This window comes from Salmo salar, chromosome ssa02 (genome assembly GCF_905237065.1).
Source record: "Salmo salar chromosome ssa02, Ssal_v3.1, whole genome shotgun sequence".
Taxonomy (NCBI): Eukaryota; Metazoa; Chordata; class Actinopteri; order Salmoniformes; family Salmonidae; genus Salmo; species Salmo salar.
The window spans coordinates 54,716,167-54,957,379 of NC_059443.1; the positions used below are offsets into that span (position 1 = coordinate 54,716,167).

The 241,213-nt window shown below is 43.6% G+C and overlaps 10 protein-coding genes and 1 long non-coding RNA gene across 29 annotated transcripts; 7 read left to right on the forward strand and 4 right to left on the reverse strand.

Annotated features, from left to right (window-relative positions):
- Positions 1-901: 901 nt before the first annotated feature.
- Positions 902-7,411, forward strand: LOC106588346 (probable ATP-dependent RNA helicase DDX5). Of its 2 annotated transcripts, none has more exons than XM_045706078.1 (13): positions 902-1,146; positions 2,159-2,333; positions 2,440-2,536; positions 2,635-2,768; positions 2,866-2,931; positions 3,031-3,172; positions 3,291-3,451; positions 3,917-4,089; positions 4,250-4,360; positions 4,453-4,514; positions 4,599-4,658; positions 6,148-6,385; positions 6,612-6,925. In XM_045706078.1, exons 1-13 carry the CDS (start codon positions 1,106-1,108, stop codon positions 6,640-6,642), a joined length of 1,491 nt encoding a protein of 496 aa, XP_045562034.1. In that variant the 5' UTR covers positions 902-1,105; the 3' UTR covers positions 6,643-6,925. The 2 variants fall into 2 exon arrangements, with proteins under 2 accessions (XP_045562034.1, XP_014032709.1); XM_014177234.2 differs by having other exon boundaries at positions 903-1,146; positions 6,148-6,369; positions 6,612-7,411.
- Positions 7,412-7,605: 194 nt separating this feature from the next.
- LOC106586546 (DNA polymerase subunit gamma-2, mitochondrial) lies at positions 7,606-11,495 on the forward strand. Of its 8 annotated transcripts, none has more exons than XM_045706132.1 (7): positions 7,606-8,385; positions 8,534-8,635; positions 9,093-9,228; positions 10,044-10,184; positions 10,342-10,422; positions 10,502-10,602; positions 10,878-11,495. In XM_045706132.1, exons 3-7 carry the CDS (start codon positions 9,148-9,150, stop codon positions 11,038-11,040), a joined length of 567 nt encoding a protein of 188 aa, XP_045562088.1. In that variant the 5' UTR covers positions 7,606-8,385; positions 8,534-8,635; positions 9,093-9,147; the 3' UTR covers positions 11,041-11,495. The 8 variants fall into 8 exon arrangements, with proteins under 8 accessions (XP_045562088.1, XP_045562084.1, XP_045562092.1 ...); XM_045706128.1 differs by having other exon boundaries at positions 9,098-9,228; XM_045706136.1 differs by having other exon boundaries at positions 8,534-8,626.
- Positions 11,496-17,536: 6,041 nt separating this feature from the next.
- On the forward strand, positions 17,537-34,721 carry srp68 (signal recognition particle 68). Of its 2 annotated transcripts, XM_014177148.2 has the most exons (16): positions 17,543-17,891; positions 18,241-18,307; positions 18,415-18,543; positions 18,761-18,956; positions 19,231-19,313; positions 19,598-19,707; positions 21,470-21,552; positions 21,814-21,954; positions 26,891-26,989; positions 27,704-27,765; positions 27,984-28,137; positions 29,054-29,148; positions 29,381-29,510; positions 30,327-30,402; positions 30,601-30,653; positions 33,049-34,721. In XM_014177148.2, exons 1-16 carry the CDS (start codon positions 17,804-17,806, stop codon positions 33,274-33,276), a joined length of 1,794 nt encoding a protein of 597 aa, XP_014032623.1. In that variant the 5' UTR covers positions 17,543-17,803; the 3' UTR covers positions 33,277-34,721. The 2 variants fall into 2 exon arrangements, with proteins under 2 accessions (XP_014032631.2, XP_014032623.1); XM_014177156.2 differs by lacking the exons at positions 30,327-30,402; positions 30,601-30,653; positions 33,049-34,721 and adding an exon at positions 29,638-30,307 and having other exon boundaries at positions 17,537-17,891.
- A 6,781-nt stretch (positions 34,722-41,502) lies between these two features.
- On the forward strand, positions 41,503-56,726 carry LOC106588289 (envoplakin). The gene is made up of 22 exons (XM_014177127.2): positions 41,503-41,755; positions 44,976-45,075; positions 45,197-45,351; positions 45,718-45,841; positions 46,193-46,324; positions 46,444-46,485; positions 46,816-46,977; positions 47,165-47,272; positions 47,472-47,567; positions 47,820-47,933; positions 48,598-48,744; positions 49,118-49,272; positions 49,382-49,482; positions 49,818-49,978; positions 50,421-50,557; positions 50,687-50,825; positions 51,645-51,838; positions 52,006-52,156; positions 52,266-52,349; positions 52,462-52,569; positions 52,721-52,813; positions 52,933-56,726. Exons 1-22 carry the CDS (start codon positions 41,703-41,705, stop codon positions 56,320-56,322), a joined length of 5,946 nt encoding a protein of 1,981 aa, XP_014032602.2. The 5' UTR covers positions 41,503-41,702; the 3' UTR covers positions 56,323-56,726.
- A 95-nt stretch (positions 56,727-56,821) lies between these two features.
- ten1 (TEN1 subunit of CST complex) lies at positions 56,822-58,694 on the reverse strand. 2 transcript variants are annotated; one of them, XM_014177134.2, is made up of 4 exons: positions 58,496-58,694; positions 58,068-58,137; positions 57,637-57,794; positions 56,822-57,566 (listed from the first exon to the last, which is right to left on the reverse strand). In XM_014177134.2, exons 1-4 carry the CDS (start codon positions 58,497-58,499, stop codon positions 57,403-57,405), a joined length of 396 nt encoding a protein of 131 aa, XP_014032609.1. In that variant the 5' UTR covers positions 58,500-58,694; the 3' UTR covers positions 56,822-57,402. The 2 variants fall into 2 exon arrangements, with proteins under 2 accessions (XP_014032609.1, XP_014032613.1); XM_014177138.2 differs by lacking the exon at positions 58,496-58,694 and having other exon boundaries at positions 58,068-58,156.
- Positions 58,292-89,287, forward strand: acox1 (acyl-CoA oxidase 1, palmitoyl). 3 transcript variants are annotated; one of them, XM_045706183.1, is made up of 14 exons: positions 58,292-58,545; positions 60,085-60,244; positions 67,811-67,971; positions 73,120-73,227; positions 75,057-75,176; positions 75,289-75,404; positions 76,865-77,034; positions 78,415-78,577; positions 79,756-79,946; positions 85,289-85,465; positions 85,721-85,826; positions 86,003-86,146; positions 87,239-87,445; positions 87,803-89,287. In XM_045706183.1, the coding sequence occupies exons 1-14, from the start codon at positions 58,437-58,439 to the stop codon at positions 87,851-87,853; spliced, it is 1,983 nt and encodes a 660-aa protein (XP_045562139.1). In that variant the 5' UTR covers positions 58,292-58,436; the 3' UTR covers positions 87,854-89,287. The 3 variants fall into 3 exon arrangements, with proteins under 3 accessions (XP_045562139.1, XP_045562143.1, XP_045562147.1); XM_045706187.1 differs by lacking the exon at positions 67,811-67,971 and adding an exon at positions 71,139-71,299; XM_045706191.1 differs by lacking the exons at positions 58,292-58,545; positions 60,085-60,244 and adding an exon at positions 71,139-71,299.
- A 775-nt stretch (positions 89,288-90,062) lies between these two features.
- Positions 90,063-127,459, forward strand: LOC106588262 (inactive rhomboid protein 2). Of its 4 annotated transcripts, XM_014177111.2 has the most exons (18): positions 90,063-90,205; positions 98,091-98,247; positions 106,877-107,035; positions 108,533-108,687; positions 109,197-109,401; positions 112,067-112,279; positions 112,642-112,770; positions 113,581-113,681; positions 114,018-114,230; positions 114,445-114,556; positions 114,733-114,807; positions 116,417-116,578; positions 116,819-116,904; positions 117,056-117,119; positions 117,363-117,533; positions 117,639-117,739; positions 118,681-118,834; positions 125,203-127,459. In XM_014177111.2, the coding sequence occupies exons 3-18, from the start codon at positions 106,889-106,891 to the stop codon at positions 125,620-125,622; spliced, it is 2,508 nt and encodes an 835-aa protein (XP_014032586.2). In that variant the 5' UTR covers positions 90,063-90,205; positions 98,091-98,247; positions 106,877-106,888; the 3' UTR covers positions 125,623-127,459. The 4 variants fall into 4 exon arrangements, with proteins under 4 accessions (XP_014032586.2, XP_014032594.2, XP_014032580.2 ...); XM_014177119.2 differs by lacking the exon at positions 98,091-98,247 and having other exon boundaries at positions 90,079-90,205; XM_014177105.2 differs by lacking the exons at positions 90,063-90,205; positions 98,091-98,247 and adding an exon at positions 104,192-104,535 and having other exon boundaries at positions 114,021-114,230.
- Positions 127,460-130,643: 3,184 nt separating this feature from the next.
- Positions 130,644-134,306, reverse strand: aanat1 (arylalkylamine N-acetyltransferase 1). The gene is made up of 3 exons (XM_014177714.2): positions 133,982-134,306; positions 131,941-132,095; positions 130,644-131,559 (listed from the first exon to the last, which is right to left on the reverse strand). Exons 1-3 carry the CDS (start codon positions 134,145-134,147, stop codon positions 131,254-131,256), a joined length of 627 nt encoding a protein of 208 aa, XP_014033189.1. The 5' UTR covers positions 134,148-134,306; the 3' UTR covers positions 130,644-131,253.
- Positions 134,307-136,672: 2,366 nt separating this feature from the next.
- On the forward strand, positions 136,673-183,245 carry LOC106588250 ((E3-independent) E2 ubiquitin-conjugating enzyme UBE2O). 2 transcript variants are annotated; one of them, XM_014177082.2, is made up of 20 exons: positions 136,673-137,194; positions 157,527-157,586; positions 157,964-158,074; positions 159,671-159,768; positions 159,865-159,928; positions 160,515-160,658; positions 160,834-160,943; positions 164,107-164,257; positions 165,947-166,052; positions 166,364-166,718; positions 170,635-170,789; positions 172,436-172,548; positions 172,826-172,957; positions 173,179-173,277; positions 173,636-174,509; positions 174,738-174,874; positions 175,155-175,358; positions 175,965-176,022; positions 177,092-177,246; positions 178,810-183,245. In XM_014177082.2, the coding sequence occupies exons 1-20, from the start codon at positions 136,817-136,819 to the stop codon at positions 179,389-179,391; spliced, it is 4,086 nt and encodes a 1,361-aa protein (XP_014032557.2). In that variant the 5' UTR covers positions 136,673-136,816; the 3' UTR covers positions 179,392-183,245. The 2 variants fall into 2 exon arrangements, with proteins under 2 accessions (XP_014032557.2, XP_014032563.2); XM_014177088.2 differs by having other exon boundaries at positions 136,678-137,194; positions 173,179-173,268.
- An 80-nt stretch (positions 183,246-183,325) lies between these two features.
- Positions 183,326-211,488, reverse strand: LOC106588251 (sphingosine kinase 1-like). Its single transcript, XM_014177092.2, has 5 exons — positions 210,848-211,488; positions 195,087-195,236; positions 189,141-189,235; positions 188,705-188,820; positions 183,326-187,625 (listed from the first exon to the last, which is right to left on the reverse strand). Exons 1-5 carry the CDS (start codon positions 211,278-211,280, stop codon positions 186,710-186,712), a joined length of 1,710 nt encoding a protein of 569 aa, XP_014032567.2. The 5' UTR covers positions 211,281-211,488; the 3' UTR covers positions 183,326-186,709.
- Positions 211,489-230,975: 19,487 nt separating this feature from the next.
- On the reverse strand, positions 230,976-239,141 carry LOC106588249 (uncharacterized). Of its 3 annotated transcripts, none has more exons than XR_001324612.2 (6): positions 238,904-239,141; positions 235,732-235,935; positions 233,233-233,280; positions 232,541-232,729; positions 231,991-232,041; positions 230,976-231,610 (listed from the first exon to the last, which is right to left on the reverse strand). It is a non-coding gene; the product is annotated as an uncharacterized lncRNA (long non-coding RNA). The 3 variants fall into 3 exon arrangements; XR_001324613.2 differs by having other exon boundaries at positions 232,541-232,905; XR_001324614.2 differs by lacking the exons at positions 233,233-233,280; positions 235,732-235,935; positions 238,904-239,141 and having other exon boundaries at positions 232,541-232,901.
- Between the last annotated feature and the right edge of the window lie 2,072 nt (positions 239,142-241,213).

Sequence of the window (241,213 nt, forward strand, 5' to 3'; positions counted from 1 at the left end):
TACTTTTTAACAAATTGAAATGTAATTCAAATGCTGTTTTTATGCTTTTATGCCGTTTTTATATGTATAAACTGATATACAAAAATATATATGAGCTGTTTTTAAAGGAAATGTGAAAACATTTCCAAAATTAAAAAAATGGCCTGCTAGGGTGCATTTAAATTCTAACAAGCAGTCATTGTAGAGAATCATTGTACCATCTAAACCAGTGTTTCCCAACCCTGGTCCTCGAGTGCCGCAGCAGTTTCCATTACAGGTTGCACATTTTTTTTAACATTGCTTTTGTCTAATTAATCTGGGCCTATGGAAACAGAAGTGAAAAATGATTCCTTAGTTGTTAATATAAAGGCATAATCTAGATTCGAGACAATGTCTTAAGTAGTTGAACATGTTATTACTCCAACCTCTTGAAAGTGACAAACTGATACTTTCTCATTTTCGTAAAACAAACATTGCATATGGAAGGAGTGCCTTTCGATTCGACTGCCTGCACATGCGCAGTCCGTTAAAACCGATGACGTCTGTTTCTGCGCATGAGTTTAGCTAGCCAAAGTCGCCTTAACGTCGCCAACAAGTGGGATCTTGGTTTTCTATTAGAGAAGCAGATTCTGCCTGTCTTTGGTATCCATTATCTGTTGACTGTATTAAAATGAACATTGGTCAAATTTTATTTGAAGATATGTGTTAATTGCAAACGTTGGGGGTGATCACTATTTGCTTTTGTACATATTTGGTTCCCATTGTTTTGTTGCTTCTTTCAGTAGACTATTGAGTAGAAGTTGTAGCTAATGTAGTGTTCCTGTGTAACCACAATGTTGCGTCTACTACCTGCAGGTTACTGTAAAAATGGGGTAATAAACACGTCATAAACTGTGCCAATCAACTAACTTCCGTGACCAAATAAGGAGAAAAAGTAGTACCAGACACAGGCGCGTTGATATGTTCCAATGTGTTATGAGCTAGTACACCGTTTGACTGACATTTGTGTCCCCGGCATTTCTATTTTCGTGTGTCGCACTTGTAGATTATCAACTTGTATTTATCATAGATTGGTTTAGAGATATAGACGTAGATACAGTCTGTTACTTTCATACTCTGCTTAACCATGCCCGGATTTTCCGACAGAGATCGTGGCAGAGACAGGGGGTAAGTAAGTAATGCGAATGTCTGTTTAGCTAACGTCGTTAGCTAGGAAAAGACGGTGCGATGGTTAGTTTTAACGCGGTACTGTAGCTAGCTAGGTACGTTTTGTTTATCCCTGCCATTGGCTTTGGCTAGATGAACAATGTTAATGCGACTTCTTTGAACCCTAATCAATTGTTAAAGTACATTTTGCCTGATCTAATTTATGTAACAAGCTGGTTGGGCAAATGTTTAGCTGGCAGTTAACATTTGCTAACTAGGTATAACGCGCGTTAACAATCGGAGATTCTTAGAGGCCTATGCTATATTTTTGATATAATAACGATATCCACCACCCTTGCACATCGGCGCATAAAATATAGTATTTGATGTTGGTTAGGTAAGAACCCTGGAATGTTTGGTCATCTTTAAATGTGGCAAATTGTTTCGAATCAAAATGCCGGCCGGTTCCCTTTGTTCCTCTACCGGCCGGAATTAAAATGGCAGCTAAACTGGTTTAAACGTGACGCAGAAACTAATGTAGATAGACCTACCACATCTTTGCATGTGTAAGCAAACTGCTCTCCAGCCCCTGATCGTGGCTCTCAGTTCCATTACACAAGCCATTAGATGAAGGCGTCGTTCTGTAGGGGAGTGTTAAGATAAGAGCCACGACGCTTGGTCTTAACATTAACACGCATCGATTTCGGTACGGGTTTGGAAGCATAAGGACCTTATCATTCATATTGGCGAAATTGATACACACACTTATTGGGTTAGGGTTCCCACACGGCCATGTTACAGTGCTTGTTTACGGAAGAGCGAGTGTGGACTACCTGCACTAATTAGCTGAAGGAACCTAACTTCTGTCACGCTAACGTTAGCTGTTGTAGTACTCATCAAGCCATGCAAACTCGTAGGGGAATGTGGGGTATCAGTTCCTCAATGTAGCTGGAATAACTATCTGACTTCTCAACACAGCATCCACTGTATGCTCAGTCATCTAATATTAGGTTGTTCCCCCCTACTATTTCAGGTATGGAGGTGCACCTCGTTTTGGAGGCGGTGGTGGCAGTAGGGGTGGACCCCCCCAGGGGAAATTTGGCAACCCAGGTGAAAGGCTGCGTAAAAAACACTGGAACATGGATGAGCTCCCAAAGTTTGAGAAGAACTTCTACCAGGAGCACCCGGATGTGACCCGCAGACCACCTGTAAGTGACCCAGGCAGTTCTTTCCATCTGATTTGAGTGTGTGGTCTTCACCTTTTGATTCAAGTGGTCTTTGCCAATGAACAACCTTTTATGTGTCTAATTGCAGCAAGAGGTGGAGAACTACCTGAGAAGTAAAGAAGTAACAGTGAAAGGCAGAGACTGCCCCAAGCCCATGATGAAGTTTCATGAGGCCAATTTTCCAAGTGAGTAAAACCTGTCTTCCAACTTTGCTTAAGAACAAGCTGGTCGTATAAGATGGTGGAATTGAATCTCATATGTAATCGAACTTTGTACTTTTCAGATTATGTGATGGATGTGATTGTCAAACAAGGATGGGCTGAGCCAACTCCTATCCAGGCTCAGGGCTGGCCTCTGGCCCTCAGTGGGAAAGACATGGTGGGCATCGCCCAGACAGGCTCCGGGAAAACCCTTGCTGTAAGTACATTGATTTAAAACTACTATTGGTAGCATCTTTCTGGTACATATTTGTGCAGATGAACCAAGCTCAATTTTTTTTCCCCCCCCCTCACAGTATCTGCTGCCTGCAATCGTGCACATTCAACACCAGCCATTCTTGGAGCATGGAGACGGGCCTATAGTAAGTACGCCATAAGCCTCTTGACTAGAGAACATCCTTCTTAGTTTTTACAGGGTAAGTCCAGCTGAATAACACTTGTCTCTTATCTTTGTCTCTCAGTGTTTGGTGCTGGCCCCGACCCGTGAGCTGGCCCAGCAGGTGCAGCAGGTTGCCGCTGAGTATGGCAGGGCCTCCCGTCTGAAGTCAGTCTGCGTCTATGGTGGAGCCCCCAAAGGACCCCAGATTCGGGACCTTGAGCGAGGTATCTATACACCACTTTGTTTTTCTGTCATTTGTTTTCTCAGTACGTTGGTTCTGCATTAAATAATTTTTGTGACAGAGGCAGACATCTGAGTGAGTGTTGTCTGTTCCCCCCCCAGGTGTTGAGATCTGTATTGCCACCCCAGGGCGCCTCATTGACTTCCTGGAGGCTGGGAAGACCAACCTTCGCAGGTGTACCTACCTTGTGCTGGACGAGGCTGACCGTATGCTGGACATGGGCTTCGAGCCCCAAATCCGCAAAATTGTGGACCAAATTAGAGTATGTGGCTTTGACTCAACGCAATTGCTTTGGCGAGACTTCTTCAGTATAAAGGCTCATTCCCACAATGATTTGCAGACTTGCTCAATACTTGCTGCTCATTTCAATTGGCAGAATTCCCATTGGACTTTGACAAATCATTGCAGAGTCTGCATACCTCGACAAACCAGTATCCCCGCACATTGACTCGGTACCGATACCCCCTGTATATAGCCTTGGTATTGTTACTTTTTATAAATGTTTTACTTTAGCTTCTTTATTAAATATTTTCTCAACTCTATTTCTTGAACTGCATTGTTGGTTAAGTACTTGTAAGTGAGCATTTCACGGTAAAATCTACACCTGTTGTATTCGGCGCATGTGACAAATAAAATTTGCTTCGGTTTTTCTGTAGGATCAGCCATTTGACTGCTTGAAGGATTTGATGAAATACCAAGTAATCTGTTTTCTCTGTTCTTCTCTCAGCCGGATCGTCAGACCCTCATGTGGAGTGCCACCTGGCCCAAGGAGGTGCGTCAGCTGGCTGAGGACTTCCTGAAGCAGTATGTCCAGATCAACGTGGGTGCTCTGCAGCTCAGCGCCAACCACAACATCCTGCAGATAGTGGACGTGTGCAACGACGGAGAGAAGGATGACAAGTGAGTGACACATTCCTCCTCCGCAAAGCCAAACGTCACATTTCCACTGCTTCATAGTTGAAGGAATTCAAACGGAAGAACTCTTCAATTGGTCATTAATTTGTCCAGGATAAAGTGAGTCGTGCCAATTTGAACCCGGTCTCTTGTCTTTCCACCTAAGACTCCTCCGGCTGCTGGAAGAGATCATGAGCGAGAAAGAGAACAAGACCATCATATTTACCGAGACCAAGAGACGCTGCGATGAGCTCACCAGGAGGATGAGACGAGATGGGTAAGGGTCATCACAATAGTGTCTCATTTAACTGGGACATCATTCTCCTTGTAATGAGTCATGCCTCTGATGTCCATGTTTGTCTGTTACAGCTGGCCAGCAATGGGTATCCACGGAGACAAGAGCCAGCAGGAGAGGGACTGGGTTCTCAATGGTATGCCTGAAATATTTTCAAAATGTTTTCTTTTCTTTTTTCTCGTTTGTTACGGCAATGTTTAACTAAAGTCTCTTTCCACAGAGTTCAAATACGGCAAGGCCCCCATCCTCATCGCCACTGACGTGGCCTCCCGCGGTCTAGGTCAGTATGGCTTTGGTTAAACCCTCTGGTTGTTTTCCTCAATATTTTCACTTTTTTAAAGAAAGTGGTTTTGGCTTTCTTTAACTTCTATGCATTTTCTGAGTTTTTCTCACCTAAAGGTGCAGTCTTTGTGGCAGGGCCTAGGCATGACAAGTCCCAGGCCTCGAGGGGGAAGGAGGACATATTGGAAATGAAGTTGCCCCACTGGCTGCCACCCAGTGGGCCTAGAGAGGTGAAAGCTCTGTGTGCCAGTAATCCTCAAGTCAAAAGGCAGTGTGGCTAAGCCTTGTTTCTGATATCTTTTTTATTTTTATACTTGACATTATTTGTTCTCTGTCCATGGATTTTTACCTGACAAATGCCTTCGTCGAGACGTTTCCAACTCAAACGTTACACACACACACAAAAACGAACACTTGATGTGACCATTTGCCTTGCATGCGTTTTGTAGAGGGCACTGTATTGCAAGTCACTGTTTGAGATTGAGCGATTCTGTTAGTTGCGGAGCTTGTCCCCCAAAAAAGCATGGGTGTTTTGCGAATGTCACAGCTTTCCATTGCTATATATTTTTTTTTCCCTCACGCAAAGCACTGGTTTTCTTGAAATGGAGAGAGCAGTTTTCAACTTACTGTTGTCGAATCGAAATTGATGAGAAACTGGCACATGTGTTTAAGGGGCTATGGGAACATCTAGAGAAAGTGAAAAATAGAAGAGCTTCAAAAACCAAAGTTCCTCCCTCGCCTGCTTTTTAAAGTCATGTCGAGACCTGCCAACGAGAGACATTTTCTCAAGTGAACGAACACTGGCTTCTGGGAAGATCTTGCCTAGACGAGACTGATGGGGGCGGGATGCTCTATGCTCTCTGAGGGGCACCACAGGGGTCAATACTTGGGCCTTTTTCATTTTTGCCTTTTTTGGGTCCCCCCTCAAATTAGTACTTGGTCTATTCGGTCTTGGCAAGACGTGCAGTGAGGCCTTTATTAGCAAGCTTCTCATGAGTGTGTACTGGGAAAAAGGACCTTCAGAACCCATACCAACTGAAAGGTCCTATATTGGCACACGAGGAGGCAACAGTGCACATAGCGGCCCTACTGCGTAGAAGCTCCTGGATGTCACTTGACAATTTGTGGGGGAGTTCGCTGCATTGGGAAAGGACTAGTGAATGCATACTCCTTAATGGTAAGACTTCAAATCCAGTTCTTTTCCTCCTTTGGTTAAAAAAGGGAGGGAGAATGCCTTAGGATTTTTTGATATGGTAAGCAAACGGAGTGTGCATCTCGTTTCTCTCTTCCCACAGTAGTATTCCCATGGAGTAGAATGTATTTCTTGGATTATGTTGGCTAACCCTGTTCTTTGCAGCTCAGTTAAGTATCCAGTCTGGAACCTTTTAGCTCTCCATTCTATATGCTAACCTTGTCCTTTGGTCTGGCTGTTGTGGTGTGCAAAATCCTGTATGGCGTCCTTTTTGCCACACTGCAACACTTTACAGATGTGGAGGATGTGAAATTTGTCATAAATTATGACTATCCTAACTCCTCTGAGGACTATATCCACCGCATTGGACGCACGGCCCGCAGTCAAAAAACGGGCACCGCCTACACCTTCTTCACCCCCAACAACATGAAACAGGCCAGTGACCTCATAGCTGTGCTCCGTGAAGCTAACCAGGCTATCAACCCCAAGCTTCTCCAGATGGCAGAGGCCAGAGGAGGTAATTCCTATGGCGGGTGAGACGCGAACAAGGCTGTGGTTACATCTGCACACATTTAGCAAATCTATTTGAAGGGTTTTGGGGCAGAGGTTCTTAAAAAAAAAAAATTTAAATATGAAGATGACCCACCTTGTTCTCGCCATATTTGTCAACTATCATTTTAGTATAAATGTCTTCACGCCACCCATCACTGCTACCAGTCTCATCACTGCCCTGTCTCTTGTTTTTGTCTTGTTTTCCAGGTCGTGGAGGGGGGGGAAGAGGTGGCTTTAGGGATGACCGACGAGATAGGTATTCTGGGGGGAGGAGTTACGGTGGTGGTGGTGGTGGTGGTAGTTACAGGGACAAGGATAGCGACAGGGGGTTTGGTGGGGGACCAAAGAGTGCCTTTGGCGCAAAAACCCAAAACGGAGGGGGCTACGGGGGTAGCACCTATGACAAGGGCGCTAGCTCTGGCGGTAGCTACGGCAACAGCTACAGCAGCAACGGACAGGCTAGCTTCGGCGCCACCAATCAGGTGGGTGCGTTCGGTGGCCAGAACTTCCAGGCCCCTCCACAGTTTGGAGCCACACAGGCGGCCGCCCCAAACGGCATGGGTCGCCCACCGTTTCCCTTTAACCCACAGGCGCAGCAGACCCAACAACCCCCACCCATGGTACCCTACTCAATGCCTCCACCTTTCCCACAGTAACTGACAAGGTGTAGATTGTGCGCACAATTCGCAACGAAACCACCCTTTTCCCCCTCTTGTCTTTTTAAATCTTATGAATATTATTATCCTTTGTACTGTTTAACTTTTTTTGCTTACAGCAGGGTTGGAATTCTTCAGTAACCCCGAGCATTGAAATAAGTCCCAAGGGGGCTGTTGAAGTGCATCTTTAACTGGTGCACCTCTCCTTGACTGTTTTTATTTGTTACATTCCTCAGTAATTTATTTTTACTAAGTAATGCAGATTTTGAGTTAGTGGTATGTTTAAAGTGATATGTTAAGATCTTACCTGGGGGCCATGCATGGGCCTTCAAATAAAATAAATCAATTGAAGTTGTGGTGGTTCATTGTTCTATTCTGATTACTCATCCAGCATTTCATCTTAGTGGATAGTCAATTAAAACAATTACATCAGGACACAAAATAATATAGCAAACATTCCTAATTGCACAAGTATGACCGTGAGGTTAAAGAACGTAAGGTAATGTCGCTACGGAATGTGACGTAGACATTATAGCTTTACTTCCGGGTGCTCCCAGTCCACGCATTACACATGGTTGCAAGTATTTTAGAAATAGAAGAGTATGCATATGTTACTTTATTATATTGAGTTCTCAGGCCTTGCCAAAAGTACTCGTGGTTTAATTCTCAGGCAAGTGCATTCACTTTCCAATGTCAATTTTCTAACGTGATTTCAGCCTAGGAATGACTTCTAAAAGGTGAGACCGCACACAATGCATTGCTAGTTAAGTTTCAGCTTGACGCATGCTTAACAACTTTTCAATAACGAAATGACTGACCACTAAACATGCTCACTTACTGTGTTAGACGACTCATCTGGAGATGTGAGAATATACCAAAAATGTCACTATGCTGCAGGATAGCTTTTGCGCTTCAGCACAGCAACTTCTGCCAGGTCTGTCGCTGAGGACTCGGACCACACCAAAACACTGATGCAACTATGCACTGACGGGTAACTTTTATTGCATAGCTTCTGGCCAACTTCATAGAGGTTATTTTCAGCGTGGAACCAACTGTGGCTATGGACCACTTGGTATGGAACTAAGGAAGAACATTCTTGAACAGTGGTGGAACTCTGTGATAGGGTCCAGGGCATAGGTGTTTGGGATAACCACTCTACACCTGAGTAAGGACAGAACTACTGAGAGGGATGGACAGTTGAGAGCTGTTGACACTGAGAACCTACGTCAAATACTTTCCCAGAGAGCTAAGCAAGGACCAACTTACTCAGAAGCTACAGCCCCTTATCCAGAATAGTGCATCTGTTCGAACCAGTCTTTTCCAAGGTAACTATCATTGGATGTTGTATTGAACACCTCTGCTATTTTTACATGTGTGCATGCTTCAGGACATAGAAATCGACGCGTAGAGTTAAATGAAATTCAACATTAGGTTTCCAGGCTAACATTGTCAATGTTTTTCCCTCCTGTCCAGGTGTTTTGGAGCAGTATGTGCCATCTTTGGAACTAGTGAACAGAAATCTGCCGTTCGGCCTGGCTGAAACCGGCTTGTGCTTCCAGCCATCAGGTGAATCTGGTTGGTGAGGCTTCCTCTCCCTCAAATCACATGGACCATTCAGCTGCCTTGTGGTCATTTACCATTATGCTTATTCAAAGTGCAAATAGATTTAATTGAGCATAGATTTAACCTAAATCATACATCTCCTTGTGTTTTGTTTGAGATGGCAGATGGCTATAACAACACCTGGGCATAGCAGACTATAGAGTAGTTGTGCACTTTAAAGGTAGACTCCGCGATCTGACCGCAAAGTGGGTCAATTCCTGCAACAACTAAGAGTGCTGAAGTGCGAGATTCACCTTCTCCACTGTTTTGGTCCCGTACCAATGACATTCTAACAGCATAAAGCGAACCCGTGCACATACTGTGTGAGCAAAGTCTTGCATCTCGCTCAACTCAATATCTGCGTTGCTGCTCGTGGCAGTCATTTTGCTGAGTCTACCTTTAACCCCTAATCTGTGTCCATTCCTGGCAGCCCAGATGAAGTTACCCAGGGCGTCTCGTGGTGTGTGAATTTTGTACAATTTCCCATGAGGCCCTGGAGACTGAGTCGAGGGGACGCAGAGCTGCTGCAGACGCACAAGGGTGCTCGCAACAAACTACAGGCCAGTGTAATGCTGCCTTCTACTGCAGGGACAAAACTGCAGTTAATACCCTATCCCTCTCATGCTGTCACAATACAACAATTTAGGAGTAGATCTTTATAATTTTTCACAATATGTCAGTTGCACAGGAGGCTGCTGAGGGGAGGACGGCTCATAATAATGACTGGAATGGAATGATATTAAACACATGGAAACCATGTTAGATTTGCTTGATTCCATTAGTTCTGTTCCAGCCATTACTTTGAACCCGTCCTCCCCAATTAAGGTGCCACCGGCCGCCCGTGGTCAGTTGTGTGGCGGCAGGTAGCCTAGCGGTTAGCGCATTATTCCATTAACCCGAAAGATCTCTGGTTAGAATAGCTAAGCCAACAAGGTTAAGAATCTATGTGCCCTTGAGCAAGGCACTTAACCCTAATTTGCTCCACGGGCGCCGTACTACTATGCTGCCCTACCAAGCGAAAAAGGCAGTAACTGCTCATTTGGTCGGAAATGAGTTAATATCATTCTTGCTACATTAAATACATGCTTATTCATGTGGACAAGAATCTGGCCTCTCTTGTATTGTGTGAAAATGGGGGTCATATTAGCAGTAACTGCACTAGGTTACTGTGAAACCAAGGTAAATATAAGCCATTTTTCTCAATTCCATGCTATGAGCAGTTACTGCCTTTTTGCTTGGTATGACAGTATGACTAACCCTGTAATACAACACAGTTCACTGCACTTATCTGGTGTATGTGACAAAACGTAATTTTGTTATGGTTAATAAAATCTGACTTCAATATCAGTTCGCCATATTTTTTTCTGTCTGTCATTCACAGTGCCGAGATGGGAGGAAGCCAGTCGTCCCCTATGCCGTCTCCATAACTGGAAACGTAGAGCGAGGACTGTTGGCGTACCTGTACAACTCATTCCAGCAAGTGAAGAAAGTCGACAGCAAACAGAGGCTACAGCAGAGAAAGGTGAAACACCTAAGTCCTTTCCACATTAGTTTTAGTATGGTTACATCTCTGATAACATGGGTGAGAACTTAAGCGTCCAACATGTTACTTCTGGTTTTTGAACTGATGGACATTATTAGAATGTGCTACACACACTGACATATTGTGGCCCTTGTAGGTTTTGAAGCTCCATCCTATTTTGTCTCCAGTTAAAGTGGCCTTGGACATGGGAAGGGGAGCCACTGTGGAACTAAGACAGGTAGGACACTATTGAGCTATACACAAAGTTATTCAATAGGACTATGATTGTAGTTATACAATTATATTCTACGTCTTAGGTTTGTGAAAGCTTGCTGCAGGAGTTCTTGGAAGGGGGAGTCTCTGCATGGCCTGGATATCTCGAAACCATGCCAACCTCAATGGAGCAGCTGAACATAAAGTAAATCTTCTTCATACCATGATAGTATACTTTATGTTGGGGTTTCCCATTTCATGTAACAGATTTCATGTGCTGTCCACTGTTGGATGCATTCTGAACACAATAGAATTCTGACAACAAAAGCCACACATATTTAGTGGCCATGCAATCTAGTGTATACAGAATTATGTAACATGTTGATGCTTGACTTCACTGAAGATAATCTTGATAGAAGCTGTACTGTTTCCCTGTGGGGACCCTACTGTAAATATAATGTTTGGTGCCTTTGTGCCCAGGTATGATGAGATGGGGGTGCTGTTCACTGTGATCAGTGACAACATGCTTGAGAGTGGCCTACTGCAGGTGCGCAGCCGCGACACCACCATTAAGGAGACCATGCACATCTCCGAGGTCAAGAAGTTTCTGCGCAGAACATATGAGCCAATGAGGGAGTTATAGTAATGTCCGGGTGAACCGGGTTAGAGGGGAGTACATTTGTTTTTGAACCGGGCTGCCTCCCGGGCGTGAACCAGGTGCCCCATTTTAGCCGTTGGCAAATTCGGCTTTCAACAGAAGTGACGTAGATTAAGCAACGATAATAGATATTGTATGTTTCTGAACGACGCTGCCTTGTTGACAACATGACCGAGTGGTGTAGATTACTGTTTGATTTGAGAAGGGCGCTTTGCCCATTCACGTCACATGCCATAGCCCGGTGAACTTAATCAAACTCCCTCGTTGATTGAAAACTGACATGTTCGGCTGACATTTGGCAAAATGTCAAAGGAGACTGTGAAAGAATGGAGTTGTGGGCCCTCATGGGCACCGGGAAAGCTGTCCATATGTGTTTGAGAACTATACCTCAAAGCATTTTTGACTATCTAGGATACTATTTTAAAGTTGTTCATAATTTTCACTTTGTGGTTGCCATTTTGTTGTCAGTGTCACTCATTCTGTCATCAGTAGCAAATTCTCATATGGAATTCTTTCTACGGGTCAACAAAACATGATTTAAGTGTATATATGTGTGTGTGTGTGTGTGTGTGTGTGTGTGTGTGTGTGTGTGTGTGTGTGTGTGTGTGTGTGTGTGTGTGTGTATATATGTGTGTGTGTGTGTGTGTGTATATATGTGTGTGTGTGTGTGTGTATATATGTGTGTGTGTGTGTGTGTGTATGTATGTGTGTGTGTGTGTGTGTATGTATATATATATATATGTATATATATATATATATATATATATATATATATATATATATATATATATATATATCTGTGTGTGTGTGTATATATATATATATATATACACTCACACCTATTCATTCATGGGTTTTTCTTTATTGGTACTATTTTCTACATTGTAAAAGTTTTGATGTCTTCACTCATATGAAATAACACATATGGAATCATGTAGTAAGCAAAAACGTTTTCAAGAAATCTAAATTTAATTTTTGATTCTTCAAAGTACCCGCCCTTTGCCTTGGTGACAGCTTTGCACACTTTCTCTCAACCAGCTTCACCTGGAATGCTTTCCCAATAGGCTTGATGGAGTTCCCACATATCCTGGGCACTTTTGTTGGGTGCTTTTCCTAAACTCTGCGGTCCAACTCATCCCAAACCATCTCAATTAGGTTGAGGTCAGGTGATTGTGGAGGCCAGGTCATCTGATGCAGCACCATCACTCTCCTTCTTGGTCAAAAAGCCCTTACACAGCCTTGAGGTGTGTTGGGTCATTGTCCTGTTGAAAAACAAATGAGATGGGATGGCGTATCGCTGCAGAACGGTGCGGTAGCCATGCTAGTTAAGTGTGCCTTGAATTCTAAATAAATCACTGACCATGTCACCAGAAAAGCACAATCACACCACCTCCATGCTTCACGGTGGGAACCACAAATGCGGAGATCATCCGTTCACCTACTCTGCGTCTCGCAAAGACACAGCGTTTGCAACCAAAAATCTCAGATTTGGACTCATCAGACCAAAGGACAGATTTCCACGGGTCTAATGTCCATTGCTTGTGTTTCTTGGCCCAAGCAAGTCTCTTATTCTTATTGGTGTCCTTTAGTAGTGGTTTCTTTGCAGCAATTTGACCTTGAAGGCCTTATTCACGCAGTCTCCTCTGAACAGTTAATGTTGAGACGTGTCTGTTACTTGAACTCTGTGAAGCATTTATTTGGGCTGCAATTTCTGAGGCTGGTAACTCCTTTCTTGTGGCGGTCCTCATGAGAGCCAGTTTCATCATAGCGCTTGATGGTTTTTGCGACTGCACTTGAAGAAAAGTTCAAAGTTCTTGAAATGTTCTTCATTGACTGACCATGTCTTAAAGTAATGATAGACTGTCATTTCTCTTTGCTTGTTTGAGCTGTTCTTGCCACAATATGGACTTAGTATTTTACCAAATAGGGTCTGAATACTTATGTAAATGTGATATTTCAGTTTTTGATTTTTAATACATTTGCAAAAATGTCTAAACCGGTTTTTGCTTTGTCATTATGGGGTATTGTGTGTCGATTGGGGGGGGGTACGATGTAATCTTTTTAAGAACAAGGCTGTAACGTAACAAAATGTGGAAAAGGTGAAGGCGTCTGAATACTTTCCGAATGCGCTGTATATATGTTTATATGGACTGAATAAAAATATTAATGCAACCATTTCAAAGAGGTAAAGGATTTCACATGACTGGGAATACAGATATGCTTCTGTTGGTCACAGATACCAACAAAAAGTAGGGGTGTGGATCAGAATACCAGTCAGTATCTGGTGTGACCACCATTTGCCTCATGCAGCCGACATGCAGTCCTTCTCATAGAGTTGATCAGGCTGTTGTTTGTGTTCTGTAGAATGTTGTCCCACTCCTCTTCAATGGCTGTGCGAAGTTGCTGGATATTGGCGGGAACTGGAACACGCTTTCGTACATGTCGATCCAGAGCATTCCAAACAGCTCAGTGGGTGACATGTCGTGTGAGTATGCAGGTCATGGAAGAACTGGGATATTTTCAGCTTCCAAGAATTGTGTAGAGATCCTTGCGTCATGGGGCTGTGGATTATCATTATGAAACATGAGGTGATGGTGGTGGGAGATTGGCACGACCATGGGCTTCAGGATCTCATCATGGTATCTCTGTGCATTCAAATTTCCATAGATCAATCAATCTAATGTATTTATGAAGCCCTTTTTACATCAGCCGATGTCACAAAGTGCTATACAGAAACCCAGCCTAAACCCCAAACAGCAAGCAATGTCGATGTAGAAGCACGGTGGCTAAGAAAAACTCCCTAGAAAGGCAGGAACCTAGGAAGAAACCTAGAGATGAACCAGGCTCTGAGGGGTGACAGACCTCTTCTGGTTGTGCCGGGTGGAGATTATAACAGTACATGGCCAAGATGTTCAAACGTTCATATATGACCAGCAAGGTCAAATAATAATAATCACAGTGGTTGTTGAGGGTTCAACAGGTCAGCACCTCAGGAGTAAATGTCAGTTGGCTTTTCATAGCCAATCATTCAGAGTTAGAGACAGCAGGTGTGGTATAGAGAGAGAGAGTCAAAAACATCAGGTCCGGGACAAGGTAGCACGTCCGGTGAACAGGTCAGGGTTCCATAGCTGCAGGCAGAACAGTTGAAACTGGAGCAGCAGCACGACGAGGTGGACTGGGGACAGCAAGGAGTCATCAGACCAGGAAGTCTTGAGGCATGGTCCGAGGGCTCAGGTCCTCCGAGAGAAGAGAAAGAGAGAGAGAATTAGTGGGAGCATACATAAATTCACACAGGACACTGGATAAGACAGGAGAAATACTCCAGATATAACAAATGCAATTGTGATCATTGTCTGTAGCTTATGTCTGCCCATACCATAACCCCACCGCCACCATGGGGCACTCTGTTCACAACGTTGACATCAGCAAACTGCTCGCCCACACGACGCAATACACGCCATCTGCCAGGTACAGTTGAAACTGGGATTAATCCTTGAAGAGCACACTTCTCCAGCATGCCAGTGGCCATCTTAGGTGACCATTTGCACACTGAAGTTGGTTACGACGCTGAACTGCAGTCAGGTCAAGACCCTGGTGAGGACGATGAGCACACAGATTAGCTTCCCTGAGACATTTTCTGACAGTTTGTGCAGAAAGTCTTTGGCTGTGTAAACCCAGTTTCATCAGCTGTCCGGGTGACTGGTCTCAGATGATCCCCCAGGTGAACAAGCCAGATGTGGAGGTCCTGGGCTGGCTTGGTTACACGTGGTCTGCGGTTGTGAGGCCGGTTGGAAGTACTTCCAAAATCTCTAAAATGATGTTGGAGGCAGCTTATGGTAGAGAAATGAACATTTAATTCTCAGGCAACAACTCTGGTGGACATTCCTGCAGTCAGCATGCCAATTGCACACCCCTCGAAACTAGAGACACCTGTGGCATTGTGTGACAGAACTGCACATTTTAGTGGCCTTTATTGTCCCCAGCACAAGGTGCACCTGTGTAATGATCATGCTGTTTAATCAACTTCTTAATATGCCACACCGGTTAGGTGCCAGACTGAGTTTTGGAGGGGAAATGGAAGTGAATGTGGGCGAGTTAAGTGAGGTGGAAGGTGTGGTGAAAAGCTTGGCGCCCAAGCCTGGGATCAATGGACATGATAAACAAGAATCGGGTCCAGTAGGAGTGACCTTTTTGGAGAAAGTGGATCCTTGCCTTTTGGCGGATCCATTTGTTGTTTCAGGGTGAGAAAGGAGTTGGGTGCCGTTGAATCAGTTAAGGTAACCCGTGGTGGACTTGTGATATTTATTTGTGTTTCTTCTGACCAGAGGGAGCGGGCGCTCCGTGTTACCTAACTTGGGTCAAGATCTGTTTCTTGCTTTGCTCTTAGGAACAGGGCACCATTGAAAGGATTGATTTCTGGGGAAGTGTGGAGGTGGAGCAATTGAAGTGGAAGATTCCTGGTATTTGTGACGCCCACCGTTTGGTGCGAAGCAGTCCCAGTGGTGAGCGTGGTGAAGCAGAGGAGTCACTGTCAATCCTTTTGAGTTTTGAGTCAGTCTTTAAATCAAATCAAATCAAACGTTATTGGTCACATACACATGGTTAGCAGGTGTTAATGCGAGTGTAGCGAAATGCTTGTGCTTCTAGTTCCGACAGTGCAATAATATCTAACAAGTAATCCAACAATTCCCCAACAACTACCTAATACACACAAATCTTAAGGGATGGAATAAGAATATGTACATATGGATGAGCAATGGCCGAGCGGCATAGGCAAGGTGCAATAGATGGTATAAGGTACAGTATATACATATGAGATGAGTAATGTATGATATGTTAACATTATTAAAGTAGCATTGTTTAAAGTGACTAGTGATCCATTTATTTAAGTGGCCAGTGATTTGAGTCTCTATGTAGGCAGCAGCCTCTCTGAGTTAGTGATTGCTGTTTAGCAGTCTGATGGCCTTGAGATAGAAACTGTTTTTCAGTCCCAGCTTTGATGCACCTGTACTGACCTCGCCTTCTAGATGGCAGCGGGGTGAACAGGCAGTGGTTCGGGTGGTTGTTGTCCTTGATGATCTTTTTGGCCTTCCTGTGACACCTACATTGGGGCTGTAGGTATCTTGGAGGGCAGGTAGTTTGCCCCCGGTGATGCTTTGTGCAGACCGCACCACCCTCTGGAAAGCCTTGCTGTTGAGGGCGGTGCAGTTGCCGTACCATGCGGTGATACAGCCCGACAGGATGCTCTCAATGGGTGCATCTGTAAAAGTTAGTGAGGGTTTTAGGTGACAAGCCAAATTTCTTCAGCCTCCTGAGGTTGAAGAGGCACTGTTGCACCTTCTTCACCACACTGTCTGTGTGGGTGGACCATTTCAGTTTGTCTGTGATGTGTACGCCGAGGAACTTAAAACTTTCCACCTTATCCACTACTGTCCCTTCGATGTGGGTCGGGGGGTGCTCCTAACAAAGCCATTTTAGGATATATCAGTTATCCTGTTATAGCTTTTGTGCCGAATCCACTGCGCTGTTTCAGGTGCAATGTTTATGGCCATGTTGCAGCAGTTTGAAGGAGGGAAATTCCAAGATTTGGGAAGTGTGCAGGAGGGCATGGGATAGAGGATTGTGTCGTTTTGGTGGATAATATTTTGTGTGTTAACTGTAGGGGTGCCCATGTTGCTGGGGATCAGAAGTGTCCGGTGCGTGAGAGGGAGGTTGAGGTGGCTAGAGTCAGAGTATTGGAGAAGGCGTTGTATGCTGAGGTAGTGAAGAAAGTAGATGAGGATGATTCAAGGGTAAGGGATCCTGAGAAGATCCCTGTGAGTAGTAGATCTGTGTCAGCACAGAGGGATAGGCCAACGAGTGACATGCTTCAGTAAGGTTGGCTTCATAGCAATGGTTATCAACTGTACCACTGAAATGGAATGTCAATCACAGAAAACAGATGTGGTGGCAGCTGCAGAGAAATATTTGGGTATGCCAGATTTGACTTTAGAATAGTTTTATTTATTTTTTACTTCAGAAGAGTTACAGGGTGTGTTGAGTTGTGGTGTTCTGTCCTCCCAGGCCATTGGCATGGTGCAGGAGTAGATAGGGTCAAAGTAGTGGAATGGGGTAGTGGGGTTTTAATGAGTGTAGGATTAGTTTGAAAGATGTTTTTTATTTTTTTATTTTGTATTTTGGGTTGGCAGGTAGCCTAGTGGTTAGAGCGTTGGCCAGTAACCAAAAAGGTTGCGAGTTTGAATCCCCGAGCTGACAAGGTAAAAATCTGTTATTCTGTCCCTAAACAAGGCACTGTTTTTAGGCCGTCATTGTAAATAAGAATTTATTCTTAACTGACTTGCCTAGTTAAATAAAAAAATAAAAAAATTATAATAGATTTATATTATAGTCCAGTTGGGGGCGGTAATGCAGTATATTGGATGCCACCCGCTGTTAAACTCAGAAGAAGAAGATGGTGTATGCGTTATCTTAGCAAAGGAGAAAATGCTCACTAACAGAGATGTAAACTAATGTGTGCAGTTTTTTTGGTTGCGTTTTGTGCGTATGGAAACTTTCTAGGATCTTTTATTTCAGCTCAATTTCAATTTTTGAAAGTGTTGAACTGTTTTGAATTATGTGCTTCACCGGTGTTGGGTGTCATGTGTAAACATGGCGAGAATTGCATAAAAAGGTATGATGACGCTAACGCTTGAGTTTACTTCCGGTGCATTTCTTCGGGTCAGTTTGGACGTGTGCTGCTAGCAGAAAAATGGCCTTAGACAAGCAAAATGAAGGAAAAATATTGCCTATGGATGAGAATAAAGAAAATACAACGGAAGATGGAATAGGACTGGAGAGTATCCTTTCTAAAGCTGTAAAGCTGACCCGGGACCAATATGTAATTTTGCGACACCACTATATTTTGGTGGAGGTGGGCTTACCTAACGTTAGTTAGCTAACGTAATTCCGGAAAGCTAGCGCTACGTGTCATTAGAAAAGTGGTTTACAGATGTTGTCATTAGAATATTCCTAAAATCATGTGTATTTAAGTAAATTAACACTGTCAACCTGCTACATCCATCACATAATGCAAATCCACTGCTGAAGTATATTTCCTGTGATCTTTTCTCATGCACCACTGTGTATGTAGCTAGCTATAGGTTCCTGTGTGGATGTAGTAGACTGGCCCTTAACGCAGATTTGCAGTTCTTCAGATCATCAAGGATTCCCAGCAACAACATGGCTTGCGACACGGGGATTATCAAAGATACAGGTGAGGTGGAGGACTGGACTATGGCTGCTTGACAATCATAGACCATACCTTATGGTTGGCTCATAGTTTCACACTAAAATTCACCCGTCTCTTAATCTCTGTTCTAGGGGATACTGCTCCCGGCGCTTGCGTCGTTTGCGCAAGACCCTGGGCTTCAAGTGCGGCAACAGGCACAAGTTCACTGGGAAAAAAGTGACTGTCGAGATGCTCTCTGACAAGCGGTACTCTGACAACAGGTAATAGTACCCCATCTCGTTCTTACAAACTTATTAAAGTACAACTGGATTTACAATACAAATACTTCGTACATGAAAGCTGCCGGCAACCATCATTTGGTTCTAGAACCTTCAATCAAAATACTTATAATACATGGAGTGCCCAGAGAGGCACCAAAATAGCAGCCAGCGCTAAAGTTGGCCCAAGTCCCTTGAATATAACAAATCCCCTTTTTAGATATCTACTGTTGGTACTGATGGAGGCTGAGCGGGCGTGGAGCTACGCCATGCAGCTGAAGCAGGAGGCCAACACAGAGCCCCGCAAGCGCTTCCACCTGCTGTCCCGCCTGCGGAAGGCCGCCAAACATGGCGAGAGGCTGGAGAAGCTGTGTGAGAGCCCTCGTGTGGATGCCAAGACCAAACTGGAAGCACAGGTAGGGTAATGCCCTGACCTGGAGAGTCAGTGACTTTCCCTATTGTTTCACCTTCATTTCTTTCAACATGTGGTTCAAATTCTGTGCAAGTGAATTAACAATTTAATTGAAACTAATATTTAAAGACAAATATTTATCAGTTGAGGAACCAACAGTATAGGCAGCTGGGCGTGTCCTTGAGGAAAGAGCGCTTCAGGGCCCTTTCTTTCTAACCTATCTGAAATAGCTGCTGATGACCTATGAATAAATAATAATGAATGCAACTTGTCTGTAGGCCTACACCTCCTACCTGAGTGGCATGGTGCGCTTTGAGCTGCAGGAGTGGAAGGCTGCCATGGAGGCCTTCAACAAGTGCAAGTGAGTCTGACCCCACTGTACTACCTAAAGGTTGAAGTGTGGCCCTTTTTTGATTGCTGAGATTTTGATCTAGAGTATTGAGATCATTTCACATGGGGCAAATCAGTCCTCAAGAATGTAGGCTACATTGTATGTTGACAGATGTTAAGTTGTCTGTACCTACGTGTAGGCGTATGCTTAACATATCCAAACACATTCAAGCATATAGCTGTGTTCTCGGACCACCATCTTGCTACTTGTGAACTATAGAACATTCCATGTGTCTCTATTGTAACCTCTCTCAGGACCATCTATGAGAAGCTGGCCAGTGCCTTTACTGAGGAGCTGGCAGTGCTGTATCACCAGCGTGTGGAGGAGATCTCACCCAACATCCGCTACTGTGCTTACAACATAGGTAGGCGACACACGCATCCCGTCGCTCAGATTGACAGTGGATTGCACTTTCATTTGCATTCACACATGCACACTTCTCACATCGAGAAAATCACATACACGACCGTTCAAAAGTTTGGGGTCACTTAGAAATGTCTTTTTTTTATTTTTTAGAAAGGCACTCTTTTTAAACAATTAAAATAACATCACATTTATCAGAAATACGCTGTAGACATTGTTCATGTTGTAAATGACTATTGTAGCTGGAAACGGCAGATTTTTTTAATGGGATAGCTACATAGGCGTACAGAGGCCCATTATCAGCAACCATCACTCCTGTGTTCCAATGGCACGTTGTGTTAGCTAATCCAAGTTTATCATTTTAAAAGGTTAATTGATCATTTAGAAAACCCTTTTGCAATTATGTTAACACAGCTGAAAACTGTTGTCCTGGTTAAAGAAGCAATAAAACTGGCCTTCTTTAGATTAGTTGAGTATCTGGAGCATCAGCATTTGTTGGTTCTATTTCAGGCTCAAAATGGCCAGAAACAAACTTTCTTCTGAAACTCGTCAGTATTCTTGTTCTGAGAAAGGAAGGCTATTCCATGAGAAATTGCCAAGAAACTGAAGATCTCGTACAACGCTGTGTACTACTCCCTTCACAGAACAGCGCAAACTGGCTCTATACAGAATAGAAAGACTGGGAGGCCCCGGTGCACAACTGAGCAAGAAGACAAGTACATTAATGTCTAGTTTGAGAAACAGAAGCAAGTCCTAAACTGGCAGCTTCATTAAATAGTACCCGCAAAACACCAGTCTCAATGTCAACAGTGACGAGGCGACTCTGGGATGCTGGCCTTCTAGGCAGAGTTGCAAAAAAAAAAGCCATCTCAGACTGGCCAATAAAAGGAAAAGATTAAGATGGGCAAAAAACTGACACAGGACAGAGGAAGATTGGGGGAAAAAAAGTGTTATGGACAGGCCACTCTAAGTTTGAGGTGTTCGGATCACAAAGGACATTCGTGAGACGCAGAAAAGATGCTGGAGGAGTGCTTGACGCCATCTGTCAAGCATGGAGGCAATGTGATGGTCTGGGGGTGCTTTGGTGGTGGTAAAGTGGGAGATTTGAACAGGATAAAAGGGATCTTGAAGAAGGAAGGCTATCACTCCATTTTGCAACGCCATGCCATACCCTGTGGACGGCGCTTATTTGGAGCCAATTTCCTCCAACAGGACAATGACCCTGAGCACAGCTCCAAACTATGCAGTAACTATTTAGGGAAGAAGCAGTCGGCTGTTATTCTGTCTATAATGGAGTTGCCAGCACAGTCACCTGATCTCAACCCTATTGAGCTGTTGTGGGAGCAGCTTGACCGTATGGTATGTAAGAAGTGCCCATCAAGCCAATCCAGCTTGTGGGAGGTGCTTCAGGAAGCATGGTGTGAAATCTCTTCAGATTACCTCAACACATTGTCTACTAGAATGTCAAAGGTCTGCAAAGCTGTAATTGCTGCAAATGGAGGACACTTATTATTTCAATTAAAAATCATTATTTGTAACCTTGTCAACGTCTTGACTATATTTCCTATTCATTTTGCAACTCATTTCATGTTTGTTTTTCATGGAAAACAAGGACATTTGTAAGTGACCCCAAACGTTTGAACGGTAGTGTATGCATTCTACCCCTTCTCTCTTTCCCACACACACACACACACACACACACACACAACTCATTCCTGTTCAGTTGACTGGTACTGAACAACCCTACTCCCCTCTGACTCTAGGTGACCAGAACGCCATGAATGAGCTGATGCAGATGAGGCTGAGTGCAGGAGGAGGAGGAGGCATGATGGCTGAGAAACTAGAGGTCAGTGTGTGGTCCCTCTCACTGTAAAACGCGTAGTAACTACTACTTTACTACTGGAAAGTAGGGCCATACATCTGTCCCTACATCTATATTTTACTCATTAGTGCAGAGAGAATCACTTTGTTCCATTGTCCACACTGTTATACCACTTAGAATGCAGGCCCAATACATTGCTCTCTTTATCAGTAGTAGGTTAGTGTGGATATTGGAACAGACCTGTTTTATGTAGCATACTGTTGAATGGTTATGGTATTATTCCAGGCCCTGATCACACAGACGAGAGCCAAGCAGGCAGCCACCATGAGCGAGGTGGAGTGGCGAGGCCGAACGGTGCCCGTCAAGATCGACAAGGCCCGCATCTTCCTGCTGGGCCTGGGAGACAACGAGGCTGCCATCGCCCAGGTCAGTGACCCTACCAGGGGACGAGTCACATTTTCACACTACTGAGCCAAGCAGAACTTGACTGGTCTGGTTTTGCATCCACCGCAGTTGCCAGAAAGGACAATGTGAAAAATAAAATATCCGAGCCGGCACAGTACGGTTCAGGTCAGCACGATAATGTTAAAAGGAGGGCTCCACATTAAAGCTTGTCCTCTTGTCTGGGACAAGCAACGACAAGTCGGACAAGCAGAATATAGATTTGTTGTCCGACTGGACAAATAATTCACACGTCAAACAATTACTCAGATTAGAATTGAATCTAAGCATCTTCTAGATGTGCTGTCTCGTGCACTGTTTTCCCAATCTCTGCAGAGAGGATCTGAGTAGAAATGTATCGTATTGACAGGCACGAGCGGTCTTTCAATCACCTGCGGTTGCGAGATGCACTTTTTGAGATCACCCTGTGCACATTTGTTTATTCCTTGCTAGCTAGTGAGTTATTTGCCCAGTTATTTTTGGTCAGCAAACAGGGTTCGTACGGTCATGAAAACATGTACGTTACCTGTGCTAGTGGCAGCAGGTAGCCTATAAAATAATGATTGACAACAGACTAACTAGTGAGGGAATTTCTGTTAAACCATACTAATGTTCTTTGCCTCTTACAACATGCTTATCAGTCATCTTTTTTGGCTTATGGTGTTAAAGGCCTTTTATTTGGGGGGGGGGACCAGTAACTTGAGCTTTCAGACAAGTAAACTGTCCTACTTGTCCGACTGACAAGTGGCTAAACGTTAATGTCCAGCCATGAAAAGGGTTTCTGCTTGGACACCTCTGCTTCATTATGGGCTAGTGTGAAGTAGCTACGGGGCTAGTAGCAAACTTATGAGCCTAGGGAACAAGGATCCCTTATGAACTAGAGAAACTGTTAGTGAGCTAGGAGGACCAGTGAACAGGGGTTTAGTGGCGCAGCCTTGTCAGTGCACTTTCTTTAGCAGTATCAAGCTGTTATCAACCAGTCTGTAGGGAGAGATTATCCTAAAGGCAGGTCAGGAGTCCAACGGTGGCTATCGTCTCGTGTAGTTCACCTTGAGTCTCGGTAGGTGGCGTTCGCTCCACTACAGCTCACTGACAGGTGTCTATTGTCACTCTTCTTACCTTCCCTGTCAGTCTTCCTGTAGGCCTGCCTCTTCTACCCTGCGGCCACACCAGTCACATCCACCTGCACTTGGCTCTGGCATGCTGCCGATTGTGCAGTCACACTGCATTCTATGCATAGCAACCCACACTCACATGGCTACACCCATCAACCCTAGTCTCTTTGGACAGACTAGCATCGGAGCTAAATGGTTATCACTTTGGGAGTGGGACCATCATTTCTGTTAGATGTAGCGTAGCGTTACATGTAGTTGTTGTGCTTACGCTTTTGAAGTAAGGCTGCATTGGGGTCTGGTCAGAAATTCCCCTCATACCTGTCCTGTCCACAACAGTTGTATCCAAATTAGCTTTTTGAGTTGAGGGTTAACATTTCATGCACTTCGATCTATAATTGATATGTCAGTCAATGATTCTGTTACGTTTATGGAAGGTACCATTTTGATGTGAAGAACACAAGGGTTCAGAAGCAGTTGGACCATAATACCTCTCCCCCTATGGCTGCCTCTACTTCTACACTCCCCTTTTATCTACCTCAGTTGTCTAAAGTTATGGCCCATTTTATACAGAGAAATTGGTATAGTAGACAATGTAACCAATCACAACCCTCCTTTTACTTGTATCATTGCACATCCTGCATAGAATGTGACAATTTTGAATCCATTTTCACATTCACTATGTTGGTAATGCTTACAAACTCTAGAAGTAGCATTGATCCCACTCTGGAACTTTGAAATGCCTGTAGAGTATATTATGTTCAACAATTTATATAGAATATCTAAACATTTCAATATTCATGTTTATATATTTCAATATTCACAAATGTATGAATATTAAAATACTATTTTTACAGAGCAAGCGGTAAAGCTTCATTTGACATTTTTGCTTTGTAGCACACAAATGAAACATTATGGAATCTTTAAAAGGAGGCCTATGTAAGGTCAAAATGTCATATGGCAAGTTTTGTTTCTCATTTATACATTTTATATTTGACATTGGTATCTGTCAACATTACTTCCTCCAAAGGACTTCTGTAGATTACATTTGTCTGGGTAAGTGAGGAATCCCTCAACCATTCCAACGGAACTGCCATTTTAAGGCCATGCGCAAGCCCTAGGGGACATACTGAAGAGGGATGCGCCATCCCTCTCTCTTTGAAGCGCAAAAGACACCAGACTGGTTCTCCCAGTCCTGTTAGGGGCTAGGCATTGCCAGGGTTGTGGCACTAGTTTGTGTCACCACAAGACACTCTCCCTACATGCTGGATGGATAGGAGTGAATGTTACTTCATTGTCTGCCCAATACGAATTTGTGTTACATGGCAACTCTCACAGCTTTTCAGCCTCATTTTCATCATCTCCAGCACAGTAACGTTTACATGTGTGAAAATGGTGCATTTCTACTTTTTGTAGAAAAATATATTATGTTAACACGTTCTACCCGATGACATCGAAAGTTACATTTGAAAAACAGTGATTTTCAAACACTGAGATTCATGGTGACGTGGGGAGCAAGAAAATGCCATCCTTCTGGCTAGAAACTCGTTGAAGGTTTTTAACTTAAAAAAAAATTATAATAATTTATTTTTTATTATCCTATCCTGTGTGTTACAAGGTAGATTTCCATCCAATTGGTGACAGATTTTGATGAGGATATTCCAAAATCCACAAAACAGACTTTGAAAAATCAGTGCGTGACGACGTAGTGCACACAATGTACTTTTTCCTCTTAAGTTCATGTACCGGGAAAGATGTTCAAAGTAAAATGTGTTTCCATCGCATTTTCAACTGTCTCAAACTGTTGCGTTAAATGGCAAATGTCCCTACTCTGGACAGATACACTGCGTAGGGTTGGGCGTAATCCACATTTTGATAGTCCTACTCTTTCTGTACCATACCGGGTTATATGGTATTAACTGAAGTGCACACAAGGGGCGTTATATATATATATATATATATATATATATATATGTTTAAGCAGTTATAAAAAATGTTTTGTTGCACACAACAATTTAGGCAACAGGGATCATGGAAAGGATTGTATGTCTGTGCTGTAAACCAGAAGCTTGATCTTTACATCTAGCCACTAGATGTCAACTTAGGAATAGCTGGAGCCCGTAGCTTTCTAATAGTTATTGTTATAAGCAGGGGCGTAGCATGCACCCTCGTACATCAACATTTAAACAATGTGTGTGGGTGCGTGCTATGCCACGGTTCATAATGAAATCTGAGATGTGTCGAATTATATCCAGCTAAGGGCTCTAGCATATGCATTTGGTTTGCTTATTCTTTTGACTGGTGTTCAAATCATACTGCCGGTATTTCAAAATACCCCGGTATACTGTATAACCGGTATACCATCCAAGCCTAACAGTGCGGGTAGGCTATTTAACATGACGCTATTAAGAGCGAGAAGGTCTTTGTCAAATGGCAGTCAAGCATAAGACCTTCGATATTTATTGGAAAGGTGCATCAAGATCACCATGCATTTTCACCACCCTTTGAAATTCATCGTAAATTATTTAAACTGTAGCCTAGCTTACTGAACTGCATGGTTTCCAGAGTTGTAGTGGGAGGACCACACACCATATCATCTCATGACTCCAGTATAATGACTATAATGTCAATATTTGTGCATTTAAGGAGTTTCCACCACCATTGCTCACATAATTAATTTTACAGAAACAAAGTTCCCACCATGTCGAATGAACACTATCTTTCTGCATTTATAAAATTGTTCTGAAACCATCGGTTTCATCACAGCTGTCGTGATTTAAAAAAAATATATATATATACAGTTACTTTACCTGCATAACTGGATGGAAACGTGCTTAATGATAAGCATTTTTGTAGGACATTTTTATATTTTTAACCACATCCATATAAATGTGCCGTTTTCAAATATGTAGACGCTGGTATGGTGCTGGAGATGAGGAATTTGAGGTTAAAAAGTGGCAGAATTGTCCTTTTTTTTAAGTAGAACGCTCCCAATCATTCCCTGCCTTGTTTTAGCACTTTAATGATTGCTTAAGTGTTTTTGTCAGCTAAAGAGAAGACACTGGCGAATCCGCTGAGATTTACTGTCTCACAAGCATGCACACCGATTCGTCAGAGGATAAGATGCGGCAAAATAATTTAAGATTGGATTGGTTTGTCAGCAGGTGAATATATAACAAACCTATATTTTATTAGCAATTTTTGAATTAAATATGGGCACTCCTAGGACGTTCTAACTAGGACATGTCATTGACGATATTAATGTTTCTGACTCATCTTCAAAAACGACCGACATTTTTCATAAACAATATAAACCACAACACTTGGCTGCTTCCTAAACCTGCAAGTTAGCCTACTGTAACGTACACAATAAGCCTGTGTTACATCTTGGGTGACATGAAGAACAAGGCTTCTCTTTCACATCGGTCCTGAGCTACAGTAACTCTAGGAATTTACCTTCTACAGGAATATCTGCAGCAACCTGCTCTGCTGCATACTTCTCTCTCCCAGTCACAGCCTTACCCAATACCTACTTTTACACTAATATTTGCATGATTTAATCTGATTCGTACCGTAAGCAAGGCTCCACAGGCAACCATTTAAAGTATGAGCACATGTGAGTAAAATGCTGCCGTAGTTATTTCAGCAGCACGGGGATAGGGAAGATCTCGCTTGCTTATGCCTCACGTCCTCTATCCTCATGTCCTTCTCAATACACATTGGAGAAGATGATCAGGGGAGGTATATATGGAAGTATGAATTTATATTGTATGTCATATTTATACTGGATCACCATTTGTCCCCCACAGGCAGCCAATGAGGAGACCAAGGAACGTCTGTATGAGACCCTACTAGCCGAGTGCAGAGACACCATCCAGGCTGTGAGAGAGGAGCTGAAAACTGAAGCGGTAAGTATGACTGACACCGAAAGAGTTACAGACAAGACAGTTAGGGTTATGGACTGATACGTTTGAAGTTACAGACAGGACAGCTAGGGTTATGGACTGATATGTTTGAAGTTACAGACAGGACAGTTAGGGTTATGGACTGATATGTTTGAAGTTACAGACAGGACAGTTAGGGTTATGGACTGATACGTTTGACGTTACAGACAGGACAGTTAGGGTTATGGACTGATATGTTTGAAGTTAGACAGGACAGTTAGGGTTATGGACTGATACGTTTGAAGTTACAGACAGGACAGTTAGGGTTATGGACTGATACGTTTGAAGTTACAGACAGGACAGTTAGGGTTATGGACTGATATGTTTGACGTTACAGACAGGACAGTTAGGGTTATGGACTGATATGTTTGAAGTTACAGACAGGACAGTTAGGGTTATGGACTGATATGTTTGAAGTTACAGACAGGACAGTTAGGGTTATGGACTGATACGTTTGACGTTACAGACAGGACAGTTAGGGTTATGGACTGATACGTTACAGACAGGACAGTTAGGGTTATGGACTGACCAGGGTTCACATTGATACTTGGGTTTACTGACCTGACATAGTAAAGTTCATAGGCTAAACAGTAACGTGAGTAGGAGGGTCAAGGACTGTACCAGACCCTGTCACTATCTGTCTATGGGTAAATACTCCCTGACTTTTCAACTCTGCAGAAGCAGCGAGAGAGATCTGATGAAGCCAGTGGGAAGGTGTCCAACCTGCAGTTCCTGCACAGGTAAGAGCGGTCATTCTGTCTGACATTTGCCGGGGATGCAAGACGCATGGTGACCATTATCTCCTCACCGCATCCTCAACTGTAATGGAGAAGGTCCCTCCCCTCAGACTGTCTTCTCCAATGCGTTTTGAGAAGATGAGAAATGCAAGCAAATATGATATAAGAACCTATCTGTACATGGAATCAGTCTTCGACCTGTGTGTGTGTCCCTTCCATAGCTACCTGACCTACATCAAGCTGTGGACGGTGGTGAAGAGGAACGAGAGCATGGCCCACATGCTGCAGGCCAAGCTGAAGGAGCCGCAGACAGACGAGAACAAAAGGGGCCCTCGCCCCCAGGACCTCATCCGTCTCTACGACATCATCCTCCAGGTACAAACACACCTGGGTCGTATTCAGTAGCCACAAAACGGAAGAAACAGAGTAAAACAGGGCGGTACTACCTGAGGTTGTCCAATAAAAACGTTTCGTTTTTCTGTTGAAAAATGTTTTGCTGTTGTGTGCACTAATGAATACACCTCTGATAACACAAGAACACCATGTCATATTCCATTATGTCTGGCACATTCCAAATGTCTGTCCTAAACATCCACACCATTCTTGGAGTTGGAGAAATACCTCTATTTACTCAGCATACCCAGGGTGAAGTACAAAAACTATACTTAACAAAAATATAAACGCAACATGTGAAGTGGTTTCATGAGCTTAAATAAAATGCTGTAAATGTTCCATATGCACAACAAGCTTATTTCTATCCAATTTTGAGCACAAGTTTGTTTACATCCTGTTAGTGAGCATTTCCCCAGAACATCCGGGTGTGGCAGATCAAGAAGCTGGTTAAACCGCAGGATCATAACACAGGTGCACCTTGTTCTGCGGACAATAAAAGGCCACTCTAAAATGTGCAGTTTTGTCACACAACACAATGCCACAGATGTCTGAAGTTTTGAGGGAGCGTGCAATTGGCACGCTGACTCCAGGAATGTCCACCAGAGCTGTTGCCGGAGATTAGAATTTTCATTTCTCTACCATAAGCCGCCTCCAACGTCACTTTAGAAAATGTGTCAGTATAAGCAACCGGCCTCACAACCACAGACCACGTGTAACCAGCCCAGGACTTCCACACCTGACTTATTCACCTGCGGGATCGTCTGAGGGGGCCCGCCATTCAACCCTATTGTTAAGCCTGTAGAATAGCATGTTTCTTTCCGACTCTATTTCTATGGTTAAGCCTCTACCAGTGAGTCATCTTGTCCTTGTTGATGTTGCCTCATGACTGTTTCTACAGAGTCTGGCAGAGCTGTCCACCCTGCAGGGGCTGGAGGAAGATCACACGTTCCAGAAGGAGGTGGCCCTCAAGATGCTGGTCTACAAGGCCTACAGGTCAGAGTTCACACGACGGAGAACACACACCGTCCACACACACACACACACACTCCCACAGGTGTTTCTTCATAGCCTTGATGTATAAGCTAATAAAGAAATGTAGTGAACTGTGTTATATATCACACACACTTGCTGGCTTGACCCCTGCCATTCAGCTGTTTCTGATCCGCCTCTGCCAGAACCGAAGTGTACACCAGTCACTAACGTCCCCGCTCTCTCTCTCCCCTAGGTGTTTCTTCATAGCCCAGTCATACGTGCTGGTGAAGAAGTGGAGCGAGGCTCTGGTCCTGTATGAGCGGGTCCTGAAGTACGCCATGGAGGTCCAGTCCAAGGCTAAGAGCCTCAACAACAGCCTCAAGGTATCAGACACTGACCCCTGACCTATAACCTTTGACCCCCTGACTGTGGCCAGTGTGTAAACGTACATTTTAACATGCAGGTAACTGCCAAAATAAAGGAAACGCTAACATAGTGTCTTTTTAATAGGGCGTTGGGCCAACCCGAGTCACAACGGCTTCAATGCGCCTATGCATGACAGATTCTGCCAGTGTCTGGAACTCTGGAGGGATCTGATGCCATTCTTCCATGAGACATTCCATAATGTGGTGGTGGGAAATGCCCTCTCAGACGCCGCTCCAGATCGCCCCTAAGTGTTCAGTTGGGTTGAGATCTGGTGACTGGGACGTCCATGACGCGTGGTTTAATTCATTTTCATGCTCATCGAACCATTCCGTGACAGCTCGTGCCACCTGGATGGGGCCATTGTCAGCCAATGGGGGGGGGCATAGCCATGATAGCCAAAATAATGGCCTTCCCAGTGTTTTTATACATGACCCTAAGCATAATTAACTTGGCACTGTGTGGAAGCACCTGCTTTCAATATACTTTGTATCCCTCATTCAAGTGTGTTCATTATTTTGGCAGTTACCTGTATCTACAACTCATGCGTTGAAGAAAAGCTTTGTCTGTCAAATACTATTCATGATATAGAATCAATTGGCTTTGAGTTCAAACCATGACAATATCCACAAAGTAGGTGTTCTATTATCTTTTAGGGGGGGTGTGTTTGTCATTGAAATGTTTACAGGTAGGTAAACAGGTGTTATTCATGATACTCTACTGTGGGACTGTCTGAAAGTGTCTTTGCCTAATGTTTCTGTCTCCCTTGCCTAAAGGATCTGCCTGATGTGCAGGAGCTGATCACAGAGGTCAACGCTGAGAAATACTCGCTTCAGGCGGCAGCCATCTTAGGTGGGTACCTGACTTGCAAGGGCAGCCATTTTGTTTCTATAGGGTAATACCCTTACCCGGGTTAGGCAACTTCCTTTATATTGACCTTTCTGCTTGACTTGTCATTGTTGTGACCTGACCGGTATGTGTTTTGTAAGACTTGTGGTCTCTGGTTTATTTTGCCTGTGTTATGAAGCTGAGGGTGTGTTTGTATTTTAGACACGGAGGATGCTCCTGAAGCACCCTGTCAGCAGAAGGTGAAAGACAGCACGGTAAGAACGAACAAAAGTAGCCTCCCACATGAAAACAAAGTCTCACAGCTAACTACCCCAATGTGCTTAGCCCTAACTCTAATCTCTCGCGTAGAGATTCTGCGTGTAATTACGGTGTTTGGGTTTTTTCTCACTGGTTATTTGAACAAATCACGATTTCGCAGGTGTTAGCATCTTTTTGAATTTTGGAAGGGAACATTCGGACGTAACTCGCAAAGAGGGTAGAGCTCCTGATTCCACTCCTCATTCTAGCATTTCTTGATCTCTTCTCTTAACGTTGACCCAGAACTTAATCGAGCAGCTGACCAATTACGTGATACTTTAGTTCTGGGTTAACTCTGACTCCTCTGTACCTCTCAAGGCCCAGCCATTTTCTGGGCTAATTTCAGATAATGGTGGAGTAAGTGTAGTGAATACTACTGTGTGTGTAAGTTGTGCAGTTGTGAGAGGAAGTAGTGTGCCTACCACAGATCATTGGCTTACACGGGCCAGTCTGTGTGAGAAATACTCCCTGACCTGCCTCAGTCAATACATTACAGAGCTGGAATGCTGCCTAGCAGACTGACATGGAAAAACAACAATGTTTGGGTGATGGGTAAAATATCAGGAGGCCTCTGCCAGACATGCTAAACTCAGCAAAAAAAGAAACGTCCTCTCACTGTCAACTGCGTTTATTTTCAGCAAACTTAATGTGTAAATATTTGTATGAACATAAGATTCAACAACTCAGACATAAACTGAACGAGTTCCACAGACATGTGACCTAACAGAAATTGAATAATGTGTCCCTGAACAAGGGTGGTCAATATCAAAAGTAACAGTCAGTATCTGGTGTGGCCACCAGCTGCATTAAGTACTGCAGTGCATCTCCTCATGGACTGCACAAGATTTGCCAGTTCTTGCTGTGAGATGTTACCCCACACTTCCACCAAGGCACCTGCAAGTTCCCGAACATTTCTGGGGGGAATGGCCCTAGCCCTCACCCTCCAACCCAACAGGTCCCAGACGTGCTCAATGGGATTGAGATCCGGGCTCTTCGCAGGCCATGGCAGAACACTGACATTCCTGTCTTGCAGGAAATCAGGCTCAGAACGAGCAGTATGGCTGTTAGCATTGTCATGCTGGAGGGTCATGTCAGGATGAGCCTGCAGGAAGGGTACCACATGAGGGAGGAGGATGTCTTCCCTGTAACGCACAACGTTGAGATTGCCTGCAATGACAACAAGCTCAGTCCGATGATGCTGTGACACACCGCCCCAGACCATGACGGACCCTCCACCGCCAAATCAATCCCGCTCCAGAGTACAGGCCTCGTTGTAACGCTCATTCGTTTGACGATAAACGCGAATCCGACCATCACCCCTGGTGAGAGAGAACCGCGACTCATCAGTGAAGAGCACTTTTTGCCAGTCCTGTCTGGTCCAGCGACGGTGGGTTTGTGCCCATAGGCGACGTTGTTGCCGGTGATGTCTGGTGTGGACCTGCCTTACAACAGGCCTACAAGCCCTCAGTCCAGCCTCTCTGTCTATTGCAGACAGTCTGAGCACTGATGGAGGAATTGTGCGTTCCTGGTGTAACTCGGGCAGTTGTTGTTGCCATCCTGGACATGTCCTGCAGGTGTGATGTTCGGATGTACCGATCCTGTGCAGGTGTTGTTACACGTGGTCTGCCACTGCGAGGATAATCAGCTGTCCATCCTGTCTCCCTGTAGCGCTGTCTTAGGCGTCTCACAGTACGGACATTGCAATTTATTGCCCTGGCCACATCTGCAGTTCTCTTGCCTCCTTGCAGCATGCCTAAGGCATGTTCATGCAGATGAACAGGGACCCTGGGCATCTTTCTTTTGGTGTTTTTCAGTCAGTAGAAAGGCCTCTTTAGTGTCCTTAGTTTTCATAACTGTGACCTTAATTGCCTACCGTCTGTAAGCTGTTAGTGTCTTAATGACCGTTCCACAGGTGCATGTTCATTAATTGCTTATGGTTCATTGAACAACCATGGGAAAGTGTTTAAACCCTTTACGATGAAGATCTGTGAAGTTACTTGGATTTTTATGAATTATCTTTGAAAGACAGGGTCCTGACAATCGGGCGTTTCTTTTTTTGCTGAGTTTATATGTCATTGTGTAATCCCACACAGGATCGTGTTTCACTCTTAAATCTGTCATAGAAATGTCATGCTGCTATGTCGACATGGCAGGCATTAGTTGTTCACTACGGAACCTAGTGCTGGTTCATGAAAAATGACCTGCATTGGAACCACAGCGTATGTTTTCTGCTAGCTGACAGACTAGCCATACCTTATGACAGGTTCTAGTCATTTACTTTTACCAGTCCCTTCTCTCCCTCTAATTTGTCTACCCCTACCCCTCTTTTGGCTACCACCCCTCTCCATCCAGCCTCTGTGCGAGCGCCTGGATACCTTCCACCTGGACCCCACCCTGGTGGGGAAGCAGCCCAACCTGGTCCAGTTTCCCCCTGACTTCCAGCCCATCCCCTGTAAGCCCCTCTTCTTTGACCTGGCACTCAACCACGTGGCCTTCCCACCCCTCGACGACAAGGTGGAGCAGAAGGGCAAGGGCGGCCTGACCGGCTACATCAAGGGCATCTTCGGCTTCGGCAGCTAAATCGAGTCCCAGGCTTTGGTGAGGCCTTCAGGTCGGAAGCAGCCAGATATTGATAAACGGGCTGAGTGGGTTTCTAGAAAACTGTCATCCATGTGAACTGTGGAAACAATGTCTGGAAATGGCACCCTGTTTCCTTATGTTGTAGACAATTTGGTCAAAAGTAGTGCACTGCGTAGGGTATAGAGTGTCATTTCGAAAGCTACCAGTTTGAGACTTCATGTTCTAGAGGTTTCCTGCCTTGGGGGTTGTTGAAGGGAACAAACACAACACACTTTACAGAGGGAAACAAACCCAATTGACTTATCTTGAATTATTTTCATTTTCAACTCTTAAAAGCGCTTTCATGTACCCAGTCTCAATGTCAGTATACAGGAGGGAGGGAGAGTAAGTGTTGTATCAATCACTATCAAACAGGAGAATCCGTATAAATGCAGCCCGCAGGGGAAATCCACGACCAAGCCGTGATGTCTCATAACACATTCATTTCTGATCGTGGTCATGCTGTCAAAATTCTACCACCTCTGTATTGCCTCAAATTTCATATGACTAATATCTACATTGTGAGACAAGTTCTCAATTTAGAGAATAAATGATCTGTCTGTCTTGTCCTGCATGCTGTTGTGGCACCAATACAGCTCTGCATGGATGACAGTTAAAGTTAGACTAGACATCAGGATTGAAATGGTCCTGTTAATTTCCTTATACGACAATGGGGTTCAGTGGCCAATGACTTCATATTCGGTACAGGAACGGACTCTAACGTGTTTATATTCTATAATGATATGACTTTTTAAAACATTTATGTAAGTTCTGTGTGTGACAAAAGACAGAATGACCTTTGAGGTCGAAGGTAACTGCTTAGGATTCCTTTTCGACTCACCCCCGAAAGCCTGATGCAGCATTCATGAACTTCTGTCAAAAACAACCCTAGTATGTCTAGAAATACATAATTTTAGTACACACTAGTTCATTGTATCAGTTGGCTCCTATTCCAACAGGTTTTAAATGGGAGGGAGCGGCACCCTTTTTGAGTGCCTAACACCTCTTCAGCTTTTCCAGTACCAAAGCCAGTTCTGTAATCCAGAGTCTTTAGTTATTCAATGGACCTCATATTTGCATTTGCCTATGATGACTTACCGTGGTCTCCACTACAGGTTGTCAATTTACCTTCTGTCCTCTCTTCAATCTAACTCTTTGTTCTCTCTTTAATTCGGGGTGATATCGGTCTTGTACGTTTTATTTCAATGCTTTTTTTTGTTTCCCAATGTGGTCATGTTAATAAACAGGATTTGGGTTAGATGCGTTTTGGAATGGTTTCACGCATCGTCAAAATTATTTCTCTAAACATGATTTGAAAACTAAGTGGAGTATTGAAGAGAATTGTGAAATGATTAATTATTTTCCAGGCTTCTAATTAAAAAACGAGACATTTGCGGCAAACGTGACCAGAGTTTGTCCTTTTTCCCCCCCCTCGTGTCTAACTTTTCTTGAACGTTTCAAGATGTTGTAACTTGGCTTTTTGTCATTTTCACTCACTTTTTAGTTTGACTGATACTGACTTTATACTGTTGCTGAGCTTCAATTGACAACCTCTTATCACAGACTTTATAAATCTGCTATTATAATTAAGTAATAAGGCACGAAGGGGTGTGTTTTATGGCCAATATACCACGGCTAAAGGCTGTACTTAGGCGCAATGTGGAGTGCCTGGATACCGCCCTTAGCCGTGGTATAATGACCATAAACCGCAAACGCCTGAGGTGCCTTATTGCTATAAAATGGTTACCAACTTAATTAGAGCAGTAAAAATAAATATTTTGTCATACTCGTTGTATACGGTCTGATATGCCACGGCTGTCAGCCAATCAGCGTTCAGGGCTTGAACCAGAGTTTTATAGTAGTGCTTTTGGCACTCCCACAGTAGTCTATTAGTGTAGTTTCATGATCATAGGCTCTTGTGTGGGTGTGTGAGCAGCATGAGATGCCTGTGTTGGGTGTGTTTTTGTCCCAGGCAGACATACAGGTGATACATGTTAACAACTTTCAAAGCTAACTAACCTCTTCCTACCACCTAACATTTTTCCCTTGATCCCTTATCGGTAACTGACAGCTGGGCTCTGTCATCACGAGCCGGTATGTGCCTTCCACCACGCACACTTCAGACACCATCAAATACATTCTAACCTCGTATGAGTCATTTTGTGTGTGTGTGTGTGTGATAATAGGCCATGATCAGGAGTCGTCATCATCAGTATGAGTAGATGATTATGATGTGCTGTTTTGTCTGGTGAATCACTTTCCTTCTACTGTATACATATCTATACAGGGTTATGTACTTCAATATAAAATGGCTAATCACAATCCTACTTGTGTATACTAAATAAATGTGGTTTCAGGCTAGATGTGTTACACCTTTGCTGTATACACACACCTATGTTTATTGTATTCCCATACACTCTTACTGCAAAAGTGTTGCCGTAGGAACTTTGAGGCTGGCAGTTCCTCCAAGTTTCCCCAATCTCTGGTATTCCTTGTACTCCACCCAAATGGAATGACAACTGAGTTTTCCTAATGATTATGACAAAGTCATGTGGTATGGCATACATATATCTAAAAAAAAAAAAAATATTTAACCAGGTAAGTCAGTTAAGAACAAATTCTTATTTACAATGACGGCCTAAGAACAGTGGGTTTAACCGCCTTGTTCAGGGGCAGAACGACACATTTTTATCTTGTCAGCTCGGGGATTCGATCTAGCAACATTTCGGTTACTGGCCTAACGCTCTAACCACTAGGCTACCTACTGCCCCAAATATAATTAAATTGACAACCCTGCCCATTTGATAAAAGCAGCCATATTTTCCCCCTTATGGCTATTCTTGAGGAAGACTAATGGGCATTACCAGAACACTTCAGGATTAGCAAAAACAGTAATGGTAATTATCAATCAATGGGCCAATAATAGCCTGGTTAAACCAGACTGAACATGTGACGTCAAGTAAAACAAATAATCCCTTTAATGGCCCCAATGGCTGTTTATGACATGAGTAAAGTCATTTTATTTGGTTGGACATAAGTCGATACAGAACAAAAATATAAACGCAACATGTAAAGTGTTGGTCCCATTTTTATTTATTTTTTTACCCCTTTTTCGCCCCAATTTCGTGGTATTCAATTGGGAGTTAGTCTTCGTCTCATCACTGCAACTCCCGTATGGACTCGGGAGAGGCGAAGATCGAGAGCCATGGGTCCTCCGAAACACAACCCTGCCAAGCCGCACTGCTTCTTGATACAATGACCGCTTGACCCGGAAGCCAGCCACGCCAATTTGTCGGAGGAAACATCATACACCTGGCGACCGTGTCAGCGTGCATGCGCCCGGTCCGCCACGCCACAGGAGTCGCTAGAGCGTGATGGGACAATGACATCCCTGACAGCCAAACCCTCCCCTAAGCCGGACGACGCTGGGCCAATTGTGCGCCGCCCCATGGGTCTCCCGGTCGCGGCCGGCTGCGACCAAGCCTGGACTCAAACCAGGATCTCTAATGGCACAGCTAGCAAATGCGATGTAGTGCCTTAGACCTATGTCCTCCCAGGCCCACCCATAGCTACGCCCCTGCCCAGTCATGTGAAATCCATAGATTATGGCCTAATGAATTGATTTCAATTGACTGACTTTCCTTGTATGAACTGTAACTCAATAAAAGCGTTAATCATTGCATTTATATATTTTTTTCAGTAAATTTAAAACAATTTAGATAGTCTAAGGCAAATCAAACATTCAATAAATCAAAAGTATAGTAAATAACAGCTAACTAAATCAAATAATTAAGGCAAACTAGGCAGATAAAAAAATAGAAAATAGTAAACCAAAATCAAACGGCAATCAAAAGGAATGGGGGAAATAATTTATCAACAAAGAAAAAAATCTGAATGTCCTTTTGCAGTATGAGATGAGTAAAGGAAAAATGAAGGGGATGTGGCTGGCATGCAAACCGATTTTATTTAATTTCAGAATTGGTTAAAATTAGGATAAAGTTAGGATCAGGATTAAGGGTTTGGTTAAGGTTGGGAGTAAGTTAAGGGTCAGTAGCTATGTTACCATTAACTTCAGCAGTGATTTATAAAAAATGTAAATTAAAAAAAAATTGACGACATTTATAGAGTTTGCATAGAAAATACATTGCCTGTTACAATTGCCTGCTACGGTACGTTTCCATTGAACTGTCTTGTGTCAATTAAAAACAGCTGGACATTTGGTTTCCCTTTCCTATAAGAACACTGATCTAGTGAAAGCACTTGGCATCCGGTCCTCTGAAACCAGTTGTCATAAATTAAAGTCAAGGAAAGTTAACAATTTAGGACCATTGTTACACAGCTCTCTACTGTTTCACAATTCAAATGGGTCTTTTCCACAAGGTAGAATAAAAATGAAGTGGTTGAAGTTTTCCATTATCCGTTATAATAAATTGGCGTCAGCCTGTATGCCCTCCCACCTAGCATTTAGAATTACTTCAGGTGCCCTGCGGACCTTCAAAATGATTCTGCAATTATAATTTATTTTAAAAACACAATTTCCATCACCATTTTCCACAATAAAAATGGGACCGAGCATATAACAAATGTGTGCTCTTTATCTCAATCTTACTCTCTTGCAATTGAAGTCTCCAAGCCACATTCCTCTCCATCTCCCATTGTTGATAAACTAGGCAGAAACCCTGATCTTGAATGAATGTACAAGTCTTCTGTTTGGCAAACAAGGACACTATCATTGTATGGAGTATTTGCATGATTTAAATATTTTGCAGTGGGCCTACTAGTTGAGATGTCCCTTGTCTTAGATCACTCCCAATAACAGTCATTCTAGGCCTCTATCCTGTTCCTTGTTGATTTCTGGTCAACCTATTGATTAGAGAATTAATAACTTTGATATCTGGTTTTATAAAGGTGCACAGCAGTCTCCTGTTCATATCTAGGTAATTGAGGATAATGTCAAACTTTATTGTAGATTTATGACAGGCCATCTCCAAGGGGTCGTTTGACTGCTAGTTTCCACTTCACAGTAGGGCTGTTTTTGGTTACAGAAATGGCTTCTTGAAGACGTGAACTTTCATGTGTCTTAATTACAAACTTGTATGCGAACCATAAATATGAATAAAAATGTTAAATGATGAGCCTAGTTTAGCCAAGGAGAAAGCCCTGAGCTATATAGGGAGAAAGACAGGAAGGATCCTTCATGGATAGCCATGATTGGCTGAGGATAATGGTTGGGTTAACCATACTGACGGGTCAGTTGTGCATTTACATGTGAATTCTTAAAGAGATGGGTGGGGCTTAAGAGGGTGTGAACGATGCTGAATGGCTGTTCACAAAGAAGAGCTTTTTTTCTTCTCTGAAATTGGATAGCAAGTTTTATCAACTTTCAAAGCAGCATAACTTTCCCATGTTTACTCCAACAGTGTATGAAATACATTTTGAAGCTGAGTTTGTATAAAATGTAAAAAACTAAAGAAAATCACTTACATTTGACATAAGCCCCCATAGATAAATCTGGTCACATTTGTGAAAGCTTAGCTTGGTTGAAGCACACTGTAAGGAATGTGTACCAGCAATGTATATAACAGACCCAATTTTCTTATGGTATGTGTAAAATATCATTTCTCTGTTGGATACATTCTGAACTTTGATTCAAAGATTTTTTTTGCTTTTTTAAAATCAATGTAGTACTTGGAAATGGATTGTTTTACAACAGGGATCATCACACAGTAAACCATCTATCTGCAGCAGGCCAATTTATGTCTTGAGTGGATGATCCAGCGACCGGAACATAATTGCAAATAATTTGTAAACTGCAAATTGACCGCAAAAAGCCCAAACAGATATATTATTTTACTAAAGTATAATAATTTCAAACCTTTCTTACGTTTTTTAAATTTTATTTCACCTTTATTTAACCAGGTAGGCTAGTTGAGAACAAGTTCTCATTTACAACTGCGACCTGGCCAAGATAAAGCAAAGCAGTGTGACACAGACAACAACACAGAGTTACACATGGAATAAACAATAAACAAGTCAATGACACAGTAGAAAGAAAAGAAAGTCTATATACAGTGTGTGCAAAAGGCATGAGGACGTAGGCAATAAATAGGCCATAGGAGCGAAAAATTACAATTTAGCAGATTAACACTGGAGTGATAAATAGTGATACATGAGCATATGATGATGTGCAAGTAGAAATACTTGTGTGCAGAAGAACAGAAAAGTAAATAAAATAAAAACAGTTTGAGGATGAGGTAGGTAGATTGGGTGGGCAATTTACAGATGGACTATGTACAGCTGCAGTGATCGGTTAGCAGCTCAGGTAGCTGATGTTTAAAGTTGGTGAGGGAAATAAAAGTCTCCAATGATTTTTGCAATTCGTTCCAGTCACTGGCAGCAGAGAACTGGAAGGAAAGGCTGCCAAATGAGGTGTTGGCTTTGGGGATGATCAGTGAGATATACCTGTTGGAACGTGTGCTACGGGTGGGTGTTGTTATCGTGACCAGTGAACTGAAATAAGGCGGAGCTTTACCTAGCATAGACTTATAGATGACCTGGAGCCAGTGGGTCTGGCGACGAATATGTAGCGAGGGCCAGCCGACTAGAGCATACAGGTCGCAGTGGTGGGTGGTATAAGGTGATTTGGTAACAAAACGGATGGCACTGTGATAGACTGCATCCAGTTTACTGAGTAGAGTAATGGAAGCTATTTTGTAGATGACATCACCGAAGTCGAGGATCGGTAGGATAGTCAGCTTTACTAGGGTAAGTTTGGCGGCGTGAGTGAAGGAGGCTTTGTTGCGAAATAGAAAGCCGATTCTAGATTTGATTTTGGATTGGAGTTGTTTAATATGAGTCTGGAAGGAGAGTTTACAGTCTAACCAGACACCTAGGTATTTATAGTTGTCCACATATTCTCGGTCCGAACCATCCAGGGTGGTGATGGTAGTCGGGCGGGCAGGGGCGGGCAGTGAACGGTTGAAAAGCATGCATTTGGTTTTACTAGCGTTTAAAAGCAGTTGGAGGCCACGGAAGGAGTGTTGTATGGCATTGAAGCTCGTTTGAAGGTTTGTTAGCACAGTGTCCAAGGAAGGGCCAGAAGTATACAGAATGGTGTCGTCTGCGTAGAGGTGGACCAGGGAATCGCCCGCAGCAAGAGCAACATCATTGATATATACAAAGAAAAGAGTCGGCACGAGAATTGAACCCTGTGGCACCCCCATAGAGACTGCCAGAGGTACGGACAACATGCCCTCCGATTTGACACACTGAACTCTGTCTGCAAAGTAGTTGATGAACCAGGCGAGGCAGTCATTAGAAAAACCAAGCTGTTGGCCGGGGTTGGAGTAGCCAGGAGGAAGCCATGGCCAGCCATTGAGAAATGCTTATTGAAATTTTCGGTGGTGACCGTGTTACCTAGCCTCAGTGTAGTGGGCAGCTGGGAGGAGGTGGGAGGTGATTTGTAGATGATCACGTGTGTCTCTATTTTTCGAGGGAATACTTTGGAACTGATTTCCAAAATTAAAATCACTTAGAGCTGACTTACTGGTGTTTTTAGTCTTATGTTGAACAATTAAAGTTTGAAAAACTTGGGGGCCAAATTAAACCACCGGCGGGCCGCCAGTTTTACAATATCAACATTTCTATTTTTTTATGCCCCCTGAGCGTGCTATCTCTCTCTCTGTCTCTCTCTCTGTCTCTCTCTCTCTCTCTCTCTCTCTCTCTCTGTCTCTATCTCTGTCTCTCTGTCTTTGTCTCTCTCTCTGTCTCTCTCTGTCTCTCTCTCTCTGTCTCTCTCTCTGTCTCTCTCTCTGTCTCTCTCTCTGTCTCTGTCTCTCTGTAGAACAACATATGGGCTTATATATATATAGAATGAACAGAGTACACAGGCATCCACTAAAATGGGATTGTACTTCATCTTGCCTTGTTTAAGGTTTACATTACCTCCACTACTTATTAGTATCTAATTACCCACAAGCCCATATGTTATTCTACACTGATCCTTATAGAAACTGAATGTTTCTCCAGACTCCCTAGCAAAATAGCGACCAGTGACTTTAGAAAACCTCAATGAGTGGCAGTGAACTAATGAACGGGGAGGGTTGAACTAGAGAGGTGAGTAAAGGAGGGCAGGAATGAGAAGGAGTGTGTAAGAACAGGTTGGCCCGGTCCTGTGGAACTAAATAGATTGTAAACAGGGAGGGGCACAGGTACTCTTTCAGTCAGCTTAATCACAGTGCTGACACCAACGGGGACACACGCTAAAATAGGCACAGGTAGTGTGTGTCTTATCTGTGACAGCGAGAGAGGAACAGAGAGTGTGAGGGGACCAGAGAGACTTGTGTTCTGTCCGTGGAGTGGAACTTCCACTCACCAAAAGATCCAGGATGTTCAAGAAGAAGGACAGTAATTCCTTGAAGGTGTCCGGCAAGATCAGCAAGTGAGTCTTTAAGGAACGATAGCAAACTCGGTCATGCAACCCCCTCCACTCTACCTCCTTCCTCCTTTCCTCTCCTTCCTAAACTTGGATTTGTTTCATATCTCCTGTGTTTGCTGTGTTGCCCTCTTTCTCATAGAATCCTCTGGAATCTCCTTTGTTTATTTCATTCCTAACTCCTGGATAATGCAGATTGGAAGGTAGATGGTTTACTGTGTGTTTTGGCATGTTGCTGTAGTTAAGAAGACCAACTTTGTTCTGTGTAAAGATATGAAGAGAAGTTTTGTTTGTCTCTTTGGTTGTCTTGATGTTATCGTAGGTTTTGCGGGGGTTTTATGTGACCTTAGGTCAGATTTGCTCAGGAGAAGCATTAGAGGGGCTCTCAATCACCTGTTTGTGTATGTGTGTGTGTGTGTGTTTTCAGGTTACGTAAAACAGATTCTAAAATTTGATGGCGTTATCAAATGGTACGACTCATTAGATTCACTGTCACGACTTCTGCCGAAGTCGGCTCCTCTCCTTGTCACCGGCTTTCTAGCCGTCGCCGCTCCATTTTTCATGTATCCATTTGTTTTGTCTTGTTCCCTGCACACCTGGCTTTCATTCCCCAATCACACTACATGTATTTATTCCTCTGTTCCCCCTCATGTCTTTGTGGAAGATTGTTTGTGTGTTACGTGTTTTTGAACGCACTAGGCTTGCGTGCGTTTTTCCCGTGTTATTTCACGAGGTCTGTTTTGTATACATTTGATGTGTTGTGACTGTTTTGCGCGTTATACACTTTGCCTCGTTGGCTGGAGTTTTTTTGGACACAGCTGCGTCCGTCTGTATATCTCTCCTGACGAAATAGTGTGTGCCTGTTCACAATGCTCTGCTCTCCTGCACCTGACTTCAGCACCAATACGCACACGCCTGACATTCACATTGATTTGGTGACTCTTCACGTCATTATAACATTCCCCGTGGAGGGATATATGATGGCATCAATATTTCTACTTGACCACAAAAGAGTAGGACATACAGTACTTAGATAAGGTAGATAGGGACATATATTTTTTTATCAATGTTCATCCATCAATCAAGTATGACTCCTATGTCAATGCGTCATCAAAAGCGTAGCCTGTAGGCCTACATTAGCAATGAATCAAATGTCACCCAATTTAGAAAAATATGAATCACTTGAGCTTCCCTAAGCTTGAAAATCCACCCTGACCTTTTGTTTTGTCACACCCTCAGCACAGACAGCTTAGCACCAGGATGAGTGGTGTTTATGTTGAGTCAATGGAGACTGATGTTGATGGTGATGTAACCTGTAAGTCTATGGGGGTTACACTGGTGAAAAGACTCCCACGAGAAAGATGGGAATGACAATGAAGCGTGAATACATGGAACGTGTGTTCGTTGGTCATTGTGATGCTATAGTAACAGGATGATTATCTTATAGTATGCATACACTACACCTGGACCGAGATGAAAGATAGAGGGGATGACCATTCGGAGAGTGAGAGGAGTGCCAATGGTTTCACCCCGCCTCAGGGTCACTGGTCTGTCTGTGCTGTTCAGCTGGTTTCTCCACAGCCTATGGGCGTTGGCTCACCCTCTTGCCACGGTGGTGCAAATGGGATATTTAAAGGGAATGTCCTTGTCTGATTGATAGACTGCTTGTCTTTCTGTTAAACACAATTGAAACATCTGTATCAACACTGTGAAGGGTACGACAGTACAATTGTTGATGAAGCATTTAATCGCAGTGAAGATACTTTAGTATAGTAGGTCTATCTTAGTTATGGAGGAGGACATTCGTGTAAAATCTAGGCCAGGGCCTGCATTTAATGTGTTTAAGGCACTTAAATAGTTTACCCAATCCATCACATGTAGAAGTTGTCATTGGAAGAATAGTGGTGTTTAAAGAGGTTTGTGAGTCCTGTAGTGCTGGTATTTAAAGGGGAGGTTAGTGACTTATCACCTCAGTGCTGGTTTGGTCCTTAGGGGCAGGTTGATGTGAGAACACAGATCTACAGATTACTGAATCTGTCATTTTCTGCTGCTGGTACAGGCATATGTAATCTCATTACATCATAATACATGTTTTACTGTTGATAACAACACTTTCATTTCAAAATGGCTCCTTAGGTTAAAAGGAACATGGGCAGAAATGTTGGGGTCGTCGAATGTAGTCAGTTCAGCAAATTCAACTACACAGTCAAAATAGTGGACTATTTTCTACACATGCACTGAGTATCTCCTGAATTGGTGAAATTAATTGATCCCAACTCAGATGAACAGTTCTAAGACGACAGTTACATACAGTATTTTACAGTTTATTAGGCAATCTGAATAGCCTGGATTCAAAGCTGTGGAAAAGTATTCAACACACTTCTAACCCTCTCTGGAGATCAATGCTCTAGCTTGAACACTGCCCTGGGAGAGTACCCACTAGGTCGGCAGATAGAGAGAGCAATACAGGTAGTCACAGTCACACAGAGGGAGTGACAGAGAGACAAACAAATAGTTGTTGTGGAATGATGGAATGTTCAGCGTTTTGGGAATACTCAGGTGGGGCAGTGATTCACCCTCCTGTTGATCCCAGGTCCTCACCTCTAGAGACCATTGGCTTAGGTCCCAAATGGCACACTATTCCCTACATAGTGCACTACTTTTGACCGGAGACATGGTCAAAAGTATTGCACTATGAAGGGAATAGGGTGCCTTCCTTGGTTTCAGTTCAAGAGTGTTGTCTTATGTAGGGCCAGGAGTTTTTCCTGAACACCAAGAACCCAGTGCCCTAGTTATAGGTTCTAACTATGGCCCAGAGTTCTTCCTGGTCAAGTCACAGAAGAACTCCTGGTCCTTGTAATACATTTGGACTTTTGTTAGTCTTGGACAAAGTGTTGATTTTGGACAAAGGGAGTTCACGGAGGACAGCTTCACACACATCTACTCTGTGTCACTATCTATGCTTAGCCTGTGGATTTATATCGAATGATTTTGCACGCTAGGTTTTGTAATGGGATAGCTTCCACAAGGATAATGGCCTCTGCATCCATCTTAAATGTTTAGGACCTTGACCTTCATTGGTCACTTAAGTCAAGGACAACAACTGAAGTGCTCGATTCAGACAGTCCACATTCCTCTCTCTGCTTCTTTCCTCTTTGTATTTTGTATCTTCTTTGCTATTTTTCTAAATCAGATCTTTAACCTTTAACCTTTGCCCTCTAAACAGGTCCACAGCCAATGACTTGGCCTTGGTGATTGCACGGATGCAAAAGAATTCCGACCAGGTGGAGAAAGATGTCCTCCGGGCCGAAGAGCTACTTGCTGTGGTGAGAATACATACTGACGGTCTCTCTCTTTCTTTCTCTCTAAATAATAGTGTGTCCATGGACTTCAATTCTGGCCACTAACCGTTCCGTTGACTCACCTACTGTCTTCATTGCCATGTAGGATGCAGAGAATGAGAAGAAAAACCGGCCCCTCCAGCACCAGAAAGTGGTGGCAAGCAACCTGTCTGAGGCTGAGGGCCTGCTGAATGACCTCTTCCTGGATGTGGACAAGGCCAAGAAGTGCAAACACCCCCAAAGCAGCGAGATAGAGAGCGAGTGAGTGACCTCTTCTAGGCCCATCCGACTGGGCACAAATGTCAATTCAACGTTTATTCCACATTGGTTCAACACAATTTCCTTGAAATGATGTGGAAACAACGTTGATTCAACCAGTGTTCCCAGTGGGATATCTCTTATGAACGCTGGTATCATTTGGGCCCTTCAGCTGCTTCAAAAAGATTAGTCTTTGCAGAAATCTATTTTTCCCTTCAAGACATTTGATCATTGGGGGATACAGTAAGGTCCATCTGGATTTATTTACTAAAACGTGTTGCTCTTGCCAGTTCTCTTTGTTATCATGCTCATGCTAAACATACTAAATGTCTTTTCCCCTCCCTCCCCTCAACCTTTTGTTCATTCCAGTGTCAGTCACCTCCATGACCGCTGGCTGAAAGACTGTGCCTTCTACCGGGACATCTATGAGCCTGTCAACGATGTGGAGCTGAAGCCCAGAATCGACTGGGCTTCGGTGCTCAATCAGAAACAGGTAAAATCAAGTGTCCTCTTCTTCTTTGGCAACTAACTTAAGACCAAGCCTCCATATTGTAAACATCCTTGTAAAAGCATGATGCTCATCCCCTTGACAAACTGTTCTGTTGACCAATCCAAGCTGAAATTGACTTCAGTTGTACTATATATTGACTGACTTAGCTAACACAACAGTACACAACACAACAACTAACACAACAGTACCCAACGTTCAGTTCATCGTTATCCTACAGTTCATGTTCATTTAAGGTACCCAATAAAAATGCATACTACCATAAAGCCTCTTTAGTTTTCTTCTGAGTCTATTTGTGTCCATGACTGACCATACCGTTCTGTGTCTGTCTCTCAGAGGGAGGTGAACACAGAAGACTATGGGCCCACCATGGTTGACCTGAAGAAGCAGATCGCTGCCCACAACCTACTGCACAAGGAGATCGAGGCCTACAGCTCTCAGCTCAGCGCCAGCTCCACCAGCACCAAGGTAACCCCTTCAACTCTCTCATCTCCGTGACGATGAATTCAAGGGTTCATGGATTTAATGGATGTGTTTGAAAACGTCTTGTAGCTAGTGAACATGACAACAATTAATTTGTGTTTCAGGAGGAGTATGCTGCCATCAAGAAACAATATAACAACCTTTTGGTAAGTCATAGTTATCATATGGGTACTAATGAGATCCAGAGGAGGCTGGTGGGAGGAGGAAATGGAGGACGGGCTCATTGTAATGGCTGGAATGGAATAAATGGAACAGAGTCCAAGACGGGGTTTCCAAATGTTTGACGTGTTTGATACTGTTCCATTTATTCCATTCCAGCCAATTACAATGAGCCCATCCTCCTATAGCTCCACCCACCAGTCGCCTCTGATGGGATCGGTGGGATTTCACTTTCAACCTAAAAGTAATTGTAACATATGTTCTCTTTTTGGTGTGACTCTTTACAGTTGTTATATAATATTGTTCTATTTCCACAGGACAATTCAAAATGGCGGCACCACTACCTAAGCAGTCTGTATGACTACATGCAGGGCTGTAACAAGGAGCTGGCCTATCTAGGAGACGAACAGACAAAAACCCTGAAACAGGACTGGAGCGACCACATGTTGGACCCTCCGGACGTCCGCAGACAGTATGAGGTGAGAGTCCATGTTAGGGGTCAAATAGAGTGTCACTCAATATCAGTGGACTTAATACAACAATAAAGTATGAAAATGTTGCTTGAGGATGTGCTTCATAGGTTTCTGGCATGGATGTACATTTAGTTTTCCATTACTGAAGGAGCCACGTTCAGTGACATCATATTTCATTTTTTATCTCATTCAGAACTTTAAGAGCAATAGCCTGCTGTCCCATGAAAGCGAAGTGAACAAACTCCAGGATGACGGAGATCGACTCATTGAACTGAAGCACCCGGCCAGCACCACAATACAGGTACATGCCAATAACCAATTCAAACTTTAAGTACACCTCCCCTTGTAGACTCTTACCATTTTACATTGTCTTCAATCAAGAATCGATCACTCTTCCGTAGATTAGACTTCTACATTTAGGTCCACCAAGTTTACAATGTTCCTGAAAGATATAGAGATTTTCCCTTTACGTGATGGCTTCATTTTTGTACTTGTTTCAGGCTCAGAGAGATTCTTTGCGGAATGAGTGGCAGAAGTTCCTCAACCTGTGCATCTGCCAAGAGACCCATCTGGATAACATGGAGGATTTCAAGAAGGTAAATGTCACTCAGAATACATTAACAACGTTTCATAGTATCTACATCAGCTTAGAATAATATTCAGACTTCCGTCTTCATTGCCAGAATGGAAAGGGTATCTTCTGTCTGGTTTTCAACCAGAAATGTCCCTAAGCACATTACCATAGACATTCAAACTGCAGCATGATCAGGAAACCGGATAGGTCAAAGATACTGTATGTGAAAAAGATACCATGTTCTGATGTGTTGTCTGTCTGTGTCCCTGTTCAGTACCAACTAGATGTGGAGACACTGTCGGAGTCTCTGAGTGAACTCAACTCTAGCCTGAAGAAAGTGGAAGGCACAACTGGGAGGAGTAGCTCAGCGATGACTCTGCAACTGGAGGTAAGAGAAGATATCGTTTATTAGTCCATACTAGATGGAAATTTGTCTTCTGCTTACTTCCAACCTCTCTGATACACACACACACACACACACACACACACACACACACACACACACACACACACACACACACACACACACACACACACACACACACAGGTAATGCCAGGATGTGAACACTGATATCTATTGTACATCTGGATGCAGTTCCAATCTCATTGAATCTTTGGTGTTAACTTGCGCAGTAAACTTTCAACACACCCATGAATCATAAAGATGCTACATTGCATTTCATTTTGCTAAAAATAAATACAACTCATGCTTTTACCTCTGCGCATTTATTATCAATGTCAAATAAATATATTTAAAAAAAAACATTTTCAAGACCATTCTTTTTTCTACAATGTCAATTTATGGGCTTTAACTCCCTGCACCACAACAGAGTAATAAATGGTAGTGTGCGTGTTAACACTTCACAGCTAAAGACATTACATTTCTTTCACACGTTATCAAACGTTATCATGACATTACCCTACTACATTATGTAAATAACGTGAAGAAAAATGGTTATGCTGAAATGCAATACAGGTGGTCACAATTTCACCTTACCACTCTCTCTCCTTCTCTCTCTCGCTTTCTTTCTCCATCTCTCTCTCTCTCTCAGGCGGAGGAGAGCACGGTGCAACGCAACGAGCAGCTCCTGGCTGACCTGAGGAAGAGGAGCACCACCATCGCCCCCCTCAAGCTGCGCCGCTACCCGCCCACCAGGTCCACCACCGTGGAGTCCCTCTGTGACTGGAAGACTGAGAAGGTATGACCAGCTGCTCTTGACCTCTCACCTTTCAACTTTGACCCTGTCCTGGAGCCTCCACCACAGGTTACGGTATGAAGTCAAAGCGGTTTCGAAACCTCTGTAGAATCTTTGATAAAGCTACTAAGCAATGATGTGACTACTAGAATAGAATAGAATGCTCTACCACTGCACTGAGAGGTGTGTCAAGGCATGCAACGTAATGTAGGCTCATGTAAACATCCAAAAACCAAACATTACTGTGACTAGGGAACTCACTAAAGTAAATTAAAGTTCCTAGATACCTCAGTATTGGGCATTGTGTTTGTAAGATGAAAAGTAATATTTACATGTGATCCATTCTGAGGAAAGTTCTCTCTTTGTGTTCTTTTAGGCTGAACTCACTCGAGGGGACAAGTTCACCCTCAAGTCGAATTCAGACGTTGAGAACTGGGACGTATTGACCAGCAGTGGGGCAACCAAAACCTTTCCAGGGGTCTGCTTCCTGATCCCACCACCTGACCCAGAGGCTATTGCCACCGTAGACCTGTAAGCAACAGGAGCATATGTCATTTATGACATATGGACAATAATACGTCAATTTTGGGAATTAAAATGTCTCAGTTCTAATGATTTTTGTGTGTGTGTGCGCGCACAGACATGGTGATGTCCTTGACGACATCAAGAAGAGGAGGGCGGTTTATTTAGGCGCAATGAAGGACAAGATCCGTTGCGTCGAAGAGAAACCCGTATACGCAGGTGAGAAAAAGTTGCTCTATTAATCCCAGTACCCCAAAACAAAGCCTTCCAAATAACTCTGGAACGGCAACTGTTACTGCTATGATCATGAACTGTAAATAAGAAGAAATGGCTTCTCTAACTTTTGATTCAACCTTGTCCCTAGACCACACTGTGATATCACATTCAATTCATCACGTCATGTAAACCCCAAGCCACAGGGTATTTATGGGACATGTGTACATATACAATATGTGAAATTAACTACGGCAGCAGATAAAATGGCACCCTATTCCCTACATAGTGCACTACTTTTGATAAGGCCAGATTATCTTTACCCTGTGTCCCCCACATAGCTCCTCCGTCCAACCCCAAAGCTAAAGCCGTGGCCGGTCAGCTGGATAAGCTGGATGAGGACCTGGTCAAAGCCAAGCAGGGCATGTTGAGCCGTCTGAGGGCCCCACTGGACCGCAGTGACCCCACCACTGACTTGGCCAAGAGGGTGAAGGAGCAAGAGGTGAGAGAGAGGGAGACTTGTTTTTAACTTTATTAAGATAGATACAAGTGGAAATGAGCAAGGAGACAGAGAAGGGGGAGAAAGAGAGTAGAGGTGGAGCCGGGATTTGTACCTACGCTGTGGAGTGATATGTGTTGCAGGCCACATTACCCACTAGACCACGCTCAGGCACAGTCTAAAGGGGACATTCCGCTACTTTTGATAGATAGAAAGCATGTCTACCAGCCATTGTAACGTACAATATATCATCATGCTGGTTAACTAGCTAAATCTGAATAATTATAGATTGGCATTGATGGATTCGTGCCTCCTAAAGATGATGATGACAACGATGATGAGTCTAATGACTATGGCGATGATGATGATGATCATGATGATAGTTATGATATTGTTGGTGAGGATGGTACTGATCCTAATGATACGGTGGTTGTATCTCTTGTAGAAAGCAGCAGATGCTCTGGCAGCTATGGAGCAGCCGAAGCTGGAGAAGGACGTCTCCAAAGGCCTTGCAGCCAAACTTCAAGCTGTCAAGGATAAGCAAGATGGCCTCGCAGCCCTGGCCGACCTATTTAACAAGAAGTACGACCATTTTACAGACATACATTATCACCGATCACCTGTCTTAGCGATATGATATTATCAGAAAATAGCATCAAACAGCAGATCTTGCTGTTAATTATTTTATTTTTTTTGCCATTTCTTCTATAGGGCTAATGCATCTCTGAACCTGGAGAAGCAGATCAAGAAAGTGGATGGCATCGTCTCTGGCTTTGAGGAAAAGCTGAATAAGGATGGCCCTATCCCAGATGTCCCCAATGCTATTCAGGCCCGCACCCAGGAGATCCAGGTGGGTGGGACAATTACCAGTGCACCCTATTCCCTATATAGTGAAATACTTTTGACCAGGACCATTGCCTACACTGCCTTGGATTAGTGTGCCATTTTGGACACACCTCAACTTTAAGAGATCCAAATAGATTCTACAGTATCCTTGAACAAATTGGACCAGAGAATACTAGAGGTCGACCGATTATGATTTTTCAACGCCAATACCGATTATTGGAAGACCCCCCCCCAAAAAAGCCGATACCGATTAATTGGCCGATTTTATATATATTTGTAATAATGACAATTACAACAATACTGAATGAACACTTATTTTAACTTAATATAGTACATCAATAAAATCAATTTAGTCTCAAATAAATAATGAAATGTTCAATTTGGTTTAAATAATAGGCTGTGATTCAATAACAAATTAACAGGCACCGCATCGATTATATGCAACGCAGGACAAGCTAGATAAACTAGTAATATCATCAACCATGTGTAGTTAACTAGTGATTATGTTAAGATACGTTTAATGCTAGCTAGCACCTTACTTTGGCTCCTTGCTGCACTCGCATAACATGTAGTCAGCCTGCCACGCAGTCTCCTCATGGAGTGCAATGTAATCGGTCATAATCGGTGTCCAAAAATGGCGATTACCGATTGTTATGAAAACTTGAAATCGGCCCTAATTAATCGGTCGACCTCCAGAGAATACCCTAGTTGTTGACTTGAAGTAATAAAGGACTGTATCATTTGACTGCACATTTTAGTCATCCCTTCTAATTTAGCTAAAAGCACACCACCAGGACACATTTATCATATCTGTTCTCTACAGAGTCTGCGTAAGGATGTGGCGGGCTCTCAGAATGAACTGAAAAAGCTGGGCCAGGACCTGGAGACCAGCGAGCAGCTGTGTAGTTCCCTGCAGCAGGGCTACCAGGAGTACTGCCCAGACATCCATCGCCAGGGGACCCAGGTCAAACAACTACAGAACCGCTACTCTAACGTCAACAACCAGCTGAAGGAGAGGTGAGCCCAGGGCCACTGTCTGTTAGCTAACGTTGACTACACACACCATGTCTGCAAATATACGGTATCAAAATAGTCCATTCATTTGCTCGAACGTCAGATGAACAGAATAATTGTTTTCAGTTTGTCATCATGAAAGTGTTTTTCATTGCGTTTTTCTGTCTCAGAGAGGGCCTCTTGCAAGAGGCTGCAGGCAAGAACCAGGAATTCCAGAACACAAGCAAATCTCTGAGCTCCTTCCTGAAAAATCTGCCTGACAACAAGATCAGCCCCAACGATGACCTATCACAGGTCAACTCCAAGCAGACCTCCCAGAAGGTCAGTTTGTTTGTGTCAAGAAGCTCTGAAATTGTTGGCGATATACTTACAATTATATTTTAAGACACATATTTTGCAATCAAGTTTAATTTTGTAATTTTTATTGCAGAGGGTGGTGGATGACATCAAGAGGAAGGGAGATGACCTGGATAGAGTGGTTGACCTTTCCCAAGATTTGCAGAATATCCTCAATGTAAGACTCGGATGAAGTTACATTATCCTACTGCATCATGATTAACCTTTTATTTGTGTAACAGATATTTGGATATTGAATAATAAAATCTTAATTTCAACTGCTTGTGCAGGAATATGAGGTCAACACTGACAAATACAGCAGCACCCTCGACAATGTGGGAGCCAAAGATCCCAAAAAACGTCACACCTCCACCCTTGCTGATACTGTGCAGAACCAGGTAATACATAAAGAATGGAAGTCAATAGACACAAATTACATTCATGTTTATCAACTTCTATGCAGACCAATGTAGGGTGCATCATGTTTTCCTGCATGTTTTCTTGAGCACTGTGAGCTGAAGGATGGCTGTGCTTCTTTGTATATTACAGGAAAAGGCTGTGGTGAACCACTATGCTAAAACATCAGCTGAGAATGACCAGCTGCTCAATCAGATGGGCTTTGCTAAGAACCTCATCGCTCAGGTGAGTTGGAAAATCTAGCTGCACATAACTTCTTTCCCACTGCCAATTTTGATCAATTGAATGTGTTTAGGATACAAAATTATGAAAATGTTGAAGTATTTTTTGTTTACTTTTTGTAGAAACATGAGAAACAATCCACAGAACCAACCATAAAACCAACCATAAACATAAAGAGCCTGCAGCAAGAGTTGAGTGCGGAGAGCGATAGGCGCAGCCATGCTGAGACTGATGTGGAGACATTCAAGACCAGGATGTTGTCTCTGAAGAGCCGTAAAGGGATGCATCGAGTTGAGGAGAAGGAGGTACTCGAGTACTACCGCGACCCTAAACTGGAAACCGACCTAAAAGATATGGAGGACCAAATCCACAAAGAGGCCTTGAAGCGCAGCCGTACCCAGGGTGAGATCGAGAGTGTGAAAATCAAAATCGCCAATTTTGGGGACGACCTCAAGTGCATCAAGCCCAAACTGGTGACTAGAGAGGTGACTGAGTTTGAGAGAGATCCTCAGTTGGATGTAGAGGCCTCCAAGTTAAAAGATGAGATCGGCAAGATAAAGAATGAGGTTCGAGTAAAAGAGGGAGAAGTCATTCAACAGAAGACAGAGGTCACCATCCTGAATGCTACAAGACCCAACATCAGGGAGAAGGTTATGAAAAAGGAGGTGATTCGATTGGAGAAGGATCCAGAGATGCTCAAAGCTGTTAAAACATTTGAGAAGGAAATCGCAGATGAAGGCCACAAGAGCAAGACTCTGAATGACGAGATCTTCCAAACGAGGAGCCAGATCAATGCATTGGAGAGGATCATTCCCACCATTCAGCCCAAGGTGGTCACCAGGGAGGTGAAGAAAGTCGAACAGGACCCTGAGCTCATCAATGAATTCAAGAGGATTCGATCAGGCCTAGAGGGAGAGAAAATTGAGACGGACTCTCTGGTCAAGGAGGTCTCTCAGCTCAGAATTCGGTATAGCGAGGTGGGGCAGTGGAAGCCCAAGGTCGAACTCAAGGAAATCGTCAGTGAGATCTACCGCATAGATCCACAAACAGAGTTGGAGATAATGCGTCTGAAGAAAGATGTTCAAGACTTGAACAAGCAGCGTTCTGACTTACAGGACCAGATCACTCTGGTCATGGTCGATCTGGAAGCCCTGCGTTCCAAGAAGCCAAAGGTGGAGCTGAAGGAAGTCATCCAAGACGTGGTGAAAGAGGAGAGGAGCCCTGAGAACGAAAGAGAGATACAGAGGCTCAATGATCAGGTGAACCATCTGCACCGTACTTACAATAATGTAGAGGACCAGATTAACCTCCTGAGAAAAGAGAGGGACGAGTGGAAAGCAGAAAAATCCAAGGTGGAGACAAAGCTTATGACCAAAGATATCTTCAAGTATGAAGATGATCCGCTCTTGGAGAAGGAGGCAGATCGGCTGAGAAAGGAGGTACGTGAAGAGCAACAGCGTCGCCGTACCATGGAGGAGATGGTGTTCGACCTGCAAAACAAGTACATCCTGCTGGAGAGACAAAAGCCAGAGGAAATAGTGGTGGTGCAGGAGGTGGTGCGTCTACAGAAGGACCCCAAGCAGATAGTTGAGCATGATAAGCTTGGCAGGAGCCTGGATGAGGAGGTTAAGTCCCGCCGGCAGCTAGAGCTTGAGATGCAAAAACTTAAAATCTTAGTGGAGGAGAAGGAGAACCTCCTAAAGCAGAGTGACGAACATCAGAAGATGATTAAAGTGGAGTTTGAACTGAAACAGATCAAACTGCGCATCAAAGAGCTTGAGAATGCCCCACCGCCCGTCAAGGAGAGTATCGTTGTCGAGGAGGTCCTGAAAGTTGAGAGAGACCCCAGACTGGAGAGGATGACCAACGGTCTTCGCTCAGACATGGACAAGGAAACCAGTGACGTCCTGAATATTCAGAGAAACATCAGGAACACCAATGTCAAGCTTGAGCTCCTTCAGCGAGAAAAGGCTGTAGAGAAGACAGTGTACAAAGAAGTGATCCGGGTGGAGAAAGACCAGGCTGTAGAAGCAGAGAGATACCGCCTGAAGGGCCTGGTGTCTCAGGAGAAACATGCCAGGCAGGACCTGGAGGAAAAAATCAAACAACTCTCTGATAAACTCAACCGACTGAACGGCACTCAGTCGAGCACTTCTCGGGAGGAGACAGGTCTCATTCTGGCCAGGGACACCTTGCAGAGGGAGAAAGACAACCTCACTCGGGAGCTGAAGAAGTTGGAGTCTGAGAGGCAAGACATCAGCGTATCGTTCCAGCAGCAGACCAAGCTGATGAGCGAGAGAAGCCAGATCAACAGGCAAAAGAGCGTCAAGATGGAGTCTGACGTGCAGCGTCTGGAGAGGGAGATACTGGACGAAAAAGACACGATCCACCAGAAAGACAACACCATCAGGGACCTCCAAAGGGACAAGGAGAAGGAAGACCATACAGAGACCCGGACAAAGGAGACCAATGTCTCCACTAAAATCACCATCTTGGACCCTGATACTGGCAAAGAACTATCACCATATGAAGCCTACCTGCAGGGACTGATCGACCGTACCCAGTACATGCATCTGCAAGAGCTGGAGTGCGATTGGGAGGAAATAACTTCCATGGGACCTGATGGGGAGACCTCTGTGCTGCAGGATCGCAAGAGCGGCAAGCAGTACTCTATCAAAAATGCCTTGAGAGATGGACAACTGACCCAGTATGATCTGCAAAAATACAAGGATGGGAAAATGCCTATTTCAGAGTTTGCCCTCCTTGTTGCAGGTGAAAAAGAAAAACAGCCCAAGTTCAACTCAATCACATCAAAGCCAGCATCCTTGCTAAAGTCGTCCCCTACCAGCACTGCCCCTGTTCCTGCCCCGAAGGAAAGATATCCTATCGCTGGTGTAATTGACACAAACACTGACACATGCTTCTCCATACGCAGTGCAGTGGCCCGCAAGCTGATCGAAAGCGGCACGGCACAAAAGCTGTTGGAAGCACAGGCTGCTACAGGGGGCATCGTTGACATCAGCAACAAGGAGAGATACTCGGTCCACAAAGCAGCCGAGAGGGGCCTCATCGATTCGAGCCAACTGCAGAGGCTACTCAACGCCCAGAAAGCCTACACTGGCGTGGAGGACCCCACGACCAGAGAACGCCTGTCGGTGGGAGAGGCCGTCCTGAAAGGTTGGATGCCCAAAGAAACTGCCCTGCGTTACATGGAGGCGCAACACCTGACGGGAGGGCTGGTAAATCCCAACAACACGGACCGTGTGGGCATACAGGAGGCCATTAGAGCCAAAATGATTGACAGCACCATGATGAGAGAGCTTCAGGACGAGTACAACTACGCCAAGGAAATTGTCGACCCCACAACAAAGGATAAAATCAACTACAAGCAAGCGATGGCCCGCTGCAAGACAGATCCTCAGTCTGGCCTACTGATGCTACCTGCTTCCTCCAAAGTGTCTGGCAGCAGCTACACCCCCACATACAACTCTCATCGATTTCCTTCTAGATAATAGACCTGTTAACAGTGTGCTTGGAAGGTATTATTGTCTCTAGGGTGAATAATATGAAGTCAAATTATATTGTATAAACATAAATATCAATACTACCCAGAATGTATAATTTAATTTTGTCTGAAAATACTGCATAGCTCACCAAGGTCATGATTGTTGCTGCTGAGTTGCTTTTGTTTACCAAATTTGTTTGGAGATGGCAGAATCTACTCTAAAAAAGGAAAGTCAGGAGTTTTATGTTTCTGTTTATCCTTGATATTATTGTTTTACTAGAGATGATGGGACATGGTGCAATGTTACAAAGTTTTGCTTGTCTATGTCTTATTATTTTCCTGACACTGATCCTTTTAAATGCAACCTTGATACTGTATCAAGAAAATAATTATTAAAGATTAGATCGTCAACATGTGCTTGCTTCATTTCCAACACAATAGAAGAATTAACTACCAAATAAAATAAAGCCACATAACACACACCTCATCCGCAAATACATCTAATATCAAATCAAGAAGAATTTATGTTTCTCACAAAGATACATTTCCAAACTACATATCAGTTTTCATTCACAAATGTAACCATTGCATAAATGGCCACATCAAACATTCTCTCTTATCTTAGATTAGCTACAATAAGAATGTAAGTATGCATTTTCTTGACCTACTTCATACACCTGACCCAACATTCAATGAACCTGCCAAACTCTGTCAGGAGGAAGAGGGTGTCTTCCAGAACTGATATCGTATGACAAATAAAGGCAGGACTTTACAGTGCACCAGAACAAGCAGCTTTTATGTATCAATCAGGATTTTTTTATAGTGTAATTCTACCCTTCGCCATTCTAAATTAGCTAGAGGCACAGTCTCATAATCCTTGACATCTCCATGTAATCGGCTATTTGGGAAAATGTCCCAACCATAATAAAATATGACCTTCTGACACAATCCATCTGAGGTATAAATGAGGTCATAAACATTACAACATGTACAAAATAACATTATATTCAACCTGGTTCATAACTTTACACCAGTAGCACTGTATCAGCGCAGCATTGTGACAGATTAATTCTTATTTGGGTCCAGGTCAGAGAGGAGCACGTGGCTGAGCAGCAGTAGTAGCATCTCCCTTGTTCTCCCCCCTCTCTCTGAAGTAGCTCCTCTGTTCATTGACACCTCTCTGTAGCAGGGCTAGGTTCACCCCGTCCACACAGTTCAGTACACGGGCATGGACCATCACACCATCACCTCCTGTGAAGAGATAGGTAAGTGGGTTTTGGGAGTTGCAAAGCATATAAACCAAATAAAAACCTAATCTTACCCTCTGCTTTTTCAATCTCGCCCAGAACTATGTACTGGGCTCCAATGATGGGGTCAAAGGGTTCCACAAATGTAGTCTGAACAACAACTTGATGCTGTCTTGCTGCATGCTGGATAGACAGTGTAGCCTTCGATTCCTCTGGTTGGTAACTCACCAATCTAGAAAATGAACTAGTATGTTAGCCATGCAATCCAAAAGGGATAACAAATCATTAACTACGATTATACATGGTGTGTTAAAGATAGTATCATGGGAGGCTGCTGACGGAAGAACGGCTCATAATAACGGCCGGAACGGAGCAAATGGAATGGCATCGAACACCTGGAAACCATGCGGTTCGTGTATTTGATACCATTCCACTGTTTCTCTCAAGTCATAACCCTTTCTTAACAATGAAGGTGCACCAACCTCCTACGGTAGACACTCCTCACCTTCCAAATGTTCTCACTGAATCTCCCTCCTTGACTGCACCAAAGTTGACTTCCCAAAGGAAATGAAAGACTGCAGGTGATGGAAGCATCTTATCAATAAGTTATCAACGGGTAAAATATGCCAAATACTATAAAGATGCCAGACGGGTGTTTTGTCAGTTCAAGGCCGTAATGTTTCACAACGTCACATAACCTGATTTTTTTTTACTCGCCCCCTTTTCTAGCCATTCAGGAAGTCGTCAATAATTATTCAGGCTCCATTTATTGCAGTGCTGAGCTTGGTTCATGTAGTCCTAAGATTACATAGCTCACATTTTATTGCCACACGCAACGTCGTCTTTTGCAAGGGCAAATATTATTTATTTCGCCATGAATCCTGACATAACTAGAGAGCGTGAGAATGCTACATTTGACGTGGAGAAACTCACACATATTCTGGACGGAGGCATCGAGAAGACCAAAAGAAGAAGAGAGATTGGTAAGGTTGGAATGTCTTGTATCGTGTCTCGTATGTGTAGCCTATCTGGTGAACAAAACATTGAACTAGCAGCTAGCTAGCTAACGAAACAAGTTCATAACTAGCTAGCTGACCTACATTGGAGAAGGTTGGATATACATAGCCTAGACAACCGATAGTGGGCGCTATATCTGCTGCCTAGGCTAGGTTAGACAGTTGGTTATCTGTTGTTGTAACAGTAGTTATAACCAGTCAGTTGTTGTTTTATAATTGTGAGCCAATGACAAGATTAAGGCCAATTTTTTTGCATTCATTGTAACTTGTGCATGCTGTTTGTGTAAACAAGGCTCTGATTTGTGCATTGCCAGATAACATAGCCAGCTTGCAGCAACCTCGCTAACTAGCATGTTAGGGTCACTTGCAAGGGCTGGGCGATATATCGAGTTTTTCTCTCTCTCGATATATTCGAGTTTATGTTTTAGTGCGATTTGGAAAATGCCTGTATCGCAAGAATCGAGGTTCTCTTATAATGTTGTAACGTTTTACAAATGCAACATCTCACTTGTCTCTTTGTCAGCCCAATGTCGAATCATTTCCCAATTGCGTGACAATACAATCACAAAGGTACAAAGGTACAGCCTTTCACAAATTGTAACCACGCCGGAGAAGTGTAACGGTAAGAGTTCCACCAGGCAGCCAGCTCAGCCTCTCGTGAGGATGAAATCATCCCCAAAAAGGGCAGCAATATTTTTTCTCAGTAATATGGAAGTGGTTCGGGTTCAAGAGGTCTGCTGTTAAGCAAACGAATGTCCTGTGCAAAATGTGTCGAAAGACAATTGCTACGAAAAGCAGAAGTACACGTTCACCTGTAACTGAAACGACGCAATGCCGATTCCAGTCGGTAGATACCCAAAACGTCTGCTAAAAGACAAACTACCATAGCCGCATCATTTTCAAACCACCAGCAAATGTAATTTGTTACTCAATATTATCTGAGATAATGGATGCAGTGACCTATTACATAGTGAAAGATATGGTTCCAATCTTTACAGTAGAAAAGCCAGTTGAACACAAGTTTTTATTTAACTAGGTCAGTTAAGAACAAATTGTTATTTTCAATGATGCCTAGGAACTGTTAACTGCCTTGTTCAGAGGCAGAACGACAGATTTTTACCTTGTCAGCTCGGGAATTTGATCTAACAACCTTTCGGTTACTGGCCCAACGCTCTAACCACTAGGCTACCTGTCATTAGTATTTCACGAAAGAAGCCCTGCTGTTATTGTACACAGCTACACAGAAAGAGTCGCAGAGAAGCTGGCTAGTGTTTCTTATTTTTCCACTACAGCCGATCTATGGTTGAGCAGGGGTGTATTATGTTGCAGATAGAAATGTAGCTAATGATATTAGATCCATTTATTTATCCAATGGTAATACTACACAATTTGCACATAATGTTCGACCTAGTCTCGCATGGCCACCCTTCCAAAATCCCATTTTTTTGTGAGAAGCCTGGGTTTCCGACGATGTCTTAATCTCCCAAACTTCTCTATCCCCCACAGAGTCACTGGTGATCAGTGACCCAGACTTCCAAAGTGAGGACCTCAACTTCCTGTCCAGGAGCGAGCGATATGATGCCGCCGTGAAGAAGAGTGCCCAGATGATCCTGAAGCTCAGAGAGTATGGCATCTCAGACCCTGAGGAAATCTACTGCTACAAGAGGTAAGGCTGGGACACAGACCCAGACCAGCTATCTGCTATGGGCGGCAGGTAGCCTAGCGGTTAAGAGCATTGGGCCAGTAACCGTAAGGTTGCTGGTTTGAATCCCGAAATATGGCGATATGCCCTTGAGCAAGGCACTTAACCCTAATTGCTCCTGTACGTCGCTCTGGATAAGAGAGTCTGTTAAATGACGTCAATGTAAATGCTATGGACCTGCACATCACAACTAGAAATGTGAAAATCGCTATAAGGTTTTGTCCATAGAGTTGTCTTCCTGTCAGCTAACCTGTTAGGTGTAATGACCGATGCAGGTGAAAGTAATGAAAGGTGAGTAATTGAAGATAATTTGGGCTAGTTTTGTTAATTACAAGCAGGATTTGGTTTCACTGGACTGTATGAATTCTGTAAGGGTTTGGGATGATCAAAGCAAACGTCATACTTCCTGGTATCCTCCAGTCATCACTCCTTCACACATTTCATGTTTTTTTTCTCCTTTTCTTTCTTAACATTTCACAGAAAGTTCTAATGGAAAACACAGCATGACAAACATCGATGAGGTTTCTCATGCTTGTTTTGAGGTTTGAAGTGCAGATGGCTGTATTGATGCGGCTTTGTACACACTGAAGCAAAACACAGCATTTGCTGAAATTACACAAACAGTCTCTAAGCCTTTTACCTATATACTAAAGTCTTCTTCACATCCCATGCTAATGTATTGCCTGCTATTAGCCCCACGAGTAATTGCGTTGTCATCTTACGAGGAGTTTGTTGGTCTCTTCCTGATCAAAGTGTGTTTTATTTATATATATGTGTATATATATATATGTGTGTGTGTGTGTATATGGTGAAGCAATAGGAATGTTACAGTACTGTAGTTTTATGCACTGTTATAGTGTTGCCAATGGGGCAAGACCCTGGCACTCTGCCATGTGGCTATAAAGGTTTGTGTGTGTGTTAGGGATGTGCATGCTTATTCGAATATCTGAACATTAGTATTAGAATACTTGAAAGTATCATTTTTAGCGAGTGGGGGTAATTATATTTTATAATCAAGTTTTGTCACATGCACAAGTACAGTGAAATGCTTAACTTGAGAGCTCTACCCAACAGTACAGTAATAGTACAAAAATAAACGCAACCTGTAAAGTATTGGTTTCATGAGGTGAAATAAAAGATCCCATAAAATGTTCATGCGCACAAAAAGCTTATTTCTCTCAATTTTGTGAACAAATTTGTTTACATCCCTGTTAGTGAGCATTTCTCCTTTGCCAAGATAATCCATCCACCTGACAGGTGTTGCATATCAAGAAACTGATTCAACGGCATGATCATTACACAGGTGCACCTTGTACTGGGGACAATAAAAGACCACTCTAAAATGTACTGTCTTGTCACACAACACAATGCCACAGGGAGCATGCAATTGGCATGCTGACTGCAGAGATTTCCACCAGAGCTGTTGCCAGAGAATTGAATATTTTTCTCTACCGTAAGCTGCATCCAATATCGTTTTAGAGAATTTGGCAGTAAGTCTATCGGGCCTCACAACCGCAGACCACATGTATGGCATCGTGTGGGAGAGCGGTTTGCTGATGTCAACGTTGTGAACAGAGTGACCCGCGGTGGGGTTATGGTATGGGCAGGCATAAGCTACGGACAACGAACACGATTGCATTTTATGGATGGCACATTGCATGCACAGAGATACCATGACGAGATCCTGAGGCCCATTGTCGTGCCATTCATCCGCTGCCATCACATGTTTCAGCATGATAATGCACAGCCCCATGTCGCAAGGATCTGTACACAATTCCTGGAATCTGAAAATGTCCCAGTTCTTCCATGGCCTGCATACTCAGACATGTCACCCATTGAGCATGTTTGGGATGCTCTGGGTTGACGTGTACGACAGCGTATTCCCGTGCCCGCCAATATCCAGCAACGTCTTTAACTCTCATTGTAGTTCTTGTGTGGTTTTTATTTTATTATCTATATTATCACTGCATTGTTGGGAAAGAGCTGTCAAAGAATTTCATTGTACTGTTTTATACCCGTTTTATCCTGTGCACGTGGCGAATAAACGTAACTTGAAACTATACTGAACAAAAATATAAACTCAACAATTTCAAAGATTTTACTGAGTTACAGTTCATATAAAGAAATCAGTCAATTGAAATAAATTCATTAGGCCATAATCTATGGATTTCACATGACTGGGAATACAGATAAGAATCTGTTGGTCACATATACCTTTAAAAAAAAAAAAAAAAAAGTAGGGGTGTGGATCAGAAAACCAGTCAGTATCTGGTGTGACCACCATTTGCCTCATGCAGCGCGACACATCTCCTTCGCATAGAGTTGATTGTGGCCTGTGGAATGTTGTCCCACTCTTCTTCAATGGCTGTGCGAAGTTGTTGGATATTGGCAGGAAGTAGAACACGTGGTCGTACACATGGATCCAGAGCATCCCAAATATGCTCAATGGGTGACATGTCTGGTGAGTATGAATTGTGTACAGATCTTTGCGACATGGGGCCTTGGATTATCGTGCTGAAACATGAGGTGATGCCGTTGGCTGAATGGCACGACAATGGGCCTCAGGAGCTCGTGACAGCATCTCTGTGCATTCAAATTGCCATTGATAAAATGCAATTGTGTTCGTTGTTCATAGCTTATGTCTAACCATACCATAACCCCACCGCCACCATGGGGCACTCTGTTCACAACATTGACATCAGCAAACCGAGGCTGGCTGGTTGGACTTTGCCAAATTCTCTAAAATGACGTTGGAGGTGGCTTATGGTAGATACATTTATGTTAATTTATCTGGCATCAGCTCTGATGGACATTCCTGCAGTCAGCTTTCCAATTGCACGCTCAGTCAAACCATCGGTGGCATTGTGACACAATACTGCAAATTTTAGAATGGCCTTTTAATTGTTCCCATTTAATCCAAGCACCTGTGTAATGATCATGCTGTTTAATCAGCTTCTTGATATGTCACACCTTTATTTTTTTATCTAACCTTTATTTAACTAGGCAAGTCAGTTAAGAACAAATTCTTATTTACAATGGTGGCCTAGGAACAGTGGGTTAACTGCCTTGTTCAGGGGCAGAACGACAGATTTTTACCTTGTCAGCTCAGGGATTCGATCGAGCAACCTTTCGGTTACTGGCCCAACACTCTAACCACTAGGTTACCGGTCAGGTGGATGGATTATCTTGGCAAAGGAGAAATGCTCACTAACAGGGATGCAAACAAATTTATGCAGAATTTGAGAGAAGCTTTTTGTGAGTGTGCAACATTTTTGGGATCTTTTATTTCAGCTCATGACACATGGGACCAACACTATTTTAGTTCAGTATAGATAAATACTTATGGTAATGGAAATCAATCATCAGTGGACAGCAGCGTAATGGTAGTAATCGGATCAATAATCTTTTTTGCAGGAGCGTAAGTTGTCTGAGTGGTTAGAGACTTGTGGATGGTCATAGTCAGTGTGGATATTCTGTAGGAGAGGGAGACCAGTAGTTGTTCACCATTTTAAGTCTCATGGCCAGGGGATAGAAGCTGTTTAGGAGGTTTGTCTGAGCCTTGATGCACCGGTACAGCTTATTGGACGGGAGCTTGGAGAACACTCCATGTCTCGGGTAGCTGGAGTCTCTGACAATTTTTTTGGGCCTTTCTCAGACACCGCCTGGCATGTACATTGTGGATGGCTGGGAGCTCGCCCCCAGGTTTGCGCCGGGCCATCCGCACCACCCTCTGCATCGCTCGTGACCGGAAGGCCCTGCAGTTGCCATACCAGACGGTGATACAACCTGTCAGGATGCTCTCAATTGTGCAGCAGTAAAAGTTCCTGAAGATCTCAGGGGCCAAGAAGCATTGCCGTGCCTTCCTCACGACTGGTCTGGTGTTAGGGGACCATGTTAAGTCCTCAGTGAATAGGACACAGAGAAACTTGACGCTCTTGACAAGCTCCACTACAGCGTCTTCACTGTGGATGGGGGTGTGCACCTGCCCCTGTTTCCTGAAGTCTAAGATCAGCTCATTGGTCTTGCTGACGTTGAGGGAGAGGTTGTTGTCCTGGCACCACACTCCCAGGTCTCTGACCTCCTCCCTGGTAGCCGTTTCATCGTCGTTGGTGATCAGGCCGACCACAGTCGTGTCATCAGTAAACTTGATGGTGGAGTTTGAGTCGTGCGTGGCCACACAGGGGGGGTAAGCACACACCCACTGGGGGGCCCTGTGTTGAGGGTCAGCGTGGCGGAGGTGTTGTTGCCTACTCTTACCACTTGGGGTCGACCCGTCTGGAAATGTTATCACTGAAATGTTTTTTTTTTTCCCAAAATGAAATTAGAATGTGACATTGTTACATACAAGGATATACCATGACATTTCAAATGATTCATTTAATAAAACAAACTTTTCAATGTAGTTTTAATGACGTGTGACCTCCGGTGGCCTTCACGTATGTGTAGCTTGTTTTATGTTGGCCAATCAAAGAGACTCGATCTGTAGCAAGTGGAGAGAGAACTCTCCGTCTGCGCCCTCCATTCTGATCACACACAAGGCCCCTCCGCAGTTGCAGCAATAGAGCGCCAGACTCTCCCTCGCGTAGCAGTGCTCAGCTTTAAAAAAAAAAAAGAATGTATATCCGACAAATTCCTGATACTATTCGAATAGTGAAATGATTTCAAAACCCCATCCCTACTATGTGTGAGTCATGGAGTACTGCTGCAGGACAGCACCATCTCTCTAGGCAGAGCAAAGGTCACATCAAGATTAGAACTGTCTGACTTTTATACTTGACTTGGGCTATTTAAGGCTAAACATACTTGATGAGGTGAATTGGCAGTTTTTATAAGTGAAAGCTATGTCCTACCCTTTCACTTATAAAAGTTAGTTAGTTACATATTAAAGTCCTCAGCCAGGAGCCTATATTTTCTCTTTGTATCTCATTTGATAACATCTATTTCTCAGTATGACAATGATGATGAGCAAATTGGAGATGAGGCAAATCAGAGCACATTTTGTAGTGAAACTAAAGGGATTGGGTTTGTCCAATGTCAATTTTTTTCTAGTGTTAGAGATTCTCTGGTACTTTTTGTATACTTTTTAGCCAGTACTTCTGAAAGTAGTGCTTACGAGCCAAAAGTAAACCCCCCAAAATGGTGTACTATATCACACATGTGCACCACATTATTGCTCTCTGTTACTCTCATGTATGTGTGCGCACGTCTTGCTAGCTGTCACTCAAATGGTGAGGAGCTGAAGCTCATTGGCTAGAATTCTTAATTGCTAGGGGGCTGGCCCATGTGGGGTAAAATGGCACTGCACAGCTTCATGTAGACAGTTGCTTTCAAACTAGGGATTTCGTGGCTAATCGAGGTAAGACAGTAATTCTGATCATAGATTATGCATGTAGAGTTGAAGTCAGAAGTTTACATCCACTTATGTTGGAGTCATTAAAACTAGTTTTGCTACCACTCCACAAATTTCTTGTTAACAAACTATAGTTTTGGGAAGTCGGTTAGGACATCTACTTTGTGCATGACACAAGTCATTTTTCCAACTGTTGTTTACAATTGTTTACAGACAGATTATTTAACTTATAATTCACTGTATCAAAATTCCAGTGAGTCAGAAGTTTATATACACTAAGTTGACTGTGCCTTTAAACAGCTTGGAAAATTCCAAAAAATGATGTCATGGCTTTAGAAGCTTCTGATATGCTAATTGACATAATTTGAGTCAATTGGAGGTGTACCTGTGGATGTATTTCAAGGCCTACCTTCAAACTCAGTGCCTCTTTGCTTGACATCATGGGCAAATCAAAAGAAATCAGCCAAGACCTCAGAAAATTTATTCTAGACCTCCACAAGTCTGGTTCATCCTTGGGAGCAATTTCCAAATGCCTGAAGGTACCACGTTCATCTGTACAAACAATAGTACGCAAGTATAAACACCATGGGACCACACAGCTGTCATACTGCTCAGGAAGGAGGCGTGTTCTGTCTCCTAGAGATGAATGTACTTTGGTGCGAAAAGTACAAATCAATCCCAGAACAACAGCAAAGGACCTTGTGAAGATGCTGGAGAAAATGGGTACAAAAGTATCTATATCCACAGTAAAACGAGTCCTATATCGACATAACCTGAAAGGCCGCTCGGCAAGGAAGAAGCCACTGCTCCAAAACCGCAAACTATGGTTTGCAACTGCACATGGAGACAAAGATTGTACTTTTTGGAGAAATGTCCTCTGGTCTGATGAAACAAAAATACTGTTTGGCCATAATGATCATTGTTATGTTTGTAGGAAAAAGGGGGATGCTTGCAACCCGAAGAACCGTGAAGCACGGGGGTGGCAACATCATGTTGTGGAGGTGCTTTGCTGCAGGAGGGACTGGTGCACTTCACAAAATAGATGGCATCATGAGGGAGGAAAAGTATGTGGATATATTGAAGCAACAGCTCAAGACATCAGTCAGGAAGTTAAAGCTTGGTCACAAATGGGTCTTCCAAATGGACAATGACCCCAAGCATACTTCCAAAGTATTGGAGTGGCCACAGACCTATAGAAAATGTGTGGGCAGAACTGAAAAAGCGTGTGCAAGCAAGGAGGCCTACAAACCTGACTCAGTTACACCAGCTCTGTCAGGAGGAATGGGCCAAAATTCACCCAACTTATTGTGGGAAGCTTGTGGAAGGCTACCCAAAATGTTTGACCCAAGTTAAACAATTTTAAAGGCAATGCTACAAATTCTAATTGAGTGCATGTAAACTTCTGACCCACTGGGAATGCGATGATAGAAATAAAAGCTGAAATAAATCATTCTCTCTACTATTATTCTAACATTTCACATTCTTAAAATAAAGTGGTGATCCTAACTGACCTAAGACAGGGCATTTTTACAAGGATTAAATGTCAGGAATTGTGAAACTGAGTTTAAATGTATTTGGCTAAGGTGTACGTAAACTTCCGACTTCAACTGTATGAACTACACATTGACACATCTAGCCCAAAAGGGAAGGTTTAAAGAAACATACTTAGTGGTCTTCTACGACCCAGAGCATGTCTTTAAAGGGGGGATACTGCAAGATTCTGTCAATTAAGTGTTTTTTTTACTTACCCAGAGTCAGAAACTTGTGGGTACTATTTTTAAGTCTCTGCGTGCATTATGAAGGACATTTACAGGTAGTTTTGCGAGCCAACGCTAACTACCGTTAGCGCAAAACTGGGAGTCTATAGGTACAGTAGCTTATGCTTGCGTACCTATAGACTTCCATGATTGATTACCAGAATCTTGCAGAATCCCTTTAACAAATAAAAAGCCTTGCTTTTACAGTAAGGTCATGTTGACACTAGTGTCAACCCTATACCTGGGTCCTTTTTAGTAGGCACGAAACACTTTGCATTTTAGTTTTCCATTTCATTCTTATTGGACAAGTTTAGGTAGATCCTCCCCCTTTTTTTTTTTTTTTTCACGAGTATGACCACAAACCTGCTGAGTGGTCCCGCCCAGTCTGTCCATCCGTCAACCTGTGTGTCTCCCCTCCCTCAGCGTGTTTCGGGGCCACCATCACGAGGCACTGGGGCTCCACTTCGTCATGTTCCTCCCCACCCTGTACACCCAGTGTAACAAGCAGCAGTTCAAGAAGTGGGTCCCCCTGGCCGAGTCCTTCAAGGCCCTGGGCACCTACGCCCAGACAGAGATGGGGCACGGTCAGTCCCCATACAGAGAATATATAATAATGATAACGTAGAATCACAATTTATACAACATAAAGTGCTTGTGCAATTGTGTTAACTAGCTAGCTAAGTATATGTTTGAATTATGGAATGGGTCACAGGGATGCTTAGGGATGGACAGTTATCGATCCTTGACGTAATATTTTCTTTTAATATTGTTTTCAAATCATGGGGTGGACATTGTGATTGAAAGTGATTATTTGTAGGTGTTTGACAGATCACTGTAGTTGTTTGTGTAGACAAAATGTGCCCAGACTGTAGGCATAACTCAATAGTTATTAGCTAAACTGAATAGCCAAAACTAATATGCAGGATTCAAAATGTCATGATTGCCGGTCTGTTTTTCGAGTCCTTATAACCTGCTCAATACCTTGGACAAAAGGAACAATTGAAGGACAAAACAAAATTCCTAACATTGCGCTTAAACAATATTAAACAATCCATTCCCGTCTAGTTTTTAGTTTCATTCCATTCCTCAAACCTCTTATTTCCTCTCCTGCTGCTAGTAGTGGCCTATTAGCCTAATGAGTTGTTTCCAAGCTTATGTCAGTTAATTCTGATTGCTATTAAGTCTTGATTTTACCCTACTCCCCATTTTTTTTTCTTTGAATCTAGTCTACTCATTACAAATGATTAACCCTAACACTGTAGAATTGAGCTTTTTTAAGCAAATTACCTAACATTCTGAATTGTGCATTTGAGTGGATGGATGTAGGCCTAATTGTTTGGCTGTTTGTGAATTTATAGCTTGGATGAATGAATATAGGCCTAACAATTGTTCTTGTCTGTCGAAGTCTCAACTGATAGAGAAGACACACTGTCCTGCCAAAGAACATGCAGTGTGATTTGAGTTTCACATCCCTGAATATCCCATTGTTAATCTGAAAGCAGAGAAATCTGTGCGATGTAAGACAATTTTTGCCATACCAGATGTCTCTTGTTGCCAATGTTTCACTTCTATGACGCTGCGAAGTGGACATTATTCACGATCACGTAACCATGGCATTTCCATGACAATACTACTCTAGGGAATGTCTAGGACTGGCTTTAGAGAATTTTCTGAAGGCCTTCTTTTTTCAGAGTTCTGGTCTGGTTCACTTCTTCTCAGCAACTCGCTAGCTAGGTTTCCATTAAACTTTTCAAGTGATTTTTGTGTCAGAATTTTTAAAAGTTTGCATAGAAAATAGACACAATTACCTGCTGTCTTGCGTTTCCATTTTAATTATCTTGTGTCAATAAAAACAGCTGGATTAAATGACCTCACACCTCAACAACAAAAAATCTGCAAAACCTTAAAGTGCTGAGTATAAATGTCGTGGTCAGTGTCTCCATTACCCAATTTAGGCAAATTGCACATTGGCAACACCCTGTATGCCCTCCCACCTATCTGTTTCATGTCTCAGGTAGCCCGTGAAAGCCAGCATCAATAGAATGCAATAATTTACAAATATTTTCCATATTCTAATAATTTGCATGTGCCAATGTATCTCCACTGTCCGTGCCATGGTGAAACTTGCACTCCTGTAGATCGGAAATAATTGGATGGTGAAACCTGCCAGCCAACCAGAAAAGCAAGGTTTTAAGTAATTCAGGCCCTCTTGAAAGTCAGGATAATCCTTTTCCTGCAAAGAAACATTATTTGTATAGTTACGTGATGACGTCACATGCCCGTGTACCTTCAAATTTGTGACAATCGGCATTTATTCGAAAAAGACTGGTTTCGTCATTTGTCGCAATGAAGAAGGTTCGACAAAATAAATATCCACCCGTGGAACCTATAAAAATGTTGCCGATCTTTAGAAAATGTCTCCTATATCTATTAATAATAATTAGGTAGGTGTTTACGTTTGTCCTATTTCGTACATGTAAAAGTGTGTACGTATGTGTGAATTGGAAATGAGTTTGTTTAGTTTTATTTCACAATCCCTCCGACACCCTCAGAGAGTGGGGTCCCGGCCAGGGATCAGCCATTATTGACAGTGACCCTGGAGCAAAAGTGCCTTGCTCAAGGGCACATTGGCAGATTTGTTTCACCTAGTCGGCTCGGGGATTTGAGCCAGTGACCTTTCGGTTTTTGACCCAACAGTCTTAACCGCTAGGCTACCTGCTGTCTCCGTAACACGTATCGCACAGATTTTTTTCGCGACGTTGCTTTTGTCGAATAATCCTGGGTCAATAAAAAACAGCCTATTGTCTTAACCTTAAATGCCCTTACAACTGCTTCACCCTTCCTTATAAACTAAAGCAGGGGTAGGCAACTGTGATTCTGGAGTTTTACAGGCACTTCATGTTTTTGATTTAACCAACCTGGAAGACCAATGACTGAATTAGCTCAATTGGTCAGGTGTGGCGCATACTGGGAACAAAATCCTGCAGTCCCTGTGGCCCTCCAGGAACAGGGTTGCCTACCCCTGGACTAAAGAGTCTGCTTTAAAACTGCTAGTTGCACTGCACTAGTTGGTAGCATTAGCATAGACAGATGTATTGGTTGTCACACATTTGACATTTTACTACCTCAGGGTTGTGTTCATGAGGCCATGCAATCACAACTTTTACAATGGAAAACTAAATTGGCCATTTGTTAATGGAGCAAGTCCAGTGTGTCCTTGTGTCAGTTTTCTTCCCTTGGGTGCCTAATGAACACGTCCCAAAGTTTTCCTCAAAATTCATTTGGAATTGAAAATGTTTTTTCAGTGAAATGAGAGAGTACAGGTTACACTGCTTTTGGAAATTAACATTTCAGGCAAGTAAATGAAGTGTTGCAACAATCATGCATGAGAAGGTTATTTTGAATGAATGAACTTACGATTCTAATCAGTTCTCCGCAGTCAACAATTTGCATGACCAGCTCAGTTAATTTTTCTATATGAATTCTTGCACTCCTCCCCATCCCTTCACCCATCCCTCCATCTATTCATCCCTCATCCATCCTTTCTGCCCCCAAAATGTTATTTACCAACACTTCTAATCCCATCTTTTCCATCTATCTCTCCATTATCATTTACCATTATACGGTCTATTATTCTCCCTTGGCTATACCTTATTTTGCATGCCCCCCCAATGTCCTATCCTTCCTTTACCCTCTTCTCCCTTCAAACTACCCTCCTATCCCCTACCCCTTCCTCTTGGCGCTGCCCCAGCTGTGTGCACCGTGGGCGGTCAGAGCCGCTGGACCTCCACCTGGGAATGTTCCTGCCCACCCTGCTGAACCAGGCCAGTCCTGAGCAGATGGAGACATTCTTCATACCCGCCTGGAACCTGGAGATCATCGGCACCTACGCACAGACAGAGATGGGCCACGGTAAAATGCCAAACAAACCGTACCTGATCACCAACCTCCGGTCACCCACATGCTCTGTGGAGTGGACAAGAGATGCATGCCCAACCTCTTCGACATTTGAGTCGAGCCACCAGAAAACTCTCCCATACTCGTTAGGGAATTTTGCGTAAAAACGTCTCCCCAGACAGAACGTTTGTGTTGTTAAAGGTCCCATGCTGCCGTTTTTATCTCAATATCAAATTGTTTCTGGGTAACAATTAACTACCTTAGTGTGATTGTTTTCAATGGTCAAAAATAAACAGAAATGGCTTCTTAGCAAAGAGCAATTTATCAAACAAGATTTTTGCTAGCACTGTCTGGGAGTGGTCTTAGTATGGAGAGGGATACTCAAACGAGCTGTTATTGACAGATGTTTGGTACTAATTTACCGCCTGATGTCACCAGGCATTCCAGAACTCCATCCCACCAAAGCAGGATGACATTTTAGGCTGTCTTTTCAAACAGCTCTTGCACTAAAAGGGCATTATCATTTTCACAATTTCACAGTATTATTCCAACCTCATAGTGTGGAATTATATATAAAACACAGGAATCATATTTTTGACTGCACTGGGCCTTTTTTTTAAAATGCTATAAAAAAAATAAGGAAATTTCACTCTGGCTTTTACGCTGACTAAAACCACTAATACTGGCTGGCTTGGAGAGTGCGTGTTGTGGCCGAACGGCTTCGCATTGGCTTCCCTTTGGAATGTGCTCTGCCCCTGGTTCTCACACAGTCTTGTTGCCAGCCGCGGTGAATGTGCATGTCCACTTGTAAAGCACCCTCAGTGACATCCTTTCCAAAACCAGTTACCCTCCATCCGCCTCTGTCGCTTTTGTCCCCCTTACAGTGTTTGGAAGTATATTGAGTTTAAAGACAGACAACCTACGTCCTTCGTCACATCTATCTTCACTGTATAAACGTAATAGGGCTGTCAAACGATTAAAATAATGTGAGTTAGTGGCGTTAGTTATAGGCATACTATGTTTTGATTGTAAAGGAAAGAAACACAAAATAATCGATCAAAAATGGTTCACCATAACACAAAAGTCACTGAAACATACAGCTGGCAATTGAGTCTCAATGTTTAAGTAGGCCTACTCCCTCTTATCAATGTTCTTCATTCGTTCCAATTTCTAATTGGAGAATTGACTATAGGGGGGGAAAAGAACGGGCTCTATGGATACAAAGAGCATTTAAATCTGTCCAACAATGTTATGAGTTCCACAGAAGACTAACAGCTCAGCCAGGTCTGAGTTGATGTAGAATATAATACAGCTATTAGATCTAGCCTAGGCTACTGGTCCATGTTCTTCATGAACTAGTCACAACCTGCTGCTGCTACTACAACTGGGATCATTGTTTAAATCTTTTGACCTGAGAGATAAAACAGTAGCAAAATGAACAGCATAAAACATGTCGGGTTAACTTTGACAGCCCTAAACCGTACACAAATTGTAAGAAATAGATTGGATTTTCTTTGGTTTTGAACTGTCAAACACCTACAAAGCTTTTCCAACTATAGAATATAAATTTATTTTGCGTGAGGGAACTGGTTAACAAAAACAAAAATGCTTCAAAGTAATACCACTAGACACAACAAATAGCTTTATCTTACAGCAGTAAATATATTAAGTTTGAAGTTGCATTATTATTTGAGATTGAGAGTAGTCTTGTGTCAGGTTTGCACTGCATAATATTAAAATGTCAATGTGCTCCTGCCATAACTTAGTGATAACTCTCTTTCTTTGGTTTTACGTGTTGTGTGTTTGGGGGATTTGGTGTCTTTCTCGTTGCCTAGGCACCCACCTCAGGGGGCTTGAAACCACGGCAACGTATGACCCGGCCACCCAGGAGTTTGTCATGAACAGCCCGACCATCACCTCCATCAAGTGGTGGCCTGGGGGACGTGAGTACACGCACACACTTTAGCTTCAGGGCATGGCCGATACACATACAGTGCCTTTCGAAAGTATTCAGACCCCTTGACCTTTTCCACATTTTGTTAAGTTACAGGCTTATTCTAAAATGGATTAAATTGTCTTCCCCCCCCCCAATCTACACACAATACCCCGTAATGACAAAGCAAAAACAGTAATTTTTTTTATTATTATTATTTTTTTTAATATCACATTTACATAAGTATTCAGACCCTTTACTCAGTACTTTGTTGAAGCACCTTTGGCAGCGATTACAGCCTCGAGTCTTCTTGGGTATGACGCTACAAGCTTGGCACCTGTATTTGAGGAGTTTCTCCCATTCTTCTCTGCAGATCCCTTCAAGCTCTCAGGTTGGATTGGGAGCGTTGCTGAACAGCTATTTTCAGGTCTCCAGAGCTGTTCGATCGGTTCAAGTCCGGGCTCTGGCTGGGCCACTCAAGGACATTCAGAGACTTATCCTGCGTTGTCTTGGCTGTGTGCTTAGGGTCGTTGTCCTGTTGGAAGGTGAACCTTCACCCCAGTCTGAGGACCTGAGCGCACTGGAGCACGTTTTCATCAAGGATCTCTGTGTACATTGCTCCGTTCATCTTTGCCTCGATCCTGACAAGTCTCCCAGTCCCTGCTGCTGAACAACATCCCCACAGCATGATGCTGCCAACGCCATGCTTCACCGTAGGGATGGTGCCAGGTTTCCTCCAGACGTAACGCTTGGAATTCAGGCCAAATAGTTCAGTCTTGGTTTTATCAGATCAGAGAACCGTGGTTCTCATGGTCTGAGAGTCTTTAGGTACCTTTTTGGCAAACTTCAAGCGGGCTATCATTTCAAATCAAATGTTTTATTTTATTTGTCACATGCACCGAATACAGCAGGTGACCTTACAGTGCTTCAGAGATGATTGTCCTTCTGTAAGGTTCCCCCATCTCCACGGAGGAAATCTAGAGTTCTGTCAGAGTGACCATCGGTTTCTTGGTCACCTCCCTGACCAAGACCCTTCTCCTCCGATTGCTCAGTTTGGCCGGGCGGCCAGCTCTAGGAAGAGTCTTGGTGGTTCCAAACTTCTTCCATTTAATAATGATGGAGGCCAATGTGTTTTTGGGGACCTTCAATTCTGCAGAAATATTTTAGTACCCTTCTCCAGATCTGTGCCTCAACACAATCCTGTCTCGGAGCTCTACGGACAATTCCTTCGACCTCATGGCTTGGTTTTTGCTCTGACATGCACTGTCAACTGTGGGACTTTATATAGACAGGTGTGTGACTTTCCAAATCATGTCCAATCAATTGAATTTACCACAGGTGGTCTCCAATCAAGTTGTAGAAACATCTCAAGGATGATCAATGGAAACAGGATGTGTCTGAGCTCAATTTCGAGTCTCATAGCAAAGGGTCTGAATACTTATGTAAATAAGGCATTTGTTTTATTTTTCAAAAATTTGCAAAAATGTCTAAACCTGTTTTCACTTGGTCATTATGGGGTATTGTGTGTAGATTGCTGAGGATTCTTTTTTTAAATACATTTTAGAATAAGGCTGTAATGTAGCAAAATGTGGAAAGTCAAGGGGTCTGAATACTTTCCGAATGCACTGTACAATCAAACCAATCCCCAGTTAAGTCTGTGGACTTAGCTTCTGAAGAAAACAAATTCCACAACATTGCTGAACAAGATCAAACCATTTACTTCTGATTATCATTGTAGTGTGGACTAGAGACTTAAATGACTGCCAAATGATTTCAATATAATTATTTTAATAGTGAGAATCTCTCTCGCTCTCTTGCTTCCCCCCCCTCGCCCCCCAGTGGGTAAGACGTCTAACTACGCCATAGTTCTGGCCCAGCTCCACACCCAGGGGAAGTGTCACGGACTGCAGGCCTTCATCGTACCTCTCCGCAGTATGAACACACACATACCACTGCCAGGTACTTTACATACTGCTGTGCTTGTGTCAAAAAGAGTGTGTCTGTCTGTGTCTCTGTATGTAGCGTTGGTGGTAGCCTACTGTCTAATGAACTCACTCTCTTTCTCTCTCAGGTGTGGTGGTAGGGGACATAGGACCCAAGTTTGGCTTTGATGAGGTTGACAATGGTTACCTGAAATTGGAGAACGTACGAATTCCTCGCGACCACATGCTGATGAAATATGCAAAGGTGAGTGACTGGGCAGTTAAGCACATTTCAAGGAGACACTTTTCTTTTGTTTCTGTTGGTTGAGTCTAATGCTGTCACAAAGCTTAGATTTTAAGGTATATTGTATGCATATTCCTCACAGAGTGTATACTTACTACCTGATTGTCCTAGAACTGTATACCACAGACCAGGGAGGACGATTTAAAAAAAATAAAAATAAATGTATGAGCCATATTTCTATTAAAGCATATTGGATGACTGTCATTCATATTCCATTCACCCAGCTTAACGTAACATCGATAGGTTTAGGCTACTACATGATACCCGACTTTTCCCTATACCCATCCTATGAATGAAAGTTTACAACGTAGGTGCACACAGGTGGAGCTACATTTTTGTAATCAAGGTGACAGACCGTGACAAATTCACTACCGCCTTGCACGCTCTTGCCTGCATCTAGCTGATCTAAGGTGTAGTCATTAGTCCAGCAGTGGCAAACGAGTTTATATAGGACAAATTCTGGTATTTTATCCCGTTCCGTTTGCTTCAGTTTAAGAAACATTTTTCAACAGAATCGGCGGAATGAATACACCACTGATCACACACAAACAGCTCACTTTCATAGCAGCCACATAAAAACAGCATGATCACTTTGCTTATTGTATTCCTTCTCGCATATTAGTCTACATAGCTACTAGAACTAACGCTTTAGTAAACCCGCTACAATCATGCAGTACAGTGTGCAGTCAGCGAGCAGTTTAGTAGTTAAACCGGTGGGCCCCGGTGGCAATAAATTAATAAAACTAAAAGCTTACCTTGACTTGGAAGAGTGCCAGTGTTGGATAGGATAGCCATAGCTAGCTAGCTAACATAGAATCTGTTTCTGTTTGAGCCGGGTGTTTGAGTAGGCAAAACTAGCTAGCTGCATTAGCTAGCTAAGTGAAAAAAAATACAATGACATATAACTAGCTCTCTCTATCTCCCTCTCTCCACCTTCATTAAAAAAATATATATTTGTTCAAAGCTGTTCAACTATTGTCTTTCTTTGAGTCAATTACTCACCACATTTTATGCAGCGCTAGCTAGCTGAAGCTTATGCTTTCAGTACTAGATTCATTATTTGATCGTTTGATTGGGTGGAAAACATGTCAGTTCATGCAGCAAGAGCTCTGAAGTTGTCATAATTACAGTGTGAGTCTATGGAAGGGGGTGAGAACCATGAGCCTCCTGGGCTTTGTATTGACGTCAATGTTCCCAGAGAAGGACAGAAACTAGCTGTCCTCCGGCTACACCATGGTGCTACCCTACAGAGTGCTGTTGCGGCTACAGTCCAAAAAAGTGTGTTTTAATCAATTATTTGTTGACGTGAAGAAATTTATTATAGTTTCATTCTTAAAAAAAAAGATTCACTGAGGAGGATGGTCCTCCCCTTCCTCCTATGAGGAGCCGCTGCCACAGACCGTATGTATTCTCCCCACCAGGTGGAGGCAGATGGTACGTACGTGAAGCCTCCCAGTGCCAAGCTGACCTACGGCACCATGGTGTTCATCAGGTCCATGATCGTGGGGGAAGCGGGCCACGCCCTCGCCAAGTCCTGCACCATCGCCATCCGCTACAGTTCCGTACGGCACCAGTCTGAGATACGCCCAGGGTCAGTTGTAGCTCTGTACACACCAGGGTCATGTTCAGTAGGACAAACTGTAGCAAAAAGTTTTGAGACGGAAATTGATATTCTTATTGTACAGATACTACTTTCCTGTGTTATGCTTTGGTGTGTTTCCATCCGTTTGGTGCCTAATGAACATGACCCTGAATACACACACATACTGAAAAATGCACTACTGTTAAAAAGTTTGGGGTCACTTAGAAATTTCCTTGTTTTTGAAAGAAAAGCAACAAAAAAATGGTCCATTTTTAAAATAACATCAAATTGATCAGAAATACACTGTAGACATTGTTAATGTTGTGAATGACTATTGTAGCTGGAAACGGCAGATTTTTTTATGGAATATCTACATAGGCGTACAGAGGCCCATTATCAGCAACCATCACTCCTGTGTTCCAATGGCACGTTGTGTTAGCTAATCCAAGTTTATCATTTTAAAAGGCTAATTGATCATTAGAAAACAATTTTGCAATTATGTTAGCACAGCTGAAAACTGTTGTGCTGGTTAAAGAAGCAATAAACCTGGCCTTCTTTAGACTAGTTGATTATCTGGAGCATCAGCATTTGTGGGTTCGATTACAGGCTCAAAATGGCCAGAAACAAATAACTTTCTTCATCCCGGAGTCGTCTCAAGAGGTGACTCCGGGATGCTGGCCTTCTAGGCAGAGTTAATCTGTCCAGTGTCTGTGTTCTTTTGCCCATCTTAATCTTTTCTTTTTATTGGAAAGTCTGAGATATGGCTTTTTCTTTGCAACACTGCCTAGAAGGCCAGCATCCCAGAGTCGCCTCTATACTGTTGACGTTGAGACTGGTGTTTTGTGGGTACTATTTCATGAAGCTGCCAGTTGAGGACTTGTGAGGTGTCAGTTTCTCAAACTAGACACTCTAATGTACTTGTCCTCTTGCTCAGTTGTGCACCGGGGCCTCCCACTCTTTCTATTCTGGATAGAGCCAGTTTGCGCTGTTCTGTGAAGGGAGTAGTACACAGCGTTGTACGAGATCTTCATTTTCTTGGCAAAAAGCCAAGGGGGTGAATACATTCGCAAGGCACTGTAAATAGTCAAAGGAATACAAAAATACTCACACATACTTGCGCACATCCATACACAAGTAACACACTCAGACACAAACAAGAATAGAAAGCAAAGTACTTTAACCCTTACCATTTTAACAAAATCTATACTCTTATTCTAATTGTGTGAGAGCTGATGTAGATAGATGTTACATAGAGTTCGGGTAGATATTAGGAAGCCTTATTCATATAATATCTGTATCTCAATGTTCTTCAAAGACTAACATATAAAAGATCGCAATCGAACCGTTAACCTTACATCTGTCTATATTCTTATTTTGTGGTTTCTCCAGGGAGGCGGAGCCCCAGATCATGGACTACCAGACACAACAGTACAAGCTGTTCCCCCTGCTGGCTACAGCCTATGCCTACAAGTTTGTTGGTCAGTACATGAACCAGGTCTACCACCGCATCACTGGAGACATCAGCCAGGGAGACTTCAGTGAACTACCAGAGGTACTTACAGTAAATACTAGCCTGAAATCCAGAATCTGTTTTGCTAACATTCCACGCCTTGTACTCCGTGTCATGCTATACAAGGAGTGGAATGATAGCTAAACAGACTGGTACCCAGGCTAAGTAAATACCTCCCCTTGATATACTACATGATGAAAGAAGGCTGGCTATGGCCCAGAGTTTTTTTTTTCTTTCTTTTTCTTCCTAACCACGTGACCTGACCAGGAAAAATGGGAAAACACTCCACTCACTGAATAGTCTTGAAATGTTTAATCCATTTTAAGCGGCTGAAGTTTAATGGAGGTGTTTTGACAACAGGCTTCGTCGGTGTTAATTCTTTAGTCTAAGACGTTGGGGGAGGGACGGTGCTAAGCTGACATGGAATTGTTTTAAGATGGTCATACTATGGATCATTTAGCTATTTGATTTTGAATTTTAAACAATTATTTGATTAAAATATTTAATTTGGCCTTTGCTACTAAAGCACATAGAAACACATTGAATAACACATTCATAATGTGAAAAAGGACAGTCAAAAAATGTATCATAAGAAACGAATTGTCTTTTTTATATATTTAACCCCTTTTTAGGGTAGGCACAAACGTCCTTCAAACTTTAATTAGTTTTTTTAAACCGGTAATGGTTACCTTCAAACGAGTTTGTAGCCCAAACGGTTTGGGCGCTACCACACATCAACGTTACAGACGAGTCTTCTGACATTTCTGGGGGGTGGTAGAGCAAAACGAAGAACGTGAGAGTCTCCGCTTTCCATAGAGTGGTTCAGACGCTACAGATTTTTTCGTGAGAAGACCGATTTTCGGGATGTTTCATGGTCTGACAAACACCACTCTAGCTCTGAAACCTTCAACCGCAGAAGTGAGACACTGGAGGAGGCGGTGGATTGAGACACATCCAATGCAAAAAACATATCTCTAGCTTAAACTGACAGGTTTTTTTAATGTGGATTTTTTGTTGTTGTTATGTAACTTAGACTGGCGCACTGGTGCGTCAATCAACTCTAGGGAGTTAAATGAAAGATCCTCATTCATATTAAAAATTACATCATTTTTAATTTGCTGCTTTTTCTGTGCCAATATAACTGTACCCTGTGCCCATCCTCTACCATCCTGTGTCAATATAATTGTATAACCCTGTGCCATCGTCTGACCTGTACCCAGCTCCATGCCCTGTCCGCGGGCCTGAAAGCCTTCACCACATGGACGGCCAGCGCGGGCATCGAGGTGTGTCGCATGGCGTGTGGTGGGCACGGCTACTCCCGCTGCAGCGCCCTCCCAGACATCTATGTTACCTTCGTGCCCACGTGCACCTACGAGGGAGAGAACACTGTCATGATGCTGCAGACCGCTAGGTAGGTACACACGTACATTTGCACACGCACGCACACATGCAAACGCCCACTCACACACACAAATATAAGACACAGATATGACACAAACACACACCCTGAAATGACACATTCTTTCCTTGCTGAATCAAAAACATCAGTTAGTCACATTATACAGCTCACACAAACACACATTAAGATGTATTCCAAAACGTCAAGTCAGGGCACATAAGCCTAGTATTAAAAGCTATGTGTGATATTGCGCCCTGCACATCAAAGGTAGTAATTATCAACAAAGCATCGATCTAACTGTCTAAATGTTTTTGGGAGTGTGTTCAGTGTAAGCACTGCTAAGTGTGAAGTGTACGATGGAAAGGGTGAGGAAAGTAGTTGAATGGGAGTGAGTGAGACTAGGACCAAATGAATGGGTGTGTATGAGTTTTTATGTACTTAGAGCTGGGTGGTAAACAGCGTTTTACTATATACCAGTATTAATGCATGGACCGGTTTGGATTTTCACCTTACATAATGGTATTTCAATGCTTGCTTTGTTAAGTGTAATAACTGAGTGATGAAACTTGAAAAATGAAAGCAATTGTCCATTCTTACTGCCAGTAAGAGACTGCTAACAGTTGAGATCTGATCATTTGCTAGCGAGAGCTTCAGGTGCGCACATGTCATTTTGTGCGATGAATAGGCTAGTGTCTGTGAGGCAGTGGGGGTGCCAAAAGCACCTTAGAAATCACCACAATGCCCTTTGTGGCGAAAGTAAAAACTGCCATGGAATCCATTGAAAATACATGGTCAGAGGAGTATTATTATTTTCATAAAGGAAAAGTTACTTTTTCACAATAGAGGCATACAAAGACAAAACAAATATTTTACAGTGTGGAAATGATAGCAAATGAGTGAAGGAAATTGATGAAAAGGCTGGAATTAGTTTGGTTTTAAGTTTGTTTTATACAATCAATCAGGAGAGAGAGCCCCATTTAAAACCACTTAGAATGTATTTGTTCCCACCCTAGGATCATGCATGACTCAATAAGCATATGTACCGTACATTCCGGACTATAAGCCGCAACTTTTTTCCCAGCTTTGAACCTCGCGGCTTAAACAATGACGTGGCTAATATATGGATTTTTCCCGCTTTCAATTTTTTTTCTTCTTTTTTTTCAAAAAAAATCATTCTGTGACGTGCTCAGTTTTTTGGCGGCATGAAGCTTTCATTAGACCAATGAAATTGCCGAACGGGTTAAGATCAAACAACTTTTTTTACTGTTTAGATTAAATTGAGCGCTCTCAAACTTCCCATCATTCTGATTACGGTAGTCATTTTACATTTACATTTAAGTCATTTAGCAGACGCTCTTATCCAGAGCGACTTACAAATTGGTGCATTCACCTTATGATATCCAGTGGAACAACCACTTTACAATAGTGCATCTAAATCTTTTAAGGGGGTTAGAAGGATTACTTTATCCTATCCTAGGTATTCCTTAAAGAGGTGGGGTTTCAGGTGTCTCCGGAAGGTGGTGATTGACTCCGCTGTCCTGGCATCGTGAGGGAGCTTGTTCCACCATTGGGGTGCCAGAGCAGCGAACAGTTTTGACTGGGCTGAGCGGGAACTGTGCTTCCTCAGAGGTAGGGGGGCCAGCAGGCCAGAGGTGGATGAACGCAGTGCCCTTGTTTGGGTGTAGGGCCTGATCAGAGCCTGAAGGTATGGAGGTGCCGTTCCCTTCACAGCTCCGTAGGCAATCACCATGGTCTTGTAGCGGATGCGAGCTTCAACTGGAAGCCAGTGGAGAGAGCGGAGGAGCGGGGTGACGTGAGAGAACTTGGGAAGGTTGAACACCAGACGGGCTGCGGCGTTCTGGATGAGTTGTAGGGGTTTAATGGCACAGGCAGGGAGCCCAGCCAACAGCGAGTTGCAGTAATCCAGACGGGAGATGACAAGTGCCTGGATTAGGACCTGCGCCGCTTCCTGTGTGAGGCAGGGTCGTACTCTGCGAATGTTGTAGAGCATGAACCTACAGGATCGGGTCACCGCCTTGATGTTAGTGGAGAACGACAGGGTGTTGTCCAGGATCACGCCAAGGTTCTTAGCACTCTGGGAGGAGGGCACAAGGGAGTTGTCAACCGTGATGGCGAGATCATGGAACGGGCAGTCCTTCCCCGGGAGGAAGAGCAGCTCCGTCTTGCCCAGGTTCAGCTTGAGGTGGTGATCCGTCATCCACACTGATATGTCTGACAGACATGCAGAGATGCGATTCGCCGCCTGGTTATCAGAAGGGGGAAAGGAGAAGATTAATTGTGTGTCGTCTGCATAGCAATGATAGGACAGACCATGTGAGGATATGACAGAGCCAAGTGACTTGGTGTATAGCGAGAATAGGAGAGGGCCTAGAACAGAGCCCTGGGGGACACCAGTGGTGAGAGCGCATGGTGCGGAGACAGATTCTCGCCACGCCACCTGGTAGGAGCGACCTGTCAGGTAGGACGCAATCCAAGCGTGGGCTGCGCCGGAGATGCCCAACTCGGAGAGGGTGGAGAGGAGGATCTGATGGTTCACAGTATCAAAGGCAGCAGATAGGTCTAGAAGGATGAGAGCAGAGGAGAGAGAGTTAGCTTTAGCAGTGCGGAGAGCCTCCGTGACACAGAGAAGAGCTGTCTCAGTTGAATGCCCAGTCTTGAAACCTGACTGATTAGGATCAAGAAGGTCATTCTGAGAGAGATAGCAGGAGAGCTGGCCAAGGACGGCACGTTCAAGAGTTTTGGAGAGAAAAGAAAGAAGGGATACTGGTCTGTAGTTGTTGACATCGGAGGGATCGAGTGTAGGTTTTTTCAGAAGGGGTGCAACTCTCGCTCTCTTGAAGACGGAAGGGACGTAGCCAGCGGTCAAGGATGAGTTGATGAGCGAGGTGAGGTAGGGGAGAAGGTCTCCGGAAATGGTCTGGAGAAGAGAGGAGGGGATAGGGTCAAGTGGGCAGGTTGTTGGGCGGCCGGCCGTCACAAGACGCGAGATTTCATCTGGAGAGAGAGGGGAGAAAGAGGTCAAAGCACAGGGTAGGGCAGTGTGAGCAGGACCAGCTGTGTCGTTTGACTTAGCAAACGAGGATCGGATATCGTCAACCTTCTTTTCAAAATGGTTGACGAAGTCATCCGCAGAGAGGGGGGGGGAGGGGGAGGAGGATTCAGGAGGGAGGAGAAGGTAGCAAAGAGCTTCCTAGGGTTAGAGGCAGATGCTTGGAATTTAGAGTGGTAGAAAGTGGCTTTAGCAGCAGAGACAGAAGAGGAGAATGTAGAGGAGGGAGTGAAAGGATGCCAGGTCCGCAGGGAGGCGAGTTTTCCTCCATTTCCGCTCGGCTGCCCGGAGCCCTGTTCAGTGAGCTCGTAGTCGAGCCACGGAGCAGGAGGGGAGGACCGAGCCGGCCTGGAGGATAGGGGACAGAGAAAATCAAAGGATGCAGAAAGGGAGGAGAGGAGGGTTGAGGAGGCAGAATCAGGAGATAGGTTGGAGAAGGTTTGAGCATAGGGAAGAGATGATAGGATGGAAGAGGAGAGAGTAGCAGGAGAGAGAGAGCGAAGGTTGGGACGGCGCAATACCATCCGAGTAGGGGCAGAGTGAGAAGTGTTGGATGAGAGCAAGAGGGAAAAGGATACAAGGTAGTGGTCGGAGATTTGGAGGGGAGTTGCAATGAGATTAGTGGAAGAACAGCATCTAGTAAAGATGAGGTCAAGCGTATTGCCTGCCTTGTGAGTAGGGGGGGAAGGTGAGAGGGTGAGGTCAAAAGAGGAGAGAAGTGGAAAGGAGGCAGAGAGGAATGAGTCAAAGGTAGACGTGGGGAGGTTAAAGTCACCCAGAACTGTGAGAGGTGAGCCATCCTCAGGAAAGGAACTTATCAAGGCGTCAAGCTCATTGATGAACTCTCCAAGGGAACCTGGAGGGCGATAAATGATAAGGATGTTAAGCTTGAAAGGGCTGGTAACTGTGACAGCATGGAATTCAAATGAGGAGATAGACAGATGGGTCAGGGGAGAAAGAGAGAATGTCCACTTGGGAGAGATGAGGATTCCAGTGCCACCACCCCGCTGGCTCGATGCTCTAGGGGTATGCGAGAACACGTGGGCAGACGAAGAGAGAGCAGTAGGAGTAGCAGTGTTATCTGTGGTAATCCATGTTTCCGTCAGCGCCAGGAAGTCTAGGGACTGGAGGGTAGCATAGGCTGAGATGAACTCAGCCTTGTTGGCTGCAGACCGGCAGTTCCAGAGGCTGCCGGAGACCTGGAACTCCACGTGGGTCGTGCGCGCTGGGACCACCAGGTTAGAGTGGCAGCGGCCACGCGGTGTGAAGCGTTTGTATGGCCTGTGCAGAGAGGAGAGAACAGGGATAGACAGACACATAGTTGACAAGCTACAGAAGTGTTGTTTCTTGTATTATTGTCTCTTGTGTCTTTAGAGAACTGTTTCACTTTGATATCCTTTTTCTTCTGTCCTGATTTTCCCTTTCTTTTCTTCTGTTAACTAGATATTCTTTGTTGTTCTTCGTTAGGGAGCTAGCTTCTTCCAAAAGAGACCCTAGCAACTGCTTAGCAACTGGTAAACAATTCAGCTAGCTAAGATAACTACAATTTTATGAAAAATATTTATTTTTCAAAAGCCTATCTTTGTTTGTTGCTTGTTTTTTCTCCTCTTCAGTCTTGCAGTTTTCTTTTGCTTTTTTCCGATGTACTTCACTCTAAAAACCATGTAAATTTCAATATTTGTAGGAGCTCATTTTTCAGCTGCTGCTGCTCAAATTGGAGTTCCGGAACATTTTGTCACCCTCATCATGGCAAAGACACGGAGAAATGCATATGATGCAGCTTTCAAGTTGAAGGCGATTGATCTGGCTGTTGGAAAAGGAAATAGAGCTGCTGCACGGGAGCTTGGTCTTAATGAGTCGATGATAAGACGTTGGAAACAGCAGCGTGAGGAATTGACTCAGTGCAAAAAGACAACTAAAGCTTACTGCTAATTTTTTTCTTTTTTGTTACAAGCCGTGTTTTGTTAAAGCCTGTGTAAAGTTCATTTGTTTCAATGTACCGGTAGGCACCTGCGGCTTATAGACATGTGCGGCTTATTTATGTTCAAAATAATATTATTTTTTTAAATTCAGTGGGTGCGGCTTATATTCAGGTGCGCTTAATAGTCTGGAAGTTATGGTAAAACTTTTATTATACCAAAACATAAAATACCGTCAAAAATGAGAAACATATATGATATTTTGGCCATATCGCCCATCTCTACTTTGTGTGTGTTCTTGTCTGTGTGTGACCTTTGTGCCCATCCATCGTCTTGCTCACGTGTTTGCATCCCTCACTCCCCAGGTTCTTGATAAAGAGCTACCGGCAGGCGTCGGCAGGCCACCAGCTGAGTGGCATCGTGTCCTACCTGAACGAGTCAGAGCGTAGGCTGCAGCCCCAGTCTGTGTCCTCCCGACCCACTGTAGTCAACGTCAATGACCTGGCCAGCCTTGTGGAGGCTTACAAACTACGAGCAGCCAAGTAAGTGGGCCTACAAGATAACCAAAATGTAATAGATCCCATTTAGATATTTGATCTTCGTTAAGTCCCAAAGGGCTGTACATTGTATGGCAGAGACTTTTAATCAGAGCAATGTGGTAGTTGGTGCCAGGCAATGCAATGGGTTGAGCTAAAATGGTCCACCACACAACGAATTGTACTTGTATTCTATAGACAGCCATTCGTCAGTTTTTGTTTAAAGGTTTCCTATGTCAATGCCTCTCTGTGTGTCTTTAGGCTGGTTGAGATGGCAGCTAAGAGTATTCAGCAGGAGCTACAGAAGAGAGTCAGTCAGGAGGATGCCTGGAACAACAGCGCTATAGACCTGGTCAGAGCCTCTGATGTAAGTTACCTTACCAACCTGGGATATGGAATGTGTTGTTTTTTGGGAGGGAGCCCCCCCCCCCATCCCTCCTATCTCTTCCCCTCTGCTTCCCTCTTTCAATTTCCTTTTCGTCCTCTCTCTGGTCCTCATTTAACTCTCATCCATCTCTTCTCCTCCTCCCTTTCCATCTCCAGGCCCACTGTCACTATGTGGTGGTGAAGCTGTTTGCAGCTAAGCTGGGGGAGATAGGAGACACGGGGTTGCACTCTGTCCTCAGCACCCTGGCCCTGCTCTATGCCCTCCAGGGCATCCAACAGCACAGCGGAGACTTCCTCCAGGTAACCACCACCATGGCAACTGTCAATCACAGACTCCCAGGGGAAAGTACAGGGACTACATACATACTCAAGTTCTTGAAGAACAATATGTGAATTTCAATGCGTCCATAAGTGGGTCCCGTACCAAAGTCTATATTCATTTTTATAACGTCATGTATGATGTTTTAAGCAAGACATGGTATTACACTCGTACTTGCATCACTTATTAAAGGAAGATTATCTTATTTTTGGATATTTAAAAAATAAAATTGTATTAATAACCCCTTCATCACCACACCTCTTTGGAGGACAAATATATTTTAGTAACAGTAATACATTACCAAACATAAACACTTTAATCCCACCCCTCAGCCACTCAGCCCATCCCACCTATCACCATAGACCACCCTCGTTTGGTTTCTATGTGCCATATATTTTCAATTGTGCTGTGTGACGTTTTATATAATTTTAACCTTTCTAATCGTATAGTATCCAGATTGTGAGTTAAAGATGAAAACCTTTCCTACGAGTATTATTTGACTGACTATGGCTATCTAAATCAACCAACCCTGCTATTTGTAAGGTTCATTTTAAGTGCATGTCTTGATTTTTTTTTTTACCATTCTAGAACCTGTGACCAGAAACAAGCTGCATAGGGGCAATACCAGAATAAATGATCTATTGATTCTGTCTCTTCGCAGTGTTGTTTTTTGTACAGGTTCATAAACCATGTGCCATGTAATCGGTACATCGAAAATCTCTTCCCATTTATTTTGCAACCTGTATGGCACAGCTGTCAACATTTTTGTCCTCAAATGAAACTGGAAAATGTTTCTATTTATGCCAGTTCCTTTCAGCCAATTTGTATTTTTAATATATGGCAGACAAACAAGTTCCCTACCTTCTCCCGTTTCCACTTGCCTCTTCCATTTTTGTGGTAATGCTGCAATCAGTTATGTTCTTACTCTAACTTTCCGATTTGTTTGATTTGATCCTACATATAAAGGCTCTAACTCGTTTGTCATGACATTTGGATATTTTAACCTATTACTTATTTATTGAGAACACATTCTCTTTAACAATAACGACCTGACTATTCCTTCCTCACTCCAGACTGGTCTCCTGAGCGTGCCCCAGCTCTCCCAGGTGTCCCAGCGTCTGAAGGAGCTTCTGGCCCAGCTGAGGCCCAACGCCGTGGCCCTGGTGGACGCCTTCGACTACCGTGACGAAATGCTCAACTCCGTCCTGGGACGCTACGACGGCAACGTCTATGAGCACATGTTCGAGTGGGCCCGCCGCTCGCCTCTCAACAAGACAGAGGTCAGAGTTCATGGAGAGGGCCTTTAAAAAAGAGACAAAGATTAAGAAAATGAATTTACTGTTAATTTTACGCTTTTTTTAACCTTAGTTCATTATTAAGAACATGAATAGACCATTTGAGAACCATTCACAAGGATTTGTTTCAGATTATGATCAAGAGCCAAATTATCTCTGTGTTCATTGCGTAGTTTGCCTACATAAAGACGGCAATCTAATGAATGATTTGCTGTAGTAATAAGTATCCTGCGCAGAGTAACCTTGTCCCAAGGCTATTGCTACCGACAGCGAGAGGGAGCCAGTGGGTGGAAGAGACTACCTGCAGAATACTCAAATTGACCCTCCTTCCCTCTCTTCTAGGTCCACGAGTCCTACCACAAGTACCTGAAACCCCTGCAGGCCAACCTGTAAGATGACCCCGGAGCCTTCTCACCTGACCCCTCCACTACAGGGGACGGGAAGCACACTAACAACACTAATCCAGCAGTGGGACCCCGACATGGCCGCCGCTGCCCGTCCACCAACCGGAAGGGGCTCATTCCACCCGCCCCTTCAGTGTTTAACCAACCACTGGTGGTGGAACATTTTTAAAGGGGAACCATTGGAGACCAGCCTCCTTACCCCACCTCTACTGATGTGCTGCTAATGAATGAATCAATCATTCTACTGGACTTATTAAACTAGTACTTCGTTTATGAGTTTAAATATACCCCATGCCTTGTTAATGGAGTTAATCGAAGGTCTGAGAAAACATAAGATGGAGAGGAAGAAAAACTGTAGTTAGCATACGAGGTGGCCTAAAGATGAAGGGGTTTTGATGACTGATCCTTGTGATCTAATCAAGCTCTTTGGATCATGTACATTGCAAATCACTCGATTTGTTGAGATATGTTGAATCCCATAATTTTTTTAAAATCTGGATAATTTCTCATCATGCATGTCACAGTATTTGATGCTAATGTACTGCGGATGGTTGTCTTTAGTAGTGGGTGACGGGTCAGTTGGGGTTTGCAATGAACCAAGGTGTGTGTGTCTCTGTCTAGGTGTGAGAGAGTTTGTGGTTGTAGGGTAACGAATATGATTAGTGAATAACGAGTTGATGAGTAAGCTATTCTAGTGATTTGAGAAAAGGGGCCTTTCAATTCTTGCACTTAATACAAACCACTAGTATATATGCATGAGGATCTTTTCAACCATGTGGGGCTTTATTACTAAGAAATGACACGAAAATCAAACTAGCTTGAAGAACAAGGTCGACTTCATTAGGGCACACTGTGGTAAAACGTCTTGCAATGGAAAGAAAGAGTTTCTTATTGGACCAGTCCGGGTAGTCCCCCCCCATCTGTTTCAGTCAGTTTTCTTTTGTTTGGTGCCTATTGAATAAAACCCTGATGTGGCATTCGGAACAAGTACATTCTTCAACACAATGAAATAAGTATTTTTATACTTGATTACTAGCTGTTGATTGTACTGCTGTTGACTTTTACAGTATGTAGCAGATTGATACATTTTCAAATGGAAAGAAGCAGTAATTACTGTTTGTGGGAGAAGTATGTGCCAGCAGAATTTGTCTTACTTTAATGAAGCTAACATGGTAGTATTATCGCACATGGTCCATGCATATATTTTTGATTGAAAAATATGCTTTATACATTTATTTTGATTTTCGTTGCAATATAAGGATGTATGATTATTATTTCAATGTACCTACTGAATTTTTGTTTAACAAATATTTGTGATGGTATAAGAAATCCATTCAGACTGAATATGTTTTAAACTTGATTGTTTATTTAATTGAAGGTGAATAATTTGTCATGCTTAATGATCTTAGTAAAAAAACTGGGGGAAAAAACGATCTCATGATGTCTCCTTGGTTTCCTTCAACTTTGTTTCATAGACTTCCAGAAGCAACCACTAGATGGTGTTATGAAATCAGATAGGAGAAAAGTCTAAGCCATGTTTATTCATAACATTTTCACATTTTATTTCAGTGGCATAGATTTAGGAGAACCAATTCTACAAATGGATGGAGGATAAAGGTTTGAGTGTAATCATTAATAAGATTATGATGAGATTATAATAGAATGTTAGATTATACCACTGCAATGCATCTGATTCAGAAAATGTGACCTTTTTAGGAAATTAACCTGTACTTTTACAAATCAATGCATTCTATTTAAAACCTTTGGACAGTGTTTCTCTTGATGAGGTTCTTCTTCTGGAATTGTGTTAGCTCTTGCTTGGGTGGAAATGTCAAATGAAGTGCTCTCACACTTTTCCTTTCCATATATTACTATAGCAACACAGGTTACTTTCATGTTAGTTTGCTTTAGTTTTTTTGGGGAGGTATTGCTTTTGCTGGGAAAGTCTCACGTCCCCCTCATTGCGTCATTTAGGGACATTGTGGTAGGGGTGTCAAGCTTCGGGACTCAAAGAGCAATATTATCAAGTTATTTATGCACTTGCACAAACAACAATCATGCAAACATTACCAAAATATATACAACTATTACAGTCCATGAGCTGCGGACATAACTGGACTATGTTAATATTATTACTAAACCATTCTTGACTTCTATGTGTGTCTCAGTTATCAGATAGGTTAGGCCTGTCTAGTCTCCGCCCACCTTCGCCGAAATCAGGATATTTGGAGAGAGAAGGAAAGTAACACGTTGGTGCAACATTGTATGAATTTGAGGAACATAACTTGTATCTTATTCTGAGCAACATTGATGAAAGCAACGTATATATTTTTCTTTAAAGGTGAGTAGCCTATTTTTCTCATCCAACATTGAATATTTTTTTTCAAAATGTGTTTATGATCGAAAGTGGGCACAATGTGTTGTCTTTACCAGTCCTCTTATCGGAGTTTCAGATAGCGAAACAATAGGAAAAGTGTAGGCGTGAGGAAGTCACATTAATAAAATGAATTATAAAGTCATTTTATTAACTAATTCAACATTGGAATTGGAATTCTCAAAAGGACCGCGAACGACATTAATGCACGCGCGCAGTTAAAATGTGAAAACGTATGTTGCGCTGCCCGGGGAAAAATGATTCACTTTAGAATTGACACATTTTACTATCTTCACACAAACCTTCGTTCAACTTCCGTCAAACGCTAACTGTTCTCACGTTAGAATTCCCATTGGTCTCCCATTTTTCCAGAAAATGTGGGAGGGTTTGGTTTGTTGACACGACGGGATACAGTATCGTTTTTTGCTGAATTATGCAGACTCTCACTGAGTATGCAGGTCAACATTGTTAAATAGTTGCTACATCATTTGCTTATCTTGTTGCCAAAGTTATCATATGAATACGCGAACATTCCGTTTGATAGATGTTTGCCACAGTCTCTGACTGTAAACTGGAAGATTAATGTACATGAGTTAACATTTCTTTATAGGGTTAAATAGTGAGAAAGTAATGTGTGATATGAGTATTATATCTTTATGTAAAGGCTAAAATATCATTTTAATCCAGTCTGAAATGATTGCTATACCATTAGTTTATAACAACCATTGTTGCAGGGCTGAGAAACTGGTAGAAATCTGCAGATGAGTAGTTCAAGATAGGCCTACAATATACAATCCATTCCCCAGTAAGGCAGGCTTTCTTTGAAATGTCTGTATCATTAGTGGTCTTTTATTCATTCATGTTTCAAACAATGGAGTCTTACAGATCTCTTCCTTTGAATTATGCATACTGTAGTGCATTTCAGAGGGAGCAAATAATAGAATGTTGATAAGCAACCACTGACCCACAACATCTGCATCAGTAGTCTTTATCTGTAAGTTCTGTTACACCACATGTGCACCTGCTGTCAAGCTAACAAGGTATAGTAGAGCGAAGTGGAACCTATGTAAATGCCTAGGTTGCAGGTTGACACAGTAGGAAAATGGAAAAAGTCAAATGGTCATGGTTGACTGGACTGGGAATCAGAAACAAGGTTGGTTTTCCAGATTTGCAAACATTTAGAAGTGATACAATTGCTAGGTTTTCATCCAATTGTCAACAGATTTTCATGCAAATATTCTAAAAGCTGCATAAAAAATATGCTTATTTTTCCCTTCAGAGATGTTTCCATCAAACAGACTTATTGAGGATAAAAATGTGACTTTTGCTGTCAAATTCCCATTTTCCGAAATAAAATGACCATCGCATATTCAACTCTACTGACGGTTTTGTCACAAACTGTTGCGTTATACTGCAAATGTGCCCACTCTGGTCTTGGCTTGTGTGCACTAACCACAGCTTGCACATACAGTGCAGGTAGGCTACCTACATGATGAGATTATTATGGATAAGAGCAAGATAATTTTTTATCTGTTAAACAGCAGCCAAGCATCGATCATCTTGTCATTAAAATAAGACCGTTGATATTTATTGAAAAGGAGTATCAAGCTCATCACTGTGCACTTTCACCACCCTGTGTTCAGTAATTTACAGTATTTAATCTGTAGCCTAATAAACTGCATGCTTTCCCGAGTCGTAGTGGGAGGACCACACAACATATCATTTTGTAACTCCAAGTTTACTTCCATATGATGGTTATTTAAATACAGTGCATTCAAAAAAAGTATTCAGACCCTTTGACTTTTTCTACATTTTGTTACGTTACAGCCTTATTCTAAAATGGATTAAATAAAACATTTTTCTCGTCAATCTACACACAATACCCCATAATGACACAGCGAAAACAGGTTTTTAGAACATTTTGCAAATCTATAAAAAAAAATACCTTATTTACATAAGTATTCAGACCCTTTGCTATGAGACTTGAAATTGAGATCAGGTGTATCCTGTTTCCATTGATCATCCTTGAGATGTTTCAACAACTTGGAGTCCACCTGTGGTGAATTCAATTGATTGGACATGATTTGGAAAGGCGCACACCTGTCTATATAAGGTCCCACAGTTGACGGTGTATGTCAGAGCAAAAACCAAGCCATGAGGTTGAAGGAATTGTCCGTAGAGCTCCGAGACAGGATTGTGTCGAGGCACAGACCTGGGGAAGAGTACCAACACATTTAATTTCTGTAGCATTGAACGTCCCCAAAAACACATTGGCCTCCATCATTCTTAAATGGAAGAAGTTTGGAACCACCAAGACTCTTCCTAGAGCTGGCCGGCCGGCCAAACTGAGCAATCAGGGGAGAAGGGCCTTGGTCAGGGAGGTGACCAAGAACCCAATGGTCACTCTGACAGAGTTTTTCAGCGACAGGGACTAGGAGACTTGTCAGGATTGAGGGAAAGATGAACGGAGCAAGGTACAGAGAGATCCTTGATGGAAACCTGCTCCAAAGCGCTCGGGACCTCGGACTGCGGCGAAGGTTCACCTTCCAACAGGAAAATGACCCTAAGCACACAACCAAGACAACGCAGGAGTGGCTTCGGGACAAGTCCTTGAGTGGCCCAGCCAGAGCCCGGACTTGAACCCAATCAAACATCTCTGGAGTGACCTATAGCTGTGCAGCGACGCTCCCCATCCCACCTGACAGAGCTTGAGAGGATCTGCAGAGAAGGTGAGAAACTTCCCAAATACAGGTGTGCCAAGCTGTTAGCGTCATACCCAAGAAGACTCAAGGCTGTATGCTGCCAAAGTTGCTTCAACAAAATACTGAGTAAAGGGTCTGAATACTTATGTAAATGTGATATTTCAGTTTCTTATTTTTAATAAATTCTAAAAACCTGTTTTTGCTTTGGCATTATGGGTTATTGTGTGTAGATTGACAAGGGAAAAACACTACTTAATCCATTTTACAATGTTGTAACAAAATGTGGAAAAAGTCTGAATACTTTCCTAATGTGCTCTATGTGTGGTATGTATGTATGTATGTATGTATGTATGTATGTATGTATGTATGTACAGTGGGCTCCAAAATTACTGGCACTCCTGACTGGCAATGCACAAATAATGCTTAAACAAATATAAACAATATAATTATAGAGAGAAACTCAAAATACCAACATGTGAGAAATACTGTACTTTATTAATGTTTCAATGGAACCAACCAAAATAATTTGATTTCATTAAAAATCAATGTTCTCCAAATCAAGGTTTCACAATTAATGGCACCCTTAAAGATTATTGTAAATAAGATCTACCAAAATGAAACCACAAATTAAATTCCACTTATTTAAGTTGATCTAAGTCTTAAGGAACTATATTGAGCCATTACATCTCTTCCTGTTTCACTAGGGCATAAAAATGAGGTAACACACATGCAATATCCCTTTGTCATCTTACACCATGAAGAAAAGAAAAGAACTGGCAGTTCAAAAGGGACAGATGGTCGTAGACCTTCATAAATCTGGTAATGGCTACAAGAAGATCCACAAACGATTGAATCTACCACTGAGCACTGTCAGGGTAATTATAAAAAAATTCAAAAGATATGGAACAGTTGAAAACCTCACGGGTAGAGGACGCAAATGCATTTTGCCCCCCAGGATAGGGAGGAGGATGGTGAGAGAAGCAACAAAATCCCCAAGAATCACTGTGAAAGAATTGCAGGCCTTGTTGGGGTCACCAGATTAAAAAAATTACCATCAGACGCCACCTCCACAACCACGGGCTGTTTGGAAGGGTTGCCAGAAGAAAGCCCTTTCTGACCCCAAGACACAGACGCAAGCGCTTGGAGTTTGCCAAACGTCATTTTAAATTATGACTGGAAGAAGGTGCTCTGGTCAGATGAGACCAAAATTGAACGTTTTGGTCAGATACAGCATTGGCATGTTTGGCGTCGAAACAGAGATGCATACAAGGAGAGGCACCTCATACCCACGGTGAAATATGGAGGGGGGTCAGTGATGTTTTGGGGCTGTTTTAATTCCAGAGGTCCAGGGGCACTGGTTAAGATTGATTGCATAATGAATTCCACCAAGTATCAGGCAATTTTGACTGACAATCTGGTTGCCTCTGCCAGAAGGCTGGGACTTGTCCGTAGGTGGACTTTCCAACAAGACAATGACCCGAAACATACCTCAAGATCCACACAGAAATGGTTCTGTGACAACAAAATCAATGTTCTGCCATGGCCATCTCAGTCGCCGGACCTCAATCCAATCGAAAACCTGTGGGCTGAGTGGAAGAGGGCAGTTGATAAACGCGAACCCAACAATGTGAAGGATCTTGAAAGGATCTGCGTAGAGGAATGGTCCAAAATCCCTCCAAATGTGTTACTTAACCTTGTCAACCATTACAGGAAGAGACTCCATGCTGTTATCCTTGCAAGAGGTGGTTGCACTAAGTACTAAATGAGGAGTGCCAATAATTATGAAACCTTGATTTTGGTGAAATTAATTTTGTTTTAAATAATTGTATGATTTTGGTTGGTTCCATTGAAACATTAATAAAGTACAGTATTTCTCACATGTTGGTATTTTGAGTTTCTCTATAATTATATTGTTTATATTTTTTTAAGTATTGTTTGTGCATTGCCAGTCAGGGGTGCCAGTAATTTTGGAGCCCACTGTATGTATGTACAGTACCAGTCAAAAGTTTTAGAACACCTATTTATTCAAGGGTTTTTCTTCATTTTTTACTATTATTACATTGCAGAATAATAGTGAAGACGTCAACACTATGAAATAACCCATGGAATCATGTAGTAATCAAAAAAGTGTTAAACAAATCAAAATATATGTTATATTCTTCATAGTAGCCACCCTTTGCCTTGATGACAGCTTTGCACACTCTTGGCATTCTCAAAACAAATACAATTTTATTGGTCACACAGATGTTATTGCGGGTGTAGCGAAATGCTTGTGTTCCTAGCTCCGACAGTGCAGTAATATCTAACCGTTAATATCAAACAATTTCACAACCTATACCCAAAACACACAAATCGAAGTAAAGGAATGTAATTAAGAATATATAAATATATGGATGAGCAATGTCAGAGCGGTATAGAGTGGCCAGTGATTTCAAGTCTATGTATGTAGGCAGCAGCCTCTCTCAACCAGCTTCACGAGGAATGCTTTTCCAACAGTCTTGAAGAACTTCCCACATACACTGAGCACTTGTTGGCTGCTTTTCCTTCACTCATTCCAACTCATCCCAAACCTTCTCAATTGGGTTGAGGTCGGGTGATTGTGGAGGCCAGGTCATCTGATGCAGCACTCCATCACTCTCCTTCTTGGTCAAATAGCCCTTATACAGCCTGGAGGTGTGTTTTGGGTCATTGTCCTGTTGAAAAGCAAATGATAGTCCCACTAAGTGCAAACCAGATGGGATGGCGTATTTCTGCAGAATGCTGTGGTAGCCATGCTGGTTAAGTGTGCCTTGATTTCTAAATTAATCACTGACAGTGTCACCAGCAAAGCACCATCACACCTCCTCCTCCATGCTTCACGATGGGAACCACACATGTGGAGAGCATCCGTTCACCTACTCTGCGTCTCACAAAGACACGGTGGTTGGAACCAAAAATCTAAAATTTGGAATCATCAGACCAAAGGACAGATTTCCACCGGTCTAATGTCCATTGCTCGTGTTTCTTGGCCCAAGCAAGTCTCTTCTTATTATTGGTGTCCTTTAGTAGTGGTTTCTTTGCAGCAATTCAACCATGAAGGCCTGATTCACGCAGTCTCCTCTAAACAGTTGATGTTGATATGTGTCTGTTACTTGAACTCTGTGAAGCATTTATTTGGGCTGCAATTTCTGAGGCTGGTAATTCTAATGAACTTATCCTCTGCCGCAGAGGTAACTCTGTGTCTTTCATTCCTGTGGGAGGTCCTTGTGAGAGCCAGTTTCATCATAGCGCTTGATATTGTTTGCGACTGCGCTTGAAGGAACTTTCTAAGTTCTTGAAATTTTCCAGATTGACTGACCTACATGTCTTACATTTACATTTTACATTTACATTTTTACATGTCTTAAAGTAATGATGGACTGTTGTTTGTTTCTCTTTGCTTATTTGAGCTGTTCTTGCCATTATATGGACTTGGTCTTTTACCAAATAGGGCCATCTTCTGTATACCACCCATACCTTGTCATGTATTTCTTTTATAATATTTGAGCATGAAGGTGTTTCCACAGCCATTGCTAGCATAATACATTTTACCGACACAAAGATCCTAGACCATATCGAACGAACAAATTGTTTGTCGACATTTATAAAATTGTCCCGCCATTTCAGCCCGGTCTTGCCATTTTTTTCATGCGTCAGGTAATTCATCCCAATGAAATGGTTGGATTGAAACTGGATAATGACCATTCAGGCCTACAGTCGTCCATTCTGTCTTTCCTCCCCCTTGGATTCTATTGAGTCATGCTTGCAATCCCCCTGCCCCTCCTAGGTTTCAGCTCCAGTTCTCAGCTGTTGTGCTACAACATGCCTGCCAGAAAGCAGAGCCTTGAGTCTCTCCTAGCGACAAGCCTCTTCCCAGTAGTATCTGTGGGCTCATTGGGATTTCTTTCCTGCTTCATCATGGTAATGCCAATTTATGCAAATTCAGCTTCTATACTGTCTGACACATCATCCTTCGCTGTGTCGCACAGGAAAAGGGCCTTAACCTCAACCTGAAAGGAAGCAAGGCCGCTCTGGTAGTGTCACTTTGACATGTTAACTTTAATTCTCATGAACATCAGAGCATCGGAAGTTCAAAGCTTCATCCATTTTCTAATTAATGCGTACTGATCCAGGAAGGGATCTGACTTAAATGTCTGCGAATATTGGGGGAATCGTGTGTCACAGACTCGTAGTATCCCGCTGTGTCTTCTTCAGATCGCTCTCATCTTCTGAGTGAGCCAGAGACTCATTCCACAGGCTGGAGGCTGGCTGTCTATTTGGCTGGCTTCCTCCTTGTGCTGTACTCCTCTCTAATGCGGTTGCACCCACGACAAGCCAAAAAAGCATGACATGCCGTGTAACTGGGAAATATCAGCCCTGTCTATGTTGGATCTAGTTTGAAAGGTAGCCCTGTTTTTGAGTTTGGTGTCTGTGTATTCAAAACATTCACGGCCCCTGAAGGCAGCTAGGGGTCTTGGTAGGGGTGATGGAGCTGTGATACTTGTGGTAAGCTTCCGCCATGCAGGTTTGAACCTGCATGCATGCTCTGGGAAGTGCAGATTCCGTTTCAGTTATGGAATACACATTTCCCGTCCAGCTACAGTAGAACACTAACCAAGAATACTGTGACAAATCTCTCACAAGAATTCTGTGGTTTCTCTGGGAAGCTTTCAATTGCTCAAAATGACAAAGAGGGTCTCATAGCTTTGAGGTTAAATAACCTGCCATCCTACTGTATTTTTCAACAAAGGTTCTTCAACTATTTGATCACAAGGAAAGAACTAGCCATTTGAGCAATGTCATTACCACACACATTGTGTTTAGGTAGACAAGAGTGAGGGGTGATTTCAGTTGCTACACTGATGTATCGATGCATTCTGCAGTTACTTTCCTACACCATTCAATTGATTCGCCCCTTGGTATGAAGAGATGACTGTTTTTGCTCGTTCATCCGTGCACATGCAAGTTAGATCTTGAATGCTATTGACATATTGCGCAATTCACACAAGTCCTTTTGAAATCTATTGAAGTCTGACATTTGTCAAGATCTCGAGTCTCTCGTAAATCTCTCAAAGTTGTTGGTGGGTACTTCTCTACTTATGTTCTGACTTGTGGTTCAACTGCTCTTTCAGGTTGCAGTAATCGGGGTGGTAGAGATGTTACTGGTCAAAGGATGTGGTGATGAGGCAATCATCTGAAGGACTGTTTCTCTTTCGTCCTGCTGCGAGTGGTCAGAGGTAACAGAGACCGATCGTCAGGCAACACCCATTTCTGGAGGCGAGTCGAGCAGTAAGTGTGAACGCTGTTCCACAGCTCCAAATGTGTGACAATTTACGTCAAGTGACAAAATATGCGGTGATACAGTATTTAACTGGTTTCATTTTCGTTCTTTGTTTGAAACAGCTGTTTCTCCTGCACTTTGAAATGTATATGTTGTGTGTCAAGAGTTCGTGTTCATTGAAGAAGTGATGGAGAACAATGGATGTATTGTACAGCTGAGCATCTGTACTGCTCTGCACAAGATGCCATTTGAAGCTACAGTATATTCTTCAGTGGATGTTGTCATGTATTTCACAGCAACAAGTGAAACTTCTGCATAGGTATCTAGTCTTAAAGAGTCTTAGCGTAGAACACAAAGGAAGGATTAATTGGAACCTGGCGCTCTTAAGCATGTAGCCATGTACAGTACCAGTCAAAAGTTTGGACACACCTACTCATTGTAGTATTATTATTATTATTATTATTATTATTATAAGTCAAAACTATGAAATAACACATTGAATTATGTTGTAACCAAAAAAGTGTTGAACAAATCAAAATATATATTATATTTGAGATTCTTCGAAGTAGCCACCCCTTTGCCTTGATGACAGCTTTGCACACTCTTGGCATTCTCTCAATCAGCTTAATGAGGAATGCTTTTCCAACAGTCTTGAAGTAGTTTCTGAGCACTTTTCCTTCGCTCTGCAGTCCAACTCATCCCAAACCATCTCAATTGGGTGGAGGCCAGGTCATCTTATGCAGCACCATCACTCTCCTTCTTGGTCAAATAGCCCTTACACAGCCTGGAGGTGTGTTTTGGGTCATTGTCCTGTTTAAAAATAAATGATAGTCTCACTAAGTGCAAACCAGATGGGATGGCATATCGCTGCAGAATGCTCTGGTAGCCATGCTGGTTAAGTGTGCCTTGAATTGTAAATAAATCACTGACAGTGTCACCAGCAAAGCACCATCACACCACCTCCTCCATGCTTCACGGTGGGAACCACACATGCTGAGATCATCCTTTCACCTACTCTGCGTCTCACAAAGACACGGCGGTTGGAACCAAAAATGTCAAATTTGGACTCATCATTTTCCACCAGTCTAATATCAATTGCACATGTTTCTTGGCCCAAGCAAGTCTCTTCTTATTGGTGTCCTTTAGTAGTGGTTTCTTTCCAACAATTTGAACATGAAGGCCTGATTCACGCAGTTTCAGTTGATGTTGATATGTGTCTGTTACTTGAACTCTGTGAAGCATTTACTTTCCTGTGGCAGTCCTCATGAGAGCCAGTTTCATTATAGCGCTTGATGGTTTTTGCGACTGCACTTGAAGAAACTTTCAAAGTTCTTGACATTTTCAGCATTGACTGACCGTGGAGTGTCGTTTCTCTTTGCTTATTTGAGCTGTTCTTGCCATAATATGGACTTGGTCTTTTACCAAATAGGGCTATCTTCTGTATACCACCCCTACCTTGTCACAACACAACTGATTGGCTCAAATGCATTAAGAAGGAAAGAAATTCCACAATTTTTTTGTTTGTAGTAATGACAATTACAACAATACTGAATGAACACTTATTTTAACTTAATATAATACATCAATAAAATCAATTTAGCTTCAAATAAATAATGAAACATGTTCAATTTGGTTTAAATAATGCAAAAACAAAGTGTTGGAGAAGAAAGTAAAAGTGCAATATGTGCCATGTAAAAAAGCTAATGTTTAAGTTCCTTGCTCAGAACATGAGAACATATGAAAGCTGGTGGTTCCTTTTAACATGAGTCTTCAACATTCCCAGGAAGAAGTTTTAGGTTGTAGTTATTATAGGAATTATAGGACTATTTCCATCTCTACCATTTTGTATTTCATATACCTTTGACTATTGGCAGTGTAACAGTATAGCTTCCGTCCCTCTCCTCGCCCCTACCTGTGCTCGAACCAGGAACACATCGACAACAGCCACCCTCGAAGCATCGTTACCCATCGCTCCACAAAAGCCGCGGCCCTTGCAGAGCAAGGGGAACAACTACTCCAAGTCTCAGAGCGAGTGACGTCACCGATTGAAGCGCTATTAGCGCGCACCCCGCTAACTAGCTAGCCATTTCACATCGGTTACACCAGCCTAATCTCGGGAGTTGATAGGCTTGAAGTCATAAACAGCTCAATGCTTGAAGAATTGTGAAGAGCTGCTGGCAAACGCATGAAAGTGCTGTTTGAATGAATGCTTACGAGCCTGCTGCTGCCTACCATCGCTCAGTCAGACTGCTCTATCAAATATCAAATCATAGACTTAATTATAACATAATAACACATAGAAATACGAGCCTTTGGTCATTAATGTGGTCGAATCCGGAAACTATCATTTCGAAAACAAAATGTTTATTCTTTCAGTGAAATACGTAACTGTTCTGTATTTTATCTAACTGGTGGCATCCCTAAGTCTAAATATTGCTGTTACATTGTACAACCTTCAATGTTATGTCATAATTATGTACAATTCTGGAAAATTAATTACGGTCTTTGTTAGGAATAAATGGACTTCACACAGTTCGCAACGAGCCAGGTGGCCCAAACTGCTGCATATACCCTGACTGCTTGCACGGAACGCAAGGAAGTGACACAATTTCCCTAATTATAAGAAATTCATGTTAGCAGTATTAACTAAATATGCAGGTTTAAAAATATAGACTTGTGTATTGATTTTAAAGAAAGGCATTGATGTTTATGGTTAGGTGCAATGACAGTGCTAAATCATCACCCGTTTGGCGAAGTAGGCTGTGATTCGATGAGAAATGAACAGGCACCGCATCGATTATATCCAACGCAGGACACGCTAGATAAACTAGTAATATCATCAACCATGTGTAGTTAACTAGTGATTGTGAAGATTGATTGATTGTTTTGATTGTTTTTATAAGTTTAATGCTAGCTAGCAACTTACCTTGGCTTCTTGCTGCCCTCGCGTAACAGGGAGTCAGCCTGCCACGCAGGCTCCTCATGGAGTGCAATGTAAGGCAGGTGGTTAGAGCGTTGGACTAACAAGGTAAAAATCTGTCGTTCTGCCACTGAACAAGGCAGTTAACCTACCATTCCTAGGCCGTCATTGAAATAAGAATGTGTTCTTAACTGACTTGCCTAGTGAAATAGGTTTATTTTTTAATCGGCGAAATCGGTGTCCAAAAATACCGATTTCCGATTGTTATGAAAACTTGGAATCGGCCCTAATTAATCGGCCATTCCGATTAATTGGTCGACCTCTAGTGCAAAGCTGTCATCAAGGCAAAGGGTGGCTACTTTGATTTGTTTAACACTTTTTTGGTTACTACATGATTCCATATGTGTTATTTCATAGTTTTGATGTCTTCACTATTTTTCAACAATGTAGAAAATAGTAAAAATAAAGAAAAACCCTTGAATGAGTAGGTGTGTCCAAACCTTTGACAGGTACTGTAGCTAAACTCACCCAGGCTGTACTGTACTTGGGCTGACCTGTTCATCATTGAAGCCTATGACAGAAAGTGAAACATGAGACCGACTGCCCTTGCCTCTGTCTATGTTTGGGAACTTGGCTCTAGGCCATTACCACTTCTAACTAACTAGCTATCACCGGTGGCAATCAAACCTAGCAATTTCTGAACGAGCACATTCCTGTCTGCCTGTGTCCAGGGCTATGGTGTGAGGTGGCAGCTGTGCTTGGCGTCACGCTAACATGCAACAGCAGCACTCTGTGGGCTATAGGGGCTTGGTGACAGACACACACTTGTACAGGAACACACGGTGGTACCAAACACCAAGTATGGAAATGAAGCATTGACGCTAATCTGCTATTGACTTACGGCCAGGGTCATGTTCATTAGGCACCGAACAAAATAAACCAGACTGAAACAGGGAGGGACTAACTGGTGCTTGTCCCATAAGAAGTTTTCGTTTTCAGTTGCAAAATGTATCCCGGTGCGTGTCCTAATGAAAATGACCCTGCTCGCAGTCATGACATCTTCAAGAGCTCCACGATCATCACTGGCCCCAATGTAAAGAACTGGACAGATTAGTTTAGATTTCTTGAAGTACACAGAGAGAGGGGGTGGAGAGAGAGACTGGCAGTGTGGGAGCTCGTGATACACGAGTCATGTGATAGGAGCAGTATGGTTGTCACCCTGGGTAATGTCACTATGCATTTGTGACTCATTACTGGTATGTGTGACTGGGCTGGGACTTGGAATTAGTGTGGACACTGAGTGCACAAAACATTAAGAACACCTGCTCTTTCCATGACACGGACTGACCAGGTGAAAGCTACGATCCATTATTGATGTCACTTGTTAAATGCATTTCAATCAGTTTAGATGAAGTGGAGGAGACGGGTCCAAAAATGATTTTAAAGCCTTGAGACAATCGAGACGTGGATTGTGTATGTGTGTCATTCAGAGGGTGTATGGTAGTAGGTGCCAGGCGCACTGGTTTGTGCCAAGAAAAGCATCGCTGCTGGGTTTGTCACCCTCAACAGTTTCCATGTGTATCAAGAATGGTCCACTGCCCAACTGTGGGAAGCATTGGAGTCAACATGTGCCGGCATCCTTGTAGAGTCCATTCCCCCGACGAATTGAGGCTGTTCTGAGGACAAAAGGGGCGGAGGAGTGCAACTCAATATTAGGAAGGTATTCTTAATGTTTTGTACACTCAATGTATGTTAACATGAGCTGTGTTGTCACATTTTCTCTTAGAAGACTATTGTGACACTGTGTTTGAGTTCCCACTCACTTAGGATATTTGAGTGGCAGAGAGAGAGAGAGAGAGAGAGTGTGAGACTGGGAACTAGCAGTCTACAGTACTGTGCTCTGTGTGCTGGGAGTTACTGTGGAAGCCTTGGGCTGTGTTGTCACATCTGCTGTTCCCAGACTACCGTGTGAGTGAGACTCCCTCTGGACTCGGTTAATCATTTATTACAAATGTTCCATATTGATCAAGAAAACATACCCTTATGCCACTATCTAGTAGCTACTATATTGTTTTTCACTCGCTCTCTAACGATTGGGTAAATGTTCAGTCAACATCTGAATGTACAACAACACAAAAGTTCCCGCCTGTGAGGAAATCATGATCCTGGAGCTGTTGTTTCCCCGGGGGACTGAAGATGATGATGCACAATGTTCCAGTATTGTCTGAAAATCACCTAAATGTATTTTGGCTGTGGAGGGGAAAAAAACTATGATGACATCATTTATAGAAAACCCAACCCACATCGCAGGTCGGTCATTGACCCATTGTTATCCTATCCAAGATCTGTTGGCAAGACAACCAGGCTATTGTTATCCTATTGGCTTAGAATAGGTGTTGACTGTTGTTTATGCTACCAGTCACATAGGTATTGTCCTAATAGATGTGTCAAAACCCTCATTGTCATCAACAGGGTACTCTCAGTGAGCAATCTGGGAAAACCTTTGAGTTTTGGTTATTCTGGTAATCTGTCATCTCCACACTACATTATCTGTTATGGATAGTATTGATATTGATTGACTCATAATTGTTAAGATATGGATGAAGATATAGGATTAATATCACAAAGATATATACATAAATATAGGCAATCAAGTATGCAGATTATAGACCATGCGAATATTATTTCCGTAGGCCCATGCATTTAGAATGAGACTCCCAATGAGACAATGTCAACAATGAGACTGATCTCTCTTTCTCCACTCTACCAGAACAACACCACCCTGACTCACTCCTTGACTGTCTCCCGATTTATAAACTATAAAAGCATTCTCCACATTGACAGACTGTGCGGTTAGTAACTGTCTGCCACTAAAGCACGGCACCACACCGTTAAAACCCCTCCATTAGTGAAAGCCTTGGATATTTCATTATGTGAGAGGGTGTGGGCCTGACCCGGTCCCATAGGAACATATGAGTTCTCCCATCCCCCAACTAGTCTCCGTACTATTCTGCTCCCACAGCCACAGACTTGATTGCCATTGACTCGACTGGTGTCAGATTTCCCTGCTGCTGCCGTTCCCGACGCTGACACCAAGCCCCTTTTTCCTATTGATGTATAGCAACTCCAAGGTTTCAACACCTTGACTAGATCTATAATGGACACGTATGGCCAGGGAGAAAACCGCTATAGGAATATTGCAATCTTGCCTTGACTTGCCCATGGAAATATACAATGACACAATTCAAAAAGCCTGAAGAGTGATGACTAATTGAGCTCTGAGTGGGTCCAGAGGCCGATGATGATTTCTAATGCAGACTTGAAGCTGGGGACAGGAAGGCATGATTATGGATGTGGCTTTGAGCAGATAAGAAAGGTAGGCCTATGTACTGATATTGAATGTATTTTTAGTTAAGTTTAGTTTATTTGATCATTTACAGGTACACCTACAAAATGATACACTTGATTTAAGAATCTTCGTGGGTAAACACAATAGTTGACGACTTATTTCCATTGTGGTCCTTAAGTAACATCGCATTTAGAGATGAGGGACTAGGGGTGGCTTTCAGAGATAGTTATTGCATGGTGTTACTGTATGTAAACACTTCATGATGGTCTTCCTGTGCACATGGCTTTGCAGTCAGTCCATTAATCACGGCAGGACTACATTTAAGACGTTTGCTTTGCTGGAAGGTCTATACAGGGATTTTTCTGCATAGAACATACTTGGGCAGGCTGTCTAAGTCCAAACAGTGTAATATAAAGATCATACCCCCAAGACATTACCAATAACAGGGGAAGTTAGCATTTTGGGGTGGGTGGGTTATGATATTCATGCCTCTGTAACTTTCTCACTCATCATTATCCGTAATCATGGTAGCATCCACATTAATGTAGAAGTGTTCAGAAACATATTGTTTTGTTATTTACAATAGAAGTGTCCAAAATTACACAATACATGATTTACCATTCATTTCTTTTGGAAACAAAATAATCTGAAAGACACTGTAAGTGAATTTGTCCAAATACTAATAACAGACTCGGATGCATAAATGTTTGATCTTGAATCCAAAATGCTGCAGTATAGAGTCAAATTAAAGTTTCAGCTTCACTGACCAAAGAATTACGTAGGGGAGTGTATGTAGATAGAATTTAAAGGCCAGCGATATATATCTCTTTCTTTCTCTCGCTCTTTCTCTAAAAATGTGTCCCAACAGGTGCAACTTTCTAGGAATGACATGTCGCGGCCTACACCCCCACTAGCACTGCCAAGTAACAAGCTATTGTCTCAGTCACCTCAGTCTCAACTTAACCTGACACCATGCATTCATACAAGCTCCTGCCACCATGCTTCTATCCAATGACTGGCTGGCGTCCTACAGACGAGGTCACAGCCCCTACAGAAAACCTATTGTTAACTCATTCAGTGTAACGGCCCACAAGAACCCTTTAACTAATTGCATGTCAGATAAGAATGATGGTACTAGTAGCCAGACAAGTGTTTGGGTGACATTACTAAATTGCGTAGAAGGGTTGCTAATGTAACTGATTTATGGGGTCTCGTCCAGGATCTCATCAAACTAACATGGAAAAAGACACTTGCTGTTTTTCTAATACATATTTGCTTGGACAGGCAGTGTTTTCCTTCAGTAGATATTGTTATGTATGTGGCGGAAAAAGGCAGGCTTCTCTCTCAGGATCTACCGGGCCCCAGTGATATGGATATTGTTTACGTAGTGCCGGTCAGCGACTGTTAACCAAGAGTGGGGCTAGGCTAGCGCGCAAGGCTCCTATTCCCTCACGTTGCTGGGTCTTGTTCCTTAAACGCTTTGCAACAGAAAACAAGAATGAGCGTTTCTTATTGGCCAAAACCTGGTAGTCGCTCCCTGTTTCAGTCCGTTTCCTTTTGTTTGTTGTCTAATGAACGCTACCTTGGGGAATGAGACTAGGGTTATTCCTCTGTTGTGACGAGAGTTATCATATAGGGTTTCTTTCCAGCTTGACCCACTGACCCAGTCTACATATAGCATGTGTATTTAAGACACAGTAGCATGCCCAATACGCACATACAGTATATATTCTTTAGCCTATATCTGTAGAGTTCTGAGGAAAGTTAGATGGAGATGTCCATGCATTGGGTTTTATGGTGTTGGGACCGCTGGAGTCTGATTGCGCTGCATTCCAGTGTGCTATGGTGGGATACTTTTGTGTTTTTTATGGTTTAGCTGATAGGCTTTTACATGGAAAATGAAGCTTCAGCAAAAAGAGTGGTATTCAAATCCAGTGGTTTCCCTTCCCTATACACGTGTGAAAGGTTCTTTCAGCAGGGCATTGTGTCCTTCCTTGTTGCAGATAGGAGTTCCTCTAGTAATTTGTCATTTGGCTGATATGTTTGTGTTAAAGTAGCTACTTCAATTAGTTCCTGAATGGTTCAAAGTGCCTGCCAGTGTTTGTCTTTTCAGTAGGACTTGTCTGAGTAGATCAGTCATTGTAAATGGAACCACATTTGCGCAAGTTGAGAATGAAAGTGGAAGTTGTAGGCTACTGAGAAATAGAGGTGATATGAGGGTTGTGAGGAATGGAAAGAAAGGGTCACAGCTGGTTTCACATCTCTTTTAAAAGGAAGGAAGGAAGAAAGAAGAAATGCACATTTTTGTCTTTGAAGAAGATTCCATCTCAAACATGCCATTAATCAATTTACTCTCGTTTGCCCTCAGAACTCAGAAAGGATGGCGTCACAGGAAGGGGGGGAGCCTCCTAACGGCAGCCAATCAGACAGCCGGTTGAAGAGCAAGAAGCCGCCCAGTCTGGTCATAGCCATCCCTGCCCCAGAGGAAGAGGAGAGGGTTGAAGAGGGAGCTGAAACGGTCAATCAGGTACCCCTTTGACCTGATCTTTCCATTTTGACCCCTCTTTATGGAAACATGTTCTGTACTTGGAAAATGGCAGTTGATGCTCTGATGAAGGCCATTTCTATAGGAGAGGGAAGAATTGGCAAGCCAACTTTTACAGTTGGTAGTATAGTCGGACTTTCAGCCCCCGACTGAAAACCTTTTTACTGAAGAGGAGAATGCTATCTCCCTTGCCTTCATACACAGTATGTCATGTGTCTATGGGCACTTGGCCAGCCATATCCCAACCAGCCCCCCCAAACCTCACCTACACCCACACCCCAGTCCACTCACGCTAGTGTTGCACGGTCACTCACAACTAGCTACTCTATAGCAAAGCTGAGATATGCCCTGTTAACATTCCTGTCTTTACATTTTGGGCTTTATAGATAGGGCCAGTGTTTTTTCTGAACTGGACAAAATTACCCCCAAAATCCAGATTTAGTTTCCCCTATAAGACCCTTAAACGGCCATTTGAAAGCTGATCTGGTCTAATGTAGTTACATTAGCTAGTTTTTGGGTACATGTATCCATTTTCCTGGTTAACTCACATCTCTTCCCTGTCTGGCTGGCCTGGCGCACCCCGGGGGACTCCTTCAGATTAAGTGGTTATTTAGCCTAAAATGATCTGCTCCAATCACGCATGAAGCACTCCCTGCACCATTACTTTTCAAAAGTCATCATTGTTAGGCGTCTGCCTGCAGACCGGAGGTGTAGGAAAGGGATGAGGGAGGGTGTGTGTGGGTGAGGGAGAGTGCATGTGTGAGAACACAAGTGTGTGTGTGTGTGTGGGTGTGTGTGTGTGTGTGTGTGTGTGTGTTTCCCAAACAAAGAGCCTCTGGTAGCAGGCTGGCTAGCTAAGCACACCCCCTGCTGGCTGACACACAGGCAGCTCACATGGCTCTCACAATACTCAGTTAACTCCACAGTAAAGACACGAATGGGCTTTGAAACAACATGCAGTACAAAATGAAATAACATTACAACGGAAAAATATTAAGCTTTAGGATACTCTGGTGTTTCCCTAGTATCACTTCTAGGTTTTGTAAAATAAATGATTTGTGCATTTTGCTGCAGTCTCAGAAAAAGAAAAGTCCTTACTTTGCCATTCTTACACTTATGTTCTGGAATAAGGTGATTGATCTGAGCTAAACTGGATAGTTGTCATCACTACAGGCAATGGAACGCTGTGGGCTGAATCATAACAAAACAATCATGCACTTAACGCGCATTTCCGCCCAAATGTTCCATTGACAACAATGCACGATTTACACAATCTTAAGATTATTCACACACCGCAAGTGAAGATTTATCCCAGTAGTATACCAGTGATGGCGTGAATTCCATTTATATTCAGCCAGTCCATTTCAAGTGCCCTTTCCTTTCATGGCCTGCGGTATACTGGCTCTCTGAGGTAGGATTATGCTCAGTAGGCCTACCTGTATACTGACCCTCTGCTCTTTCCCCTGTCCCTCTGTCCAGCCCCTGCGTTCGTCCCTGAAGAAGAGTGAGAGCCTGCAGCAGGCCAGTCCTCTGTCTGACAGTGGTACTGATGGTGGTGGTGGAGGAGGTCACAATGTTGGGGACAGGAGGGCAGCCTTCCACAGACAGACCTCCCTGTCTCAGAGCATACGCAAGTAAGTGGGGGTGGAGAGAGGGAGAAGTGGGAAGAGAGAGGGGAGAAATAAAGGGAGGAAGAAACTAATGGAGGGCAGAAGAACAAGCTGAAAGGGTGTATAGGAGGATTTCAGGGTCAGTGGGTGAGAAAGGAGGAAGAGGGCAAAAAGAAAGGGGAGGTACTGTATGAGAAGGGGTTGGGGCGGTGGAAAGAGCCTGTAGATGAACAGAGAGAGAAGCGGAAGGGAAGGAGAGAGAAAAGACAGTGGGAAAATCACACTTGCAATTCTTCGCATCCTCTCTCCTCCTTCTCAAACCCCATTGGAGAAGAAGGTCAGAGGGGAGGGATCTCTGGCTTTCTCATCCAATGGGTTTTGAGAATTGGGGGGGGGGCATATAGCAGAGGATTTCCTTTTATGACTGTTTGGAATGTTGGACATAATTAAGTTGTATTCTGTCTTTATTATTCTCTCCTCTTTCCCCCTTCCCTCTCTTCCAATACCCTGTCTCTCCCTCCCCCTCCTGCCAGGGGTACAGCCCAAGCTACAGCCCAGGCAGCAGGTTGGTTTGGGGTGGGTGAGGACTGTGAGACCAAGCAGCAGCTATGGCAGAAGAAGAGCCTGCGCCACTGCAGCCAGCGCTACGGCAAGCTCAAGGCCCAGTACAGAGAGCAAGAGATCCCCATCAGCATGGACCAGGGCCTGGACTCACCCGCCGCAAACAAGATGCCCAAGGTAGGCCCCCTAGGTCTGACAGAACTGGGTCAGTACAGTGCATTCGGGAAGTATTCAGACCCCTTGACTTGTTCCACATTTTGTTACGTTACAGCCTTATTCTAAAACGGATTCAATTGAGGTTTTTAGACATTTTTTCAAATGTATTAAACATAAAAAAACATAAATATCACATTTTACATAAGTATTCAGACCCTTTACTCAGTACTTTGTTGAAGCACCTTTGCAGCAATTACAGCCTCGAGTCTTTTTGGGTATGACGCTACAAGCTTGGCACACCTGTATTTGGGGAGTTTTCCCATTCTTCTCTGCAGATCCTCTCAAGCTGTGTCAGGCTGGATGGGGAGCGTTGCTGCACAGCTATTTTCAGGTCTCTCCAGAGATGCTCGGGCTCTGGCTGGGCCACTCAAGGACATTCAGAGACTTATCCCAAAGCCACTCCTGCGTTGTCTTGGCTGTGTGCTTAGGGTCGTTCTCCTGTTGGAAGGTGAACCTTCACCCCAGTCTGAGGTCCTGAACGCTCTGGAGCAGGTTTTCATCAAGGATCTCTGTACTTTGTGCCGTTCATCTTTCCCTCGATCCTGACTAGTCTCCCAGCCCCTGCCTCTGGAAAAACATCCCCACAGCATGATGCTGCCACCCATACTTCACCGTAGGGATGATGCCAGGTTTCCTTCAGAGTTGACACTTGGCATTCGTCTGGCCACTCTACCATAAAGACCTGATTGGTGGAGAGCTGCACAGATAGTGGTCCTTCTGGGAGTTTCTCCCATCTCCACAGAGGAACTCTGGAGCTCTGTCAGAGTGACCATCAGGTTCTTGGTCACCTCCCTGACCTAGGCCCTTCTCCCCCGATTGCTCAGTTTGGCCGGGCGGCCAGCTCTAGGAGAAGAGTCTTGGGGGTTCCAAACTTGGAGGCCACTGTGTTCTTCGGGACCGTCAATATTGCAGAAATGTTGTGGTACCCTTTTCCAGATCTGTGCCTCAACACAATACTGTCTCGGAGCTCTATGAACAATTCCTTCGACCTCATGGCTTGGTTTTTGCTCTGACATGCACTGTCAACTGTGTGACCTTAAATTCTCAGGTTGTGTGCCTTTCCAAATCATGTCCAATCAATTGAATTTACCACAGGTGGACTCCAATCAAGTTGTAGAATCATCTCAAGGATGAATGGAAACAGGATGCACCTGAGCTCAATATCGAAATCTCATAGCAAAGGGTCTGAATACTTATGTGAATAAGTTATTTCTGTTTTTAACTTTTAATACTTTCACAAAAATTTCTAAAAACCTGTTTTGACTTTGTCATTATGAGGTTTTGTGTGTAGATTGATTGCGGGAAAACGTTTATTTAATCCATTTTAGAAGTTGGCTATAACGAAAAGTCAAGTGGTCTGAATGCTTTCTGAATGCACTGTATTAGCAGTGCCCAGGGAGTGAGGGATAGGGACTGTTTGTAGACTGGGCCACTGTATTAGCAGTGCCCAGGGAGTGAGGGATAGGGACTGTTTGTAGACGGGGCCACTGTATTAGCAGTGCCCAGTGAGTGAGGGATAGGGACTGTTTGTAGACGGGGCCACTGTATTAGCAGTGCCCAGGGAGTGAGGGATAAGGGACTGTTTGTAGACGGGGCCACTGTATTAGCAGTGCCAAGAGAGTGAGGGATAAGGGACTGTTTGTAGACGGGGCCACTGTATTAGCAGTGCCCAGGGAGTGAGGGATAGGGACTGTTTGTAGACGGGGCCACTGTATTAGCAGTGCCCAGAGAGTGAGGGATAAGGGACTGTTTGTAGACGGGGCCACTGTATTTGTTGCACAATCAAATCAACTTTACCTAACAAGACGCTATCGTCACTTGTCTCGGTGTCCGACATCCGATTAGACTCCGCTTTTGGACCTCTACTCATAATGGAGAGATCACGGAGAGTAGGTGGAGGAAGGGCGGCAGTAGTGCCACTCAAGGGGAAGTGAAGTGCACCCTCTGCCTGCCCTAAATAATGCAGAGCGGGGCACCGTGTTGACAGGAGGTAGGCTTACATCTGAGCCCCAACCAGACGTGGTGTTTCTGTTAGTCCCCACACACTCCGCTCTCCTCCACCGACTCCAACACACCCGCTCACTCCTGGGTGCTTATTCGTCTCCACGACTCTCTCTCTCTCTGTCTCTCTCCTTCTGTCTGTCACTCTCTGCCCACTTATTTCTGTCTGTCTCTCTATCGGGTCTCTCTCTCTCTCTCCCAATCTCTCTTTTTGTTCATCTTTCTCCTTTGCTCTCTGTCAACACCTATGAAGACTCGGGTAAGATTTCATAACGAGCGTCTACACTCACGCTGACTGACACCTCTACACACACACAGACGCACACTCAGAACACTCATAGTAGATGGGTTATAGATGTGTGAATGTCATTGTGTCATCAGTAACGCTTTCATGTGGAGCCGTCAGTGTAATTCTGTGTCAGCTCTTGTAGAGTGCAATGTTTTCATGATTTAGTTTCCAGCTAGCTTAAATGTCCCCTCCTTGAGGATTACAGCATTACAATGTAGCTTTTATTTGTGATGACGCTAACGATGTGACAGTTAATTAGTTTATTTATTTATTTTTATTTCTGTTTAATCAGCGTGAACGTACCCTGTCTGTCTGGTGCTCTTTCACCCCCCCCAGATTGTGGACCCCCTAGCTCGGGGGCGAGCGTTCCGCTACCCGGATGAGACGGACCGACCTCCCCGTACCCCCCACACGGGACCCGTCACCCCGGGGTTTACCTCCCTGTCCTCCTTCACCTCCCAGCGCTCCGGGGGCTACGCCCGTCTGCCCCAACGCAAGAGGGAGTCTGTCGCCCGCATGAGTATACGAGCAGCATCCAACCTACTCAGGGTGAGCGGGCACTGGGGGGGGACGTTAGGTGAAGTGTGTGTGCCGGGGTGGATGGGGTTTCCTCTCCAACCTGATCATCACTGGGGATCGTTAGTGGAAACTAGACTACCTTTGAATGTACATTCAAAAGCATGTGTGTGCATGTGTGTTGCTATTGAGCGAAATACAGATGAATGTTTGATGGTTTTGTGTATCTACATCCCCGACATAAATACTGATTTTTTTTTTTGCTTAAAAGACTGCTATGTTGATCTGTGTATGTTGTACTCTACTTCACAGTCATATTTGAGTTGAGTTGTCTCTCCCCACATGCTAGTCTTTGATGTTGTCCCACTAACGTCCTGGTTGTGTGTGTGGTTCAGGGTCGTTCAGGTCTAGTGGGCTCCCAGACCGGTCGTAGTTTCCCCCGGCGGAGCTTCGCCCGGCCCAGCTGGCTGGAGGAGGACACGGTGGACTCAGCAGACACTCACGGGTCCGTCTTCTTCAGCAAGGTAATGATACTCTGTCTACCTTTCTCTCTGTGTCCTTCTCTTGCTTTCTCTGTCTCTCGTTCGGTTTGTCTGTCTCTCCGTGTGCCTCAGTCTCTCTTTTCTCTTTCTCTCTCTCCCTCTCCTTTCGCTGCCTCCGTCTGCATGTTTTTGTTTGTATTAGTTCTGTCTCTTCTATGTCTCTCTCTTCTATGTCTCCCTGTCTTTTCTATGTCTGTCTTTTCCCCTCTCTCTTCTATATGTCTGTCTCTTCTATATGTCTGTCTTTTCCCCTCTCTCTGTCAATTCTATATGTCTCTGTCTGTGCTCTGTGTTCCAGGTGAAAGCAGTCAGTCTCAGTTTAGCCACTGTGCTAGTTCACACAGATGAGATAATTAACACAATGTCAAGTGGCTATTTTGGGTCCCCTCCTCTCTCCTCCAGCAGTCTGTATGTGCTACCAGATTAATCACAGTCCAGCTCCCAAAGTAATGGACCGGCTGCTGGATGTACCGTTGGCGTGAGAGAGATGGAGGGATGTAGTCTGGAGAGATGTATGGGCTGGCGAGGGCTATGTGGGATGAGGGTTGGGGAGGATAGTAGGTTAAGAAAGCCAGATCCTGTACTGTTGGTGTGAGACGTGTGTGATGGAGTATGTAGTGATTTATATGGACTGGTAGAGGGGGACGATGGTGTGTAGGGGAGGATAGTCGACGGAATGATTAGTGCAGAATGGTGGGTGGCATTTTCTACGTCAAGACAGTTGAGAAGAGATTGGTTTTCTGTGGGCCTCTCAATAACATTCTCCCCACGTCAACTCGCTCTCCCTCTCAGGTGGATGCCCATGAGGAGTTGTACTCCATGGCTGATGATGTGTTCGAGTCGCCCCCTATGTCGGCTTCCTACGGAGACCACCATGAGCCCTACCAGAGCCTGTAAGTAGCCTCCATTAAAGGGATGGGGAGAATGATTAAAAGACCTAGATTGATAAAGTCTTGTTGGCTTCTACAGTATTTGACTTTAAGTTTGTCTTTCTCTCCTCCACTCTTTCAACCCTTCCCTTCGCCTCATGTTTCTCTCTCTCTCTCTCTCTCTCTCTCTCGCTCTCTGTGCGTCTCGCTCTCTCCCTCTGTCTGTCTCTCTCCCTGTGTCTCTGTGTGCGTTTCGCTCTCTCCCTGTGTCTGTCTCTCTCCCTGTGTGTGTGTGTGTGTGTGTGTGTGTGTGTGTGTGTGTGTGTGTGTGTGTGTGTGTGTGTGTGTGTGTGTCCCCAGTAGGGACGTGTCTAAAACCCCCACCCTGCATATTGAGAAGGCCGGGTCACAGCAGCGGGGGCGTCGTATCGCCTCCCAGGTCAAGCACTTTGCCTTTGACAAGCCCAAGCGGCAGTACGGCATGGGCGTGGTGGGCAAGTGGCTCAACCGTCAGTACCGCCGCAGCATCAGCAGCCAGGTGCAGAAACAGCTGGACGACTTCAGCAGCCACAGGTGAGGAGGGAAGGATATCAATACGTACAGTACTTTCATACACACACACACACACACACACACAATCCACACCTAGTACTTCACATTTAGTGGGCATTCATTCATCTTTGAGAACCACATGCGTGATTTTCGCTCTGCGGTGATATCGTTGTGTACATTTTTCAAATGATCCAATCGAATAAGTAAAACGACCCTGCTCTGTCGTCTCCCTCAGACCGTACTTCACCTACTGGATCACCTTCGTCCACGTGGTCATCACCATCCTGGCCTGTGCTACCTATGGCTTTGCCCCTGTGGGGTTCGCCCAACACTCCACCTCTGAACTGGTGAGGAGTCCCACAGGGCCTAGGCAACTGGACCCCCTAATAGGATCCAAAATGGCTTCTGTAATCCAGTGGTTTCTGTGGTGGCTTCTGGCATAACTCTTTTAATCCACAATGGCTACCTTAGTGATCTATTGTGCTGTTTCTCCTGACTGTGTTTTCTTGGTCTCCCTCCACAGGTGTTGAAGAACAAAGGCATCTATGAGAGTGTCAAGTTCATCCAGCAGGAGAACTTCTGGATCGGCCCTGGCTCTGTGAGTCACTGCTGTTCTATCGCACATGTCATACATACTTACATGTAGGGTCATAGGGAAAGGCTTATAGGTGCACATACCGTAGGCTTATGCTATATTAACGCGCGCACACACACACACACCTGAACCCCAGCACGTGCTGTAATCTCCTCACTCTGTACCCATATCTGAATCTGATGGGCTACGTCTGCTGTGGTGTTGGTAGGTGCCAGGTGGGAGACGCACTTAGGCATCAACAGGACACGCTAAAGAAGTTCTGGACTGACTCACTGGTACTTATTAACTAGTTATTTACTCACTTACTGCAGTGTACTTACTAGTGTGCCTTCTGACTGTACTAGTGTGCCTTCTGACTGTACTAGTGTGCCTTTTGACTGTACTAGTGTGCCTTCTGACTGTACTAGTGTGCCTTTTGACTGTACTAGTGTGCCTTTTGACTGTACTAGTGTGCCTTCTGACTGTACTAGTGTGCCTTTTGACTGTACTAGTGCGCCTTTTGACTGTACTAGTGCGCCTTTTGACTGTACTAGTGCGCCTTTTGACTGTACTAGTGCGCCTTTTGACTGTACTAGTGCGCCTTTTGACTGTACTAGTGTGCCTTCTGACTGTACTAGTGTGCCTTCTGACTGTACTAGTGCGCCTTTTGACTGTACTAGTGCGCCTTTTGACTGTACTAGTGCGCCTTTTGACTGTACTAGTGCGCCTTTTGACTGTACTAGTGCGCCTTTTGACTGTACTAGTGTGCCTTCTGACTGTACTAGTGCGCCTTCTGACTGTACTAGTGCGCCTTTTGACTGTACTAGTGCGCCTTTTGACTGTACTAGTGCGCCTTTTGACTGTACTAGTGCGCCTTTTGACTGTACTAGTGCGCCTTTTGACTGTGTTAAAGTACTTTCTGACTGTATTAAAATACTTTCTGACTGTACTAAAGTACTTTCTGACTCATTCACACTTACTGACTTCATTTTGCCTTGAGAAACTTCACACTTGTCAGGTTCATATCCACTTCGACAGTGATACAGAATGTTCATTTCAGAGAATGTGGTGGGCTGACAGTCAGTAACCCATGTTACAGTTTATGGTCTATGTAGGGTGTCAGGTGAAAAAGTGGGTGTTTTCTGATCAAGTAAGACCATGGCTCCACTACACCATCCCACATAGGCCACAGTATGAAGAGTGTAAAGGGTCCCACACGACTCGTCTAGTGGGTGGCTAGAACTCAAATAACTGTAGCTGTGGTTTTGGTGGAAAACTATCTTTGTCTGTTCTGTACTGTGATGCACTAGATGCTACCTTTTTGTATGGTTGACTATCAAAATAGGATCTCTTGACTACTTAAATAAGCCTAACTCTTTTTTTGGCCCTGGTTCTTAGTTGCCCAGTTAGGTTAACTTTATTGGATTCCCAGGTTAGGTTAACTGTGCTGGGGTTGCCAGGTTAGGTTAACTGTGCTGGGGTTGCCAGGTTAGGTTAACTGTGCTGGGGTTGCCAGGTTAGGTTAACTGTGCTGGGGTTGCCAGGTTAGGTTAACTATTTTTGGTTGCTATGTCAATTATGTGTCTGGTTGTCAGATTAACAGTGTATTCCTGTATTCTATCCCTCCTCACAGGAGGACCTAATCCACCTTGGAGCCAAGTTCTCCCCGTGTATCCGCAAGGACAGCCAAATAGTCAGTCTTATCCAGAAAGCCAAGGACCAGGAGAGAGAGTCAGGCTGCTGTGTACAGAACGACAACTCTGGCTGTGTCCAGACCCTCAGCAACGACTGCTCGGTACGCAAACACACACGTACGCAGTAGGCTCACATGCATATGTATTATTGTAGGCCCACACAAATACTGTAGACCCACACACATACACACAAACCACTATTGTACTCCCACTTACACTCCCACGCTCTCTCTCTCTCTCTCTCTCTCTCTCTCGCTCTCTGTGTCACACTCACACACACTCTCTCCTGCCACCTAGAGGTGAATGCTTGTAAACTTGTGTTTATTCTGTTCTGTGTGTAGGAGTCGTTGGCCACCTTCATGAAATGGAGGGATGAAGATGTGGACATTCTGAGGTCATCAGGCTCTGTGTGTCACCAGGACCCCAGGTACTGTCTTTGATGCTGTTCTGCTATAACTACAGTGGTAACACACACACACACACACACACTGTCCTGACCTGACAAGGTAAAACTAACTCAAGAGAGTATCATAAAGTGTCTTCCTGCTATCTTATTTCCTGATACATGCTGGGAACAGGACCTGTGAAGAGCCCGCCTCCGCAGAGCCTCACATCTGGCCCGATGACATCACACATTGGCCGGTGAGTGACAGGAGGATCAGCCAATGTTATGCTCCGTTTGACAGCCCTGCTAATATGTATTGCGTGAACAGACATCGTCATGCATTCCATTTCTACAGAATGTTGCACCCCGCTGTACAGTGTAAGCCGCCGGTATTAAAATACAGCAGTGGATGAGAGGTTACTGAACCATCGTAACCTCCGGTCTTAGATCAGTGGAAACCAACACTAGCTTCTTCTCACCCTCCCTCCATCTGATCCCAGATCTGCACCTCCCCCCGCAAGACGAACCTAACAGGCTACAGACACATGGACTGTAACCTCAAGGGACGACCCTGCTGCATAGGAACTAAGGGCCGGTGTGAGATCACTACGAGAGAGTACTGCTCCTTCATGCACGGTTACTTCCACGAGGAGGCCACCCTCTGTTCCCAGGTAGGTGGGTGTGTGTCTGTCTGTCCTGTGGTGGGCGTTGTTTACAGGGTGTGTTTAATGACAGCCAGCTCCCTATCTGATCCGGGGATCTCTCTTCGTTAACAGATCCACTGTCTGGATGATGTGTGTGGCCTCCTGCCCTTCCTCAACCCTGACGTCCCTGACCAGGTCTACAGGCTGTGGCTCTCCTTGTTCCTACACGCAGGGTAATCATACACTGTATTTCTATAGTACTTTTCTATACATGATATTGTTTTTAGCCTAAAGTGCTTGACAGTAAGAGTATGTCGACCTCGGGTCGTCTGACTGTAGTCACATCAGTACTTAGTGCAAATCCAAACACCATAGGTAGAGTCATGGGATTTTGCTGACCAATTGACCTGAACAGGAAAGTCTCTGTAATACTCTGTTAAAGGTCAAATGCAGTCGTTTTATCAGTCAAATCATTTCCGGGTAACAATTCATTAACTTACTGTGATTTAAAAAAGAATAATAATGAAATGGTCAAAAATAGCTTCTTAGCAAAGAGCAATTTCTCAAGCAATAATTTAGCTAAGACTATCTGGTAGTGGTCTGGGGAGGGGAAAACTTCAAATGTGCTTTTTTTTGGCAGAGGGGTTTGGAACTCTCTTTCTTATTGGTCTATTAACAATTAACAAATGCACTGCCTGCAAAACTCCATCCCACCAAAACAGCAGTTCTTACACTAAAAGGGCATTATCGTCATTTTCACAATTTCACAGTATTATTCCAACCTCAGTGTGGAAATATATATATATATAAAACACAGGTAAATCACGTTTTTGACTGCACTGGGCCTTTAATACTTTATGTAACCCTAGTTGTAGCCTACTACACGGCTCTGATTGTTCCTTGTCAGTTTACATGGTCAGTGTGAACTCAGGGATATCCCATTGTATCCCACAGTCCCTAAGTATGGCCTTAACAGCAAATACTGCGTCGAGAGGATTCCCCCCACATGATTCAGATACGGGTACTTAGTGAGGAGATTACAGCACGTGCTGGGGTTCGTGTGTGTGTGTGTGTGTGTGTGTGTGTTAATATAGCATAAGCCTACGGTATGTGCGCCTATAAGCCTATTTCCATGTGTTGTCCTCTGACTGGCCTCTTCCCTTTCCCTATGAAGCCTCCTCCACTGCCTGGTGTCTGTAGTGTTCCAGATGACTATCCTGAGAGACCTGGAGAAACTGGCTGGCTGGGTCCGCATCTCCATCATCTACGTCCTTTCTGGCATCACCGGCAACCTGGCCAGCGCCCTCTTCCTCCCCTACAGAGCTGAGGTACACACACATACACACACACACACACACACACACAGGCTCACACACAGGAGCGCACGTACACACACCTGCTCAGCTAACACAACCGCCACTGCTAATCTCCATTGAGCTGGTCAGGTGTTTTCTAGGAAAACTGGCGAGAGAGAGAGCGTTAACATCTCAGCTAGGCCCGGGCAGCCACTGAGCTTAGCTCGGTTACTGGAGAAGCTTTGGATAGGGAGATTACTGGACTGGACGTGACCCCGTCTGGAGGGTAAACGATCAGGACTTAACTGCCTCTGCCCTGCCTCCATATCACCTGAAGCTGGAACACCACCATTACACGTGGCTTGAGAAAGCCATAGAGATCCTCTATTCATTTGTATGCTCAAAGCATTGGTAGAAATGCCAATGACGAAAACGTATTGCAATTGTGCAAACTGTCTGAATTGCTAGGGTTGGCACAGTCAACGAGACGTTCTGACAGCCTGAGAAGAAGAGCCTTGGCTGCAGTAGCCAGATGTGGTGTGCCAGGGTCCCCCTAGTGGTGAAAAGGAGTTTCAATTCACTCCATGTAAACTGTAAAGCTCCATGCATCCAACACATTTGCATTCCTTTGTCCAACACAGACAACTGGGTCTCATGTACATGTTTAATCACAAATGAGTGTTAACCCAGTCAGTTGACCCATTCATTCTGTCTCAGACCATGTCTGAGTCTCTCAAGTGTGGTCGCACACACAAACGCACTCCTACACGTTTTGTCATTCACTGACATTCCCATTGTAGCCCTATCTTCACCTTTGTATTTATTTATTTATTTTATTTAACCTTTATTTAACCAGGTAGGCAAGTTGAGAACAAGTTCTCATTTACAATTGCGACCTGGCCAAGATAAAGCAAAGCAGTTTGACACATACAACAACACAGAGTTACACATGGAGTAAAACAAACATACAGTCAATAATATAGTAGAAAAATAAGTCTATATACAAAGTGAGCAAATGAGGTGAGATAAGGGAGGTAAAGGCAAAAAAGGCCATGGTGGCGAAGTAAATACAATATAGCAAGTAAAACACTGGAATGGTAGATTTGTAGTGGAAGAAAGTGTAAAGTATAAATATAAATAATGGGGTGCAAAGGAGCTAAATAAATAAATACAGTAGGGGAAGTGAGTTGTTTGGGCTAAATTATAGATGGGCTATGTACAGGTGCAGTAATCTGTGAGCTGCTCTGACAGCTGGTGCTTAAAGCTAGTGAGGGAGATAAGTGTTTCCAGTTTTAGAGATTTTTGTAGTTCGTTCCAGTCATTGGCAGCAGAGAACTGGAAGGAGAGGCGGCCGAAGGAGGAATTGGCTTTGGGGGTGACCAGAGAGATATACCTGCTGGAGCGCGTGCTACAGGTGGGTGCTGCTATGGTGACCAGCGAGCTGAGATAAGGGGGAACTTTACCTAGCAGGGTCTTGCAGATGACCTGGAGCCAGTGGGTTTGGCGACGAGTATGAAGTGAGGGCCAGCCAACGAGAGCGTACAGGTCGCAGTGGTGGGTAGTATATGGGGCTTTGGTGACAAAACGGATGGCACTGTGATAGACTGCATCCAATTTATTGAGTAGGGTATTGGAGGCTATTTTGTAAATGACATCGCCGAAGTCGAGGATCGGTAGGATGGTCAGTTTTACGAGGGTATGTTTGGCAGCATGAGTGAAAGATGCTTTGTTGCGAAATAGGAAGACAATTCTAGATTTTACTTTGGATTGGAGATGTTTGATGTGAGTCTGGAATGAGAGTTTACAGTCTAACCAGACACCTAGGTATTTGTAGTTGTCCACATATTCTAAGTCAGAACCGTCCAGAGTAGTGATGCTGGATGGGCGAGCAGGTGCGGGCAGTGATCGATTGAATAGCATGCATTTAGTTTTACTTTAAGAGCAGTGGGAGGCCACGGAAGGAGAGTTGTATGGCATTGAAGCTCAGAGGAAATGTCCAACTCTCTGTGTTCCTCTCCCTGACCGGGACACGTTGGTGCTTGTTGTGTTATCTGGACATGATCTAATCCAACCAAGCCCTTTTCTTCTGCAGTGTGTGATGTGCTAATGGTAAGTTAGTCCAATCCCCTTGAGGTGAGGCAGCTGGCTTAATTGTGCCAGTCTGTTAAGGAGAGGGCGAGAGAGGCAGGGACATTCAGTCCAGGTTTCGGAGTCAGCAGTAGGGTAAATGTGAAGGGCACAGGAAGGGATTTCAGAGCGTCTTTGGACAGGAGACCCTGTTCCCTTGTAATCTCCTCTTATAGCTTTACCATTAGGCTATTGCTGTCCATTTGGCATAGGAAGAGTGGACAAGTTACTTAAATGTTTTTCCCTTGTTCTATTTCTTCTGGTGTTCAGACTCCTTTCTGTATGACCAGACTGTAATAGCCCATCCATGCTAAACTTCATTGATTTACAATTTGATTCACTCGTAGTCCCAGTATGTTAGGCTGTAGAAATGAAGAGTGCGAATGTTACTGGAAAGAAGAGGATACGCTACAGTTTTGTGCTCGAGGACAAGGCTCAGTATGGTGGACAGGAAGCATTGTTTGTGACGTGGGCATTGCCAAGTGGGAGAAGAGAGCTGCTGTGGATTACCTAATTGGCGCAAACCAACGTCTCCCAATTGGCCTCTGTAAAACGCGCTCTCTTGCTCGCTACAGATTACCCGAAGGATATTGTGTGGGTTAACAAAGGTCACTGCTACACTAATCCAGATTCCTCGTCTGTTCAATTGTTGAAAAAAAGATATGGTCTGGTCTTCCAGTGCTTCTACATACAGATTATGGATCAGAGTTTAGTACTCCCGAGGAGTACCTATTTCTGGAAGAATCTCTTCTTTTCATTTCCCCAGATTACCAGCTCTATTACAAAAATCTGCAGGTATGTGGCTGCAACTGTGCGTCTTTGACATGATTTGGCGCTAGGTACGTCTGTCACTGTCCTAGTGTGAAGTTACTGTGAGGTAGCACTCAGAAATGTCACCGCTGCTGCACCAGCAGGACGCAGGCTTTCACACAACAGGAATAGCTCCAGAGACGTGAGGCGACGCACGGCTCCTCATCTCAAGCCACTTAGGGCCGAGTTTGAGTAAAAGGGGATTATCCCATTGGTGGAGTAAACAAGACCCCGAATTGGTGGCCGAACCAGTCTCTATCCACTGTGGTTAAAAACATCACAAATTAGGATTGGTTTTAGGTCTTCACGATGTTGGAAACTAAATGTTTGTGTTATACCCCTAAAAGGGAGAAATATATATATATATATATATAACACGGAGATGTGGCTACGGCTTCAAGTCACTTGTAATGAGTCTTTTCTTATAAAGTCATCAGCCATTTACATAGGTACGAAATATGTTTCACAAATGCACAATATATTCTCAAATTACATAGCTGTTACAAGTGTTCAATAAACCAGTATTGTCTCATTTATACATTACAATGGCTCAATGGATCGTTTATTATCCCTCTTTAAATTGACACTATGAAATGCAATGACAAGCCTTTTTAAATGCATCATGTATCTCACAATTTATTATCACCATGAATCATCCTTGTATATACTGTTCCTAAATGTATTACATACTGTATTAATTCCTATCAGTATGCAAACTCGTCCTATAACAACAAAAACATGTATAACCTTGTAGTAATTCGTATTTAGTGCTTTTGATCACAACAACTTTCACATTTCCCGAAAGTTTTCCATTGTTCCCATTTACCCACACACACAGGAGCTGTGCGCAAGGTCTCTCTCGGGGCACGCTCTGATCACGAAGTCACCTTGTGCAAGTGAGCAGCCTTCTAGAAATCCTGCTAGCAAAACGGCTAATTTCAAAGTGGTCACGTACACATGGTTAGCAGATGTAATTGCGAGTGTAGTGAAATGCTTATGCTTCTGGATCCGACAGTGCAGCAGTACCTAACAGGTAATATTTAACAATTCCACAGCAAAACCTAATACACACAATCTAGTAAAGGAATGGGATAAGAATATATAAGTATAAAATATATGGATGAGTAGTGACAGAGTGGCTAAGATGCAATAGGTAGTAAATAATAGATAGTGACGTATATACATATGAGATGAGTAATACGAGATATGTAATTATTAAAGTGACTAGTGTTCCATTTATTAAAGTGGCCAATGATATCAAGTCTGTAGGTAGGCAGCCGACTCTCTGTGCTAGTGGTGGCTGTTTAACAATCTGATTGCCTTGAGATAGAAGCTGTTTTTCAATCTCTCTGTCCCAGCTCCGATGCACCTGTACTGACCTCGCCTTCTGGATGATAGCGGTGTGAACAGGCAGTGGCTCGGGTGGTTATTGTCCTTGACGATCTTTTTTGCCTTCCTGTGACATCGGGTGTTGTAGGTGTCCTGGAGGGCAGGTAGTTTGCCCCCAGTGATGCGTTGTGCAGACCACACCACCCTCTGGAGAGCTCTGCGGTTGTGGGTGGAGCAGTTGCCTTTCCAGGAAGTGATACAGCCCGATAGGATGCTCTCAATTGTGCACCTGTAAAAGTTAGTGAGGGTTTTCGGTGACAACCAAAATTTTTTCAGCCTCCTGAGGTTGAAGAGGCACTGTTGTGCCTTCTTCACCACACTGTCTGTGTGTGTGGACCATTTCAGTTTGTCGGTGATATGTACACCGAGGAACTTAAAACTTTACACCTTCTCCACTGCTGTCCTGTCGATGTGGATTGGGGGGTGCTCTCTTTGTAGTTTCCTGAAGTCTACGATCATCTCTCTTGTTTTTCTGACATTGAGTGAGAGGTTATTTTCCTGACACCACACTCCGAGGGCCCTCACCTCCTCCCTGTAGGATGTCTCGTTGTTGTTGGTTATCAAGCCTACCACTGTGGTGTCATCTGCAAACTTGATGATTGAGTTGGAGGCGTGCATGGCACGCAGTCGTGGGTGAACAGAGAGTACAGGAGAGGGCTGAGAACTCACCCATGTACAAATAACACATTTACTGTTTTAAACATCTGAAACATTCTGACACGAACAAAAACATTCTAACCTCCCAGAAGGACGGGAGAGGAGGACTTAGGCTTTTCACACGCCCTAGGCACGCGGCCTACACGTTCCAGACACGCTATATGGGTGCTCTGAATCCAATCATTCCCCAGACTTTGAGTCACTCTTCAATGCAGAAATTCAGAAGTCAAAAGTTGAGACGTTCTGAAACTCAGCCTCTAAAGAAACAACTAGACGTCACAACAGTAGCACTCTCTAGTTCTTCTTCAAAGGACTTTCTGAATCACTCGTGAGAGCAGGAAATCAGAAGTCAGAGAGAGTTCAGACGTTCTGAAACTCAGCCTGTCAAACGAAGTGCTCAATGGCCAATGAAGCTTCGACTGTCTAGCGCTGGCTGCGGAATGATTGGATTCAGAGCACCCATATAGCGTGTCTGGAACGTGTGGGCCGCGTGCCTAGGGCGTGTGAAAAGCCTAACTCCTCCTCGCCCGTCCTTCTGGGAGGTTAGAATCTCAGATTAGCCATCTGCCCTGGTATGCCCACCACAGCCCTGATGACAATCTAATCAGGATGCCAGCTGTAGAACCAGTGACCAAAGAACCATTGCTGTTGGTTTCAACCTAGACCTAACTATTGAGTAGTTACAACGGAAATGTACCTTAAGTCGTGAGGTTTAGAACGGAGGCACAATGTAATACTCTTTTGTTATAGTACACCAAAAATGACACATTCCCATTTTTGGAACATCCAACGTCACTGTAGACATATAAAAGTGAAGATGGTTAAAATGTCCAATGGTGTAATTTATATATTGATCGCAACATTTGTTTGGGGACATTATACCAAAGAGAATTACCCTGCTGAGAGGAAGTTGAACAGGGCTGAACCTCTCCAGACCCCTGAGCTGCATGCATTTGGATCAGTAGACTACCGACCAAATTCACTATTACACACAGACGTCAACATTTAATGCACTCAGCTGGTGCACTTGCTTCCCATTTTGCCCGGTTCCTATTGTCCTCTGCTATAAGGGACTATACCGACTCCGCCTCAGTCATCTGCCTGCCCATTAGCAAGGAGTACATATGCTACCACCACTTCCTTCATGCTAATGTACTAGCATTTGATATGAATTTCAACAGATGCCAGTGAGCAGGATGCATGCATTTTATCCCGGCATCTTCCGCTGATATGCCCCATGCTATGGTCAACAGTGACATTCATTCATGCACATGCTGGTCTTGTCACCCATTCATCCAGTGGTGGCATCGTCATTGAGTGAAACATCATCCCCTCCCTCCATTTTGTTTGATCAGAGCAGGTGGATGTATGACTCTCTCTTTTCCCTCTCTCTCTGTCTTTCTCTGGTTATTATCCAGGTTGGCCCAGCTGGCTCCCAGTTCGGGCTGCTTGCCTGCCTGTTTGTGGAGCTCATCCAGGGCTGGCAGATGCTGGAGAAGCCGTGGAAGGCCTTCCTCAAGCTGGTGGGCATCGTCTTCTTCCTGTTCCTGTGTGGCTTGCTGCCCTGGATCGACAACATCGCCCACATCTTCGGCTTCCTCAGCGGCCTGCTGCTCTCCTTCTCCTTCCTGCCCTACGTGACGTTCGGCGACTTCGACAAGTACCGAAAGCGTGTCCTCATCCTGCTATCGCTGCTGGTCTACCTGGGCCTGCTCTCCTCGCTGGTTGTCTGGTTCTATATCTACCCCATCAACTGGCACTGGCTGGAGCACCTCACCTGCCTGCCCTTCACCAGCAAGTTCTGCGAGAAGTACGACATCGACCATGTGGTGCACTAGGCTAGCACTCACTAAAGCGCTAACAGCTAATGCTAGCTGGCTTTAGAACCTGGACATTCACTAAAGCGCTAACAGCTAATGCTAGCTGGCTTTAGAACCTGGACATTCACTAAAGTGCTAACAGCTAATGCTAACTGGCTTTAGAACCTAGACATTCACTAAAGCGCTAACGGCTAATGCGAGCTGGCTATAGAACCTGGACAGGAAGCGCAGTGGAAAATACTTTTAAGGGAAACGGAACTTAAAGGGAGAGCGCACCTGGTTCATATGCCCGTAAGCACCCAGGGTATCTACGCACATTGCCTTCTTAGACTGTACAGCTATGCTAGTTCCTCTGGAGAGAACGACTCAGTCTGAGCGTGGCGTTAAAGTGGACTTGGAAGACTACAGAGGATATCCTACCCTATCGGTTCATAAACCTTCACGTTAATACTACAGAGGCCTCTTATTTGTTACCTTTTGGACTCATTTTCTACAACACTGGATGTATCAAACACTACGTGATATAGCATTTCATTATGTTCAAATACTTTGAATTAGCTGTTCATGTGAGCATTTAATTATGGTATTGAATACAAGTCATACAGTCTGTCACTGGCTGGAGCATTGTTTCAACTTGAACCTAGTTTTGTGTGCTTTTCGTGACTTTTCCATGGCACTTTTTTTTGGGGACCAGTTAAGTGTTAAGAATTCCGTCCAATAGCAGTTGCCTTTCACAATGAATTATACCGTACAGACGGTCAATACAATTGTGTTATTGTATCTGTAAATGATGCTTGTTCTTCATCTGAAGGATTGGTTTGACCTTCCAAATCCTGCCTTCCAATCTGCCTAGGTTATTTATGGCAACTGCCACAGGTGCTTGAGAAATATACATCTAACTAATTCCAATTGAACTGTGTCACTGCCCCAAAAACAAGCTGTTAGCCTTACGGAAGGCTTTTCAGTTTAAGTGCACTACTAATTAAACACGTTGACTTGTTTTGGCCATAATTGTGGCGTTTCACTGGACATTGTGTTATAGCTTTGGTACTCAAACGTTAATGAAACGTAATATCGTAAGATTATAGGATCTGACTGACTGTCCAAAAGGCAATATGTGATCTGATAGAGCAAACTGGAAAGTCCATGTTGTTTCACTTCAAAGGACAATGTGCTTGCACTATATATAATTACAGCACTTCAGTGCTATCAAAGCAAATTACTTGTCAATGTGTTATGTGTTTATATTTAAAGCGAACGAGAATCCGTGTACTGTGTGCCATGATCAATGGCCATTGATTCAAGAAAGGCTGCTAGTCACTCTTGCCATTACAGATATCAAAATGGCCAACAGAGTTTCTGCCATCCCGGCCTGCTCCTGGTCTCTTGGATTATGACCCTCTCCTCTGGCAGCTGTCCACTCTTCACTGCTTAGGACATTTCCTGAGAGGTGGATTACTGCGGTGATGTGGATTATTTGAGCAGGATTTATTATGCTTTGTTAAATCACTTTACACACCAGTCAACTGGTGGCGTTAATGGCCGACTATGTCAATAACGTGCAATTCTTCACAGGTGTTGGTTGGACGATCGTTGAGTACTGTTTTACGTTGTTTTGTCATTTGGGCATTTAAATGGTTGTGACCCTGTTTAATTTGCTCGGAATCTGTCCCTCTTTTCTTTTTATATGAACACTTTAGCACAGTCTGCTCCTCTTCATAGGAATTCACAGTGCCTTCTGAAATGTGTGTAACCCTTGAATTTGAGCGTCTGTAAGTTGGCAAGCATAAATCTGTAAATGCATTTGGACCAAATGTATTAGTTATTTATTGGAATAAAAAAGTATACTTTGGAATTTTCTCTTTTACTGAGATATTGTGATATTATTGCTGCAGTTTTGAAGATATTACCCGTACGTGTATGTACAAATTCACACGATGTTCTTAAAAATGAATGTAAATGTAATAATGTTTTCCCTCTTGTGTGTCTTGAGCTCATAGATTCAAATTCCAGTAACCTTTCCTGACTTTTGTGAAAATGGCTCAAGGTACTACTACTTTGGATCTATGCTTCTGAACTATTTCTCTTGACAATCGCATTTAGCCAGGTGGCGTGGTGGTGATTGAAAAGCTAGGAATAGAAAGGCTGTTGTAGATTCCACCCTCTTCAAGAGAGATTTACTCCACAACTTGAATCTCTTTGGGTCACGTTTTTGCAAGCTGAGAAGTTGAAAACAAGTTGCTTTGTCCTCTAAATCAGGCATTTGTTAATCATAGAAACCATACAGTGTAATGCATTTCTACATTCCAAATGAAAGGGAAAGTCAGAAACAGAAATGTTTGAAAATTAGTTTATTTTCTTATTTTCAAAATGTTATAAAAATCAGTAACGTCTTGATTCAAGATTGATGGAGGAAGAGGTGGTGGTTTTCTACAGAGAAAAAGATGTCTCATTTATCAAGGGGAATGGAAAATCCTGGGGAGGGATATTGGTAAAAATTGCTGTGTTTCAAACATTAAAATGCTATAAAGTCTATTTTCAAATACTGTGCCAGCTACAAGTATATTGTTCACAACTCCATACTATATTGGCAGTTGGATTCCCATAAGTGTGTCATTACTACGAACACCCTCCAGACATGACCTCTACTGGTAATGCTGCTTACTGAATACAGTAGGTCTAGCTTTGTTTAAAATGCTTGGCAGCAGCAAATAGGCGATTCTCGTAAATCCCTAGAAGTTACACGACAATAATGCTTGCTAATGGACACGTTAGCAGATAAACCCCTATAGCCCCAGCTAGAGGGGCGTACAATACTGGTCTACTTTGGAGACTGGCGTCTCTGCTGACAAACAAACACAGCCTGGTTTGCTATTATCCCTCCCTGATATACTGTATATCGGTAATCTAATTTCAATATTTTAAAAAAATCTAGAAAAAAAACAAGTTCTAGCTAAGAGTAATACTACCATTAATACTACTAACATGGTATATACCATTGATAATACAAGTCACCACCCAGCTCTTTTAGCTGCCCAGTGCATTTTAAAGGCATAAATACAGAAGGATAAACAAAAACATTAGTGATCTTGAAAAGCAAATGAAAGTCCCAGGCAATCTCCCAGGTGTTGATGTGCCATAAAGCTGCATATTCAGACAGGAAGAATGAGATTGAAAGTGTCCTTCTTGGTTGCTTGGCTCACGAGACCACAGTAAAAAAGGGACATTGAGTTAATGCTGTTTTAATGCTTGCCATGGATTGATACACAAGCAGCACAGCCACAAAACGCTAACAGGAAGAGAGAAGCTAGCTGATCCTTCTTCAGTCTAGGCCTATCTGCATTTTCGTTAGATTCTCAAGTCATCCATCAAGATGCAATTTGTTTGCTAAAATCTCAGACTTAACTTGAGTTAAAAAATGTCCAGCATTTTATACAAAAATATGTACTTTGCTGCATATTTCCTTGCTGTACTTTTCTAATGTAAACCTAGCATTTTTGGCAGTTAGCAGATTCTATTTGGTCATCATGAATAAGACATTTTGTAAAAATTAATAAAGTAATACATTTATAATCACTTAATTACTCAAGTAATTCCATATCTTCCCCAAAGATCATGTCAGCCTTTGAGATGAAAAAAAGCCTTTCGTGAACGAACACTCACGTTTGACTAGCTTTGACTTTGACTACTTTGAGGAGAAATGTACTTACTATGTCTGTGATATGTGGTTGTCCTACCTAGCTATCTTAAGATGAATGCATTAACTGTAAGTCGCTCTGGATAAGAGCGTCTGCTAACATTTTTAAATGTTTGGTCTCTTACGGGTCAACTATCTTCTGTAACACCCACCACATAGGACACACAAACCCTGCCACAACACAAAACAGTGAGCACAGACAAACACCTACGAGCCACTGCACTAGTATCCCACATGTAACTCACAGCAAGTGTAATCTTGTTCCCAGAAACTTCGTGCAATAGACTGGGAACGAGGTTTCACCAAGCTGCTTACATACAGTGGCAAGAAAAAGTATGTGAACATTTTGGAATTATCTGGATTTCTGCATAAATTGGTCATAAAATTTGATCTGATCTTCATCTAAGTCACAACAACAGACAAACAGTCTGCTTAAACTAATAACTCACAAATTATTGTATTTTTCTTGTCTATATTGAATACATCATTTAAACATTCACAGTGTAGGTTGGAAAAAGTATGTGAACCCCTAGGTTAATGACTTCTCCAAAAGCTAATTGGAGTCAGGAGTCAGCTAACCTGGAGTACAATCATTGAGACGGGATTAGGGATGTTAGAGCTGCCCTGCCTTATAAAAAAACACTCACCATATTTGAGTTTGCTATTCACAAGAAGCATTGCCTGATGTGAACCATGCCTCGAACAAAAGAGATCTCAGAAGACCCAAGATTAAGAATTGTTAACTTTCATAAAGCTGGAAAGGGTTACATAAGTATCTCTAAAAGCCTTGATGTTCATCAGTCCAAGGTAAGACAAATTGTCTATAAATGGAGAAAGTTCAGCACTGTTGCTACTCTCCCTAGGAGTGGCCGTCCTGCAAAGATGACTGCACGAGCACAGCGCAGAATGCTCAATGAGGTTAAGAAGAATACTAGAGTGTCAGCTAAAGACTTACAGAAATCTCTGGGACATGCTAACATCTCTTTTGACAAGTCTACGATACGTAAAACACTAAACAAGAATGGTGTTGATGGGAAGACATCACAGAAGAAGACACTGCTGTCCCCCCCCAAAAAATCGCTGCACGTCTGAAGTTCGCAAAAGAGCATATGGATGTTCCACAGCGCTACTGGCAAAATGTTCTGAGGACAGATGAAACTAAAGTTGAGTTGTTTGGAAGGAAGGAACACAACACTGTGTCGAGAAAAAAAGGCACAGTACGCCAACATCAAAACCTCATCCCAACTGTAAAGTATTGTGAAGGGAGCTTTGCTGCCTCAGGGCCTGGACAGCTTGCTATCATCGACGGAAAAATGAATTCCCAAGTTTATCAAGACATTTTGCAGGAGAATGTAAGGCTATCTGTCTGCCAATTGAAGCTCAACAGAAGTTGGGTAATGCAACAGGACAACAACCCAAAACACAGAAGTAAATCAACAACGAAATGGCTTCAACAGAAGAAAATACGCCTTCTGGAGTAGCCCAGTCAGAGTCCTGACCTCAACCCGGTTCACACCAGACATCCCAAGAATATTGCTGAACTGAAGCAGTTTTATAAAGAGGACTGTTCCAACATTCCTCCTGACATTTGTGCAGGTCTGATCCGCAACTACAGTTTGGTTGAGGTTATTGCTGCCAAAGGAGGGTTAACCAGTTATTAAATCCATGGGTTCACATACTTTTTCCACACTGCACTGTAAATGTTTACACGGTTCAATAAAGACATGAAAACGTATAATTGTTTGTGTGTTATTAGTTTAAGCAGACCGTGTTTATCTATTGTTGTAACTTAGATGAAGATCAGATCAAATTTGATGACCAATTTGTGCAGAAGTCCAGGTAATTCCAAAGGGTTCACATACTTTTTCTTGCCACTATAGCCGTCTTCCAGCCACGGAAGGTTGGTCAAACACTCCCCATTGAAGGAGGCATCCATCTTGGTTCGTATCCCCTCAAACACCACTGTTGCGGCGCATGTACGCGTGGCCCCGGACAGGGTACATCATCTCAATGAAGGTCAGGGGCCCCACAGTGATGTCGCTGGGGCCCTGCACTTTAAATCCTGACTTCTGGTAGAAAGGGACCAGGAAGTCTTCACACATGAGCACGGCGCAGCGCACATAGGGCAGGCAGCGCAGGTACTGCAGGTAGCGCCACATCAGGATGGAGCCCTTGCCTTGCTGCCGGAAGGTGCGATGGACAGCAAGCACATGGAGGTGGACCGTGGAGCCATGGGGCTTGTGGAGGGTGAGAGCGTCCTGAAAAAGGAGGGAGGGAAGGCTGAGTTTTGAGTGCATGAGTACAATGTGAGATCACCCGACATTTATCATTGTCATGGAGATTTTTTCATGATCATCTCTATTGAACCCTGAATTGACAGGTTTGTGTGGATGTAAGCTTGGTTTATGTGGATGTAAGCTTGGTTGTGTGGATGTAAGGTTGGTTGCATTCTCTTATTTTGAGATGTTTTATATAAAAACCTTGAAGACCCTGTGCTAAAAAAATTATTGTACTAAAATACCACATTGAAGTACATCCTCAAAGCTTGCCTTTTGATTAATTGGGTAGGCTACCAAAAGTCATTCATTATAATAAAGACAATGTCCCACTTATTCAACACGTTTTGACTTGGGGCTTACCATGGCTAGTTTCTCCTGGTCCCACAGTGATCCTATGATGAAGGCAACGAGGCGTCCCTCCTCAAACCAGCCCAGAGACAGCTCAGGGCACAGCGTCAGGAAGTGACACACCTCATCCAAGTGGAGCGGACACTCTCCAGACACAGAGATGAAGGCTGAGGAGGGCAGATAGACAACACAAGTCCATGATCAAGTACACACGTAGTTGTTTAGTCTAATCTCAGTTTGCTTACTTCCAACTAAACTCAGCATAAAAAGTAATGTCCCTTTTTTCAGGACCCTGTCTTTCAAAGATAATTTGTAAAAATCCAAATAACTTTACAAATCTTCTTTGTAAAGGGTTTAAACACTGTTTCCCATGCTTGTTCAATTAACCATAAACAATTAATGAACATGCACCTGTGGAACGGTCGTTAAGACACTAACAGCTTACAGACGGGAGGCAATTAAGGTCACAGTTATGACCTTAATTGCTACTCACTCTGAAAAACACCAAAAGAAAGATGCTCAGGGTCCCTACTCATCTGCGTGAACGTGCCTTGGGCATGCTGCATGGAGGCATGAGGACTGCAGATGTGGCCAGGGCAATAAATTGCAATGTCCGTACTGTGAGACACCTTAGACAGCGCTACAGGGAGACGGGACGGACAGCTGATCATCCTCGCAGTGGCAGACCACGTGTAACAACACCTGCACAGGATCGGTACATCCGAACATCACACCTGCGGGACAGGTACAGGATGGCAACAACAACTGCCCGAGTTACACCAGGAACACACAATCCCTCCGTCAGTGCTCAGACTGTCCGCAATAGGCTGAGAGAGGCTGGACTGAGGGCTTGTAGGCCTGTTGTAAGGCAGGTCCTCACCAGACATCACCGGCAACAACTTTGTCTATGGGCACAAACCCACCGTCGCTGGACCAGACAGGACTGGCAAAAAGCGCTCTTCACTGACGAGTCGCGGTTTTGTCTCACCAGGGGTGATGGTCGGATTCGCGTTTATCGTCGAAAAAATGAGCGTTACACCGAGGCCTGTACTCTGGAGCGGGATTGATTTGGAGGTGGAGGGTCCATCATGGTCTGGGGCTAAGTGTCACAGCATCATCGGACTGAGCTTGTTGTCATTGCAGGCAATCTCAACGCTGTGTGTTACAGGGAAGACATCCTCCTCCCTCATGTGGTACCCTTCCTGCAGGCTCATCCTGACATGACCCTCCAGCATGACAATGCTCATAGACATACTGCTCGTTCTGTGCATGATTTCCTGCAAGACAGGAATGTCAGTGTTCTGCCATGGCCAGCGAAGAGCCCGGATCTCAATCCCATTGAGCACGTCTGGGACCTGTTGGGTTGGAGGGTGAGGGCTAGGGCTAGGGCCATTCCCCCCAGAAATGTCCGGGAACTTGCAGGTGCCTTGGTGGAAGAGTAGGGTAACATCTCACAGCAAGAAGTGGCAAATCTGGTGCAGTCCATGAGGAGGAGATGCACTGAAGTACTTAATGCAGCTGGTGGCCACACCAGATACTGACTGTTACTTTTGATTTTGACCCCCCCTTTGTTCAGGGACACATTATTCCATTTCTGTTAGTCACATGTTAGTGGAACTTGTTCATTTTATGTCTCAGTTGTTGAATCTTGTTATGTTCATACAAATATTTACACATGTTAAGTTTGCTGAAAAGAAATGCAATTGACAGTGAGAGGACGTTTCTTTTTTTGCTGAGTTTACATGCTTGGTGACATGAATCCCATTATGACTGACTGACTGTTTGTTTGTCATGAATTTGGTTGGTATCCAAAGATTTATTTCCAAAATAAATATTAGCCTAGTCTATAAAAAAAACGTAAAAGTAAACTTTAAACGTAAAGCACCTTAACATTAAATAGTCTACATTTGACAAGTCCAATTAATGACAAAGCATATTTTTTTTCACAAAACATCAATATACCTTTTAATGTCTAGGTACAAAGTTGTAAAGAAAAACGACCAGTATTGGGGTAAAAACAAGTTCTACATTTTAGTAAGTTAAAAGTTGTTACCCTCTCTCTCGATCTCAAACACGCTGATTGCGTCCTCCGGGCTGAGGCAACGGAACTCGCTGGCCGGGAGTGTGTGGCGACGCCCGCGCCTGGGGGTGATGGAACCCATGGGAGGGCGCATTAGGAGACTAGATTTCAGGAAAGGCAGGGAACTGACTGTCGACATGGTCTCTGATCGAAGTTCCAAGCTCTTAAATCAAATAGAAATGTTGATATTTCAATATAATTTCTACTTGGGTATTGAATGGCTGCCTGTCTCTTCGATATCTGCTCCACTCAAGTGATCCAAGTGAAGAAGGGTTGTGCGTAAAGTCTGAGGTTAATGTGGTGCCCTGTGTGTATTTATACCTTTGGCAGTAAGCGCTATTAGTCATAAGCCTACAAGCTGGATGACCAAATTCTGAGAGGATACCTGTCAACAATAAACATTTACACGGATTTATTGGGGATATTTGTCACTTGTGTTTGGAATTAGCCTCTTGTAAAGATGCAACTAATGGATCGGCTTTTGGCTAAGCCTAGGTATCACCTATTTTCAGTTATTTTATTTATATCTATAAATGACAATTTACATATATATATAGGTCTAAAAATTCAGTGTTTGATGGGTACAATTTTGGCCTTCTATACTGAACAAAAATATGAACATGCATGCCACAATTTCAAAGATTTTACTGAGTTACAGTTCATATAAAGAAATCAGTCAATTGAAATAAACTCATTAGGCCCTAATCTATGGATTTCACATGACTGGGAATACAGATATGCATCTGTTGGTCACAGATCTTTTATTTTTTGAAAGGTAGGGTCGTGGATCAGAATACCAGTCAGTATCTGGTGTGACCAACATTTACCTCATGCAGCGTGCATGCAGTTCTTTTCATAGAGTTGATCAGGCTGTTGATTGTGGCCTGTGGAATGTAGTCCCAATCCTCTTTAATGGCTGTGCGAAGTTGCTGGATATTAGCAGGAACTGGAACACGCTGTCGTATATGCCGATCCTGTGCATCCCAAACATGCTCAATGGGTGACATGTCTGGTGAGTATGTAGGCTATGGAAGAACTGGGACATTTTCAGGTTCCAGGAATTGTGTACAGATCCGTGCGACATGTGAGGATCTCGTCACGGTATCTCTGTGCATTCAAATTGCCATCGATAAAATGCAATTGTGTTTGTTGTTTGTAGCTTATGTCTGCCCATACCATAACCCCACTGCCACCATGGCTCACTCTGTTCACAACATTGACATTAGCAAACCGCTCGCCTACACAACGAAGTACACATGGTCTGCGATCGTGAGGCCGGTTGGACATACTGTCATATTCTCTAAAATGAAGCTGGAGGTGGCTTATGGTAGAGAAACTAACATTAAATGATCAATTATCTGGTGGACATTCCTGCAGTCAGAATGCCAATTGCATGCTCCTTCAAAACTTGAGACATCTGTGGCATTGTGTTGTGTGACAAAATTGCACATTTTAGAGTGGCCTTTTATTGTCCCCAGCACATCATTGTGTAATGATCCTGCTGTTTAATCAGCTTCTTGATATGCCACACCTGTCAGGTGGGTGGATTATCTTGGCAAAGGAGAAATGCTCACTTACAGGGATGTGAACAAATGTGTGCACAACATTTTAGAGAAATAAGCTTTTTGTGCATATGGAAAATGTCTGGGACCTTATATTTCAGCTCATGAAACATGGGACCAACACTTTACATGTTGCGTTTATATTTTTGTTCAGTGTATAATTTCAAATATAAGTGGAATATAGGCTGTGTGTAATTTTAAAATGGCTATTTTATTTAAATGTTGATATCAATATCACTCTATTAGAATTTTCCGCATAGAATAGGCCTACTGGTGATTGTATTACGAATCTTATCGGTTGCCCTCATCTATTTACCAAACGTCATGTGACTCAAATAAGGGAAACCTTTCCATTGTACATCAATTGTCTCGAGATTGTGGTTCATGTTTTTTTTCCCCATGTAAGAGTTTGTTGATCATTATTTAAGTTTTAATGTATAGTTTATCCCCTGCTGGCAATACGTTGCTGACCAATACGAAATTAGTCTTGTTGTTTTTTGGTTTCCTGGTAAATGCAGGTATAGAACAGAGTAAGCGTCTGTATTTGTTGTAATCCCTTTTGAAAAAAATAGAATAGGCTTCTCGCATTATATACATTTTTATAGATTTATAAGCGCATCTTTGCGCTTGACAAATAAGACCAACGTCCGCATATGCCCCCTCAGGTTAGCCTACATAACACAACCACAGTGTCAGGCAAGGTATGCATAAAATATGTTATTTCATGCCACAAACCTGTGAAACCATGGCTTTCTGCAATAATAAGCCAATTGCAGCACTCGACACTGACACCAAGTGGCGAAAATGGGCATAGAACCCCTATTCGAGCCCGGGCTACAGACTTGTTGATGAAATTGACGTCTTCTCTTTCATTATGTTTGCATTTCTGTAAGAAATTATATTAAAAAAATACCATGATCATGGCTGTGATATTTAATTAACTTTATTGTTAGGCTGTGTCCTAAGGGGGACTCTAATCCTAAATTGGCCACATTACATCATACATTTGTGTCATCATGTAGCTAGTAGCAACACCTGCCTGTGTGACTAGAATATAAAGAAAGATGTGTTATAATAACGGTGTGATATAACTGTCTGCAGTCTCAGACTCATTTATTCTGAGTCAAGCCCATGCATTTACGCAGCGCCCGCCCTACCGACGTAAACACGTGCACTTCCCTGGTTACAGGTTTCTCTTTTTTTCTTCTCCACGGTCTCTCCGCCTTATTCTCTGACAACTGCAGCGATGGCGGAACCGGTGGCATCGGACACAGCTCTTTCTCCGACTGTAAGCCCGGGCTCGGAGCCTCCATCCATGGCGCTCTCTCCTTCTGCAGGCGGCTCCCAGCGGCTTCTTTTCTCCCACGATTTGGTGTCAGGTCGGTATCGTGACTTGGTCCGGTTCGGCCTAGTCAGAATGATACAAGGCGAGGAGGAGTTTGATTCAGACTCGGACCTCGAAGATGGCGGAGGTAGAGGCGGCGGCGGCGGTGGTGGTGGCTGTATCCCCTGTAACTCGGACACCGAGAGCAGTGTTGTGGACAGCCTCGCACCTCTGGGAAGGGGTTTTGTCCGGGTGCAGTGGTACCCAGAAGGAGGGAAACAAGACATACGGGAAACAAAGGTAATTGTCTGCTAACGTTAGCTAACTAGCCACACAATATGTTTTCAACATTGGAGGTAACATTTAGTTAGCTAGTTAGCTAGCTTTCAGCACAAGGTGTGTTTTCCCGTTACTGACAGCTAACGCTAGCTGGTTCAATGAATTAGTAACCGTACACCGCCACCGGTTTAGCATGCTATAACCAGCATTGTGAACGTTTTATCCGCGCTCTTGTGTACTTGTTTGTTACAGTCACTATACCTAGCTTCAGCATATTGCCTACATTTCTTGAAATATGCAGTGCAACTGGGTGTGACATAGCATGCTTGGCTAGGTAACTTTTTATTATTGCTTACTGGTTAAACGACTAACTAGTGTGCTAGTCATTTATTTAGGTATAACTAACGTTCTCCACGAACCAGTTTAGCTAACTGGCAGGTTGGCTAGGCTAACTTGCTAGCTAATTAAACGCACGTTGCTGATCAATTAACTAGCTAGTTTGCATCTCGGGTTTTCAGTAACTGAATCATTGACAACTTTTGTAGGAGAGGGAACACTAGCTAAAACTGCAGCTTAAACAATGAGATGCATGACTTTAACTGAATCATGTAAGGTGGTCTCTAGCTGATGCTGTATCTGACAGCTCAAGCTAGCCATGACCCATCATCATATGAGATGAGATTGCTAAAATGATATCATTGATAGAACAATGACCCAGATGTTTAACCGGATCTATAAACCTGAAGCATCTGGTTGACGTATCCACTCACCACCAAATGTGATGAGCAGAAGCCCAATTGCCGGCAGTGGGAGGAGATGGATTTTGGCCGACTTTCTGCTAATTTTGTCATTGATGAAGCATATTTGATCTCTATGCAGTTTTCTGTCCCCATAAGAGGCGGTTGTTTAGGAGGGCGAATTGAGTTATTGCACACGCGTAGGCCTTCTCTAATATGCAAATACATACTAGAATGCGTCAATATGGGTTCTGCCCACCTCCTTGCTTGTTCTGCACACTATTATTAATTTGCTCCCATTAGACCACAGCCTGTTGTTTCCATCTTGGGTTAGTTATACACATCTTGATTCTATGCTAAACCCTCCACTACACGAGGAGTCAGTTTAATCAATGATACTGATGGTGTAATTTTAGTTTTCCATTGGCCAAAGGCAGTTTTAAAGTGGATAACATCCTGCATGACTGCCATTTTAAAGCGGATAGGTTTTGCTGACGTTTCATTTATTATTAACAATAATACATCGATACAAAGCTATAAATGGTATTTAACCTTGCCTATGAATGCATTTCACATTAGTTACCAAACTTAGTCGGAAGCAGGTTGAGGCTATCGCCATATTACATAGGGAAAGATAACCTATGCCATCCCCCAAAAAATCAAGGTAAATAGGGTCCAATCAATTCACAATATTCATTCAAAAGAAACATTGCCCAAAGCATAGTATCCAAGCACTCAAAGCCCATGCATAAAAGCTTTGTCGAGCCAGTATCATTACAAACCAAATAGAGAGCTATTGCCGTATTGACATAATGGGATTCAGTACTGCAGTAACGGGGAGCTCACTCCAGGGCCTTATGGAAAAGGGTCACACTGAGGGAGTGGAGCTGGGATGGGTTGGGCCTAGAAGATACTCACGGTGAACAGTGCTGCTTTGTCCTCTGGAGTAAATGTGTATAGTTCTAGCAATGGATTCAGGGTCTGGAAGTCAGGACAAAGGTCTAGTCGTGTAACTGTGGGGATAACAATGGGTCAGCGATGTTTACCTACACACACAAGGGGGACTGGGCTCTGTGTGACTTTGAATGCCAGGGACCTCACGCTACGATATTGCGATTCTCATGGTTCTACATGTATCGCGATTCATTGTTCATTGTTCCAAACATATTGCTCAATATGTCTACTGCAGAGGGACAAGAGCGCCATGAGAACTAGTTTTGATCAGTCATGGAAATAAAAGTGCTGAAAACAAATATGCTACCTATTTAAAAAGGAAATGGGAAATGACTGGAGTTTTGATGCAGATGTACCGAACTAGTGCAAAAATGATATTGTCAAAACAATATGATCTATCGTCAAATAATATCCCGATATATGGAACTGTATCGATTTTGTTTTCCCCGATCACTACTGTCAGTGTGCATCCTCTGTCTACCTACTGCTCAGATGGTGTTTCTTCAGTCACATATTCTCTTGAGCAACTCAAAGATTCACATCTATAATTCATGACCAGGCCACTTCCTGCAGTATGCAAAAATGGCATATTTACAAGAAAGTCTGTCCTTATATTGACTGACGGCTTTTTTCTCACCTTCCTCTGCTTTATACCCATTTTCACACAATTCCGGGGACACTGGGATAGGGGGATCCATCAATGTGTACGAAAAGTCAGTACCTTAATCCTAGTTTTGCATAGTCATGCATCCAAATCATGTTGTCACACCAACCTTTGGAGGTCTGAAGATTTGGCTAGAATGGTGTACAAATGTGTTAGTGGATTTTACATTTCAAGAACCTCCCTCCACGTGCTCGTGGAAGGGGTGCTGCGTTATGTTAGTCACTGTTTGCCAACCGGGTAGGACACATTTTGCAGAGAGTTGTTGCGTATGCTAGTTTGTAACATTGCAGGAAATATAAGAAAACCTAGAGGACAAACCGAATTCTGTTTTGCCAGAGATGTGCTCTATACATGAAATCGAGTCGTTGAAGGCACTACAACTCCTCTGCTTGATCACTACAAAACGTGTCTACTTACAGGCTATGGTAAGAGTTTAGTGTATCAAGTGTTGCCGACGGTCTCTGATTTATTGAAATGAACCACAAACACGGCATACATCAACATATTTTGATGGGATTTTAATCAACTATTCCCGACCACTGTTGCTCCTACGGCACAAACTCATTTAGTGGGCACCTTTTTCAGCTCCGCCCAAGCAAGGGATTGGTTTGACGTGCTGTAAGGTGTCACTGGTTTCCACCCCTTTGTAGCTACTTTCTGCCATTGACTTTACAAGGCTTTCCTATTAGGGAAGCCTGGCTACCTGATTCACCAGCCTCTTTGTCTCCCTCACTGCTACTGCAGTTATTATTCCTCAAAGGTTTTTACCAATGAGGAGTTTATTCAGGATTTGTATGGCAGATATTTACTTCAAGACAGAAAAGGCGAACAACATAGTCTCGACAAACAAGTAGATTGAGCCTTAGGCCTGTCTTGTGACTTGTCTCAACGTGACATATGCGTCCGTGAGGTAAAGTTGAACTAATTCCCTCTCGTATTCAGTTCCTCGCAAACGTACTCGGAGAAAGCGTAATAGAAAAAGAAGCGTCCCCGTGGGGTGCAAAGCTTGCATTTCCCACTGTCACCTCTGTCGTCTTTTTTTTCTTCAGATGGAACCATATTACTCTTCATCAAGTTCCCCTGTGGAAACTTATTTAGATGCACGCCACTGCCTCAGCAATAGCAGACTGACACTATTTTATCTGCACTGTAATAAGCTATGCCACGTTTTCCCTATGAAATCTTAATTACATCTCCAAAAGGAGAGTATCGTGTGATTGGTATCAGATCTTCCACTGGCGTGGTGCTGTTTCAATCACTTCCCAGAACCCCATTATTGAAGCCGGTCAAGAACATGCATTGCATATTTCATTCACCGCCTGACTCTGAGACAGTGAAAGATATGAGGGATATGTGTAAAGCTTGGCACATTGCGTTGCGCCTCATAAGCGATAATGGCTGTGAGGTATCACATCCGGCCGTGATTGGGAGTCCCATAGGGCGGCGCACAATTTGGCCCAGCGTCGTCCGGGTTTGACCGGGGTAGACCGTCATTTTAAATAAGAATTTGTTCTTAACTGACTTGCCTAGTTAAATAAAAGTTCATAAAAAATGTAATGTCATCTAAGTCAAGGACTCCGCCTCTCCGTGATGTCCTTGTTTGAGCGGGCAATCATTTTCCTCTGTAGTGATCTCTCCATCCAACCTGATTGGAAAGGAAAGTGCATTGCTTTGCTAGTTCTATCAGAGGTGGACTACTACCCAATGTTTCACATTTGCTTTCTTCAAGAATTAAAAGTGAAATGGTTTTAATGAGGCTCAGTTGAATAGAATTTATAGCTACCCGTTTTAAACCTGATTGGATAGGAAGGGACTTTGCACTCTCACAATGGTGGGCTAGTCATATTATAAACTGTACAAAGAACCCCATGTTTCAACCTTGCTTTCTTCATCAATACCTGTGTGAAAAGCTGTTCATATTGGGCTCAGTTAAATGGAATAACTGCTAACTGGAGATGCCTCCTGAATAGCAACCATTACATCGCTAGCCTAGCAAGGACGCTAGGACTGAAAATAGTGCATCTCTTGACTATGAAGGACATTGTCTCTCAATGGTCCCTCAATGAGGCTAAGGGGTCTATTGAAGGTCTTTGACAGGGTTCATGCTGTGGAAGCCTGTGGCTGCCTACAATTCAGTACAGCGACAGTGAGCACACAGCGGCATTGCTAGAACACTAGCTAACTCGGCCCCGTTGCTGCAGTACACTGTCTAGCTCTCTTTTGATAGGCTTTCCAAGGCTATGACTGCAGCAGGTAGCTGACAGTGGAACGCAGGGCGTGGTACTGAGGTCGGGGCGACGGTTTCCCTCCCACCCTCTTATCCCTTATTCAAGGCTGTGCTCGGAGACGGAGCTGTCAGACGGGGGTCTGAGGTGACCGTGACGCCTAGGCCCTGGGGGTGGAGGAGGGGTGGAGTGTGGCATGATGCTGCTAATGACGGTGGGTGCAGCCGGGGCCAGGGCCTACTGCTGCCGACTCTACCGCAGAGAGAGAGAGAGAGAGGGGGACGAAGAGAGAAGCGAGGAGAGAGAGGGATGGAGAGATTAAGGGGAGAAAGAGGATGAAGGGAGCTGGAAAAGTGAGGGATAATGAGAGGGGGCACAAGGGAGAGATACAGTGAGAAGGGAAAGAGGAAGAGATGGGCTAGCTCTGGGCAGATGGTTGCTATGCCAGTGAAGAGCTTTTTGTCCTTAAGTGATAAGGCGCCCCCCCCCTTCTGTCCCATTGGTTCTTTTTTCCCCCCTTCAATTTCTTATTTTACCAGGGTCTATTTTTAGAGGTTTTTGTTTTCATGTTGCAAGCAGTTGCAGTTATAGGCCTATCCCCTTAGTTTGCTGAATAGGCCAATATCTCTTTTTACGTACGACTTGGGAGTATTTGGTCTCCTTTTGTTGTCCGGAAGGTAGTGCGGTCCTTTCAGGATGCTGTTTACAGGTATTGCTAAGGCTAAACTATGCTAGGCTAAAATGCTGAGTATCAGCATTCACCAGTATTGTTTATGACTGTGGTTTATCCAGGGTAATGAGTGAGTATTCCGTCAGATAACGGCCTGTGTTGGGCACTGGAATGTGGTTTGATATACATTAGGTATCACCACACGACTAGCTGAAAAGGCATTAGAGGTATGCTTTTTAGAGGCTCGTAAGCAGCAGCACAAGGCTCATGCTTTGTTTTTCTGACCTCGCCTCTCCCGCTCTGTCCCCTCTGGAGAACATGTCATACATAAGCCTTGGTCCTATTTGTCACCTTTTTGCCCCGTCATCCTCACCCCCTCCCCCCGTCTCATTTGCCGCTTTATTGGGCTGGCCTGTCTGCTAGTGATGTATGGGAGGTTGGAAGGATCCATCTCCGTTATGGGTGCAGTTTAGGTTTTTGCCCTAGCACTACACAGCTGATTAATATAACCAACTCATCAAGCTTTGATTATTTGAATCAGCTGTGTAGTGCTGAGGCAATAAACAAAAGGTGAAACCGGGGGTGCAGGACTGAGTTTGGGAAGACCTGGCCTATACAGTTGATGCCTTGTAATCCAGCGAGTCACTCCACATGTGCTGCTAACTAGCTAGCTAGCCTTCTCCAATCATATTGAGACATCAACCATCTTGTCGTTATTAATTATCCAGCCAACTCATTAGCATGGTGCTTGAATAATTGCCATTAGCGGTTAGCCATTCCCTACTGAGGAGGCTTAAACTATCACAAATTAGGGTATCTGTATTTAGACATCGGATGATCCTAACTGACTTACAGTTAAGACTAAACGCCATTCTCCTCACATAGTAATTGACATGTCTTCATGACGTTTGTTTTGACGCAATTAGTGCTATGTAGCTTTTTGGTTACTAGCCTCTTTGCTACTTAGCAACCTGGTTCTAGTCCTGCAGTTCTCAGAGAATAGGCTAAACTGCAGGCCCTGTGGTTGACTATTAATGAAGTAATCTGGGACACACTGCCAAGTAGCCACAGACACCATTCTATATACTTCTGGCCCTTCTTTGGACACTGTTAACTAACCTCCATACGAGCTTCAATGCCTTACGTGGCCTCCCACTGCTCTTAAAGTAAAACTAAATGCATGCTATTCAATCGATCGCTGCCCGCACCTGCTCGCCCCTCCAGCATCACGACTCTGGACGGTTCTGACTTAGAATACGTGGACAACTACAAATACCTGGGTGTCTGGATAGACTGTAAACTCTCCTTCCAGACTCACATTAAGCATCTCCGATCCAAAATTAAATCTAGAATCAGCTTCCTATATCGCAGCAAAGCACCCTTCACTCATGCTGCCAAACATACCCTCGTAAAACTGACCATCCTACCGATCCTCGACTTCGGTGATGTCACCTATAAAATAGCCTCCAACACCCTACTCAATAAACTGGATGCAGTCTATCACAGTGCCATCCGTTTTGTCGCCAAAGCCGCATACACTACCCACCATTGCGACCTGTACGCTCTCGTTGGTTGGCCCTCGCTTCATACTCATTGCCAAACCCACTGGCTACAGGTTATTTACAAGTCTCTGCTAGGTAAAGCCCCGCCTTATCTCAGCTCACTGGTCACCATAGCAGCACCCACTCGTAGCACGCGCTCCAGCAGGTATATCTCACTGGTCACCCCCAAAGCCAATTCCTCCTTTGGCCGCCTTCCAGTTCTCTGCTGCCAATGACTGGAACGAACTGCAAAAATCTCTGAAGCTGGAGACTCATATCTCCCTCACTAGCTTTAAGCACCAGCTGTCAGAGCAGCTCACAGATCACTGCACCTGTACATAGCCCATCTGTAAACAGCCCATCTATCTACCTACCTCATCCCCATACTGTATTTATTTATTTATCTTGCTCCTTTGCACCCCAGTATCTCTACTTGCACATTCATCTTCTGCACATATATTGCTATATTGTAATTACTTCGCCACCATGGCCTATTTTCTGCCTTACCTCATTTGCACTCACTGTATATAGACTTTTTGTTTTCTTTTGTTCTACTGTATTATTGGCTGTATGTTATTGTTTATTCCATGTGTAACTCTGTTGTTGTATGTGTCGAATTGCTACGCTTTATCTTGGCCAGGTCGCAGTTGCAAATGAGAACTTGTTCTCAACTGGCCTACCTGGTTAAATAAAGGTGACATAAAATAAGAAGGGAGTGTATGAGCTTGAGTAATGTTAAGTAGGTGCCAAGGCCTTAGCGTGGAGTGGACACATACACATCACACATTCACAAGCAGCCAGAACAAGGGATCATCAGCAGATTGGGAGAAAGTGACAGGTCTGGAAGGTGAAGAGGCGTTACAGCAGGTGGAGGTGAGAGGAGAGAAGCAGCTAAGTCATCTTGGATCCATCCTTCCCTATAGCCTAGGGCTAGAGAGAATAGCCTCGGTAACTCACTACAAAGATGTGAAATGATAAGCAGTCCTCCCTCCTCCTATCCCTCTCTTCCCCTCCTCCCTGTCCCTGTGGGGTTCTGTTCTGGAGAATGCAGAGCAGTGATGTAATGTGGAAGGGTTGTTGTCAACCACACCCCTCCTTAGATGATGTATCTGATGCTCACTCTCTCGCTCTCTTTCTAAGGGCTTTATTGGCATGGGGAAAATGTTTACTTTGCCAAAGCAAGTGAAATAGATGATAAACAAAAGTGAAATAAACAATAAAAAAAGAACAGTAAACATTACACTCACAACAGTTCCTAGGATATTTGAGCAGAATTCTGCATGCAGAGCCTCAATTTGGTGCTTGTCCCATTTTCTTAACTTCTATGGGCTAGGTAGGACCACTATTCAACAGCCAGTGAAATAGCATGGCGCGAAATACAAAACAGCAAAAATATCATTTCAATTTCTCAATCAACCAACTATTTTACAACATTTTAAAGATAAACTTCTCGTTAATCTAACCACATTGTCCGATTTCAAAAAGGCTTTACGGCGAAAGCATAAAATGTAGATTATGTTAGGACATAAACTAAACAAGAAAAACCACACAGCCATTTTCCAAGCAAGGACATGCATCACAAAAACCAAAAATACAGCTAAAATATTCACTAACCTTTGATCTTCATCAGATGGCACTCATAGGACTTCATGTTACGCAATACATGTATGTTTTGCTCGATAAAGTTCATATTTATATCCAAAAACCCCATTTTTACATTGGCGTGTGATGTTCAGGAAATGTATTCCCACCAAAACTTCCGGTGAATGAGCACATTAATTTACAAAAATACTCATCATAAACGTTGATAAAATTTACAACAGTTATTGAAAGAATTATAGATATACTTCTCCTTAACCTGTTGGGGCTAGGGGGCAGTATTTTCACGGCTGGATAAAAAAACGTACTCGATTTAATCTGGTTACTAATCCTACCCAGTAACTAGAATATGCATATACTTATTATATATGGATAGAAAACACCCTAAAGTTTCTAAAACTGTTTGAATGGTGTCTGTGAGTATAACAGAACTCATTTGGCAGGCAAAACCCTGAGACATTTTCTGACAGGAAGTGGATACCTGATGTGTTGAATGACCTTTAAGCCTATGCCATTGAAACACACAGGGGTTGATTAATGTTTTGGCACTTCCTATTGCTTCCACTAGATGTCACCAGCCTTTACAAAGTGTTTTGAGTCTTTTACTGTGAGATCTGACCGAACAAGAGCCATGGAACGGTGATGGCCGATTAGACTCTGGCGCGCGAGTTCATGTTGGGTACCCTCGTTCCAATACGTTATAAAAGAGAATGCATTCGTCCACCTTGAATATTATTCATGTTCTGGTTAAAAAAGGCACTAATGATTTATGCTATACAACGTTTGACATGTTTGAACGAACGTAAATATATTTTTTCCCCTCGTTCATGACGAGAAGTCCGGCGGGCTTAGATCATGTGCTAACAACACGGAGCTTTTTGGATATAAATGATGAGCTTTTTTGAACAAAACTACATTCGTTATGGACCTGGGATTCCTGGAAGTGACATCTGATGAAGAGAATCAAAGGTAATGGATTATTTACATAGTATTTTCGATTTTAGATCTCTCCAACATGGCCGTTTGTCTGTATAGCAAAGCATATTTTTCTGGGCGCAGTGCTCAGATTATTGCAAAGTGTGATTTCCCAGTAAGGTTATTTTTAAATCTGGCAAGTTGATTGCGTTCAAGAGATGTAAATCTATAATTCTTTAAATGACAATATAATATTTTACCAATGTTTTCTAATTTTAATTATTTAATTTGTGGTGCTGACTTGACTGCCGGTTATTGGAGGGAAACGATTTCCTCAACATCAATGCCATAGTAAAATGCTGTTTTTGGATATAAATATGAACTTGATAGAACTAAAAATGCATGCATTGTCTAACATAATGTCCTAGGAGTGTCATCTGATGGAGATTGTAAAAGGTTAGTGCATCATTTTAGCTGGTTTTATGGTTTGGTGACGCCTGTCTTTGAATTGACAAAACATTACACACAGCTATTGTCAATGTACTCTCCTAACATAATCTAACTTTATGCTTTCGCCGTAAAACCTTTTTGAAATCGGACAACGTGGTTAGATTAAGGAGATGTTTATCTTTCAAAGGGTGTAAGATAGTTGTATGTTTGAAAAATTTGAATTTTGACATTTATTTGGTTTCAAATTTGCCGCTCTTGAAATGCACCTGCTGTTGATAGGGTGCACCACGAGTGGCACGCTAGCGTCCCACATAGCCCCAAGAAGTTAATGCAACCACTGTGTCAGATTTTAAAATGGCTTTACGGAGAAAGCACATTTTTTTTCTATATTCTGAGTACATAGCTCGCCATCAAAGCAAGCTGTACAGATACCCGCCAAGTTCTGGGGTCAACTAAACTCACAATTAGTATTATAAATATTCTCTTACCTTTGCTGATCTTCGTCAGAATGCACTCCCAGGACTCATACTTCCACAAGAAATGTTATTTTTGTTTGAAATACTCCATATTTATGTCCAAATACCTCTGTTTTGTTCATGCGTTCAGATCACTATCCAAAGGCATAACGCGCGAGTGTAAATCCAGACACAAAGTCAAATAGTTCCATTACCGTTCGTAGAAACATGTCAAACGTTGTTTACAATCAATCCTTAGGGTCTTTTTAACAAAACGTCGATAATATTCCAACCAGACAATAGCGTATTCATTACAGAGGAAAAAGAAGGAGCGGCGCACCAAACGTGCATGCACAGTAAACAACTCACTGGTCCCAGGCAGTCCACTCATTGACTGAGCTCCTATTTTCTTCCCAGTAACAGGAGAAGGATGAAACACGTTTCTAAAGGCTGTTGACAGCCAATGGAAGCCTTAGGAAGTGCAACGTGACCCCACAGACACTGTAGTTTCGATAGGGATTCAAAAGAACTAAAATTCTCAGATTTCCCACTTCCTGGTTGGATTTTTCTCAGGTCTTTACCTGCCATATGAGTTCTGTTATACTCACAGACATCATTCAAACAGTTTTAGAAACTTCAGAGTGTTTTCTATCCAAATCTACTAATAATATGCTAATATTTGACTCTGGGCCGGAGTATTAGGCAGTTTACTCTGGGCACGCTTTTCATCCGAAAATGAAAATACTGCCCCCTATACCTTAAGTTAATGCTTTTTTGGTGAGTGGATCCCAGACCTCACAACAAAGGGCAATGGGTTCTATAACTGATTCAAGTATTTTTAGCCAGATCATAATGATGGCATAGAAGGCCCTTCTTGCCTTGTCTCAGATCGTTCACAGCTTTGTGGAAGTTACTTGTGGCGCTGATGTTTAGGCCGAGGTATGTGTCGTTTGTGTGCTGTAGCGCAACGGTGTCTCTCTATTTTTGTCTCACTGAGATTTACTTTCGGGGCCCAGGTCTGACAATCTGTGCAGAAGATCTAGGTGCTGCAGAAGCACCAGATCATCAGTAGACATTTGACTTCAGATTCTAGTAGGGTGAGGCAGGGTGCTGCGTACTGTTCTAGTGTCCTCACCAATTTGTTTACATGTTGAGGGTGGGGCTTAAGCTGCATCCCTGTCTCACCCCCCGGCCCTGTGGAAGAAATGTTTTCTGCCAATTTTAACCGCACGCTTGTTTGTGTACATGGATTTTATAATGTTATGTTTTCCCCCAACACCACTTTTCATCAATTTGTATATCAGGCCCTCATGCCAAATTGAGTCAAGCTTTTTTTAAATCAACAAAGCATGCGAAGACTTTGCCTTTGGTTTTTGTCAATTAGGGTGTGCAGGGTGAGTACATGGTCTGTTGTACGCTAATTTGGTAAAAAGCCAAATTGACATTTGTTCAGTACATTGTTTTCGCTGAGGAAATGTACAAGTCTGCTGTTAATTATAATGCAGAGGATTTTCCCAAGGTTGCTGCTGACGCATGTCCCACGGTAGTTATTGGGGTCAAATTTGTCTCTACTTTTGTGGATTGGGGTGATCAGTCCTTGGTTCCAAATATTGAGGTATATGCCAGAGCTGAGGATGATAAAGTATAGTTAATTGGAATTTGTGGTCTGTCTATTTCATTGAGGATACCATCAACTCCACAGGCTTTTTTGGGTTGCAGGGTTTGTATTTTGTCCTGTAGTTAATTCTCTCTCTGCCTCGCTCGCTCTCTCTGCTTCTCTGTGTGTGGTAAATGTGTCCGCTGAGGACTTGCGGAGAAAGGCCGGCTGGCTGCAGCCTCTCTCCCTCGGCAGTATTGACACCCCACAGTGGGGGAGACAGGCTGGTTCTGTGTCTGGCTTTCTTTCACTCTGTTGTTTTTTCCCTCTGCCTTGCTCTTCCCTCCCGCTCTCTTTCCACCCCTCCTCTCCGTCCACCTCCCCTTATCCGTCTGACGGTCTCCCTGTGTCCTATTGCCCTGCCACTATTTTTACTCTCAATCAGTTACTCTCTCTCTCTCTCTGCTGACCCTTCCTCAGCTCCCATCAGTTGTTCCAGAAGTCTATAGTGGTTTTATACCAGACTGTCAGTTCTCTTAATGCCACCTGGTTCTCCTCTCCCCCAGGAGAACAGGAGTAAAGGCCTAGAACATTACCGCCCCTCTAATGGAGTTGTGGTCCCGCTGTCTGGATGAATGGACCACCAGCTCTGTCAGACATGGCTGGTCTGCTGGAGATGGAGGTGGGAAATGTAGGGAGGTCTGTGTGTGTGTGTGTGTGTGTAGAATCCTTTTGTGTGTAGGTGTCGTACATGGCCCTGGTGTGTGTGTGAATCTAGTATGAGATAAATATTTGATCTTTATCATTTTTAAGTATCAACACGCTCCATGTGAATGGAGAACAGGCGTGGCCCATGGCTGCAGTCTCTCTCCTTTTCCTCTGTCCTTCCTCCGGCACCCCACCTGGAGAGTGTGACTCTTGAGCCCAGGAAGACAAAACCAATACTGTTGTACTAGGAATGTGTATCTTTCCCCTTTCGAGACGATTTGATATGCATCTAGGTACATGGGCTCCGATGTGATACAGGAATGAAACGTTTTAGTTAGAAATGATACGGTTTGATTAGAGGAACGTTCAATGCGATACGATTCGATGCACTAACATTTGTTGCATAAATTACATTTAATTTTCCATTCTAAATTCAAATATTCTGTTCATGAGCTCTGTCTGTCTCACCCCCTCCCCCCCCACACACTTTTAATCTGAAATTACCATCACCTACTAAGGAATGTCATTTTTGCAGGTTCGGTGTTTGAAGCTAGTAATATATCAATATTTATCTAAAAAAAAATCTAATGGTTTAGACCAGGGCTGCCCAACCCTCTTCCTGGAGATCTACTGTCCTGTGGGTTTTCAGTCCAACCCTAATTTAACACACCTGGTTGTACTTATTAGCTGCTCAACAAGACCTTAACTAGCTGAATCAGAGATGTTAAATTAGGGTTGGTTTGAAAACCTACAGGACAGTAGATCCCCAGGAAGAGGGTTAGGCATCCCTGGTTTAGACCATTTGATTATTCTTTTCCCTCCCGCTGATCTAGTAGTACAGGTAGAAAAAGCAATTGTCCTTGTTATGAAATAAACTTCACCCTATATATTTGAAAATGACCGTATACACTACCGTTGAAAAGTTTGGGTTCACTTAGAAATGTCCATGTTTTTGAAAGAAGTGTTTTTTATTATTTTTTTCAGTTTTTTAGTTTTTTTCAGTTTTTAAAATGACATCAAATTGATCAGAAATACAGTGTAGACATTGTTTATGTTGTAAATGACTATTGTAGCTGGAAACGGCAGATTTTTTGTGGAATATCTACATAGGCGTACAGAGGCCCATTATCAGCAACCATCACTCCTGTGTTCCAATGGCACGTTGTGTTAACCTTAGATTAGCTATCATTTTAAAAGACTAATTGATCATTAGAAAACCCTTTTGCATTAGAGTGCCTTGTTTGAGAAACAGACGCCTTACAAGTCCTCAACTGGCAGCTTCATTAAATAGTACCTTTATTTTTTTATTTCACCTTTTATTTAACCAGATAGGCTAGTTCTCATTTACAACTACGACCTGGCCAAGATAAAGCAAAGCAGTGCGACACAATCAACAACACAGAGTTACACATGGAATAACAAACATACAGTAGAAAAAGTCTATATACAGTGGTATACCTGATATTGCCTGGGTTTGTTCAGCATGCAAAAGGACTTGTTGATCAATCACTGTCAACACAGTTGCAGGCTTAGTTCGACACTGAAGGAGAGGACGCATCAGTTGGGCTTTGTGATTGGGGGGCTTGCAGCCAGCCAAGGTTGTCTGTCAGTCATCAGAGTCCATTGTCTATGTTAGACCGGCGCTCTCTCAATCCCTGAGATGAGACATGGTAACATGTAGCCGAGACCTGCAAGCAGTGGCTACTTGCCAGAGCCCCAGCCTTTTCCATTGTTCATCACAGGGGTTCCCAAACTAGTTTTCTGCCCGTTACCCCATTTTGAGATGTTCTTTTTTGGCAACCACACCATGTAAAACAGTAAGGTGATGTCATCAACAGCCAATGTTAACTTTTTAAAATGTTATTTAGGGCTATGGCAGTCAATTACAAATCAATCTGACAGTATTTCAAACTGAAGGAAGTATGGTTTGAAACACTGAAATGCATCAAAGTTCTTGGAAAGTTCAGAAGGTCAGGCGTTTTGTAGGAAAACACTCACGACCACGTTGAGTGTATATTGGAGGTTAGGTTCTATGAACCAAGCGGTGAATTATTGTAGTTATTTTTCTGAGATTCTCTCGCCACCCGATGGTCTCAACCCCTAGTTTAGGAAACGCTGATCTATCACCAGACAAACTCACTCCATCCTTGAGATGAGACAAAGGAACAGATCTGCTTTGTTAGCCTTTAGCCTGACAGCTTAGCTCACCCCTTCAGAGAGATGTCTGCTTTGTTAGTGTGTTCTAGTACACTGTGTGTGGGCACTAGTGTCTATGCGAAAGACCACCCCCCCCCCCCTTTAGCGGCACCTTTACAGAACAGCCTGCTGGTTTCCAGGCTGACGCTTGATTCTGTGCTGCTGACTAACAGCCATTGTTATTGCACAGTTACTGGTGCCTGAACAAAAGACGCCAATACCGGGGTTTCTTTCCAATACACACAGGTGTTTCCACTGAATTCCTGAACAATGCTATCGTGTCGACAGGCAGTCGTCCAACATATGACACACACAAAGGATACTTTCAGCGTTTTCCCTCTGGATATTTCTAGCTTTAGGATCGTTGTTGAGACAAGGGGAAAACATACACACAGGTTTTCTTTGTTAGTAGTTTCCCATAGTCTATGTATTGCACATAGGCAATGTAATATGTGAGAGTTTTATGTATGCACTTGAGCAATTGGGATTTGTGCAATCTGATTATGCATACAAATGGTGTGTGTGTGTGTGTTCCACGCCCACGGGAGGAGCAGTGATTTGTGCAGGATGCGGCGAGGCACAGATCAGCTCATTGAGCAGTGAACAGGCAGGCAACAGATGAGACAGTCAGTGGTGACATCTCTAGGAAATGGCTTCCTTTGGTGGGCCGGGGGAGAAGAAGAAAAGAAAAGACTAGAAAAGGGAGAGGGAGGATATTCATGCCGTACTTTCTCTGCACTTCTATATGAGCTGAGATCAGTGACTGTATACCCTTCCTCTGCTATCTCCCTCTCATCCTGTCCTCCTCTCCCTCTGACTATTTCTGGGAGTGGAACTGCGACTGTGTTACAAGCGTACCATGAATAATGAATGATAACTAAGCTAAACTGGATTGTTTTGATAGCTATAAAATAGTCATGGTAGAATATGCTTTCTGGAAGCGTTGCCCTATTGTATTATCTTGTAATGTCATATCTTAGTACTTTGCATGGTTGCTTCCGTCATATTTGGTTGAGTATGTATTGATTTTAGCCTCATGGTTCTTACACAGCGAGATAGTTGGTGCATCCGGAGGCTGCCCGACCCCTCTTCTCCATGGCAGAGTTAGAATCACTAAACACACACAAGGGGCTGTGTGCGCATGCTTCAGTGTAGGCCTATCTGTGTTTGTGTAAGTGTGCACGCATGAGTGTGTCCAGCCTCTACACTGGGACTGGTGTGACTGCTAACGCGGCGTTGTGTGTAAATGGAGCATCGATCCTGTCTTGCCCACCTCCTCCTCGCCCCACAATTTACAGGAATAAGGTTATAGTCCAGACAGCAGAGCCTGAAAACATGGAGATAGCTGCCGCTGGCCTAGGCCAATCAGATTGTGGTGTTTGTGGGTGTACAAGAGATACAGGAATACTAGAGTAATTGCTCTTTTTTTTATCTCCGTAATGTCCCATTTTGGCTAACACACACTCGCACCCTTCCCTTCCACTTCATAACCACACGTCCTCCCTCCTAATTTTCTCTCCTCTCTTCTTCCTCCTAATCATCTCTCGTCCTGCCTCCCTCCTCTCTCCACCAGAATTCTATTGTAGGTGATGGCATCCGGCTGGCAGCTGCCACCCATTCCAACTCCAGCCGGAGGAGCAGCTTGACGCTACTAGCACTAGCCACATTACACTGATTTAGTATTATGGAGCGTGTTGCCACCCCACCACTAGCCTATCCCTGGCTTACTGAATGCCTCTTGCCTTTGAAGAGTGCTCTGTCTCCCCACATTTGAGAACAGTACGTGTCATCACGTGGAAAACGGAATAGACCGCAACGATGCTGATTTGACTCTCGAGCGGGTCTGTTCTCCTGTGTGTAATTCCCATTCCCCAGTCCTGTTCGTCTACTGCATCAACGTGGTAGATGATTATAGATACGCCTAAATTATGGCTAAAACTGTGAGGAATACAGACTGTAAAGGCTATTTTGAGTTACTCTATCTTATTGGGAATCTGTTTTTAAAGGTATTGTCTGTTTCAGAAATGTATGGAGTAGAACAGATATGATTGTCTTTTTAAGGAGTATGTCCGCTCTATTCATTGCAATTCTCCCTGCAACATTCTGAACATTTCATCTCACCAAGTGTGTTAATGGGAGAATGGTGCTTGGAGGAACAGGATTTCCCAGTCATCCCCTGATTAGGCATCTGGTATTTTGGCATTTCATTTTGGTATTTTATTCACTGTGCCGTTTTGTAGATTAACAAGGGCATCATTCCAACAGTATTTTCCCAGTTCTGTGTGTGTGCCGAGAGTGAGACTGAACTGAACCCTCTGACATGCAAATGTTGATCTTCTACTCGGATGCTCTTATCCCCGCTTCCCCAGAGATCCCTGAATAAACTCAGTGTGTTGTCTCTGTACGACCTTGTGTGTCATTCGGATGAGCGAGACCAGGCAGGGTGAAGTTGCGGTCAAAGTCGACTTTCATACCTTGTGCTAAACTCAGCAAAAAAAGAAACGTCCCTTTTTCAGGACCCGGTCTTTCAAAGATAATTCGTAAAAATCTAAATAATTACACAGATCTTCATTGTAAAGGGTTTAAACACTGTTTCCCATGCTTGTTCAATGAACCATAAACAATTAATGAATATGCACCTGTGGAGCGGTCGTTAAGACACTAACAGCTTGCAGAGGGTAGGCAATTGAGGTCACAGTTATGAAAACTTAAGACACTAAAGAGGCCTTTCTACAGACTCTGAAAAACACGAAAAGAAAGATGCCCAGGGTCCCTGCTCATCTGCGTGAACGTGCCTTAGGCATGCTGCAAGGAGGCATGAGGACTGCAGATGTGGCCAGGGCAATGTATTGCAATGTCCGTACTGTGAGACAGTACGGACATTGCAAGACAGCGCTACAGGGAGACAGGACGGACAGCTGATTGTCCTCGCAGTGGCAGACCACGTGTAATAACGCCTGCACAGGATCGGTGCATTCGAACGTCACACCAGCGGGACAGGTACAGGATGGCAACAACTGCCTGAGTTACACCAGGAAGGCACAATCCCTCCATCAGTGCTCAGACTGTCCACAATAGGCTGAGAGAGGCTGGACTGAGGGTTTGTAGGCCTGTTGTAAGGCAGGTCCTCACCAGACATCACCGGCAACAACGTCGCCTATGGGCACAAACTCACTGTAGCTTCACCAGACAGGACTGGCAGAAAGTGCTCTTCACTGACGAGCCGCAGTTTTGTCTCACCAGGGATGATGGTCGGATTCGTGTTTTATCGTCAAAGTAATGAGCGTTACACCGAGGCCTGTACTCTGGAGCGGGATTGATTTGGAGGTGGAGGGTCCGTCATGGTCTGGGGCGGTGTTTCACAGCATCATCGGAATGAGCTTGTCTTTGCAGGCAATCTCAACGCTGTGCGTTACAGGGAAGACATCCTCCTCCCTCATGTGGTACCCTTCCTGCAGGCTCATCCTGACATGACCCTCCAGCATGTCACCAGCCATACTGCTCGTTCTGTGCGTGATTTCCTGCAAGACAGGAATGTCAGAGTTCTGCCATGGCCAGTGAAGAATCCGGATCTCAATCCCATTGAGCACATCTGGTACCTGTTGGATTGGAGGGTGAGGGCTAGGGCCATTCCCGCCTCCAGAAATGTCCGGTAACTTGCAGGCGCCTTAGTGGAAGAGTGGAGTAACATCTCACAGCAAGAAGTGGCAAATCTGGTGCAGTCCATGAGGAGGAGATGCACCGCAGTACTTAATGCAGCTGGTGGGCACACAGATACTGAGTGTCACTTTTGATTTTGACCCCCCCCTCCTTTCTTCAGGGACACATTATTCAATTTCTGTTAGTCACATCTGTGGAACTTGTTCAGTTTATGTCTGTTGTTGAATCTTGTTATGTTCATATAAATATTTCCACATGTTAGGTTTGCTGAAAAGAAATGCAATTGACAGTGAGAGGATTTTTTTTTTGCCGAGTTAATATACAGTGTCTTTGGAAAGTATTCAGATCCCTTGACTTTTTCACAGTTTTGTTACATTACAGCATTATTTACATAAGTAAATCAATCGAGCTTGGGTGCTTCCTTTTTTTCCATCCTTGATGTTCCTGTAACTTGATTTGGAAAGGCACACAACTGTCTATATAAGGTCCCCCAGTTGACAGTGCATGTCACAGCAAAAACCAAGCCATAGGGTTGAAGGAATTATCCCTAGAGCCCCGAGACAGGATTGTGTCGGCACAGATCTGGGGAAGGGTACCAAAAATATCTGCAGCATTGAAGGTCCCCAAATATATAGTGCCCGCCATCATTCTTAAGAAGTTTGGAACCACCAAGACTCTTCCTAGAGCTGGCTGCCCTGCCAAACTGAGCAATCGGGGGAGAAGGACTTTGGTCAGGGAGGTGACCAAGAACTTCATGGTCACTCTGACAGAGCTCCAGGGTTCCTCTGTAGAGATGGTTGTCCTTCTGTAAGGTTATCCCATCTCTGCAGCACTCCACCAATCAGGCCTTTATGGTAGAGTGGCCAGACGGAAGCCACTCCTCAGTAAAAGGCACATGACAGCCTGCAATGAGTTTGCCAACAGTCACCTAATGACTCTCAGACCAAGAGAAACAAGATTCTCTGGTCTGATGAAACCAAGATTGAGCTCTTTGGCCTGAATGCCGAGCGTCACGTCTGGAAGAAACCTGGCACCATCCCTACGGTGAAGCGTGGTGGCAGCATCATGCTGTGGGAAGGTTTATCAGTGGCAGTTGTGGGGAGACTAGTCAGGATCAAGGGAAAAAGAAACTGAGCAAAGTTCAGAGATCCTTGAGCGCTCAGGACCTCAGACTGGGGCGAAGGTTCACCTTCCAACAGGACAACGAACTTAAGCACACAGCCAAGACAATGCAGGAGTGGTTTCGGGACAAGTGTCTGAATGTCCTTGAGTGGCCCAGCCAGAGCCCACACTTGGACCCGATTGAACGTCTCTGGAGTGACCTGAAAATAGCTGTGCAACAACACTCCCCATCCAATCTGCACTTGAGAGGATCTGCAGAGAAGAATGGGAGAAACTCTTCAAATACAGGTGCCAAGCTTGTAGCGTCATACCCAAGAAGACTCGAGGCTGTAATCGCTGCCAAAGGTGCTTCCACAAAATAACTGCGTGTAGGGTCTGAATACTTATGTAAATGTGATTTCTGTGGGTTTTTTTTAAATTACAAATTAGCAAAAATGTATAACATGTTTTTGCTTTGTCATTATGGGTTATTGTGTGTAGATTGATACATTTCAGAATATGGCTGTAATGTAACAAAACTAGTGTTCTGTCATCAAATGTGTTGTACTTATTTTTTGGTATAGGTGGGATTATGTGCAGCGCCCTACAGACACTGCTGATTGTGGTTTGGGAAAGGTTGACTAGTATTTAGAACAGGCTACCTCACTGCTGCGATATCACTATTGGTGTCAGGCGGCAGTCATAAGACTGTGTTCAGATGAGATGATTGGGATGGTAACCGGCACCCAGTGGCATCCCAGCTGCCACCAAGATGCTAAAATGACCGCTGAAATTAGAACACTTGAGTTGTCGGTCTTGTCTATGTATTCTATGACGTTGTCATCTCACCCCCTCTCTCTTTTCTCCACCCTCTGTTGCAGCTGAAACTTATAGATCGATCCATCGTTATCCGAGACATTGTGCGGCGGATGAATTCTAACGTAAGCCGAGCTCCGTTGCCTGTCCTATCACTACACTGTTAGCTGATGACACCCTACATGACTGGTGTACCAACACAGGATGACTGTACAGGCTGCAATGTTTGATGTAGAATGTGCTAACATGCCTTTATCAGAAAGCGCTTACCTGCCATCTTTGTTAAGATGGGGACTGATGCAAGCACACTGATATATTGAGTAAACATTTTAGCGTATGTGTAGCTTATGCTAATATTCAACACCTATCCCTAGGTGGTGTTTTGTTGACTTGACTAGTGATGGAGAACTAAAACGCACCGACACACATTGGTGCATTGTTTTTGGATAGAGCGTAGGGTGATGGTGATATGGTAACCCTTGTTTGCGGTTGTGGTTTCCAGGACAACCAGTGTGGCATCGTGACCAACATCGACATAGAGTGTGCTGTAAAACTAGTGGGGACCAACTGTGTCCTTTACCCTGTCAACAGTAAAGACCTACATCACATCTGGGTAAGAAAAAAACCGATGCCGTAATATTCACTTGACCACCCAATGTCCACAGAGGAGTTGCAAGATAGAAGCATTTCTATGTGATTTATCAAATTCATTTGTCATTTATTATTGTTAGGATTTCTATTTTAATGAACCATTTGCATATAAATACTCATTTAATTAGGCTATTCAATTGTCTTGTCCTTCTCGAGTATCTCCCGTGGTATATACATACACACACAGTACGAGTCAAACGTTTGGACACACCTACTCATCCCAGGGTTTTTCTTTATTCATTATATTTTCTACATTGTAGAATAATGACATCAAAACTATGAAATGACACAATCATGCAGTAAGCAAAAAAGTGTTAAACAAATCAAAATATATTTGAGATTCTTCAAAGTAGCCACCCTTTCCCTTGATGACAGCTTTGCATACTCTTGGCATTCTCTTAACCAGCTTCATGAGGTAGTGGGACCTGGAATGCATTTAATTTAACAGATGTGCCTTGTTAAGTTAATTTGTGGAATTTCTTTCCTCAATGCATTTGAGCCAATCAGTTGTGACAAGGTAGGGGTGGTATACAGAAGATAGCCATATTTGGGAAATGACCAAGTCCATATTATGGCAAGAACAGCTCAAATAAGCAAAGAGAAATTACAGTCATTACTTTAAGACAAGGTAAGTCAATCCAGAATATTTCAAGAACTTTGAAGGTTTCTTCAAGTGCAGTTGCAAAAACCATCAAGCGCTATGATGAAACTGTCTCTCAAGAGGACCACCAAAGGAAAGGAAGACCCAGAGTTACCTCTGCCGCAGAGGATAAGTTCATTAGAGTTACCAGCCTAAGAAATTGCAGCCCAAATAAATGCTTCACAGAGTTCAAGTAACCGACACATCTCAACATCAACTGTTCAGAGGAGACTGTGTGAATCAGGCCTTCATGGTCGAATTGCTGCAAAGAAACCACTATTAAAGGACACCAATAAGAAGAGACTTGCTTGGGCCAAGCAATTTGGTCTGATGAGTCCAAATTGCTTGGGCCAAGCAATTTGGTCTGATGAGTCCAAATTTGAGATTTTTGGTTCCAACCGCCATGTCTTTGTGAGACGCAGAGTGGGTGAACGGATGATCTCTGCATGTGTGGTTCCCACCGTGAAGCATGGAGGTGGTGTGGGGGTGCTTTGCTGGTGACACTGTCAGATTTATTTAGAAATCAAGGCACACTTAACCAGCATGGCTACAACAGCATTCTGCAGCGATAGGCCATCCCATCTGGTTTGGGCTTAGTGGGACTATTTGTTTTTCAACAGGACAATGACCCAAAACACACCTCCAGGCTGTGTAAGGGCTATTTGACCAAGAAGGAGAGTGGCGTGCTGCATCAGATGGCTACTTTGAAGAATTTCAAATATAAAATATATTTTGGTTACTACATGATTCCATGTGTGTTATTTCAGAGTTTTGATGTCTTCACTATTCTACAATGTAGAAAATAGTAAAAATAAAGAAAAACCTGGGTATGAGTGTCTGAACTTTTGACTGGTACTGTATGTGTACCACATCAATGTCTCTGTTTCAATCATTTGTTTCATGTGTGTTCCCTACTAGTCTTTCATGTATGGGGACTACATAGCCTACGACTTCTGGCTGGGGAAGGTGTACGACCTGACCAACCACATAATCCTCAAGCTTTCCAATGGCGCCAGGTACAAAATCTGTCCTAGTATGAGTGTCAATTCAAAACGGTTTAATTTACATCTGTCTGCTTCATGCTTAGCCTCAACTTCTCTCTACTACTGCAGGTGTTCCATGAATGTGGAGGACGGCGCCAAGCTGTACGACGTCTGTCCGCATGTCAGTGACTCGGTAGGTGAAATGCCGCGAGCTGTGTTTTTTTTGTGTGAAAACGTAGCCATCTGCCCTCGTCCACTGCACTTTACTGATCTGATAAGGCTGGCTAGGTGGAAGCAATATGAAATGAACTTACTGCTCACAGCCTTGAGCTTCCTATTCCTCCTTATTGACCATAGGTAGTGGTGTAATACTTGGGGGTGGGGGTCAATTCCATTTGAGCTGGGTCAGTTTAGGAAACCGATTTTTGAAAATTGAGTTTAAATGGAATCGACCCTAATCTTAAGGTACCAGGTGGCGTGCGTCCAATATTAATCGGAAGCTGTTGGGCTTTGACTGGGAATACCTAGGTGTTACTCCTGTTCACTTTGGCTGTTATTTCAGAAACAATACAACCGTTTCTACATAGTCAACTTTCTCTTATTTAACAACAAAAAAACAACCACACAAGCTTGTTAAGTACTAGCTATGTTCTCTTGTCATTTGTTGAAGCGACCAATGAGCAGCAGAGAATCTTAGACCTTTCTTCGATTGTCAATGGATGGGTGAAGGGAAACTGCCTCTGTGTGTTAGTAAGATGCATCTCCTTCCTGGTTGGTAGGGTCTGTTCTTCGACGAGACCTATGGTTTCTACCCAGGCCAGGTGCTTATCGGGCCGGCCAAAGTCTTCTCCAATGTCCAGTGGCTCTCCGGGGTCAAGCCCGTACTCCGCAAGAAGAGCAAGTTCAGGGTGGTGGTCGAAGAGGTATGATGGCAATTTGCGTATTTTATATTAGTACGTTATTCACAGGCAATAACTTTGGCCCTGAGTTTTTCCTGGTTTTTACTGACCACATACCTTACCACCTAATAGGCTTAGCTGCTGAAGTACGCGTGATGTCAATGCCCGTCTGTGTTTTCATGTGACCCCCCCCCAATAGGTCCAGGTGGCGGAGCTGAAGGTGACGTGGATCACCAAGAGTTACTCCCCCAAGGGCACGGACAGCGTCTACCCCCCTCCGTCCACCATCTCCCAGGAGAACCTCTGCAGGTACTGTACTGCACCCCGTTTGTCTGTTCATTTCAATTCTCTACGCTGACTTTTTTTTTTTTACAAGAGCACGTGTGCGCCTAAGTTGAAAAATATAGGCGCACACAACTTTAGGAGCGTAATGACAAATATTTGAGATATTAAAGCTAGAATCCTTAATTTTTCTAGATGCGCTGGTACTCCAGAATTCCAGGTAGCACAGCAAATGTTGAGCCACATATGAGAGTAAAATGATCGCACTGTAGAGTCCTGCATTCATAGATTCATTCTACCATCCATCCACACTTGGGAGCATAGAGGCTGCAGTTTTCCATTTTATAGATATACAGTGTATGAACAGTCTGTTTCTGGTGATCTGGTTTACACACATTATATACACACCTCACAATCACATCTCACACTTGCAGGCATGTCTTAACCTCTATGGGCTAGGTGGGACGCAAGCGTCCCACCCGTGGTGCACTCCATCAACAGCAGGTGCATTTCAAGAGCGGCAAATTTGAATCCAAATAAATGTAAAAATTCACATTTTTCAAACATACAACTATTTTACACCCTTTGAAAGATAAACATCTCCTTAATCTAACCACGTTTTACGATTTCAAAAAGGTTTTACGGCGAAAGCATAAATTTAGAGTATGTTAGGACAGTACATTTACAAGAGTTGTGTGTAATGTTTTGTCAATTCAAAGACAGGGTCACCAAAACCATAAAACCAGCTAAAATGATGCACTAACCTTTTACAATCTCCATCAGATGACACTCCTAGGACATTATGTTAGACAATGCATGCATTTTTAGTTCTATCAAGTTCATATTTATATCCAAAAACAGCGTTTTACTATGGCATTGATGTTGAGGAAATCGTTTCCCTCCAATAACCGGCAGTCAAGTCAGCACCACAAATTAAATAATTAAAATTAGAAAACATTGGTAAAATATTATATTGTCATTTAAAGAATTATAGATTTACATCTCTTAAACGCAATCAACTTGCCAGATTTAAAAATAACCTTACTGGGAAATCACACTTTGCAATAATCTGAGCACTGTGCCCAGAAAAATACGCGTTGCGATACAGACTAGCCGTCATGTTGGGGAGATCTAAAATCGAAAATACTATGTAAATAATCCATTACCTTTGATTCTCTATATCAGATGTCACTTCCAGGTATCACAGGTCCATAACGAATGTAGTTTTGTTCAAAAAAGCTCATTTATGTCCAAAAATCTCCGTCTTGTTAGCACATGATCTAAGCCCGCCGGACTTCACTTCATGAACGAGGGGAAAAAATATATTTACGTTCGTTCAAACATGTCAAACGTTGTATAGCATAAATCATTAGGGCCTTTTTAACCAGAACATGAATAATATTCAAGGTGGACGAATGCATTCTCTTTTATAACGTATTGGAACGAGGGTACCCAACATGAACTCGCGCGCCAGGTGTCTAATGGGCCATCATCGTTCCATGGCTCTTGTTCGGTCAGATCTCCCTCCAGAAGACTCAAAACACTTTGTAAAGGCTGGTGACATCTAGTGGAAGCAATAGGAAGTGCCAAAATATTCCTCAGCCCCTGTGTTTTTCAATGGCATAGGTTTAAAGGTAATACAACACATCAGGTATCCACTTCCTGTCAGAAAATGTCTCAGGGTTTTGCCTGCCAAATGAGTTCTGTTATACTCACAGACACCATTCAAACAGTTTTAGAAACTTTAGGGTGTTTTCTATCCATATATAATAAGTATATGCATATTCTAGTTACTGGGTAGGATTAGTAACCAGATTAAATCGGGTACATTTTTTTATCCAGCCGTGCAAATACTGCCCCCTAGCCCCAACAGGTTAATTGGATGTTAACATGAACAGGGTGAAGTTGTAATTTCATAAGGACCGTGTTCATTTTTTGCGAGCTACATTGTAAGCCTATGGTCTGAGCTGGAGAAAGAGCAGCTCTTCTCAGTAAAGTTCCAAACGGTCCCAATGTAACAGAATAGCTTCCGTCCCTCTCCTCGCCCCTACCTGGGCTCGAACCAGGGACCTTCTGCACACATAGACAACAGCCACCCTCGAAGCATCGTTACCCATCTCTCCACAAAAGCCGCGGCCCTTGCAGAGCAAGGGGAACAACTACTTCAAGGTCTCAGAGCGAGTGACGTCACCAATTCAAACGCTATTAGCACGTACCCCGCTAACTAGCTAGCCATTTCACATCGGTTACACCAACCATTCACTTTTGAGATGGGTGAAATTCAAAGCTGTGCTATATTGACCCCCTAAGGTCGCTGTCCACGCCCCCGCGGAAATCTATTTAGCATAATAAAAATATCCCCATAAAAATCTGTTTAAGCTTGATCTTTATTGGATGCGTCTCAATCCACTGCATCCGCATATGTCGCATTTCCTCATCCACGGTGAAAGTTGACAGAGCTAGAGCGGTGTTCGTCAACCTGAGACATCCGAAAATCGGTCTTCTCACAATATCGTCTGTAGCGTCCGAATGATTTGCTCTACGACCCCCACAAGTAACTTGGGACTCATCTGAAGTCAGTTCAGCCGATCTGCCAACTTCTGTCTGTAGCGTCCGAGCAGTTTGGGCAACAACACTAATGCGAGGCCTCTGTGGAAAGGTGAGACTCTGACGAACACGTACATGTAGGTTGTTTTGCTCTACGACGTAAACAGGTCTCACGACTCGTCTAAAGGTCCCCCGGTACCAGTTGAAAAAATGGATGGAAGTATACACTACTGTTCAAAAGTTTGGGGTCAATTAGAAATGGTGCCAAAAATGTGTTAATATGGGCTAATAGCAGTAAGGCCAAATGCAATTTGTAATTTTTCCGGCTTGGACAGGACTTAGACTGTTAGGGGTTAAATGCATGTAAAAACAAATGCATGTTTCCTCATCTTTCTTATCTCTGCTATAGGACAGATACTTCAGAACAAACTTTTTTTTGTTCCATGTAGTGAATCTGTTATTCAAGGCATTTGTATGGGCTAATAGAAGTAATGAATGTGCTCATGCCACAAATTTTAGTGCATCGTATCAGAGTACATGTATCAAGATGGAGAGATGCTCATCCCTAGTCACACTGATTTATTTTGCTTCAATGACCCTTCTATTAACACACTCCCCCCTACATACATTTGTTCTGATCCAGAGTGAAGCGTCTGGGCTACTACGACCACACCCAGAGGCAGCTGGGGGAGAGGGCCCTGTACGTGTTCCCAGCCAAGGGAGACACCACACACATCACCTGTGAGTGGCCCGACGGGGCCCCCGGACTCCCAGAGGACCCCGTAGCCAGGAAGGTGTGTGAGTGAGGAGGAAAGGGAGAGGAAATGTTTCTATATATACAGTACCAGTCAAAAGTTCAGACACACCTACTCATTCATGGGTTTTTCTTTATTTAACTATTTTCTACATTGTAGAATATTAGTGAAGACATAAACTATGAAATAACACATATGGAATCACGTTGTAACCAAAAACATATTTGAGATTCTTCAAAGTAGCCACCGTTTGTCTTGATGACAGCATTGCACACTCTTGGCATTCTCTCAACCAGCTTCATGAGCTAGTCACCTGGAATGCATTTCAATTAACAGGTGTGCCTTGTTAATTTGTGGAATTTCTTTCCTTATGCATTTGAGCAAATCAGTTGTGTTGTGACAAGGTAGGGGTGGTACGTAGAAGATGGCCCTATTTGGTAAAATACCAAGGAGAAACGACAGTCCATCAATTTAAGACATGAAGGTCAGTCAATCTGGAACATTTCAAGAACTTTGAAGATTTCTTCAAGTACAGTCGCAAAAACCATCAAGCGCTATGATGGAACTGGCTCTCATAAGGACCGCCAAAGGAAGACCCAGAGGATAAGTTCAGTAGTTAACTGCACCTCAGATTGCAGCCCAAATAAATACTTCAGAGTTCAAGTAACAGACACCTCAACATCAACTGTTCAGAGGAGACAGCGTGAATAAGGCCTTCATGGTCAAATTGCTGAAAAGAAACCACTAGTAAAGGAAGGATGCCAATAAGAAGAGACTTGCTTGGGCCAAGAAACACGAGCAATGGACATTAGATCGGTGAAAATCTGTCCTTTTGGTCTGAGTCCAACTTTGAGATTTTTGGTTCCAACTGCCGTGTCTTTGTGAGACGCAGAGTAGGTGAACGGATGATCTCTGTGTGTGTGGTTCCCACCGTGAAGCATGGAGGACGAGGTGTGATGGTGTGGGGGTGCTTTGCTGTTGACACGGTCTGTGATTTATTTAGAATTCAAGGCACACTTAACCAGCATGGCTACCACAGCATTCTGCAGTGATACACCATCCCATCTGGTTTGCACTTAGTGGGACTATCATTTATTTTTCAACAGGACAATGACACAACACACTTCCAGGCTGTGTTAGAGCTATTTTACCAAGAATGAGAGTGATGGAGTGCTGCATTGGCTCACCTGACCTCATCACAATTGAGATGGTTTGGGATGAGTTGGACCGCAGAGTGAAGGAAAAGCAGCCAACAAGTGCTCAGCATATGTGGGAACTCCTTCAAGACTGTTGGAAAAGCATTCCAGGTGAAGCTGGTTGAGAGAATGCCAAGAGTGTGCAAAGCTGTCATCAAGGCAAAGGGTGGCTACTTTGATTAATCTCAAATGTAAAATATATTTACGTTTGTTGAACACTTTTTTTTTTTGTGTGTGTTACTACATGATTCCATGTGTTATTTCATAGTTTTGATGTCTTCACTATTATTCTACAATGTAGGAAATAGTTAAAATTAACACCCTTGAATGAGTAGGTGTCCAAACTTTTGACTGGTTGTGTGTGTGTGTGCCTGTCCCCATTTTGTATGTGTGAAACAATTGGTAACAATGTTGCCTGTCTTTGCAGCGATACTCCATGTATCCAACTTTCTTCCCTCGTTGCATGCACTAACAACTGTTTTTGCCATGGTTCGTATTACGTCAGTGTCCTATGACAATGTCCTTCCTGCAGTTGAAAAGAATGTTCAAGAAGGAGTCGTTAGTGAAGAAGACCAGTGAGAATGCAGAGACACAAGGTGCAAACCAGCACTCCACCGACAAGACGGACAGCCTTTACGGTACATGCTGATTTTGATTTATGTCTGTTGCTCATCAGAAATGTTGCCTTGCCATTTTTTGGCAGATATCCTCACTTAAACAGATGACGAGCTCAAACTCCAATTGTAGAATCATTTTAGATCCATACAGTCTATACCTGATAACTGGCCATCTGATAACTGCACACCTTTTGCAGGGTAGTTCGCCCACAGTTAAAATCTATTCTTCGTGCTTTGCTCAGTCCCAAGTCACTGCTTATACTAGTCAATTATACATGTAAAACAAACTCAACGACCATCACCCGTGTCCTCGCCCCCCTCCTCACACCCAGGTGACCTCAAGCCTGACAACACCCACCCAGACTCCACTGACCACACCGCCCTCCCCCGCCCTCACCACCCCAACAACGGCCCCAACCACGCCCTCCAGCCCTTGACCCTGTGCGCTCCTCCATCTGACCCATGGCCCGAGCCCGCGGAGCAGGACGCAGATGATGAGGCAGGGGCGGAGGACACGGACGACACCTTGTCGCTGACGTCGTCGGCGAGCAGCACGGCATCGTCGCAGAGTGGCGGTCTGGGGGGCCTGAACAGGAAGAAGAGCATCCCTCTGTCCATCCGCAACCTGAAGAGGAAGCACAAGAAGAAGAGGACCAAGTTCTCTCGCGAGTTCAAGCCCGGCGACAGGTGAGCCAGTTATCAGTCAAATATGTTTGTATTCATAGTATGCTATGTGATTAGAAATGTCAGACTACAATTGTGTATATAAGTGGCTACAAACGTAGCATGCTAGGTCAGAGCCTAGGCCACACTTTAGTCCTCTCCCCTCTACTACTTTCTGCTTTCCTTCCCTCCCTCACGCCCTCCCTTTCTTTCTGAACTTCTGCTATTCCTCCCTCTCTTGCTCCCTCCCTTTTTCTCTCTCTCCATTCAGGAGATGGCCCCTCCCTGGCCATCTCCTTCTCTCCTTGGCACGTGTAAAGGATGATCAATAGCTTGCTGGCAAGAATTCAGCTTCCCGCTGGCAAAAATGCTGCATCCTTGAACCCAGTGTCACTTATTTTTTATGGTCACATTCACCGGATAGGTGCAGTGAAAAGTGTTGTTTACAGGGTCAGCCATAGTAGTACGGCGTCCCTGGAGAAAATGAGGGTGAAGTGCCTTGCTCAAGGGCACATCGTGCCTCTCCCAGCTCCTCATGCCTCCCAGCCTTGTACAGATACACAATCACATAATTATCCTCTCTCTTAGGCCAGAGACAGGGGCTGCACCTGAAATGGCACCCTACTCCCTATGTAGTACACTACTTTTGTCAAAAATAGAGCACTGTATAGGGAATAGGGTGCCACTTCCATTTGGGACGCTTACACACAGAGCCGATCAACTTACACTCACTCCCCAGCAGAACGGACCAGTGTTCATCGATCCAACATCTTGTCTCCCAGAAAATGTCCTCTCCTCCTTAGGAACTTTCTGATGGCTTGTTACTAACTACGGGGATCAATTTCAGGCTGATTTTCCCGGAGCAGATGTCTGCTAATGACCCGGGTTGTTATTTGGCTGTGTGGCTGCTGCCAGTGACGTTGTGACCTGCGCTTGTCTTCAAATCTTGAATCAGTCTAGCACCAAGCCAGTACTAGTACCACTCTATGGCCAATACAGTACTAGGCCTAGTAGTACCAATCTAGTGCCAATCCAGTATTTTTCCTAGTACCAATTTGAATCTAGTACAAATAACAATCCAAAGGTTATACTAGCATAAACCTAGTATTATTGTTGCGATGTGAAAATGAATACGCTCGCTGCCGCACTTGCTCTCCTTGTGGTCCTTTGACAAAAAATTCACACCGGTACCCACAATTAGGCCCAACTCTGCACCATTAGTTTGACGTTTCCAAATAGGTTGAAGTTTGGGTCAATGTAACCTTTTCAGAATTCAAGTACTTTAATTTCTACCAGGCGCCATTCGAAAGCTTCAGGTTTTCCAAGGCTGCACATCTGAAATGGCACCCCCTTCCCTATATAGTGTACTAATTTTGACCAGAGCCTTTGTTAAAAGTAGTGCATTATATAGGCAATATGATGCCATTTCAGATGCTGCCCAAGGCTGTGATTTCCCTCCTTTTAAACTGCCTTGTAGATCAGATCTGGTGGTTAAATATAGCTGGCAGCTGATAAATCATGTAGCATGTGCTTAGGTGTGCCCAGATAACATCCAGGTCCTCTGATTGAAAGAGACAGACGGAGCGAGAGAGGGGAAAAGGGTGATGGAGAGGGAGACAGAGGGTAAAAGAGCAAGGGGGAGAAAAATGCTGAGATTGAGTTGCGGGAGAGCGAGCGAGAGGTAGATTGATGGGGGAATAAAACGGCAAGGGCGAGGTAGTGACTGAAGTTAAGAGGCAGAGCAAGGGGAAAGTGGCTGAATTCTAGTGGGGGATTGAATTCAGGTAGAGGAGAGATTGATTTTAAGAAAAGACACGACATGAGACGTAAACACAGCAAAAAAAAAATAAACGTCCCCTTTTCAGGACTCTGTCTTTCAAAGATAATTCGTACAAATCCAAATAACTTCACAAATCTTCATTGTAAAGGGTTTAAACACTGTTTCCCATGCTTGTTCAATGAACCATACACAATTAATGAACAGTCACTAACAGCTTACAGAGGGTAGGCAATTAAGGTCACAGTTATGAAAACTTAGGACACTAAAGAGGCCTTTCTACTGACTCTAGAAAAACACCAAAAGAAAGATGCCCAGGGTCCCTGCTCATCTGCGTGAATGTGCCTTAGGCATGCTGCAAGGAGGCATGAGGACTGCAGATGTGGCCAGGGCAATAAATTGCAATGTCCGTACTGTGAGACGCGTAAGACAGGGAGACAGGACGGACAGCTGATCGTCCTCGCAGTGGCAGACCACATGTAACAACACCTGCACAGGATCGGTACATCCAAACATCACGTCTGTGGGACAGGTACAGGATGGCAACAACTTCCCGAGTTACACCAGGAATGCACAATCCCTCCATCAGTGCTCAGACTGTCCACAATGGGCTGAGAGAGGCTGGATTGAGGGCTTGTAGGCCTGTTGTAAGGCAGGTGGGCACAAACCCACCGTCGCTGGACCAGACAGGACTAGCAAAAAGTGCTCTTCACTGACGAGCCGCGGTTTTGTCTCACCAGGGTTGATGGTCGGATTCGTGTTTATTGTCGAAGGAATGCGCGTTACACCGAGGCCTGTACTCTGGAGCGGGATCGATTTGGAGGTGGAGGGTCCGTCATGGTCTGGGTTTGTGTGTCACAGCATCATCGGGCTGAGCTTTTTTTTTATTGCAGGCAATCTCAACGCTGTGCGTTACAGGGAAGACATCCTCCCTTGTGGTACCCTTCCTGCAGGCTCATCCTGACATGACCCTCCAGCATGACAATGCCACCAGCCATACTGCTCGTTCTGTGTGTGATTTCCTGCAAGACTGTCCTGTTCTGCCATAGCCAGCGAAGAGCCCGGATCTTTGAGCACGTCTGGGACCTGTTGGATCGGAGGGTGAGGGCTAGGACCATCCCCCCCCCCCCAGGAATGTCCGGGAACTTGCAGATGCCTTGGTGGAAGAGTGGAGTAACATCTCACAGCAAGAACTGGCAAATCTGGTGCAGTCCATGAGGAGGAGATGCAGTGCAGTACTTAATGCAGCAGGTGGCCACACCAGATACTGTTATGTGGATATATTGAAGCATCATCTCAGGACATCAGTCAGGAAGTTAAAGCTTGATCGCAAATGAGTCTTCCAAATGGACAATGACCCCAAGCATACTTGTAAGCAAAGTTGTGGCAAAATGGCTTAAGGACAACCAAGTCAAGGTATTGGAGTGGCCATCACAAAGCCCTGACCTCAATCCCACAGAACGTTTGTGGGCAGAACTTAAAGCGTGTGCGAGCATGGAGGCCTACAAACCTGACTCAGTTACACCAGCTCTGTCAGGAGGAATGGGCCAAAATTCACCCAACTTATTGTGGGAAGCTTGTGGAAGGCTACCGGAAACGTTTGACCCAAGTTAAACAATTTAAAGGCAATGCTACCAAATACTAATTGAGTGCATGTAAACTTCTAACCTACTGGGAATGTGATGAAAGAAATAATTGCTGAAATAAATCATTCTCTCTACTATTATTCTGACATTTCACATTCTTATAATAAAGTGATGATCCTAACTGACCTAAGACAGGGAATTTTTACTAGGATTAAATGTCAGGAATTGTCAGTATTTGGCGAAGGTGTAAATATAGTTTTAAGTCGGAAGTTTACATACACGTTAAGTTTGCTGAAAATAAACAGTGAGAGGACTTTTCTTTTGCTGAGTTTATATTATGGATGGAGGGAGACCGTGGCAGAGGAGATCAGGCTCCACTCATCCTGCGATATCTTTGATTGCTGCGCATATGGCTGAGTCAGTTTAACATTCCATTCTATAACCTGTAGGCATTTTCCACTCTTAACCAGAACTTCTTGCTGAAATAGTTAGGCCTTGTCAGTGAAGACACAACTTCCAGTATTCGTTACTAAGTCGCAGGTTCTAATATCTGCCATCTCCCTGTTTTTACCATCAGGGTGGCGGTAGAGGTGGTGTCCACCAAGACCTCGGCCGACGTCCTCTGGAAGGACGGCCGTATGGAGACCCTCATCCGCTCCAATGACCTCATCCCCATCCAGCACCTAGACAACCATGAGTTCTGCCCCGGAGACTTTGTTGTCGATAAACGACGTAAGTAGCTAGCGCACTTCACACTCGTCTTCAGGCCTTGTACAGTGCATTCGGAAATTAATCAGACTTTTTCCACATTTTGTTACGTTACAGCCTTATTCTAAACTTGATTACATTTTTTTCCCCCCTTATCAATCCACACACACTACCTCATAATGGCAAAGCAAAAACAGGTTTTTAGACATTTTTGCAAATGTATAAAACATTTAAAACTGAAATATCACGTTTCCATAATTATTCAGACCCTTTACTCAGTTCTTTGTTGAAGCACGTTTGGCAGCGATTACAGCCTCCATTCTTCTTGGCCGTGATGCTACAAGCTTGGCACACCTGTATTTGGGGAGTTTCTCCCATTCTTCTCTGCAGATCCTCTCAAGCTCTGTCAGGTTGGATGGGGAGCGTTGCTGCACAGCTATTTTCAGGCTCTGGCTGGGCCACTCAAGGACACTGAGGCTTGTCCTGAAGCCACTCCTGTGTTGTCCTGTTGGAAGGTGAACCTTCACCCCCAGCCTGAGGTCCTGAGCGCTCTGGTGCAGGTTTTCATCAGGGATCTCTTTGTACTTTGCTTCGTTCTGTTGGAGTTTGCAAAAAGGCACCTAAAGACTCTGACCATGAGAAAAAAGATTCTCTGGTCTGATGAAACAAAGATTGAACTTGTTGGTCTGAATGCCAAGCGTCACATCTGGAGGGAACCTGGCACCATCCCTACAGTGAAGTGTGGTGGTAGCATCATGTAGTGAGGGTGTTTTTCAGCGACAGGCACTTAGAGACTGGTCAGGATCGAGGCAAAGATGAAAGGAGCATGAAAACCTGCTCCAGAGCACTCAGTTCCTCACACTGGGGTGAAGGTTCACCTTCCAACAGGATAATGACCCTAAGCACACAGCCAAGACAACGCAGGAGTGGCTTCGGGACAAGTCTCAATGTCCTTGTTGCGTCATACCCAAAAAGATACTATGCTTTAGTCGCTGCCGAAGGTGCTTCAACAAAGTACTGTTTTAAAGGGTCTGAATACTTATGCAAATGTGATATTTCAGTAAAAAAAATTGCTAACATTTCTCAACCTGGTTTTCCTTTGTCATTATGGGGTATTGTGTGAGAATTCAAGAAGGGGAAAAAAAACTATTTAATCAATTTTAGAATAAGGCTGTAACCTAACAAAAAGTTGAATAAGTCAAGGGGTCTGAATACTTTCGACTGTATTGTACTGTATTGTGTGTCGTAAAATCCCGTATTATCGGCATATTCAACAGCGTTACCTCCAATGTTTTGTGATTTATTGGTGTTGTAAAAATGATAGCTAACGGGTTAGCAATTAGCATGTTAGACATTTCAGTCGAAATACTACTACTATCAGCTTTTATAAGCGGTTTATCAAAAGATTTACACTACTGTTCAAAAGTTTGTCACTTAGAAATGTCCTTGTTTTTGAAAGAAAAGCTCATTTTTGTCCATTTTAAAATGACATCAAATTGATCAGAAATACACTAGAAATTACTAATGTTGTAAATGACTATTGTAGCTATGCAACGAGGGAGCTGTTCATCAGGTTTGTTTTCATACTTGGTGTCCTTGGTGATACTCTCTGACCTGAGGCACAAAATGTAACTTCAGCTCTGTCTTTCTGTGTGTGTGTGGTCACACAGCCCAAGCCCCTACGGACCCGGGCGTGTACGGGATCATCCAGTCGGGCGACCACAAAGGCAGGACGTGCGCTGTGAAGTGGATCAAACTCAACGCCTCCAGCGACGACGTGGAGGTCAGTCTGCTGGGCATTGTGGGTCGGGCTAGTGTCGCCGGCGGAACAACAACCTTTTTATTTATTTATTCCATTAATGGCTCTATAGAAGTTGAATTTGGGCAAATCTGACTCTATTCCACATTACCCTATTCCACGTATAGTGCGCTACTTTGGGCCAAAGCAATAGCCCCATGTTCCTGTTGCTCTGCTCAAAAACAGTGCACTATACAGGGTGGCTTCTAGTGTCATTTGAGCTGCATGATGTCAGTAATGGATGGTGGTTTTGTTTGTTTAGGTCACAGGAGAAGAGGAGGATGTTAGTGTGTACGACATCGCCGACCACCCAGACTTCCACTTCCGTACCACTGATATCGTCATCAGGATAGGGAACTCTGAGAACGGGCGCAATACGGAGTGCGAGAACGATGTAAGTTCAAAAAATGTCTTTAATTTTGGTTGTTGTCATGTTAGTACTTTTCCCTGTGGTGCTTGGAGTGTTCTTTGCCGGTCCACGTTTGGCCTGGTTACAGATCCACCATAGTTGCTAAAAGCGTGCTCTGAAAGGAAATATCATCCAGTATGGTGCTATCGTGTAGAAAGAGTATTTTCACATACCGTTTTTAAAAATCTTTTTTCTTACCTGCCCAGACGTCAGTAGGTCAGGTCTTCAGAGTGGACGTGAGCAGCAAGGTGGAGGTGGTGTGGGCCGACAACTCCATGACCGTCGTCCTACCACAGGTACTCATGGTAATTGTAGTCTTTCTGTCCCTCAAATGCGGTAGTTGTAGTGGTCACTAATCGGTGGCTCTGTTGGTTTCTGTTAAGGTTCTGTTGGCTTGTGTTCACTATGTCAATGAAGTGTGCTACTGCTGTACCTTGCTCCGGTTTCTGTTCATGCTAATTATATGTTGATGCTAATTATCTTTTCAATCTGAAGTTGTTGCAGAAAGCATGCTGCTGTGTGATTTGCATGCTGCCCTTTTAAAAATGAATTATTCTATAATGACATTTTGATATTGACACAAAAAGCACTTAGCAATGATTAATGAGCGCGTATAAACGCAGTGATTTTCGTTTTTCTCTCTAACCCTCCCCCTCAATCTAGCACCTGTACAACGTGGAGTCTGAGATCGAGGAGACTGACTATGACTCTGTGGAGGAGAGCAGCAGTGGCCTGTCCACGGAGGAGTGGGAGGACGAGAGCGACAGCTGGGAGACTGACAACGGCCTGACCGCCAACGAGGATGACCAGCACCCCGCCAACGACGACACCGCCACCCCGGCCCCCACCCCCACCGGCTCCAGCCCCTTCATCATCCCCCCAGAGGAGGGCGGCAAAGCAGGGGCCACCACCCCCACCCCCACCAAGCCACCTAACTCCTCAGAGGACCTGGAGGGAGCTGGGGCTATAGTCAGCCCAGGCACCGGTGCTGGGGGAGCCACTCCTGGAGCAGGAGGGGGTGATGCCGCAGAGAAGCTCCCCGGGAAAGAGGGCACGCCGCGGGGCTTCCGTGAACTCAAGGAGGCCCTGAAGATCCTGGAGAGCCTGAAGAACATGACTGTGGAGCAGCTGTGGACCGGCGGCTCGCCTACCTCGCCCACGTCCGGTGCCGCGCCCGCCGCCAATGGGACTAACGCCGCCACTGCCATCACGCCCGAGAAGCCCACCAAGGAGAAGCGCTTCCTGGATGACATCAAGAAACTCCAGGAGAACCTGAGGAAGACCCTAGACAATGTGGCCATCGTGGAGGAGGAGCGGATGGTGGTGGAGGGCGGGGCAGGAGGAGGTGGGAGTATGGAGGGAGGGGAAAGAGGGGGCGAAGAAAGGCCCCAGGAGGAGGCGGCGGCGAAGACGCCAGGCACGGCGCCAGAGTGGCCAAGCGATACGCCTGTTCTGTGCCAACAGAGTGGTGGCAAGCCCGGAGTCACCTTCACCAGTGCCAAGGGAGAGGTGTTCTCTGTGCTGGAGTGGTCACCAGGTGAGGACGCAATACTGCGCTTTTAGTTTGTCATTGTTTGTCTTTGTTACTGAGACATCCACTAAACTAGTAGTACAGGGAGAAGAGTACACTTCATGACTTAAATACCCCCAGAAATGCCCTCTTTGAACATTTTTAAATGCACTGGTCCATTACTTAAAATGGCCTTTTCAAATACTCACTAAATGCCTTGTTAGAATACCAAAACATTTATCTGACTTCTGTCAGACACCCACACCTTTAAGAAGATGGAGTTCCAGCCGGCCGAGGCCAAGAAGTTTTTCAGCACCGTGAGGAAGGAGATGGCTCTGCTGGCCACCTCACTGCCCGACGGCATCATGGTCAAAACCTTCGAGGACCGTATGGTACGCTCACCGACACCTGAGAAGAGAGCCGTTTGGAAGTGATCCGAATGTAGTCGATTACAGTCAAGTGTTAAATTGCATCAGACCACTCTTCAGTGGCTTAAGTGACTCCGGTTTTGAGCTGCCAGTTTCTCTGCACTCATTAAACCCTTGATTTAAAAACTCTTCATGCTGTTATTTTTGAAGTTAAGTGATGATAGTGAACATGTGCTACTCTCGTTGACATTTGTGATTCCCAATTCCTCTCCTCTTTCTTCACCCTGTCCCTCTCTCTTCATAGGACCTGTTCTCGGCCCTGATCAAGGGGCCCACGCGCACCCCTTACGAGGACGGCCTGTTCCTCTTCGACATCCAGCTACCAAATATTTACCCGTCGGTGCCGCCCCTCTTCCGCTACCTGTCACAGTGCAGCGGGCGCCTCAACCCCAACCTCTACGACAATGGCAAGGTCTGCGTCAGCCTGCTGGGCACCTGGATTGGCAAGGTAAAAGTAGACCTTTATCCCTCCCGAAAAAAGTGTGATAAAGTGCGATTGCAAAAGCAGCAGCTCCTCTTCCTGGGTCCCACACAAAACATTAAATATAATACAGAACATCAAGGATAGAACTACAACAATAAAAAATAAAAAAGGCACACAGCCTACATATCACTACCAATACATACACAAACTATTTAGGTCAAATACTTAGACCACCCATTACTTTCCCTTTGACTGTTATTAGACCACCCATTACTTTCCCTTTCACTGTTATTAGACCACCCATTACTTTCCCTTTGACTGTTATTAGACCACCCATTACTTTCCCTTTGACTGTTATTAGGACCACCCATTACTTTCCCTTTGACTGTTATTAGGACCACCCATTACTTTCCCTTTGACTGTTATTAGGACCACCCATTACTTTCCCTTTGACTGTTATTAGGACCACCCATTACTTTCCCTTTGACTGTTATTAGGACCACCCATTACTTTCCCTTGGACTGTTATTAGGACCACCCATTACTTTCCCTTTGACTTTTTAATATTTTGAACATTATCTGTTTGTATAAAATGTGCCTCACACTGTCTTCCCTGTTTATCCATCCTCAGGGTACAGAGAGGTGGACCAGCAAGTCTAGCCTGCTGCAAGTGCTTATCTCCATCCAAGGCGAGTCTAAACTGACCTACTCTTACAGTCACGCGCACAGTCTTGATTCACCCCCCCACCTCATCCAGAATCTCTCATTACCAGTCAGGTTTGGGTACTTTAGGCCCCCCCCCGTTGTCTACCTTTCAGCAGAAGTGTATGTTTTATTCATGCCGTTCATTTGCTCATGTCTGCTTCGGCTACAGTGAGTGTCACACACCATCACCCTCTGACAAGACCGTTGTGGTTAAACTGCCTCACCTTCCTATCAGTAATATTCACCTCAGGATTTTGGAGACAATTATAGGGTTTGTTGCCATCTCAAACTATGCTAATAGGTTTATTCAGGTTAATCCACAAAAGGCAAAATACATTTGAGTTGTCAAAGGTGTTTGAGGTTAACCAAAGTTTGAGTCTTTACGTACACTAGAATGAAGGGTTAATGTGTGAATGTCTTTGATTTCTAAGGTATTTGGGTCCTTTGTAACGTTACTGATCCAATGTAGCTGTTTTTATCTCAATATCAAATCATTTCTGGTTAACAATTAAGTACCTTACTGTGTTTGTTTTAAATTAAAATGGTCAAAAAGGCAACAAATAGCTTCTTATCGAAGAGCAATTTCTTGAGCAAGATTTTTGCTAGGACTGTCTGGAATTGGTCTGAGTGGGGAGGGGAAAACTGAAAACTAGCTGTTATTGGCAGAGGTTTGGAATTGTCTTATTGGTCTATTACCTAATTTACCGGTGGGCCTGGCACCTACTACCATACCCTGTTCAAAGGCACTTCAATCGTTTGTCTTGCCCAGTCACACTCTACATGGCACACATATACAATCCATGTCTCAAGGCTTCAAATTCCTTCTTTAACCCGTCTCCTCCCCTTCGTCTACACTGTTTTGAAGTGGATTTAACAAGTGACATCATTAAGCGATCGTAGCTTTCACCTGGTCAGTCTGTTATGGACATTTTGTATAGTCGCTGTATATAAAATGCAGGACAATCACGTTTTTGACTGCGCTGGGCCTTTTTTAATGCTTGATTGTGTGTCTAGAAGAATCTAAAGCGTGTGCTATGTGTGTGTCTCTCCCAGGCCTGATCCTGGTCAACGAGCCCTACTACAATGAGGCAGGTTTCGACAGTGACCGGGGCCTGCAGGAGGGCTATGAGAACAGTCGCTGCTACAACGAGATGGCCCTCATCAAGATGGTGCAGTCCATGACCCAGCTGCTGCAAACACCCATAGAGGTTGGGATACAGTTTGACACTAGATAAATCAGATCAATCTGTTTTGTGTAGATTTTGTATACGATTTGATTTTACATTTACATTTAAGTCATTTAGCAGACGCTCTTATCCAGAGCGACTTACAAATTGGTGCATTCACCTTATGATATCCAGTGGAACAACCACTTTACAATAGTGCATCTAAATCTTTTAGGGGGGGGTTAGAAGGATTACTTTATCCTATCCTAGGTATTCCTTAAAGAGGTGGGGTTTCAGGTGTCTCCGGAAGGTGGTGATTGACTCCGCTGTCCTGGCGTCGTGAGGGAGCTTGTTCCACCATAGGGGTGCCAGAGCAGCGAACAGTTTTGACTGGGCTGAGCGGGAACTGTGCTTCCTCAGAGGTAGGGGGGCCAGCAGGCCAGAGGTGGATGAACGCAGTGCCCTCGTTTGGGTGTAGGGACTGATCAGAGCCTGAAGGTACGGAGGTGCCGTTCACCTCACGGCTCCGTAGGCAAGCACCATGGTCTTGTAGCGGATGCGAGCTTCAACTGGAAGCCAGTGGAGGAGCGGGGTGACGTGAGAGAACTTGGGAAGGTTGAACACCAGACGGGCTGCGGCGTTCTGGATGAGTTGTAGGGGTTTAATGGCACAGGCAGGGAGCCCAGCCAACAGCGAGTTGCAGTAATCCAGACGGGAGATGACAAGTGCCTGGATTAGGACCTGCGCCGCTTCCTGTGTGAGGCAGGGTCGTACTCTGAATACAAAACGCAGTAAAAATCCTCCAAATAAACGGACGGTTAATGTATGCTGATAGTTGCTGTACAAATTTCACCTGTAAGTCAAAGTGCCAAAGACACATTTCAATTTTCTGAAGATTTAAGAAAACGTTTATCTTATTACTGGATGAGTTGGGGATAAATGGCAGGTGGTGATGGATAGTTATAGTTGGGTGACAGCCTATGGTGCTGTGGTAGAGGTCTGTACATATTTGTGTTTAAGTGTTTTTCTTTTTTTATATTGCATATCTTGTGTTTTTGAGCCACGAATTTGCAGGTTAACTCTTTTTGGCTTGCTAGCTGGCATATGTTTTTGTTTGGAAAAATGCGTCACCCGGCTGCCAGTTCATGATCTTTTGAACATAATTTGAGGAGTTGCCTGACACTCAATAGGAATGGGAGATGGAGGCATACAGCAGTGCTGAGGCAGAGGGTTGGTCGTGAGGACGACTGGCTACTATTCTGAACTCTGTGTGGTGAGTTTTTGGTGCCCAGGGCTGCTGAGGTATCAACCTAGTGGGTGCAACACAGAGTGGAAGAGGCCCAGTGGCTAAAACACCCCCCATCACTATCCTCTGATCAGTTCCCTCCTCTCAAGCCGTGAACCGACCCTCTCCATCTTTGGACTAAAGACTTGGCCCCTGTTGGTTGACCTGTCATGATATATTGCTTGTTTGTTTTTGCTCTTGAAGAGCTTCGAGATTCTATGAAAAGCCTTATAGAAGTTATAAATTATTCTTATAGGTTATGATTCAGATCATGGTGAGATTGAGCCATAATGATTTATCTTTCGTCTGTTTCCAAACAGGTGTTCCAGCAGGAGATCCGGCAGCACTTCACCTCCAGCGGCTGGCGCCTGGTGCACCGCCTGGAGGCCTGGCTGGAGCTCCACGAGCTAGCCGAGAGGGGCCCTCCGCCAAGACCATCCCGGGACAGGCCTCCCTCAGTGGGGCCTCTAGACGAGACACTCCTCTTGGATCTTGTGGCCCACAGCACCCCCAACAAGCCCCAGGGCACCAAGGATGAAGAGCTGGAGGACTCTGGCCTGAGCCTTTCCACCACCGCCGCCTCCCAGCAGGAGCTCAGCCAGAACTTGGACTGCGACGGCGCCGTCTTGGCCAGTGAGGTAGCCGGGGCGAGTGTGGTGGTCTCCGGGTCTGTTAGGGGGGCCACCTCGGACACTGCGGGCGGCAGCCAGCCGGCGGTGCGACCAAAGAAGCGCAGGAAGAGCTACCGGAGCTTCCTGCCCGAGCGGAGCGGGTACCCGGACATTGGCTTCCCCCTCTTTCCTCTCTCCAAGGGCTTTGTGAAGAGCGTGCGCAGCGTGCTGCTGCAGTACCGGGCCGCCCTGGCCGCCACCTCCATCCCCGACCACATAGAGGACAAGTGACTAGTGACTCCCCCAACGCCTACCACCTCAAAGCCCACACTCCAAAAGCTGCACTGTGCCCCCAATGATTTCCCAAATAGCCCCCCCGTACGCTCTGATCCCCCTTGCCCAACTGCTGCCCAGTGCCCCTACCCATCAGCCATCTATCTAGTGCACTCTTGCACCCTCCCTCAGACCACTAGAAGTTAACTGGGTGTATGTGCTTTTCTGTCAGTGTCCAGAGGCCAGACAGAGGCCGGATGTGAAGGGAGAGGAGTGGGAGTGTCTTATGGGGATCTAAGCCATGAACCATAAGCGCCCTCCCTCATATTGGACCCTCTGAGCTCTCACGGACACACAATCAAGGAGCGAGAGCCTCGACTGGAAGGCAGCGCCACACGTCTGCCCCTTGTGGACCCTCCTAGGCCCTGACGGACGAGGAAGGAGAGGAGGAGAGATGCAGAGCTGGTTTGATTAAAAAAAAGTAAAAAAGTGCCATTGACTTGCATCGTCTATAGCTGCTGTAAGAGGAAGTGGAATTACCTGAAGAGTGACATTCTTTGTGAATTGCCGCCACAAATTCATTTTCTTAGCACAAATTAAAATGTTACTCCGCCGTGTCAATTGGATCTAAACTGAATGGAGGCTCTTACAGTAGCCATGGGGTCCTGGAATCTGCAGGCTCAACCTGGACAGATTCTCAAAGCTGGGTTTTCTCTGAACTACATTTCCCAGTATGCCTGGCTCCTTTGACCCTGGCGGGCACCCTTAGCACTGCTCCTGTGCCCTGTTACCACCCTGCACTCTCCAATCAACAGACAATCTCGGCAGGGCTGGGCACCTTTTGACACGCTGACGTATTGAGTTTCTTTTTAATCTAGATGTTACTGGTTGTTTGCTTTTTGCCCTGCTCCTCTCGTTCTTTCTCGCTTCAGACACACACACACACTATCTGAATGTTATTAACTGCCCACCTACACCCGCTTCACTCTGCTATGTCCTTGTTGGTTCCCTCGCCAATCGCTCGCACCAAAACACGTCGTTGCAGAAACACTTGAGTGACAAGTTTACATACTAATCACTACTTCTGGATGTTATATAACTTACTAGGCCCTACGGTATATCCCTGAGGAGAGACCTGGCTCTAGAATAGAGGAGTGCAGTTACACAGAACTATATGACCTTACCTCTAGGTAAAGTCAAATGAGCTCTTTAATATCTTTGACTGTAGAAAGTTTCCATTCTCAGACTTGATAACTTTGACACTGTACAGACTTTTTTTAGTTATATCACCCATGTCGCTCTTTAGACTCCACTTGACATATTTTTTTTCTTCTACAAGGGATCAAGGCTAGGTTGAAAATGCCCAGTTTAAGACCACGTTCGAAAATAAACACATTCATTGGACCAGCACAGTTGCTGATTCGACAGGATTGGCGTTGAAACCGCGACCAGCGGTCAAGAAATCAAGTAAAGTGACTGTAGATCATTTGAAAAAAGTTTAAATGAATAGGATGACAGTTATGCTATGTGTTTGTTGAGTAGTTAGCTGAAATTCACTACGGTTGTGTTTTATTTTCCACTTTGATGGCTAACTCTCTGTACTGCTAACATTCACTACCATTCATTTTTCTGTCTGGTGCTGGTCCGACGAATGTTATTATATATTTTTTTTCTAACGCTTCTCCATGGAATTATTACCTTGTCTTAACCTTCTCCATGTTCAAGGTAGTGATGTTTTTTCCTTCCTTGCAGCTTTCATTGACCCTTTTGTCACTTAAAGGCTGGTCGTTCAGAATGGTCCTCCAGAGCTATCCCACAATCCTCTCTTCTGCTCACTCACTGGGCTACTACTAGAAGCAGAGCCACTACCGTGAACATGACGCGAGTAAAAAAACGCTATCCATTCCATCACTAAATGAGTCCTATCTCAACATGTTGCCTTACTTGAATTGTTCTTCTTAATATATTATCAGACCCTATGTACAGAGCTGCTTGTTACCCCGCCTGATACCCACTACATTCACCCCATTCCAGTGTTCAGAGGTTGGCCGTCTAACATCAGATCTGGGGTCAGTTTTCCCTGGACTTATGCTTAATTTAACAATTCGGAGGTAGGAAAAATGTATAACACGAATAATAAATAAAACAAAATAACTGATCCCAGATCTGCTTTGACAATGGCAACCCACAAGTTGAATGGTGAAGCTTCAGCCTCTCTATTCCAATGTTACTCTCAACTGCGGTTTGTTTGGTGATGGAGATTGATTGAAGTTTGTAGACAGAGATTGAGTGTGGATGCAGAAGTTTTTCATGAGCTTATATCTGATTTGGTTTTGTTCTCGCCCTTTGTCTTGAGCATGATGGCGTGTCACTGATTACCCCAAGATTGGAGTGGTATCCCGTTCTTTCATTTTCCCATTTTAAAGGGTGAATGATGCACTTTTGACAACATGGCCTCTGGCATAGTCATGCTTGTACTTTGTGATGTTACTTTTATGTTTCTTTAAATTATTGCTGGTTTGTTTATACTTGCTTGAAAAATGGTCAGTGTTCTATTTATTAACACAGGGAGCTTTTCTCTGTATGGCCACCAGGGGTCAGTGGTTCCATTCATTGTGTGCGCCGAAGAATGAAAGAAGCCTGGTCCCAGACCTGTATGTTCTTTGATCAACTCCTTTTGGCTAGTAGTTGATTTTAAAGCACAAACAGATTTAGGATCAAGTGTTAAAAGTACTACTGTGAAAGAAAGTGCAGCGATTTAACGCCATCTGGTTCTTTATATAGCCTGGTCCCAAATCTGTTTGTGCGATCTTTGGCAAGAATGCACAAACAGATCTGGAACTGGGCTAGTTCTGATAGTGCTTCCTTGGTTATTTGAACCGTCGCTGTTGACATCCATCTGAAATATATTATTATGCTCTTGCTTTTTGCCAGATATTCTGTTGGTCCATTCCCCTTGTGTTTACCGGTGAACTGAAAACGAGGGCGTTGGCTAGTCTTTTCGCTTGAACAAAGATGCTAAATGCTTAGTGTTCATGAGTGTGTGAGACAGTACAAAGTGCCATTTGTAAATGAGTGAGTGCAAGCGGGAGACAAACTGATTATTGTAAAGAAGAAAAGAAGAGCTGAATGGGATATTTTTTTTGTATTATTATTTTTCTCCTTCCACCTTAAAAGAAATATATAAATTCCTGTACCATGCATGGCAATCAGGCTTCCATTGCTTCTCTTCCTCCTTGACTTTCTTCCTCTTTTCTCTTTTGCTGCCTGTACAGTAAGCCCTGAAGGATGTTCCTTGTGCTTTCCCATTTTAGGCTGCAGTACTTGTAGCGTTGCAGCCTTGGTTGGTTCCCACCGACCTTCTCCTGTGTTTGCAACCATAGATCTCTCTCTCGCTCATGCACTTGTTTCTCCACTATTGCAAAAACAGAAAAAAAATGTGAAGCCAGGTCTTGAGAAAAAAACATGAAGGATTTCAAGCACATGAAGTTATGTAAAATTTTCTGTGTATGTTTATATTCAGACGTATTCATTACTGCGAGAGATTTCCAGCCAAAGCATGTAACATGTTGCTTTAAGCCTTGAACGGAGACAAGACTTGACTATACCATATGAACATTTCCACAGTGGCCTGTATTGGTAAACTTATGATTTTTAGCCTGATCCCTCTGTACAGAAGTCATGACTATACTATAAATACAAATATTTAACTAACTTGAGCTCTGTAAGTGGTCATGAGAACACTTGGGACATAAGTATACGTTTGCAGTTTTTTTCTTCTTGATTTGTCATTTTTTTACAGTTCCTTTCATTACGTTTCAAGACCTGTTTTTAAAGTGATGTATTAAACTTTGCAAGCAGTACCATGGTTACAAGTTGTCGCTTGTGGTGGATTGAATATGGTTGTAGAGTAGTGTTTCAGTTGACCTCACTCAAAGGACAAAACAGCAACTTAATCTTGTTATTCAAAAGAAACAAATGTTTTGGTTTTCACTTTATTTGATTCAACATTTTGGAAAAAGTGGAAAAATAGAGCTCTGTATTCAACTCAAGTAAAGAATATCAAATCAAGATTTGTGAAAAGAACAGTTACTTTCCCTTCACCAAATACACCTGAAAATCACAGTCAATAAGACAACAGTCAAGCAGCAGCAGTAAGACTCCAAGATTTTTGGGATAGTACTGGACTGAATTTCTTTAGCTATACACTTTCAAGTGACAACAATGGAGTATATTAGGGTCTGGGCCTGAGTTTTCACAAACTGGGACATTAAGCTTCATCAAACCTCCTTTTCCGTTCTTAAGCAAGCGCTCAATTCAACTGGAAATGGGTTACTGGAGTAGGTCCGTTTCCTCATAAATTAAATATTGAAGATGAATAGGACCGGTGTCAGGGTTGTATGCCAAGTCTACTAAGCGTCATAACAGTACACACCCCTCTTCCCACAACTAAGGGGCAACATGTTCAAGGCACACCAAACAGTTTCAGGGGCTCTTTCTCAATCGTCTAAAATCTGTCCTTGTTTCCTTTCCTGCATTGCTCTGATCTGAAAGAACTGAGCAGGTGAAAGCCTGCCAGCCTACCGATAATCTTCCACCATGTTTTCACCTGTCAAATATTTTCCAATCAGTGCAAACAACCAGAGAAAATGAAGAGGGTAAGAATTGTTACAATTGAGAAAGCGCCAGGGACTGCATCACCAGCAAGGCAGGCAGACTTGCATAGGCTATGAGTAGGGCCCAGAGTTTCCTAGTGAAGTGGTCAGGAAAATCTCATGGCCCAAGCTAGCTTTAAGGAATGGATTTTTTGGAGCATGTTTCAAGCCCGAGCAAAGCAGAACATTTCTGTCTGAACAACAATTAATCTCATGGAGGAACTGAAATAAGAGACTGTCATGTGCGTTTTGATATTTTCACATCCATTTCCCCGTCATAATGCTTCATGACTCATTGATTCCCAGCATGCTATGGGGCACGTTCCGCTGCCCAGGTGTTGCCAGAGTTTACAACTACATATGTATCAGCTAACCACAAATGTTATACTAGCAATTTGTCAGTCAACCAACGTCTGAGCAGGGGAACGCGACCAAGGTAAGGTTTGAAAATGCATGTGCTGCTGCTCTAAAATAGCAAGCAGTAGGGGGAGGAACACCAGATGAGCTCATGCCCCTGAAAGGGTTAAAAGCAGAGTTAATCATTTTGTACTTTAAACATCAATGCAAGGTGCTTTCTTTTGCATGCAGCACAGCTAAAATCACATTTGTCATTTCTTTAAATATGTCATTTTGGTCTTCCCCCGTATATAATTATTTAGTCTGGCCTGATGACCGGTTTACAACAAAGACAGTCATTGCACAATATCACATGAAATGGCCATTTTTGCATTTTGGGAAAATCTTGTGGCCCAAATGTGCGCTCATTCATATCAGGGGCACTTTGTGCCTCCAAAAAATATCAACCGAGGCCAAATAACATTCTCTCAGGGTATCCCCCAGTTCCATGACCTCTTATCATCCTGTGAGGCGAACAAGACGAACATAAACATCTTTCTTTCACAGTGTCAGTCAGAACCTTATGTTACACTGCTGTGGAGAAGGGCTGTGTCCCAAGACCACGTCTGCATCCATATGGGCCCTGTTCAAAAGTAGTGCACTTTATAGAGAATAGGGTGCCATTTGGGATGCATCCCACACAATGCTGGTCCCTCAGGCAGCATTTAACAAGTCAATACTCTCCCTCATCCCTCCCTCTTTACCATTCCCTGACTAATGTGCTGTTTAATCAAGCACCCCCTCTCTTCCTTTTGTGTTTAAGGCAGAATAATCGCCCGAGTTCAGAATCAGTTCAGAAGAGGGCTATGATGAGCGTAAACTCAGGCTAGCTACTGTAATAGCATCACATTAGCCTTAGGTTGCTCTTTATCATTTCATAGTTTATCTTCTCTGTGTGTGTGTGTTTTAAAGCTTTATGATAAGGTGAGGATTGCTGAGAAGGGGATGGGGTCTGTACCGTGTGTGCGTGTAGTGTACTGTTGGGGTGTCAGCTGTAGCTGCAGGCAGACAAAAGCGACGGACTGCCCTGTGGTGCACTGCAGTGTCGAGAAAGGGAGGAGGAGGGGATGGATGAATTAGATGGAAGAGAAGGATGGATGGGGGGAGGGGTATGGGGAAAGACTGCAGTTGGAGACCTGATACAGGCACTACAAGTCATCAGTCACTTAACCTGGACCTGTGCTGCATGCCTTCCTTTGCAGGACAGGCCACAACACAAAAAATAGGCCCTCACTCTAGGCCATTTTAAAGCTAGCGGTTCATGGAAATATGAGGTATAAAACAAGCACATATCAAATTACGTGAAGATATGTCTTCTTTAGTATACTTGTTTGCATGTCAATGTAAGGTGGCTGGTTGAAGAAGTAATGTAAGTATGGTGCGTTTTCAGCTAATCACAACATCCAAAATAAACTCCAATCTTTTCAAATCCAAAACCAGTCATCAAGTAGTCCAGGGTCTAGGCCTTAGGATAAACTACTGACCCTCAAGATTCAAGCTTCAAGGTAATCAAAAACAACCCTATGGTAATTGAGCATCAATGGTTGAGGGTTGTTTTCGGCATCGGCGCAACAGTCCCCTTATTGAGTTCAAATGACTTGGTTTCTAATAATGTCAATGCTGGCTTCTGGAGATTGTATGTATCTTCCATATTTCCACGTCACAGCGGAAGAGAGCAGTGAAGGCATCTATCCATACCTCACTCGTTGCATAAGAAAGAAAATGTAAGTTGCAATGCCCTTCCATAGACGTAAAGCATGCCCAGGGTCTGACTGACACTACATCATATGTACCCCTGGTAAGGAGAATGTTTGTGTGGGTGGGTGAAAATATTCAGATTTCATAAGTTATGCTTATGGAGTAAGACAGCAGAGCTCTTGATCGATCTCTCACCTCGGTTCTAGTAATATATTCATGTCATAGCTTGCAACAGCCGACTAAAGGCCAGTTGCTTTGTGATAGTGGGAAGCCATCTTAGAACAGCCTAAATGCTAATTAATGGGAGATTGAACATTGGGCTCTGTAGAAATAAAACATTCCCACCCATTGTGAACTTTTTGTGTTCTAGCCTTGCTACTCCTTCGTGGCACTTCCAATTCAAAGCAGAAATTCAGAGAAGACTAAAAAGTCCATTAATCCCACCTCCCCTTTAGATCTGAGCAGAAAATGCTAATGCTAGTTGTTAGCATTGTCCAGAAAAATGCTAACTAATATTAGCTTTTAGCGTAGCATATCTATTAGCATAACATGCTAACGCTAGCTATCCATCCAGTGGATCTTGTTTATCATCTAGTGATGAGCCTGGCTATCCCGCCGTGTACCTGGGCCTGGACCGGCCCATACTCCACCACCTCCCCATCCACCGTGATCACCCCTTTTGACGAGTAGGGCTCCAGCCGCAGCGCCCGCACCCGGGTGTACACCAGGTGGGGGCAGTTGTTGGCCAGGTGGGTGCCCTTCTCCATGGCCAGGAAGAGCCGGAGCAGGGCCATGCGCGATATGCCTGCTCGGACGTATATTAGGTGGATGAGGCCGTCATCAAGTGTAGAGTCAGGTGCGACATATAGGTCCTTTGCCAGGTGAGACTGGTACATGGCCAGCATGAGGACATAGTCCTCCTCGGGCACCACCACCCAGTCGCTGGGCACCGGCTGGTCCAGGGGCACCAGGAGAGAGTCTGGCGGGCCTGTTAGGGTGGCATTTGCGGACATGGGTTCCCTCTTCTTCGCCTTGAAGGCATTGTTTGAGTTACGGAAGGTGTGGTGGGCTGCGTTCTGGCACGGTGAGTCCTTCAAAGGTCGGCAGAGGAGGGTGGAGGAGCAGAATGCAGACGATGGCGGTTGGTGTTGAGGTGACATGCTTGTCATCTCCTCCAACGAGACTGGCGATTGCCCATCCTCCTCTCCATCCACCTCGTCAACCGGCAGGTATGCCAGACGGCCCTTATACACCCTCAACGATGCCAACCTGACCAATGTGCCCATGGTGAAGCGGGCGGCACCCACGTGGCGGTACTTCTCGCTCTCCACGTCCACGTCAGCCACAAAGCCCCAGGCCAGCGAGAGGAAGGAGAAGAGGCGCGTGGGGTTGGAGGGGCTGGAACCCAGGTGAACGGAGGCCAGGTCCATGCGAGACACCAGGCCCTTACACAGCAGGAAGCCACAACTGACCAGCAGCTCCTCGCTTGACACCGGCTGGGCCCTGTCAGGGGGGAGGAGAGAGAAAGAGGGGGGGAGAAGAATGGGGGGAGTAGGAAGAAGGGGGACAGAGAGGGGGGAATTAAGCGGTAGACTCGACAGACAAAGACAAGCCCAGCTGGGGGGGTTAATGGGACCACCAGCCCCACATCCACCACTCAGCCTGCTGTCCTTCCTCCTCTACATCACAGCCTATTAGATAATGACGTCTCAATAGAGTTCCATACGACTGGGGTCACGTCCATATGGCAGCATATCCATATTCAGCTTGTATTCAATATTCAACCTAGGCATTAGGCTCACCATTCAATAGCAGCCATTGGGATCTCCGTTTGGCTTTCTTTTATCATGGCTTTTGTACATTGTATTTTATATACACAATAACATCGTACCATTTTGAGCTTTTTTCTTAGTCACTGAAAAGGGAACCTGGGTGTAGCATCTCTTAACAACCAGTAGAGGGGGTTCTAACTATAAACGATTAGAGTCATCCGATCCCACTGCTCAAGGCAAAACTGACCCGTTTTTACCGTTTCCTAGAGCCTACAGCCCGAACAGATCTGGGACCAGCATATATACATAGAGAAACCGGTGATACAGTTGATACAGGGGTGATACGGGGGTAGGTAGACAGACAGGAGGGCATGCTGGTTGTGTAATTGTGATTCATTGTTTTGATGTTCTGTACTGTGGTGGTTAAAGAATGAGCCAGCAGCAGTATGTTTGTTCTCCACTACTGATTTCTGGGGATTTACTCAGTCCAGTTTGTCAAACATATGGGCAGTAGTAGGCCCTGTGCTGGTGTAGATGGTTGTCTATAGTGGGTGCTTCTTCTCGGTCTTCCTGGAAGTATATTTCTCACCCAACTGGATAAATTGGTTTTCAATTAATTATTCCCTTCTTTGAGGTAATCACTGATTCAACATGGGAAACATCAAAGCAATGCATTACTTGCCACAAGTAATCATGCCAGATTGAGTACTTCAAGGAAGGGGAGGGGGAAAGCACGCATTTTCAAAGTACATTTTTGGGACTAACTGCTGCTATCTAACTGCTCCATGGGGGTCTTGGTGTGTCACCCACCCAGAGTAGTGGTGTATAGAGGCAGCCAGGGCGTTACCGGAGCCCCCTGGTAGGATGCCCAGTGGGGTCTGGATGGCCTTCTCCCAGTCCTCTCTCTCCATCAGGCCATTCACAACCTGGGGGGGACAGAGAGCAGGGGTCACCCAACAGCCAGAGACTCACCAGATCTAGGGCCCCTTTCACAGACCAAGATGAGGCCTGGTCTAAACTAAACTGCACTTTCAGTGGGAACTCTCCAAAAATAGGCTGAAAATCGGTGTCTGTGTAACAATATGCAAAGTCAGGCAGAACCACGGATCTCAGCAAACTGGGGTTTGAGGTTTAGAAGCTAAATGGATGCCCTGTCGGCACTAAAAGTTCCAAGACAGTTACTAGGTCAAGTAAGAATGTAAATTTGAATTAGTGTCGGGAATGGATTATTGCATTTGTACCTCACCTCAAACAGCAGTCCATCCCCGGACATGATGACTAGAGCGCCCCACTTTGACAGGTCAGCCTCTCTCACCAACTCCCTGGCATGGTTCTGCCGCTCTGAAAACATACAAGGAAGAAGAGTACATTTACATGTGTTTAGGTGTGTACGTGGCCGTAAAATCACTGTGTGTTATTGTAGTGTCAAAATCCCTCTCTTTTGTAGTTGTGAGACCTTTAACTTTCCAATCAATTTGGGAATCAAGAGGGTGTGTGGTTTGACAAAGTGCAGAAATTTGAGATGACAAGGGCAAGTATGACCCTTCAGGGGACAAACTGTTGTGAATATGTAACAGTAGAGCTTCCGTCCCTCTCCTCGCCCCTACCTGGGCTTGAACCAGGGACCCTCTGCACACATCAACAACTGACACCCACGAAGCATCGTTACCCATCGCTCCACAAAAGCCGCGGCCCTTGCAGAGCAAGGGGAACAACTACTTCACGGTCTCAGAGCGAGTGACGTCACCGATTGAAAGGCTATTAGCGCGCACCACCGCTAACGAGCTAGCCATTTCACATCGGTTACAAATACAATAGCTGAACAACAAAACAAAGGGAACATGGAAGGTAGACTACACAGGAGATTGGTGGTAGAGCACAACTGATATGCCACCTACAGTACCAGGCTCAGTGGAGGCTGGTGAGGGGAGGACGGCTCATAATAATGTCTGGAACGGTGTAAATGGAATGGCAAACCCATGGAAACTATATATTTGTTGTATCTGATACCATTCCACCAATTCCACTTCAGACGTTTCCATGATCCCGTCCTCCTCAATTAAGGTGCCACCAACCTCCTGGCTAGCAGCACATGTCTTTAGGGCAGACAGGACAGTTGATATGCCACCTTAATGAAATGCAGTATCACATTGTAAATTAGATTAAAAGGCCAAATTACGTTATAGGGCCCTCCATCAAATTTGACTGAGGCAATCAACAGATTGTACATTGCGACAGGAGTAGGATTACGTTTCCCTTATGATGCTGATCTAAGGTCAGATTCTCCCTCAATGGTTAAGGTTGGGCTTAGGTGAGGGTAAGCTGATCCTAGAACTGTATCCATCATTCCACCAGGAGAAGGATAATGTTTCCCCTAGCACTGACCTAAAGTCAGTTTTGTGTTATTTATCAGTATGGTTAAGGTTATGCTCAGGTGAGGGTAAACTGCTTGTAGATCTGTACTAATGGCTCCTAGAGCTGTAATTAATTTTCTTTAGGGGGCAGTAGTCTGTCAGTGGAGGCTGCTGAGGGGAGGATGGCTCATAATAAGGGCCGGAACGGAGTGAATGAAATGGCATGGAAACCATGTGTTTGATGTATTTGATAACATTCCACCAATTCCGCTCCAGCCCTTACCATGAAGCCCATCCTCCCCAATTAAGGTGCCACCAACCTCCTGTGTAGTCTATATATAGTGAGTGACTGGTACTGCTTCCTGTATCATCACCATTACTTTTCAATCGCACCTTTTATTCCCCTACATTTCCCTAACACTCTGCCAGGTTAATATTAGCAGCACAATCTCAGAGAGAAGCGCACACGTTCACGCACACACACACACACACACACACACACACACGCACACACGTATTTCCTCTCGCCTCAAAACACACTCTTTATAAAAGGCCAGACCGTCTAAGAGCTCTTTGGTTGTAGCCACTCAAGCTTAACAGTATAAGCCAAGTCTCTCTTTCTTCCCCAGGGAATCTTATCTCTACCTCTCTCTAAGGCTGTGTTTACACAGGCAGCCAATTCTGATCTTTTTTACACTAATTGGTCTTTTGACCAATCACATCAGATCTTTTTCATAGCTGATCTAATTTGGTCAAAAACATCAGATTTGGGCTGCCTGTGTGATTGCAGTGTCTGTTTGCACAGAGATACTGTATAGCAGTATGTAACCCCCAGCGTTACATATTGTTGTTGTAGCCCCGGACAAAAACACCTGATTCTGCTTGTCAAGGGCTTTATGATTAGTTGACAAATAGAATCAGGTGTGCTTGTCAGGGGGCCACAACAACAATATGTACCGCTGGGAGTACTGGAGGACCGGAGTTGGGCAACACTCTTGTAGATCTTGATGAAACCCACCGACAGCAATACCCTCTCTCTATTTTTCCTTTCCGTGTATGTAGTCTACAATACAGTAGTGCGATTGTTCAGTGTATCGTTTTATGCTGGTCTTGACACAGCAGTAGAGAGCATTTCCCTCTGCAACATAGGCCTCGGGGGTATCCGTGCCAAATGGCACCCTACCCCCGACATAGTGCACTACTTTTGACCAGGGCCTACTTTTGACCAAGTAGTGCACCGTGTAGGGAATAGGGTGCCATTTGAGACGCAGCGAGACCTTTCGTTCATTACCCTCCTGCTGGGCCTGAGAACCGTATATACAGGCAGGGAAAATCAATTTCCCTTCACCAGTCTCCTCACGTGACATTTGCATATGCAGAGGCTGTAAACGTAGTGTGTAGATAACCGGTCAGTGTTAAGGCGGAGGGCAGCGCAGCTGGAAAATATAAGTTGGCTGGTTGCTAAGTAGGAGGAGATGTTGTTAACCCACTCCCTTTACTGTTAATGGTGATCGCTGATAGTAGCCGCTAGCAAAAAGGCAGGGAGATAGCATGTGTGTGTGTTAAAGTGCTCACACGCATACACACAAACAGCTCGGGGCGGGGGCTGTGCTTTTAGTCATTTTTATGAGTGTTTGCGCGAGGTTGGATGTTAAAATATATGAGGTCTGGGAATGGGTGCAGTACAGACAGCTGACGGGGAAGTTGGTGCTTTTAGTCATTTTTATGAGTGTTTGTTTTGGTGTTGGGTTGGAAGGTAAAATATAGAGGACTGGGTGCAGGGCAGTACTGTAGTGTAGCTTGACTGACCGGCTCAGTCTCTGGGCTGCATGCAATTGTTCTTCCTCTTCCCAGCTCTGTGGCTCTGTGCCTCGAGATAATCATTACACCACTCCCTTCTGCTCTACACTGGCCCTTGGGTGGAGGGGAGGTGTGTGTGAGTTTGGCCAACTATCCTGTTCTCTACTGTGTGTGTGTGTGTGTGTGTGTGTGTGTGTGTGTGTGTGTGTGTGTGTGTTGTGGACAACTATCCTGTTCTCTGCACTGTGTGTGTGGGCGTGCACATGTGTCTCTCAGGGCAGCCATCGTTGTCCCTCTAAAGAAGCTATAATTCAGACTCGGATTCCAAAAAACAGAACGAGCGCGAGGCTTAACCTTCGATGCCACCATGTAGTTTCATGTCCCCAGACTCCCCTCGTCCTACTCACTTTGCTTCACTCTCCTTTCTCTGTCCCCCTCCTCCCAGCCACACTCTCACTGACCCTGCCTCCCACAAAAGGGAGGTTCCAAACCCATCTCACACAAGGGTATATACAGTATGCTGCTGGGCTAAGGCCACAGTCATGACAGACATGACATTTGAAAAAAGGGACATTTTAATGGTCTGGGAATGATGAGGATCGCACCAGGGCTCCATAATGCACACGGACATTAATAGCAGGGGTCCTTTTCCTTGCCGTGTGTGCCTACCTGTTCACAAAGGCTATGCCGAGTGTGTGTCTAACTGGAGACTTTGGGTCAACAGAGGTGGAGCAGAAGTGTGTGTGTGTGTGTGTGTGTGTGTGTGTGTGTGTGTGTGTGTGTGTGTGTGTGTGTGTGTGTGTGTGTGTGTACATAAGTCAACCCGGTTGGGAGCTGGAGGACACGCTGTGGCAGCTTAGTCAGCACCCAGGGACTGGGACTGCGTGAGGGATGTAGAACCACTAGAACCCCCCCTGTGGACCAGCCATAGAACAGGCCACAGGCTATAGAACTCACTGTACTGTTTTGAAAAACTAACCTAGGTTACAACGACACTGGAAAGATAACATCCCGCAAACGATTCTCCTAGGTCTCAAACTGACTGACTCTTAGTAGAAAAAGCCAGTGTTGACTATTATCTAGTTTCCGGGTCATATTATGGACTTTTACTGTTCTGTTCCAAAACCAACACAGCTAGCACTGATGGTAGATGGGTCACAACTGCACTGATCTCACTGGGAAGACTGTCCCTGGGAAAAGAAGTGGGAGATAGCTAAGAGCGAGGGAAAGACAGCGCGAGAGAGAGAAAGAGAGAAACAGAGATCCTTTGAGACCCTCGTGCCAAGCATCCTCCATGACCAGTTGCCCCGTCTCCCTCTGGGTAGTGAACTCATCCTTCCCCTCCCACTGGCACCAAACACAGCCAGGGCTCCAATAATGGGCCTGTCCTCGCTCATTAGCGTCCCCATGCTAACCGTCCGCCAGGCTAGCACAGCTCTGGCCCTGCCTCACTGGATTAGCACCCAGAGCCTCTGATATTTTCCTTTCCCATTGACCTTTTCAGCATGGTTCCAGTAAATGGATAACCAGTCCAGCCCAGTACAGCTTGGCTCGGCTGGACTCTAGTGTTAAAAGGTGTAGCAATGGTGATGCAGAATCTTTGTTTGCAAACTAACGCCTGCACAACCTTTTTGTCTTACTCTGAAAAGTGTTGGCATCTACCTGTATGGTGACTACCTGGCTATTACAGGTTAGATTGAATCAAGCCCAGCGTCTCCGAGCTGTGGCTGATCATGGAGAAGGATGATGACATCCCAATAGACAATGTCCTAGAGAGATTCTAAAGTCAGAGATGATCTACCCTTGTGTCTGGCAAGCTAGATCACCCATCCTTCTGCATAGGACTAGAACAAGGGCTCTCTTCAATGGGGAATTGACTGTTCTCAGAAATAATGTGCTTTTACATAGATTAAATTCTCCATTCTATCCAGACTTTGTTCTCAGGATTAATTTCCCATAAAGTGTGTCCCCAAAGTCAGGGGTAGTTCTGAACTCTTTTTTTTAAATATATTTTCCAATTTTAACATATTCAGCATTTCAGAATGCGTTCAGAGGAATGCTCTCTCAATTCTAGGAAAGGGATTAACTTTCTTGCCTGCTCTCTGACACTGCAGTCATTTAAGAACAGAGAGAGGGAGAGAAACTCAATAACCTAAAACTAGGGCTGAAATGTAGGGCTTCAAAAGCTACATCCGGATCATATTCATTAGGGACCAAGTGGTAGAAAATGTACTAAAACATGGTAGGGACTGCCTAAACTTGTCCAACAACAAACGTTTCTTTTTCAGTTACAAAGCGGTTAGCTACGGTGTGCCCTGATGGATATGACCCATCTGATAAGCTTTGAACCAGAAGCCCAATGCAAAACCAGGACATTATCATTACAATGTCCCCAGACTGTGGCAGCACACATTATAATGATTACCCCATCAATGTGGCTTATAAATTACACACACACACACACACACACACACACACACACACAGATTATTAGCCCATCAATAGGGTCCATAACATGAAATCAGATTGAGGTTTGTGTATAAACATAACATATTACATAATGGATCTACATACATACATATGTGCCAGCAGCAGATGAATGACTGCCAGCTAACGATGAAAACAGCCAGAGGATTTATAATGGGGGGAGAGAAAGAGGGAGGGTCAGCTTGAGAGAGACGGCCATTTGCTGCTTTGCTTTGTGGGATATTGCCAATTAGAGTGGAGGGACACAGAATGATGGTTTCTGTTTTGTTTGTCCAGTCTGCCAAGCGGTTGAGCGTGTGTGTGTGTGTGTGTGTGTGTGTGTGTGTGTGTGTGTGTGTGTGTGTGGTGCTGGTAGTGCAGTGCTTTGACAGTCGAGTTATTCATTAACCTGTAATTGCAGGTGTCAGTGCAGGATATTGACCTGTGATAACCTGTGTGTCAGTGTATGTACATGCATTAACTCAGCAGAGATGACGTGCGTGTGTGTGTGTGTGTGTGTGTGCTTTCATGCATGCATGTGTGTATATGCACGTACAGTACGCTAAACTCACCAGTGATGACCAGTGTGTGTGGGATCCCGGCCTCGTTAAGCATGCGTTGGACGTGTCCGGTGAAGAGGCTGAGGGCCTGGCCCTTCCCACTGTGGGGGTTCACCAGTAGCATGACGCCGCAGGGACGGTGCACCTCACTGTAAAGCACACCTAGAACAGAGAGATGCATGGACAGAGGTTATGACAGATGTTAGACCTGCTATTTCTGATAACCTTGGCAGAAAATCCCATAAATACAATCCTACACAATTATAAAGTTCATATTCAGTGTGTTTAGCATAATTACATTTGTCCCTTTCTGTAACATACATGATTTCCAGTGTTTCACCCAAGGTGCGGGTTGATGGTCACTAGACATGACACTGAATGTTATGGATGATTCTCATGTCTGTTGATAGTGATTGACGCCAGACTGGAGGTACAAGGATCGAGGACACACTGATGTGTGATTCTGTAGCAGCGGACAGTCATTCCCTTTTTGGTTTAACGTCCTACAAGCCTCTCGGGCTGGCGTTTCCAGAACATTTGGTGCTGTCGGATTAGGACATAAAGGGCCTGTCTCCAAGAGGCCAGTTAGATATTTTCTCTACTTCTGTGCTGGGTGTTGTATCCCTGTGCAACTTGTAATAAACCAGATAGACTCAATCTGTGACTTCTCTTTCGTTACAATAATAGGCAATGGAGGGAGAAGCTTGATGTTACTATTATTAAGGCCAGGAGTTTTTCCCGACAATGTTCCATGACCAGGCCCTATAACTAGAGCCCAGAGTTTTTCCTGTTTAGGTCACATTGGTAGTCAGGAAAAACTCCTGTCCCTTATGTCTACCATTAATCCTCAGAATATACTGATTAGACAAACACTCAGAACTATGACTCGGGCTTCTTTGCCAATTATTAACTTTCTGCATCAGTTCTCTCGAGCTAAACCATTCTGGGAAATTAAAGTATTTTAGTCACGGAGGATGGAAAAGCAAGATAAACAAGTTTGACAGATGATGAATGACTTGCTATGGGTGGAGCACAGGGACAGTGCTTTGGATGCTCCCTGGATGAGGTCATCCACCAACATCAAACCTAATTGGCAGGATGTGTTTTTCTAGACGACAACACGTCTACTGGAGCTACTGTCAACATATATTGCAGACTACACCATTACAAGTTAGGAAACACCACCTATCAGAGTTACCATATCTGTACTACTGTGAACAGTGTATTGCAGACTATGAGTGTGTCCCAAATCGCACCCTATTCCCTTTATAGTAGTGCACTACTTTTGAGTAGGGAATAGGGTGCCATTAGGGATGCAAGCCTCTGACAACACAGGTTAGGTTATGAAACCTCACCTATCAGTACCGTAGATCTGTGGTATCTGTGGAGTTTGGTCACGGGGCTTTGACTTAGCGTAAGAGGGCATAAGATGGAATGGTCTACTGTAAGAGCCTTGTCACAAGGCAGTTAAAGTGACATCGTGTTTTCTTGTGTGTTTGATAACACATGGTCTCAGTTAACATGGCCTATTGTACCTAGATAGGCTTCCTACCTTGCTTGACGTATACCGAACAAAAATATCAACTCAACATGTAAAAGTTTACATCCCTGTTAGTGAGCATTTCCCCTTTGACAAGATAATCCATCCCCCTGACAGAAGTGGCATATCACGAAGCTGATTAAAAAGCATCATTACACAGGTGCACCTTGTGCTGGGGACAATAAAAGGCCACTTTAAAATGTGCTTTTTTTAATGGGGGAAAATGTATTCTGATTGGCTGGTCCTGGCTCCCCAGTGGGTGGTCCTGGCTCCCAAGTGAGTGGGCCTATGCCTTCCCCACCCATGGCTGCACCCATGCCCAGTCATGTGAAATCCATAGATTACGGCAAAATTAATTTATTTCAATTGACTGATTTCATTATATGAACTGTAACTCAGCAAAATTGTTAAAATTGTCTGTCTTTGTTCAGTATAGATAAAGCTTTGTAGCGGCCCCAAATACACTTCCATTTAAAAAAAACACACCCTCACACAAAATATAGGTTGAATCAATATGGTAAACATCATGAATTTGCTAAAAAAGCCACACTGTTTTTCATATCTCATTCTAACCACATACCAACAATAGTGTTTTCGATTCATTCCAAGTTGAATTTACGTTTGCTACCACTTCAATATCAACCAAATTGGATGTTTATCGGATGTCTTTGCCTGATGGATCTTGTTCCTATGAAATGTGGACACTTTCTTAACAAGTAATGAAGTTCTGGGAGGACGAAGATGGCAGGGCCCTCATTCATAACCGTTGAGTAAATTTCACACGAAATGTCCGCATGCTCCATTTCTGAAAAGTCTGTGCACGTACAAAAATATTGGGAGTTATTGATATTTTACAGTGACTTTTTCAAGCTAAACATGCATGCTGCTTGTCCGCACACTGACACATTCTGCAAGATTGATTGCATATTCAAACAATTTAAAAGTAGGCTAAACGCTAAAGCCCACACCCCCAGATCAATTGTTGTTCACTATTTTGTTTATCAATAGACGACTAGGGTTCTATGTCCTTCCTTGGTAGTCTCTGAGATTAAACAGACAACGATATTACGCTCCCATCACACAGCAATACTGTAGCCTACCCATACTGTCAAATTACAGTACCAGTCAAAAATGTGGACACACCTACTCATTACGAAATTCAACCAAACGAAACTACTCTGGTACATTTTATTGTCAGTTATATGATACTGTCAGTTTAGGGGTTATTGAAAGACGGGACAATCTCTTTTTCTTCAAATAGTTTTCTAAATATTAACAACATTTGAAATATACAGTACCAGGCAAAACTTTGGACACACCTACTCATTCAAGGGTTTTTCTTTATTTTTAATATTTTCTACATTGTAGAATAATAGTGAAGACATTACAACTATGAAATAACACATATGGAATCATGTAGTAACCAAAAAAAGTGTTAAACAAATCAATATATATTTGATATTTGAGATTCTTCAAAGTAGCCACCCTTTGCCTTGATGACAGCTTTGCAGATTCTTGGCATTCCGTTTTTTTATGAATACAATTTATCATCATATACCCCATTTGCACAAAATACTTACTTGCCAGCTTGCAATACAATATTTCAACCACTCGCAGATGTGTGTATGCATGGTCTAGAGTTTGTGGAGAGGTGAGCACATTCTCACGTCAAGTAAATTTATTATAAATGCCAATTTTTGCATGAAAAATGGCGCTAGCACATTTTGGGGTTATATTTGGTACTTAAGCACGGTTTATAAATGAGGCCCCAGGGCAGTTCCCTCATAAATCATTTGGCATGGACCTGTGCCAACCCAGCTGGAAAGGGCCCCAACCATGCTGTGTTTTTGCCTCCTCATTACCTACAAGCCCTGTCTTGTCTGGACCCATTGACACTTCCTCTTAGCCAACCTACCCATTCCTAAACATTCCTTCATTATAAACTGGCTGTGGTTGAGAGTACCACCTCCACCTACGGTCTTGGTTGTCAGCAAGATGCAACGGTTAAGGTCAGGAGTTTTTCCAGGTGAAACTGGTCTCTAGCTGACCTGACCACGAAAGCTCTTGGCCCTAGTTATAGTATAGCCCTAGTATCCTACAGCCTATAACTAGGGTTTGGAGGTTTTCCTGGTCAAATCGGGGAACATCCAGTATAACCCATCATCAGCTAAACGACATGGCTCATTGCCACATGACACATCTAGACGAAACCAACAAAGCACACACCCAAACAGATAGAAATAAATTAGCAATCTGGTTTCTCTAGAAATAAAAACGGACATTATTCATTGTGTCCGCCTCCCCACAATGGCTCTTTTGTACCCGGGGGAAGCCACGGCTGCATTTCTAGAATCCTTATTGTGACTAATGAATCGTGATACTAGATGTTGCTCTCGGTTTGTTTTGGCCTGTTGTGGTCGGAGCTCGGAACAGATCTGTGTCCCCTTAACAATCACATCTGAGCATGCTCAGTGGGCACTGAGGTAACACAGTAGTGTGGGGGCGGATAAAGTTACAACAACACTTGCCATGCCCTTAAAAGGTCATAATCGTGTCATCCTCATTAAAGGTCAATCTCTTAATCCTCAACATCTTATGGTTGCGACATGTAGTGGTAGCAGACTACTATAAAACTATAGTCTGGTTGTTATCTGTTTTAGTCTGTTGCCCGTGGTTAAGTAGATAAACACTGATAGTATTTATTATGACACAATTAAGACACAATAAAAAAAAAGCCAATAGAATTACTGTAGAACAACGAAGGCAAATTGGCCACAAACAATTATTCGGGATGGTTAAAGATGCCATTAAAAGGCACTATCCAAACCCGATTACTGTAGAACCATCTTGACAGTGGTAAAGCAAACAATTCCAAAGCAACGCTTGCTGTCTGAGCGACATTTCAACTGAATTCACTAGTGCGGTGATTAAGAAATGTCTCAATCCGTAGACTTCAAAACCTAGAGTGAACAATTTGTCCTGAGCTTTAATGAAAGAATCACTACTCTGTTATTCGCCACGGGAAATTCCAGTTGAAATGAAAGGGAAAGGAGAAAAAAACCCTATAGAATATTTTTCTGGTCTAGGCTTAGGAAGGCATCTTAGAAAACGCAAACTTGCACAGTATTGCGTGACAGATCTCGCCTGCGACTCAGTGATGTTTCTGTTCTCGTTACACATGGAAGACGGAGCATTTGTTTATTTATTAGCTAACACTCACTTTTCCTCGAATCTGAACTGGGTGGCTTACAGCTTCAATTGACTATATAAGATGTTGGTGTAGGGTGAAGTTGCCTCTAGATACACTGATCTTGGGTCAGTTTTCCCTCAGATGGTTAAGGTTAGGATTGGGGGAGAGGAAGCTGATCCTAGATCTGTACCTAGGGGTAAGTTCACCCCTGAGCGATGATGTTCATATCAGGGACAGGCAGTGAAAGACAGTTCAACTTCCTTGACTTTCGGTTGAACTTCCAACGAAAACATTCTTTGAATTATGCATTAGCTACTTTTTCTAATGTCTCTACTAGTTTGACTGTAGCTCAAGTTCTCTGTTTGGGGAGACTGTGGAGGTATGACACAGCATTAATTGCGGCTGAATAAGCCTGAGGTGACCTAACTATCTTTATAGGAAGGAAGGGAAGGCAGGGTGCCAGGTGTTTTATACACTTGGCTGGGCCCAATATGTATTTCTGTCTGCAGTCTATGTGGTTATGAATACCTGATGTGGCCATTCTCCCTCCTCTGTCTCTCTCATTGTGTCTCTCTCTCTCTCCTTGTGTCGCTCACTCTGTTCTTTGGGAGTTCTGTCTAGGGGGAGAGGATAGTGGGACAGGGGGTTCTGCTATCCTGCTATCTCTTTCCCCCACCTCACTTACTCAGGCTCACTTCTAACAATGTTTGAACACGTATCTTTCCTCCCTTCCTTGGAGTAATCCCTGATCTAACATGATTAGTGGTGTAAGCAATGCAGAGGCGTGCTTGCTTACACCTATCTGACTGTTAGTTAGGTCAGTGATAACTTTAAAAGTAGGGAGGAAGTAAAAATGCATTTTTTTTAAATCTTCCTTAAGATGGTAAGGCCCTCATCCGCCACCTTTTAGCCTTTCTACACATTGGCTCAGCCACTTTGTGGTCCTGAGCCAGACGTCACAGTTTCATAGCAAACAGTTTACTATAATGTATGTTACATTCAGGTCGTAATACAGTTGTTTATAGAGGCTTGTTTTGACCTGAAGAAATGGTATTGACTGCACCTTCAAAACGTGGTTCTCAGACACAGTCATAACTCATACAAGGTGTCTATGTGCCTTTATGACCATAGTAGTCTGACCTAAATTAAACTAAATTAAACTACACTGGTACATTATACTGTCAGTTATATGATATTGTCAGTTCAGGTATTATTGAAAGACACAATCTCAACTTTGTCTTCAAATATTTTTCTAAATATTAACATTTGAAATATTCAGTACCAGGCAAAAGTTTGGACATTCATTCAAGGATTTTTCTTTATTTTGACTATTTTCTACATTGTAAAATAATAGTGAAGACATCCAAACTATGAAATAACACATATGGAATCATGTAGTAACCACAAAAAGTGTTAAACAAATCAAAATATTTTATATTCTTCAAAGTTCTAACCCTTTGCCTTGACAGCTTTGCACACTCTTGGCATTCTCTCAACCAGCTTCATCTGGAATGCTTTTCCAACAGTCTTGAAGGAGTTACCACATATGCTGAGTACTTTTCGGCTGCTTTTCCTTCACTCTGCGGTCCAACTCAACCCATACCATCTCAACTGAGTTAAGGTCAGGTGAATGTGGAGGCCAGGTCATCTGATGCAGCACTCCATCACTCTCCTTCTTGGTTAAATAGTCCTTACACAGCCTGGAGGTATGTTGGGTCATTGTCCTGTTGAAAAACAAATGATGGTCCCACTAAGCGCAAACCAGATGGGATAGCGTATCGCTGCAGAATGCTGTGGTAGCCATGCTGGTTAAGTGTACCTTGAATTCTAAATAAATCACAGCCAGGGTCACCAGCAAAGCACCCCCACATCATCACTCCTCCTCCTCCATACTTCACAGTGGAAACCACACATGCAGAGATCATCCGTTCACCCACACCGCGTTCTCACAAAGACACAGCGGTTGGAACCATGAATATCCCATTTGGACTCCAGACCAAAGGACAAATTTCCACAGGTCTAATGTCCATTACTCGTGTTTCTTGGCACATGCAAGTCTCTTTTTCTTATTGGTGTCCTTTAGTAGTGGTTTCTTTGCAGCAATTCGACCATGAAGGCCTGATTCACACAGTCTCCTCTGAACAGTTGATGTTGATATGTGTCGGTTACTTGAACTCTATGAAGTATTTATTTGTGCTGTAATTTCTGAGGCTGGTAACTCTAATTAACTTATCCTCTGCAGCAGAGGTAACTCTGGGTCTTCCTTTCCTGTGGCGGTCATCATGAGAGGCAGTTTCATCATAGCGCTTGATGGTTTTTGCGACTGCACTTGAAGAAACTTGAAGTTTTCCGTATTGACTGACCTTCATGTCTTAAAGTAATGACGGACTGTCGTTTCTCTTTGCTTATTTGAGCTGTTCTTGCCATAATATGGACTTGGTCTTTTACCAAATAGGGCTATCTTCTGTATACCACCCCTACCTTGTCACAACACAACTGATTGGCTCAAATCCATTAAGAAAAGAAATTCCACAAATTAACTTTTAACAAGGCACACCTGTTAATTGAAATGCATTCCAAGCTGGTTGAGAGAATGCCCAGCGTGTGCAAAGCTCTCATCAAGGCAAAGGGTGGCTACTTTGAAGAATCTCAAATATAAAATATATTTTGATTTGTATAACACTTGTTTGGTTACTACATGATTTCATATGTGTTATTTCATAGTTTTGATGTCTTCATTATTATTCTACAAAGTAGAAAATAGTAAAAATAAATAACCATTGAATGAGTAAGTGTGTCCAATCTTTTGACTGGTACTGTATATTTTGATAGACCAAAGTATCAGCAATCACACAACGTAAAGGAACAACGTCCTAATTCCCCCCAAAATTGTCATAAACTGCAACAAACTGGATTTGTCAATTCCGTCAGACACCATAAAAGGCCTTTGATTTTTACATTTATTGTCCAAGTGTTTAAAGGCCTTGATATGTTTAATTTTAACATCAGGTTATTCAAATATGTAATACAAATCTCTAAACTTATTTTTGCTTTCTAGCACTATATCATGCCCCAGGGCTAATTTCGTTAGCATTTTGGCATGTTCTTTTAGATTCAGAACATAAAACAACATTTAGAAAGCAAACTTTTTCCATTGGATCTAGCACAGCAAATACGTCAATAGTTTAAGCATATGTTGCAGAAAAGTGATTAAAATATATATTTTTTTATATTTATATTGACAAAAATATGGATCTTAAGGCGGTTCGCCATCCATGGTGAAGTTAACAAGCCACTGATGGAGTTAATAACAAATACTCAAAATACATATTTTTGCCTATTAAAAAAAAATACTTCAATACAAATATTTGTAAAATATAGAAATGATTCATTTGAAAACCCTCAATTAAAATATAACAATTTTATCTGATCTTTCAGCACTTTGACATTTTTTGGGAGTTGCAACAAAATTTGCAAAAAGTTGCAACAAATTGCACCAAAATTAATATCCTGTCTTAATCCATCGGGCAGATGGAGCTGACAGTTTATGGTTGTGACAATGGTGATTTCAATATTGTTTGTTTAAATCTATCAAAGTAGAAAGCTTTACAGACCATGATTTGTCCTGTTGCACTACATGTAATGAGGACATGAACAAGGGGTCCTTATGGTGTCACTGACCCTGTTCATTCATGATTCATTGAATTGACCAAATCTCCAGACACATTTTTTAGGAATCACAGTTTTGAAATACATTTGGTTTAAAATCAGAGAAGGCTTTTTGCAAGAGACTACACAAGATCCTTTTCAGTTAATATTCATTATTACCGTTTTAGAATTTTAAACACTTTGAGAGTTTTAAATTGGGAGCCTTTGCTCCGGACAAGGGCATATCCGGGCATTGAGCAACACATGGAATTGAATAATATTGAAAATATTTAGAAAATTCCAAAAATAAAATCTCTCCCCTTATAAAATTCCTCGAAATGTAATTTTTAATCTCAAATAATAAAACTAAATCAAATACACTGCTCAAAAAAATAAAGGGAACACTAAAATAACACATCCTAGATCTGAATGAATGAAATAATCTTATTAAATACTTTTATCTTTACATAGTTGAATGTGCTGACAACAAAATCACGCAAAAATAATCAATGGAAATCCAATTTATCAACCCATGGAGGTCTGGATTTGGAGTCACACTCAAAATTAAAGTGGAAAACCACACTACAGGCTGATCCAACTTTGATGTAATGTCCTTAAAACAAGTCAAAATGAGGCTCAGTAGTGTGTGTGGCCTCCACGTGCCTGTATGACCTCCCTACAACGCCTGGGCATGCTCCTGATGAGGTGGCGGATGGTCTCCTGAGGGATCTCCTCCGAGACCTGGACTAAAGCATCCACCAACTCCTGGACAGTCTGTGGTGCAACGTGGCGTTGGTGGATGGAGCTAGACATGATGTCCCAGATGTGCTCAATTGGATTCAGGTCTGGGGAACGGGCGGGCCAGTCCATAGCATCAATGCCTTCCTCTTGCAGGAACTGCTGACACACTCCAGCCACATGAGGTCTACCATTGTCTTGCATTAGGAGGAACCCAGGGCCAACTGCACCAGCATATGGTCTCACAAGGGGTCTGAGGATCTCATCTCGGTACCTAATGGCAGTCAGGCTACCTCTGGCGAGCACATGGAGGGCTGTGCGGCCCCCCAAAGAAATGCCACCCCACACCATGACTGACCCACCGCCAAACCGGTCATGCTGGAGGATGTTGCAGGCAGCAGAACGTTCTCCACGGCGTCTCCAGACTCTGTCACGTCTGTCACATGTGCTCAGTGTGAACCTGCTTTCATCTGTGAAGAGCACAGGGCGCCAGTGGCGAATTTGCCAATCTTGGTGTTCTCTGGCAAATGCCCAACGTCTTGCACGGTGTTGGGCTGTAAGCACAACCCCCACCTGTGGACGTCGGGCCCTCATACCACCCTCATGGAGTCTGTTTCTAACCATTTGAGCAGACACATGCACATTTGTGGCCTTCTGGAGGTCATTTTACAGGGCTCTGGCAGTGCTCCTCTTGCTCCTCCTTGCACAAAGGCGGAGGTAGCGGTCCTGCTGCTGGGTTGTTGCCCTCCTACGGCCTCCTCCACGTCTCCTGATGTACTGGCCTGTCTCCTGGTAGCGCCTCCATGCTCTGGACACTATGCTGACAGACACAGCAAACCTTCTTGCCACAGCTCACATTGATGTGCCATCCTGGATGAGCTGCACTACATGAGCCACTTGTGTGGGTTGTAGACTCCGTCTCATGCTACCACTAGAGTGAAAGCACCGCCAGCATTCAAAAGTCACCAAAACATCAGCCAGGAAGCATAGGAACTGAGAAGTGGTCTGTGGTTACCACCTGCAGAACCACTCCTTTATTGGGGGTGTCTTGCTAATTTCCTATAATTTTCACCTGTTGTCTATTCCATTTGCACAACAGCATGTGAAATGTATTGTCAATCAGTGTTGCTTCCTAAGTGGACAGTTTGATTTCACAGAAGTGTGATTGACTTGGAGTTACATTGTGTTGTTTAAGTGTTCCCTTTATTTTTATGAGCAGTATATTTTCCAACTATAAAAATAAAGTTTCCCTGCCGGACAAGGATTGTCCCGACTTTCAAGAATTCCTGAGTTAGTACATCATACTGTAAGTACATAACCTACCATGATAAGCTCAACACCAACAGACTCTTATATAGTACAATGGTAGCAAGCCAAGTCATGCTTAATTAATGCATGTACCCATCAATGCATTCCTACACATCAGATGGAGGTAGTAGTAAATCTGGACCAACCCCCATCACGAGAAAAACCAGTTTCCACATGAAAGGTTTCTGTATTATAGGTTATCATCACCCATTTGGCCACTAGCAGCCATAACACATATCTTAAGTATAATATGGAGAAGGGCTGGGCGATATATCGTGAATGCCGGTAATACCGTTATGAATCCACATACCGGTAAAGATGTTTACAATACCGTCTATAATTTTCATTTTGATAAAAATGCTAAATAAACGAAAGTTCTACAAAAAGTTGTGTCCATGTTTTGTTGAGCATTAAACCATCAGAACAGAGAAAGCCAATTAAAACCACTTAAAATTAATTTGATGCCATCCTAGGGCCATGCACTGCTCATAAAACATATTTTGAATTGGTATTACTCAGAAACATCGAATACCGCTATACTGTCAAAAATGTTGGGATATGATGTTAAAGCCTAGCCTTAATATTGAATGGATTTGTCATAGGCTAGCACATCCACTAAATGTAATTAGCTTAACTGTCTGTATTTGTGCTGGTAAGATACAAATCAATGTGTCTTGCGTAGGCTGTTTTAGTTCCCCCCGCAATTGAGTTTTTTTATATCGATCCTGAAATCGTCTCTGTATACCTACATGAACAGTCCCTCACCAACCTAAATGCATCTTATCCTAGTCTGATGGTACCTCACCAAGACAAACACAAATAGAGTAGTCTTGTACACAACAGTGTGGCAGTGGGTTTGAGCGAGTAAGCAGATCCTGGCTGAGTTGAGACTCAAACCAGACCGACCACAAAGGGTGTGGAGGGAGGAGATGCCTGGTGTGGTGATTTGTTGAGTGAGTGAGTGAGTGGAGTGAGTGAGTGAGTGAGTGAGTGAGTGAGTGAGTGAGTGAGTGAGTGAGTGAGTGAGTGAGTGAGATTCAGAGAAAGATGGGGTAGAGAGGGATTCAGAGAAAGATGGGGGAGAGAAAAAGGGGAAAGAGAGTGAGATGGGAGATAAAGATATATAGAGCGTAAGTCAGCGAGAGACAAAGTGAGTGAGAGGAGCGAAGAGGATCTAACCACCGGCTGTCATTCTCCTCTTGAGTGGTGTCTCCTGGGTAACTTCGGCAGTGGGGTGAGATGGTTGTGTTGAATTTTAAAAAAACGACTGAAGTAAAAACTTTACATATTTTTATAACCAACAACTGACCAGATTTTTGCATTTGATAGTTTAATTCTATCACTCAGATTTAACTAAAGACTTGCAGCTTACATGCCTTACAGTACACTGTAAACATGCAACGTAACATAACAGCAGATTATAGCCATGATACTTTACAAATAAAGCTGTGTAGAGGAAGCTGGATACCCATCATGAAAACCCACAACCACATAGTGAGAGACTGCCATTCTCATAGATGATAATAGACCATGTTGGTCTTCGTTGAAACGTGGTTGAAGCATTGTTGTGTCATTAGCCGAATAGAGAACACGAAAAGAACACAGCAAGCCATAAACGTACAAGGACATTCACATTCTTTTCATTCTGTTCATGTAATTAAGATCTCATTCAATGTGCTGTACATTCACATTCTTTTCATTCTGTTGATGTAATTAAGATCTCATTCAATGTGCTGTACATTCACATTCTTTTCATTCTTTTCATGTAATTAAAATCTCATTCAATGTGCTGTACATTGTTCTGTGTAGCCATGAGGAAAAAACGGATCCAAATTCCTATCAACATTATTGAGTGACAATGACATTTTGCTGATTTTCCGTCCAGCTTGTGTGTGTGTGTTGTAATTCCTCTTTTTCTTTCTATAATTTTCACTGAGTGGCCTGAAACACTAAGCTGCTGTGTGAGCCCATGGGTCTAAACAGGGAAGGCCCCAGAGAGGTAGGTGTGTGTGTAAGTGAGAGAGATGGGCTTAGTCAGAGGTCTTGACAGCACGTCAAGGCTCACCATCCAGTTCTGACTTAGAATGTGTGGACAACTACAAATACCTAGGTGTCTGGTTAGACTGTAAACTCTCCTTCCAGACTCACATCAAACATCTCCAATCCAAAGTTAAATCTAGAATTGGCTTCCTATTTCGCAACAAAGCATCTTTCACTCATGCTGCCAAACATACCCTCGTAAAACTGACCATCCTACCGATCCTCGACTTCGGCGATGTCATTTACAAAATAGCCTCAAATACCCTACTCAATAAATTGGATGCAGTCTATCACAGTGCCATCCGTTTTGTCACCAAAGCCCCATATACTACCCACCACTGCGACATGTACGCTCTCGTTGGCTGGCCCTCGCTTCATACTCGTCGCCAAACCCACTGGCTCCAGGTCATCTACAAGACCCTGCTAGGTAAAGTTCCCCCTTATCTCAGCTCGCTGGTCACCATAGCAGCACCCACCTGTAGCACGCGCTCCAGCAGGTATATCTCTCTGGTCACCCCCTAAGCCAATTCCTCCTTCGGCCGCCTCTCCTTCCAGTTCTCTGCTACCAATGATTGGAACAAACTACAAAAATCTCTAAAACTGGAAACACTTATCTCCCTCACTAGCTTTAAGCACCAGCTGTCAGAGCAGCTCACAGATTACTGCACCTGTACATAGCCCATCTATAATTTAGCCCAAACAACTCACTTCCCCTACTGTATTTATTTATTTTGCTCCTTTGCACCCCATTATTTCTATTTCTACTTTGCACTTTCTTCCACTGCAAATCTACCATTCCAGTGTTTTACTTGCTATATTGTATTTACTTCGCCACCATGGCCTTTTTTGCCTTTACCTCCCTTATCTCACCTCATTTGCTCACTTTGTATATAGACTTATTTTTCTACTATATTATTGACTGTATGTTTGTTTTACTCCATGTGTAACTCTGTGTTGTTGTGTGTCGAACTGCTTGCTTTATCTTGGCCAGGTCGCAATTGTAAATGAGAACTTGTTCTCAACTTGCCTACCTGGTTAAATAAAGGTGAAATAATATATATTTTTTTTTAATCTTGGAGAACGGCCGACAAGAGTCCTCAGGGAAAGGACTGCTGTCTCACTGCTGGGGCCTCCGAGTGAAAAAACACACACGACTTTCCATCTCCCTCTTTCTCTTCTGCTTTTGAAGTAGAGGAACAGATGTATGAACACAGAGAACTCAATGCTACCTATTTTCCTAGAAAAACCAAGAACTAAAAGCTGAACCATGCCCCTTAGCATTGGGAATAAAAGATAACTCTGTATCAGTGGAAATCTGTGGTATATTGATCCGTTTTGTCCAGGATCGATAATATCCCATAACATACAATAGTATATTATTACACCCAGTCAACTCCAATAGAATATCAATGTGTGCAACGATGTCTATATAATAACAATATGCTGTCATCCTAGTATTAAATTCCATTTGATATGCTATGTTGTATGATTACACCATGTTCATTACTATACCCTAAATCTCTAAATGTGTATTGTAATGCATGCTGTTGTCTGTGCAGTGCATCTGGTTTGTCGAAGGGGCCATTGGGTAAGATATTAGTAATGGTATTGAGTGTGCTGGAAGTGACCTGCTTTGTTGCTGAAATGAGAGGCCCTTGAGATGTGGGACAATGATGCCTACCTTATTAATTTATCCGCACTGTGTCCCAAATGGTGCCCTATTCCCTGCACAGTGCACTACTTTTGACTGGAGCCCATGCAATAGGGTGTCATTTGGGACTCAGATCCATTTCCACGCTACAAATGCACTGTAATGACATGGGTGCCGCGGGATATGTTGATTTACAGGCAGACGAACAGACGGTAAGGCTCCCTAAAATGGTATGTTGTTTTATGGTAATAAAATGGTTGTGTAAACGTTGAGGCGATATCATTGTCAAGTTTCAAAGGCAACTATAATATCCATGGTACAGTATCTTGCAAAGTTGACTTCTAGCTCATCTCTCCACTATCTTGCTTATTGGACAGTTTGATCATTGTAGTTAGATTGTGCAGCAGCCCACCGCTCGCCCACCATTAGATTTGACGGCACACAGGCATAAATTCGTGTACTGCGTAAATAGAAATACCTCACTTTGCTGAGGAAATTCAATAGCTCACATCCTTTGATAAAGGCTCTCTATAGAATTACCAGTTACCTCGGTTATAGGCTACCTTAATCTGTTAAGTTAGTGTGATTGGATGCCTAAGCTATAGACTTACATAGCACTTTCCTTCTGAAAGGATCAATCTTGTATTGGTTCCCTGCATTGTTACCATGTCTACAAGGTAAGAGACAATGACGTGGGTTGACCCTTGTTTCTGAACCTTCCAATTAAAGTGCATTTTTCCCACTAGAGTAATTATAGACTTATATCCCTTAGCACTCATACCTTTAGTAGGCCTATTGCCTAGATCAGGGCTGCCCAACCCTGTTTCTGGAGATCTACCCTCCTGTGGGGTTTCAGTCCAACCCTAATGTAACACACCTGACTCTACTAATTAGCTGCTCAACAAGACTGAATCAGGGATGCTTAATTCGGGTTGGACTGAAAACCTACAGGAGGGTAGATCTCCAGGAAGAGGGTTCGGCAGCCCTGGTCAACAGGGCAACACCTGTTCGGCAACACCTGATTCAATTCGTCAACTAATCATCAAGCCGTTGACTAATTGAATCAGGTGTACCAGTTTAGGGTTAAAACAAGGAGAGAAGCATGTTGGGAAATCCTGATCTGGATGGGTTTTCTCTGTTAGTATTTCTCTATTAGGCCAGGGGTATTCAACCCTTACCCTATGGAGCCTGCTGGTTCTGTTCTATCTGATCATTCATTCCCAGGTTTAAATCAAAATGAAAAAAAAAAAGGAACTGGATTCAAAGTCCAGAGTTGAGTTTGAGGGGGTTAGGCTATTGTTATTCTAGATGTTGTTTTGTTGTTACTGTGGCCTGTTAAAGGTTGCTTAGTGAACATTCTGTAATTTGAGTCTGTCTGACCAGTCCTATTGTTTTATTAATTTACGAAAATTAGTTTAAAAAGGTAATAGAATAGCCTGAGACATGACACTGATAAGAAAGTGCGGAACTTGCTCCACAACAATAGACTAGATTACGCAGAAACAACCCTTTGTCTATGACTAAATAATGTGCACTAGACAGGTATACCGACTTCATAAATAACATGAATGTGATAAGCACAACGAGCACTTTCCTTAACCGATGAGAAAATTATACGAAACTATATGCTTAACTAATTTAATGAATAACTTGCTCACGATTTCTCAAATGTTGCTGACGAACAGAGCTCTCCCGGATAGTGCCAGCCCATTTCTCTGCCTCCTCCAGGTTGGCGCGTGGGTCTTGGAACAGGGCCACCCGAAAGCACTGCTCGACCCGTTGCCTGGCCACCCCAGAGCTCATCCATCGTCTTTTAAAAGGGTAGAAATAGACAGAGAAGTACGCTCCCGCGTCCGCGTTGTCAACTGCGCTGAAAGCCCGGCAGCCGACACAGTCCCTCAAGTTGAAAACCACCTTGCTCCGTCCCGCAGGTGTCGACGTGATCTTCTGAATGGTGAGGTCCCTCTCGGTTAAACTCACCGCGTACCTCACCTTTCGGTTGCCCGTGGCCGTGAATTCCCCGTACTGCAGAACCTTGGTGATTCCGTTGCGATATGATGGAGGGTCCGATTCGGTTACCTTCGGGTCCATCCTGCGCGCAGAGGGAGGAAGGGACGCGATCCGCAGACCTGCTTGCGCGTGATAGGGGGACGCACACAGTCATATACCGGCTGAACAAGCAAGCGGTCCGCAGGGCAAGAGACTGCGAGTGATTTCAACGCAATTAAGATTTTTTTGCCCTTTGAAAAATGTGTCAGGTCGCTCTCTAGTGATAGCATTGAGGAACGACAATTAAAGCGTTGTGCACTGCGCCTGTACCAAAAGTGATCGCCTAGATTTGCCCACGAAATAAGATATACATATATATTTTGTAACAGTATATTTCACATGGGACCTGTCAACGAATTACATTATGTTCAGAATTTTTCATCAGGCCCTGTCTACAAAGTGTATGACAATTGTGTCATTTCGAAAGAATGTAGCCTACATGGGCTCCTCTTCGCTAATCAACGCACCAAGCGAGCAGGAAATGGGGAGCGGAAAAGTGGAGGGCAAAGCATACTTGTCATATCAGTAGAATCTCAGGGAAAATTCCAAATTTGTCTAGACTAGTCTGAAGAAGTGTCCATTTTTAGAAGACGGTCTTAAGCTACTTTAAACCCATGCGTAAAACTGGTCAGCCTTGCCATCTATACAGACTAAACGGAACATGTTTCCCAGTCCTGAAGTTATTTCCGGGAGAAGAATGCAGCAGTCTAACATTCGTCTCAGCCCTTCATCCCAAAATCTCTTATCTGCGGTCTGTGTCCACAGCGCGCTTTCTGGAGGAAGCTGAGCTTGTGTTGTCACCACTAGAACCAGAAAGAGGGAGTGGAGGAAGCTGCCACTTAGTGCGGCTAGCCAGTGCGTTACATCGGTTAGTTTAATGTTATGGTCAGTAAACGCCTCAGTGGCCAATGTTCCTTTCTCTAGAAATGAAGAGTTTAATTCCAAAACGCTATATATCCCTTTTCAGAAATGTTGGTAACTTCAATTCAGATAGCAAAAAACAGGGTTATTTGTCTAAATGCAATATATGTCTCACTCTCAGAGAAATAAGTAGACTGCCAGGCTTTACAGTCAAATGTATTAAATAACTACCTTTTTGATAAAGACATGTACAAATGATACCTTTTGTGACGTTTTTCAATAAAGTGATTTGAGATCTCTATGTAAATCATTTAGATTTGACATTTTATGCATTAAGCAGATGGTCTAATTCAGAGCAACCTACATTAAATGCATTCATGTTAAGATACTGTAGCTCAGTAAAACAACCACATATCACAGTCAAACATACAGGATACGAAATTACATTCCAGCTAAACAATGGATATATAGCGTTTTGCAACAAAACACAATTTCATACACATCTAAAGTCTATGAATAAAAAAATCTGAGAACAGTAATATTTTACACACACACACACACATGAAGGTAAGCAATAATAATTTCTGATGAAAAAACATACATGTGAAAAATTGGTGGATATAACATTTGGGAAATAAACTCTTAATATGTAGTATGATGATCATCAATATTTATTTGATTATTTGAAAAAAATGTCACAGCAACACTGTGTGTTGATATTGAGTGTTGATATGGAGTTGTTACATTCATTGTTTTTTAAAGCCTGATAATGACATGCAATATGCATTACACGTTATTACAGTTTAGGCTAAACATATCAGCATTGCTGTACTTACACTGACACGGCATTGTACTGAAGACGCAGTAATGGCTCAACCCTTGCAAGCTGCCGAGACAGACTTGTCAGGCAAACCGATTGGATATGGATTGATCTGCTGCAACTTGGTCTGGATCTGCTATAACCATGGTTATCGTGGCAGAGGAGAGTGTCAGGGCAGTTACATACAGTAGGCCTCTGGCTTTCATTTGATAATGAACTCTCTCTCTCTTTCTCTCGCTCTCGCTCTCTCAGCTGTAGATAAAGAAGGTGTGATTCATTGGTTTTGGCATCAAGACACTCATTCTACCACTAGCCCGTCGCCGGGTTGTTAGAATGGGGGAGAACATCTATCTCAGTGTAATTACCCTTTATCAAATGAGTCATCGAAACAGTGTGTGGATAAAAACAGCAAAGACAATTTGGTCTCTAATGATGTTGAAGAACCTAATAACTCGGTAGAACCTATCAACTGATGGATTGAAGTACGCTACTCAAAGTGTATTGTAAACTGAGTATAAAGCATTTTTACTGTGTACATTTTAAGATAGGGCACTCTTATGTCCGCTAATATTAACTGGCTTAGACCCCATCAGCACAGGGTCGAAGCTGACTAGGACAGTCAACTCTTAGTCAACTGTTGGTTCTTCAAAGGATCAAAACACCATAGACCATTCCTGTTGATTAATTTGTGTCGTTACGGTGACATATCAAAGTGTTGATACACGATAGACCATTCCTGTTAATACTCCTCCACCCCCCTCTTAATTTATGTCAACCATTTCTTCTTCTTCTCTGTTCCCTCTGGTTTCTTCTCTGGCGTCTTGTTCTTGACCCAGAGGGCTTTCAGACAGACTTTGCTGCTATTCAGGTTCTGAAACAGAGACACAGTATTACCCTCACTAATAAACACTGCAGGTCATCATCATCATCATCATCATCCTCATCCTGCCTGACATGTTTCAATGAAGTTCTAATGTATAAGTCAATCTATGTACATTTTCTTCCAGAGCTTCCTGCAGCTAGACCATCATACTCCTGTTTAACGATATTTATTTATTTTATTGAATCTTTATTTTGACAGGGAGTCATGTTGAGACAAAAGTCTCTTTTACAGATGAGCCCTGTATACACATCAATACACTATACACATCAATACACAAAAAGAAAAACACAGTCATAGAAAACAAACACATTCTTCAGTAAAAGGTCCTCAATCAGCCTTTTGAATGACCCTAGAGGCACCAATTCATCACATTTTAGAGACCCATGGAGGTTATTCCACAAGTAAGGTGAAAAAAACTTAAAACAGATTTACCTAGCTCAGTAGAGATCAAAGGGGTCTGTATAGTTATCCATCTCTGTTAACAATGGAGTAAGGTACAGCAGAAGTTTATGCAGGAAGGCTTTATAAACAAAAGATTACTATGAATCGATCTACGGGACTTCTGAGAGGGGGCCAACCTACAGTACTTTCTGATACAGAATGCAGTGATGTGTACTGAACCTATCGCCCGTAATAAAGCCTAGTGCGCTATGATAAACTGCGTCCGATGGCTTCAATACAGTGGCGGCTACATTCATATAGACAATATGGCCATAGTCCATAACTGGTATGAATGTTGACTGAATTATTTGTTTTCTGCTATTTAATGAAAGCCATGACCTTTTCCTACAAAATAAGCCAATTTTTATTCTTAATTTCTTAACGATTTAATCAATATGCTTTTTGAAATGCAGATATTCATAAGCGGGGACAGCACAAGGGACTTGATCTCCTCCTCCTCGCTTTCCTTCTTCAGCCATCCCTTCTCTGCCTCTCTCAACCTCTCCAGCTCTTCTCTCTCTAACTTCCATGTCTCCTCCTGATTGGCGGACTGGGCCTTGAGGTGGGCCATGGCTTGTATTGTTTTGGATTCATCCTTTTTCCAGTCATCCATGGTTTGACAGAGCTCTGAGCTTCTGATTAAAGTCTCTTTTCAGCCAGCTGTAGCTTTATGGCCATTTGTGTGTTCAAGTCCCTTCGCTTGCTGCTTGAGCTTCCACATCATTTTTTATGTTTCGGCCTGTATGGCGTTTATGACCTGATAGAGAGTGTTTGTTTCTTGTTCCATTCGTCTCTGACTGGCCAGCCACTTCTCCTCCTTGGCCATGGCAGCATGGAGATTTTCTTTGTCTAAAGCCCGGAAGGGCTCCCGGAGAGTGTTCAGCTTGAGTTCTTGCTCTTTCTTGATGTCCTCCAGGAGAACATCGAAGAGTTTATAGGCGGCCATCTCTCTCTCGACTTCTCTGATCCGCCTCTCAAGATCTCCCTTCTCCTCTCTCCAGCTCTCCTGAGAGGCAGAGAGGGTCTGAAGAGGTGTGTGTGTGTTTAGCTAAGTGGTTCAATTAAGACAAGATGGCGCCGACGGAGATGGTCGCCTCGCCTTGTTTTTTATGTATTATTTCTTACATTGTTATCCCAGAAAATGTTAAGTGTTATTACATACAGCCGGGAAGAACTATTGGATATAAGAGCGACGTCAACTTACCAACATCACGACCAGGAATTTTGACTTTCCCGAAGCGGATCCTTTGTTCGGACCGCCACCCTGGACATTGGATCTAATCCCAGAGGCCGACCCAAAACAACATTGTCGCTGCAGGAGAGGCAGATAGAGCGGCCTCCTGATCAGACTTAGAAGGCAAGCACACCATCCACCACTTCCGAGCATACTACTCGCCAATGTCTAGTCTCTAGACAACAAGGTGGATGAAAATAGGGCACGAGTCGCCTTCCAGAGAGACATCAGAGAATGTAACATTCTCTGTTTCATGGAAACATGGCTCACTCGGGATACGTTGTCAAAGTCGGTACAGCCACCGGGTTTCTTCATTGGTCGCGTTGACAGAAACAAACAAACATCTCTCTGGTAAGAAGAAGGGCGGGGGTGTATGCCTCATGATTAACGACTCATGGTGTAATCATAACATACACAAACTCAAGTCCTTTTGTTCACCTGACCTAGAATTCCTTACAATCAAATGCCAACCACATTATCTTCCAAGAGAATTCTCTTCGATTATAGTCACAGTGGTGTATATCCCCCCCAAGCAGATACCTCGATGTCCCTGAAAGAACTTGACTCGACGTAAACTGGAAACCATATATCCTGAGGCTGCATTTATTGTAGCTGAGGATTTTAACAGAGCTAATTTGAGAACAAGGCTACCTAATTTCTACCAGCACATTGATTGTTATACCCGCTCCAGCAAAACATTGGACCACTGCTACTCTAACTTCCGCGATGCATACAAGGCCCTCGCCCGCCCTCCCTTCGGCAAATCTGACCATGACTCCATCTTGTTGAACCCCTCCTATAGGCAGAAACTAAAACAGGACGGCCCGTGCTTACGTCTATCCAACGATGGTCTGACCAATCGGATTCCATGCTTCAAGATTGCTTCGATCACGTGTACTGGGATATGTTCCGGGTAGCCTCAGACAATAACATTGACATATATGCTGACTCGGTGAGTGAGTTTATTAGGAAGTGTATTGGAGATGTTGTACCCACTATGACTATTAAAACCTTCCCTAACCAGAAACCGTGGATTGATGGCAGCACTCGCCCAAATCTGAAAGCGCGAACCACCGCATTTAATCATGGCAAGGCAACTGGAATCATGACCGAACACAAACCAGCCCCGTCGCAGACATCGACGTCTCACTCCCAGACAAATTAAACAACTTCTTTGCGCACTTTGAGGTCAATACAGTGCCACCGACATGGCCCGCTACCAAAGACTGTGGGCTCTCCATCAACATGGCCGACATGAGTAAAACATTTAAACGTGTTAAACCTCGCAAGGCTGCCGGCCCAGACGGCATCCCCAGCCGCGTCCTCAGAGCATGCGCAGACCAGCTGGCTGGTGTGTTTACGAACATATTCAATCAATCCCTATCCCAGTCAGCTGTCCCCACATGCTTCAAGATGGCCACCATTGTTCCTGTTCCCAAGAAAGCAAAGGTAACTGAACTTAATGACTATCGCCCCGTAGCACTCACTTCTGTCATCATGAAGTGCTTTGAGAGACTAGTCAAGGATCATATCACCTCCACACTACCTGATACCCTAGACCCACTCCAATTTGCTTACTGCCCCAATAGGTCCACAGACGAGGCAATCACCATCCCACTGCACACTGCCCTATCCCATCTGGACAAGAGGAATACCTATGTAAGAAAGTTGTTCATTGACTACAGCTCAGCATTCAACACCATAGTACCCTCCAAACTCATCATTAAGCTTGAGACCCTGGGTCTCAACCCCGCTCTGGACAACTGGGTCCTGGACTTTCTGAAGGGCCGCCCCTAGGTGGTGAAGGTAGGAAACAACATCTCCACTCCGCTGGTCCTCAACACTGGGGCCCCACAAAGGTGCGTTCTCAGCACTCCCCTGTACTCCCTGTTCACCCATGACTGCGTGGCCATGCACGCCTCCAACTCAATCATCAAGTTTGCAGACGCCACTACAGTGGTAGGCCTGATTACCAACAACAATGCAGCCTACAGGGAGGAGGTAAGGGCCCTCGGAGTGTGGTGTCAGGAAAATAACCTCTCACTCAACGACAACAAAGGAGATGATCGTGGACTTCAGGAAACAGCAGAGGGAGCACCCCCCTATCCACATTGACGGGACAGTAGTGATTAATGGTCGCAACAGACACCCTGCCAGGACACCTCAGATGTAGACGCCAAAAGATCATCAAGGACAACAACCACCTGAGCCACTGCTTGTTCACCCCGCTATCATCCAGAAAACTGAAAAACAGCATCTATCTCAAGGCCATCAAACTGTTAAACAGCCATCACTAACATAGAGAGGCTGCTGCCAACATACAGACTCAAATCACTGGCCACTTTAATAAATTGATTTAATAATGGTATCACTAGTCACTTTAAATAATGGCACTTTAATAATGTTTACATATCCTACATTACTCATCTCATATGTATATACTGCATTTTATACCATCTAATGCGTCTTGCCTATGCCGCACGGCCATCGCGCATCCGTATCTTTATATGTACATACAGTATTCTTATTCATAAGAATAAGGTAGTCGTTGTGAATTTGTTAGATTACTTGTTAGATATTACTGCACTATCGGAACTAGAAGCACAAACATTGCTCTACACTTGCATTAACATCTGCTAACCATGTGTATGTGACAAATAACATTTGATTTGATTTGATTTACAACCTTGGCCCATAGAATTAGGAATTGGAACCTTGGCCATTATGACGTAAATCTGTCACCACTTTCATGACACCTGTAGGCCCCTACTCGTTTATAATTAGGCCTAGTATGGTTTCTGTTCAATTCAAATAGGAAAACAATTTCCAAACGTGTACATGAAAACGTTATACAAGCTTATTATAGCTTGTTATAAATGTGGGCTAGATACTGTATCTGTGGAGCCGTCTTGGAACGTTGCATCCCTCTCCTATTCCATTTGGCTCTTCATAATCCATTTCAAAGCATTGATTATACCTATGTACTGTGCTTGTTTACATATTTGACACCTAATTCTTCTAATTTACTCTATGTTAAGAACTCTTTGGAAATTTTAAACAGACAATTAACTCAAACCTTTCACTCACACACGCATTGCACCAAATACTTTGTTCACACTCACTGAGATATTGAACACCAAGTCCCATACAATACTGAAAATAAAGCACTTTACTGAGGGAATTGAAAGCCCATAACTGATATCAGTATCACATGTGTTATAGTTTAATGGTGCTTTGAGGTACAGTATAGCCTACTATTCACCAACAGATGGCAGTGTTAGATTGGATCAGTGAACAGACCAAAGCTGATGTTGCCATAATGCTTTGTCAAATGAAAGACTATCATTTTTGGTTACTGAATTGCCACAACACAATTTTAGATGCCACAACACAATTTTGCACCCAGGGAGCAGACTGAACTCAAGGTGAGTGTTCCCTCAATCTGACCTCCCCTTGTTTGAAAATCAGAGTCCATGTTATCATGCTTTGGGCATCCATAATGGGAGGCAGTAGTTGGCTGGGCTGGTGCTCCAGGCATTGGCATAATTTCTCTAGCTTGCCTGCTGTGGGAGGGAGGGTTGAATGAGTTTATGCAGATGGAAATTATGGGTCTCAGTAAACACCTGGGCCCGGAGGAGAGACGAGATGATCTCATTCGTATGCAAGTCTTGTACCACATGATGTGCTACTAAAAGCTACGGTGTCCCCCCCCAATCCACGCTGAAAAGAAGGGTAGATGCCAATGAAATGCATTCCCGCTTGGATAGTGAGTGTTTAAAAAATGTATGCTTTCAAGGTTAATAGGGAAGGGAATATCAAAATGTATATGTTATGTAATGTGTTTTATGGTGTGTGTGTGTGTGTGTGTGTGTGTGTGTGTGTGTGTGTGTTGTGGGTGTGTGTTTTGTGTGTGTGTGTGTGTGTGTACGCGTGCGCTTGTGTGTGTAAATTTCTGGAAACATGCCGGTTTCCCCAGCTTGCGACTATATAGATCACAGAATCCGATCAATTTCTCCACAAAGACGCTTTTGATTTCAAATTGGGGGGGGACGTGAAGATGTGGATTCCTCATTGACACAAAATTACACAGCTGAGAAGTTCTCTGAGTGGGCTGTAAATGGCAACTCTTGAGTCTTTTTTACCTCAACACTCCAGCTGTGAGCTTTCTAGCCTGTGCACTTCCGCAATGTGGTTTCAGGGCAATTCATATCATTCTGTACGTAAATCTGGGACACTCTATTTAGTATGATATGCTACATTACGTTAGGTTACATTATGAATGGAATAGCGGTCTTACAATATCATACCTCTTGGAGGACGTATTTATTGCACGTCTTTATCTAAGACCTGGTTGCTTGTTGCGCATAATAACAAAGGAGAATTACGGGGGGAATTTACGTTGCCAGTTAGGGGAACTAACGACAAAGGTTAGAGCAGAGCTAAAATGACAAAGGTTATGTGAATATATGTAGGTGAATTGGGTTAAGTTGAGTATTTAGTATTTTTCTGTATTTTAATAGGATTCCCAATTAGCTGGGTCCAAACAGGAAACAAAACATGTAGCTGATGTGTAAACTGTTAAGTCGTCAGTGTACATAGACACACAGGCTTTATTCAAGGTCAGTGGAAGGTCATTAGTAAAATCAGAAAACAAAAATGGCCCAAGCTGGCTGCCCTGCTGTACACCACACTCAATCGAATTTGCATTAGAGAGAAAACCCTCTGTTCGTTTTAGATAGGTAACTTTCAATCCAAGGGTTAACTAAAATGTTACAGTTGTTCCCTACTTGAACATGCAACCTTTGGATTGTCTCAGATTACACCCACCCATCCTCCCTGACCAACCTCCCTACTTTTGTTTCTGTCTGAAGTAAATTAGTAGGTATCATATGTCTTGGAGGTGCTTAGAAATACGTAAAGTATATTTTGTATTGCTCTGAGACCAGGCTGGTCTCCAAGGGGGACGCAGCCTCGCATCTAGTCCTTTTCAGGAGGTCCAAATCCCTTTTACTTTATAAGTCTTGTGAGAGGACCATTCTAATGACCTGCTCTATTTTCTCTGTCAGTCACGACTCTGCAGATGTATTCTCCTCAGATAACCTTGGCCTCAATCACCAATTAACTTCTGAGACGTAGCTACAGTAGCCACAGCACAATTGTCACTCCCTGAAGACTTGCACTCCATGCTCAACCACAACAGACCACATTAGTCTAAAGCAATTTCATTGATTTGAATTTCGGATAAATAACTCAGGATTATTATCTGGTTGCCAAGGTGCAGAGATGTCAAGTGCTCATTCTGTTTTACCTAGCTGAACCTCTCTATTCTCCATTTGTACTTCAATCCTCAGGAGTATTATCTGGTTGCCAAGGTGCAGAGATGTCAAGTGCTCGTTCTGTTTTACCTGGCTGAACCTCTCTATTCTCCATTTGTACTTCAATCCTCAGGGGATGGGACCCATTTAGGTATAAAAAATATTTGATAAAATATTGAATTTGGCCTTTACGACTACAGCCCATAGAAAAGCATTGAATAAAACATTCATAAATGGCAAAAAAGACAGTAAAAAAATGCATCATAATGAATAAGGTTTAGAAGTGTATGTCCTATATCAAAGAGACATAAGAAAGCTCAGGAAATATTTTTGTTTTTTTAAAGACACATTTAACCCCTTATTTTTGATGGCGCAAAACTACCTCCATACTTCCATTCGTTTCTATGGGTTACCTTCGTAGAGCATAATGGAGGACACTATTGTGTTTGTGAGAGTCTCCCCTTACCATAGTGGGATCATAATAGTTTGTAGCTCACCATCGTGTTCGTGTGAGTCTCCCCTTTCCATAGAGTGGTCATTACAGTATGTAGGCCAGTTTGTAGGCCGTTCTGACGCTACTGACGTTTTCATGAGAAGACCGATTTCCAGGATGTCTCATGGTCTGACAAACACCGCTGTAGCTCGGCCACCTTCCACCGGGGATGTGGAAGGCCGACATAGGCGGATGTGGTGGATTGAGACGCAGTGGTGAGACTGATATCTCTAGCTGAAATTGAGGGATTTTGCTGATTATTTTATTATGTTACTTAGATTGAGGCAGATCATTGTATCAGCTATAGGAAACACGCATGCACACGCACACACGCACACAAACGCACACCCGTGCACACACACAGGCACACACACACACACACACACACACACAAAGCGGGAGGCAGGGAGAGACTGTCATGTCTCTACAGTTATGAAGTCAACCAAGACAAAGTCCCCCGTCTGGGCCTCTTAGTTCTGAGGACTTACAGAGGGTTTGCCGCCTGTCGTCCTGGCTTTCCCTCTGACGCCCCCTTCCCCTTAATTCTGCTCTGTTTCTTCAGACACTCAGCCTTCTCTCCCCCTACTCCTCAACTCTTCCACCCACCCATCCCATCCAGGGCTGCCTGCCTGAGGGATGAGTCAGGCCAGAAGGGTGAATCATGCCCTTGATGTGGAGGGGGACACCAGCCAGGGGAGACAGGCAGGCAGGGGAAGCCCAGGCTCTCCCCTCCAAGGTGGGGGATCACTAGTCATTGCGTGTGGGTGGGTGGTAGTGGCTCTGGGTCATTCTCGTCACTCTCATTCCCATGACCTGGTTTGGTTGTTGGGAGTTATTCCGACTTTGTTGTTTTGTGGGGGTTAGCCTAAAATGATGATATGCACATTGATATGTGTCAGGTGGACTCATGCTGTATGAGTGGGAGGCAGTCTTGTGAAATGACAGAGCCGACTTGCCTGTTTCATTTAAAGTGATTCCATTTAACTCTTTGAACGTCAGCCCGTTTATGCAACTATGTGAGACCCACGGCCAGTGGGTATCGCTGATGTGTGGCCTCTCTTCAGCCAGATCCAGTGTGATGTGTTGATCGGAGCCCTGAAGCCGGAATCCATCAGCACACTTATGTGCCTCTCAGTGGAAAAAGCACGAATGCAGTCAATCCAAGTCAGCACTTTTATGTGTTTTCTGTTTTCTTGGTCTAAAATGAGTTCGCTTAGTGCACTGATCAAGTCATATTTTACAGTCTTTCTTCTCAGGCACTTGCTTGTGCAGCTCCCAGGCCGGGTCCTCCCAGCTAACAATTCTAGGTAGAGAGAACGTTTTTGTAATGTTACCCGTAATGTTCCCCTGATGTTTGAGTGTCCAGTTTTCCGTTAGTTATGGGAACATTCTGTCTATGTTAGCAAAAACCTTCTGAGAACCTATTTAGCATGTTTTGGTTACCATGTTCTCAGAATATCCAATGTTAATGTTCTAGACACATTTCATGGGACGTTGCAAGAACATCAATGTGTCCAGTTTTCTGAGGGTTAGGAGAATATTCCATCAACATCACACCCAACCTACACAGAACATGATTGCCATGTTCTCCAAATATAATATATTATTGTTCTAGACACGTTTCATTGGAACGTTGCAAGAACATTTTTGTGTCCAAGGATGTTTAAAACATAGGACATTCTGTCACGGCCTCTGTAGGTTTTTGTCCAGTTCCTGGCTTGTTCTGGGGACGTCCCGAGAAATGTTTATAGGACGTCGCCTGATGGTCCCAAAGAAACGTTTTAAAATATATATATGTATTTCATTACACATTGCCCCTTGTTACTGTTGGTAAGCCCATCAAGGCACTTTATGTCTAGTTATATGTACATACAGTATCTACCTGAATTACCTTGTACCCCTACAAATCAACATATAGCCAAGTTATCGTCACTCATTGTGTAGCTATTATTACTTTCATTATTACTTTTCTATTTTCTTTCTCTCTGTATTGTTGGGAAGGGACCATATGTTAGTATTTCACTGTTAGTCCACACCTGTTGCTTACGAAGCATGTGACAAATAACATTTGACTTTATTTGATTGGTGAACCAGTGATCTATTCACAGCTCTTTGTCTGTTGGAAAGGTTAAGGACACACACACAAACATTGCTTTCAACTTACATATTTGACAAGCATGATTCCATTTTGCATGTACATTTATATATTCATTATTATGTCCTCACCTGGGATTTGAACTCACAACCTCTTGGTTCACAGTATTCCGATCTACAGCCCCATGTCTGTGTCAGTGACTGATTTCACCTGTATTGCGACACTTTGCACTTCGATGTACACCCAAGGAAAACTATTTTATTTATCATAGTGACCAAGGAATAACATTAAAATAGAGTAACAAGCCCCACCAACTAGATATATACACTACAGGTCAAAGGTTTGGACACACCTACTCATTCAAGGGTTTTTCTTTATTTGTACTATTTTCTACATTGTAGGATAATAGTGAAGACATCCAAACTATGAAATAACAAATATGGAATCATGTAGTAACCAAAAACATTAAACATTAAACAAATCAAAATATATTTTAGATTTGAGATTCTTCAAAGTAGCCACCCTTTGCCTTGATGACAGCTTTGCACACTCTTGGCATTCTCTCAACCAGCTTCATGAGGAATGCTTTTCCAACAGTCTTGAAGGAGTTCCCACATATGCTGAGCACTTGTTGGCTGCTTTTCCTACAAACTGAGGTCCAACTCATCCCAAACCATCTCAATTGGGGTGAGGTTGGGTGATTGTGGAGGCCAGGTCATATGATGCAGCACTCCACCACACTCCTTCTTGGTCAAATAGCCCTTACACAGCCTGGAGGAGTGTTGGGTCATTGTCCTGTTGAAACAAATGATAGTCTCACTAAGAGCAAACCAGATGGGATGGTGTATTGCTGCAGAATGTATGGTAGCCATGTGGTTAAGTGTGCCTTGAATTCTAAATAAATCACAGACAGTGTCACCAGCAAAGCACCCCCACACCATCACACCTCCTCCTCCATGCTTCACGGTGGGAACCACACATGCAGAGATCATCCGTTCATCTACTCTCCATCTCACAAAGACACAGCGGTTGGAACCAAAAATCTCACATTTGGACTCATCAGACCAAATGACAGATTTCCACCAGGTCTGATGTCCATGGCTCGTGTTTCTTGGCCCAAGCAAGTCTCTTCTTGTTGGTGTCCTTTAGTAGTGGTTTCTTTGCAGCAATTCGACCATGAAGGCCTGATTCACACAGTCTCCTCTGAACAGTTGATGTTGATATGTGTCTGTTACTTGAACTCTGTGAAGCATTTATTTGGGCTGCAGTTTCTGAGGCTGCTAACTCTAATGAACTTATCCTATGCAGCAGAGGTAACTCTGGGTCTTCCTTTCCTGTGGCGGTCCTCATGAGAACCAGTTTCATCATAGCGCTTGATGGTTTTTGCGACTCCACTTGAAGAAACTTTCAAAGTTCTTGCATTGACTGACCTCCATGTCTTAAAGAAATGATTCTCTTCTTTGCTTATTTGAGCTGTTCTTGCCATAATATGGACTTGGTCTTTTACCAAATAGGGCTATCTTCTGTATACCACTTCTACCTTGTCACAAAACAACTGATTGGCTCAAACGCATTAAGAAGGAAATAAATTCCACAAATTAACTTTTAACAAGGCACACCTGTTAATTGAAATGCATTCCAGGTGACTACCTCATGAAGCTGGTTGAGAGAATGCCAAGAGTGTGTAAAGCTGTCATCAAGGCAAAGTGTGGCTACTTTGAAGAATCTAAAATCTAAAATATATTTTGATTTGTTTAACACGTGTGGAATTACTACATGATTCCATATGTTATTTCATAGTTTTGATGTATTCACTATTATTCTACATTATAGAAAATAGTACAGATAAAGAAAAACCCATGAATGGGTAGGTGTGTCCGAACTTTTGACTGGTGCTATATATAGAAAATGTCTGTAATGAGTCAATTAAATGAATGCTGAGAAAATAGTCAGATGAACTGATAGCTGACACAGACAATGCAATGCAATGGAATCATGTATGTCAAAGTTTGTCAAATTTGTAAGTTGAAAACATCAAACGTCTCTAGAACATTAACACCTTATATTCTGAGAAAATGGCAACCATGTTCTGTGTATGTTTGGTGTGACGTTGATGGATTATACTCCTAACCTTCTGAAAACTGAACACATGAATGTTCCTGTAATGTTCCCATGAAATGTGTCTAGAAAACTAACCCTCAGAAAACTAGACACTGGAATATTCTTGCAATGTTCAGTGGTATTAAGGAATTAAGTAAAAACTATTTGAAGTTCTACTTAAGTATTTTTTAGGGTGTATCTGTACTTTACTATTCATATTTTTGACAACATTTACTTTTTTCCCACTACATTCCTAAAAATATGTACTTTTTACACCCATACATTTTTCCTGCCACCCAAAAGTACTCGTTACATTTTAAATGCTTTACAGGACAGGAACATGGTCCTATTCACACACATATCAAGAGAACATCCCTGTCATCCCTACTGCCTCTAATCTGGCGGACTCACTAAACACATGCTTTGTTTGTAAATAATGTTAGAAAATAATAAACAAGAAAATCATGCTGTCTGGTTTGCTTAATATAGGAATTCGAAATTATTTATAGCGTTTACTTATGTACACTACTGTTTGGGGTCACTTAGAAATGTCCTTGAAAAGCACATTTTTTTGTCAATTAAAATAACATCAAATTGATCAGAAATACAGTGTAGACATTGTTAATGTTGTAAATGACTATTGTAGCTGAAAACGGCTGATTTTTTTATGGAATATCTACATAGGCGTACAGAGGCCCATTATCAGCAGCCATCACTCCTGTGTTCCAATGGCACATTGTGTAAGCTAATCCAAGTTTATCATAAAAGGCTAATTCATCATTAGAAAACCCTTTTGCAATTATGTTAGCACAGCTGAAAACTGTTGTTCTGGTCAAAGAAGCAATAAAACTGGCCTTCTTTAGACTAGTTGAGTATCTGGAGCATCAGCATTTGTGGGTTCGATTACAGGCTCAAAATGGCTAGAAACAAAGAACTTTCTTCTGAAACTCACCGGTCTATTCTTGTTCTGATAAATGAAGGCTATTCCATGCGAGAAATTGCCAAGAAACGGAAGATCTCGTACAGCGCTGTGTACTACTCCCTTCACAGAACAGTGCTAACTGGCTCTAACCAGAATAGAGAGAGGAGTGGGAGGCCCTGGTGCACAACTGAGCAAGAGGACAAGTACATTAGAGTGTCTAGTTTGAGAAACAGACGCCTCACAAGTCCTCAACTGGCAACTTCATTAAATAGTACCCGCAAAACACCAGTCTCAACGTCAACAGTGAAGATGCGACTCTGGGATGCTGGCCTTGCTCTGTATTGTCCGTATCGTCATTCAGTCACGTCTCGGTGAAACATAAGATGTTACAGTTTTTGATGTCCCATTGGTAGGATAATCTTAATCATAAGTCTTCAATTTTATTTTCCAATGATTGCACGTTAGCAAGAAGAACGGATGGCAGTGGGAGTTTACTCGCTCGCCTACAGATTCTCAGAAGGCGCCCGATCTGCGTGGATCTGGGTCTGTTCCAGTAAAAGCAGGATATCCTTCTCACCGGACTCATTAAAGGAAAAAGTCCGCTGTGAGTAATCGCAGTTTGATGTCCAGAAGTTATTGTCGGTCATAAGAGACGGTAGCAGCAACATTATGTACACAATAAGTTAAAAAATAAGCTACACAAAACACAAGAAAACGAACAAAATAGCACAATTTGTTGGGAGAATATAAAACGTCAGCCACGTTCTTCAGCGCCATCTTAGGTTCTTGGGTATTTTACTGGGTTACTTTCACTTTTACTTCAATATTTTTTTCTATTAAGGTATCTTTACTATTACTCAAGTATGACAAGTATGACAATTGGGTACTTTATCCACCATTAGCAACGTTCCAATGAAACATGTCTAGAAGATTAATACTGAATATTCTGAGAACATGGTAACCACATTCTGGGTAAATTCTGTTTGACATTTAGGGAATGGTCTCTTGGAAACAGTCCTTGCACGTCACTTGAAAGTTCCTAGGAAAACATTAGGTAATGACCTAATGAGACTCTCAAGGGAACATTCTGTAAAGTTGTTGGAACGTTTGTTGTTAGCTAGGCTTCTTCAACCCCTCCACCGCCAAACACAGAGGGTTATTTCTCTATGCTAATGCAAGGCCAATTAGATGCAGCTCCTCAGCGCCCCTGAGTGTTGCCTCGTGCCTGAAGTGGCAACTATGAGTGAGAGAATGAAGAAAAGCCAAATTCGAAAGGATACCTTGCTATTGTGGACAGAAGAAGGATGAGTCCCTCACACCTGACCCTGTGACCCCTGCGGAGTGGACGGCGGCTGAGGGTTTTGAGTGCCCTCAAGCCAGATGTAATTGCCTGCAGAGCCTCTTGTCAGTTGTTTGAGGGTTGCTGCAGGAGGCTGCTGTATCAGCCCAGGGTTCATTATGCTGCCCCACTCTGTGAGGATTACCTCAGGAGATGGGTTATCCACAGGCCTTAATCCCTCTGGAGGGATGGAGGGTAGGGGAGGAAAAACATGTGGGTTACAATGACAGGAGTAATGGGGGACAGATGGGTGGAGAGGGGATAGAGGAGAGGAAATTGGGGGTAGGAAGAATAGGGAATGGAGTAGGAGTTAAAGGAATAGAGGAATGGAAAAGGGGGAAGAGGAGAGGAACCTGGGGGCCAGGTGGACCGGAGGAAAGGGGGATGAGTAGGAGGCTGAGGGATGTGTGCAAGTGCCTTCATGTGCTCTGCACTTGCCTTATTAATGTTAAAAAGCAACTACATAGTGTGCATGGTGAGACAATTCTCTCGGGAACTTAAAACTCCTACTGGTCAATCAGTTAATCCCTTTCTCTCTCTTTCCCCCAGTCTCTACCTAACTCTCTGTCTCCATCTCTGTTTGTGTTTATCAATGTTTGGGCTTGGACCCATGCAAATAGTAGGCTAATGAGACGTGTGACCAGCAATGGGCTCCAGTACCTGGGTATACATTGATTTGAGAGTTGCTGTGCAGACTCTGTTTAAGCAATGAGGCATGAGGGGTGTGGTATATGGCCAATATACCATGGCTAAGGGCTGTTCTTATGAATGACGCAATGCGGAGTGCCTGGACACAGCCCTTAGCCGTGATATATTGGCCCTATACCACAAACCCCAAGGTGCCTTATTGTTATTATAAACTGGTTACCAACACAATTAGAGCAGTAAAAATAAATGTTGTGTCATACCCATGGTATACGGTCTGTTATAACAATCAGCATTCAGGCCTCGGATAACCCAGTTTACAGTATAATAGGCCCTAACTATCTCTATGTCCCCTGGCCCCTCTCTATCAGGTTCCATTAGAGCAGCATGGCCCTGTCCTCAGTTCTGGCCATTAAATTAGCTCTCCAGGTCTGCCAGCCAGAGAGAGGCAAGCAGGAAGGCCATGCTCATTACCCACAGGAGCCTCTGCTCCACTCACTGCACAAAAGCTCCTCGCTTTCACCTCTTAATTTGAGACACTAGGGAGCATTGTGCCGGCAGCAAGATAGAGAGATGTGCCATCCAGTGCTATCGCCACTCTCCGCCTGATATGCATGTCCTGCATCCTCTTGATTACAGAGGCGGATTAAGAGTGTGCGCTTGGCAGGCGGGCGGGACATGCACAGGGTACATATTATCCCCATGATTTTCTGCTGGGTGCGGCTGACACTGTGCCATGTACGGTTGGGAGTTGGTAGTTTGTCCAGTCAGTACTACATGATACTCTAATTTCCCCTGTACCCATCATGAGGTTGCTACAACCTAGCCTAAAATGTAGATGCACAGGTTGAGAGAATTTTCAGTAATCAAGGTGACAGACAGTGACACATTCAATACCGCCTTGCACACTCTTGCCTGCATCTAGCTGATCTAGGGCATTTCGTTCCGTTTGCTTCTGTTTAAGAAACCATTTTCAACAGAATCGGCGGAATGAATGCACCCCTGATCACACAAAAACAGCTCACTTTTATAGCAGCCACATAAAAACAGCATGATCACTTTACTCATTGTATATATAATTCCTTCTCGCAACTATCTATCTATGCACTCTACTCCTCTCACCCTTTCCCTGTGACCAGGTGGAAAAAAAACGTCTAAGCTGAACCTTCATATTAGGACCACTAACCGCTACACACAGCCTACATCGTTGTCATGTCATAGTCAACTGGAACTACTAAATCCAATGGGTTAGAAAACCCGCTACAATCATGCAGTACAGTGTACAGTCAGAAAGCAGTTTAGCAGTAATAAATTCATCAAATCAAAAGTTTCCTTGACTTGGAAGAGTGTTGGATAGCCACAGCCAGCTAGCTAACATAGCATCACTCTCTGTTTTACCCGGGTGTTTGAGTAGGCTAAACTAGCTTGCTGCATTTGCCAGCTAAGTGAAAGTTAAAATTTAAAAAATACAACCAAATATAGCTCTCTCTCTCTCTCTCTTGCTTCTCCTTAATTTAGGAAGAAATGAACTTTTTCAACTATTGTCTTTCTCTCTCTTTGAGTCAACTACTCACCACATGTTATGCACTGCACTGCAGTGCTAGCTAGCTGTAGCTTATGCTTTCAGTACTCGATTCATTCCCTAGTCCGTTGACTGGGTGGACAACATCAGTTCATGCTGCAAGAGCTCTGATAAGTTTGAAGACGTCCTCCGGACGTTGTCATAATTACTGTGTAAGTCTATGGAACGGGGTGAGAACCATAAGCCTCCTAGGTTTTGTATTGAAGTCAAATTACCCAGAGGAGGACAGAAGCTAGTGTGATTTTAAGCAATTATAAGTAGGCATTACCTAATAATTGCCTAGTAATTGTCTACTAATTGGTTGATGATGTCATTGGAAACACTTACTTTCCCCTATATTTTTTACTACAAAACATAGAAGCCAGCCATTTTCACATATGTTAATGTTGGGGTGGTGCTTATATTTTTTTATTTATTAGAATCCCCATTAGCCGACGCCAATGGCGACAGGTAGTCTTACTGGGGTCCGACTTACTGGAGATGATTGTGAAAATGTCCCTTTAATAGAGTGGATCCAATGCCGCCCAAATCCCTTTATGGCAATGCATTTTGTACTTTTTCGTTAAAAGAAACTTGCCTTCCCTTTGTGCCCCTGACAGACGAAAACAAACAAGCCAATGAAATGCCCAGGACAACAGGAGAAAATCAACAGCAACAACAAGGATTCAATAAATTATTTAATCAGCCAGGAAGCATGGCGTCTTGGATCTCATTTGGGGGCCAAGGAGACTTGGGACCAGGAAGTCAGCTGACACAGTACAGGTCGCACTGCTCCGTCTGTTGAGACCCTATATATAGACACCAAATCATATCTGCTTCCAAGAAATCATTCAACTACCAACCACACAGTCCCATTCCCTCCTATGCCACAGAGCCTCCAATAGAATCAATAACTTCTCAAATGGATACTTAGTCAAGTGGTCTGCAGGTTTACAGACTGATATGTGTGTTCTGTTTCCACTGGCAGATTTCCAACATTTTCAGACAAAGATACAACAGAGAGAAGCTCAGATAAATCACAAGTTTATTTAATTGAGGGGAGGATTGCGTGAGGGAAGAATTGGTCTCTAGCCTCTTGGACCAGAGAAGGCCAGACTGTAAACTCTGGTCTCTGTTTGACTTATCATCATCCTTTATTGGAGTGTAACTCTTGGAAGACATCTTTTTCTTTATATGATTACACCTCTCCAGAATGTCAAACAGCAACTTATCATAGAGGAGTACACATCATGCTTTGGAACGGTTGCATCCCCTTTGTTCCTCTTTGCTTTCAATGCATGTCCTGAAATGGAGAGAGTCAGACAAGGGTAGAAATGTATTTTCATGAGCTTTGGTGTCTCTGGCATATAACTGAATATCTTTGACTCCTCCTCTGTGGCAGCACTATCTATGGTGGTTTCTAGATGATTCACACCAATAAACATTTCAAATCAATCAACAATGAAGGCTTAATTTTGCCATTGTCCATTTTAGCTGCTGAGCAATATGTTCCATGGCTCTTCAGTCTGTGGGTGCAGAGGACCTACAGCTGTCTGTAAGTAAGGGCTGGATGACGGGAGGCAAACCAGTCTTGGAAGGAAGGGGAGAAGTGGTTTGAGCCATCCCCAGGCTCGTGGCGAGGATATTTATCCAGGGAAGCACACTGGGAGAGGGAAGAGAGAGGCAGTTAGTTTGTAAGTTAGCTGCTGACTAGCTAACTTACTAACGCTACTGTCTGCAACAATGGTGTGACACAGGTTAAAATCCACGAGACCATCCTGCAAACACATTTTTTGATACTATTACAAACTGTAACCATTTTGTCTACTGAGTATGAAGTTGTCAGGCTGTAGACGTATCTCCTTTACCACATGGTTCAAAGTCTTTATCAGCTGACAGGATAAATCACTGTGTAAATATTCCTGTACAGGGAATGGCGAAGTCGTCCTTTGAAACACGTTCCAGAATTCAACTTCAAACAACACAGATGTCCGCTAGAGTAGTGGTAATCACAAAATCACACAGAGACTTGGATCGACTCACCAGTTGCCTAGCCATTGAACTGAGGACATTTTCGACATCCTGGACCCACATCTGTGAAAGAGAGAGAGGTAGAGATGGAAAGGAAAAAGAGAGATCAGGCAGACAAGGGGATGATAAGCAGCTGACACGCAAGGACATGAATCATTCAAAGAGAGCAAGACGTTGTTGCAAAACAGAATCTCTTTATGCCACATTTTATCACACTAGACCTAGTTTTGCAAAGGGAGCAGTTTCCGCAGTACCCTTGGTTCTTGTGACCCAGAAGTCTCAAGTCTTGATGAAGTGACATTTCTAAGTTACCTCATCACACAGTCACATACTACAAAAATGACATAGCAGTGCATACAATACAGAGGCTGATCAACAGTATCAATAAAGGTAGCATAACATAAGAGTAAAACCCTTCCAAGGTATAGTTGTAACCCTTAGAGAGGTCGTGGCAGACACGCACAACAATGTAGTGTTGGTAGTTTGCCTGAGATGAGAAAACACAGAGAGATTGTGCAGGTGAGAGATGGAAAAAGAAAGTTTCAGGTGAGATATTTCTTACTCTGTGGCTCTGTCTCTTCTCTATGCTCCACTCCCTCACGTCTCTCCAGTGCCCTGGCAGGCGAGCACAAGCCACCCTTCTATCCTCTGCTCCAGGCATGCTGAAGAAGCATCCGCTCTCTCCCTTCTGACTCCCAGACAGTCCCAGTCCACTGGTGTTTGGAAATGGCCCAAACAGAGCTGGGGGTTTCTGGCCAGACCACCCCCTCTTATCAGTCTCAGGTGACCGACACTGTTTCTGTATTTGCAACTTGAGTCGAGACATTGATACTCTGCACTGTGTGCTAGAGTCGAGTTCCTCTGGTTAGGGCAAGGCTCTTTCATTGCCATTCAGTACGTCCTGCCCCTAGTCACGATCCTGTAAGGCTAAACCATCTCTGACTTAGTCAACTTCAAATATCTGAAAAGCTACTTCAACCTCAATTATCTGTGTAATTGGGCTGGCCATATAACAGAGAAGGCTTTGATCTATGGGAAAGAGTATCTATTTATTTCTCTCTGCATTATAAAGGATCTGACAAAAGAAAGACCCATTATTGATGTGAAGACAGATTTAATGATTTACTGTCCTAGCACTGCTGCTGAATCATAATTATTACAAACTGTAGCTATTAGTGGGGTTATATGGATGAGTAATATAGAGAACACTTTTGGAAATCAGAAAAGACTAGACTAGAATAATTGGTCTCTCACCTGTCACCTTCTCCGTGTCTTCACAACTGGTTGCTGCTGCCTGAGGATCTGAAAAGAGGAATTTCAACCAGAAAGTTTAAACCAGTAGACTGTCTTGTATAAGTACATAGACTGAACTATAAAACACATGTGTTAGCCATGAGAGTTTAGCGTGCCTAGCTAGCCTGATGCACTGCCACCTGGGACTAAAATGCTTTTGGCTCGACTCCTGGACACTTGTTTAAAGTATCCACTACTACAGTCATACCAAGTCTCTGTGTAGTAAATCCAGGGCCCGTATTAAAAAGTGTTTCAGAAAAAGTGTTTTTATATGACTCCTGTCCATATAATCGTATGCATTATGATCTAAAAGGCAAAACTGATCCTTTAGCAGCACTCCTACTCAGACTTTTTGTGAATGCGGGCCCCGGAGCCTGCGGCACCTCACTAGCACTAAGCCTAAACTCTGATTGGGTGGTTATTGATGCCTACCATCCAGGAAGCTTCACTGGTATTACCATGGAAACACAAAGACTAGCAGCCAGATGCATTTGGGGAAGAGCGGTTCCAGATTCTAATTTGACTAATTTACTGGATTGAAACCAGAGGGAGCAGGTCTTATACTTTTTCCTGAACCCGTTCCCATAACAAGCCTGTGTCTTTCTCATGCTCTTTCTCCACCTGTTGGAGCAACTAGTGATATGTACATGTAACCGATGTGAAATGGCTAGTTAGCGGTGGTGCGCGCTAATAGCATTTCAATCGGTGACGTCACTCGCTCTGAGACTTGAAGTAGGGTTTCCCCTTACGTTGCAAGGGCCGCAGCTTTTGTGGCGCGATGGGTAACGATGCTTCGTGGGTGTCAGTTGTTGATGTGTTCGAGCCCAGGTTGGGGCGAAGAGAGGGACGGAACCTACACTGTTACATAGATATGGTTAAACTTGAACCTTATCTATAGACCTTGACCTCTTATTTACAGTACCAGTCAAAAGTTTGGACACACCCACTCATTCCATAGTTTTTCTTTATTTTGACTATTTTCTACATTGTAGAATAATAGTGAAGACATCAAAACTATGAAATAACACAGTAACCAAAAAAGTGTTAAACAAATCAAAATATATTTTATATTGAGATTCTTCAAAGTAGCCATCCTTTGTCTTGATGACAGCTTTGCATACTCTTGGCATTCTCTCAACCAGCTTCATGAGGTAGTCACCTGGAATGCATTTCAATTAACAGGTGTGCCTTATTAAAAGTTAATTTTTTTGAGCCAATCAGTTGTGTTGTGACAAGGTAGGGGTGGTATACAGAAGATAGCCCTACTTGGTAAAAGACCAAGTTCATATTATGCCAAGAACAGCTCAAATAAGCAAAGAGAGAAAGTTCATCATTACTTTAAGACATGAAGGTCAGTGAGTGCAGAAAAAGTGAAGAACTTAAACGTTTTTTCAAGTGCAGTCGCAAAAACCATCAAGCGCTATGATGAAACTGGCTCTCATGAGGACCGCCATAGGAAAGGAAGACCCAGAGTTACCTCTGCAGCAGAGGATAAGTTCATTAGAGTTACTAGCCTCAGAAATTGCAGCCCAAATAATAGACACATCTCAACATCAACTGTTCAGAGGAGACTGCTTGAATCAGGCCTTCATGGTCGAATTGCTGCAAAGAAACCACGACTAAAGGACACTTGCTTGGGCCAAGAAACACGTCCACATTTGAGATCTTTGTCAGATGCAGTGTAGCTGAACGGATGATCTCCGCATGTGTAATTCCCACCGTGAAACATGGAGGAGGAGGTGTAATGTTGTGGGGGTGCTTTGTTGGTGACACTGTCTGTGATTTATTTAGAATTCAAGGCACACTTAACCAGCATGGCTACCACATCATTCTGCAGCGATATGCCATCCCATCTGGTTTGGGCTTAGTGGGACTATCATTTGTTTTTTGATAGTACAATGACCCAACACACCTCCAGGCTGTGTAAGGGTTATTTGACAAATAAGGAGAGTGATGGAGTGCTGCATTAGATGACCTGGCCTCCACAATCACCCAACCTCAAACCAATTGAGATGGTTTGGGATGAGTTTGACTGCAGAGTGAACAAAAAGCAGCCAACAAGTGCTCAGCATATGTGGGAACTCCTTCAAGACTGTTGGAAAAGCATTCCAGGTGATGCTGGTTGAGAGAATTCCAAGAGTGTGCAAAGCTGTCATCAAGGCAAAGGGTGGCTACTTTGAAGAATCTAAAATCTAAAATATATTTTGATTTGTTTAACACTTTTTTTGTGGTTACTACATGATTCCATATTTGTTATTTCATAGTTTGGATGTCATAGTAATAGTAAAAATAAAGAAAAACCCTTGAATGAGTGGTTGTGTCCAGAATTTTGACTGGTGCACAGTATGCCTACTGTGCTTGATGGTCTTTGATGTAGGTATGCTTTCCCACAGCATCATTTAAACCCCTCTTTGAACTACACCTTTACTACAGACACAACAAACTGTATTGTTTACTCACAAATTGCAGGTGAACTCCGTTAGAGGCCGAAGAGGATGACAGGTGCGTGTTTCAGAAGGCTATGTCGGTCTGGCGTACATCCAACTTTACTGTAGCAATGTACCTGGAACTGATCCCTGACAGCGCGGGGAGCCTCACTTCTCCACGGGCTGCAGTTCTCTCTGCACGTATGCCATCTCTTTCTCCCCCAGCTCGTCCGGATGGCTGAAAGGATGGATGGAAGGAGGAGAGAAGAGGAAAACAGGGGTGGAGACGTGGGTGGACAGCAGGTGAAAGATCGTATTAGCACAGGAGAGGAGAGTGTGACAGATAAACTCCCACAGCTGAATACCTCTGGGGGGTTCTAAGTGTAAGTATGGTGACTGCTCGCCTTTTTGGCATGGGCTATCACCATTACCTCAGTGACTCAGTGACTTCCTGCCAGAAAGAGAGAGACAGATTACTCCGAGGACATGCTTTTTGGTTGCTTTGTTGATTTTTGAGGGGGTTTCTCCTTTTAGCTGCTCAAGCACAGTCAGTTTGGTTCAATGCAAAGTGATGTGTCACTGTTTTCAGGTTGGTGGGTGTTCCACAATCTGCATAGACAATGTTTGGTCCTTGTAATGTAGTCAGTGTTCAATATACAGAGGAGAGAATTAGTACCCGAGCATATCTGTCAAGCAGCCTGTTTTGCTTGTAATGCCTGTATACGTGTGTTCTCGTGTGTGTTTACATGATTTAAAACAAGCCTCCGGAGATTGTACGGCAGGCCAGAGGTTCATAGAGAGAGTGTTAATCAGCTCCAGGGGTAAACAGAAGATCTGTGCTGTTGGGTCTCAGTCCCACGGGAGATGTTTGAATATACTCAACCCACTCCTGCCACGCCCAGCCCTGTGGCATCTCCATGTGCTGAGCTGATAGGGAAAGCTGATGAGAGAATGCTCTTACATAGTAAACTTGGTGGCAAGGCGGAAGGTAGCCTAGCGGTTAGAGTGTTGGGCCAGTAACGGAAAGGTTGCTGGTTCAAATACCTGAGCCCATAAGGTGTCAAATCTGTTGATGTGCGCTTGATCAAGACACTTAACCCTAATTTGCTTCAGGGGTGTCATACTACTATGGCTGACCCTGTAAAACAACACATTTCACTACATTTGTATTTTATTTTATTTATTTTGAATCCCAGCCCCCATCCCCGCAGGAGGCCTTTTGGTAGGCTGTCATTTTTTTTAAAATCAAGAGTATCTGGTCATTTTAGATTGCTGAAGAGGTAGTGTTACTAAACGTGTGTTATTTCTTTGGACTGGTTGTGTGAGAGTAATACTGTGGGTGGCTGAAGAGTGTCTGTAATGTTGTCTGTGTAAGTATGTGCTTGTAGGAAGGACTGTCGGGAGAATGTCCTCAGTGGCCTCTCTCTCTACTCAACTCTCCAGCAACAAGGCTCTCCAAGGACAGTAGTGTGTCACTCTTTATTTGGATAGTGTGGATAGTCCATCTGTAGATGTTCTACAGATGATCATACTATCAACAAACTATCTGTTCATAAGCAGCTGCTTGCTAAGGTTACGGTTTAGGTAAGGGTCAGGGCTAGGGTTATAATAATTTAATTTGTTTTTATTTAACCTTTATTTAACTAGGCAAGTCAGTCAAGAACAAATTCTTATTTACAAACCCAGGACAACGCTGGGCCAATTGTGCGCTGCCTTATGGGACGGCCGGATGTGATACAGCCTGAATAAGGGTTAAGGTTGGGGGTAGGTCTAGGGTTATGGTTGGTAGATAGATATTTGAAATGCTACTGATAGTCTGCAAATAGTCTTTAGAGCATCTACAGATGGCCTATTCAAATAAAGTGTTACCTAATAGTGTATCAGGCCAATCTAAGACTATGTCTATCAGATCGGATGGTGAAACACTACAGTAACACTGTCCCACCCAGTCAAATTGATCACACAATAGAATGCTCACATTGGTCGTAAATCTCATGGCGAAAGAACAGGCTGTCCCATCTCCCTCCTGGCAAACTGGCTTGAACTCTAATAACGCCCTAATGTCTACCCTCAACTTTTCAACTCAAACTTTTCAACCCGATCACAGCCTGTTGTCTTGTTCTGCAGTTAGACAAATGTGAGCAGAGAAAGATTATCTCAAAGATTAGCTTGACAAGCATTTTAGGGATGGATTTGAATGGCTTGACAGTAATCCATGAGTCATAATGGTACAAAACAACACATGATGCGATGGAAGCTTGGGTCGTTTTTTTGTTGTAAACAATCTTATAGCCCAACTTGCTTTGAGTTCAGAGTTGACTGGGAGGCTGGCACACCGGGTACAGGCTGGTATTTGGCATCAGCTTGCCATCCAAACCACCACACCCAAGCCTCTATAGACAATCCATCCATCATAGTGGTGTTTTTACATTCCTTAAATCTCAAAACAAAATAACCTCACATACTGAGCTTTCCTTCTTCTCTCAGCTTTGCATGAAGAGATCGTCTGTTATTTAGGGTCTCATGCTGTAGTACCGCAATTGATTTCCTCCCCATGATCTTGAGTTTTATGGCCGCCGTGGCGTTAACAATTAATATTTACTAGAAACCTCTGGTTTTTCCCAGAATGGTTGTTCCAAGAGCTGTCCTTCAACATGACATTAAGCAGGGAACTAACTGAGCACACTTCACACTAACGACGCCAGATTCGCAGCACAAAATCACCTTGAATCAATTCAACCCTCGACCCCTGGTGTTTTTCACACCACTTAATTGCCTCTTTTCCCAGACTCTGACAGTCACAGTGAGATGACATTCAAGGACAGGGAGGGCCTTAAGGCTGGGGGAACTAGAACAAATACATCTGGTGTACTTCGTACTGGCATTATAGTCATCACACATAATAGAGATAGAGAGTGGAGATGACAAATGATTGGGAGATGACAAATGATTGGAACAAATGATTTGAACTGAAGAGCCCAAGTGCTTGCAAAACTAACTCTTTCTCATTGCAAATCCCACACAAGAATAAAGCCATCAAACAAGACTAGAGCCCTCAGACACCAAATTTAGAGCCCCCAACCAGAGCATGATAGGGATTGGAGCTCTCCGTCTAGACCAGTTGACTTTCTCTACGCCAGACACTGGCAAGCAGGGAATGTAAAGAGATGAATCGTGTATCGGTGGGTAGGCTTGGATGTACTCACGGTTTGACTCGGTTGTTGAATCGCCTGCGCAGAATGACTGACAGGGTCGAGATGATCAGGATCGTGGTGCACATGATCAACCTGACCCACGCACCCAGCAGGCAGGCCGGGTCAGCATGAACAGCTCATGGGGGCTCCCTGTCCCACAATCCGGAGGGGCCAAGTTAGCGTTAGCCTGTTAGCCTGTTCCAGTCCGCTGCCCATACGTCTTTCCTAGACGCCTGCTAAAACCTGGCTGGATTAGCAGGTAGGGATTAGACCAGATGAGATCACTGATACTATACTAGTATAAGCCACTATGTGATGTGTACGCACTTTCTCATTAATCTCTAATTAGACATGTATACCAGTTACACATGGAATTTCTGCTTGAGTTACTGGACTAGAAAAAGTCTCAAGATGAATCATCTTCCTGTTTATCAACCAGTATTATCACAGTCTATCAATGCTACTACCATGATGTGCCCCACAGGAGCCTATATTGACGACTTCCTTTATGGAAAACTTTTCATAGGCCCCTGAATGCCAGACCCTTGGCAACATAATGAACCATTACAGGGAAAGGCGCAAAGAACGGATGGATGCTTTCTGTCCCGGATGTCAATGAATACCATCCTCCCCTGTCTTGTTAGAGTGAGGAGATTGTGAATGTGACCCAGGCATCTCGAGATGGCCATTCTCAAGGCAGTCTATCAGCACCGGAGATGTGAAATTCCCCATGTAGGCAGGCACAGACTGCTCGTTGTCTGTCAGGAACGCTCTGAAGCGTGGGTATTGGATGGTTTTGGATTCACAGGAGCACCGCCAGGAATGTGAATTCTGCAAGTTATGTGCGCATCTCATCTCTGGCTTGGAGAAGTGTTCCTAATTGTGGATTCCTCAGGTTTCTCATCCACAGCCCTGTCATGATGGATAGCCTCTTGAATCCATAAATCCCCAAGAGATATGTATCTAAGAACCACTGCCACCTGCATGGTTTTGGTATCTTGCCCCAGCTATTTTTCCACTACATTCTTTTAACCAAGTCTACATTATTTTAACTCATATAGATCCACATTCAGATGAGTGAAAGGATACTTGTTATTATGACATTTCCAAACCTGGTTGAGTGCAGTGACATCAGACTGTTGTTGACATTGCTATTACTTAACCCTATATGGCCCACGTGTCAAACTCATTCCACGGAGGGCCGGGTGTCTGTGGATTTTCGCTCCATCCATGTACTTGATTGATGAATTAATGTCACTAATTAGTAAGGAACTCCCCTCATCTGGTTGTCTAGGTCTCAATTGAAAGGAAAAAACAAAAACCCGCAGACACTCGGCCCTCTGTGGAATGAGTTTGACACCCCCTTGCTCTATGACCTGGCCAAATGTATCATAACCCGGTATATTTAACATTTAACCCTTATTTTACCAAGTTGCAGCAACGACTTGGTCATGAGTTACAGTGGAGAAGAGAGGGGTTCTATTAATAAATTGGAGGCTGTGGATGATGTGGTAGCCATGGGGGTAAGAACAATGCTTATTAAGTCCGCACCTCTCATGACTAGAGACGACCTGTATGCTGCTAGGAGGGCCTCTGGATGAGGTTATGTGTTGACATTACCCGTGGAACTATGAGAAGGTTACATAGCCACATAGGTGATGCATGATGGATCTGTTGCCAAATGCTGTTCTCTTGTCCCTGACACTATTAATAGGCTGTTTAATCCCAACATCCCTGCAACTGCTGAGTCAGATAGGTAGGCAGGTGTGTGTGTGTGTGTGTGTGCACATGCGTGTGTCTGTGTGTGTGTGTGTGTTCACTTCTCATTCACCGGCACTTCTCACCGTACTGTACGGCTTTGAATGTTGATGTAGGTGCACATGTGTGTTTGTGTCTTTGTTATCAACCATGGGAACCTGTCCAAATGAGTCCCTGACTGTCACCAGCGCTGGCTAGAATGACAAGCTTGGTGACAAGAGACTGGTCGCCATGGTGAAATGTCACCTACCTGTCAACACAGCACACAGGGGAGCACACACACTGCTAAATACCACTGGAGATATTCCTCTGCAGATACAGTAGGGGGTCGGAGATGTAGAATCTTCTACAGTGCTTTATCATTCAATTAAAACCCATATCTGGAAGTTTCCATGATAGTGGGAATTCTTCCCGCCAACACTGTAAAACTCCGAGCAGTCATTGGATTTGCATAAATTTACAATAAAACAAAGTTATAACCACATCTGATGATACAGTACATGATGATATATCGGCAAGAGACCCGTAACACATTGCCGTGTGGAATTTTAAAAAGGATGGCTT

Bases quoted from the DNA above. Each gene is read 5' to 3' on its own strand.
- LOC106588346 (XM_014177234.2), top strand. From the start codon at position 1,106: ATGCCCGGATTTTCCGACAGAGATCGTGGCAGAGACAGGGG. The intron at 2,932-3,030 runs GTAAGTACGCCA...TTTGTCTCTCAG, and splicing joins AGCATGGAGACGGGCCTATA to TGTTTGGTGCTGGCCCCGAC. The intron at 4,361-4,452 runs GTAAGGGTCATC...TGTCTGTTACAG, and splicing joins AGGAGGATGAGACGAGATGG to CTGGCCAGCAATGGGTATCC.
- LOC106586546 (XM_045706132.1), top strand. From the start codon at position 9,148: ATGAGGCCCTGGAGACTGAGTCGAGGGGACGCAGAGCTGCTGCAGACG. The intron at 10,185-10,341 runs GTGAAACACCTA...TGGCCCTTGTAG, and splicing joins AGAGGCTACAGCAGAGAAAG to GTTTTGAAGCTCCATCCTAT. The intron at 10,603-10,877 runs GTAAATCTTCTT...CTTTGTGCCCAG, and splicing joins ATGGAGCAGCTGAACATAAA to GTATGATGAGATGGGGGTGC.
- srp68 (XM_014177148.2), top strand. From the start codon at position 17,804: ATGGCCTTAGACAAGCAAAATGAAGGAAAAATATTGCCTATGGATGAG. The intron at 17,892-18,240 runs GTATCCTTTCTA...GCAGATTTGCAG, and splicing joins AGATGGAATAGGACTGGAGA to TTCTTCAGATCATCAAGGAT. The intron at 18,544-18,760 runs GTAATAGTACCC...TCCCCTTTTTAG, and splicing joins AAGCGGTACTCTGACAACAG to ATATCTACTGTTGGTACTGA.
- LOC106588289 (XM_014177127.2), top strand. From the start codon at position 41,703: ATGTTCAAGAAGAAGGACAGTAATTCCTTGAAGGTGTCCGGCAAGATC. The intron at 49,979-50,420 runs GTGAGAGAGAGG...TATCTCTTGTAG, and splicing joins AGAGGGTGAAGGAGCAAGAG to AAAGCAGCAGATGCTCTGGC. The intron at 50,558-50,686 runs GTACGACCATTT...TTTCTTCTATAG, and splicing joins GCCGACCTATTTAACAAGAA to GGCTAATGCATCTCTGAACC.
- ten1 (XM_014177138.2), bottom strand. From the start codon at position 58,156: ATGCTTCCATCACCTGCAGTCTTTCATTTCCTTTGGGAAGTCAACTTT. The intron at 57,795-58,067 runs GTGAGGAGTGTC...TTCATTTTCTAG, and splicing joins TCAGTGAGAACATTTGGAAG to ATTGGTGAGTTACCAACCAG. The intron at 57,567-57,636 runs GTAAGATTAGGT...ATCTCTTCACAG, and splicing joins CGAGATTGAAAAAGCAGAGG to GAGGTGATGGTGTGATGGTC.
- acox1 (XM_045706183.1), top strand. From the start codon at position 58,437: ATGAATCCTGACATAACTAGAGAGCGTGAGAATGCTACATTTGACGTG. The intron at 85,466-85,720 runs GTAAGTGGGCCT...GTGTGTCTTTAG, and splicing joins TACAAACTACGAGCAGCCAA to GCTGGTTGAGATGGCAGCTA. The intron at 85,827-86,002 runs GTAAGTTACCTT...TTCCATCTCCAG, and splicing joins ACCTGGTCAGAGCCTCTGAT to GCCCACTGTCACTATGTGGT.
- LOC106588262 (XM_014177101.2), top strand. From the start codon at position 104,458: ATGATGATTTCTAATGCAGACTTGAAGCTGGGGACAGGAAGGCATGAT. The intron at 108,688-109,196 runs GTAAGTGGGGGT...CCCTCCTGCCAG, and splicing joins CTGTCTCAGAGCATACGCAA to GGGTACAGCCCAAGCTACAG. The intron at 117,534-117,638 runs GTAGGTGGGTGT...CTTCGTTAACAG, and splicing joins AGGCCACCCTCTGTTCCCAG to ATCCACTGTCTGGATGATGT.
- aanat1 (XM_014177714.2), bottom strand. From the start codon at position 134,147: ATGTCGACAGTCAGTTCCCTGCCTTTCCTGAAATCTAGTCTCCTAATG. The intron at 132,096-133,981 runs GTAACAACTTTT...TGCCCTCCTCAG, and splicing joins GTTTGAGATCGAGAGAGAGG to CCTTCATCTCTGTGTCTGGA. The intron at 131,560-131,940 runs GTAAGCCCCAAG...CTCCTTTTTCAG, and splicing joins ACCAGGAGAAACTAGCCATG to GACGCTCTCACCCTCCACAA.
- LOC106588250 (XM_014177082.2), top strand. From the start codon at position 136,817: ATGGCGGAACCGGTGGCATCGGACACAGCTCTTTCTCCGACTGTAAGC. The intron at 158,075-159,670 runs GTAAGAAAAAAA...GTTCCCTACTAG, and splicing joins AAGACCTACATCACATCTGG to TCTTTCATGTATGGGGACTA. The intron at 174,875-175,154 runs GTACGCTCACCG...CTCTCTTCATAG, and splicing joins AAACCTTCGAGGACCGTATG to GACCTGTTCTCGGCCCTGAT.
- LOC106588251 (XM_014177092.2), bottom strand. From the start codon at position 211,280: ATGGACCCGAAGGTAACCGAATCGGACCCTCCATCATATCGCAACGGA. The intron at 195,237-210,847 runs GTGAGCAAGTTA...TCTCTGTTCTAG, and splicing joins TCAGCAACATTTGAGAAATC to GTGTGCTTTACAGTGAGGTG. The intron at 189,236-195,086 runs GTGAGTTTAGCG...GTATGTTTTCAG, and splicing joins ACACACACTGGTCATCACTG to AGCGGCAGAACCATGCCAGG.